A 206,280-nucleotide genomic window follows, 5' to 3' on the forward strand; every position below is an offset into this window, starting at 1 on the left:
AGGGAGAGATTATATATAATTATAGACAATCATGTTGCTGGGGATAAACAGGAATCAAAAGCACGGAGGCACTGAAGTCTGGCACGTCCCCAAGCACAGAACAGAAGCCAGCCAGCGAGAGGCAATGCGGCTGGAAAGCGCTTCCCTTTGGGCCTGTTTTCAGTTAGCTCAGGGGCTGGTTTTTTTCCTCTCTTTTTGGCTTGAGGCATTCCCCCATAAAGAGACGAGCCTGCCCAATGGGAAACAGAAGCCAAACTGAAGTCAGCAGAATCCTTGTCTGCGACATTAATAGATTACTCTGTGAGAAACGTCAGAAATGTTTGGAAAAGATACAGCCTGCTTAGGTCAGCAAAAACAACAACAACAGGAATTTCTGAACAAAAACGGCTTCAGAAACACTCCTGAAGTGGTGCCTGCATGTCCTGAGGGCACTCTCCTTGCAGGCAAAGCCACACAGGAGCAGGAGGCGAAGGGTGAACTGCAGCTAAGGGTCCTGCTCCCAATGCCCCTGGATCAGGGCTTCGTGACAAAAAGTTGTCCAAGCCCCTTGGCTGCCTCACCTGCTCCCGGCGTGTGTGGTGCTGAGCTGTCTGGGAGTGCTGTGTGTTTGACATAGCTCCCTCCTCGGTTTGCTGCAAACCAACGGCAAAAAGAGGAGCCACTGCCTGCGCCATGGGGCACCCCGTGCTCCCTCCCGCCTGTCTCTGCATCTGCAGGAGGAACAAGCAGGAACCCGAGCGTGATGGGGCCCTCCTGCCACCGCCTGCCCGCCCGTGCCGCGAGGGCACCCAGCTTGCTGTATCACGGCCCAGCACGCCAGCAACTGCTTTGCCTTTGCAGAGCCTGGGAGGGAGAAGGAAGAAGCCTCTGCGTGTGCTGGAGATGATTCTGGATGCAGTCAAGCGAGCAGGTTCTGATGCTACAAGTGTTGTGGCCGAGACTGGGGATGCTCATCTGCCTTGGCACAGCTCTCCCTGAGTGCCTAACAGTGCCCTGTGAAGGGGAGAGGAGGAGGAAATGATGAAGAAACAAAGCCAAGAAGCACAACTAAAACAACGGCATATGGCCCACGAGGTTTGTGTTGTTCTGTTTCTTTTTTTAAGAAGGACCTTGGGGGATTTGAAAAAGAAACAAGACAGAAGCCTCACTCATCCTTCTTCTCCTTCCCTTGAAGGCTCCACAGCTCACTGGAGAGTTAGAGGGAAGGCGACATGACGAACAAAGGATGGCAACCTCAGTCAGTGACAGAAGGAGGACTGCTTAGCAAGGCAGCGTAAAAAGCTCTCTCCCAGGCATTGTTTTAAATCCAAATAGCTTACAGCCTGCTGAATTCTTAAGCCATTTTCCTGATCTCTCAACTGTTCTTCATTGAGAACTCAGACATTTCAAAGCAAGAAAGCAGAGAGAAAATATAGATATAGATATAAGAAATAACCAAACCTGCGTTTAGAATCAGCTTAAGAGTACAAGAAGCAGGGCATGCACAAAGGCTCTTCTACTTTCTCTCCTTCAGTAAAGGTGCTCTGAATGTCCTTTTTTCTAAGGAAAGAAAATGGATTTTTTAAGGGAAATTACATTTCCTCTCTGAGAACAGTGTCACAGTTTGGTGAATGATATCACCTGGCTATCTGGGTATCGTATTTTCTGTATTTTCTGTGAATTCATCACTGTGGGCATTTTCCTCCAGGATTTCTTATACCAACAAATCCTTCACCAGTGGTGGATACGTGTTGGGGGACATATATGCATCTGCGTAAGTGCAAGATCTCTCTGTTGGCCATCTACAAACTGCCGTGGTGTTACAGGTGAGGTCAGTTGAAGCATAAAACAGGAGTCATGTTTATCTCAAAACTGCTAGAAATAGATCAGAGAGGGCAGAGGGAATGGAATTGGAAAAAGACAGCAATGGGTTAAAAAAGGCGTTTGGGGTCCAAGCCTTATCTGCTCTAAATTTACATTGACTGTGAGGTAATATCTAAGCAACCTACTCCCACACGAAGTTACAGCAGTTACTTCCAAACATCCCAGGCACGAGTGTACAGAACCGAGAATGAAAACAAGATAACAGAGCAATAACAAAAATAAGCTGACTGTGTCCTTTAAACACGTGCCTGTGTGCCATGCTGGACAGAAACAGTGTCAGAAGTTTAGTGATATGGTGAGAGAGTACAAGTGAGCCAAACTGACAGACCTGGACAGATAATAGCCGCTTTACTTTCTCTTTCATTTAGAAGTAACCAAGAAGGGAGAAGGATACAGAGTGCTTGTCCTGATGTTCTGTCAAAAATAAAATGAGGTTACTGGTCTACTGCAAGCACAGATGAACATCAATCACAAGTCCTTCATAAAGGCAGGCCCACAAAACAGTCCCTCAGTGTTATTAGAAAGCAAGAATTAAAAGTTTATCAAAGTGGAAAGAGCAGATCCTCAAGGGAGAATGGATTTCATAAGCAATCACCAAATCCTTCTCCAGGCACCTCAGTGTGACTTGCAAGGCGGACAGAAAATCAAAAGAGCTGCTACCTGAAGAACATACAGCGAGTGGTCCCAGCAGGAATCGTGGAGAACACCCTTGGTGGGATAAAGAGCCACTCCTTCCTTGCCTCTTCCAGTTCTCCTAAAGCAAAGAGGAAAAAAAAAGAGTACATTGTCTGCATCGCTGCTTATTTTTGCGTTGCAAAACTTATTTGTATGTGCTGGGGGAAAGGTTCCCTTTGGCTTGTCACAACATCTCCACGTCTGGGTACGTCAGCTGGCAGTCTCTGCTTTGGATGGGCTCAGGACAGGAGTATCAGACCGACACTTCGGTACCCCAGAGCTCAACAGCTCAGCAGCTGCTGAAGGTCAGCAGAGGCAAGACCCAACTGCATTTCAGTTCTAATAATCCCATTTTGGATACTGGAACTTGGCCACGGGGAATGAAAACACGACTGAAGCACGACTGCTTTATCCCCACCCTGCCTGGCGGCCAAAGCAATGCTTTGGGGCACTGGCCTGTGAGTCCCACTTCTGGCAGATCCAGCAACTCAAAGGAAGCAGAGCGATGGGATTTTTTTCCTTGTCTCCTTGCTGGTGGCTCTGGAAATCCTTGTAGGCCACTGAGAAAGCATGCTGCCCCCTTGGCTGGTGCTCACACCTCTGCTGTTGCTGTCATCCCCTGCACATCCACTTTTGAAATAATTACTTCCATGGCTTATGAAATAACTCATGTCACTGACGGAGACTGATGAGAGCAACCCTCCAGGCCCGAACTGCTGGGTGCAGGCACCTTTCAATATGCTGCCTGCAATAAATGTGGCAGGGGGAATGCAACGTTTTGTTCAATGAAAAAAAAATCCCATTTCAAGCTTCTGAAGGGCTATTATAAGATGTGGCACGATAAAACTCAGGACATGAGGCTCTTTAGATTTAATAATACATGCTATCGATTTTTTCCTGCAGAAAAACTTCAATGAACACCCTTTTTTGTTTAAATCTTTTGTTGCAAAATTGATTATTCATTGAAAACATAAATCCCAAAGATTTGACCAAGTGATTTCTTAAAAAGTTCAGATTTCTGCATCAAAGCAGACAGCAACAACCATTTTGCTGTAGTGATCATTAGCAGAAAAGCAACTCTGACAGTAAGTTTTTAATTAGCCCATATAAATGTGCATGCAAATGTACATAACTGCATTTCAAAGGAAAACAACTCACTCCCTAAAACAGAAATGCTTCTACAATAAAAGCTACAGAAAAACAGCAAATAGAAATATTCTGATCCTAACATACATGTTAATATGTCTGTTAAGCAGACGAATAGGGTCAATTTATCTCCCCCCTGCCTGACCAGGGCTCCCAAACTGTCCAGAAAAAAGCCACCCACAACACAGTTCAGGAGCTGTGATCCACAAGCTGTATCTGCTGCTGAAGTACCATGCCCTGAGATGACTGTTAAATTGCTTTCTGAAAGATAAAATATGCTGGTTAATCTGACTCCGACGGGTATATTTTTATAACCGATGCAACATGGAGGTATCATCATTTAAAGGATGCGTTTGTACATCACATTCTTTAAAATATCAGGTCAGGAAACCTCCCGAATGCTGCCTACACCGCACGTCTGATTGGCTTCTGTTCTCCAAATGGGAAGGGGGCAGGGAGGGGGGTGAAGCAGCCGCCAGAAGAAGAGGATTGAGATACACACAAGAGAGAAGGGAGGCAAAGAAGAAGATCAATTAACGATCCGATCCCGGTGAGAAAACAAGTACAAATGTGGTCCCTAAAGTTAACGCCGTTGGTTGCAGCGAGGAGCCGATTGATCGATGTTGGCGATGGCGTGGGGAGCGACGCGGAGCGCTGCGGTGGGAGCCCAGCACAGGCTTCCAGCGGGCAGGGCGCAAGTCCCCAGATTACAATAAAGCAGCTTGAAGGTGACAGATTTCATTGTTGAAGGTGATAAAATTCCACGTGGCGCGCTGCAAAACAAGGGCTGGAGCTCAGCCCGCAGAAGGGGAGGCAGCCCCAGACTATGTGGCGGGAGTTTCTCCTCCCCTTCTCTCCCTGGAAATCGGTCCAGAAGTGCCCGAGTGCCCAAGATGTGCGACACATTTCTGCCTGACCCACGGCTGCTGCTCGTGAACCAAGCGCCTGGTGGGGCTCCCTGCCTTGTGCCTCTATTCCCACCCGTGCGGTGGGAGTGCAAGGGTGATGCAAAGCAGCAGAAACGTCGGGCTGGCCTCACAGAGAGAGTCCTGCAGCAGGCAGGACCCTGCAGGCCGCGTGTCAACGTGAATGAGTTGGCCACGGCACCTTCTCCCGTTTGTGTTTCGTTGAATTCTCACTAAGAAGATCCCTGCTGAGGGACAGGCCAGCAGGGCCAATCATGAACACTGTGTCCCAATAGCTTCAGGTTTTGTTTTTCAGAATAAGCCCTGACTGCCGTTACACAGGCACACGCCCATGCAGCAGAAGTCCGACCTTCATGCCACACTTTCCTGCAAACGTTTTGAGGAAGGATTGAGAAAGGACAGGTGTTTGCTGTTCTGTTCTAACAGAGGTTGGATTTGGTCTGGATGCTGCCCCCAACACGGCTGGATGAGATGCAGGGAAGACTCGGCAGCAGCGATGTGAAAGGAACAGGAAAATCAAAGCCTGAGACTAAACTAGCAATTAGACCAGCCCCGGAATATATTCAAGTCAACCCAATCCATACAAGAATTTCAGTCACGGTGTGCTCGTGCCCACACTTCCTCCCTCCCTCCCTTCCTCTCCTGCAACCCAGGGCTGAGATCCAGCATTCCTGTCTGCTTAACCAGAATATGCAAGAAGTGCAGTGACAACACGTCTCCTAAGATGCTTTATCAGTTTTGCAAAGTCCCAGTTCATCCTCCTCTTGTGGATCTATTTACATATTGATGTATTTATTCGGCTCTCTCCACTAGGCATGCCCCATGAGATTAAACCATTTTATTTACAAAGACATTGGGGTTGCAGCTCCTAACAATTAAGTCAGCCAAGATATAACTTTGCATGTGCTTTCAGATTGATGTGTGAACAGACAAAAGAGGCCTCGTCAGCGATTCAGGAGCAGCTGGAGGGAGGACCGGTTAAACCCCATCTATATAAACCAGTCAATAGCTGCTGCAACTGGGAAAAATGAATTGGGGTGGTGGGAGGCGCAAATACGCCAACGGGAAAGATAATGAGCCAGTAGGAGTGATGGATAAAACCTGCAGAAGAAACTTTGCCAGCGTAGCTCACCTTAAAGAGCAGGTTCTTCAGAGCAGCTTGTGCTTCATGGGAACTCGCAGGCTCACAGGATTTGCCCCTGCTCCATCTCACCCACCAAAGCCACCTATTAAAAAGGAGAAAAGCTGTTTTCTCTCAGAGGGCTATGCAGGAAGGGAAAGGAGGATGGGAGGAAAAGGGAGAAATACCTTGCAAGATGGAAGTCAGCAAAAGGTCATTTAAGATAAACTGCAGCTGACTTCACGCTCCGGGCAAGGTGCTACGGCGCCTTCTGCAGAGAGCTTTTCCCTGGGCAGATCTCCAGAACACCCTCTGTCCTTCTGCTCCCCGCTGGCATCTGATTGGGCTCCAGTTGTCAACGCTCCTCTCCATACCCTCCCTGGGCACGGCGTTGTGCTAACAGGGTGCACACTTTGGGCCAGCTTTGCAGCGTTATCCTCCCAATTCCTGTGCAGTGCCACCGAGCATCAGCGAGCCCTGCAATTAAAACAGCATTAATCAAAGCACGCGCTGGATGCGGAGGTGAGCAACAGGCACCTGCAGGAGTAGGAATGTCCAGCACACGTTCCTCTTTGTCTCTCTGCCTTCCGCCAGATTTAGTATGTCCATCAGAGTATTCTAGGCTCCACCAGACACAAAAGCTGAAAAGTCACCTGCGTATTGAGACCAGTATAAATCTGGCACGCTGCTGCCTGCTCCTGACAGCAATCTCATCGGTGCCAGCATTCTTCTGAGCATCTCTGACATTTCGGAATTATATTTAGAGACCTGCATGTGAATTTAATTTTGAAGTTTGCTACAGAACACTGATATATAAATATTCTGCACACCCCGCCTGAGGGTCTATTGGTGCACAGCAAGGCTGTGCCAGTGCCTGTAATTAAACAGGAATGGGCATCCCAGGGAAGGAGCACTAAACGGTAGTCTTAACCATCTTAAAAGTCGGCACTTGTCTCCTTATTAATTCTCACCCTGATCTTTTGCATAGCACTATCGCCAGGCTAATTAATCACAGGTGCAAGCATAAGCATTAATTGCAACAATGAATCACTCTTTTTTTTTTGTCTGTGCCTGGCCGTTTCTAGCCTATAGGAATACTGCTACTCCCGTTACTTTTATAATTATTATAAATATAGAGCCAGCAACATGCACTACATTTGTAGGCATTAAAAAAGACATGGTATTTGGCCTCAAGCATTAACAATCTGGTGCATATTCGGGGGGTGATGAATGCATTTCACTGACAGTCTGAAAATGCATTTCCTGGATCATTTTAATTCAGGAATGGTCTGAGGACGTTAGGTAAAGCACAGGTTTTGGGAATCCAGCGTCTGCAGCTCTCCTGGTCAACACGCTGCAGCAGGTCTTGGCCGCTCACGGCTTGTTGGGACTGCCAAGGTCTCCAAATCCCGCTGCCCAGCCTGCCTCGACCTCCCTGGGAAATTACAGAAGATGGGAGTGCTCTCAAGAGCAGATGGCAGGAGGGAAATGCTCGGTAACCTCGGGGTCTCCAGACTCGGATTCAGCTTGAGCGAGATCGACCCAAAGCCCTGACGTGTGAATGAAAGGAAGGGATGTTGTGAACCTTCGAAGCCAGGCACGTGCCCAGAGACCCCCGGTACCGCTGGAGCTGTCAGCAGACACTCTGGTGCCTGACCTCCTTGTGCCCATGAAGAAACCAGGGGCTCCAGGGGCTCACAGGACAGACACAGGGCAGGCAGAGGGGAGCACAGGGGAGCTGAGGCCACCGTGGCCTTTGCTGCAGGGAATTTGGAGCCTTCCAGCCCGGTGCTGGGCGAGCTGATGTCTTCCCTGGCACGGGCACAGGACAACACAGGGATGGAAACACATCTCAGCGTACTGCATAAGGGGTAAAAAGCAGAAAAGCTGCTGACTATGCTGTGCTGAGAGATTAGATTTTAAATGTATTAAATGACTAACGTGCATTATGCTTCCTTCCCAGGCCAAACCACCTGCATACACAATGTGTGGCTATGATGTGGGGTTGACAGGTTCAGGCAAATGGTTCAGGACTAATTTTCAGTGTCAGACTGGCAGAAGGTGCTCCAGACAGAGGCTCTTGAGGCTGGGGGAGATGAAGCCAAAGCTGGGAAAACACTGCTTTTTAGGGAGAAAACAAAAGCTAAAATTTGAACAGCTATAAAAACACAGTTTGTCAACCAAACTACAGTAAATATTTCCTTTCTTTGCTAGCACAGAGGCTGGGGAGATAAAGAAATAGCTGAATGAGAACTCGAGGTGAGCACCCGTTATTTACAGCTGCCGATGAATAAGCAAACCCCCACACTGTGTTTTCCTACAGGACAGCAAATGCTCTGGCCTGCTTAAGAGTCTGGTTAGTTGTTATTTTTTCCCCTCCTGGGGTGCGCTTTACATGCGGCTCCAGTGAAACGCCGCACCACTATTAATTGCTCACACGCACATAAAGCACACAGCACTCTCCTTCCCCACCGCTGCGGTCCCAGCAGATCAAATGGGGGAGCTGGAAAAGTCACCTACCAAGGCAGAGGCTTGGAGAATAATGTAAAAAAGATCCGAAAGGATTTGTGTTGCTTATTTTTGTTGGTCTCTTTTTTTTTTTTTTTAAATATAATTTACTTCCCTCTGCCAGCTTAAAAGCATAGGCTTGTTTGAACTTCCTAGGGAAGTCGGGAGCACTGAAGAGAAATTGGCAGGCTCCAATCTGGCTGCTTTTCCTTATTATGAGAAAATACACTCTCGTCTCCTTGTCTAAGGGTATGAATTCTTCATCTCATATTGTGTTTGCACAGAAGCGTGAAATGTATCCTGAACATTGGTCGTCACCCACACTTCACAATGCGAGAACAACGAGGGCAGTGAGACATGGAATGAGAACGGGAATGCCACAAAAGTGGGGGAGCGGGTGGCTGCTTCTGTTCCAAGGCCCGGGCTCTCGCGCTGCATTCACCATATCCATGGCATTTAAAAGGAAACCAGAGGCACGTTTTTCCTCCGAGATGCTCAGGGGCCCTGTTTTGTGAGCTGTTGTCCCTGTGGGAAGCTCCCTCCTCCCTTTCCGTAAATGTTCCCCCTGCTGCCGCTGAATCACCAAATAATCTGGAGACCCGTGGGAAGGGAATTAAATGGTGGTTATCACGCTGCCATGTTCTGCTCACTTTATTTGTTTTAAATGACCATGAAAGCAAAGGGGGGAAAAAGAAAACACCCAAGTGGAAAGTTAATTGAGCTGCTGAAATGTCTTTAAAGGAGCATTGTGGGCTGGATTACGATGCCTCGGCTCCCACTGGTGGCATTTGCTCACATGAGTGGGCACCTGATCACGCAGTACGGCTGGGACCCCTTCTCTAAAGGATCCATCTCTCTTGGAGCCGAGGACAACCAAAGCTACCCAGCTGCAGGGACCTGACAGGGGGCTTGATAGGACGGCATGCTCCAAAACTGGCCAGGAAGGGAGCAGGCTGCAGGCACTCGATGTGGATGAAGGCCACAGGGGTTTGTATCCTGGTTTCTCAGCAAGGTTTCCTACTCCAAGGAGAGTAGCCAAGGAGCTGGCCCAGCTGGGCCCTGGCATTAGGAGGGAAAAACTATTCCCCTGTCTGTCCTGGCTACTTTCTCCCCCAAAAGCTCCACTTACAGTTAGGAGAAATTGGGAACCCACAGCAACGGGAGGGAACTTCCCATGGAGGTGGAAGAAGGAAAAAGACCAGAACATGGGGAGAAGACCCAAGCAGACAAGAGGGAGGAACTGTCAAGTTCCTCTGGAACTGTCAAGACAAGGGAGGAACTGTCTCAAGCGACTGGATGGAGCTTGAATCTGGGAGATAGGGAGTGAAGAAAAGCCAAGACGTGGAAAGGCCGGTACCACAATGCAGCAAAGCATAGCAAGCCACCCACACCTGAGGGAGAAGTCAGGGCGGGACCGTGTGGGAAAAGGGGGCTCAAGAGATCTGCTGTGGGAGCCCAGCGATCGGGCAGGGAACCTGCTGGACCTGCTGGAGCAGCTGCGCGTGGGCTCAGCTTCGAATAGAACACAACTTGCCTCTGGCTCGTTACACCTGAATTTTATTACGAGCCCAACATGCCGCAGTAAATAAAAATGTGTTCCTCTCCAGTCAATCTGCTGCTAGATCTTAAAATCCTCTAACCTGCAGGAAATTCTATCAGAAACCCTTCAGGAAGGATCCCTGCACTTTTATGCAGAGGTTCTGGGTCCTCTGCAAAGCCAAACAAAAGCGCATGGGAGGAGGGAAAGCTGAGCTCCTCTCTGCCCTGCCCCGTGCACCCCCGTTACACTGGCCAGGCACCGCTCGTGGCCCACTGCAACTTTCTGATCCCTTTGTCTCCTCTCCTCCCTGACAGAGGATGCAGTCCCTCCCTGGCAGCTCTACGGGACCCAGCAGGAGTTGTCAGGACAGCCCACCTCCCACGCAGCTCCTCCTGTCCCTGTCCTCCGTGCCCTAGATGCTTTCTCAGGAGCCTTGCAACCACGGCTATGATCAGATCACACTGCTGAGATTCGCAGCACCTCTTCAAGGGGGTGCCCAAGGCTGCTTCCCCAGTCACCCTCCTTTGCTACAGTTTCGGCTGCCTGCATGGCCTCTGATCTGTTTTGTTCCCCATTCATTAGTGCTTCTACAGGACTGACAGCTAACCTGCATGGAAAAGCAAGCTGGGGGAAGCTCAGGGATGGATATAAACTGTGGGAGTGGTATACTACAGCTCTCCAGGGACACTCACAGTAGGCTGCCTGTGGGCTGTTAGAACAGCAAAAGCTTAAATGTTCCCTGGATAAGGGAGCCAGCACAACTAGGAACACCTGGCTAGACATCAGCACTGAGATTCATTTTCCTTTTTTTTTTTTTCTTAAAGGAAGAAACAAACCCACAAGAAGTCTGTTCTCAGGACCACCAGAGGAAGGCAGCTTCCCCCCAGTGCTGGTACCTCCCATAAGCCTGCCAGGGAACCCAAGCCCAATGAGAGCATCACATCCAGAGCTCCCATGACCCTGGTGCTCTGAAACACAAGCAGGCAGCAGGAGTGAGGTGGAGGTACACAACCTACCTTGGCTTGGGAAGATAATTAAAAGGGCAGCCAGGGATGGGAGGGGGGATTAAGGACCTTCCCTTAGGTCCTGCTCCACTAGGTCAGCACTTTCTGGGAATTGCTGTGTTGCCAGATGTTGATTGGGCATCTGACAGGAGATGAATAAAGTCAATAAGGTTCTTATTTCTGGCTATAAAAAATAATAATGAAAAGCAGACCCAGGTGGGGGAGTAGGCTGCACAAAGCTTTCCCAGGTGGCACTGAGCTGAATGGAGAGGGAGCTTTCCCTTCACAATTTCTCCTGCCTGCATGCCACGAGCAATCAGTTGTAAATCAAGCAGTTGGATGGTACTGGTGTACAGTCAGAAGTATTCCTTGATTCCTGTCAAAGGGAGGACCTTTCATTCATTTTGCATGACCTTCTCCCACTGGCAGTGCCAGAGCTCCCCAGCCGCAGCCCTCCTTCAGAGTGCATTGTGCCAAGCCAGCCCCACTGGTTCAGGGCTCAAGACCCAGGGGTCTGTGAACCAGAGCAGCTCAAATGTCTCCATGAAGGCCACATCACCTTCTTTTAATGACAACTATTCTGCCTCTAGCTCTGCAAGTGAGAGCTCCTGTTACCATGTCAAAGGCTGCCCCACTTCCTGGTACCTCTCCCCAGAGGTACAAACGTGCCTGTGCTTTCAGGTCCTGTGTAGCTAAAGATCGAGTTCTGAATATCAATGATTTCCTTTGTGCTCTGCTGTACCAGCCTGGGGATATTTGGCTGGGGCACTCTGAGCAGTTCTGAGACTTTGAGATGTCATTTGTGTAAAGAGCTTTGCTACACAGCCGCTGTCAGAAGAGCTGCCTTTGTCCCCTCTTGCAGCAGTGACCCTTCTCTTAGGAAGCTCTGCAGAAGGTACAAACTCCTACCACGCCAACACCTCCCACAGTCAGGTGGTAGCTGCTTTGAATTTGGTTTAGGAGGTGAAAAGAGATAGATAGAAACAAATTGATTGGTTTGAAACCCTCATAACCTGGGATCTAAACAAGCTCCTGGGCTGCATCCCCCAGAGGTCCTGAAAACCTGAAGCACTCAGGCAAGGGTACCTTTATGCCATGTCAGTGCTTTCCCCATTAACAACGCTTACACAGCCTGAAACTCCCTTAGTTTCAGAGCCAGCCTTCAACAGGTCCTGTACTGCTGGGAACACTGGCACCTACCTCGCCTGGCTCTGGATAAGTTTGTAGATCCAGCTCACTCCACAGCAATCAGAGCAGCCCTGTTCCCCACCAAGATCCAGGTTGATAACTGGCACTGGCTCCACAATGGCCTCTCTACAGGAAAAGAAACATTCAAAATGTGTATGAGCACTGTTTGACAAGGAGGGCACCACCACAAGGAGAAGGTCCAGCATGGCTGTCACTCCTTCCTCCTCTCCAGGAGGGCAGGAAGCAAAGCTGCATTACTGGGGTGGGTTTCAACCCAGCAGCTAGCTCCCAGACCTCTCACAAAGCCACGAACCACTGTTCTTCAGAAACAATAATGCCTTCAGCTCTGAAACTGTTGCAGTCCACATGGGAAAACCTTCTGCTGGACCTCTGAAAGCCAAAGAAGAGTTAATTGCTGATCTAAAACCCGGCAAGTTGCCTAGATACCACGGGGCACGATCTGGTTACACTTGTGCAAACAATCTGGCACCAGGCAGTGACGCACACACCTTTGCATTTAACATTTCTGTTTTCCCAAGCCTTAACCTCACTTGTTGGCATAATGGACTGGGAATACACATTTAAGGTGGAAAGCATTTCTGGAAACTGGCTATTCTTCAAAGGCTTATTTACTGGATGTTCCAATAACCACAATTCAATAAATGTACAGCAATATTATGCTGGGCAAAAATATTTGGGATAAAAGAAGAGTGAAACTCCTATTACCGTTTTTTATTCGATATTTTTATCAGCGATCTAAATGACGCTATAAAAATCCTTGTTGTGGCAAAGTTTGCAGATGCCAACAAGACCGGCGGTAGGGAAACAACAAGCAAGACTGGACTATCAATACACAGCAATCTGAAGTAACTGGGAGTTGGCCACACTCCAGTGAAACATGATGTAAAAAGTCAAATGCAAGGTAAGGCATCTGAAACCAGAAATGCAGGTTACACTTACAGGATGCTGCCTCGGAAAGCAGTTGCCTTGAAAAGGACTTAGAGGACATCCCAGAGCTCTGCTTTAGCCCCAGCTGCAGTGCAAGCTGCTATAAGGGACATCTCCGATCCCTCCGTGTTCAGAAAGGGCAATCACAGACCCCAGCAGGGGGTGATCCTTCTCATTCGTGGCACCAGTGACAATCTGCTGGAAAGCTGTGCCCAGTCTGTGCTCTTCCCTTCAAGGAGAAAGAGAAAACACAGAAGCAATTCAGGCAAAGCAACACAAAAAGACCCAGCAGCTGGGTCCTGCATGCTTCCAAAGGAGCCCAGGCCTGCTGGCTTACCAAAGATGTGGCTAAGAAGGGATCTCATTTCTGCTCCTGGCACCAATATAGGGGAAGGCAATTGTGGGAGAGGGCTTTGGGATACCATGGTGCTTCTTCTAAGACAACAGCAAAAGCTGGAAATTAGAAATTTAACCTTGAAACAAGACACAAACAGCAGCAGAGGCCATTCAGTACTGGAAGCATTTGCCAGGGAACTAGGTGAAATTATGGGATTAGCTGTGTTTCAGAAGCCACTCTTTGATTCACCTTCTGGGAGAAATTACACTGGCTGTAAGACAAAACAAGACTGTTGTAAGCCCAGCTGGTCCCAGAGCCGAGTTCTTGCTCAAGCTGTTCAGAGCAGGCATTTCTCTGTGACTACTTGGAGGAAGCATTGTGGAAAGACTCAGGCAGCCTGAAAGACTTTTCCTAGCTGCCTCGAACTCTGCACTGTGCTCTGGGGGATACTTCCACTGCTTAAGCTTTACATACTGTAAGTTATATGACTGTCTCTTCCCAAATTAAGCAAACACAGATTCCCTCCTGCAGAGCTGCAAATCTCAGTATCAGTTTCTCCAGTCCTCACCAAATCCTCACCAGTCTGGCTCTGGAGAAAATGCATAAAGAACCCCCGTCCGCTCCTTGTTACAGCTGGGGAGCTCTACAGATATCAGCGAGGTTTCAGGGTGTAACAGAGCAGAAACCAGCTCAGCATGCTCATCTTCTCAAGCTAAGTCTGTCCTTCTGTTTCAATAGATTAGCTCTTCGCCTGCATTTCCCCTTGCACAGTGATGCCAGCCTGGCCACAGCAACAGTGAGCAGCGAACAGCGGGGGGCCCCGCTTCATCCAGCACCAGCTCCCAGATCTCTAACAGTGGCGGCTTTTGTTCTCCTGGTTCCTGTCTGATCTCTCCAGCCCCGTCTTACAGCACTCTGCATTCCTCCTTCAGGGCCCCATCCTGAAGTAACTTTCGTGAAACAGTGTATTACTTTTCTATTTCAAATCCAGACCTGGCATCTGAACAAAAATAAAAAGTGATCAATCATCACACTGATGCAGAAGGGTCTTTATTCCTCTCTCTCTTCGTTTTGTAAGCTGAACTATCAAAAGTGAAAGTCCATCTTCTGTTTGAATATGCAGGCAACATGTAGAGCTGAGCATGGTGATGCAAGGAGTGTGTTTTCCAGTTTGAAACAAATGAATGCATTGTAGAGAATAAACTGATAATGCTAATCTTACCTGCACATCTTCCTGCCAAACTGAGACTGGAAACTCTTGTCACAGCTACTGGGTGAACTACGCTTTGGACCAGCCTCACCTGACACAGTGCCCCACACATCTCTCGGCTCCTAAATCCAAAGTCACCCATGGGAATCAGGCAACTTTTCCAGTTGTAGACTGGATCTTGGGTGGAGTACCAGAAGCAAATGCCCTCAGCAGATCCGAAGTCTGTCCAGACAGTGCCGTCCCTTCCCTCTGGTGAAGCAGCAATGCTAATCACAAAACAAGCAACTTCCTGATTGCAAAGTATTGCTTCCCTAGAACAAAAGCATTTCAGAGTGAACATGGTATAAAAACAACAAAACAGGCTGTGCATGTTCAGATTATCTTTCCTTAGGCACTTCCAGGAACAGGAGGCTGGTTTGACTGGCTTCCCGAAGACTCTTCTACAGCTGTATTGGCATTTGTCTTATTTTGGACTAGGGCAGCCCCTTTGAGGTGACCTTACTGCACTTTGGTCCACACTGCAGAATTGGATTCCTTTCAGCCACAACTAAATGGCAAAGTGTGCTCCAGAAACTCACCTAGCGTGTCCCAGTGCTACTGGGTATTCCAAGCCACTGGGCCAGATTAGAACTATCCCAAACAAATCACCCAGGATGCACATAGTGGACCAGCACCAAATGTTTCACTCCCCAAAGCTGCTCTTACTGCACCTTGCTGCTTGCTAATGCAAGCACAACCACTATTAAACCTCTCCCTGCATTTGCTCATCTCCCTGCAAGACTTCATGACGCTTTGCAGTACATGGCCCCTTTGTAAGAATTAGCTCAATTTTTCCCCCACGCTACATGGTTTAGCTAGGCAAGGTTTCCTCTGGCAGGAGACAGAAGGCAATACACCTGGAGCTAGCAGCTCACCCTGTTTGCTTGCAAGTGTAGCAAGTTCACAGGTCTTCTCCATCGAAGTCTGGCTTGGCACAGCAAACCCTAGGGCTTCTTAAACTCACTCACAGTAATTTCTAGAGTAAAGAAAAGCCAGGGCTGAGGTTCAGGTCGAAAAACGTGTTCTCATGCTGGAGGCATTGAAGGAAACAGAAGGGCAGGTGAATTTCCATAAAGAAATTACCAGTGTCATTAAGGATTAATAATTATTTTTGCATCTGATAAGTGATTGTAGCGTTAATCTCTTGCAACAGTTTTTTTCTTAGCTGTTGTGTGTACAACCAATTTCTTTGCAGGATCACCTCTGGTACGTTACCTGACATGCTCAGATGACAGGTTGTATAAGGCATACTCATTCACTAGTTATTTTCCAATTACCATGTAGCTGTGGTATGATGAGTAATCTTGTACAGAGAGAGGGAATCTTAATTTGACTGCCCTAAAAACAGGTTACTGTGATTTCTAATGAGTGTCAAACAATAGCAAATCCTAACCAACCAAAATAAAAGGTAACTGGCTAGTGTCATGTCTAATTTCACTAAACAATGGTATCATTAAATTCTCCTGCTACAGTTGATTTTGAACTGTCGGCGAGAATGAGTTATGCCTGCTACACAGGGATTTCATATTTCTCCTTCGGTTCTATCTTTGATTTATTCAACAGATTTATTTTATGGTTTACATTTTAATATTTTTGCCCTTCTGTTAATGATAACAGATGTCTGGAGATTTGTGACTCATCTTCTTAGTGGCGGAGAAATCAGGAACATGGCACCTGGGTGTACTGTCAGTGTAACTGGTCACCTTTTAACAACTACGCCAACTCAGAAATGCAGGTGGTGGCTACCCCCAAAAGATTGCTCCTACTGCAGGAATCTCAATCCAAAACCATCACTCTTCTGAATGCTGCCTCAGAAGCTGATTTAAATCAGAGACCAAAATAGAGGAAAAACCACTCTCCTGTATTTTCACTCTTACCTTCCTCAGAACCTCATGCAACAAATCAGCTGCTGGTTATCGTACGTCTTCCAAAGACTGAACTTTTTTTCCACAGAGTGGCAGAAAGATGAGTGCGAGTAGCACCATCAGCAGAGCAGCAGAGGCATCGCATTACCCTCAAAAACTGGTCGGAAAGCTGCTGGAAATCCCTGAGCGTTGTCTGCTGGACAGCTCAGCTGTCTCACGCTCGGTGGGAGCGATGCGGCAGGCTGAAGCGGAGGAAGAGCCTTTCTTGCCCAGACTGGCACAGTGCTGCCGAGATGTCGTGTAATGAAGAGCACCTAAAAGCAGAGACCCAGATGAGCATGGCGGTCAGTGGCTCGGATGAGGGCTGTGACAGGAATAAAAGTGATAAGAGCTAACCATACACATAGACACAGCTACACTTCCACATCGCTGTGTACTGTAACAGGCTAGGGACTAGAAGTGTAGCATCTCTTTCTGGTTAACTCTTCAGCATGTGAACGTGCCTGCATGAGAACAGCAATGTTTTGTTCCTATCCAGTTCCCCCTCCTTTATCTGCAGGTAATCAGGAACAGCTGCATGCTTACGTTAGTCCTTGCTCACACAAATATAAATTCTCTGATATAATTGCTACATCAGCTACAAACAGAATACATATTTTATATTCTATAATAAAGCATGGCCAAACACAATATATATTTTATATACAACAATAATACATTCCATCAAATGTATTATTTGTTACAGAACTTTCTATCAAATGCTGCTGTGCAAATGTTTACACCAAGAGTGCATAAAGGACTCAAAAAATCCAGAAATGAAGGAAAAATCTCTCTCACTCCTCCTGCCGGTCATTCCTCACCCCCATACCTCCAGCAGACCTTGTGATACAAACTGCCCATCTCCACTGACAAGACTGCAGTCCAGGTCACACCTCCAGTTCTCTGTCAAAGGTACTGTAATTGTCATGGAAAGATCTTGTACCAGTCAAAATCGTATTGCAATTTTGAGCCCACTTACATAATTTAGCAAGATAACACTGCCAAAAAGCAATTTCTCTGCAAAGAAAGACCGTTGAGGCTTGCCTAATCCCTTGAGCTTTGTGTCATCTGAAATTTAATGATCCTACTCGTTGTGGTGTTGCATTCATCTTTAATAAAAATATTAAAACACCTCAGCAGAAGATCTTGCAGGACTCAATGCCTCTGCCACCTCCCCACTGACACCCACCTTTCACTCCAAGCCGCGGCTCTGTCTTCCTGCCAGTATTTTATCCTTTTCAATAATGGATTATTTTAACCTACATTTAGGGGGTTTGTACCATAATCCATCATGCAAAATTTTGTTAAAACCTTCTGGAAAACCAGATAGATTTATGCTATCTAGACTGATAGTTATTTCATTAGCATAAGCGATCAAATTAGTCTGACATGATTTACCTGCAATATATCCATGCTGACTCACTCCCATTACAGTACATTTATTCTTTCTAAAAAAACAGCTGCAAACTAGCTGTAAATGAAGGCTACCAAAAGGCTTTCCTAAGAACAATGTTCTTCTTGAATCTTTGCCTCCTGTTATTATTTCTGTTGTGGTGGAGTGTACACATTTTTGCATCATTTTGGGAATGGGCCAGATTCAGAGCGCCAGAGGGTACAGTTACAATTGGACGTACAAAAGAATTCTCTCTCCAGAGAGGGCTGCTATAGTCAAGGACACTTGACTTCTTTCACAGAGAGCCTCAGCAGAAAGAATTAAGCCTGGTATGAGACACTCAAAACAGGATTTCATCTGATCTGATTTTCTACAGACTCTGATGAAGCAGGAGCACCAGTAAGGTCTACCTCAGTAGCTCCCAACGACTGCATCACCTTCTACATCAAACAAAACTATTAAAAAAAAAAAAAAGCTTTTCCATAAACCATCCTCACTGCAGGAAGAATTTCCTGACATGTAACCTACATCTTTTCCCACCACAATTCAAATCCATCATTTCTTATCCTATCCCTGCCTAACAGGAGAGTCAGGTCCAATGAATCTGTTTTTGTAGACCAAGCAGAAAGACCTGTTGCTCTTTCCCCAGGGCAACAGAGAATTTTCTCTCAAACTGAAACCTCCACTTCCCTTGCTCCACTGTCTGGCTGGGACCTGTAGCTGGACACTGCAATCATGTTGAGAGATCTCTGTCTGCCGAAACAGGGCTTTCAGGGGAATTGCTTGGGTTTTTGATAGGAAAAATTTCCTTGCAGGAACAGAGCTGAAGTCCAGAGAAATAAACTCCACCGACACATTCAGCCACAACACGCTTTCTCTTCTTTTTCTGCCCCAGCCCATGGCTTCAGCTGCCTGCCTCCCCCCCAAGGCACCTCCTTCTCCTGAGCTGAAGGGAAGCTCGGGAGGCTTTTTCAGTTCTTCTGGGTACACAAAATTGGTTGTTACACTTTCTTTACCCATCACGACAGCTTGTAGATAATAATGTTCCTCCACATCTGAATGCAGTCATCAAACCACAACAAGCAAAGCCAGCAAGGATTTCTACTGTTGCAGTGCACAGGCGCTGCACAGGGGCCAGGGGTGTAATCCCAGCTGTGCTAGTGGCCCCTTGTGCCTCCTTCAAGCATGTCACCTTCCTATGGGAGCCAGCCTCCTCTCCACCTCGAGTCTGCTCTGTATGTTTAAATCCTGAACTCTTCCGAGAAGAGACCACCTCAGGTATTTTCCAGGGCCCTCTGTCCAAAGATATCTAAATCTGCTTCCCTAGTAAAGGTACAAACCACTCTGCATTAAAAGAGTTTTCTTTCAGTTTGCTGTTGGCTGAATACTCAGTAGAGATTCAACACACAGGATTTAAAGACTGCAGACAAGATGACTTGGGAACTTACTGCGTCCTGCCTCCGAGCTAGTTTTTGTCTAAGGAAGCGCTCCTGTACAGAAGGGTGCTTACAAAGGTCCACTCCACAGGCAGGCTATCAGGAAATCTGTCTGTTACCAACTGAATCATTAAATTATACTTTTAATTTCAACTGTTCTTCAACACAGTGAAGCTACATGCAACATCCTGCTGAGGGCAAAGTGAGTCAAGTGGTTACTAAATGGTCACAGCTAAAAGGTAGAACAAAGGTCCAGGCATTAAAGCGAGCACAGAAAACCAACCCTTTTCCACCATACAGCAACCCCCTGTAAGGCTTCCCCCACTGTTTGGCATGGTAAAATAATATAGCCAGAGATGATATTTTTTTCCCCCTACATACACTCTCATTTAGTTTCTAGGGGAAAAAAACTTTTTAAACTCTTAGGGATTTGCTTATTGTGTTTTAAATGAAATAAAGTTAACCGTGACAGTCACCAGGGTGCTTGAAGCCCGCTACGTTGGATCAGTTAATCGAGTGGATAAGATGTGTCCTTGGGGAAGAACAGGTGCCAGCCAGGCTTTATCCCTAACTAGCCAGCAGCCTCGATTCGGCAAAATTCTCAAGTGTGTGACTAAAGCTGAAGCACATACTTAAGCATCATTGACTTCAAACGGTTTTAAGCACATATTTAAAATTAAGCAGAAGCTTTGATAACTTGGGACCTTAGTCAAAGCTAAGGACCTCCAGGAAATCAGATCCTGTGCATGTTCAGGGTCTGGCTCCAAGCAGAGGATACACATACCACTCCATGTAAACCCCCTAATTAGCACATAATCTGTAGACTACCAGGAAATATTGGCCTCTTCTCTATCAGCACTGTCAAAGTCATGACAATGCTGCAGAAACCGTTCCCCTTTAATTACATGTGATCATTGAAGCTAACCACGTACTGTATAATTAGTAAGAAAAATGAACTATTTAAGCAACTTGCATTTAACAAATAGTAGTGGCATTCTGATTGCAATTCAGTATTCATTTACCATAAAAAAGATCTTATGCAGGAAATGGGATTTTTCTGATTTTAAAATCTTGCAAACTTGAGTTTCTCCAGGGTTTTCAAACAAGAAGCCCTATGTTCTGAGCAGGTTGGAGGGCCAGCAGCCACAAGGTAGCTTACCAGGCAGTGTGACCTCTGAGCAGGTTCCTAGCTGGATTAAGCCCAGCTATGTATTACTGTGAATGGAGGAAAACAAAAACAAAACAGAAAAAAAGGGGCAAATGATAGGTTTTCTCTCATTTGACAGAGATCTTGCTTTTCCCTCTTTTTTCCCTTGCACATTTTCATGGTTTTGTAGACAGGTAATTACATGTCTGATGTAAAGACCAACCCTCATCATTCCTGCTTCAGAGCTGACAGGGTTTAGTTGCAATTTTATCACAGTAATCACAGTCAGTAGGACTGTATCTGGGATGCAGCTGGGGTGGAGGAGGGAAGAACAACTCACTTGACCACCTAGTCAAGGTTTCTAAATGGGTGATGTGGAATCAGTCACAGAGTTACTGCTCTTACCTTTGGCTTCATCTTCTAAGCATGGGAGAAAGAGACCTGAAGCAATGCAGAGCAGAGCTAAGTTCTCACAACACAGAACAGGGTTGCAAGATCATCCACGCTCACTTTCAGGAGGAGATTAGAACACCTGAGCAGAACTGCACCCAAGCCAGTGAATGTGCTCTCTCAGGAAGGCTAATTAAGTGGGGTGAACATAGACCGTCCTAAGCTTGAGCCAACTCAGCATCTCAGCCCCGCAGTTCCCGGCACTTCCATTCTGGCATTAGCAATGGCAGAGCCAGCTCAGTCTGCCTGGCCTCCCCGCCCAGACATGCCCTTCGTTTCCCACAGAGCCCCAGAGCTACATTAGCTTGGACTCCAAAACTTAAACCAGCTAACTGCTGGTAGCGGCATGGGCTAGTGAGCACATGTCATTTGTGGAGGACAGGAGCAAGAAATGTCTCTCTGAACTTATGGCACCACAGCCCACATGGGGTTTATCTTGCAGCTTCTTCCAAAGGATCTGGGAGTGGACTCTGCTGGGGAGAAGCGGAGAGGACACCGCTGTAGAAGCATTACATTGACATTTCCATCAGAATGTTGGCACAGAGGCTTTGCTTCGTTGTCATTAGCTGGTCTGAGGAGGTCGGAGTCAGAGCTACACTGCCAAAAACTGCCAAGACTAGGTGTAAATGAACAAATGAGACAGTGAGAGAAATAAGAAGGAATGAAGTGAACAAACATTTGGTTTAACAGCAGCTTCCACTCACCTGGCACTGAATTTTGTCAAAACATCTTTAGCTTATCACCAGCACTGCTCAGCAACAGTGTCATGCCATCCATGGGCCTGTAGGACAAATAAACCTTTTTGCAAGACGCGAAGAAAAAGGAAAGAGTGAAAACAGTTTTGCAGGTTTTCTAGTGGCAGAACAGCCAGGAGAGAAAATTGATATTCCCCATACAGAATCCAGTGTCAAAGGCTGGATAGGAAAGGGGTCCTGAAATTACCATCATGAGCCTACACCTGCTCAACGAGTGACAATCTTTGGATGAGAAGGTAAAATCAGGAGCATCATAACTAACTCGGGACGCCTGGTCACAACTATGCTCTGCTGGTGCTATTGAACTCCCTTAAGCTGCCCTTTAGCAGCATGTCCCTTTCTAAAACTGCCAGCGCCTTTGTTCTTCTCGAGAATAGCTGCCCACTTGTGCACACAGAGGCAGGGGAAGGTTGGACACTGTGTTGCATTGTACTGTCAGCCTAAATAGAAGCTGATGGGATAATAATTAATTGCAGTCTCCCTGTAATAAAAGACAAGACAAAGCAAGAGATATAAATAAAATCATCAAAGGAGCTCACAGAATAGGAGCTGTGTCTGCATTTTGTGGGCAATTTACAAGCCAAAGGAAGGTTGGGAACCCAAGGACTGAAAAGCCATAAAAATCTATGGAGCCCTCACAAAACTGTGACAGCGTCTCACTGATCTGTCTTGTTACCAGGCAGAGGTATAAATTCCCTCAGCACCTCTGTTGTTTAAGGAGCTGGAAAGGGAAGGGAAAAGAGGCCTGAGGTGGGAGTGACCCCAGGCTCACTCAGACCCGAGCAGCGGGGAGGTGCCCTCAGAGAGAATAGAGGGGACAGAAGGCACCTAGCTCCGCTCCGAGGGCAACAGGCTGCCAGCAAGTGCCGCCAGCCCGGAGGTACGGGCTGGAGAGCTCTGGGCTGCCGGGAGCACTTTAATGGAGACATTTTAAACTCCCTTTGTACTGGGAGAGCTCCTTTCCTTATGGCCTGCATGAAAGCAACCCCTGCACTGCCCTGCCACTTGCCAAAGCCCAGCTGCTTGTCCCTGCTCCCCGGCTGTTGTCGCGACTGTCACCTTCCAGCTCGGAGGGAAGGACGCGGCAGCAATGTCGATGTTGGGGGGAGCCGCTGCCCCCAGCGCTGCCCCAGCCTCACGGACAGCTACACCTGGAGACAGGGCCAGGGGACAAGGAGGGGAATCCTGCTCCTGCCCCCTCGCCATGAGACTGCAAGAAAAAAAAACAGGTGTTAAAGAGCATGGATATGAAGGGATCCTCTGTCCCAGACTGAACTCCCGTTTAATGCCCAGTTTTCACGAAAGTCACATAACCAGGAGCCTAAACACCCTCACAGCAGCACCAGTTACATGGCACATCCCAGAAGACCTGAAAGATTATTTGGTGCTTTCATAAGAAAGAAAATGATACAGCCCTCACAGACATACGGGCTAAACTGCTGCTGGTACAAGCCCCTTCTTCTATGAAAATTGGCCATTATACATTCAGCTCATCTCCATATTGCCATTAATCCCACCACAGAGATACAGACACTTCCCTTGTTCATTCCCTAAATTGAATGTAGAGTGTAGGGAAAGAGATGAGGCACCTCCTCTGCCTCTCTGGGAAAAGCTTTTTTTGGTAAATGGGTACACACCAGGGACAATCTGGAAGCATAGATCCTAAATCCCAGCCCAAATCTGGGCTTTGTTTTGTTGTTTTTCTCCCTCTCTTTTAAAAAGTCTCCTTTCAGAAATTCCTTCTCTGGTTAAATAAAGCCAAGGTAAAGAAAAGCAACTAATTAAAATGAACTGCCATTACACAATAACCCCTCCCTGCCAAAGGCAAACACAATCTTCTTCCCCCAAAGAACACATAAGCTCTCAGCTAAACAATAATTTCCTTAACCCAGGCAGCAAAGGCTTCCTTTCACCCGCTACCTAAACAATGAACAAAGCAACCAAGAGGAAAAAGTCAACTCCCTTTCCCCGTGCCTGCCTTGCCAGAACCCGACGTCTCTGCGCTAGCGATGCCTGTCGGGGAGGGCAGCGTCTCCTCGCCTCGTGCAGCTCGCGGGGCTCTGCCTTCCTCGGGGCGGTGTGCTCCTGGGGACGTACTTGGGGACCTGGTGCTACAGCCAGGGCAAAGGGATCTTTACGGATCACTCCCTGCCTTGTGTCTCCTTGCAGACTAGGAAGAAGAGGTGGCATGGTCCTAAGAGTCCCTCTGCACAGCAGAGCTCTTGGCAGCCTAGGAGCTCTGGTCTCATCCTGGGCTCTACAGCTTCTGCATTTGCTTCTGTGCAAGCAAAAACCCCACTGCTGGGGTGGTTGTCTTCAGTGGCTGAGCCTTGGTTCTAAAAAAGCAGGAATCTGGGCTGCCAGAGAGAGGGTCAGCTACGATTTACAGGTCTTCACATTATCAACTTTCTTTGTGGTCCAGCTGGAAAGAAAGGAGAGTGCAAGTGATCCATGCAGAGCACATGGGAAGTGAGGGGAGCTCTCCCTTCCCAGCAGCAGGGGTGATCCAAGGATCTGGAGGCACAATGCTCAGCTGTGCAGCGTCCCCAGCCAGCTCTACAAACCAAAAGCAGATGAGTATTTCAATCACCACAAAGGCCAGGGAAGGCTCCCGTCACTCTGCAGGTAACCTTCGCTCACTAAGCAGAGCACATCTTTGTCAGACAGCAAAGCCAGAGCATAGCTAATGCGCTGCGTGGGGGAGAGAAAGACAGACAGGGAGTTAATGTGTGTCCTTGACTCCAAGCAAGTTGAGAGCTGCAACAGAGAGTAGGAGAGATCTGGAAAACACCCAACTGCTTGTGGGGGCTGCCACCAGATTCTCCCTCCAGCTTGCAATCAGTCCTGTGGGTAGGGAGAAGGGATGCAGGCTCCAAGCCGCTGCCAAGGGAAGAGTGCACGGCGGGGCAAGCGAGCAGAAAACTCCCAGCTCAGCTGCAGCTGCGCCAGCTCGAGCTGAGCCTGCTGCTCACGCCTTGTCACCATCCCACTCCTGAGAGCCGCCTTGCTCAGACCCGCTGCAGTGATCTGCTTGTGAATGCTCCCCGAGCCAGTCCCGTCAGAAAGGGCTGTCGTTTTCCATGTTTTAAGTGTACACCGATGCTTTGCTTCTGCCTCCGTGCCCTGCTGTGAGGGATGGATGTTTTGGGGTGATCCACGAGACTCAGCGTGAACCTAAGTGAGGGAGAGCCCGGGCAAGCAACACTAGCAGTGCCTGGGCAAGAACCAGCTCCACTGACCCAGCTCCCAGGTCTTCACTGCCCAGCAGCCACCAAAATGACGTGTGCAGCCTGCTCTCTGTGCTAGGGGCATGGATCAGCCCCAGAGCTCTGACCCCAGCCCTTTGTTACGGCACTCAGCTACAAGAGAGCCTCCTCACCCAGCTGGCACGAGGTCCACAAGCCTTTGCTGTCCACTGCACTCTCCTGGTTGCAATTTTTAGGTCAATATACGACCTAAAACTCAAAACTCTTCCAGTGGTTTATGCAGGAGCCCCTGAGCTCACCCCCAAAACCCAGCTCCATCCCTTCATGGCTGCTACATGGCTGGGCGGACAGAAGTGCCCGCTGGGGCTGGGAGCGGCACGGGGCTGCCTTCCGCGACCTCAGGACATGCACGTTGAGGCCACCTCCTGCAAAAGGTCATGTCCCCGACCTCATCACGTTCAGAGCAAGAAGAGCATGCCAGCAGGGTCTTCACACAAGCCTCTTTTACTTTGTGCTGTGCAGAACAGAGGCACGAACAGCTACTTGCCTGCGCTGCAGGAAGGGACCTGAGAGCAGAGGGGCATTAGCTTTAGCTGAAATACAGGAACTTTAGAAAAAAGGGGGTCTAAAGATGGATCAGACGCTCATCTGATCACATCTTCAGCTACAAAATTTCCCCTTTCTCCTAGCAGTTTCTTTTACCTGCATCCAGGCAACGGGAACAAGGCTCACTGCTACAGTCATTATTGCACACACTGCTACGACCTGCTCAAGGTAATTCCTACTCTGGGGCAGGGGAGAGGGAAAGCGCCGGCGTTTGGAACAGCTCCTGCTCAATTGTCTGGAAGGTGATTGAACGCTGTAGCACTTAGATCCATACCAGCAGCCAGGCGGGAGCAGGTCAGAGGTGACAGAGAGGATCTTGCCATGTGAATATAGAGTTTAAAGAGAAATATTTCAGTCTGATCCCATTTAAAGCCCCACGCGCGATGTGAGCAGTAGGAACATGTCCACAGAGAAGCTGTCTGTGCCGTGATGCCACCCACAGCAGCATCCAAAAGGAAGTGCCTTGGTCCCAGGCTTAGAAACTGCCCCAACCTTTGCACCAGAGGGGAAGAAGGGTGCAGGCATCAACTCTACCCACCCCGAGCACAGATCCCACACTTCTGCTCCTTTGATCTCTGCTTGCTGGCATGCAGCCTCGGATGGCTGATCAGCCAGATGCAAGATATGGCCAGGACCTTGAACCTCTTGCGGTTATTGTATCTGAACCATCTTGCCTGTCACGCAGGTTAGGAAATAGAACCAATATTCTGCATGGGAGTGAGCACGCTCACACGCAGAACCAAAGGCAGTTTGAAGCCTTTTTATCAGTAAGCGATAACACCTGGACTTTGAGCGTATATTCAGATTATTTAGCAATTAGTAGTTAATATTCTCAGTGATAGGACGTGTGAACTGCAAGCAAGAGGGGTTTTTGGTCTCCTCTCTGAGTGCTCTTGGATCCTGGACTCCTTGGCAGGAGGAAGCAGCTGACTACAGCCATGGTGAGCAGCTGCTCGTGTCCGTGAGGAGCGCTGCCACCCCATCTCCAGATCCTTGCACTCCGAGACCTGCTGCCTCCTGACAGGCCTGCGAGGTTATTTGGAAGGAGGCAGCCGGGGGTGGCCTCGTGGATTTTAATCAAAACTACGGTCACATCAGGGATCCTGTTGGATATGGCACATGCACAGGTGGGGGCCCAGTGTGCTCCAAGGCATGGACAGGTTCCTGAGCCTTGTGAGAAGGTGAAGAATACACCACGGTGGCGTTAGGCTGCCTGGGACAGATGCACCACAGTGACAGGCTTGGCCCAGTCAAACACCTCCAGCACTCGGTGCCCAAAGACACTGGCCCGGCTGCCCAGCAGGTGTTCTTCAGGTCTGTGGGCATGGACCTGCAGACCCATCAGGGGAAGGAAGAGCAAGAGACAAAGCACGCGGGATGGCCACGACAATCTGATCAAGCTGTACTGCTAATGCTCCTAGGAAAGAAATGCTGGACTGTGTGGTTTATTTCTGCTTTGCTTTACTGCATGTGCCCTAGGAGAAAAACCAGACACCAGCAAATCTTTCTCACTGCCACAGGACTCTCGGAAGAGAAAATGCTCCATCCAGCAGAGCTCCTGCATGCTGAGCTCCTGCAGACACATGAGGACTGGATCAGGACTGAGCAGATGTATTACAACTTTCCCTCTAATGGTTTGTACAGCACCTGAGGGGCTGTAGGCCTTTCTGTTAATGCTCCACGTGACTTTCTGAGCTCTCTGCCCTTCACTCGTGGCCTCTTGTGATGCAGAGTTGAGCCCCCTGTTCCTACAGCAGCATGCAGAGGGCACAAACCTATTCTCTTGACCCCCCCTTTCAGGCCGATGAGATTTACCTGCTGCAGCCACAAAGCAGCTCGCAGACAGCAACAGCATCCTAACAGGCTGATCAAGGGCAGGAAGGTAGAAAGCTGCTAAGTCCTGAGGGGACTTGTCAGCTTAAACTTTATCTGCTTGAGGCCTGCAAGTCCTGAGGTAGTCCTTGCAGAGCGTTATGCTCACAGAACAGCTCCCACACTTCGACAGTAGTTCCTCCATTCCGTGCATGAGCTTTCCTCCTTCACAAGGTTTTGTTTCACAGACAGAAAGTCTCTGCCACGCTGAAGTCTCTGCCACGCTGCCAGGTGCACAGGTCTCCACTGCAGTGTGTCTGTGGTGCTGCAGAGGTGTTTTATGAACACCACATTACTTCCTGGCCCTGGGACCTGGTTAAGGAGAACATCCACATGCTCTGAACCCAGGGGAGCTCCCACCCCATGATCCTCCAGGGGTGGACAAACCTTATCACGGCAAGGCCAGGATGTTCCGTTCTGTAACCCCAGTGCATCGTGGTGCGATTACGCAGCCGCGTGGATCAGAGCTGCGCGGAAGGCACAGGATGGGCACCAAGGACTGTGCAAGCAGAGGAACTTGGTTCACTCAATAGAAGACTAAAGTTGCCCTGACTCAAGGGAACCTACTCCAGGGTTTGTCTAGGACAAACCTCTCAACATGGGGATGACAGCCAGGGGTTGGCATGATGGCTGCTCGCACACCGGGGGGTCACAGCTCCAGCTCAGCGGGACTGTTTGTTCTCTGCCTTGATCTTCATCCCTCGGCTGTATTGAAAGGACGTTTGCCCAAGACAAGCGTGTATGGCACACAATGTCAGCTTCAGAACAAGCTGCAAGGAAACAGATTGAGTTCTCTGTGCAAACCAACTGCGAATCCATTCCTTGGTGGCTTCTCTTGTGGGACACTTCAAAGGCACCAAGCATCCACAACACAGCTGCTGCCCTGGGGAAGGAGTTGCTGAATAGCCTCCGTGAATGAGAAGTAAAAAATTAAGCAGTTAGATTTGGCACGTGCATCACAATAAAGATCCCTGAATGCTCAGCTTCTCATTGAACCTAAGGCGGGCTGTTAATTCGTTATTCACTTCCCAGCCTGGAAGGAAAAGCATGTTATACCCGAGGGCCAGAACCGATGAACAGAGCCATAAATCAAGCAGTTACAAGACCAGCAATTAAGAAACAAGCCGACAGAAGGGAGAACTCTGTCAGTAATAAAGCAGACACACCACAGGATCTGCTGAGTGCTCAAAGCAACTGGGGACATGCAGTCCTTTCTACACTCCATCTCTAATTCTTCCAGCCATTTGCTGCCTTTTCCCTCTGTCTTCTATTTCCTTTTATTTCCTCCTGCTCCCCTTCCAGTTTTTCCTCTGTTCTCTTTCCCCTCTCTTCTGAAAAGCCAATCCTTCCTGAGAAAGCACGAACATACCTGCTGAGCCAATGGATTTACCAGCTGCTGCCCAGGAGCAGAGGCACATGCTGGCACCAACAGCCGCGTGCGCACAGCCCTGCGAGCGCCACTTGTGCTGGAGGGAGCAGAGTGCCCTGCGCCTGCCCAAGGACTGCAGCAGTACCTGAGCTCTGGGGCAGGGGAGGACATCCCTGCAGGTCCTGGGATTGTGTTGCTGAGGGAACACAGCTGTGTTGAGGCTGTGGGCAGAGCTGCTCATGTAAGGAATGACTGGGATGCCTCTACGAGCACAAGTCAGGTCTGGCTCCCTTGACTTTGACCACTGCCCCTCCAGCACTTCCTGCTCCATTTCTGGCTCCTTCTCCTTACTCACCACTGGAAATCCCGCCCTGGCTTCCCCTCCTGGTGTTACAGTGTTGTGTGCAGCCCTGGACACTGGCAAAGTCAGGCCTGTGCAGCTGTTTTCTGCACGCAGCTCAGGCACATGCATGTGAAACCTGAGTGCAGGACAGGGGTATTTAACCAGGCTCTCTTGCTCGCTCACATATCCCTTCCTGCCCAGCACACTATTGCATCTCTAGGACATCACAGCCAGCATTGATATATTTTGTCTACATCAGTCTTTGTCACGTGGTATGTATATAGAGAAGAGAAACATGGCAATTTTAGAGCCTTATTTTGTCAAGGCAGGAGGAAGACCAGATATTCCTCTCATCATCCCAAGACCAAGTGGATCCAGTTACACCAAGAATTAATATTGTGATATTCCAGTGCAGCCTCAAGGGCCTGGAGGAATCTCAGATCTGCGAAGTTTCTCTATGGAAACACTCACTGACATCACCTAGACACCGTCACGGCAGCAGACACCAGGGTAAAAGCACAAGACACCAGATCAGCATTATCGTGCCACGGCACATGCTCAGCCTCTGCTGGTCCAGCACATCCCAGCTCATGGTGCCGACACTTCCCAGGAGGTGAGCTCACAGCCCAGGGAGTTTCCAAAGTAACAAACCCACCTCAGCTGCCGAAGCCTTTTCCTTTTGAGGCTTATCCCCCGTAAAGACATCAGTTCTTGGTCAAGGCTGAGACTTGTGCTAGCCACAAGCACACCATCTGGAAGAACTGCGAGCTGCCCTCGTCCTGGCTGGCACGGGCAGAGATGACCCAGCAGAGGCCATCAGCCAGGCTGAGAGCAGCACATGCTGGGGAGCACAGGAGCAAGGAGGGTGCCCCGGGGATGCCAGGACAGGGCCACATGTCACCAGCGACCACAGCCACTTCCCAGACAGGCTGCTCTCCTCTGCGGGGTGAAGCCAGCCTGTCTTCAGCACATGAGAGGCGCAGCTGATAGGCACTTCAAGGAAACAAAGCGCTGCCTTTGAGAGCACGTTACTCCAGCACGCTCCCAGCTGTCTGTGGTTTTGATCTTGAATGGCGAGGCTAAAGAGTCACTAGTCCACAAGAGAGGGAAACATCTCCTCCAAGGCTGAGCACAGAGGGACTAATAATCCACCTCCCCCAGCGCCGGGGCAGGGAGGCTTTGATGAGCTCTTTGGCAAGTGCTGTAGTAAAAGGCTGCAATATAGAGTTAACTAATTAGGTCGCTGCACAGCAAAAGGAAAATAAAGTAGAAATCGTTTCTGTTCAAAGCAGATTCCAGCGAAGGAGAGAACAGCTGCATTACCGGAGACAGGCTGCAGCGAACTCCACAAGAAATCGGGGAGGGGAATGGGCTTCAAGGTCTTGAGGAAAGCAAATCCCAGACACGAGGCCACAGCAACAAAAAAGGCTCAGCAGCTGGGGAGTCCTTGGGAGATGATGGGAAATCCTCTTCAAAGGAAGGCTTTTCCCACCCAGATCTTGGCAAGCCACTGCGAGCAGTTATGTTTTGCTTATCCAAAGTCTCTTCCAGGCCGGCCAGCTGCAGATTTCACACTCGGAATGGCTGGAGAGTTTCTGAACTCATCCCAAATGTGCTTTGTCCTTTGATGACAGGATCCCAACAGACTGCGTGTGGGGTTGTAGAAGTGTGCCCTCAGGCATCCCAATCTGTTATCTGATGGTCCCCTGGATTCACAGAGCCATGGAAGGGGCACCAGCAGGTGCCCATCAGAAAGCATCCATGGAGCTATGCTCCTCTTTTCCACCTGTAAGCACTGAGCCCTATAAAGGAGATTTAGTTGGTCTCCTCCTACTCCTGCACCACCAGAAGACATTTCTTAGCTGCCCGTATCGTACAGGAAGGAATAACATGAGAGAACAGCAACTGCTGGTGCTTCCCCCGTGGGTTTGTTTTCCCAGAAATGGCACGGAGGCTTTCCATGGCATCAGGTAGGCTTTTGAGCAGCACTTGACGAAAATCCAGCCGCTTGGCTTTGCCCCAGATCGCTGGCACTCTGGGAAGGTCAGAGCACTGCAATAAGCCATATGCTCAGTCTTGGCTTCCCCTCACAGTGCCAAGGCATGTCTGCAAGGGATAAAGCCAGAGGGAACGTTAACTGATCACCACTGAAACGAAGCCTCTGCTTGGCTTCCACCCTAATTAACTATCAGGAGGCGATGCTGGAAGGCCCCCGCATTGCCAATAAAGAATGTGGGGTTGGTAATTAATTAGTAGCCTATTGGGATCCCAGCACCTCTCACCCACAGCCGAGCTCTCCAGATTGATACAAAGGGGATTTAATGGAAACACAGCAGTTTTCCCATTATGGCCTAAAGCAAAACAGAACTAGTTTTTGAAGGAACCTCATTTATAGTCCTCTCACATGACTGATGCTTAGCACCTAACCCTGCAGGCACGGGGATGTATTGGAAAGAAACCTGCCTGCAGAATACTGGAATAAGAGAGAAAGCCCCTTAGGTAATTTGGTGAGCTATCTCTGTTCACCATCCTCCATGCATAAGAAAACAGCAAGAGCAGAAGGGTAACAGAGGCAGGTCTTGCACATCAGTGTATAGCTTACAGCACTCCTGGAGACTCCTGGCAGCTCATCTCTGCCAAAAGAGCAAGAAAACCCCACTAAAACAGAACATGTCATGAAATGGGCATCAGGACATCCTGTCTGGAGGGGTCAGGAAGGGACAGTTTTGCTGGGCTGATAACTGTGAGGCCAAATACCATGACTCCTTCCCATGCTTGGAAGCTGGAGGTGAAAGGCCTAAGAGAGCTGGAAAGGAGACAGCCAGCAGAAGATCAGGTGGTTCTCATTGCTCGTGTAGGGAGCAGTGATGATGGGTGATGTCTAAGCATCAAGTTGTCAGACCCAGGGGGCAGAGGGAGGTCAAAAAGGGCATGAGGAAATCACATCAAGGCAGTCGAAGGTAAAGGATGCTCAGAAGACGAGATGAGGAGCAGCTGCCAGAGGTCAATGGATGATCCTGGAATAAGACTTCTCTAAGGTTACTGAGGGTTGCTCTGGCTGGAAAAGAGTACAGACAAAGAGGGCATCCTGCTGAGAACACGATATTCCTGGGTATCAGAGCCCAAGATAGCACAATATCGCACTGACGGCAGACGACAGGCTAGAACAGCCCCGCACACCCGCAGAAAGAAGCCAGAACTAGTGCTGACATGATAAAGAGGAAGCCATGTGCACTTGTGCTCTCCCTGTGAAGGGAAAATATGCCTCATACACACTAAAAAGGTGCTAGAAGCACATAAACAGTTGCCTCAGACCATAGTTTCATTCCCATATCCTAAACTTTTGCAAGTGTCACCTTCTGGTTTTCCTCCAGCTCCAGCCACTCTGGTCCTGCAGTCTTCAGCCCTCTGGTCCAGCTGTGTTCCTCTTGCCTGTCCCTCTCACCCACCGAAAGCTCTGCCTTCTCTGCAGTTACCTCAGCTCTCAAGCCCAAGCTTGCAGTTGCTCCATCTTCCTAACAAGCTCTCCGGCTCATTAACCTTTCATTTTGCTTCTCTTCCTCTGTTCAAGCTGGAGCCTTTCAAGCTCCCTCTCCTGACTTGAATTTTGTATCCCTTGGACTCTTGCTCAAAGCAGAGGTCTGCTGTGCTTGCTCTTATGTCTGTCAGCAAGTTACAGCATCTTCCTGACACCAGCAGCTGTGTGCTGGCTGCTCTCGCAAGTGGGCTCCATGCTGGGAGGTACTGTAACCTCTCCCTTCAGACTCCTGCAGTGTTCCCAAAAAATCTTGTCTTTTCCTGTCCAACGGACATCGTTTTCACTTCTCTTTGTAGGCCCTCGTTTTTCCACATACATAAAGCTGTTGGTACCATGAAAATGTCAACTTAACCATCAAGAAACAGATCAACTGGTATGAATCATTTGGAAAGAAAAAAAAAGATCAGAACAGAAAAATCTATGATTCATCCACACCTTGGATAGTGTGTGCACTCATGGTCCCTTCATCTCAAAGGGGATAGCAGAACTGAAACAGATTCTGAAAAAAGCACAACAGATGGTCAAAGACACAGAGCATAATTAAAAGCACAATTACCAAGGGCACAATGAAGTAGGCTCAGACTTGTTAGCGTGTAAGAGGAAAGGCTTGCGGGGAAAAAGTCAGGGTGTGAAGTCATTACTGGTCTGAAGGGGGACTGGCTCTTCACCTTCTCTTCCAAAACGAGAGCTCCAGGCCAGCGATGAAGCTAAGAGGAGGGAGGACCAGCCCCACGCACCCTACCTTCTCTAAGACTAGGGAAGCCACCCTCCCTCACTGCTTTTGAAGCTGGTATAAGGTCTTTGCTTTGGGTTGGACTGAGGACCAACCATATTTACCTCTGTAGTTCCCATTTCCCCAAGACTCTCAGCCAAAAATCCTCTCTTCCTTCACATCGGGAAAAAAAACCATTCCAATGTTCTCAGAAGTAAGTTGATTATATTACTGCTGAAGGCCTTTCCTTGCCTTCCCCCATCTGTCATTTTTCATTCATTATGAAGAAAGCAGCCCCCATCTTCTTCTATCAGCTCACAGCAACAGTCCACCCACCAGATTTTCAAGGAAGTGCTGTCATGCTTTTCCTTATTCATACTTCTGGAAGGGAGGAACACCCACAAAGCTGATTACTTGTCTTCTTCAAAATCTTTCACTGTGATTTGTGCAGGAAGTTTGACAGCCATTAGCACGGCGTAGCACCAAGATCACAGTCAGTATCACTTCACTGCTCCTCTGTTCAACTCCACAAGGAGGTTCCACAAGGAACAAGTCCTCTTTGGCCACAGTCAGGAAAGAATCTCCTCCTTTGTGCAGATGCTATGAGTAAAAGGGTGGCTTGGGATTAGAGGGAAGCAAGACCTAGAAAACCATGCATTGCTTGCCCTGCCCTCCCAACAGCCAATCAATTTGGATGAATACTGTCAAGTGAAACGACAAGATGTGTTCTGGCCTCCTTCCAACTCCTGGGCATTAAAGACACAGAATCACAGAATCACAGAATCGTCTAGGTTGGAAGAGACCTCCAAGATCATCTAGTCCAACCTCTGTCCTAACACTAACAAGACCTCCACTAAACCATATCACTAAAAGACACCATATCACTGAAAAAGACAGAGATTTTAGAAAAGATTTCACACTCAGCTCCAGGATAACATCCATGCAGCCATTTTTCACACTGGGGGTGGCTAAGCACTGGATAGGGGTCCTTGAAGATATAACAAAACCTCTCTGGAGGCCCAGATCACCTGGACCTAACTTTGAAGCTGCCTTTGAGCAGGGGCACGGACTGAAGACTCCCTCGGGCTCCTTTCACCCAACATTATCCCGTGATTGTAGGAGTATATGGCCCTGAAACAGCATGAAGAATCTCACTTGCCTCGTTAACAGCAGGACTCTCCTCCAGGCGCAGAGCACCCCACAGAGCTCAGCTCTCCTCCCCGGCTCACTGGCACGAGGTGCCCACACAACAGAAGAATGTGGCTCAGTCCCTGTGCTTGTTGCCCTTTAGATGCAGGAGAACGGCTCCTGTCTTGACAGCATTCCCAGAGTCTTGTAGGTAAGCCAGAAGTAGAGGGTGCCCCTGGAAAAGTAATCCGCAGGAAAACTAAAGTGCTGCTGTGAAATGTTGATTGGTTTGCATTTGAATTTTAGTAGAAGTGCACTTATATCAATATTTGACTCTTTAAAAAAGTTCCAGGTTCATAAGAGCCTTGCTAAAGAAGAGTTCTTGGCAGAGGGGGGGTGTCTGCAAGAGAAACACCAGTTCCCATTGACAGATACTCAGGATGAGAAATAGCCCTCCTGTACACACACAGACACCTCGGGATTGGCCTCCTGCAAGGACAGATTTTACATCGTCATCTGGAGATCATCATGGAAAAGAAGGGTTTTAGAAAGCCACTTTATAACCCTGAGCATCAGAATAAGTAAACGTGCAGCATCTCACATGCTTTGCTCAACAGATGAACTGTCACAGGCTTTTGATGGGATTCCAACTAATTCCACTACGGATACAAAATCTGGCTTTAACTCTTCCTGTGCTATCAGCCTTAAGGTTTTTACGTTCAAGCAGATTTTCAGTAAGACCTTCCACGAAACGGCCAAGTGCAGCAATTCTCTGTGCTCATTTCAGCCAAGACATTCTTTAGCCCTTTCTCAGTGCAGCACTAGGAGAGATTGGACCGAGCTGCAGGGATATGGGTGGGAGAATGCTGCTTTTTGTTGCTCTACTTTGGGAATGCAGCAAATGTTTTCAGGGGCGTTTTCTGTACTGAGATCACTTGAAGTTGCTTGGACAGTTCTGCTCGGCAGCCTCAGCCGGTGCAGCAGTGTGATGGAGAAGAGTTCTGCTAGCGGGAAACTCAGCCCTGAAGACCTTGCTTGGGGTTATGTGTTTCCGGAGTGGCATGAAACTAGGGAGGAGTAGACAGAGCCACAAGGGGAAACATCAGAGAGCTCCCTTGGAATAATCCCCTTCGTGAAGAAAGGCTTGAGCAGCTGTAGGCTCTTCCAGATTATACCTTCTGAACCCCCAGGGTCAGCCAGAAAGGGGCTGGGTTGTTATTTCCCCAGCAGCCTGACTCTGGAAACAACACCCACTAACACATGCACACAGAGGAGGGTTCAGCACTGGATATGCCCTCGTTTTCTACAGATGTAATAATAAATGGGAGTGCTTGCAGTCCAGAGAATCCCCTGCTGCCCTGTTCAGCAGCTGGCTAGTATCCTTTTCAATAGCCAGTGTATCCTCTAATAATACTCCCTGCATTCTGTGTTCTTGCAGGCAGCCAGCTAGAAGTGCTTATGTGCAGTTAGACTCTGTGTGATGATTACAGATGATAAACATAATTATTTTGGGTCCTGATTGCCTCTGCTTTCTTCATTCTGTTGCTGATGTGTAAAACAGCCCCAACGTTATCAGTTCTATGGACAAAAACACTGTGAAGAGACAGCCTTCCTCCTGAAGGAAGGGCCACGTGTTCAGGGAAATGAACAATGCAACGAACTGTTCAAGGCACTGAGTTGCAGCTGTGCCAGCCTCCTGCTTCCTGAAACACAAAGTCTTTAAGATGCACCTGAGCACTCTGCAAAACCAAGGTCAGAGAGTGATGGGAAGTGGGTTTCATTATTTGCCTGTAAAACCAACAGACAGGAAAACATCAGCGATGAACCAGTTAGGCTGACTTCTGCTCAAAGCAGTGGTGTCACACAGGTATCACAGAACGCAGCATTTTAGGAAGCTGAATAACATCGAGTCTCCTGAAGCAGCAAAATGTCCCATCAGACCTGTTACTACCATGTGTGAAGCTGTGGGGTGGGACAACACTTTCCTGCACCAGCCAGGAGCCAACTGCCTTCAGATTTGCAGCAGCAGGTGGAATCCAGAGCACCGATCTCCAACTTCTGTTTTGAACCAAAACTGGGACCTGACACACCAGCAGCGCGGTGCAGGGAGGCTCTGCTCTGCCCCATGAGCCCAGATCTGCTCAGCCAACCCTGGGAGATCTGCCACGTGTTGAGCAGCCACACTTGGACGTGGGTCCATGGAGCAGCAAACACGTGCTGTGACACCGAGCAGGACCTGCACAGGGGAAGCAACGGATGGCAGGCCCACTCCCTGGTCTTCTGTTGTCTTCTCTGTACTCTCATATGGTCCTGTTCATAGAGCTGGGGGGTGAACTCCCTTTTATACGATCTGTTCCACATGCTGAGGGACAGAACTGGCAAGGTCTGGGCATCCTGAAGAGCAACATAATCTTTCCTGTTAATCCAGGAGAAGGGCGGTATTGGGAGAAGGCTGAGAGGCAGAAGGAACAGCAATGCTGGCAGAGCTGATGCTCACACCTGGCAGCCCTGTTTCCCTCCAGCATGACCTGGCTCCTCCGAGGCAGCCAGTGCCTGGGACAGAGCACTCTGGAAAACAAGGAGTTCTTTAGGTTTTCTTTTTAGATAAATAAATCAATCCAGTGATCACGAGGCCCTGAAGCCAAAGTGGCCAAGGATAGGAGAAGCTAGAAAAGCTTCAGTGAGAACAGGTAACAAGAGACGTGTTTACCGCAGAAGAGAGACAAGGCTTCTAACACTAGCAGGCTGCTGCACCACAAACATTCCCTATGGCCTGGTATGGCTGCACAGAGATATTTACACATACAGGCAGGGAGACGCCAACCCCTGGCTGGTGAACAATCAACTTTTATCCTCTCCAGACCAGCAAAGCCAAGATTTCAGTAAACACGCAACCCCAAAAATGTGCCTGCGGATTGGGTAGAGCAGAGCCTGTGCTCTCCTTGCCAAATAACAAAGCCGTTCTCCTGTGGGTGGTTTCATGGTGAGGTTTCTGTGGGGAGGAAGTGTTTCTAGTGGTCAAGGCAGGGAACAGGGGTTCAGCAGACCTGGCTCCCATCCCTGGCTCTAGGCAAATCAGGGAAGCTTCGACTGCAGCAAATGTGCGCTCTCGCAGGAGTCACTGCTGCCCTCTGTTCACCTCTCCTTGCTCAGGTGCAAATTGCTCCTCTGAGGATCACAGAGACGCGGGCTTTTCCCTACCTGACAGTGCTTCCTGACCTTGCAGGGTTATTGCGGAGCTCGTGTGATTGATGCCTGAAAGACTGGCAGAGCTCTTTGGATGACAATCTGTCTGGAAGGTATTGGAAGACGTGCACATGCGAGTGCTGACACGTGAGAAGGAGACATGCATCTCACACACACTCTTTATTTCCCTCCACGCTCACAAGTCTCTACCCAGACTTGCTGCATCCGCTACTCATGCATTTAAATATTTACAAGATGGATCTGCAGAAAACCTGTGTTTCAGAGCAGAGTAGCCAATGCTCTGGCTGAACAGATGCCCTTACAAATACCCAACCCACCTCCCTGCTTGCCCAGACTCCACATTTCACTTACAAAATCAGCAAACGTGAAGCCAGACTGAAAGCCTACGGCAGATAAAACCCAGCTCTACTCAGTTCTGATGGGCTGGTGCCAGTGACCTCCCCTGGCCCCTGCATCGTTCCCTCTCTGTTTCATCCACAGATGTCATTAACCTGCTGGTTTTCCCCTCCTCCAGCTCATTAATGAAGACACTAAAGAAGACTGGACCTAACCCTGATCCCTGTGGCATGCCATTAGATAAACACCTCCTTGAAGAGTTCCCATCAACCTCTTATGTATGAAGGACTGTTGTCCTGAGGTGTGCATAGCTATTAGAGCTAATGACTTCACCTGTCACAGTTTATTTGCAGTGAACCCCACAGGGAGAACCCACCAACCGCATCAACAGTTTGTAAAGAAAAAAATAAAAGAAGGAACACCACATTGTGACCCAGGATGGCTCTGTGTTTAGTGGGCACACCAGGTTTGTCTGTTTACAATGTTTTACCTGATTGCTGTTTCTGATTTCTGTCCTAATTTTATCTGCATGTTGTTAATTTTTTTTTTCAATCTTCTCTTACCTTGTTGGCTGCATTTCAAAAATAGGTGGCATGAGTCAACTGCAGTGGACCAGTGTAAAATCTTGTAAGATACTTCCCTCAAGTGGAGGGAATAAAAATCACTCAACTGCATGTCACAAGCTCTGAGGTACCTCAGGTAGCAGAAGATAATGGGAGATGGACACCTAGATGAGGTAGAATCTGCCAACCTGCTTGAAAGTTGTTAGGAGCGTAGAGAAATTATCAGTGATACTGCAAAATAAACCTCCCTGCTCTACAAATGTCAGGGCACACAAGACGACATCCAGCCACCCTTTATAGCAGATACCAAAGGAGCATATGCTCTGACAACCTGTCAAGTTACTACATGGACAGCTAATGTATATCCATGAGCAGGTTTTTAAAAGTCCTGAATGCAAGCTGAGCTGAGCGTGCCGAGTGCTCCTACATGATGTTTCAGCAGACATGGAAGAGGCTGTGGGGTGAAATAACTGAGCCCTGTACAACAAGGGAGCCTTGTCTACCAGAGCCCGCAGAGGGGCTGCGAGGGACAGACGGGAATGGAGTGAACCAGATATAGATTGCAGTCTGTTGGTAGAGCTGGCGTGGGTGGTATCTACACTCACCCTAAGGCTGATGTCTGATCTCATGATCACTGTTTTCCTCAAAGCAGGCAATGAAACATGAACAAAGAATTCAGATCTCGCTGTAGTTTTACTGTTACGATGATAGCAGCTCAGCTCTGGTCTCTTCCGCGTACATTGAACAGGAGAACATTTCATCTCCTGCAAATGAAAAGAGATAAGAAGGGCTTAGCACAAGGCAGGATTTGTCTCTGTAACTGATCAGTCCAACAAAGGGAAACACAAACCGTTTATTACTGAAAATGAGTTGTGCCATTGAGGCAGATGCCTGCAATTATTTCTGTTAAATATTATGTTTCATTAACTGTAAAATATATAATTAATAAACTTGGCCCCTCATTTTTGTTAAGTTTCACTGCGAAGACCTTATTACTGGAATAAATCTTTCTAGCAGTGCATGTTGGCAGAACAGAGGAAGGTGCACGCCCCTGTGTGTGTGATAATTTCCTTATGCGAAACTGAATTATTAGGGAGGAATAATCACCTCTCTTCACAGCTACGACTGTAGATACACCCCACTCTGAGACTCATTGTTTAAGTTCATGCCTCTTAGAAGCAGGGAAGAAGACACTGCTTTGGCTGGCAAAGATGATTTGATCTGAAAGCCACCAAGCTTTTCTTTCACTGGCAAGTCTGCAGAAACAAAACACGAAACCTGATTTTTGACTCACTCCATTAAAACAGTCCATTAAAAAAGTCTTCTGACTATAAAGCTGTTCAGAAAGACCTCTGTGGTTAGGCTGCTACCCAGACTCTTTTATAAACCCTGTGTTCATCCACCTCACAATACTGTAGTAGAGCTGCAGGACTGTGATTTGGTTTCCACATACATCAGAACTGTTTAGGTTTGGGGATGTTTGGTGATGGCTGTTAAACCATACCAATTAGAAATGCTTCAAAAATGCTGCTGAAATTTGACTCCAAGCATAAAAATTCCCCTTAGATTTTGTCTCCACTTGTGATCTTTACCTCAAGCTAGTTGATTGCCAGTTCACCAAGGGTAATTAAAATATTTCCAAAGGCTGTTCTGGGCAATCTTTTTTGCCTTGCTGCAGGCTACAAATGTTCGTGGTTTGCCCTAGGCCAATGTTCATTCCTGCCTGAGTTGGCACAAGCGGCAACGCGTGCCAAACGAGGAGGAAAGCTGCCTCCATCACAATTCTCCCCTCCCAGGGCAGGTGGCAGAGAGAACAAGAGACCAGAGCTGGAAGGAAGGAGTGCACAAGCACTCACCGGGTACAACTTCTGAGCATCGAAGAGACAATAAAACTCTGGGAGGAGAAGAGGGCTGTATGTACTTTAACAAAACCCTATGATGTCACTGCTTCTGAGATGTCTGGATGCCCCTCAGCAGAGCCAGCAGTCTCCAGAGATGAGGGAGGGCAAGAGCACTGCAGGTCGTGTGTGCTGGGAAATGCACAGGCCCTGCCTTGCAGCAGGTCAGGCCTCAGGACGCTGCACGAGATAACCTCACCCTGCGGCTGCCCTGAATCTAAAGAAAGGGGCCCATTCTCCGCATCATTTCAACTAGCACTTAGGAATGTTCAAACAGCCAATCAATTTGATTACACAGAAATTTTAGAGTCAGCAAATTATCTAGTTAAATGATGCGTATAGAAATGTTAATTCAACAGCAACTGAAACCTTCTTAAATTTCTTACCATCTGAAGGCAATAACCCTATATGAAGAAGAAAAGTGAGGGGCTGAGCATTCTGTCCTTGCAGGAGAAATCATAACAATATTTTAGATATTGCCTATAACATAACCTCTTCGCAGTTACACAAATAGCACGGGTTGAGATTGGGTTTAGAAGTACAGCAATGGAAGCTCTGAAATTGCATTACACAACCATTTGCCATGGTTTTGCTCCAGGGGAGGGGCTCGTAGATCAGCTCATCTTCATCAGCGCGTCTCTGTGCATAACCGTTGTATATGAAAGTATAATTTTACTTTTGTATACAGAAGTATGACACTTGGCTGTATGACACGCGCACACCCCTATCCCTTAGCAGCTACAAACCCCTCTGTGCGCACACGCCGACTCTGCTGACTACCAGGCGTTATTTCGTTCCACAGGATCCCCGCTGGGTCAGACCAGGAACACTGGAGAACGAAGATGGAAAAGTTAAGCAGCTGAACTCTCTGGCTCTTGGGCCGCACAAGGGGGAGGGAAGAGGGAGGCAAAGCATCTGGCTTCCCTGCTTCTCTAACAGCCTGGCGGGAAGGCTGCTGTCAATTCCGCCTTCTGCCTTGTTGGAAGAAAGTAGAAGTGACAAGAGGCCCTCCAGGCAGGCAGCCAGGAACCAGAAATTCAATCGAGTTACCTCCCGAAACTGGACTTTTTTGGAGACCCTTTCCCTGAAATTGTTTTGCCTCAAAAAAAAAAAAATTTCATCACAGTTCAAGGCCAATTCATCACCCGCGGTCTCCTGGCTCTCCTTTCCTCCAAAAACGCGTGATTTGCACAAAAGGATTTCCATTTTCCAGGCTGCTATACAACCAGCCGCACCCACAATGAACACACACATGCATAAATATGCACACACACACGCATGCATAGACACAAACACTGTTATTTATAGACACAGGCATTGCCACAGACAGATAAATACACGGGTGCGTTTCTTTCCTATATAACATGCAGGGAGAGAGGCGATGCTGCAGCTGAATTCACTCTACATTCGGTGATTAGGAGACAGAGTGTGGGACATACGGTCTATCTCTAGGGCTTAGACCAACCGGTTATTGGCTGGTGCTGCTGTTCTCTAACAAGCCCCTGGATATATCACTGTGGCTGTAGAGAAATGCAGCTGAAAGAGCCTTTCACTGTCAGTAGCAATCTGTCACTTCATGTATCTTACCCTGCCTCTTCCAGCACAAAAGCTCCTGAGCTGCAAGTCGGTGCTAGGAGAAAGGTCACTTTGCAGGTAGGCTGGGGTATTTTTCTTTATTTCTGGGAATGCACGGCCAGCTTGAGGCACCGTCTGGATGCTGCAGCATGCATTTCAGCTTCACATACGCCTAGCTATAATTTAAGACAAGGGAGCATTTCCATTACAAATCCCATTTTTTTCCTGCGGATTTATTTCTTAGCTATTTGGCTTCACTTTGGGGTGAACCTTCATTGAATATATTCACAGGCAGGGAGAAAACTATTTTTCCTGTACAATGTTTAAGTCCAGCTCAGCCTCTTTGGGTTGTAAGATGGTGAAGGAAATTACGTACGCACACAAACACTCACAAGCACATACAAAAGCTTATACAAACATATGCCCGCAGAGAGATCTGTTACAAAAAAGACAAGCCAATGCAAATAAGCTCAATTTTAGAAGTGAATTAATTTGACTGACTTTATTATTCTAAATTATTAACAAGTTCTAGCAAACTTAGAATGCAATAACCACACATGGGCTTTCATCCGAGTTAAACAGAAACAGATAACTTCTCCTGATATACGTGGTATCAGCATAAATCTGCGAGAGTGAACTTGGAGGCAGAAACCCAGCACACAATGAGCCCCTCTCTTTGCAGCATTGTGTTCGCAGCTCCTGTACGGCTCTCCTCCCCTGAAATATTCCAGTGCAATGAATCACCCTCCGACAATGCCAGAACCCCCCTATTTTCACGAATGCCAGCTGAAACCTGACCTCCACAGCACTCTAATCTGTTTATGACTTGGTCTGGCTTAGCAAGCCTGTTTTGGGGGCTTTTTTTTTTTTTTAACTCTTTATCGATTCTACTTTGATGTAGTCCAATAAAGCACATTGACAGAAGCAATTTATGTTGCCTAGTGCCTCTAGTTCCAGGAAAGCCTCCATAGCATATATGAAGAGAGGTAAAGCAACGTACAGGTTACCCGGTGGTTATCCCAACCTTACCACCTCCGTTCAATCCACCTCAACAACTGAGATAAGGAACAGCTGGAGCTGGCACAGCAGGCACCAGTACCGGTAGGGTGTAACCCCTGCTGCCAGGGCTCAGGACCACTCGGGAGCTGCTCATGGAGCCCCTCGTCTCTCTCCCTTATTTCAGTGGCCTGTAGCTCCCTTGCTTGTAAGGTTAGGCACCTAAAGTGATGTAGAAAGCCAAGCTAAGAGGAATCTATGCCAGATGGGCCAGCCCTGCAGGTAAGCGCTGCCTTCCCACTGGCTCCGAGGTACTTGTGTGGTTGAAGATACCAAATGAAGAAGATGTAGGAGTTCCCTGAGGACCCCACACCTCTGCTGAGAAAAGACAGTGGCAGGGTGCTCGGGGTGGAGGTGGTAAGGTGTCCCCATGCTGTCTGCTGCCCAGAGCCAGCCTGCAGCCCACAGGAGCCTGCCCGTGCCGGAAAGAGAAGCTCAGCTCCCCTGGCACATGCCCAGAGGAGGATGCTACGCCCCAAGGATTCCTTGTGTCACCTGGCAGAGGCTCCATAGCCTGTCTGGGGTTCACCTCCCCATCAGTGAAACGGGGATGTTAGCTCTCCCCTGCCTCACTGCAGCACTGTCACGCTAACGATGTTAATGCACATTGTTCCAACGCCACTGAGAGCCAGATTAGGCAGCCAGGAATTGTACAGATTTATCCTATCAGTTGGAGATGCTGTGGCTATCCTCAAGATATGCTGGATTCCCTCTTCCTTTCTTGGTTTCACACTCAGATCTTCCCCGAGGCTGGGAAAACACTAAGAACATCATCCAGGAAAGATGCCGAGTGAAACCCGTAGTGTTTGGTGGCTCCTATGAGCAACGCAATAGTTTTTCTCTTTAAAGAGAACTTCTTGCTAAGAGGACACAGCAACAGGGCAGAGGAGGATAGCTGAGAGCTGCAGAGACCGGAAAAGTGAGCCCCATTTAGCCACAGAGCAGTTTAAAGTTCCTGATGCATTTTTCCGCTAAGTACAGCAAATCCCCCACATCGAGCAGCAGCCCAGGTGGCCACAAATGCTGCAACGCTAACTGCCTGTGCAGCGTGCGGGCATTAGGGAGGGCGTGCGGGTAGGCGTAGAGGGAGAGCAGCTGAAGGCGACACAGGGTCCTTCCAGGGAGGCAGTGCCACCTGTCAGGAGCTGGGCCTGCCGCGGGACGGCTCGGGAGGCATTTGAGAGCTGCAGGATTCCCATTCATCCCAAGCCTCCCGCGGGTCGGAAGTGCTGCTGGAGTTTCGCTCTGCGTCAGCCGCTGCTGCGCTCCACGAGCGACGTGGCAGAGATGGCCACCAGGCACCTCCTGTGCCTAAGGGAGGCTGGGTGGTGAAAACGCAGCTCGGTACCCAGTAAAGGGGAAGATGAAAGAAAACATGGGCTCTGAGCCTACCTGGATCTGCTGCCTCTGCTCAGGCGAGATACCACAGCTCAGCCTGCCTCCTTGCACGGCTCCTGCTGCAAGGAGCAGGCAAGCTTATTGCACATTCAGTCAGCATCAGAACACAGGCACCTAGCTCCAGGCTCTTCATTTATAAACAGAAGAGCTGAAATGCCTCCCATCCCATCACGGAGAACCTTGCTCGGTGCCAAGAGGAGGAGGATTTCCCCCCCTGCTCGTGCCACACGGGTCTGCAAGCCATATGGGTAGGTGGACACGCGCGGGGACAATGGCACCACAGCCAGGCTGCAGCCCGGGCATGCGGGCAGCGTGCTGGGTGCTCCAGGAACGGGAGCTGCTTCAACTTCTGGAGGGACTGCAACAGTCCTGGGTGATATGTGATGAACATGGGAGTCTGTGCAGTCTTGCACCAGCGAAGGCTCCACCTGTGGCCCCAGCATGTGCTTCACTCGGCACCGACCACGATTCCCACGTGGCAGTCACTGAGTGACCTGCTGGGCCTGGCTGGACCAGCACGCCAGGCTTCCCGGCGCTTCAGCCAGGACCTATGAAGCCATCACGTGCTCAGGCTGTCTCCAAACACAGCCAGCACGCCTCGGGATGCTGCCTGCTTTTCACCTGATTGTCATTTTCGGTCGCTGTTACTGAAAGGCATTTCGGAGCTTCGAGACCTGCTGGAGAGACGGAGGCCAAATTCCCAGCCCTTCTGCCTCCCCACTTCTCCCCTGCGTCCTCTTTTCTGGAAAGCCTTCCCGTGCTAAATATAGTTCCTAACAGGTGCATGACCAGAGGGGACTGTCAGGGCCGCAGCTGTCCCCACAGAGGCCTGGATCCAGCTCCATCTGTCTCACTGGAGTTATCCACGCCGCCTCGCTGCACTCTTCGGACACGGGATGGGGGAGCATCAGAGGTTCAGCCAGGGAGGAGATGTGTGTACACATGCACACGCACACAGAGGGAGGATAACTGTGCCGGGGAATGCCACAAACAAAGCCTCTGACATCAAACTAATGCGTCCTTTGAGGCTTTAAAGAGTCCTTGCCACACACACAGGCAGGATGCCAGCTAGCTCATCTCTCTGCCTTGCCATGCTAACAGCCTGATGCCAAGGTCAGGCTTAAAACAAAAGCTGACTGCTTTGTAATCCCCTGAGCCTCATTTGGGGATGCCACAGGACTGGTAAGAACCAGTGGCAGAAAACACTTGGCCGGAGCCAACTCCAGCACCAAGCTGCCCCTTCACTGGGGAAGGAAATAGAGAAACAGAGCTGTGCTCACCAACTAAAGGTGCTCCCTACCCCTTAAAGTGTCCTGCCATCACGTCAGGCTGATGTGGAAATAATGAGGAAATAATCCTTTTGCAACACACCACTGCTCCTTGCCACTGCACGTTGCAGAAGAGCAGCTGATGTGTCCTGGGATGTGTTCTCTGCTACCAAGCTGCCGTGACTTAATAGGAGGTTGATGAAAACCATATGCAGAGAAGAGGACAGTACCTTGACACCACCACCACCGCCGAAAGAACAAGGAACGGCTTCCTGAACTCACACGGTGCCACCGCAGAACACGCTCCGTGCTGTGCTTGGGCCACAGGGTCTGAACTCAGGGAGCCCAAAGCCCATGGAGCTGCTAAGTCGCAGAGCCCGAAGCTGCAGGGCGCTCGGGGAAGGGGTGGGATGAGACAGACGTGTGTAAATCTTTGGCAGAGGGAAAATCCATTTCCCCTCTTTTATTTCTTTGTTAAGAAGAAACCACACGGCTGCTAGCAAGCCTCTGCCCTGTCAGAGCCTCCCAAAGGAAGAGCGACGAGTCCCTGGAGCTTTGTGGGGGGAGAGGACAGCACTTGCCTGCAGCTGTAGGGACAAGCTCCGAGTCCAGGCTGGTGTCCCAGGGCAGTGAGCCCAAACGACACTGCCATCTGCACTGCCCTGCAGCCCGTGCCCCTTTCCTCCTCAGGGCTTCCTCAGCAGGGCTGAGCACGCAGCTCAGCGATGTCTGGGGCCTCCCTGCTCCCATTCCACAGGGCATAACACCTTCAGACGCAGACACGAGCAGAACTTTCATCACTAGGAAGCACAGGATCAAGCCCAGACTCACTAACACCAGCACTGATTGCAGGGACTGCATCACCTCAACCTTTTTTTCTTAAATTGCCTTACACCTTTTTAGATCTCAGTTTCTGTCCTCTCCTCCAGGTTTCCAGGGCTACGTACAGTTACATTCCCTTACCTTTTTCTATCTTTTTTTTTTTTTTTTTATGACAACCCTTTTCAGAAAGAAGAGCTGACTGAAGCAATCAACTCCCTTGGGGCTCTGGGGCAATCAAGACTATTCCATCATATCGGTGCTGACAGGGCTGGGGCTGCCAGACTGAGTTATCACAGGTCCTGCCCTCCCCTGCTATCACTCCCTACTCACCAGGAGAGCACCGGTCCAGACCGAGCAGGGAAGGTCAACCCCAAGCTGCAGAAGTCTCCCATTATTAGGGAGACATCAAAGAGAAAGAAGAGGAAAACAAACATATCCCAGACATTTCCCCTTTCTAGACATCTCTGAAAATCATAACCAGCTCAGATGGCCCCAGGGAGGGAATGAGGTATGGGGAGCCACGAACCTTTCGTGACCAGCTCACCGTGTATCAAGGAGACTCCAGCCACATGCCAGGCGTCCCACAACACCCCTGTCACACAACCTGACATCTCCTTCTGTCCCAATTCAGCCCCTGCCCAGCAAAGGGCTGCACTCCTCTCCTACCACAATGAACTGTCAGGCCGATAAAATACATGGCCAACACTTGCAAGTTGTTTTTCTACAGCAACCCGGTGGCCCAAACCGAGCCAAGACAGAAACAACGCACAGCAAAGTTGTCTGCAGTTCAGCAGTACAGCCAGAATACTGGCAGCATTAGGTCTGGCCAGACATGGGATTGAAAATGGGTCTTCCCTTTCTGTCCTCTGTCTAGTAGGAAAAGACCTGAAAAACCCAAGTGGCAAGGTAAATTCTCTCTGTTTTTGCTCTTAATCCCAGCTTGAGACTGCCTCAATCTCCAGGGCCCTCCCCACCCAGCACCACGAGCTCAGCAGCAGACCTAAGCAGCCCTGGTCAACTTTGCACCCGTACCTTACAGTACATGTAACAGTCCAGCGGGGTCTGATAAACTCTGGGACTAGAGCTGGTGGATTAGTAATGAAAAAAAGACACTGTCCAGATGGATGCCAGCCCTGGAAGCCCCAGACTGCCAACAGCTTGCACTTTACTGTGAAGCTTTCAGAAACAGGGTGGTGTTTACAGGGTGGTGTTTTCCAGTCCCCAGCTCCTGGGGCCCTGCCTCAACAGCCAAAATTCCACTTTTGTTAGTGCAAAAATGGCACTCAGCTCTCACAGATGAAAATCTGAGAAAGCAGATAAAGGATGAAAGCCCTGCTCCCCAGACCTACAAGAAAATAAGGGTTAAAGCCAGATTTTTAACCTCCAAGGTTTTTTAAACCAATTTTGACAGCCAACTGTCTCAGGCAGTCCTGGCTATTCTTTGTAGCTGGTGACTCACTGCATACGGGGGGTTTGACCTCAGGGACTGGAACGGTTCTCTCTGATGAAGAGATTTCTGAAGGTGGAAGAGAGGAGGCACAGGACGCAAAAGCGGACATTTGAGAGGCATTTGCAAAGTGCAACTGATCTCTGAGCCACAGCTTCTTCTGAGTCCTGCCTGAACTTCTCTGCAAACCTACCCGGCCCTTGCACGGTGCTTTGAGGACAATTTGACCCGGAGTGTGAACAACAGGATTAAGCACTGGATCAGCAGAAAAATGACTGCAGCTACTTATTATTGCTTGCTATTGAAGAGTTATTGTTACTACAGAACACTTGTTTCCCTGAGCCACATTGTGTAAGTGTCGGTGCCTTTGCTAGATTTAATGGTCCAATTATCACGGGCTGTGTCACCTCCTCCCCGTTCTACATGACGAGACCTGCTCTCCTGCCTTCATTCCCCTCTCCTATTTTGCTAGCAGGCAAACACACCTCTGCCGCTCCTTCCTGGGTACCCTTCTTTTTAGCTTCTCCCATGCTCAGGCCTGGCAGGGACTGGGAGAAGGCAGGCAAGCGGAAGAGCAGTCTCTGGGCTGGACATCTCACCCTAAAGGTGGCTAGTTGGCGTAGTGAACTTACTTAGTGAAAACGTAACCAGAAGTTCTCATTTAGAGTTGGAAGTCACGTCAAGGTCTTCTCCCACACGTTGCAGTGAGCCTCGGTCCTGGTGGCCAGCTGCTGACAATACACCGAGCTTCTCAGCAGGCTTCGCCCAGCACTAGCAGCAGGAGGCTTGGCAGGAATGTGCAAGGAGAAAAGAAGTGACAGCGCACTGCCAGACAAGAAAGTGCTTCCATCCCCTGCAGTAGCTGTGAGGAGGTTACAGCCCACTAAAGATCAACCCATCCGCAATTAGCCCCACAATCCCTCTCTAAGAAATATCCTGCAAATATTCCAGAGGCAAAGAAATTTACCTTTGGTACACCCTACTTGTAGGGCAGTGCCTCAGCCAAAAATCAACGCAGACATGGGACTGGCCAGTAATTCTTCTCCCCATCATGGTCACTCTATGGCTGGGCCATGGGGAGCATCAGTACAAAATAAAGAGCAGGAGGGAGGGGAAATGAACATGCTGGGGTGGTGGCCAAGGGGCTAAGCTTCTGGATCCCGTCTGCAGCAGGCCACCGAGGACATACCATGAATGCCAGACCTGAGAACATCAGCTCCCCGCCAGGATAGCAAAAAAGCAGTATAACAAACAGCATTAGAGAGTTTCACAACAGGATCAGACATTTATGTGAATAAGAACAGCATCCGCAGCGACAGTAGCTCAAATGAAAATCATAACAGCTATTGATTCTCCTGCTTCAGGGTATAAGCTGCTTGCCAGCTGGGGTCAGGGGGAAATCTCCCCCCATAGGGTAGTATTGCACAATTATGGGCATTATGGGATTTTTATGCCTTCCTTTAAGGCATCCGGCCTTGGCTTCTGGTGGAGACAGGATACCGGGCTGGAAGGACCATCGGTCTGTTCAGCTCAAACAGTTTTTATGTCCTAATACAAAATTAATGGTTCTTTCGCTCAGATACCATGCAGTAAAGCTGCCTGCTCTGAGCGCCGCAGCTGGCAAGGCGAAAGCAGGACTGAGATGTGATCCTTGTGCATCCCTTCCAACTCGGATATTCTACGAATCCATGAAATTCACTCTTTCAACCCAACAAGGAAAGGCTCTGCTTGGCCGGGAGCAGGGATGGAACTGCAACAACCTGTGCACACCGGTCGATTTGCCTTGACCTGCCTGCACATCCTTGCCCACAAGCCCCAACTGACCCGTTTTGGCCTCCCTGCTGAGCAGAGTTACCGGCACGTTTCCTTTGCCTGGGGGAGCCCAGGGAGCTGCATGGCCAGGCTAGCGTGGAAAGCCGCCTGGACGTGACTTCCCTTCCCTGTGCACATCTCGGCTTGGTTTTACCTGCGCTGATGCTCCTGCCTTACCCCCAAGCTCCCTGCCAGCGGGTGCCCAGCATTGGCAGGTGAATCTGTGCCCTCAAGTCCTGCACAGGGCCCAGCCTTCTGGGCTGTTCTCTCTTCAAGAGCCTCTCACGCCAACAAAGGGCCGTCTGCCAGGTCAGGCAGGCTGTGGAAGCAGGAACAACCGTCTTAAGAACTGTATCTGAGGATCCACATGGAGGTCCCTTCTGCTTGTATGGAACTGCACCTCATCCATCATCCAGACAGCCAGGCAGGGCCACTCATCTTCATTTGACAACACCTTTTATCTACAAATACCTAGATTAAGTCTCACAACCAGTCTGTGAACTGGTCAGGATCTTTTTACCAAGCCAGGGGCACGCTTTCCTGGCTCAGATCCGGCGTGGGGCTGGATCGCGAAGAACTGCTTGCTCCCAGCCTGACTTCTGCAGCAGGACTTTTCCGAAAAGCCAACCATGCCCCCAGCTTGGTGAGCAGATTATTTTGGTGTCTAAGTGGAAGCCAAGTTCTGCAATTGCAGCGCGTGCGGTTGACTTGTGGCTTGCCCTGAGGGAGCCAACGGCACTGCTGGGAACCCTGACCCAGGAGCCCTGACTCAGGCTTTCTGCGAAACCACAGGGTCTGCTGTTTCCATGCCCATTGTGGAGCTCCAGTTAATGGCAAGGTTTGAACCTCTTGTGCAGAGGCACAAGGGGATCTTGCTGCACCAGCACTGCACCCACAGCAAGGAGAGCTTTCAGTAGCAGCCCAGAAGCCTCTTCCCTTCGGCTCTGCGTCCAGCTGCTACACTGCAGCTCCCCACGCCACGAGTGCCCCAGCAGCCTGCCCACACAGACTGGCTGCCCAGCTGCTGAACTCGCTGCTTGGGTCAAACAAATGGCTTTGGTGGCTGCACATGGCCCATGCCCGACACTGGACACCTCTACTCACTTGTCAGATTATTCTGGGGTCAGTCCACGTGCACAAGTACATCTGCAGGAGAACTGGGACTGACAGGCATCCTCCCCACATACGCTGTGTTGCCTTAAAGGATGGCAGCAACACCCCATATTGCCCATAACCATGCAATACTACCCTCTGGGGGGAGATTTCACCCTGACCCCAGCTGGCAAGCTGCTTATTTCACTGGGAAAAAGACTCAAAAATTAGGACCTGACTGAGGCAGCCACGGGCAGGCTGAACTCAAGGTTATTCCTCCTGGATGGGATTTCAAAATCCTATCTTCTGTGCCTCACAGCCCCTGCAGCCCCTGCTCTGCTCCCCTCAAATGCAGCGCCATGCTAAACTTCACCCCCCTGCGCCCCCGGCTCTGTCTGTCTAGGGCAATGATGTCCTTACTCATATAGGGATGTTGACCAAATCATAAAGAAGATGTAATGATATTGTCTCGGCTGACACGCTGATCGATGCTTTTCATGCAAAATTATGCTTTCTATGACTAATAAATATTGATCTTTTTTGTTCCTGTGTAGCACTGCAATAAACAGTGACTTAAAAATCCACTAGGACCAAGCATCCTCCTTGCTTTGCAGCCTCCAGCTCTCTCACACGCCCAGCTCCCCTGCAGTCCCCACCAGCACCTTTTGCATTTTTGGGTGTTCTTACATTTGCCTGGGCCCACCTGATCTGAGAGCACCACACCTGATCCCACAGAGGTCAGAGTACTGCAAAGCCCCATCTCCCTTTATTTATCTGTCCTTTAAACAGTGCTTATGCTACAGTGGTTCATAGGAAGAAGTAGAAATTAAATGAAATTGGAATGAGTGCTGAGGAGGGTGGGAGGGTCATGTCCTGGGCACATCTAGGATAACAAACACGAGAAACTGGGCCAAGCGCAGAACGAATGGAAACATTTGCAATTACTTGGCAAGAGAATCGTGTAAGCACTAATAGGCATGGTCAGACAACTTGAAACTCCTTAAATCAACGCTTGGAGCTTAGTAAGCAAGCGCCTGGCTGCAAGCTTTGCTGGATACGAGGCATCCATTCAGCCCTGCTTCAAGCCCTGGGTCCACGTCGCGGCTGTCCCGCTCTATTTACTTCTCTGCTGGAGAGGGGTCAGGCAGTGTTTCACACCCACTTGGCTGCCTCACCTCACTCAGTGCCATACCAAAGCGCAAAGCAGCGGTGACTCAGGCCTGATCCCATAAGTGAAAGGCTCACAGATAAAGAGAGTGTCATCTCCAAAGGGTCTGGGGTGAAATAGCCTCAGGAGATGGAAAAAAAAAACAACACATCACAGTGCAAAGCAAAACTCTGTAGAGCTGTGCGAGGCAGAAGTAGCTCAGATTTCAACTCTGCCTCCAGGACTGCAGAGCCAGAGGGAGAGATCCTGGCTGAAGGCAACCCCATCCGTGTTCACAGCAGCACTCACAGAAGGTGAAGTGGTGAGAAGTCACAGGACTCACAAATGGTACCTGGGTGGTTCCCTGTCCAGGAGACAGCTCAGTTCAGCCTCGTTTTTCGCCAGTAAAAAGCCCCCTTCTGGAGTAACAGCAGGTCTCAGTGCATCACCAGGCAGTGACAGTGCATGACAGCAGGCTGGGAGTGAGCCATCACGGAAGCAGTCACGAGATTTGGGAAGAGAAAAGCCTGGTGTGTGTTCACTGTGACTGCTGCTCTGACGGGGACTGCAGAGGGTTTCCCTGAGCAGGGTACAGGGGTCTGTGAGGCAACCCAGCACCATCAAGAGACAACAGCATCTGAACAGCCAGCAGAAAAACAAAAACAACCTTTGAAACAAAACACAGAGCAAAAAATTCAAAATCAAAGCTCCAAAGCCAACACGTGATGGCTCACCTGACTGAGGAATGACTGCTGCCAGGTCTGAGGGGGTTATAACCTGCTGGGGGTGCAAGAGGAGGGGACGGGAGCTATTTAGGATGGTGCCTTCTTTCTCCAGCTGACTGCAGCCTTCGATGTGAAACCATGAATTGTTTCAGCCCCAGGATGCCAAACATCTGCTGCAGCATGTGGGGAGAGCGATGTGCTTCGGGGTGGGGACCACAGTGACCAGTGCCGTGCACCGAGGTGGACATCACCTATGTCAGCTCCCAGGAAAAGGCAGGAGACATCTTGCTGCTGTCCGGGGGTTATGCACCTTATTGCAGGGAGACACTTCTCTTCCTCTGGGATTCACAGCTCCAGACTCACTCCCCAGGGAGAGCTGGCAGCCCTTCCCTGCCACTCATCCTCTTATCACAGCTCTCCTCCCTGCAGATGCATTGGAAAGATGGCACGCAGGCAGCGGGAGCATTTGGTGCCACAGCCACGGGAAAACAGCCCTGAATTGTTGCACAACAGGCTGCAAACCAGACAGAAAGGGCCCTAACAAGGCTGGAGTCACGGCCTCTGCTGCTGACCCGGCGCATGCTTCAGGACGCTCTGCGAAGTGGAACCCGGAGACAGGACTGCAAACGGATTGATGATGACAGGCGGAGGCCTGGGCTCGCTCACTGCTGCCTGGCAGACACACCAGTGATTGGATTTCTTCAGGACACATTTTGGGGAGTAGATTGCTTTCCTTTGCCGAAGGGGACGGACCGGATTCCTACCCACCATGAGCAAAGGAGTTAAGCTGCAACAGTGAACCAGAAAGGAGGGAGGGCCAAAGGTCTCTGGTGCTCTGTGCAGTCTCAGGCATTCCCACAGGCACTGCACTCACGCCAGCTGCAGCAGATGCTCCTGCTCACCGCTCCTCCATCTACCATTGATCTGTCATTACCTCCCTGCTCCAGGGGAGCTGCTGCAATGAATCCTGTCCCTTGTCTTCCTGAGGACTGCTCGGCCAGGCAAGGGCCTGTGCTGCCTTTTGTGACCCGTGTCAGTGTCTGAAGGTGTTTGGGGTGACCCAAGCCTTGCCCCCCCCGATCCTTCCAGCACAAAACCTGCTTTCACCTGCAGTTTTAAGGGGCCGTATTTCCCCCTTCCCCATGCCGACAGCTGAGTGCTGAGAAGGCACTTAAGGCGACAAACCTGCAAATCAAGACATAGATTCTGGACTACAGAGCTTAAAATATGATCACATCTCACCCAGGCTGTGAATGGGCTCACTTGCAGAGCTCCCCCCGTCCTGAGACCCTCTGTTTCTCCAACCCCCTCCCGGGAAAATCAGAGAGGCCAAGGGCTGCTGGTCTAGCAGATTTGCAGGAGTGGGAGTTGAATCAATGAGGCTCTGAAAGCCAGCGGGAAAAGTCATTCTGCACCTTCCTGACACCAGGAATAAATGATTCAGCGGGAAAGAAAAAGAAATAATACAACAACCCTCAAATGAGGCTAGAATTACCCACCGGAGAGATATTTCATCTTGAGGAATTGGGTTTGCAGCAGCGTTCATCTCACTGAGCCACAGCCAGGCTTTAATACCCAGCAAAAGGTCAAACCTAAATGGGAATTGTTACAGCTTGCCGGGGCCCCTGCCCGCACACACGCGACGCGCTCCCCAGGCCCTCGTGCACCCGGCCCTGGAAACACTCCTGCAGGTTACAGCGCTCCGGGTGCTTGCAGGTCTTTGAGTGGCTCTGCAAACGTTCATCAGCCCTTCCCACCCCTGCCAAGTATCATCACGCCCAGTTTATTAGCAATCATCTTCCCTGCTTAATTTGATAGCACTTGCCATCTTGCAAGCACGCTCTCAGCCCTACCTTCACAACCTCTCGTCTTGCCAAAGTCACGGGGCCTGGAAACGAAACCCACAGGGCCCTACCTGCAAAGGCAGGACCTACTTGGCCTGACCCTGCAAACTTTGCCTGCCCTACGTGCGGTTCCAAAGCCGGGAACCTTCTGCCGCCGCAGCTCCGCGATTGTGGTGGCAGGCACCTGGATCCCCAAAGGTGTTGCCATCCTCTTTCACCTGCCTCCTCCCCGTATCCATTTGTAAAAAAGCCACTCCAAATGCCAGGAGCGGGGCTGCACATCCTTCCCCTTCACGCCACTTTCTAGGGGTGTTCTGGCACAGCCCTCAGCAGAAGCTGCACTGCAGTCAGTGCGGGGTCTGTGATACCGCTGAGCTCAGGCAGCAACACAAAAGTACCACAGACCCTGCTGCCCTCCCGTTCCCAGAAGGCGGCCATAAGATCGGCTGAGCCCATCCAGCACACGGGGAGGCAGAGCACGTGCCCAGAAGCCTGAAGACATTCATGCAGAGCTTTATTCTAAGGCCTGAGCCTTGCTGCTAAGGGTACTCTGCTGCTTTAAGGGGCCAAAAGCAGCGCAGCAGAGCTCTCCTCCCCCAGAAGGAATGGCAGGAGCACAAGGCACAGCAGGAGTTGGTCCCTACACCAAATCCAAAGCCTGAAACAGGCAGTGGGGCATGGCTGGACCACAGACATGCACCTTCCTCCCTGACGGGTTCCCAGACACAGTTCAGCCCAGGTCAAAGCACGAGAGCACAGCCTTAAAACCATCCTGCGCTCACCCCCCTTGGCAGAGGGTCTGCATACAAGAGGAACAGTCCTGCCTGCTTGGGTGTCTTGAGCAGGGTGAATTTGGGGTGAAGACTGGGGGCTTCCAGATGTTTCCACTCAAGACATCTATCTAACTAAGTGAGGCACCTGTTTATCGTAAAGGAAGGTGGGATTTCAAGGCACTTGAGGGCTGCAGGAGGTAGCTGTCAGTTCCTTGATCATTGGAAACATCAACGCTTTAAATCTATTTTCTGTGCAGAACTGCAGAGCCCTTCTGCCAGTGCCCTGATCCTGACCCAGTGCCCCAGCAGATGGCTCTGCCCCTTGCTCCTGACCTGTTGTTCCACTCACCCCCAGCACCACTAACGCTGCCGGCTCTGAGGAAGCCCAGCCCTCTCAGACTTCTTATTTAAGGAATTTGTTTTTATGAGGATCACGTTGCACATTTGGGTCAGCTTGGTAGTACTGAATCTTTCTGCCTCCTCCCAGCCCCAGTGCATACAAGTCCTGGGTGGTCCTTTGGGGCTGTGGGAGCGTTCTCATCATGCCCACCTGCCTCACGGCCCCCCTGGACATTTTTGTTCTTCCCACTTCTGCTTTGGTAATGCACACATTGCCTCAGTAATTTGTGCTCCTCTTCCACCCCTCGGACTCAGCCTGCCCTCTGGGAGCTCAGCATCCCTGTCCCATGCAATAGCAGAGTTCTCCAGGAACGAATTAGGCAGACAGGAGGTGGGAGGGAAGGAAGAGGTACCTGGAGAGCTTCTTGCCTCCTCTTCACCATCCTTCTGCATGACAAAGGTGAGGGATCAAAGGAAGAAGAAGAGGGAGTAAAGCAGATGAGCAAGCTGAGCACAGGGGGATTTCACCTAAAGCTGGGCTGACAATCTGTTTAAGCACTGGGGTTTATAGCAAGCCTGGTCCCAAGCTACAGGCACATCACGGATCCTGTAAGGGAAGAGGTGAGAACTGGCAACTCTCCTGACAGATCCGTCTCATTTCTGTCTCTTTTCACCCAACATGACCCGTAGCCCTCCTGCTTTCCTGTTCAGGAGCATACTAAACTCAGCCAATGCACCTCTGTCCTGCCCAGCCATCCCAGCTGCCCTCCCAGCCCTTCCCGATGAGCAGGCTGCCACCCAGGATGGGCAGCGTGCTGATGGGGACAGACACCCACTGGGGAATCACCTGAAACTACCACTCTTATTTTCACTTGTGACTTAAGCCAGATTTCATTATGTACAGAAGGATTAAATTTTGCTACAGCTAAGACAAGAAAATTTTTTGTTCAAATATTTACAGTTAAAGCTCACCGGAAAGTCAACAAGATTCTGCTGGACAACACTCAACTATCCACATCCCCCAAAGGAAAACAGGGCTTTAACATGGTATTTAAAAAATCCAGAGGCAACCAAAATTCAACCTTCACGATTGTTCCTGGGCCAAGCCGAGTCTGTACTATACATCCACGCCTCTGAGGGAAGCAGAAGCAGTCAGCTGGAAGAACTGCCTGCCCTTTTCTTCCTACTAATGGTGAACATGAGGACGTGGCCACAGTGGGTCAGCCAGTCCCTCGCACAGCCATGCTAACAGAGGAGAAAGTCTCTGAGCCACAACCAGCAGACATATACTTAGGAAGCCAATGCTGTGGAAAATGTGGTCTGATTGCTTCTCCTTAGGTTTGGCTTTGTTGAGCTGTTTGTGTCTTCTGGATGCAAGACCTCCCTGGCAACGAACTGGAGGTGCCATTTAGAGATCTCGTCCTTTCTATTCAGGATATTTAAATTCAAAACTCGAACTTGTGGTTGGCAGGGAGCGGGGCAAACAAACAGCAGAATGATCAGCTGTCAGCTCCTGACAGCCCGGTGCAGGGCAGCCAGGCTGGCCAACAGCTAACCCTGCTGTCAGTGGGGAATGGCTGAGGTAGCAGCTCAAGGGCCTGTCACAAGTTTAAACTGCTCAGGTTTAAGCACGACAACAGAAAATCAAAAAACAACAGACAGGAAGTGTATTGTAACATTCAGGCCATGTTCCCTCCTCTATGAGGTCTGTTGATTGTCCTCAGATGCCTCCTGAAAGTCAGCCTCTCATATGCTCTCCTGTTTGGTACCCACCTCTCACAGCCACGTTGCAGAAGCGATGTTTTACCAGCGGAAGGAAGGCTGGACTCACCCAACAGAAACTGGGGGCCTTGGAGGTTATCTCTCACTGACCCAACTGCCACTGACTGCTTCTAAATATGTTTTCTTCTTACCCCAGCCCTACACCCTTTTCTTGGCACGTCAATCTCTATCTGAAGCTTCCCTCATTCACCTCTGCAACTGTTTATGTTCAGTGTGTGCATCTTAGGTTTAATGGTTACCTGTGAGTAATACAGCTCAAGTTTGTCAAAGCCCCTGTGGCAGATGCAGAAGCTCAGGTAGAATTGCTCTCTCCCTTCTCTGCTTCTTTACAAAGGTCAAGGGGCGGCAGAGAGAAGCTGATCTACTGATGAGTACAAGCCGAATCCTTGTGCGGACAGCTGTGAAAGGAGAGCAGACATCTTCAGATGTTAATCCCACAAGATGAAGGCCAAGTTGATTTAACAGCTTTATTTCCCTGGGTAGAAAATCAGCTTCCCCAGGGAGTCAGCAAGTTTCTGAGACTCCTCAAATAGGCAGAGCTTTCCTGAAATGAAGATCCTATCTTGGAAGATTTCTCATCTCTCCCGGTGCCCTGGGCACTGCATAAGCAAGGTCTCTGTTCACATACACTCTGTTCTCTCATGCAACTGTGTCCTGCAAAAGGCTCAGCAGCAGCTGCATCCCATGCCAGCTTTCCTCTGCTGGATGCAGAAACACGTGCGTGCAACCCTGGTGTGATCCCCCAAATCCACCAGGCTCACAGAGACTGCAGGAGCATACACAATGCCTTCCCTTCGGTCACCACCACCTTCCCCCTCTGATGATGCAAGCTGCGGACCTCCAGCCAGCAGCTCAGCATTCCCCCCATGCCGCAAAACAAGGGAAGGCTGGGGCGGGAATGCAGACAATATCCTAAACAAATCTGCTGTTTACAAAGTCCCCTGTAAACTGTTTACATTGCTGGGGAGAAACCATGGAGGAACAGCAGCTGGAGCATGTTCTTCCCAGTGCTCCTGTGGGAGTGGAGCTGACGCATGTCTGGAATGGGTGCAAACATATGAGGGAAAGAAGAGGCAGCAAAATCCCTGCGCCACCCACTCCCCCAGCCTGCCAGGACCTCTGTGTGCACACACTGCCTCCCTGAGCTCACTGGGGGGAGCTGGCGTGGCCCTAGGGCACGAAGCAGGGTGGCTGTGTCAGCTGGAAGAGCCGCACGCCCCAGGAAGAGCCAGCCTCAGGCTGCAGAGCAGTGCGTGGGGTGCGAGGCTGGTCAGGGGCTGCTGGGCGAGCAGCCTCCAGCTGCTGAGGGAAGCAGACCTGAAGGAGCCGGTCCTGCACCTCCCCTGGAGCCCCTTGGCTCTCGGAGGCATGTGAAGTGTCTTGTGACTCTCATCCCATGGAAACTCACTGCGTGGCTCACAGGAGTCAGGGAAGCTGGCCTCCTGCTGTATTATATACATGTATAAAGAGTGGTTGAAAACGGGGCCTCAGAAATACCAACAAGAACATTTTCAAGCCCTGGCATAAAATAAAAGCCTCAGTGTGCCTCTAATCTGCCCTGCTTCCTGTCCATGGAGCCCTTTCGAAGTGTCTGTGAACAGTAATGCGTCAGCGCAGCGCAGCCTGCCTGCGATCCCAGGACAACCGTGGGGAAGCCACGCGACTGCCCAAGCCCGTCTGGGGGCTGAATCCAGGACAAGAAAGGCTTTGGTGGAAGAGACGGGAGGGTTAAAAGTCAACCAGCCTTTCCCAGTGCCCTCACAACGTGCCTCGCACTCACAGACCCTTGCACGGAAGAAAGTGTTTGTTACACTACTTGAACAGCTGAAAAGGACGTGAGAAAATATGGGCATCTCTCAAGGAAGGTGATAAGTGCTCCGAGGCCAGAAATAGCATGGGGGGGGGGGGGGGGGTACGTGTATGTGGGGATGGGCAGCTAGCTGGAACAGCAAGGACGTGAAAATGTATTCCGTACACATGATATGGCAACGCTGACCCAGTAGTTGGAAAGGAATGCAGGTACGATGATTAACAAGGCAAAAAGAGTGAGCACACTCACCCATTTGGTGCTGAAGGCCAGGCAGAGAGAGGCACGGAAATCTCTTTGCTCACATAAACAGGGGGTAAACGATGTCCATCCTCGTCTGCTCTCAACTGTGTCACCAGGAATCTGCTGTCAGAGCCAGTCCTGCCCTCATTCTGCACCCAGTCGGTCTTGCTGGGCCCAGGTGTGTCCCCCTCTGCGTGACGAATCCCCAACATCTCAGCTGGCAGGAATGTCGGAGGGATCCGGAGGGCTCCTTGAAGACCGAACAACAACAAAGAAACAGGGAAAAAACACTCTCGGGACAATCCATAACTACAGATATTGTCAGGTTCTTTTGCCAAAGCAAAAAAATTTATATCCAAAACCCTTTTTCATGATCAACCACAAGACTGCCCAACCCAACAGATCATTTTGGTTTTTTTTAGTTTTGGTTCCAGAAGATTTTGCAGTTAAAAAAATGTCATCCAGCAAAATGTCTGAACAAAACAGTGCTTCAGAAAAAAAAAAAAAAAAAACTTGAAAAAATCTGTTTTCAGGAAGTCAGAAATGACTGAAGATCTATTCCCACAAGTGCTGGGTGTTTTACCCAGCTGGAATGACCTGCATTTGACTAGAGTTTTGCAAATAGCTTTGCTTAGCCCACACATGGCGCAGTTCCAGTGACAAAGCACCTTCAGATTCAAGGCCTTCCAGAGAAGCATCAGCCTGTAGGGATACCCCAGTGCTCTCAGCCTTGAGAAACCCACTTTGGAGGCAGGCAGACACTGCTAATCCAAGCTAGAGTCTTTCTGTTTCCTTCCGTGTACACCGGTGCCTACCCAGGTCTCTCCCAGCGGTACCTTCTCACCTCAGCACCCATCATTTCACTACGAGATGAGAGGCAAAGCCATCGAGCTGCTAGTTTTGAGTGTTCAGGCTATGATTTAACATAAGCCTTCAGAAACTGTGAAGTGAAGCAACTCTCCCCAAAGCACTTACGCTCCTCCATTGCACCCACATGGGTTTGTTATGTGAGGGAGGCTCATAAAACCTGCTTGGGCCAGCCCGATGAAGACCTTGTTTCCTGAAATGATGCTGAACAGTTTGTCTTTGTGCTTGGAGTGAGGCTGTGTTAGCACCAGTTCTGCAGCTCTTACTGCTGACAACCATTGTCAAAAACGAATCTTTTCTTTGGTATGCAGCAGGGCTCTGATGGATGTAAAACAGCCCTGAGCATTCGTGTTTGCTTGCAATGGCTTTCTAAAAGGAACTCCAGATGCTAGCCCAAACACCTCACGCATTTTCCACTTCAATTTTAATTGTTGGTGCTGATGATCACTTCTTTTCATACGATCAGCTGCCAGGTTCTGCCCTAGAGTTAGTGGTCTTTCAGAGCACGGGAAGTGGGAAGACATTCCTTTACGTAAAATCCCTGGTGCAATCAACTTGCCCAAAAGATCCCTCAGGCAAAGGCGGAGAGAGAGTACAGCAAGTTCGTGTACCACCGCAAATTCACTTAGGCTGGTGTGACAAGCCCATCAGAAAGCATGCGAGTCCTGTTGATGGCAAAGGTCTCCCTGACATCGATTAAGCATCTCTTCTCTTCCTGTTCCCAGGGCTTTTATTGCTACGAATCATGAACACACTGCCAAGATGGCCATGAATTAAAACACAAACTTTCTCAGCACGAAAATCCAGTCCCATATGTTTGGCGATGCCCCAAAACCAGCTGCTGTAACGCTGTCGCAGAGAGCTACCTAGCCCAGCCCTATCCTTTTAGCCCCCTCTGGCACCTCTGGAGCTTGGGCATTCCCCTCTCGGCCTTTGCACAGAGAGGGGACTGGCACAGAGCAGCAAAGGGCTTCTAACCACAGCTCAGAGGCTCAGCTCACTGCCACTATTTGCTCTTTATTCGGGTGGGGATCAGAGCCCCCTGCGACGCGGGACAGGAGCCGGAGCCTGCCCTGCACGTCCCTCACCTGCTCACCCAGCACGCTGCAGACGTTCCTCCTGCTGGGCAGCCGCGCTCTCTGAGGGCCCTTCCTCGCATGGAAGCATTCGGGAATTCCTCTTGTAATTAATTCTCCGTCATCCCCGCACAGCGTTCCCGTGCAGAGGAGCTCAGAAAGCAGAGTGGCACAGAGCAGCAATTAAGGGGCAAAGACAAACTGCAGGGAAAGGCACTGCAGGTCACACCTGCGCTGCATCAGAGCTGCTCTGGGAGAAAGCCCTTACCAAGCTCCGGAGGGAACGGCAGCTCCTAACTCAAACCCGAGTAATAAGATGATCTTGTAGGGGGAAAGATTAATCATTATTGGCAGCCAAGAATGTGCAAGTCTAACAAAAGCCAAAGGTGTGGGTTTTTTTATTTTTTATTACAGTCCAATGGCGGCTGGGAAGGCAACGTTAGCTAAGAATTATTAAACCTATTGCAAGAATAAATTTTCTTTGAGCCAAACCATAAAATGGGAGTAAAATCCTCTTAAGCCAGTGACATTTCCTAATGGAACAGACATTATTATTTTTTTTGCAAACCAAAAAAAAATTTAATAAAATTGCTTTAGATTATTAAGTGAACAGATTAGGCTCCACAATGGAAAATATTTACTCAAGCAAAACCCGCTTAACTTAATACCTGCCTCAATTAATTTTTAAGTTTGGGATTATAATTGGACAGAATAATGACATTTTATGCTTGTATAAATAGGGACTCATGAGCCCTGTTTGCCCAGAATTCAGGCAGGAGAAGAAGGATCTAGGAAAACTTTACCTTGCTAACCCCCAGGTAACAGCAGGCTGCTGTACGTGCCAGTAATGAGATGGGCAGCTCTTGCAAGCCCGGAAGATATAGGCTGAAGCCTAAGTCCCTTCTCACAGCTGGTCATTAAATTTCCTGAAATGTCTGACCAGGAGGTCACTACTGATATTACAAAATAGAAAAAATACTACAGAAAATGGAAATTGTTTCCTTTGTGAACGTGGAGGCAGAACACCAAGTTAAAAGCACGATGAGCTTGTGCTTCATTCCTTCAGCACGCAGGGGGGATCTGCAGCCAGAACTCGCTTTGATCCACCTGCCAGACCTGGGATGAAGAGAGTGCAGCAGCTCCTTGCAAAGACCTGCGAGTTATTAAAGACCTCCACTGGACACTGCTTCCAAAGTCAAAGCACAGGTAATTGCTCCTTTTACACCCCAACATGACTGGCTGGAGGGCTCGGTCTGATGGAAAAGAAAAAAATAGACGACTTTGGCTACTGCTTTTAGAGCAAGCTCCCTCAGGGCTTTTGTGCTTTTCCCCCTCTGCCAGCGCGGGCCATGGGGAAGGCAGGTGGAAATCCAAGCTCCAGAACACCCGGGTCGGAAAATAAGCCTGAACAGTCACTTCTCTGCAGCAGGCAGACAGCTCTGTCCTGTGGTCAGAAGCTTTTTTTTCACAGCTTACCATCCTCTGCAGGTTAGGGTACACTGAACCTTCAGTCCTTGGCTGTTCTCCCTTCCCTCTCAGCAGAGCGTGTGCTTAGATGCTCAGAACTTTCAGGTCTCTCAGAAGTTGCCTGATCCAGATGCAGTGCCCTGCACAGTGGAGCAGAGCCCACCAAAAAAATGTCTCTCTCTACAGAAGTCACCCGCTGCCCAGGGGCTGAAACCCACCACCACTGCACTGTCTTCCTCCTTGCTCGTCTTTTTTCCAAAAGCCATCCTCGAGGTTGAACTAACGCATGTATGAAGCGCTGACATGCTCAGTAACTGCTATCCATAACTACTCATTAACCACACCACAAGCCCGATGCGTGGTTCTCCTATAGCTGGGATTCCTGGAGCAGTTCCACACCCCGCTGACTTTGCTGGGGAGCAGGGAGCGGCCCAGTGTTGGGGAAGAACGCCGGGAAGAACACGCCGGTTGGCTTGCAGCTGGCAGCCGACTCTGATATCCTGCTCCTGTTTCCCCTGGTGTCAGAAATACACACTGCATAATAAGCAGTAAGAGGAGAAACATTTGATTAAAAAGCTTCCTGCCTGGAAGCAATTCTAATCCTGGCTCAACTGGCTCAAACTCAGCCCCAAGAGCGCACACGTTATATATAAAGTCTTTGGGGGAGGAATATGAGAAAGCATAAGGGTTTTATTTGACATAGACCCTGCTGGCATATCAGAGCTCTGTTGTTTGTGTTTTCAAGACAGCAGCCTTGTTAACAAGTGCTGGTGAGCGCAGCAGCAACTTGCAGGCTTTCTGCTGAGTTACTGCTGGGGTAGGTCTGGCTGAACGTCGTGCGGAAGGGTCAGTGGGGACAAAAATGAGAGAGAAGAGGATCCGATATTGAAATCTTTCTTATATTAAAGTGAAAATATTGAAGGCTGGATGACAGTGACAGAGAAGCTGAGAAGTGTTTCAGACCCAAGTAGTGCTTAAGTACAGGTGAGAAACAGGGAATATGTGACAAGAACAGAGACAGAGTCTCTGAGCTACCTGGTAATCGTGAGCTGGGAGTTTGTCAGGAAACAATCTCACCAAGATGATGGGCAAACCATACAAGGTAACTGTAATTCTGAAGGCCTACGGAGTCAAATGGCGATCAAAGAGCCATGCAGGGCCCAGAGGAAACAGCACGGAAACCAGAATCCTTCTCCTAAAGGCAAACAGAGGCAAATTACAGCACAACAGACCTGTCCCAAATCACCCCCTAGGTCCCAAATGCAATTGATGAAGGACTGTGCACGTGATGTGTTGACTGACGAGCCCGGAAGACTGTCTGTGGGAAAGGAACTAGAAGGGTAATTTTATTGTCATGTACCACAGGGGGGTGTAAGTAAAATCACAGCATGAGAAAATGACAGTGTATCTGTCTTAGGTCATTTACATGCCCAGATAATCTGTGGGAGGAGAGCCAAAGTTGCTACATTTGACAGAGGCAACACAACTGCAATGCGCTTGGGAAATGGAAGCTTACACAGAAGATTTGCATGCACTAAAACTAATCTCACGTTCGCTGCTCCCAGAAACTAAAATGACCAGACTTAGTAATTTAGCCTCCCAAATAAGAGCTCTTTGCCCCCTCACTATGGGCTGTATCACAGGTGCAGCATTAAGTCACGATCTCATCTTGCTGAGCACACTGCAAGAATGCCGCAGAGGGGCAGTTCCACGCTCAGAAGTGTCCGTACATCCCAAGGACACACTTAAATGCAACAAAAATACCATGCACAGGCTAAAGAGCTAAACTGTCATGAAGGCAGATGCTGTGTAGCAGTAGCAGACATCAGGTATGTTGGGGCTGGTAGGCGATGGAGCACAGGAGAGTTTTTAGGAGGGATCTGGAGGATGGAGAAAAGGCTCTGTGAGTGTTTACAGGTTGCTACTCCCCTGCGGAGGGAGTGACACGGGAGGAACATGCAGCTGCATGTTGGAACTGGCACGGCTGGCAGACAGGCAGGGCTCTACCTCCACAGTGGAAAATTTTGATGAGATGGCTCGATGGAGCAGGGCTGGAAGAGGCCATCTGTGGAAGACACAAGCACTTCACAGTTTGGGTGAAGGAGATGAATAAGGGGCTGGTGAGACGTGCCCTGCAGGACCTTTTAACATGGCACTACCAGAGGCTCCCAGTGAAAACCCCGACGATAAGGGTCTGTGGTACTCCACACGGAACTGAGAGGCTTGGCAGCAGTCTGATTGCTCAGAGAAGTTGGGCACCCAGAAGGATTCCAGCCAGGCAGACAGGGAGGAGGAGCTGGATCTTGGAGATACCCTTCAGGAAGAACTGGCTAGTTCACTGGTCAGGGTATGGGTACTTAGAGAGGGGTCACGTTAAAGAGGAGCCAGGTGCTGGGAGGATGGTAAGAAAGATCAGAGACATAGGAAAGGTAGGAGGGAAGAGCAAGCAAGAGAAGATTAAAAGCTCCACTTTGACTGCGTTGAGCTGAAGCCAGTAGGTGGATATCCACGAAGCGCTGTCAGAAAGACAGACTGAATTAATTTGGACAGCACGGGACAGGCAGGGAGCAAGGCGATCACTCTGTGAGTCATCAGCAGGAGATTACATATGCAAAACTTGTAAATAAGGTCACCCAGAGAGGGAACACAGAGGAGGAAAAGAGGGAGGCTGGGTGAACGGTGAGTGATGGAGCAGGTGAAGCAGCCAGCAGTACCTGAAGACTGTTGAGCAGGACAGGCACAGCCTTACAGACATCACTGCGGGGTAACCCTGCCCTGTGGGCAGGGGGGAATAAACACAGCCCCACCAGCTAGGCTGTCCCCTGCGGGTAAATGTGCTATACTAAGAAACGTGGAAAGGGCTCGGGAAGCTGCTGGGTCCTGGTTCCCCAAGGGTGAATTTATGCCTCAGTTTCCCTGCCCTTGAGTGCAGACACAGACCAGCTCTTGCAGCTGCAGAGACCAAACGTGGCAGTGGTAAGAGTCCATATTCCTGTTTGAGCTCTTCAAGTCCCCCCAGACACAGCTACAAGCTCACTTCCAAATCCAAAGAGAGGGAGAAAAACATTGTTGGTGGCCATGGGGTGGAAAAGACAACCACACAGCTGTAGCTGGCAGGGAGTTGTGCCAGGAAACCGAGCATGTCCAGTATTCCTCAGCTGCTACCCAGATGCTGGAAGAGAGGGATAATGGTTGTGATGTGCAGGGGCAGGAGCAGCGGGATCCTGAAGTCACACTTGACCCCAGATCACAGCCAGCTGGCACGACACTGTATGTTGAAATTGCCCATTTACCTGAGACTGCTGGCTGGAAAGCAGAGACAGCATGCAGGGAACGTCCAGGTTAACTTGTCATTGGCAACAGCCTCCAATTTGTCATGAAGGGATTCACACAATTTACAGAGGGAGGTGGGGGTCTTTGCAGGTTTTAGGCAGCTGCCCTAAGAGCTCAATACTGCAAAGAGACTCTGAAAAAAGAGGATCCATTTCTAGCCACATAGAGACTCTTAGCATGAACAGCAAGCCCCAGGCAGAGGGAAGGGAATGGGGCACTGGGAACGTACCAGTGGGGCTGTATGAAGAGGACCTATTCGGGCACTTAAACCAGGTGGAAGCAACTTTGCTGCTGTCTAATCTGAGGACAACGAAGAGTCAGATGTCTTACAGCCTGGAAAGGCCTGACCAAATCAACGGGGAAGAGCAAGTGAGGCACTGAACCACTTACATAAACGGTCTGGACGTTATTCTGTTTCTGCCTGCATGTGCACAGCAAAGGCAAACTGCTTCTAAGGCGCACAAACCTGAGGGAAGGAAGATGTTGTGCAGCCTCAATTCATAAACGAACTATGCCAAAAAGTGATTGCCTCTCTCCCAACACTTGAAGCCAGTAAATGTTAAATCCTCAGAAAACGTCCCTCCCTGACTGACAGGTACTCTGTGGTGAGCTGGTTCCAGGGGGTGAGTAGCAGAGGTTGTCTGGAAGCCAGGCTCCAAGAAGTACAGAGGTACAGCCAGGACAACAAAGCCTGGTCTCTCCAAGCAGCCCCGGCAATTCTGAGATTTTTCTATGAAGCTTCATTTACAAAGAGAATCAGGGCTGCAAAACACAGCTTTGTCCAAATTCCCATTACAAGACTTCATCAGATCATTCCGGACTCTGAGGCCACTGTCTCTGCACAGCAATAGCCATTATCCTCAAGCTTTGTGTGTGTTTATGTTACCCTTCCATTTTCCCTTCAGATATGACAAGCAATTCTTAGAACACGGGTTATAAACTCTTCTGCTCTGGAGTTCTGTCACCTTCGATTGCACTCAGATGAGGCCAAGGATGTAGTTGCAAAGTAAATCAATAAACAACACTTAAAGGGGTCCTGCAGACACAGGCTGGGTGCAACGCCGCAGCCCTTCTCTGTCCCCAGCTAGATGTGAGGCACTGGAATAGCTCGTGTCCATAGGGCCTTCAACTAATTTGGGGTCTGACCCCCAAGAACGTAACCAGAACCTACCGGAGTAACGTGAGCATGGAACAGACGGCACTGGGGAAGACGACAGGCCTGCCTCTTTGCCCCATCCTTGCTTGGAGAAATCCAAAGCCCTTACTGAGCGCCTTGCCAACACGGGGACCGAGCAGAGCCGAGCAAGCGCATCAGGCAGGGGGAGCTGAATCAATTCAGGGCTCCACGAAGGCTGGATTCAGAAAGGGGCCACACGCCACTCACTGCAGGCACCTAGGGCCTCTCAGGCCTGCTGTCACACAGAGGGTAACACAGCCACATAGAGCACAGCTGGGGGGGATCTCCTCAGGAAGCCAAGCGGGATAGTCATAGTCAGCCCTGAGGGCGTTTCAGCTGCCTGGGGCTCCTTGTGCACCCACCCAGCAGTCCCAGGACCTGCTCCTGGTCAGCCTTCCATCAAGCTAACAGGGCTCTACCTCTGTAAGTGGCTCCTCCAACCGGCATTGTAACAGACCCCATCCGAGCAGCCCGGGCTGGTGGCTGAAGACGCCCCCAAGGAATAGGAAGAGCAGGTTGTTCATCACGTGCAGCTGTCCTACTCTGCAGGACCAACGCGGCACGCGGGGCGAGGGTAAACTCCTGGAGAAGCTCCCGACAGAAACCCTACTTGAATACACTTCCAAAAGCATTCACAGAGCAAATTAACTCCACTGGTTGAATTATTTGGATTTTGGCTTTTGATTTCAGAATCAAAAGCTGTGTAGACACTCTGGTGACCAAGAGGCAGCAATGCTGTCCCCACAGCCAGAAAGGAGGGCTGCTGCCCCTACTGCCCGCACGCTGGGAGAACACTCCTGTTGCTCGCCCACCTATCAGCTCCTGTTTTTCAGCCCAGCTGCATTCCCAGCTGACATCTCCATTACCTGTTTCAGTGTGCACGGTTACATCGGTGTGCTCCTTGCGCTGGGCATCTGCTTGCTGTTCCCAGCTCCATTGCCTTCCCTCCCTGTGAAATAAAGCAAATTATTCAGGGCAGAAGCGATCTCTTATTTTGGTTGTCTTTATGTTTTGGCGTCTGTTCAGCGCGTTTGTGCTCTGCTTCCAAATCCAGCATCGCCCATGCAGAGCCTGGCGAGGGGAACGTACAGCTGCAGAACACATACTCGTCCTCCGCCCCAGAGCACGGCAGGACCTCACTCTGAGCAAGGTTTTTTGGTGACTCAGGGAGAGCTCCTGCAAGCTCTGCTCTTCTTTTTAGTGTAGGCTGTCCTCACTCCTCAGCATCTCCGTGCGGGGGTCCCCGAACCCTGCACACAGAGCTATTTCTCATTGCATGTAACACTGGATGCCACGTGTGCATCACAGAGAAGCTTTGGGATATCAGCCTGGAAAGAAGGCTTCTGAGCTGAACTGAGAGACCCAACTGCCTAAGGCCATACACATGCCATTCCTGCGTGGCCAGATCTCCTCCTGAGTAGCACCAGACAACTGAGCTGTACTCAGCACTTGGATGCCTCACTCTGTCTCTGTGCTTCCAGTGCAACAGTCCGTGCCCTTCGTTCAGGCAAACCCCAAACTGAAAGTGGCCAAATTCCTCCCAGTTTCCGTTTAAAGCAGCACCTTGCTCCCATACATCCCCGCAGAGCAAGGGGAACCCATCGCACCCTGCCCAGGCTCACACTGAGCCCAGTGACATGGTCACAGCACTGCTTCCTATCAGAGCCCCTTCCCGCTGCCACAGGGACCTGCTCTGGGAGCCTGCAGTGCCGAGCACCTGTGGAGCAATTAATTAATACAAATAATCACTCATATTAACTGCAACTGGAATGCTACTCTTCGCATGCCAGCATTGAGGATGTGCTGGCTCAGGGCATAGCTGCAGTGTCTAGTCCCTGAGACCTTTGCGTGCTCTCTCTGGCTGTTAAGAGAATCAGGTGGTGTCGTTCCTAGAAGGTGAATAAATTATTATTGTAAATTACTCTGATGAAGTGGCTTTTATTAGAAAGCCAGACACAAAGGGAGCTTGCTGATTGGCTAGCAGTGATGTCATACCCGGCACAGCACTCAAATGCAGAGATACGAATTTTCTCTTCTATATTTTGTGTGCAATTTTCATTTTATACTGGCAATAAAGCGTCACCAGCAGAGCCTCTCACCCTGTGAGTGTGGCGGGGGGTCTGTACTTCTCAAGTGGCTGATGAAAGCAAAGTGGCCTTTGTTCCTCTGTCTTGCAATGAACCTGGGGCTAACAGTTTTTACCCACAAAGGCACTGTGGTTTATTGCTCTATTAAATCCCCATGCTCAAATTTCTTAGATGGGCAGCAGAGAATCTGGCATTTTTTGGCTTGCACGTACCTAAAACCATTCTGATCACAGAGATTTTGCTATTTACAAACTAAAGCTTACAGTGCAGATCAAGTAACATCCCGGCTCCCATTCTGATCTTCGGCAAAAGGCAAGAACAGGGTTTTGAAAATAACCAGGCAGCAAACTTCCAGCAAATTACTTTGAGGCTTCACATCTTGGCTTTTCCTCTCTGCAAAGCAATTGTGAAATTCTGGGTGAGCTTTCAGCGAGGCATACCCAGTGACCAGCCAGCTGCGTGCTACCATTTCTCTTCCCTAATTGAATGTCCTATCAAACCTAGGAAGTTTGCCTAGCAAATGTTCCAGCTTTAATCATTTCTGGATACAAACAGGCAAGCTGGTAGGGCTTGAATACTAGAGCTCGGTACGCATGAAAGCTCCACTCGCCTCTCTGAACTGGAATGAACTTTGAAATGCCAGCAGCTGGGCGAAGCGTGCCTCCCCAGGCTGCGGTCAGCTCTGCAGCTACACCGCTGCTGGGCTCCAGCCCCCGCTGAATACACAGACCCAGGGGGAGCAGAAGGCTTTGCACGTGTTACGTATTGCTGAGGTGTACATTTTGATAGGTGGACCAAGTCTAACATTTCCAGCACTGGGAACGAGCTTCTGCTTATTCTCCCTTGATGATGGTTCGAAAGTCCTTTGTCCTATGAGGGCACAAAACAAAACACATCATTTGGAAGACATGGAACGTCCTGAAAACCCCCAGAGATTTGCACTGATGAAACTGGGCGCTGAGGGCTGCTGGAGAGCTCAATAGTTGGATTTGGTGTCCCCATCCTGAGGTGGTGACTCTGCAACATCCTCAGTTCCACTTTCTTCCAGGTGGTGTGAGGTTGGAAATCATTGTCTCTTATCGCCTGGAGATTTGCTGAGCTGCCTGCCCCTTGCAGATACCAGCAGCTGCCCTCAGGCTCCTAAAAGTTGAGTCTGAGGCGTTTTAAGCCCCGAAGGTAAAGGTGCAAGGGATGTGCTTCTGGGAAAGAGAGGCTGTGAGAGCCTGACCATGAATCAGGAAAAAAGAAAGAGTATGAAGGCAGAAATCCTCGGAGAGGATGCTGTCTGGCTGGGACACATAGTAAGCATCAGCAAAAAGGGTACTGGCTCTCAGGTTTAAGACCTGGAACAGATTCAAATCACCCCTTTTAGATCCGACCTCCCTTCCTGTCTGAGGAAGACAGCAAAGAGGAGAGGGAGCCATGAAACTTGGATCCAGTCCCTGCTTTGCCGTTGCATGGCTTGGCCTGACATCCCTCTTCGCTTTTAACACTGTGCGCAGAGCAGAGAGTTATTAAACGCACCAGAAGATTCTCAAGTAAAACAATTTCATTGTTTTTAAGACATTTGTTATAGCATCTTTGGCATTCTGGCTTGGACCACCACAGACCAGAGCCAAGAAGTTCAGAACAGTCTGTGGATATTGAGTTACTGCTCAGAACCAGATCAAGTTCCAAAACCGCAACCGCTGGCCAAAAAAAAGAAGCCTCCACAGAGCAGAATACACCCACGCAGATGGCGCAGACATCAAATTGATCATGCTGGGCCTAACTCTGCTTCCCTTCCTCAAACAGAGCAATATCCTTGCTCACACCTTTGATTTCAGTAGCTTTATTTCCCCAGATGAAGCAGCCAGGCTCTGGAGGAGAATATGGTGCCACCTACTTACCACTTGCCTTACAATGAGAGGTCCTGCGTCGTTTAGCTTTGTAATGAAGTTGTTTTTGATGTACCAGCCAGCTCCTCCCTCTCACTTGAGGCTGGTATTAGAATCACGGCTGGATTATAATACACAGTAAGCTGTTCCGGGGTGATATGAATCAAAGCCCTGAAAGTGGGATTCCGTTTAATTAATCGCAGCTGACAGATGAAGGTATTGATCGTAGATTGAGAGGTTCAGCGTTGGCCTGGAGGATAATTATTGCACTGGGTTAGGGGGATGTTGTTGAATTTCGAGCGATGTGGGAGGGAGGAAATAAGCAAATAATTGCAGCTAATTAGAACTCGCGTGAGCACCCCAAATCTAGTTAGAATAATCAACCAACAACAGTTTGATCCAAATGAAAAAGGAAATAACTGCCCAGAGAGATCTAGATGGCTCCCATAAATTCTTCAGCCCCTTGTCTGGGACAAATGTTTTATGGAACCAAGGGCCTAAATAGGGGAAGCAGGAAGGGGAAACAGGCAAGTTTATTGATTGGGAACGCTTGGTTTTGCCCAAGATGTGAGTTAAATAGAAGGGGTTGCTGAAGCCGGAGGATGGCAAAGGGCACGGGATAAGGGGAGATGCTCTCGCCTTCGCCACACTTTCTCCTACCCGTTGGCGCCGTGCCGCCTCCTGCCAGCCCGCACAGGTGGGACTTCAAATCCACGAACGGGGCGCCGCGGGGCTGCTCCGGGGGGATCAGCCATGCGACTGCTGTCGCCACAGGGATAATGAAAGGTATCTAGGCTAGCAGAGAGGGCAGATGGAGGCAAAGCTGCAGCCAGCAATCTGTGTGCACACACCGACCAACCCACTGCTCCCTGTCCACGGGATCCCCATAATCTCCCAAGGCAGACCTGCTGTTACAAACGCTCTCATCACTAACGCAGCGGGGGCAGCTAAGCAGAGAGAGTGAATGATCTAGCAGGGGGTTAATAAAAGGACTGACGCAGAACAAAAAAGCCTGTCAGACGCCATAAGATGTGCTCTCCACCCCTTCCACCCCTAAGGAAATTAAAAATTGTAGCCTGTGGTGTACACTGTTTGCTCAGCGGGACTGGACGGGGCAATGGGATGTGGAAGGGTGGGATGGGAAGGGGAAGGCTGGGAGTCAAATCTTTGTCATGGCTGTTCTTTCTGAGGCTATATATCAAGCGTTGTTTTTTAAAGGACCAGGATACCTGGTCTCTCAAACCTGATGGGACCAAGCCACGTTTCTGTGTGCTGTTGCCAGCAGCTCATCCTGGAGAGTCAGCTGGATCCTGCCAAGCTGCTCTGCCTGAAACCAAAGTCCACGCTCGCATGTTTCCATGGAAATGGGAAGAGAACAAATGCCTCTGACATGACACCCCTTTTCTGATGTAGATTTGGACCATTTCTAGCATTCCTTCCTACCAAAACCCTTCAGGACTGAATATTTTGCAGGCAGGACCAAAGGGAAAAAAAACATAATCCTATGAAAGAAAATGCACCATGCTTTCTGGTGAGCAGCAACTGAACTCTAAAGCACTTTAATCTACTGAAAACACCCTTTGAGGCAAACAGAGCTCTCTTCTCACACGCACTAAGCACAGCTCAGTAATTCACAGGCTCCTTGTTTCGTACAAGTGGTTAGCGAGGAGCTCTTCCCTCCCCTCTTCAGGCTGTTTGGTGCAAAGTTTCCAGAACCATTCCCCCCTCCAAATGAACGAAATCCCCGGGCTCCCAGGCGAATCCCCCGCTGCCGATTCCTGCCCGTTATTGTCTGCTTTGCCCTGTGCATTGTCTCCAGCCTCCTCTCACAGCTCTGCTCGCAGGCAGGAGCTGCCGGGCTGCGCAGCACAGGCCCGCAGCGCCCTCTCCCGCGGGCCAGCCCGCTGCAGACCGTGCGGCGCCGCACAGCCGGACGAGGGTCGCTGCGGCACCCAAAGCACCGGGTGCGTACGACCCAGGAGCCCCGCTTGGTTTCGGGGTGCTGTCCCAGTCCCAGCTCCCCGCCTGGTAGGCGAGCGGCTGGGTGTCTCTCACCGGGCAGAGCTGACGTTTCACGAGGGCTGATGGGTGCAGCACCCAAAATAGCAGTAACTTCCAAGCACCTTGAGCCAAGGCCTGCGGCATTTTGGCAAGCAAAGGCAGAAATCCGTGCCTGCGCGCTGCTTTCTATCAACTGCTGGGCACTTCAGATAAAGGCAACCTCTACTCACAGAGGCTTGCCGGGGGTCTGAGCTTGGCACCAGGGGAGCGTGGAGCGCTCAGCACCCAAGGTCTGACTGCGTCTCGCAGCAGGAACGACTCCCCGCGCTGTTACTCCCCAGGCTGTTCTTGCCCTGCTCAAGCCCCTCGCACCAGGAGCCCCCAGCAGCTGGCTCCTGCCTGCCCCGGGACCTGCACCCCTCATCCAGGAGGACATGCACAGGAGCATCGCATGCTTTGGGAGAAGAAATAGGAGAGATCTTTTGCAGACCCAAAGGTAAAGCAATGACAAGTTTGGTTCCATAGGGAGTTTGCCTGGATGGTTTGGGATTATCATCATTTTAAAGGACAAGTGCTGGAAGCCAAGGGTATGAATGAAGGAGCTTCATGAATACAGATACGCTGCACGGATAGAATAAATAAAGCTCATCTACAGTCACCATTTCTCTTTCCAAGTGGGTGCAGACAAGGTGTGCCACCTCAGGAGATCCAGAAGAGAATCAGACTTTGTCAACAGAGGCTGGACATTAATCAGTGCCTGAGATGCCAGGCCTGCTAGAAGCAGCTGGCTGAGTGCTTCCCTGCTATCAGGAGTGATGTGCTGGGGAAGTCAGCCTTCCTCCACAAGGAGCAACGCTTCCAGGAAGCAACAGATTTCTGGCTGGCACAAAAACACTTGCAAAGCAGAAGCACTTCTCCCTGACCTCGCTGCAAGGGACTGCAAAAAGTCCTCAGCATCCCAGCCAGCAGGGTCACAGACCTGGCTACACCCACAGGGCGTTCAGCACCATACTGTGGTCGCTGGAATGAACAGTCAGCAAAACAAGTTAGAAAGGGGAAATAAAAAAAAAAAAAGGATTTCAGTTGACCAGAGTATTTCATATGTCCTAAGAGAAAATGAGATGCATGGGGCTGGGCGTGAGCGAGAAGCAGCAGCTCTGGCCACGCAGCGCTGTGCGGAGTCTCAGCCTTGCTCTCCCCACCAAAGGAACTCGCAGCACTTGCTCAGATGCATCTTCAGGTCCTACCCTGCTGGAAAAATGTTTTTTTTTCAAAATATTGCTTCCAGCCACACAGAAATACAGATCACACATCTTGTATAACGTTATGTACTCTTAGAGATCTGTCGTGTTGCAGCCCCAGCACAGCCAAACCATTCCGTGCCACACCAACCTTATTTTGCACACTACCTTAGCTCAGCTCACTTGGCACCAGCGCAATTTGCTCTGGGTTTGGGAAGATTGTTCCTGCTTTTCTTGCCATTGTGACACATCCTGCGCACGCCATGGGGGAGGCTAGATGTGGGCGAGTGCAAGCCGGTCTTGCGATGGCAGGTTGGCTTCTCTGGGGTTTTAATGGGGCTGAGAGCCTTTTCCAAAATCTACAGCAAGCTGGTGGGCCCACGTTCCTTCTGTGCGCTGCTGATCAAGCCCTGGGAGACTGCATATTTCACCGTCCTCCAAGTCTCATTTGTCTTACACTTGCAGTGAGTGTATGTGTTTGTGGCTTCAGTGAAATATATGACTCTGCTGCTAGGCTATACGAACAAGAATTTATCTGCTCAACAGATTCTGCTGGCTTCCAAGTGCATGATTTATCCTGGAAAAAAACAGCCTAACACTGACAGGATCTCCTGGTGGTACTTCCAGGTGGCCTGTTGTGCGCTGGTGATAGGTTTGGGTTTTTCTTTGTTCTTTTCCTCTTTGTGTTAGCCCTCCCACCACTGCCAGCTGTGCCAACAATGACAGCAATAAGCCTTGGGGCACACAGATACCAAAAAGTGAGTAAATTCCCCTTTTTGTGCTCTAGGCTGAGGAACAGGTCAACTCCGTATTGCCCAAAGAGACACAGGTAAGGTCCACACGTCCCTGACTGTCACTGAGCACTCACACGTACCCTGACAGCCAGCCCTGTGCCATGCCCAGCCGTGACAGGCCTGGAGACCTGCCCTGGATTTGCTGTATCAGCTGGGGTCATGCAGAGTCCCAGCTTTCCAGGTACTGAAGGTCACAGTTTATTTCTCAGGGGTGACATTGCAGATCAAAAACAAACGCACAGAACTGACAAAAGGAATCTTTAAAAAATATATATTTTCTCTTTCAGGTATCTCAAGAGATGAACAGATCTAGATTCACTGGGCTTGACCTTAGTGACCTAAGTCCTTTCGCTTGCGTTGTCCTTCTGAATCTTCCCCCTTCACAAAAACACCTCAGAGTCTTCTGCCACGCAGCTCCCAGCTCAGCACCTCCAGGGGCCTGCCCCGTGTTATTTGTAGACAGTAAAGGTAGTAAATTTGTAGACTTCTCTGGTGTCCCACCATCCTGACAGAGTAGCAAGTATTTGCAATTGAAGTTTTTTGAATTTGAATTGCTCTGTCTTACGCAGCTTTTTTTTTCCCCCAGATTCCTCCTAACTGCACCCAAAGTAGGCACACAGCTTGGCTCTGTCTGATGCTCAATTTTCTGCATTTTCTTTTGCTCAGAATAAGAGTCTCATTTTATTGGTGCCTCGCTGTATTTACGACCAGCAAAATTGCTCAGGGTCCCAACTGCGCACACTTTTGTCCTTTTCTTGTCATACAGATATAAGCTGCAGCATGCCGCTTCAGCGAAATAAGCTAAAGGCATTTGGGGGGCACTAGCAGCAGCATTTTACAAATCCTTGGGGATTTGATCTCCTTTTACTTAGAAGACCTTCTGTCCTTGAACTACAGTTTGAACTTTCCACATGAGATGACAATTGCTGAACATTCCCGTGCTATTTAGAGGCGTCTTTGCTCTGTTGACAGTGATGACATTAACAGGAAAGCTGTCGCTGTCCCGCCACTCCACTTACAGGCAGCAGATGACTGTCACCTCTCAGCTCGTATCATCGGGCTGTATGTGTAGGGATAAGGCTGCTGTGGACCAGGTGTGTCACAGTAATGTAAACCAAAATCGTTCTCTCGTTGGCAGATCTAAAGGTTTAAAACCATTTGGAAGATCTGGAAGGAATCTGGAGTTGACACATCCTAAGTGTCTGAGCTGGCTCATTACTGGGGGGTGGACAGCACAGACCTTTCCAAGGTCAAGGGGTTACCTCATTCTAGGCTGGTTCCCCCAGCTCGTTAGCAGAGTTTGCAATTATGATCCGCTGCAGCTCCTGCGCTGCAGATCTCTCTGCACCTGTCTGCAGAATGTGGCTGGTATTACAGCAACCACGCCATTTGCTAGGTTAACAGTTGGACTTGATGATCTCAGAGGTCTTTTCCACCCCAAATGATTCTGTGATGCCACCCGTTACCCACAAGCAGCACCACTGCTGCTCGCTGCCCCGCCAGATACGAGTTGCTATTTCAGTTCAAACATTCACGGGTGCTGCGAATGTGACAGTCTATGTTTAAACTGCACTCCAGAGCCAGCTGGGAAGTGGGTGGAAATGAATCTTTTGTCGAATAGTTAAACCCCATTTTCTCCAAATTAATTCACAAAGAACATATCCCTTCACGGATTTTGCAGTTAAAAACAAAGCCAATCTCTCCACCCCCTGCATTATCTGTCAGTTGGGCCACAAAGAACAAAAGAGCTCACTCAGTTGTTACTCATTTGATCACATCATGGAAGAAAAAAAAAGTCTTGGCTTTGAGCTTGGTTCTGAGCTGCCCCACATCAGTTTTTCTACCGTTACATCCAAACATTGTTCCTGCTTTCTGTTTGGAGCTGATCTACAGGGTTACAACCCAGCCTTCAGGGAGCAGCCAGAAGCCCCAGCACGGGCTCACTTGCCTGGCAGCCAAGGCGCACCCCGGTTCTATTTTCGGATTGAATTTACCTCAGTTTGTATTAAATGCCAGGTGTCTGTTTGATATCTCTGCTGCGGTGGCAACTCTCAGATCACATTTGGTTTCCTGTGCACAAAATCCAAGGAGTGACGGATGGCTGGACGGGTGCCCAGCTGAAAGCTCAAGAGCCTAACAGCAAGAAGCATCTCAGCACCTGTGACTTGACAGAGAAAATAACATGCACTGCCACTGAAAATCCAGCCGGCCTCCGGCTCCTGCTCCTCATCTGGCAGCAGCACCCGAGTCAGGCTCACCTACTTTGATAACCTGTGAGGTGCTTAGTGCATCGCTGTGCCCTTCCGCAGTTTAGCATCCCCAGCAGCTGCCCAGAGCTGTCTTTCTCACCTTCAGCTGCCAGCTAAGTGCTAAACCAGTAGCAGTCTCCACAGAATTATCAGCTCTCACCTAAGGGAGCTCTGTTTGGGAAGGGTTTTCTCACACACCTCCCTGTTTGGCATCTCAGGACCTCACTTGAAGTAAAGACCATGCTCAGCAACACCTCGCACTCCACAAGGAAAAGAGTCACAGCATGTCAGACCGCAGACGCCCATTATCTCCTCCCTGACAGTGGTGAATAGCGCTATGCCTGGGAAAGAGACAGGGAGCAGTCCTCCACAGGTCACCCTCCAGACACAGACAACTTCACAGCCCTCCAGGACATTCCTCCAGAGCATCTCTGCTCAAGGCTGAAGCATCCCCATTAATTTAACTTCTGCCCAGAAGCTGGTCCAGATCCACAATCATCTTTGTTGCTCTTCTCTGAAGAATTCTTAATACAAACTATTTCGACACTGATGGGCAACCAAAACTTTTCTTATAAACTAGTGTTTGGCTACACCAAACATTCAGCCCAAGAGGGATTAGCAGCAGACTTTGGAGCGAGGCACACTGACAAGTCTAATCACTTGCCTTCAGAGATGAATGACCTCCTTTAGGCAGCAAATGGAGTCACTTGCTGTTAAGGGTTTCTTTTGCATGCTCAATTTTTCAGCTGAAGTTAAAATGGGGAAGAATTAAGTGACACAATCTGCTTTGGCAACTGTAGTAGTGAAAGTTCACAGCAGCTATTTCTGAAATCCAAAAAACAGAGGTAGAAAAGGATTGGTTTGCTTTCTTCTACATTTTTGTAAAGACAAAGGAGGAAGAGTCCTCCCTGTGCATTCAGCATTAAAGTGCTTGCAATGCTTTCTCTTGTTTCTTTAGCTCATTTGCTTACTGGCTCTTCTCTTCCAGAGCAATATGACGTGAGCCATCGGTGCTGTATTTCTGCAGGAGAGATGTGCTTTGCTCTAAGGTGGTGAGAACAACCCTAACACCCAAATTAGCCTGAAGATACTGCACAAAAGCATTCATTCCTGCAGCGTTAATAAAGCTGAATCTCCAAGTTCATAAAATGAAGACGACAGCATAAATCGCATGCAAACTTTCAAAATGAAGTCCCCGGAACCTAAACTGGTTGGTCAGCCATACGAGCACAAAGCATTTCCCCTGGGAACTACTTGAGTTTCATCTCAATCTCCTTCAGCCAGCTACATCTCCTTGTCAGACACGTTGCCTAGCCTAGAGGTAACACTTCCTCACAAGAGTTACAGGTGCCTCAAAACTACAAAGGGAAAATGAATTTAGCGCTCAGAGTGCCTCAATAATAACTGCATGCTTATGTAAGTCAAAAGAGACATCAAATAGTATTTATAATAGCACCGATTTTGTTCTGGATTTCTGTGATAGAGTGAGCATTATTTCCAGAGCATAAGGCATTTTCTTTGAAAACTTGTTCAACCCCTTCCCCATATAGCAAGTCTCACCTCCCCTTTGCTTCCCTACCTCCTTTTTGTTTTATGAAACGTTTTCTCAGTGTTTCACTTTTCTCAGCCCCATCTCCTCTAGAGAAGGTTCTAGCCCTCCACTCATTGCCCATTTGCGGCAGAGGCTAGAGACCTCTTCTGCCAATTAAGAGGACTCTGGTTTCACAGCAGCAACAATTACTGTCATCGGTTCATTTTACACCAAACCCTCCGTGCCTTACACAGACATTCACACAACGGAAATACCAGGGACAACTTGGATAAAGCAAGCTCTATTGCTAAAACCTCTGTAGACAGATCTAGGGACGAAAGCTGTGCTAGGCACCACAGTTTATGAGTTGTATCGGTTAATATATGACACGGGGATGCATACGAGTCATTTAGAATATGAACTATGAAATACACAAATAGTTTTGGCAGTCTCGCTGGTAAAATTCTGAAACAACCGCCTCTCAGTAGACCTATACACAAATTTATTGCAAAACGTGATCTGCGGCTTCAGTTAGCACGTTAAAATGTGCTGAGCTTACAGCACTGGTGCATCACATCAGGCAGCAGGTCTCCTACCTGTGAGAAAGCAGAACCATGTGCCTGAGTGCTACAGCCCCGAGCTCCCGTGCTTTGAGCTGCAGCAGTTTTTGCTCACCCTACTGAATGGCACTAAGAGCCCTGAGGAGGGTGGAGCAAAGGCAAACCTGGGGCTTTTCTGATTAAGCAGGCTGCAGGATAAGGGCCCACACAGGGCCCTGCTGGGAGGTGGGTCATCGCCAAGGATGAGCAGCACACAGCTGATGTTACATCACCTTGCGCTCTCTCCACCCAACGTGATTCTTTCGGTTCTGCATGTGATTGGAACAGCAAAACAGCTTCTGAGCCAGAAGAGAGAACTGCTCCCCACAAAGACCCATGCCTAAGATCCAGGCTGTGGCTCCTTCGGACATGCATCAGACACATGCTGAATAAGACAAACAAAAAAGGCAATTTTCATATAGTATTTTTGCTGGTAAAACTGTGTGGCTCTCAGCCAGAGATCATGCCTCTTCCCTCCCTCACACTCACAGAAATCTGACCTAAGCATGTCCTACCCCTTGGCAAAGCAACCTCAGCAGGTCCTCGTGCACAGCTCTGCACACAGACAGACCTAAAAGACAGCAAATGCTTTGGCTTCTCTTGTCTAGTCTCTCCAGGCCTGCCTACATCCTTCTTCCACGGTCTTCTGCCACAGCTAGCGCCTAAATTAAAGCCTAAAGGGTTGCAAATATAAGGCTTCTCAGAGATCTGGTTTTTAGGCATTTTCTTGAATGGTAATAGAAATAAGTGTCGCGTTCACAACACGTTCTGCCGATGGGGTGGTACTAAGCCAATCTGTCAGAGGCGAGCACTGATGACGCTGTGACACTGGGCGAGCAGTGGCCTCCATCTGACCTCAGAGCTGCGATCCCAACAGACACCGAGCACTGCAAGGCACTCTCGCTATCAGGGACACTGGCACTGCTGTTAGCATGAAGTGACACGAGCAGAATTTGTAACCTACATAAAAGAATGCAAAGTATGCACCATAAGATACAATCCACACAACACTGAGTATGTAAATTGGATGGATCTAGGGGACTGAGGAGTATTTTGAGAGCTTCATTTGCAGTGTTCCTTTCCCAGGATAAGATTGGGCATCTGCCATTCATCTTCTGCCTTGCCAAAGACGTTGGAACAGAAGAAAGCATTTGAAGCACTGCTCTGTCCCTACACCCTGCTCATGCAAGATGTATATCCATCCTTTCTCCTGGGCCAGGATATGACCTCAGCATCCAACAGCTCTCACAGGGCTGTTTACAAGGCCAAACATGACAGATAAACAGGCGTTTAGCTGGGCTGTGGCTCTGCAGCTCTCAACACCTGGCAGCGCTGCTCACAGCTGCACCGTCTGCAGGAGGGGGCCAAGTTTGCCATCCCTGCCAGGGGGCTTATGCCAGACCCCAAAGCCCAAGCCAACACGCACGCTGCACGCGCAAGCAGAAACTTTGGGCACAGCTCAAGATTCTGCTCACAAGGGAACATGACGCAACCATCAGCCACGTCCCTCTGTCTTCTGGAAAGGAAACCTCTCCCACCTGGCTCCCCCTCTTTTTGTCGTCCTCCTCTCTTTTCCCCCAAGCACATTATCCCCCATGCTAACACCCTTGGGTTTTCTGACTTCTACCTTGCTTCCAGAAGACCTTCTGACAAAGGGTTTAATTCCTCCATTTCTGACGATCTGAGCCATCTGTTCCAGAAACAGAGCAATTGTTCCTGAGCTCAGGCAGCCACTGCCATGAACTTTAGTGGCTCAGGGTGTTCACCAGCACACACAGAGGTTCACTCTTGCTTCAGCTCCCAGGTGTGCAGCAAACCAGGCTCATCACCACAGGGTGCAAGCCATCAGCACTGCAAAATCCAGCAATTTGGTTCAAACTGAAAGCAGCACATAACTCTGGATCTGGATGCTCCCAGCTCCAGCCCTCATGCACCAGCCAAGATAGAAACTGTTACACCCCCAAAGAAAAAGAGATGCTCTGCACAGCAAGTCTCACTTCTGCAACAACAAGTCTCTAGCATGGTGGTTCCGATTCTGCAGAGCACCCAAACAGCCGGCATCTGGCAGCTTCATGCTAGCATTTCTTCCAGACCCTAGTGCTGGGTACAGACAATGCTGATACTAAGTAATTTAAACGGGGACTTGCATCTTTCCTGTGCGATTCCAGTTCTGAAGCACTGCGCTACTGATGAGTGTTTTGCAACTGCCAAGACATGAAAGCGTGTTCGTTATTAACACATCACTATATAATTAGGGGACTTAGCAGGGGACTGGGTATTCACATGTTCTTTTTCCTCTGGCGCTGACAGTGCTAGATGAAAGTCTCTAGGTATCCCGTTAGGTGACAAGTGAAAATGAGTTCTGTGGCCAAAACCAAGCAATTTGGCACAATTTAGAAGAGAGAGGGTATTTTCTGCTCAAAAAGGCCCCAGAATTGGAACAGCAGGAGGTGTTACAGATCAAGATTGAGATGCGGTGGCCAAGCTGAGTCTGTGTCTTATGGAGCAGGGAAGCAGTGGGTGCTGAAGTCCAGGACTGAGACATGTTGGCAGAGCTGAGATGGGGAATGTTGCCCAGTTTCTGAGCACAGCACTGATTCTGTATTTTAATTACTCTGCTCATCTGCAGGGCTCAGTACAAACTTTAATCTTCTGAATCTTCCAGGCCTTTATTAGGACCCATCCAAAAAGCCTGGGTGCCACTTGTTCCTACTCCTCCAGCAGCAACCAGTCACACCCACCAAATTCTGCTACTGGCTCTGGCTACATGTCACCAGGCAAGCATCAGAAATGTCTGCACTAACTTCACCAGTAGGGACTGATACACGGTTGCCACTCTATCAAGTTTCCAATTCAGATCAAAGGCCTGCAATCAAAGACAGGAGGATGCGGGATTTCAGGGAGAGGTTTGATAGTGGAGAACACAAAAGAGGGAGTCGGACACACAACACCTGAATAATTGACTTCACGAAGCCTGGGGAACTCAGAGAGAGGCTGTAATACCATGGGAGTGTTGGATACCACAGGAGGGAGCAGCCCTGAAAGCATCTGCAATGCAAATCCTGCCTTGGGTACTGCCTAATGTTTATTAGGTACAGCTGAAGATTTAATTCCAGGCATTAAAGATACGCATGACCGATCCCACCAACAATAAAGGAATTCATAGTTCAAGGAAAACTCCTCCCCTTCCCACACTGTGCACAGGCCTACAATTTAAGCTGGCCAAAGTAGGTCAAAAGAAGAGAGTCCATTTGAATATGCAAATTCAACTTAACAAGGAGTGAAGACAATTGCTTGTGAGTTCAAGCTAAGAAAAACAGGTCTTCATAGCTCCTTTGGGAACTCAAAGCTTTGGCTTTCACCCCTCCCTGCTATTTCTTCTGCTTGCCCATCTTCATCCCCTTTCCTCTCACTTCCTCCCTAATAAGCCTCTGGCAAACCCCCCAAATTCTCAAAACCGAGCCTGTGATCAGAAAAATAAACTCACTAACAGCATTAAAAGCTCACAAACCTTTGTGTGTGAGCTTGAGTGGCTACTGAGAGCATGTGCTCTGTGCATAACTCTCCATGGCGAATTTTTTAAAAGAAGCATTTTCTTGCTTGTTTGTCTGCCTCCTGCAGACAGAGTCCCCTTTCCCTCCCCCGCCCTTTTTTTTTTTTTGCTGAAGGGAAAAAGTTCAGTTTCCAATAACTGAAGACTGATTAAACCCACCTTCCCTGACACATCCCTTCCGAGTCACAGGCAGCTCATATACTGAAACATCATCAGGAAAAGGATTGGTTATACGAGGAACTTCATATAACCAGGAAGAAGCAGCAAAGGAAAATTGTCGTCATGAGTTTTGATTTAAACTGTTTAGAAACCCACCAAGTCTTACCTTCTCTTCCTATGTTTTATTAAAGGACCCCAGCAAAAGCTCTCAAAATCAGTGTCGCACCTTTGAAATAACACACAGCCCTGCACCAAAAGTAATTAAAAAGGTATTTAATTAATACTTTTTACCTAATCTGAGTCATCTCACATGAAACTATCAGCCTTGTGTCCCTCTCTGTTACCTCTAACTAAATTTTGTGGGACGCTTGGTGGCTCACAGGAAAGGAAATAAGGAGATACATTTCAGTTGTCAGCTGACACTTTCACTTCTAGTTTAGCTGTTACAGGCAAATCTAAATCTGCATTGGCTTAAAACAAATATAAACTGAAAAGCTGCAGATTAGCTCTGTAACTGAATAGGTTCTGTGACGGAACTGCCTTTTTTTAAAAGAAAGAAAAAAACACCTTATTTTCGTTGGCAGGAACCAAGGTCAAAGCAATCTTTCAATTACCTTTGCAGTCTCATTCAAGTCCACCGATAAAACCGTTCATGGAGAGTGAACACCAGCAGTTTAGGCAGACCAAATAGTAGTGGTTCCTCCTGAACAGGTTTGATTTTGTTGATGTGGAAACTGCACCTATTCCGGGAGTGAAAAAGACAACTTTAGTCTTCAGGGCAGCAACGCAGAACACGGCATTAGCATCAGATCAAAAACTAATCACCCCAAATTGGAATCGTGGCTAATTCCCTAAAGTACTACTGTATTAGATGGGTTATCTGCTTGCAGCCTAACCCTCTGATGACACAGTACTAATAATGGAGTCCCTGAGCTGTGACAATGTTATGGGTCGCAGCTGCCTTATGGGCATGTCTAATTATGATGTTCTGTGACAAGGCTATAAATACATGTGCTCCCACAGGTGAAGACCTGATTGTACTGAGCAACGAGAGGTTCCAGCAGGTATTTGCTCTGTTCTCCAACAACACAGCACTGCTTGCTTGAACCAGAGGGCTGCTTATGGTTGTGGGAGCCCTCCAGGCCTATACCCTAGGGACTCGAAGAGTATGGAAACAAGCGAGATTTCATAATCACATACAGATCAAATGTCAGCAGGAAAAGTGCCAAAGGGAAAAAGAGTAAATTTGTTCAAGTGAAAAAGCCAACTGACAAAACCCGAAGACCACCTGAGCAAATGCAAAGAGGGATTGCATATTAACAGACCAACACTGATGGGCTAAATACAGGTCTAAGTGCTGTAATCAGCCTTTTAAGGGGCGCTGAAGCAGGTAGCTATTTGAAGAGAAAGAACCATCTGAAGGATTTCTTGAACAATGGGGAAGGTGGCTAAGCCCCCACTTTGTTTGCAGGATATGGTTCTTAAAACTCACTACATTATTGTGCTGCTCTAGGCTCTTAAAAAGTGTCCGTGCACACCACCCACTGCCAGGTGAGGCCCATTTTTAGCCTTTCCCTCCCAAATTCCAGTCCTGCCCACCTCCGAACCCTCTGTCTTCACTTGCTCCTAGGAGTAACATCACAGGAGCAAAATCATCGAGGCAGTCAGTCCTTTTTGAGAAGGGCTAGTAAGAAAGGCAATCTGATGAGCAGCACAGTAACCACACAGGGCCAGAGCAATGAGCCACGAGACTCACATAGATGAGCCACTGTCCAAATACCCGTTCTTGTAATCTAGAAAAAAGTATCAGCAAGAAGCCTTCCTATCTCTTTCACTGTTTGTTTTGTCAGAGTCAAAGAAAATGACAATCATTCACAACACAGAACTGAGTAGGAAAATTATCAGCTGCCTCAGCCAACGCACTGTGGCACACAGTTGTCAAACTCCCGCAAATTTTGTCGTTAAGCCTTAGAGCTAAGGTTTCTCTGATTTCTAAAGCAGCCCAGAAAGTTTCCCTTTCATTAAGGATGGAAAGCCTCTCTCCTGACTTGTTACGACACCTGTGTGACAGGCTGAGGCAGACAACAAAGGATACCTTCCCACTGCTCCCTGCTAAACCCAGCACAGGCTGCCTCACAGGAACGTGGGCAGAGACCTGAAGTAATGTAACCTGGGGAAGGCATGAAAGAGGCTGAGAGCTGAAGCTGCACTGCTGAGATAAAGGTTGATGAACATGAAGAGCAGAAACAGCGCATGGGGCTACACAGGTGCTGGGAAGGCATAGAGGAAAAGGGGCGCAGACTACCCGCTCCCCACAGAATCACAGAATTGAAGGGATTGGAAGGGACCTCAAAAGACCATCGGGTCCAACCCCCCTGCCAAAGCAGGTTCCTTAGAGCAGGCTGCCCAGGTAGGTGTCCAGATGGGCCTTGAATATCTCCAGAGAAGGAGACTCCACAACCTCCCTACGCAACCTGTTCCAGTGCTCCATCACCCTCACTGTGAAGAAGTGAAGAAGTTCTTTCACATGTTGGTGCAGAACTTCCTGTGCTCTATCTTGTAGCCATTACTCCTTGTCCTATCCACACAAACCAGTGAAAAGAGGTTGGCCAAATCCCTCTGTCTCCCACACCTCAGGTATTCATACACATTGATGAGATCGACACACCACAGCGCTTGCTCCCCGCTGACCTGAGGGGCCGAGGCCAGGCTCCTCGGGGCCGGATGGAGGAGCCTCAGAGGCCAGAGGCAACCCTGAGGCGCGCTGAGGCGGCCCTGGGCTGCCCCGCCCGCCATTTCCCCTCACGAAGCGCCACCGCGCTGCGCTCCCCCTGCCTTATTCTCGTAGCTCAGCTACGCCCGCCGCACCGCCGCGCCCTGCCGGAGGTACGCAGAATGCGCAGCGTTAGGAGAGCCTGCGCACTCGATTTAGAGCCCGCCTCGATTCCCGAAGCGGCTTTACGGCAGTCGGCGCCGGGCGGAGGCGGGGCGCTACGGAGGCGGCGTAAGGAGGGGCGGCCGCCCGCCTTCCCCTCAGACGTGGCGGCGGGGGCGGCCGCGATGTGGCGGCGGGCGCTGTGCGTGGGGCTGCTGGCCCTGGCGCTGGGCTACCTGTGCCTGTTGGGCCCCCAGCTGCCCCCCTCGGCCCTGCAGCTCCTCCCCGCCTCGCTGCTGGGGGGACTGCGCCGGGCCCGCTCCCTCGAGAGTCGCATGGTGGCGGCCTGGCAGGCGGCCATCGTCCGCCCAGCGCGGGGCTGGGCGCGCGTCGCCGTCGGGTAGGTCACCTACGTGTCTGGGTGCGTTTATAGCTATATATATACACCTATATGCGTGGGTGTGAGGGGGGGTGGGCCTCAACTGCCACACGGAGCTGTCACCTAATGCTGCATTGTGTCAGCTATCGCATCGTGTCACCCCTCGTGTCACGTCGCCCAGCGCATCGCCAGAAACCAACAGCGAGAGCCCGAGCGGTGAGAGAGCAGCTTGTGGTGGCCTGGAGGCCCTGTAGGGTGGGTGACCCCGCTTTGGGACGGAGCAGGGACACCGTGGGCTGAGGTGTGAGGTGCTGGGGTCAGGCAGCTCCTGAGGTGGCAGCTGGTGAGTGCAGGTGTGAGCCCCTGGGGCTTGTCTGAGGGAGGTGACGGGCCGGAAAGCCTCAGGTAGGGGGGCTGAAGGGTGCTGCGTGGTTCGGGACAGGTTGGCAAGCCTGACTCGGGAGACCTTGTTCCCTGTTTGCTGGCCTGTAAAACAATTTTATACACAGAGGCTGAGTGAGTGGCTTGGAGCTACTGGGCCGTTCCCTGGAAGGTGGTGATTGGGGAGCATGGACTGGCAATAAATAGGTGCGAGAGGCAGGTTTATGGAGTGGGGCAGGGAGTGAAGCCGTCACGATAGGAGAAAATGAACTGGGTAAAGGCAGAGATGGCAACGTAAGCAAAGAAATGGGAGCGGGAGTGGTGAGGAGAAAGTGATAGACATCGAGAATACCTGTGTGTGCATGGGGAAATCCAACACCCTTTCTCTTTTTAAACTGCAAAGAGGGTAAGGGGAAAGTTCAGGAATATCACATTGATCTTAAAAGCTGGGTTTAAGTGTGACCATTAATCTTGCTGTTATATATAGCACTTGACTCACTTTCTTTTAAATAAAAGGATGTGACAGGATAACTTGACTTTGATGCAAGGTTTGGCCTCCAAGTGTTGGAAAAAGTTATTCAGCGTAATGGCTGCATAGCTAATGTAGGATTAGTTGGAGTCTTGCTCTTGCAGTATGGTCGATGCAAGCTTTTTCCCCTGAATATGCAACACTTCTAGTGTCCCCTTTAGTCTTCTCTTATGCCATGCCTTCATTGGAAAAAAGACAGTTATCTTCAATTTAGTCCTTTCTTCTTTGCTTTAAAGGGACTGAATATATATAAATAGATACACATAATAGATACACACCCCAAACACCCAGGGCCTCAATGTTCAACAGCAAAATAAGTTCATTAGTAGCATATCCCTGCTGTTAGGGCAGTTTATTAAAAGCAAGAAGTGCGTTAGCAGAGGAATTGCAGGGAGGGAGAACAAAGACAGCTGGAGGATGATTAGAAGGGTCTCACTTGAAAGAGCTGTGACTTGCTTTCTGTCCCCTTGCATCTTTAATGATCCATTAAAACATAAGATTGCTGCCCTTTTGCTGCAGTGAGTTTGTGGCTAAAATGCTGTTGAAGCTTATTGTTTCTTTCTTTTGTCTGCTGTGCAAGGGGATTTTTCTCCCTTAGTATATGATGCAGAGTGCAGAGGATTTCCGATCAAATAGGAGCTGTGTTACCTCGTGCACTGAAAACCCTTGAGGTTTTTAATGTCCTTTATTCAGTGTGATGCAGCCTTCACATGTTGCAGCCCAAGTCGTGCATGAAAGGTCACCAATGAGGAGGAAAGACTGTGCGTTTCGAGCTGACATTGGTATTTGGAGTGTTGTAGACAGATGCAGAGCAAGCTGAAGATCCTGGGAAAGCTTTATAGGTTGTTTGGATCACTGTCATGGAAGCATGGGGCAAAGGAGCAGCAAATGCCCTTAGAGCAGTTCCAGAAGATGCTATAGTAATTGCTCATGTGATCTCAGTAAATACTTTGTTTATATTAGTGTCTCTCTGAAACCAAGGAATAGGAATGAGGGCAAGCACTCATAAACTTCCCCTAAAATACACCAGTAGAGCATGTAAGATGTTTCCTACGGGCCTGGTTCCAGTGCAGAAACTTTCCTGTTCTCTGCTCTGAATTGGGCTCGCTGTGTTTAAATTGCTGTAATTTATAAAAAGCGGGGACTGGAAGGTTTGAGCGGCAGGTCTGATGTCACCTAAGGCTGGATCTGCCGAAATGGTTCTTGTAACTTCCCAAGTGGCGCTGGATTTTTCTCCTGCTTCGCTATTTGAGAGAAAGAGACATGCCACTTCTGGAAATTGGGGATGGTTCTTTTGAAATTGCAGTCTTCAAATGTTTTGACTGAAAAGTGGCTCTCTTGACTTCTTGTAAACAGAATCACTCCAGGTACAGGGTGTTTGTGTATGTGCTTTTGCTTTTTATTAGCAGTAGTTGAAACTCAAGAGGCTGATCTAGTGGGCTGAAATACTTTCAGTTTTGTTTTTAACAGTTCTGAATTGCCTGCAGGTTTTAAACCAGAACTAGAACAATAAAAGCTTCTTTATTTTAAGAATTAAAAGTTAAAAATGCTATTATTATTGTGCCTGCTCTTTTTAGAGCAAGCCTAAACAGCAAGCAAAGTGCAAAATGTAATGCAACATTTACAACCACCTTTAAACATGAACAACTTACACTTTGTTTTAATTTAGCAGAATGTTCAAAATCCACCTCTTCAGTGCTGTGATGGAGCAAAATAAAGAGAGAGCACTTCAGTAAAAATTTAGAAAATTCATATCCCTGTGGGGAATTTTTTTTTTTTTTAATTTGGTTGGTTGTTTTTCCTGAGGGCCGCCCAGATTTAACAGCAAACATCACTGGCTGGGAAGTGAAGTCATTGTATTGTGTCCCAGGCACCCTAACGTATGCTGGCTTTCCCCACGATGCATTTTCCTTCTCTCTTTCAGCGTCAACGCCTGCGTGGACGTGGTTCTGTCCGGCGTGAAGTTGCTGGAGGCGCTTGGTCTTGAACCTGGGGATGGAAAAAACCACGCTGTCCTGACCTCCCGGCAGGACCTGAAGGAAGCATTTGCACACTTCATGGAGAAAGGGGCGGCTGCCGAGCGCTTCTTCAGCGATGCGGAGTCTTTCCATCACATAGCACGGACAGCCTCGGAGTACCCAGGTGCCCAGGTATGTCCTCCGTGGGAAGACAGGTTTTGAGAAGTACAGTTCTTCCGTTCTGCATCGTTGGTGACTTTTGTTCTCTGTCTAGTGAGAGCTCTAATCGTTTAGGAAAAAACAGAGAACAGAACTCTGCACCTGCCCCAAACTGAAGGGTTTTGAATGGTCTGTCCCTTGCTTGCCTTTCCCAAACTGAAATACCAGCCCAAGATTACCTCTATAAGGATAGTACTGAAGACATTTTTATGTTTCATGGGAGCCAGATGGGATTGATGCTGTAAAAGAGGCTCTAACATCTTGTAGTGAGGCAGGAAGTAAGGAAAAAATCCCCAGATGAGAAGTTACGAACACGCTGATCAGCTCTAGGACCTTAATGCAGGGTTTAAATTCTCTCTAGAAGTAGGGATGATGGAAAGAACTCAGTGATTTTCCTGAAGCTTCGCTTTCCAAAAGCAAAGTTCTGTTGCTCTAATTTATGCTGGGTCTTCTGAATCTAGCTGGATATCTGCTTGACAGCTAATTTCTACAGACTATTTAATGCTGCCTTATATGCAGTTTGCCAGCTGCTTTTGAAAATCTGGCCTTTTATTGGTCAAGACTTTTGCATGTTGGCTTGTTTCTCGATGTTTGCTACATGGGCTTTCTGGAATCACTTGATTATCAGCTGTATCTTTCTACAGCTTGTTTTCTGTCACCTCTTGGCACCTGTGGTCCTCGTGACAGACCTATGTCCTTTAGATTCAGAGCTCACATAGGTGTTTTCTTACTAGAAAGTTTGACCTTTCTTACCTGAAGAAACTTTCACAGTTCTGCTCACTTTGTGTGGGCATAGATGGCAGGTTTAACCCTGAAATACTGTAGTTTTCAAATGACTGCTTGTCTGCCCGCTGATTAAAAAAAACAAGTTACCAATTGCCACAGAAAATCTGCACTGAAGTAGGAGGGACTGTTTGTTAAAAATTAGTTGATTTGCACAGATCTGTGAATTACCTGAAGGCAAATATTTAGACTTTAAGAAGAGAACACTTAAGTTGTTGGCATCTGACAGTGAATTGTAAAATGGTTTTGCCTTCAGCCCCACTAAGCTTTCCTAAATTCTCTAATGCTGGAACCTTTCTAGAAGCTAAAATCTGAAGCCTGTACTAAGGACTAAGCACGTGTAAAGCTATCAAAGCAAGGGAATGCCCATACCTGCCTCGATCTGTTTTACAGCTTTACGTAGGAGGAAACGCTGCTCTCATTGGTCAGAAGCTTGCAGCAAATCCAGACCTGAAGGTAGGTGTGCCAAAAGTTTTATGCTCTTCACTCGGCTTTAAGGAGTCTCAAATCTATTCTTTCTGTAATGGTTTACAGCTTATTGCTCCCTTGGAGTTACTGGCTTCTGTCTTAACCTTCTTTCTAATAAAACAAATACGGATCCCTGTGCTGTGCTGACTCTTAATTTTTGCTTATTTAATAAAAGTGGCTTCTTGTTTTCACACGGTCATGCGGAGGCCACATTGTTAGAAACAGATTAGTGTAAGGTCCTCCATGTTTCAGTGAGCTTGCAAGAGTGAAGAGGGTTTGGTTCTAAAGCTGTGATGTCTTAAGTATTTCTGTACCGCGCATAACAAATCCTGAAAGGAAGTATATTTTCCTGTAAGAGAACTATCTTGTTCATCAGCAACTACTGGGAAGAGATGAAATGTGGGACTAATGCATGCATAGAATGGCTTCACACAAAATGAGATGGCTACTTCAATGCACCGAAATGCTGGCAGGGGACATGGCAGGGGATCCTTGATTGTTTTAATTGTTTTCTAGATCCTCCTTTGTGGCCCAGTTGGTCCCAGGCTCCACAAACTACTTGATGACAATGTGGTTGTGCCACCTGAATCCATGCAGGAAAGAGATGAATTCCATCTCATCTTGGAGTATCAAGCAGGTACCGTGCCAAAGGCTGAATGTTGGATGGAACCCTGACCATCACTAAGAGATGCCTGGTTTTACAGTTATTTTTTTTTGGTTTTTTTTTTGAATTGGTTAAAAGGACTGTGTAAGTTATCAGTACTGGCAGCTGTCACTGGGCTAATCTGGTAATTCTGTGCACTGCAGGGAGCTGTGGTAGGGGAGCAAACATCTTAAACTCCTTTGAAACTTTATTCCTTTGTAATGCAGTTACTGTAAATACTGACTCATGCTGCTGTGCTGCCATCCCCTTGGTTCTGTATTCTTGTACGCTATGGCCTATAAAAACCATGTATACTTTTTGTTTTGTGGTATATATCCTAAGTAGACCCGGAGGTATAATTCTGCTGCCGATAGCTGTTAATTGGGTGCAGTCATGGTATGAAACCGTGCCTTCAGATTCCAGCAGGATATCCCAAAATAATCTGTAGATATGTGGTTTGATTGGCTTCTCTTCTGAGTTGGTTCGCTCCTCTTTGCTTCGCCCTAGGTGAAGAGTGGGGACAGGTGAAAGCACCCAATGCCAACCGCTTTATCTTCTCCCACGACCTATCAAACGGCGCCTTAAATATGCTGGAAGTGTTCGTGTCCAGCTTGGATGAATTTCAGCCAGATCTTGTGGTGCTCTCAGGACTTCACATGATGGAAGGCCAGAGCAAGGAGATGCGACACAGACGACTAATGGAGGTAAGATACTTAAATCTCCTTAATTTCCATTCCAACAAATGCTCCATAGCAAACTCCAAGCTTCCCAGGCTTGAACTTGTAATAAGGTGCATCTTATTTCTGTCTCCCACTGTACACACCCCTTCGTTCCTTCTGTTTCTTTTCAAATGCGTTTGAGGTGTTGTTTTTCACTTTTTCCTCTGCCCCTGCAGGCTGTGGCCTCCATCTCTGACATCCCTACTGACATTCCTATACACCTGGAGTTGGCCAGTATGACTGACCAGGATTTTATGAGCAACATTGTGCATCAGGTAACAAAAAGGACATGCTCTTTTCATCAGTTTCCTTTTCTTTAGTATCACAATGCGCAGACTGGTAGATGAATATAGAAATAAAAAAATAAAATGAGGCTTATCCATTTGAAGAAAAATTGAGAAGATGGATTTAATATCTGCTGATGCATTCTGAACAGTTTTTCTTTACTGAGCTTACCAGTCTCCTCTGGGCAGCAGAGAACTGCAATGACTCGTGGCCTAGCAGAGGCCAGATCTGTTTTCTTTAGCTCACAGAGGGTATTCCTTTTAGAAGGTTCTGACTGTGAGGTTTCATATAGGAGGTATCTTAAAAGGCTTTTGGTTGATCATCAATTCTGGGTTTTTGCAGTATTTCTTTCCTGCAAATCCCAACGTTTCAGTTGACACAGCTCTAATCCCAGCATTATGTTTCATGTGGATGTGATGTTCTGTTGCTCTTTAATGTCAAAGTGCACATCTAGAAAACGAATTTCAGAAATAGCCAGCAGGCTGTGATGCATTTTGGTAAAAACAATACTGTGAAGGAGAACCCAGAAGTCCGATCTGTCTCTGAAGGAAGAACTGTTGTTCCTGTTAGCAGGTCTTTCCCCTGGTGAACTCCATCGGGCTGAACGAGCAGGAGCTGCTCTTCCTCACACAGTCAGCCTCTGGTCCCCACGCCTCCCTTGCTTCCTGGAATGGCATCCCTGATGTGGGCGTAGTCAGCGACATCCTCTTCTGGGTCCTGAAGGAGCACGGGAAGACCGCGGACCGGGCCTCTGATCTCACACGCATCCACTTCCACACCCTGGCCTACCACATCCTTGCCACGGTGGACGGGTTCTGGGGCAACCAGGTTGCTGCCGTGGCTGCTGGAGCTAGAGCGGCAGGGGCTCAGGCCTGCGCGACTGAAACCATTGACACCAGCAAAGTCTTTCTGAAAGCTCCTCTGGAGTTTGTGACCTCCCAGATAGAGGCACCTTCCAAAATATCCTTAAATCCAGATGAGCCAGTAGTGCATTGGCACAGAGAAGGCATCTCATTCCATTTCACACCCGTTTTGGTGTGTAAGGATCCTGTCCGGACCGTGGGACTCGGGGATGCTATTTCAGCTGAAGGACTGCTATATTCAGAAGCGTATCCTCAGTAGGAGGCAAAGGCCCTCCTTTGTCTCCAGTACTGTATGGTGTCTGAGGAACCATGCTCTTCTCATTAGGATTTCAGGCAGCGGTGATATAGGAACAGAATCAGGGTGTGCTATGTTTTCTGGACATAAGTGAAAAAGAGCCAAAGAATAATTCCAGGTATAAACTGTCAGATACATTCCAGTCACTTTGCAGCAACTAAAACATTTCACGTTGAAGTGCAGAGGTTTTAGTATTTAATGTGAAAATTGGCTTTTCTTTGTCTTAAGCATGCGGGGAGGGGAACAAATGCCAAAATGCCTGTCTGGAGTAGGTTTGCTCTTTGGGTCTTGTCTGTTAGTGCTGGAAAGTGCTGCAGCCAGGAGAATTTCTTGTGTGTGGATCCCAGGCTGAGCACAGCAGTGCTCAGCCCTGCCTTGCTTCTGATAAAGTAAAAATAAAAGGCTCTTGCATTATCTCCTCTCAGCACATTGCTACATGGCAAGAGCCAACCTTCTGTTTGCTTGGTGCGATGATGAAATCTATTACTGACAAAATTACCTCTCAACCTCAGCGCCCCTCGTGCTGGAGGGAGCCGCAGCCCTGAAATGTGACGCACGCTGTACCTCCTCCCCACGTGCACAGAGGAAACCAGACTCAAGGCAGTGTAGGTGATTTTGGGTCTCTTGTCTCTGCGATTATTGGTATTCAACTGAGTCCTAGTTGCCTGTATTTAGTTTGGGGGCAACTAAAAGTGAAGATAGTCTGGGATTTTATTTGGGAACACAGATTTATTTTATTGCCAGGTAAACCACAAAACGTTCCCTGTGTCTGCTGAACTCTACATGCCAAGGGTTTCAGCCAGAGGGGCTCACAGCTTGCTTTCTTTGCTAACGGCAGGTGCTTATGTCTGGTATTTTCCAGCTGACAGAAAAGCTATTGAGTGCTGGAGACTTTTTTGTTTGTTCGTTTGAGAACTGATGTGCAATCTTTCGTCTCCCTGCTTTCCATTCAGAAGGGTTAATTTATTAGGGAAGGGTCCTCTGGAGGCTCAAAAGCTGCAACAGGTAAGACAGATGTGAGGAGCTTTTTATTGACTTTGACTAGGTCACTAGGCTGTTTTTGCTCTGGACAGCCTTTGAAATTAAAAATAGAGGAGTCAAATCGTCTACTATCATCGCCTTGCTAGTTTAGAAATCTTGTTAAATACTTTATGTATTTTTTACCTCTTGGTAGTGGCACACCATTGATTGCACAGCACCAGCGTTCTTTTGTCTCTTTTCCAGCATGGTTTTGTCTCTGATCGTTTCCAGGATCTTCAAGCCCATTCCCATAGCAATCATACACTTTTTTTTTTTTTTCAGTGTAACTGAATTAAATGCAATCAGCGTGTCTATGCAAGTCTGCACTGTACCAGAATTTGTAGGGTTCACTTTTGGTCAGTCTTTGCATCTCAGCAGCAGGGAGGAGAGAATATTACCAATTAGGCTGGCCTGATCTCTTTCAGTAGGGCTATCACATTGCCGTCAGTGATGTTCTCCTGTTGGAAAACGCCATTGTGAATGCTCTGTAAGGATAAAAATAGACAGCTGTTGTAACTTGTACTGACTCAACACAAAATACTGTCTGTCAACGTGTATTTAACTTCTCCTTTCCCTCTGAGAAAAGTCTTACGTGTTGCACCAGAGGAGAAATACAGGCAGCACTGTTCTTTCCTGTAGTTTATCCCATCCTGGTCTTCCACTGAGTCTCAGTATTTGTCTCAATGCAGGATTTTCTTAAGACTGAAAGGCTTTCTATTCTTTGTTGGTGTTTTGTTTTGTTTTAATTTATAAATTGTAGCATGGAACTTAGAGTTCTGGTTTAGTCTTCCTACAGAAAAAATAAATAAAAAATTTCTCCTTTCAGCCATCTAAAAGGTCTGAGGCCATTAGCGGGGTTATTTGCAACCTTTGATCAGAGCCTTCTGCTACAACACCGCTGGGACCACCAGTGGCCACGCATCCTGCCAGCTGGAGAAGTAATCCTTTGCTTACGATAGGTCCCACTTTCCTGACGTTGGGCCAAGCTGTGTGGATTCTCGGGTTGGAAATGAAACAAAACTAAATACACACAAGCTGTCATGAGCAATAGTCCTGCTGCTCTGTTTCCCTTCTCTCTTCCAAAAGCGTTTGCTGAGATACGAGGCCAGTTGGGCTGTGATTGTCTTTTGGCCATTGAAAATCAGGTAACTGCGCCATCAGAACTTGTCCCAAGGGTAAGGCATGCTTACACTAAAACGAATGTTACAGGCTTAAATTCAGCCTCTTTTTAAAAACTAATTTGAATAAATAACTGCTGTAAGTAAGTATGAAAAACGCAGTTATTGCTTAAGAATTCATCTGGGCCTAAAAAACCTAACCATGAAGCAATGACTCTGAACTTCTTCCTGTTGCTCTGTTCCTTCTCAGCAGGTAGCGTTTCTGCCTCGCCTTTGGCCTGCGGTTGGTGTGCTGCGAGCCTGGCGAGGCTGCAGCTCTGCCCGAGTATGTGCTTTGATCAGGCATCTCGCTGCCAGCTCGCCTGGTCACCAGATTCACTTACCAAGGGTAATTCGTAACAAGCATGACCCGTTAATCAGATAGGCCCTCGGTATCCCTGATTAAGTTTTGAAACAATCTATATGATAATAAAACTGAATCGAATGGCAGCCTGTCTGCACTTCACGTTTCACATGCTGTGAATTTGATCTGCTTAACTTCCCTCTGCCTCCCAAACTTAATTACAGCAAGGCTTGCAGACTCCTGAAGCCCTGCTTGTCCCACACCTCTGCACAGCAGCAACAGAGACTACAAAGGAAAGCTGCTTGAACAGATCTCGCTGAACAACAGAAATGGAACTAGACTGGTTTTTTAGTCTGTACAGAAAAAAATAAAATAGTGAAATACTGGGGGGTATTTCAACTGGGGGGTTGGAACTTGTCCCCCAGTTTTTACCCCTATTTTTACTATCCCCATTGCAGTACTGTTGCTTTTAGTTCTTGGGGCTTTGTTTTTTTTATTTTTTTTCCCATGAAAAACAGCTGGAGCACATCTGAAAGGCTGTGTCCAGTTTTCTTATGAGTACTTAATGCTTAGAAAGGGGTCCTGTGATCTGTGCATGCATGTGGTTGTTTTTTCTTGTAAAATCCTAAAGTCCTTGGTAGGCAAGAGATTATTCACAAATTTACCTACTTGATTACTAAAAATCTAGACTGCTGTTCACCATGAAAAAACAGAAAAGTTGCGATAATACCCAAGTGTCAAAACCAGTCTTGAGAGTGCCCCCTTACCCTCTCTTTCTGTTCTCATGCCCTCCTCATACCTTGAAATCCACAGTGATGGCTGACTCAAACCTCAGCTAGCCTCATACTCCCCAGCAGAAGGGTTTCCTTTGGAAATGCCCTGGAAATGTTTATTCGCACATAGTTTGCTGAAGATGCAATACATGAGCTCATCGCTGTGGCAGTAAGTCAGTGGCTCTCCACCTGATAGAACTTGTGCATGTTGGTATTTCCACCTCTGAGTGCCTGTAGCCAGTGCAGCCATTTGGTTTTGTTTTTTGTTTTTTTTTTCTTAACTTACCCTTGACTAAAACCAAGCAGTGGTTCCCATCTTCCTTCAAATGAAATGTGCTGACATGTTCCATGACGTTGCCTTGTGAAGGCCAGGTGGCAGGTTAGCTGAGGCGTGTGAAGCTCAGGAAGGTTCAACGTCCCCCAGCAGGGACGTTGCTTCTCCACTGTGCCCATGGTGCCATGTGGTTGCTGCCTGGCCAAGGAAGAACCTATCCCAAACCCCACTCTTTCCAGTTTAAATGCTCTTTGATGTTTCACAGCACTGCTAAGGAATTACTTGATTTTCTTTACTTTTGTGTTTCTTGGTTATCTCCTGTTGTACTAAGTAAGATCTGGTTACGTTTGCTCTTTTGTGTGAGTTCCTCTTACAGAAATGATGTTGAAGTTTTCTCCCTTAGCTTTTATGCCTTGTCTCTAGCAAAGTCCACATCAACTGCTCGAATATGGTTAGAGCTTCCTGTAGAGCACAGCTCCACTTCTCAGCTACTGGAATCCCAGGCTTGGATAGCAGCAGGGACAGATCCGCCTCCAGAAACTAATGGACAATGCCAGCAGTGTGTACATCTTTGCCATCAGGTATTTTCTGACCACATTTATTTTAAGACAGGCTAGCCTAAGGCAGTGGTGGTGGCTTTTTGTAGCCACCTACCAATAACAACAACATAAATAAAAGGAGATCTTAAGCTGTGAAGTCTGCTGGTGCTACTGGTGGCTGGCTTTTTTCTTACTCTGTAATCCTGGACTGAATCAGCAGGAAAGATGTGCCACAGCAGGGTGATCTTTGCAGCCACGCGCTGGGAAGTGAAAATAAAAACCAGGGGACAGCTTCTGTGAGAAGGGTCCAGGGACACATACAGCATTGCAGTTACCCCAAAAGCTCTTCAGACGTTGTGCTGTTGTGCTCCTTGCTGGAGCTTGCAGCTAGGTAGAAGCTGATGGTGTGGACTAGTGAGCAGCTATGTTGCCTGCACCGGTACCCAGCACTGGCTGCGGGCACACGTGCTCGAGCAATCTGTTCTGGAGCAGTCCCGGCAAGCATTCCTGTCACACCATGTGTGTTACTATTTCTGGTGTAAGGAAACTCATCGAGTTGATGAGTACATTTGAAAGAACAGTATAAAAACGGAGTAAATACCAAATTTACATTTTTATAGCATTAGTTGGGTTGTTATGTTCTGCATTGAAAGTGAACGTTTCAACCCATATTAACTGTGCTGTTCTCTAGTGCAATTCGTGTTTTGGTAAAAGCATACAGTTAGGTTTTAAACCTGTGATCACAGCAAAGTAGTAGTTTCATTTGGAGGGGAAATAAATAAATACGTCTATAGACTCATTGGTTAAAACCTGCTAGAACAGAAGGCACAACAACTATCATCTCACGTTCCACATTCAGGCAGCAATGAGGATATTAGAGAAATGGGAATGCTGAAGTTTGTCTTTGCTCTTTGTTTTTAAAATTTGGATGCTAAGAGGCAGAGCAAACCTATTTGCAACGCGTTCTCTTTACCCCCCGGTCTGCTCTCAGCCCTCAGGACTGTTTTCCTCAGTGTCACTGAGTCTGTTGAGCTCTTTAGCCAAACTTTGTTGTAGACCCAGGAGTGACTGCTCTCCTGTCTGGTCAGAGATGCCAGATGAAGCTCTGTTCCACAGCAGATGGAGCAGTTTCTTGCATAATAATCTCAGGTGGATCCTACGCCCTGACCAGACTGAATTCTCAGGGAGTTATTGGTCCAGACTCTTGTGGTAGGATGTCCTTTCAGCAAGGGGAACAAACACAGGTTGGAAATAGCATGCACAGCCATTCCCTCCTGTGCCAGAAGCTAGGAAAGGCATAGGTTCCAAACGGCTCACTGTCGCTTTGAAAACTGAACCTGGTATCAGCCTTTGCTGAGCTCATAGCAGCTGAAGAATACAAATACTGGCAGCTAAGGGTGAATAATCTCATTAAAATGCAAGTGGAGGAAACAACAACAACAAAATCCTGAAAAAACCTCACCTGTGAATGTCTCAGGAAAGCTGCTCCTTGTACAGTGCAGCCTGGTTAAAACTGGATTCAAATCTCACCTGCATCTTTCATAAAGAACCCCTGCAGAAAACACTGATTTTTTTTGTGTGCAGTTTAGTTTGAGAGAGTGGTACAGCTTTATTTGTAGCACAGCTGTTTTCTGTTACAGAAACCAGTCTTGACAAATGAAGTACTTGTAATATTATGTGCTTTCTTGTAGCGTATATAGGTGTGGAGCTTATTATTTTAACAAGGCTCATTTTTCTTCATTCAGCACTGAGGTTTGTCTGCCTCTGTAGAAAAGGCTTTGCCACTTCCCAACAGGGAAGTCTAAATTTTAGGTGTTTTTTGCAAGAACAGGACGTTAGAGTAGGACCCAAGCTCTTGCCATTATTGTCTGTCAGTGACCACAACCGGGCAAACAAGAGGGCATACAGGAACCCAGCGAGTACGTGGTAACAGTGCATCAGCCAGCATCCAGTTGTCTCGGGGACCTCAGAACCAGAGTTGTTTGGGTTTAATGCAAGTTGCTGGACAGATAGATAATTATTCCTGGCTGAAACAAGGTCTTGCTGCCCAGGCTTTTATTTTTTAACTGTCTTCTAGATTTGTTCCTGTCACGAAGTCAAGCTGCAGTCTACCTTGTAAGCAGTTTGATTTAACCTGGTTAATTATAACACTTTTTTTTCCTGAAAAGGGAAACAAAATGTCCTAAAGCAGGTGGTTTCTGCTTCCCTAGAAATTAAGCTCATTATTACTTTCCATCTTAAGTTTTCAATTACAGGGGGAAAAAACAGAAAATTAGAATTATAGCTGATGCCAGAAGCAGGTTTTAGAACATAAGGTGTGATTTCCAAAATCCCTAAATGACTTTGTACAGTCCTGCTGAAAACTCCCTTGCTTAATTTCGGTTGAAAGAACAGTCCAGCCTCATTCTCATCATTAGATAGCATAAAAAACTCTCCATAAAGATACTGCAAATTTACAGCATGCAAATGCTATCATCACAGTACCCAGGAGGAGGAGAGGAGATGGGAGGAGGAACTGCAGTTTTATTTATTATCCAACTGTAATTGCAGATTTAAAAACACTTCCTTAGATGTGAAGCTCCCTTCTGCTTCGCTGAAATCTGGAAAGAACAAGGTGCTACCGTTTCTTTTCACAGAAGGAGAGTTAATCATCTGCGTAGGCTTTTTACCAGGTGTATTTTAACTACCTTGACAGCACCTCCGAATGCAGCACCCCCTCAGTAGTGACACATAACAATTACCCTAAAAAGCAGCCCAGCAGCCCAAAAGCTAACAGGTCGCACCAGTGGGACTGGGTGAGAAAAGAGCCTGCTCAGATTCTTGCTCGGCAGTTCTGGTTCCCACAGCACCTGTGGGCCAAGGGCTGTTGCACATAGCCAGTTGGTTTCATAATGCTGCAGTCCTGAAGTTAACTTACCCTTCGTACAACTGGCAGAAGGCAGGGGAAAGCAACTAGTGACATGAAAACAAGGGGATCAAGCACCTGGAGGGAAAACCTTCCGCTATCAGCAGTGCTGGTGATTGCTTGCCTGTAAGCGCTCTGTTCAGGTCACTGCAACTTCCACAGCTTGCGAGCCTTCATGGTAAGACCAAATGATTACAACAAGCAATTGCCACAGGAAAAAAATGTCATGAACTAAAGTTCTGGGGGTGAGATAAAGAGTTCCCACACCCTGCCTACCTTTGCTCTGCAATCTTAACCCCTTCCTCACAGCTACAGTTATGCTGCAGTAACTTCCAGTGTAAAAAGTTTAATGTGAATAAAATCACTGCACTGTACCTGGTTTATGCTGCTTCTTGTCTGGTTTGTTTAAATTTGCCAGCACTCCACAACAGAACCTGTGATTTCTTCAGCTCCTAGCATGATGAAAACCTCACCACAGTGCTACCCCAGGGCTGCACCAATTCAAAACCAGCCCATAGAGGAGAGGTGGAAAAAGCCATGTTTGAGATAAGCCGGCGGTTTTGGCAATCAAAAGAGAGAAGGTGAAGGGTTCCTACTCTTTTAGTGGCCCCTGGGGAGCAGGATAGCACTTCAGTTCCCAGCTGCACTCTAAAGGATGCATTAACGTCACTCTGGATAATAGCAGCTAACCAGAAAGCACCACTGAAGGCTGTTAAAGCATCCACAGCCTTCCTCAGGCTGCTGCTACAAGTTGCTACAGAGAAGTTTCCATTACTAACCTTGCCCTATTGGACTTGTTGATTACGGAGCGACAGAATGCAGTGGTGTGCAGAACAAAAAGCAGGAATGTATTTTAAAAAGCTGAGCAGCCCAACCAGCAAATAGGCTGAGCCTGAAGCTTCAGCTGCTTTTGGCAAGTGCTAGACATTCTGCTTAGAGAACTCGGATCAGAAGTCCCACAGCAACGTTAGCTCTGTGCACTTCTCTGCACACTGAGGGGAGAGAGAGGAAAAAAACAGACGTACTTAACCCAGTTACTGGTTCTGTATGTAAAGTATGATGGTCCTGCCTTAATTCCACAAACCAGTTGCTTTGAGGACCTGTATCAAGCTCTGGATAAATCCCAGGGGCAAAAAACTGACAGGAGCAGAGAAAGGAAGGCTAAGGTTTTTCTGTTCAAGGATAAAAACATTTTCAAAGCATCTCAAGTATCACATGGGCATTAAAATTCCTTGCTCCGCTCACCAAAAGGCTGCTTTGCCTTCTGGAACCTAGCAGAAATGATTTCTCCTGAATGCTCCTGTAAGGAGGGCATAACTGAGTTATTCAGAGCACAGCTGCTGTCATACTAAAACAATTTAAATTTAGTGTTGAAGCTGACCATGGCAAGCCTTTTCTGAAAGGATCTTTCTTTCCTGCAAACCAATCTTTTCCCCCATGCTGGGCAACACTAATTCTAAAGGACGAACTCCAATCACATGAGCACAGAGCTTCACTGAGGCTCATTCACCCTGTTTCTCGGCAAACAATTAGGAATTTGGTTCTGGCAGACTTTTGTGCTGCTGCAGCTAGCCTGCTTCCAGAATAGCTGGCCCCTGAGCACCTACCTTGCTCTCACCCAGCTCTGCAGTTTTCTTTGGTGGTTGTTAGCTACCACACATGCTTTAAAATAGATTTTCTCCTGTTGGATTCAAGAAATACACAGAGTGATCTTGGCATCAGAGTGTGACCACAGTCCTAAAGGAGGTGGCTCAGCTGGCTGGCCGACTCACGTGCTGCCACCAGGCTGCAACGTTAACAGAACGATTGCCTCAAGACCAAACAGCTCAGTTGCCACGCAGCTGTCACCACTACAGAAAGGGTGTGCTCGTGTACTCCATGGCCACGACATGGCCCTGCCAAGGAATGAGACCTCCCAGCTCAGCTCCCTGCCTGAGCAACCTCCTTGGCCCAGCCTTGAGAAAGCATTTAGGAAGTCTTGCCTTCGAGAAACTGGAGTGACGAGCACATCCCTGCCAGGATCCAGGCTGTGCCAGACCCACCCCGGGCTCACAGCTCTGTAATCACCCTGGTGTTTTTCCTTCACCCCTTCTCCGAGTGCACTACCACTGACCTTACTACAGCTTGTGCAGGGCTTCCTCAGCTTACAAGTTCAGCCACCAGAAGGGGTTGATCCTCTTTGGGTTCTCGTTTTCCAGGATGCTAAGTCACTACTGCTGGCTTTTCTAAACTTACTGGATGCCTCAGCGCTCTTCTGGAGGACTTAGAGATGAACACTGAAGACATCCAACCCCATCGGGTCTCCATCCTCCGGTCTCTTGCAGTAAGGTGCGACCACGCTAACAGTAGCTACATGGGAACCACTTCTGACCGCTGCAACTACTCCTTGGGACAAGGCAGAGAGCATGTGCTAAAGACATTAACCAAAAACAACTGCATTTAGACTAACTGACGGTGGGGTGAAGCCACTGTGGGTCAGGGGAGAGGGCAGGTCCCCTTCCCCACAGGTCAGCAGGCAGCGCTGGAGATGTCCCCACACCTGCCCATGCCAACCAGAGTCCGTTCTAGTCCGCTGCCTGCCGGCTCTTGCGCTTCTCTTTCCGTTGTTCCTCGGCCTCTGTTGGTGCTGCGGTCTCCTCAGGGCCCGGTTCTGAGCCCAGTTCTGGTTCCAGGGGCAGCGAGGGAGGCTTTGCAAGTGGAGCTGATGCGCCAGCACCTGGGGAGAGAAGACAGTTACAGAACAACCGTGTGTTTTGTCTGTTCTTTTGCCCCTCCAAACAGGATGGAGATGCAAAACAATCACAGCTATTTTTTGTTCTCAGATTTCTTCTGTCTAGCATTAACTTTATCAGTAGCACTCAATTCTTTTGTGAGCTATCCAGCCAGAGACCTTATAGTACTTGGGGTTCTGCTGAAAGGCAGCTGAGGCACACTGTCTCATTCGGCCAGGCTGCTGTGAGAAGTCAGTAGGAACTTAGGAATTAAGTCATGCTTTGGAAGGGAAAATTGTCCCAATAAGGCTGGTTTATACTCAAACTGGAACCAAAACCACAGTGTAGTTTTCAGTTACAGTTTTAGCAATCTCAGGAAGAGTTTCCAGGCAGTTAATGTATCTCCTTACAGAATAAAATCAAAACAGGGTAATGCCACACTGCAGTTGCATCTATACATACTTAGGCCAACAGCTAATGTTATGAACCAGCTCCTCTGACGTGGGAGATAAAGTCCTTCAGGTAAGCCCCAAACTCCTGTATGTTTTTGTTTTTCAGCCTCCAAATCTTCCACACATGGAAAGTTTATTCCATGTGTGAGGAATGGAATGGGTCCTCAGGGGTGCCAAGGAAAGAGGCCTGGGTTACACAACCTCCTTCCTGTTCCAATCCACAGGAAACAGAACTTAACAGTGACAGAAAATCACCACAATCAGTAGTATCCTGAGTGCATTCCTCCTTGGGAGCCAAGGGGCAAGAGCAGGTCAGGCCATAGGCAATGGAGATGCCCCCACCAAGCCCCCAGCAAGAAGCAGCGCATGCAGCTATCAGCCTAGGTCTTCTAAGGCTGAATATGTCTGAATGGAGCTCTGTAAGTGAGTAAATACCTTCCTAAACACACATTGTAACTCCCTACCCAAAGGGACAGAGGCTTCTCTTCTCCCCTCCCACAGTTCCACTTTGCAGTGGTGCAAAGGAGGGGTACCTGGTGGAAGCTGCATGCTTCTTCCATACCCAGCAGCTGAGGACATGGCTTGACCCAGGGCCTGGTTAGAGCCCAAGGGCTGCTGAGTACTGGATGATTTCCCTGATGGAGCAGCTCGCTGCTTGGATTTAGACTCTTTAGCAGGCTTAGTCCAGAGCAGGCTCTCCCCAACCTGCAGGGCAGCTCCCATCTTCTGGGCAACCTCCACCATCTTCTCGAGAAACAAAAAGAGGAGACCCTTGTAAACAGGAATACTTTACACAACAATAAAGTCAACAAAGAAATAGAGCTGTGCAGAGCTGGCAACTGCCTTGGTGCTCGAGGGAAACATCTCCGCTAATTCATTCCCTTAATTAAGAGGGAATCTTGTCTTGCTGTGTATTGATTGAAGAACTGGGCTTCAAAGAGCAGAAAAGAAGTAAGCAGCTCTCAGCAGGCGACTGCTCTGCTCGGAAAATCTCATAAGCAGAATTTCTTCCTAATAATTGGACTCAAAAGTCAAATTTCCTCCTTGTTTGTTGCAAGTCTTAATGTGGCTATCTAGTTCCTGCTGACAACTCTTATGCACCTACCTCAGGGTCAAAGTCAAGAGTGCTGCTCTCCTTCACTGCATTGACCTTCTTCTCCATCTCCTGGTACTGGCAGAGGGCTCCCTTCTTGTCCCCCTGGTTATACAGCAGGACAGCATAGTTCAGGTTGACGAGGGGATTGCACCTGCAGCAAACACACGGGATGCATCGCACTTACCCGGACTCAGATCACACTGAGACGTGCCCAAGCAGCAAAGCTTGACAAGCAGACAAGCCACAGGGTGCTCTGGCCCTGAAGTCACATCTGCTCACATTGCTTCTCCAGTGTCCAGTCTCAGTTGCTTTCAGGTGAGGGCTACAAAGATCTCCCCGAGCAGTGACCTCTGCTCTCAGGTAGGTGAGCTGGCTTTGTCAGCGTCTGCAAGATTGGTTCAAAGGAGGCAAGAGCTCTCCCTAAAATGTACGCTACATTTGGGGCCAGCCTCAGAACTACTTGGGCTGCCTGTGGGAGGGTGGAGGAACGTAATGCAGCCATGCTGTGCTAGAGTTTGGTTTGATACCCAGCTGCAAAGACCTGCAGAACAGTTTTGCACTTTTCAGACTTACAAAGGCAGCGGCAGAAGCCCGGCTGAGAGCAGAAGCCAGTGCTGCACTGTATTTACCTGTGCTACCACTTACACCTTTGGGAACAAGACAGAGTCCGGCCTGCTTAGCCAAACACTCAGAGCCCGGGGTCAGCAAAGCATTCCACAGTGATAGTGACAGCATGACAACTCTTGTGACTGCTTCACCCCCTTCACCATCTTCTCTGCACCAGCCAACTCCTTGCACTTGGGAACCATCTCAGGACTGGTTTTAATAAGTCCTAGACAAAGTGCCTGAGCAGAGAGCAGGCACCTCCGTGTGAGAGCTGGTGCCTGGGGCAGGTGAAGTGATGGGGGCTTTGTCACACGGTGAAAGCTGATCTCTGGTCTGACTTATCTCAGACTCTCATAGCGCTCCACATTTGTAGGAGAGCAGCTTGTCATGGGACAGGACAGTGGCACTGGCGCATACTGATCGTACTTTACGAACTGACATGCTGCAGAACATGCTGTTTATGCTTCACGTTCCCTGCCTCTTCTCTCTCATTCACCCAATAAAACCATACACAGTGTGTGTACGGTTACAGAGGAACAGCAGACAGTGCCTGCTAACGAGGGATTCAAAAGGAAGCCCAGCACTGCAGGTAACACCGCAATCCTGTACAGTTCTGCCTCCCCTCCTGATGGAGAACAGCATACGAACACAATTTTATATGGAATAGAATTGTTCCATGTGCTCTCATTTTCTACAGAACCCATTTTCTTCACCAGGATACATTAACCCAGAGCAGCAGCTTTTCCTCCAGCTTAGCCAGGAGTGTGAGCAAACTCAGCTGGAAGGGAAGAGAGAGCTGCTTCCCTGGGTTCTGGGATTCAGTGAACCCCTTGGAGACCTCTTCCTTCTCTAGCTGCTTCACAAGCCAAGGTTTACACTCAGCAAAATGCTCTGACCGTTCTTCAGCAGTCTGAATCCCACACTCAACTTGCTGAAGCAAAGCACATAGGTGTTATCTGACAAAGAAATGAACAGCAAAAGGGGCACCGCAGGAGCTCAGGCAGACACTCGGCTCATCTTGGCTGCAGGCTGAGACCTGGAAAAGCAGAGGCTGCATTTGGCCAGACCACGACGTGTACTTGTATCCCTGCACACGGGTCTGCCAGGGATGCTTTGGAGTTTGCTCAATAAATGTGAGCGAGGGACTGGTGCCCTCTCCTGGAGCGTGGCAGGGATAGCTGGAGCCATCCAAGGATTCCAGCACCCACACCCAGGGGGCCAAGACAGAGAGCTTCCTTTGTGAAAAGTGCAGAAGGAAAGGCTTCTGCTATCGTTGTTCATTAAATAGAAAGCGTGGTCTGCAGGCCATGACTATCCATCCTCAGTAAGTTATATGACAGCGCTGCAAGGAAGAAGACTATTAGAAGAAATCCGATAGCATTCATCACCATTGGATTTCCTTTATCTGAGAAACTGGAACACTGATCCTGCAATAAAAATAATAATAAAAAAACCACCCTCCTCATCGTCTTTGCCAAAGCAAAGGATGTAATGCATGAGCAAATAAATATAAAAAACTGATTTCTTGGGGGAAAAAAAGCCAATAAAAACGGGAGGGGGGAGGAACAAAACAAAACAAAGCAAAACAAAAAAAACAGACCCACACAACAAAACACCAAAACCAGAAATTGGACAGCTACTTTTAAAATTAATTGAACCCTATCATGCTAGTTGTCCTTCAAGAGCTGAGAAGCAATATAACGGTTAGAAAAATCAATAGCTAAATAACCAAAGAAAAAAAAACGCAGCTATGAGCTAAAACCAGTACTAAAATGAAGAAACATCTTTTTTGAAGATTTTGGCAGAACGCTTTCCCTTCCAGACCCCAGCATGGTACCCAGACCAAATGTCACAGCGTGGCTATAAAAGTATTTATGGCAATGGAAACAGACACAGCTACCTTCATCCCAGCCAAACAGCTCATAATGTGCCAGCAAAGAAAGCCTGAGGGGACACGGATTCAGCCACAAAATAACTGTAGAGAATACAAGGTATGTCAGCTGAACGAGGCACAAAGATCAGAGCCTGACAGAGCCTGGATATTCCTCCCAACAGTCAGTGGCAGTTTGTATTCATTTTTGCTTTGATGAGGTTTTATTTTCCTGGTAAAACTATAAAGCTGTAGCATGCTACTGGTGCCAGATATTTAGGCAAAGTTGTGGAGCTCGATTTCTATTCCCTCTCTGTGATCAAAGCACACAAACTCATGACTAAGCAGTCTGAATGAGCTTAAGATCTCGTACTCCTTTGCTAGACATGGAGTTCTGATTAGGAAAGCCAGGCAAAGGAGCCGACTGGATCTTGGTTGGAGATTTTGGTAGAACAGCTGATGCGTAATTGCAAAACACACAGCAAGACGTGCAAATCTTTGACTATGGCTTGCACAGGTTCAGTTCCTGTGAGGAGGCTGCCCAGATGTCCTGACATTTGAGGCAGAGGTAGAAATATTTAAATCTTGCTTTATAACTTTGTTGATGCATAATTACGAACCTCAGTGCCAGATGTGTGCTGGTGGCGCTGGGCTAACTGATTCAAGAGCTCTGTCATGCATGCAAGCCAGGCAATTCGCAGCAAAGTGCCGAGAGCATTTACAGCACCTCTTTGCAAAAAGAACTGCACTAAGGTATCAAACACTATTCTTTTAAACTTGCTGCCTTTTTTAATGGGCTTGGGAACTTCTACAATTCCCAGAATTAAGCCTGGCCTGTGTGCCTAGGTTAGAGGGGCCAGGGACCAGTATTTTCTCCTGCCACCTTGTGGTGGCCACTGTGGAAAAGAGCCTGCCTTAAGACTCACTGTGCAGGCTGCTCTAAGTATGCAAATATTCGCAGTAAACTGGGGAGAAGAATCACCATCAAACCACCTACTAGTTAAAATGTGAAAAGTGACAAATGAAAGGTAAAGAAAAGCAGACCTAGGCAGCCAGAACTATTCCTAAATTTGAGACAAATCTGTTTTTCCTGCCTGAAATGACGCAAATGACTATCTTTACCACTGAAAGGCTCACTTTAACATTTCTGAAAGTAAGTGCTCTGATTTTAAGAGCTAGATTGCAAACACCGACATTGCTAACAAAATGGAGGAGAAAGGGCTGCACCACTGTCCTTTATATGCTTTATATTAGCTTCTTGCCCACATTTTCCCAGCTAAAATCTTCCCTCTGACCAGTTCCGAACAGGCTTTAACCCAAGCCTCTCAATGCTCTCGCCAGTGCTTGAACTTCGGGTTATAAAATATTCTGGGATGGCTGGTTTCCTTCTATTGAATCTGCTCCATTGTGTGTAAATAAAGGAGGATTGGAATCCAAAGTCATCATCACTGACTCACTAAATAAACAGCAAAATAAAAATCAGCTCTGGTTTGGTCTCAAACAAAATTTCTTTCATTTTTCAGAGCTGACCTGAATGGAAAAAAAGGTTTTAAAACTGATTTGCATTGCTTCAGGAATAAAAATATTTCCCTAATGAAAACCGTCTTGGGTCAGAGTAGTCAGAGCGACAAAGCATATGAAGGAAACCAGGTGCAGGGAGGAAAAGCAGCGTGATCAAAGAACTAAAAGATGTGACTAAGACTTACTTGTCCAATGCCACAGCTTGCTCATAGGAACGTTTTGCATTCTCAATGTCTTCGAGGTTTGTCAGAGCAACTGTACCAAAGGAAAAGGTACACACAGAAGATGATACTTCACAAGGACTTTACTTTTAGGATAATTCTGTCATTAAATCATGAAATAAATAGGTGCTAGCAGAGTTGTCTGGATTACTGGCCCCTGTGCAGGTGAGGATTAACTCTTCTAATGTCCCTTCTTATAACTATTCATCTCACCAAATCACAAAAATGTCCAGTGCTGGACATGCACACCCTCTAGCCAACTCAAACCCAAACTCTTAAAGGTAAAAAGTGTTTGGTTTTGTTTTGTTTTTCTCCAATGTGTAACCTGGATCTAACTGCAATTTAACCTTCCTGTTCACCACCGAGAGAGAACAGACTATTCAGGCTTTACACCCACCAGTGACCTGCTGGGGAACTTGGTATAGCCTTCATCCGATGTTTTTTGCCTTCAGCCCAAACTTTCCCTCTCCAAAACGCTGCATCTCCTAAGCTGGATATATACCAGAGCTGCATAACAGCGTGTCGCTTACCTGCGAGGAGCATGTACAGCTCTCCCATCTTGGGCTGGAAGTTGATGGCAGCACTGAGGAAGTGAAAAGCCGACGCATACTGCTGCATCGTCAGGTGGACTAAGCCCAAGTTGTACAGGATCTTCCAGTCAAAGGGAGCCAGGTAGTTTGCCCGCTTCAAGCAGCTGATAGCCTTCAAAAAGGAATAAGCGTGCTGTAACACAGCCCACCCAAGCAGACCTCCTGTCTCTGCCACAACAGGACTCATGTTCTTATATAAAATTGAAAACATGAAAAAACATGAAAAAAAGTAAGGAAACGAGATACTTACTGCAACATATTTCTTCTTGCCGAAGAAGCACATCCCAATATTGTTCCACAGCGGGGGGCTTTCAGGCACAGTGCTGGCCACCACCCTGTATTTGGAGAGGGCAACATCAAAGTCTCCATGGGTCTGCATCAGGCTGCCAGCCGCCAAGGTGGCCTTTGAGAAAAGAGGAGAGCAACCAGCTGAGGAACTGCGTTTCCCCAAACATGATGAGAGGACAAAGTTGTTAAGCTAAAGCCATCTCAAAAGCAACCATTTAACTTTTTCAGTTCTTTTGTTCTAGGGGCTGCCAAAACCAGCAGTGAGGAGGAGCAAATGGAGACTCTAAAACCTCTCAGCATATAGTGAAGACAGGGTAAACAGGGACTCAAGTCCACTTTTTCCTGCCCTCTCAATCACAGCAGTCTCTGAAATCCTGTAATGTGAAAAGTGCTTAGGGTATGTTTTGGGGTGACAGCATATATTCTGCAGCCTGGGTTTCTGAGAAGATCTGTGCACTACTAGTTTGTTTTTACCAACAAGTACTGATAGAAACAGTCCTGGTGTAAGTTACCTGGAAGAGTAAAAAACACAAGCGAGACAAAGCAGCCTAGTTCACACCAACTAGTTGATACTGCAAATTAATGGAAATATGCATTGGGGGAAAAAAGGCAAGTGGCTGCAACACATATATATTTAAACCACACTAAGCTAGTTAAGTCATTTATGATACTTCACAGTGACAAGTAAAATTTGTAAGTGTAAAGGTGTTTTCACAATAACATTTGGCTTGCATTCATGTATCAGTTGTCAACCATGCATTTCAATATTCTACTTTGCTAACATCGTACTGAAGGAGGCAGCGAGAAATGAAGTAACATGTCTAAAAAGGGAAGCAGTTCCACAATCAGGAATGAAACCTAGATGCCAAGCTCAGCTTTCTGGACCAGAGCCAAGGAAAAGTCACACTTGTATGTAACAGCTGGAAACACAGAGGATTATTAGCAGATGGGAGAATAATGTAATGGGACATCACTTGTACCTATGCTCCATACATAGGAATCACAGTGACCCAGGCACAAGTCTTGGGATTTTTAAAGCAATGTCTGGAAGACATTCATTGCAAAGCAAATTCAGTTTGTTAAACTAGGTGCAACTTCAGATTAAAAACCAAGGGATCCATTTAACACCACATACTCTGCCCAGTTCCCTTTCTCTGCTTCCACACACATCCAATTCCCTCTCCGGGGAAAGGTCCCAGAAATGTATTTTGGAAAAAGTTTTCTGGAGCACAATCCTTTTTAGCCTCTCAACAATACAGACAGCAAAGCTTTGATACTGGAATGAGTTTCAAGAGGTCAGCTGGTTCATTTCCACTCTTCCTGATACCTTGTAGTTGCCTTGGTCGTAAGTAAGTGCCTTTCCAAGGTGTTCAAAAGCCTTCTGGTAATCCCCAAGCTGGGAAAAGAAGTAAATAAGTATCAGAAAATCAGGAATAAGAAAGGAAAACATAGGCTTTATGAACACCTAGATTTCTGTTCAGCTAAAAAAAGGGACTCAGAAAAGTGACTTTTGCAGGGCTTCCAATTATTTACTTACACACACATTCTTGTTTGATAATTTACAAAACAAATCCTAAAAATGGATTTTGCTGAGCAGGATACACTGTTCCATCCCAATTTCCCTATCTCCAGAGCAAGGCAATGTTTATGAAGATCTACATCTTATTCTCAAGCATCTAAATAGATAGGGAAATGCTTAAGGAGCTTTCTGAATTAGCACTCAGTGCAAGTTTTCTAGCCCATCAATCCTGCCAGGATTGATACTGCCAGCTCTTCTTTGCCCGTTTGCTCTTTGGGTAGCTTACTTTTGGAATAATCCGATGGTCCTGCCCATACATTTCACAAATAAGTGATAAGCATGCCTTTGTTATTTAAATCAATGATTTTCTTCTATGGTGCATTAATGCTAATAATTTCACGGCTGCTTTTGTTGTAGATTAACTTGCTGGACTCCAGCTCCCGAAGTAAGGTAATGACTAGTCATGTTTTACTGTACTTGGAGGATTTATAACAGAATTAGGGCAGTTACCAGACAGAATTCCTGCTCTGGCTCAGATCCAGGATCAACTTGCTGTTAGCAGCAAAAGTAAAAAAGAAATGAGAGAAAAGCAAGCTCTGTCGTGATAAATACGGTCCTTACAGAAACACGTGCTAGTCATATGAAGATGGATAGGATTTAACTCTAAAAAAAGTCTTGGTCGTTTTGTAAATAAGTAAGTTCATGTAATAGACATGGGAAGTTTTCAGTACCTGCAAATAAATTAACCCCAGTTTTGTAAGGAGGTCTGTATTTTCTGGAGAGAACCTGTAACACAAAAGCCAGAGAGCTGCATTGTGTATTGGCACTTCTACAACAAGGTAAATACAGAACATGGCATCGCTATGCTACAGTACCCTAGCGTCACACTAGGAAATTAACTGTTATTATTAATAATACCCAAATATTAGAACAGTTACCATCATGGGGACTTCCTTTGAACAATACTACATCTATGATTTCAAAATGCCTTATAGCTATTAATAAGAAGTGAAGGTAGCTGTTTGAAATGGGTCTGGAAGCACGATAAGAGGATGTGGTTTTATTAAGCTTCACAGTGAGCCTGCACAGTGACCTGGAAATAGAAAATGGGGTTCTCCTTCATCTCCCATACATGATCCTGTAAATCCCTCCCCAGCTTCTGGGGCCACGTGTGACAGACAATCCTCAGTGTTTCTGTTGGATCCCACACATTCATCATCAGACTTGCCATTCACTACGCTACAAAAAGATTACGAGCTGTGGACTGCTCACCATGGCCTTGTGGTACACTGCAATCCACAGGCACTGCTCTGGTAGTTAACACACCTCAGACAATATACACCACTGTTCAGCACAGCAATGCTTCAAATTCAAAAAGGATGCCCTTAGTGTTTTCAGTTACTGTATGCAACTCCCAAACCCTCATGGCTAATTTGGGGTTCAGGCAGCAATGTTGTGAACACTTTTAAAAGCATCCCCATTCCCAGGAGGTTTTGAAGAGATATATAGCATGAAAAGAATAACAACAACAAAGTAGAAAGGGACACTGTATGTTTGTGACCTCGCTTAACAGAAGTGAATTTTCAAGTCCCTGCTATCAGGTCTTAAGAAATCTAATATGTACAATCACACGGGCACATTTAAATCTCAACTGGAACGAAACCTGTGTGCCTGGTGGAAGATAAACAGAGAGCAGTGACAGACTAACCTGCAGTTGGAAGATAAACAGAAAGCAGTGACAGGCTAACCTGCAGCTGGTAACAGCAGATTAAATGCAGTGGGCAGATGAGAACAAAAAGAAAAAAGCAGGAGCGAGGAAGAAGGGAGGGAAGGGGAGCACCGAGATAACCAGAATAAACCTGGTAAAATGCCTAGCAAGGATTATTTACGTAATAAACATTCTAGATTAGTCCAAATGTCTACCCGACCCAATATACTGCCAGAGAGCAGCCAAAAGCAGATGTGTAAGAAGGAAAAATAGCTAGTACAAAATGTAGATCCTCCAGTGGTTTCTGACATGCTCCTGCCTTCCTTTAGTCTTTTGCCTACATTTTTAAAAGCACTTGTAAATCAGACGCTCAGGAATGTCCTAAAAAAGACAGATTGGTACTCAGAAACGGTGACAGGGTAGGAGAAACTCACCGTGCACCAGCCCATCTCCAGTCTGCCTACTCACACTCCTTCAAACGCAAATCACTCCATGTGAAACCCAGCAACTGAGTTTTGACAGACAGTCGGGGTTAGAGAGACAGCCGGGGTTAGATCTTTTTGGTAGAAAAACCTTTGAGATTTATGAAGTCCATTTGGGATATGTTTGCTCCGAGGCATTTCTGTCCATTTGTTTTCCACTGTTTCTTGGCAGACCTTCAAACAGCTACCTTCTTCCCTGACATGTTGTCAGCAGAAGGAGGACTACAGCTGAGAGCAAAGACTGCTGAAGAGCTTGCAAAGTGCTTGCTTTGCACAGAGACACTGAAATTACCATTAGCTTTTTAACTGTGTCCTCAATTCAGATCTGGGACACCCATCAAATTTATCCTGGCATAAGATGGGATATTGACAGAGAAAAAAAAAAAAAAGATATTCTTACTCTATGGCTTTCTTATAGACTTCAATGGCTTTATCAGTCTCCCCCTCCAAGAGGTGAATTTTTCCCAGCATCTTGTAAGTCAGATCATGTCTGTTGAGCTCCAGGGCATTGTTTAGCTGGTCTCGTGCCTAAACACACAACCAGAGAGAATAAAAAATAGTCAGTGATTATTCCTTGGTGAAGCAATAGCCCAAGAGCAATCCACAGCAGCTAGGGAAAGGGAACAGAGGCTAGCACCCCCTGAGCTCGGAGAGCCCTGCTAGCAAAGCCCAGCCCAGCTAATTGTTGAAACAAGTTCTGCATCGGGGGCCATGAGCTTTCTGGGACAGAAAAAAGCAAAGCAGCATGCTCCAAGCCAAGACAAGAGGCAACAACCTCACGAGGACGAGAGGAGCACAGGCCTGTTCCTGTGCTTGAATTTGTTTGCTTTAAGGGAAGCCTCAGACCTGTGAGGTTAACAGGTACGTTACAGTTTATTCCTCGCTAAAATGCTTACTCCAGCAGCAAGCAGGGATTGCCAAGTAAACCAGGGGAATGAATCAGCTCTTGTCAGGCACACACCGCTCCCCTCCAACAGGAGATGCTTTGTAGCATGTCCTCCTCTTACCTCCTCAGGCCTAGCCAGCAGGACTGCAAAGAACATTTGCTCTTTCTGGACACATTAGAAAGAGAAATGCTGACGCGTTAAAGGAATTCTGCAATATGGGGTACTTGTTACCAACAACTACTGAAACGATAGCCATCCCCATGGGCTTTGTTGTGTTTTAGATGTCCTCCAGGAAGTATTCAGCACACACTGCTGCCCAGGGTGACCAGTACATCTCACTTATGGGAAAGCTGGCAGGTTAGCAGGTCCCAGTATGGAAACTGCTAGTGCAGATAACAAATCCCATGTATGAACCTACACTCCACAGTGTCCTGCTTTACAGCAATGCCTTCAACAGGGAACGCAGCAGGGTTTTGCCTGCAAGGACCACAGCATTCCACCAGAAAGAGCATCAGGGAACAATTGGGCCAAACTGGGAACAAAGGCTTTCTAAATGCTGTGTTTTCCCTCACAAAGTAACCCCACAGGATCGGGGGCAGCTCAGTGCTCACCACAAGCACTATGAGGAGGGTTAAGTGAAGAGTTGGGAAAGGCATGCTCAGACCAGGGACCAAAAGTCCATTTCAAGTTCCTTATTGCCTCAAAGGCAGCAACAGTGCTGTCCACACTGCAGCTATGCTTCTTTGCAACTTCTGCTCCAGGCTTGGTGCAAAAGGAGCTTCAGACACAGCAGCAAACCCTGTCCATGGAGGGAAGGGAAAGAGGTTCCCGCTACACCTCCAGCACACAAACTTCATGACTTTTCTCACTGAATCCTGCCAGAGACAAGGGGAAGCTGATTTTCCTTCAGACCAAAGAGACTATGCACAAGATGCAGCAGTTTGAGCTTTATGCTGGGGAAACAGTTTGGGTCTTAACCATCACACTTCTCTTGCTGCAAGAAGATGGAATTGGCATGCTCAGTGGATTGCTGCTCCTCACAAAACCTGCAATGTTTACCACACTGGTTTTAAAAGGCTCTGAAACGGATGCAGCTCTTGATGGAGCACAGCTGGTTTTCTGTCTAGTTTGAGGCGGCTCTTTGAGGTTCCTCAAACATTCCTTTTAAGAACAGAAATGCTCTCTGAAAAATCCTAGTTCAGAAAAAGCCTCTTGGCCAGCAACAAGGCTAAGCTCAGCTTCACTCTTGTCCAAGTTCACAAACTTTCAGCTGACTCAAAATAATTCAACATGCAAATGAGAACAGACACAGCTCACAAACTTTTGCTCCCAGAAATGAACACCGAAGCAAAAAGCTTCCTTGATACCCAGCACTGCAAAAGGTCCACCTCAAACCCCCAGAGTGTGAAATTTCCAGGACCCCGCTTCCCATCTGTCAGGTAGGTAAGATGAGCATTTGCATTACCTTGTTGAAATGTTTCAGGTACATGTAGCACACCCCCAGGTTGTGGCTGATCTCCTGTATGAAATAAAGCAAAATAAAACCCAATCAGCAGGAGGTTTGAGATGCGATACGTAATCTACCAGTGCCAACAGTCATCGCTGACCTGGACAGGGAGACTCCCGGCCCGTACCCTTCTTGCTTTAGTTCAAATAAACCTATAAATTCCAGTTGCTCCAGGAACCTACAGAGCTAAAGTGTGACAGGATGGGAAAGACTACAGTCCAGAGGGACTAAAGCACAGAAATGACAATGGTCTCTTTGGAGAACATGAAGCAAAGAGTGCTTTCTTAATGTGACTTGGTTCCCAGTGAGATCTCTGAAGCTAACACCCATTGCCCTCATGGGTGGCTCTCCGTCTACCTGTACAATCACAAAGACACACACAACACTGCATCCATCTGGACAAAATTTAAAGATGCGTCTAACTTTCCAAAATAGAAGTCAAACACCAGAAGGGCTGATATCCAGGATCTCTGGCAGCTGAAACACGTTTGCAACACAGTAGGAAGATCACTTTGGCATCCTAAACACTCTAGTGCCACTGTAGGGAACAATCATGCCTCTAATTCATCGCCAACAGTGTAACAGCCAAGCTACTTGTCATCTTCCTCACCCTGGCACATCCCGCAGAGCTGAAAAGCAAGGTCCACAAGCTCCTCGTTTCTATTCTGGTAAGCATTTTACTGCTTCATCAGTTTAGACAGCCTTGACCTTTCAGAGGAAACTCTCTTATTTACCCTCACAATGATACTTTCCTCAATGTGTCTCTCCAACTGTGGAGAACAGTAATGAATCAAAGAGCTACTCCTGGTTACTGCGGCTTGCAGAATGAGGCAGCACAAGCGAAGAGCACAGGCTGCTGCCAGTGCTGAGCCAGGTATGGGAAATAACTGATCAAAATGCCCACTGAAGTCTGCCTGTTGTGGCTGTAAATAGGGTTATAGTCATGCCAAGCACATACTGCTTGGTTAGCTAAGGGAAGATCCACAGCATAAAAGGTTTCCGAGTTGTTTGGCACTGATGAGTTGACGAGAATAATGTCAAATGTATCCTTGTATCAAGCCTCAATTTTAGACACACTGAGCACCAAAAGTACAGCTAAAGTCAGCAAGTGCATCATGTCTTAGCAAAAAAGATCACATGTGGTGAGCCTGTCTTAGAAACAGCACTTCTGAAGGCAAAACTGCCACCTGCAGAAGGCTGTCCACAGTTAACTGCAAGCCGTGTCCTCTCTCTTCTCACCTCTCTTGTCACACATCTCCCTTTGCAGTGTTCTTCCTTCGTTCTTTCCCTCTTAAGAGGAAAGAGCTAATTTATTATTGCTCCTGTAGTTATCAGCCTGTATTTTGTCTAAGTAGATAATGCTTGGTAGATAAAAAGTAACCCTTTCAGCTAATTTGAGGGTGATCTTTTTCAATGGTGTTTTGCATTATGAAAGGATTCCCAATTACTCAAGCAAGTTTTAGTGATACTGACGGTTTAATGATGACCGAAGGAGGCACTTCTCATACTGTCCTTAATGTCATCTAGCTCTTTGTACTATATATGGCTGTGTTAATACTGGTACTTTGCAAAGCTCAAACACGTTGCTAGATTCTCTGCTGCTCGTGCCCCAAGACAAGGTGTGGGTCTCTGCAGGCTGAGATCATGCCTTGCTCCTGCGATCCAAACCAGCGGCTGCAGAGCCTCATCAGCATCATCATGCTGCCTCTCAGCCCTGCAGCTCGCACTGCAGGCAGCATGAGCTCCCCTCTGCCTGGAACACGTTTGAACTGTCTCCATAAAACTGCAGAAACATCTGCATAGCACAGTAATCTCTAAATCAACACAACACTCACCCAGTCCTTTTCATCGAGTTTAGCTGCTTCGTTGTACACTTCAATGGCTGCCTTGTGTTTCCCCAAAAGAAACCTGTGAAAGCATTTCAATTTTTATTTTTTCTTGCTTTGAAACCCTGCTGTGCAACCACTATCGCCTTTGCCAGTGAGAAATGATGCTATTTGCTAGTTCTCCAGAGACCTGCCTGAGAAGCCCTGAGAAGTTTCCAATCATGTCAGCACTGCTCCCTTTCAGGACCAAGGTCATTAATTCTGCACTCCCGTACATTATTGGAGATACAAGGAATGAATCCACAGGCTCTGTCATCTGCCTTTGTCTCAAAGGAAAAGCACAGGTGATCAAAAGCAGACTGGACACTCAGAGACAGAAAGGGGTCTGCAGGGCAAGTTTACACTGCTCAAGGCTGCATCTTTAGCTCTGGACCTGGAAATTGGTGTGCTACTTCTCTCACTTAAAGCACAAACACAAATTAGAAAAAAAAATACAGAAAAAATAATTAAAAAAAAAACACAACAATAGCAGCCAAGCAGATAACAGAGAATGTGCTTTAAAGGGTAGCCCACGCTTCTGGAAAGCATCTCAAGTGTTGATAAGGAGGAAGCATGCTTGCAATTAAGCAGCCAGGGATTCCACTTGATGCCTGGGAGAAAAACAAAACCTGGAAGGTCCTGGGTAGCACATCAAAGTGAAACAATAAAAACACCACTCACAGCGATCGTGCCACCTGCTTGAGGTTGTCAGCACTTCGAGGGTTCAGAATGGAACATGTCTGAAAGAGTTCAAGAGATTCTTGAATTTTCCCCTCCAAGCGAAATATCAAAGCTGCAAGACAACATATACCAGGCAAATTAGTCCATTACCTGCAGGAAAAATGTACCTCTGACAGCAGGGAACTAACAGGGAGTACAGATACATTATAGCAGTACTTGTTTGGTCTTTCCCCTCCTGCAGCAACCTCATGCAGAAGCTGTGTGTGAGGACAGAATGAAAATACACGCAAAGGACTCGTGCTCGTTTGGAAAAAAAATCTGTTGTTAATGGTACAGGCATCTTGAAACCCTGGCCAACTGTTCGTTATGATGCAGTCTGGATTTCTCCCCTCCTCCTACAGGCTGCAATAAGCCCTTGGCCAAGAAATCTCATCTGTCCCCCGGCCCAGTCGTCTGCCAAGGTGACACACAGCCCTTTGAATTTCAACGCCAAGGTTTGGAGGACGTTTGTGAGAGGGCAGAGGGTGGGACAGGCAGAGGAAGACCATTCTTAGAGCCAGCAGTAAGACAACAGCCACCTGAGGCACGTAGCTCTGACAGACAACACACATCCACAATACGTTTCACAGCACACGATCAAACACAACCCAATCGAACACCAGCACATCAAAGGCCAAGAGCCAGGAGTCCAAAGAGGAACTGATGACAAACTCATCAGTGAAGAGAAAACAGAAAATCTTGTCTCTGTTCATGTGATAATCCCAAATTTCAACACTAGAAGGTAGGTAGAATGAAAGCCAACAAATATACTTACATATGAATTTTACTCCTGTTTCCTTCTTTTGTCCCCACTTGTTCACTGTATCTTGTATCAAAAGTAACTGGCTTTAGCAATATTAAGATTTTCAGAGGCCTCATGTGACATACCTTGAACGTAGACAGCATATTCACACCTTCCATGAGACTCCTGGAGCTGCTCTTTGATGACAGCCTGAAACGAGGAAGTGCAAAGACCACAGGGTAAATGTAATTCCCGTCTCGGAGAAGCCCATTTACTGGGTCACCATCACCCCCTTTCTAAACTGCAGCACAACAGTTTTCAAACGAATATAAACCCTTCAAATTTTTTAATAAAGGCAACCTCTACGAAATAAAAATGATTTCTGACCAACCAAATGCCTCCTGCGACCTTGATTTGGAATCTTTTTGCACGTGCTACATATAGCTGTGCTGTATCTGGGTGCACAGCAGAGTGCCCCGAAATACCTTGAATTCAAACATCACGCGACATGTTGGGAGACACGGTGCTTCCTTTCGTGACAGTAACGGTGGTATCACACAGGACACGACAAATACAACATTCACGTAACCAAATTTTGTGCTTGGAAAAGTCAGTATTAAGCCAGAATTCGCAGCTAGTTTTTGCAATATGCTGTATTAAAATACTACAAAAATGGTCAACTTTCAACATTTTAACAAAACTAGTGAAAGAGATTTGGTTTCAGCTACATAAACCACAACTGCACATATAAGACAGGCACTGGATTGCATTTGGGACAACTACAAGAGTGCATGTAAGAGTGCAAATTCATCATTGTTTGTGAAGAGCATGGTGCCAGGAATACCATTGCCGTTCAGTGCCTCTCTGTTCATTCCCATTACCAAAGATAATTAGATATTACCTGGGGAAAACGCCACAAGAAATCTATGAAAGCATCCTCTGCTGATAAGGGTATCTACTCTAGGCCCTTTGTGAAGAAATAAATTGAATTGGAGCAACTGCAGCTGAGTCAGTGAAAGTCAAATGAACAAATGATGAGTACATGGGAAAAGGAAGGAAGAAAACTAAGGAAAATGTAAATTCTTGTTGGATGCACTCCTGCAGCTGACAGCTTGGGGTGCAGGTGCAGCTTGGCTAAATTCCACAGTCACACATGACCTGAAATTATAAAAGTAGCCAAAATGAGTGACTCTGGGCAGGATGCAAACTCTGACTACGAAGCAAATGCCCTGTTTCTGCTCTCTTTGAGGTTCCTCCTTTGCTCTGACGTCGAAGACAAAGAGGGGAAAGAAAGGAAGATTTCTGGGCTAACAATAACCTGGCGCTCATTTGGCACTTCTGTCAAGCGTGTGATCAGTACCACTAACCCCTGCCTCCGAGACGAATAAAAATGAAAGGACCTGAAAACAAGGAGGAAAATTGAACCTCAAACATAGCACATGGAAAGCAGGGTGAAGGCAAGGAGAGTTATTATTGAGAAACCTCACTCACAGAAAGAAAATTAAACAAAGGAAGGAAAAAAAAGAACGAGCGCAGACTGCTCTTTCCCTTGGACATAACGCCCCCTGATCTCCTGACCAGAGACCCTCCACGAGCCTACATTTTAGTCTTTACCAAGTACTTTATCATCGGACATTCAGCTCAGACACAAACAAGCATCTTCTGAACACAGACATGCTACATTGCCCCATCTACATAAAACCAGTCTCAGAGCAAGAGCAGGCAATAGAGAGCTATCTTTTATAGAGATCTGATTAATTCTTTAAGCCCTAAAAATCCCATAGTGAAAGGCCTTGAGCTGAGAAATATGATCTGTAATCCCAGCGTTTCCTCCCAAGTTTATTTAACTTGCTGACAGAATTTAGACATATTGGCAGGAGACCAACCAGCACGAGTGATTTTAATTAATTAAAAGCATCTGGTAATTTTAATAATCCTTCCCTCACACATAACAGAAGATTTCTGTTGTGAAAAACGGTTAGGGGGAAGAGCTAGAGTTGCTGCTGCAAGCAGAACACACAGTTTATGAGCTGCCTATCTGAAGAGCAAGAGCTGAGTGATGACGACTGCTTAGCAGGGCCCGTCCCTGTGCTCCCCCCTCGTCACCCCCCAGATCCACTCTGCCTGCACTGCAATAGCAGGGCTGCTGCTGCCTCTGGCTCCAGGGGATGTTTGCCCTGCGCCTTGCTGGGTAGTGGAATCAAGCAGCCGGAGTTATCAATCTCGCGCTGTAATAAGCAGCAACATTGGTCAGAAGCTTGGCAACGCTGGAATAGATGCAGGAGCAGCACTGTAAGGGTTAAAACCAATTTAATGCTTGGATTTCAGGGAGTCAATGTTAGGAAACATTTTTTCCTTGGGCTTTTACACCGCTGACAAATAGGGGAGCTTTTACAGTTGCGCTAGAGAGGAGGCATCTCAAGGCACTGAGCAGCAGGGAGGGTACAACAAGATCAGGCCAAAATTAATAGCATCACAGGTCATTTGTTTATTAGCTGAGTCTTAAAAGAAAATTGATGGATTTAACAAATGCCAAAATTATACTGAAATCAGTGAGTTTAAAGCCATTTCAGTCATCAGGGATAACGATGCCACCTTTCATTTTTGACGGCATTGGCCCTGAATAGCATGTCTGGGGCTGCCTATGCTCACTGCGTGTAAAGGCAGGCACCTGGGGCATCCTGTGTAGACCTGTAACCCCATCGGGCACCAGCAGAGAGAGCCAGAGGCTACCGGAGGGCAGTTCAGCCCACCTAGAATCTGCATTGCCTTCTGGACACGGCTATGGTTCAGAGACTGCAGAAGGATCCTGGCATGCTGATGTTCTTATCTTCTTTGGGACAAATCCAGGCCTCTGAGCACACATTCATCACATCTGGGAGGAAGGATGGAAGATTATTTAACCAGCTACTGTCCGGTGCCAAACTCTCCCAATGTTACCACAAAAACACGGTTTTGTGAGCCAGGAGGAAGGAGCTGACAGCTACAGCAAAACTGGTCTGCCACAGGAAATGATATTAGCTGTCTTCTCTACATTTTTCCCCATATTTTACTTCCTTCAGTGACCGAAGACAACTTGGAGAAGTCAGTGCTCCCTTCAGACCATCCACACGGCTACTTTCTGCTTTCCTGAGCTGTACATCTCTGCACTCCACGAGTCTACATCCCATCAGGGAACCGGCAAACGTACAAAACAGGAAACCAACGAAATGCAGTCAGATCAACAGAAAAGGGAAGCAATTTTCTATTTAGATTACTAGTCCAGCCTCTGCTTAGATCTATTTAAACCAAGATCTGAGAGGAAATCACTCTGCTCATGATAGAGCCCTCCAGCTCCATTAATTAAGAGCTAAATGAATTTCCTCTGGCCTACCACTTTCTTAAGCACCCCCAGGAGTTCTCCAACAGAGAGAGACAAGTCCTGGCCGATCCTGATGTTTCAGGAGGAAAAAAATATTTTCAGATCTTCTTTGCACATTACAAAAACAGAAAGGCAACTCTTACACCCCTCCTCCTGCCACTGGCCCCGTCATCTTCAGTATGTCAGGAAAACACGCTCGTTAATAAACTTGTCATTTTCTTAGTCCACTTACTGTTAAATCTCAAATCAAACAACCACTTCCGTGATACCCCCCAAACTCAGGAGAAATAAAAGGGTGCAGCGTATCACATGCAAAATGAAAGAATTTCATTCAAGGATAGCCAAGATGTAGTTTTAGACTTGGTAGAAATGTATTACTTGATTGAAGTGCTTTTCATAGCAGCTCTGTAGGACCCTTGAGAGACCTGCACTACGGAACTGCATTATAATCAGTGTGGAAGACCGTGGGTATCACCTGGAACAAGAGAAGCTTGCAATCCTTTCGTTTTCACCACTTCCAAACATATGGTGAGTTTATGGAGCACTCTAGAGAACTGCACGTAGGAATCCTGATTGTAGGTGAGGATTTAATAAAATTAAAGCTGTTTTGATCCTTGTCTTAGTTCTACTTTCTTTTGGTCCCCTGATTCCAAGAGAAGTCAGGAAGGAGGGTAGCTAGGGCTCAGCCTTACCTCAAAGTCAGGATATTATGTTGGTGATGTACTGGTTTATGGGGAAAGGAGGGGTCCTAACGACTCTGTGGCACAGCAGGTGATCTGGCAAACCTGGAAGGCCATAGCTCTGCACCTCCCCTGTCCACGGCCCAGCTAGGCCAGGCATGAAAACTATCATTTGACAATAGCAGTAAAGTACTTCCTCATGCAAAGTCTTGGCAGCAGCTCTTACCTTACACTCGTCGTAGTCTCTGCGAACATAGAGCAGATAGATGTACCAGTTTCTCCTCTCTAGGACGGGTAACTCTGGCACTGCATGTAAAATACAAAATGAGATTGATCAGCAGGGAACCTGGGCAAAGCACGAGAGGGATTCTGAACTGCCTGGTCTGCAAGCACAACACAACTAATATGAGAACAGCAATTGCACCCGTCGGTGCAATTAAACTTCTGACTTGAAACCTGGAGCCTGGACATACGACCCATGTCCAGTCTCATTTTATTTCTCAAACTGATGTGTAAAATGCTTTGTTTGAGACAGAGACACTAAATGAGGTCTCTTAGCAGAAAACAGAAAGGTACCACCTCAAAAGGCTTGAGGCATCTGCTCCTTCTGGCACAGCTACAGGAGCAAGCAGCACCAAGCAGCAACACGTTGGCTACACACACATTTTAATTTAGCACTAACGCTGGTCTGATGGGATTGGTTTTTCCAAATACGCAAGAAGCAGCTTGGGGAAATGAGTTAGATTCACATTTTGGAAGTAGGGCAGAAGAATCAAACTTCTTTAAAATAAATTTCTGGGAGTGAATGAGAAGGAAATAGGCACCACACACAAAAGGAGACTTTGGAGATGTTGCCATTCTCAAGGTGTGAATAATTTAGAGAGGTCGGGCTTGGTTCTTTGAAACTGTGAAGGGAGTATGAAACATCACAGGTCTGAGCTACTATGAAGCTCCTGGCAGAAAAACCTATTTGATGCAGTGGAAGGGAAAGGCTTGTGCTCCGGTGTTTCACTTCTATGGAGCTTGCAGCAGTAATTATGGCAAATCACGAAATGGATGTTGCTTAGTGATATTCGTGTTGGGTTTAAAAGTTTAACACACTGCTGTGCATTTCATTAAGGCTCGAAATGTATTGCTTGGTACTCGTTTCTGCAGCTCAGATGCTGGTAGCTGAGAGGTAACCATAGCAACTGGCAAAAAGCTGTATGTTTGCAAGTCAATATTGTGACAGAAGCGTGGAAGGCAAAGATTGTCGCAGGGGCCGAGGCCGCAGGGATGGCCCACGGTCCCCACCGGCAGCCTGCGGCACGGGGCAGGGTCAGATGGAAAGCTGATGTGACCAACTTAGGGCAACGCAGGGATCAGGGATCCAAAAGCTCGCATCAAATGCTGCTCCCTCTCAGACCTTTGTAAGAACGGCATTTGCACACGCACACTCCCAGATCAGTTTAATCGATTTCCAATAGCTTTATGTTTTCCATTTGTTCTTCCTCGTGGTTTCCCAGCAAGTAAGGATTTAAAAGTGGCTACAAAATGATTTTTTAAAAAGCACTATTTCATAAAGAGCCTAGAGGGCTGCTCTTCTGGACTGCATCGGGTGGTTACCTAATTCATTGGCAGGCTTGTAATGACTTCCTTGTGTAAGTTATTGCAGATGCCAGGCTCTGACAGAACTTTCTTTTCCTAGAAATACAGCACTTAGGGGTACTGGAAGTGAATTGCAGAAAGCAGCCAGACTTGTGTGCTGCCCCTGCGTGGCATCTCCTCTTGCCACTACCCAACACAAAATACTGAACCAGATGGAACATAGGTCTGACCTCCTATGTACTTCAGGTACTCCTTACCTTCTTTTGTAATCGTGGATTTAAAGGTAGGCATTGCAAACTCTATTTAACCATCAACATTCCAATTCCAGTCAGAACTAAAGTATACTTTGCCAATTTGTGCCAGTAATACAGCCTAAAATTACAAAATCCTGTATCATTACAAACAATGGAAACTGTTTTAAATAGGAAACAATCAGAAGGGCCTCCAGACAAATCCCACCTGGTCTCCAGCCTGATGCCAGGAGTACTGCAAGCCTTACCGAGAGGTCGAAAAGAAATAGAGAGCACCATTAAACCTTAAAACATACAGAAAATCGAGCTGGCTGGGGTGTGTTCCAGCTGAGGTGGGAAAAAACAAATGACGTCAGACCCTACATGAATGTTTTGGGATAAGGATGGCACATCGGCGAGCGGATGGTAGATGGGTTATTGAATTCCTAAGGAAAGGGCTTTTTCACAGTTGTGGGACCAGAAGGACATTACAGTGCTGCCTACACGACCGCAATGCCTGCTGAGAGCAGTGCTGGGAAGGAAGAAAGAGGCAACATTCACCCAAGCCAGCAACACAAACGCTAAATGTCACTGCACTGAGCTGGGTATCGAGCTACAATTGATCCTGCGCATGCACTTCCTAGCGTTGAAAAAAGCATCAGAGACTGAAGAGAACAATGCCACCTGGAAATGAACACAGATTTTATAATGGATTTGAGCGTGAGCTTGATCAATTTACCATAATCTATCTCAAACATCTGCAGCATAGACAGGCACGAGCCACGGCAGTGTTTTCTTTCCTTGTAATCTCCTCTGCCATTGTCCTGCTGCTGAGAAACAAGCAGGAATGGAAAGAAAATGACAAAATGGACACTAACATCTCACAAACACCACCTGCCTTATGGGTCTGAGACTGCAAAACCCAGAAGAGTTACCTAAAAGAGCTGGGCTGGAAATAAAACTGAGAGGAAACAAAAAGGCCATGAGACACACAAGCGAATGGCATTCACATCTGCAGAGATAAAACGGTTTTGCTTCCCCCCGGCAATGCGCTGAGCTATCTCCTCAGATAACCATGTGGAACTGGGAAAACACATGGAGTTTTTGCTCTCCTAAAACACATTTGGAAATAGCAACAAACCTGACTGAGATGACATCAGCATCCTTTTTCCTTTTTCCCTAAGACAAATAAATTGAAAAAAGAGAAATAAATTCTGATGTCTTTCGAAAAAGATGTCTGGATTAATTCGTAGATATAAGTGATCTGAACACAAAAGAAACACAAAGATTCATAGAAGAATGTTGATAGACTCCCTGAGTCTACTCCAGAAAGAAAACATCAATGGTTTGACCCTTTCTATGAAGAACTCCAAGACAAACATTATGTACCAAACCTGGTGTGGAAGCCGCAGAGGACAGAGAAGAGAGGAAAGACAAAGAAACTGCGAGGAAATTGATAAATCATTAGACAAGAACTTGTCTAATCCACCCGAAAAGGGCTATGGGAAGCAAAGGACTGTTAACTAGGCTGTATGTTACCCACAGAGTACCTACGAACACAAAAATGGGTGAGGCGTGCCGTGCCGCACAGCACTTGCTGCATCGGCCTCGACAGCAGCACGTGGCTGGATCTGGCCACGGGGCTGCTGCGAGGGGCACAAAGAAAGGAAAGAAGCGCCGGCACCACGCTGCAGACTCCTCAAGGGCAGGGATGATGGGGAACAGTGGAGATTTCATGTGGCACAGAGCGGTTTGCAATCTCACTCTAATTAGAGGTCGCAACCAGTCGCCCAGGAGGTTTCTGCACAGGGAAAAGCTACCGAATTTGGCCTCGCCGGGAGGAGCTGAGCACATTCATCACGTCCCTCAGGCTGCCTGCAATCCAATTTTCCACCTTTTTCAATACACGGACCTTCAGACGTCCCTCGTATGTAACTGCTGCAGAGCACAGGAAAACACGCTTTTCTTTGCCACCTTTCACACAGCCCTCACCTACAATCCAGTCCCTGCGGGGATGCAGGGACCACAGGTTAGAAAAGCAGTGCTTCTGACCATTCTAGCAGTGAAAACAGACGTATTTTCTGTAAATCATGCTGATCAAGGGCCAGTGAAAGAAAACACAATTATCCCCAAACTGTATTTACAGTGAAAAGTGTTTATAGCTTGTGTAATTATCTTTTCGCCTCTCTTTTCTGAGAGTACAAAAGTCTAGTCTCATTAAGTACCTGTGACAGGGTGCCAGGCACCAAATATATGATTAAATACCTCAGTCAAGAGACAGGCCGGTTGCTCTGCAGTGTTTTGATTGAATTCAAAAGGGAATCCATCTGATCCCCCTCTTTCTCTGTGGCCAGTGATTGATGGCACAACTTGCTCCCAGCAACGTGATTTTTCTTTCTGACAATGCGCCTTTACAGAAGTCACTGGAGTGGAAAACCCAACAGAATCGGAGGAAGATCATCAGGTTTGTGTCTGTGCTGCACTATCATCACTCTTCACTCCATTCATCCTGTTATAGATTTTCTCAAAGGACTGGAAAAAATAAAATCAGAATTGTCCCCTTTTGTGGAAACCTCCCTAGGAAATTACTTTGTGCTTGTGTCTTCATATTGGGTAATTACAGCCTAGATACCAACTATCAAACAGCGGTTTTCAGATTTAATAAAAGCCTATTGAAATTGCTGTAGTGTAAAAAGGGTGTGGGGGGGAAGCACAAACAACCAAATTTCAGGGGGAAGCGATTGCTAAAGCACTAGCTGTCCTCTCGAAGAAGGTACCCAGAGACTACTTGTGCTGCAGGCACAGCCAGACAAAGCCGACTTCACCGTAACCGCACAGGCGCAGCCACCAGCCAGCCCGTCACCAGTCCTAGTTACATCCCACTTAAAAACTGGATGCTGTAAAACAAAACCCTGCAGTCTTGAGAAAGCACACCAGCACACAGGTATTTTCAAGATTAATGAACAAGGATGGAATGACTCAAGTCTCTCACTACCGTGGTGTTTTGCTATTAGCAGAGCTGCACCAAAGAAAATATTTGGGACAGTGCATCTTGCTCAAAAAGAAAAAGAGGGGAGCTTTGCTGCAGCAAAGACACAAGGCCATTATCTTGTGCCATTGGAGAGGGCACGGCTCTCTCGAAGACACAAAAGCCGGATTGATCTTTTTGATTTGGGATTCATTTCCCAGTTGCAAGTACTTCTGGTCATCAGCTTAGCATCAAACTCACGGCGGCATAACAACATTTCACCTGCGGCTGGAGGAGGCTCTTCAAACCTGAGATGCAACGCGTGGTTAAGTCTTTCAATGCCAACATCCACCGCATCCTGTGATTCCCAACTCAGTCTCCTCAAGACATTTGCTGGCATTATTGCCAGGGATGTGATCGTTCCCACCTGCAGAGTTTGGGGAAGGTTTGCTGCTGGGCATGGCTGCAGTTACGGCCCGAAATGAAGCTCGGTGTTTCCACAACCGTGTTTAATTAGACACCGATAGGAAGGGAAAGGCGAGGATGAAACCAGCTGTGCAGTTCTCCTTCTTGCCTGGAGCTTCACAAGCTCCCAACGTGGGGAAATAAGGTAAAGCTGATGAAATAGAGGTAATGAGCATCTTCTGAATAAAAATAATACTAAAATAATAAGGAACAAACTCAAATGGCTGCTATAGAACAATGTACCAGGGAACCTTGTTTTCCAAAATAAGGTACAAATTATGGATAGAAAGCATTTTAAGCTCTCAAGCTTTTTAAATTTAAAAACAATAGACTGCTTTGACAGCAGTGAAGCATCCTACAAATCCCTAGCTAGGCTGGTGCACAGACACAAGAACAAGAAATCCTCTTCCTTACTCAGACACCCAAAGGCTTTTGTTGAAATTGTGGCAATATAAACACATTATAGCTTGGGAAGAAAACTAGTACAGGAACATCATCCTGCCTACGCCCAGATCCAGCTCTGGAGTTTGAAAAGAGTATAAATGGAGACAAAATGTATTCAAAATTCGGTACTGATAAAAAATAGCTCAAAAAATCACCACCCAGGGGAGGTTGTTTATGCTACACTGCACTCATTGCATGTGTATATATGCATACATACATGTGTGAGAATACAGGTGTTCGTGTACACAAAAATACCTGTAAAATGCAGAAACGTTTATAAGTGTAAAATACCTGTAAACAACAGAAAAAAGAGAGGATTTTGCAACCGTCTCCTCGCATGGCTGCAGCCATTCCCTCTGTTTAATTCCCTTCTCTGTTTTCCTTTTTGCAAATTGCTGCTGGAACACCTTTAAATCAAACGATAAACCCGTATGGTTCCTCCTTATTTACAGTCAGCTGGGGTTAGTAAAACTCATCATGTACTATCCTGATGCTGGAAAGAAAGCCATAATTCATAACTGTGATCTTACTATCACTTATTAATAGCTTCACGAGACACAGAGAGAACTGGAAGAAGGCTGAAAAACAAGAGCAGGTTTAAACAAAAAGGCAACATTTCTGACTCTACACCTCCCCCTGCAGGAAAATTAGCCAAAGTTATATAAAGAGATGAAAATTGTATCTCAAAGTTGATTTACACACTAGGAAAAAAAGGTGGGGGCAATTTTTGTTGCTAGTTTACATTGCATAAATCTTGAAGAGCAGCCAGCTCAGACTTCAAAGTCAGTGGTTTTCCTGAGTTAAGACATTTAAGGTCTGAGTTCCTCCAAATGAAATGTTTTTATTTGCAAAACAAATACCTGCACAAATTATTCAATATAAATGCCTCCACAGCATGAGCTGCTCAAGTTTAACCTTCAAAAGGTGAAGTGAGAAGGATACAGAAGTAAAGGAACCAATGCTTGCGACCACCCCAGACCTCCCAGCGGCACAATCAGTTTGCTTACTGGGAAACCTCCACTACCAGCACGAGGCTGGCGAGATACTGCTCTGCAATCCTGACTCCTTTCGACAAGAGGTGGGGAATTATATTTCCCTAAGCACGAATACATCACCCTGAGCACTGCGACACGAAGCATTTGATTCAGACCTAAAAGAGCGAGCAGCCTTGGGTTGAAGCTTAGTAACGCACACATACCTTCAAAAGCAAACTAAAAAAGTAGACTCTCGTTTATTGGCCTCAAAAAAGACACCAACCATCTGTTTCCTCTGCACAAGCCAATTTTGAGCATTGATGCTGTCTGCTGAGCAGCAGCACGCATGCTGAACAGAAGAAAAACAAGTCTGAAACAACTTTTGCCATGTTTGCTTTTAAACACAAGCTAATCTAGAAAAAAAACAGGCTGATTCGACAACAGCTCTCAACTCTACGCTGGAGATATTCAAGGATTCAAGCCCCTGGCAGAGCCCCCCCGCTGTTATCTTCCCCATTTCAATGCTTTCACCCTGCTTGATGCCCTGAGCTCGATACCCTGGTAGGCAATGGGGAGAGGGAGCTCCCTTTGGGTGTTTGTTTGCCAGAGTATGCCACCCCAGAATAAAACTGCACAGGAGGTCTGAGGGATGGAAGATATTTTCCCCCACAAAAGAAGTAATGCTGGCTGCAGACGTTCCCAAAATAACCCTCCTAACCAGCTTCTCATTAATTCCAGTACCAGGAGCGCGGTAGCGATCAGTGCTTTCAGGATTTCCAAACTAATCCTTCTTTTGGCTTAAATACTTATGCTTAGGCTTTTTCTGTCTACGGTGTGAGGTGTTTTGCATAGAAACTGAAACCAAAATTGTTATAAGGCCTTTGTAAGAAAAAGCTTTCCCATTTAAAAGCAAAACAAAATTAAGGCAGGAATAGCACGGCAATTCAGTCCCGACAGCCTCTGAAACTTCCCACTCAACCAAGAGTAATAGCTAAAACCTACCCTCGTTTCATCCCTTGCAAAAGAAGGATATTTTAGAGTTGGTCTTGCAAATGGTCCAGCGCTTCCTGCTACCAGACCCTGTTTCTGAATGCCGCAGTTTTTCCTGACGTGCTGCCTCAGGATGAAGTTTTCCACACCAGACATCTGTCCCAGAACGAAGATTTGCTCTTCCCTACTGCATGGGTGTCATGTCTTCGGTTACATGAGCACATCTACAGCACTGGTATTTTCACCAGGTGCCCTGCCTCATCCTAATTAGGATGAACAAAAAAATAAATCAAGGTTGGGTGTTGAATGAAATTACTGCAAAATATGAACGATACAGTGACTAAATTGCAGGACTTCTGTTACACAGCTTAAACCTTATGGGGCAAAGGGGACAGAACCCGGAAGAAACTAAGAGTCTCTTTGTTAAGACACTGAGATGCTGCATATGAGACATGAAACCTCACTCTGATGCTGGATAAATCACCTACCAGAGCTTCCCCAAGGCAGCCACCACGTGCCCATCCCTCATTTTTGGCTGCCCATGAGACCTGGTACCTCCCAGCACTGACTCCAGCAAGCACGATGCACAGCAGCGATGCTTGTCTACCACAGTGTTAGCGTACACACAGTTTGTAACTCTGACAAAGCAAGCCCTCGAGCATCAGGGAACCCCGCATCAGTACCTACTTTTGACTATGACCTTGCAGCACCAGGGAATTTGTCTGTGCTGGGATAAACAAGACATCTGGCTATACCCTAAATAAGGGAGATATTTTTGACTTAACACTCCCACTGAGCTGTTCCCTTTTTGGTGAGTGCCCTCATCCCTGTGCAATGGGTGATGTTGGAGAGCTGGGCAAAAGCCAGTGTGTAATTTTGTCACGAAAGACTCAGGGGCTTGGATTAATGTTGCACAGGCAAGGTTAATTGTGACATTCTTGAGTGGGATGCACCTCCCTTAACTTAGGCATCAGAAAATCAAGACAGCTGAGTTATTTGCCTTGGGCTGTCTTTGCAGTAGAGCAGAGGAATACGCATCCTCGGGGAGAGATTCATCTCACCCTGAGATAGGTGGCTGGGAGAGATCAGAAGGGTGGCATTGGATGGGGCTTTCCACTTACTAAACACGAGCACAGGTGATCTGCTCTGATCTGGAGCTGGATATCAGAGCCATCTAAGTTAAGAAAGATTAATCCCGCCCTTCCTAAATTTGTTTGTTGCTATTTTAGTATATATTTTATTAATTTCACAGCAGCAGATGCCACTTCATTTGTAAGCAGTACACCAGACAAACTAAACTGAATACTTTAAAATACAAAAGAAACTGCCAGCACCGAGAACTTTTAAAGGAAGATCAAAAAAATAAATTCACCAACTTAAATGTCATCCTAGAGTAGTATGTTGCAATCGTACAGCTAGATCCCCTAAAGCGGGGCTCCTGCACCCCATGTATATAGGGTTAGACATTTCTTAGTTATCAAATCAGCAAAAGGCACTCACATTATACTTGCTTGCTACAAGAGTTAGCACTTTTCTGGCACTTTTCATTGTCTAATTAAGTTTGCAATAGGTTTAAGAAGCAGATATGAATTTTTATTTTTACAGGGGGGAAATGAAATTAGGCTGACAGCTGCCAAAAGATGTAAAACCAGAACTGAAACCATAAAACGTCTGATTTAAAAGTCTGCACTAAAATTTTACGGTGACACCAGCCTTGACATAACAACACACCTACCACACTCGATCTAAAACGAGTCCCCGTGTTATCACAGATATTAATGTACACACACAAGAGGGCAGAGCTGTACTAGCACATTCAAACTTAAATGTTTCCAGTTCTTTATGGTGCGGGGTTGTTGCTTTGAGGCGAAGAGGATGAAGCGTATTACACAATTTAATTAACCCAAAATGGTAACTCACCTTTTTTAACAGCACTCTACAGAACTAAAAACATCTGCATCAGATCCTGCACAAAACACGTGTGGCAGTGCTACCCACGTATCAGAGATGAAAATACTATCTTTTCATAGAAAACAATCACCAACCAATCTGTATTATTTAGAAATCATTTTCTTTCAGCAAGTTTTTAGGTTCAAATGGGCTACAAAACCTGGCATGCACATGGCCAAATGGAACCAAACTTGTATGTCCAGAAACCAGGAACCACATTTGTGTCATTGAGTAGCATTTCTACTAACATATTTTCTTTTTGACACACTTAAAAGTACTAATTAATTTAACTCAAGGGCGTCGTTTTTTATCTGGATTTCTCAGGCAGCTTCACTCTTACAAGTTCAAAGGCAGCTTTGAAGCTGGCTCAAAGAATGGATTTATATTGATTTATCAGGAATTCAGAAATGACCGGATCTGCAGCGCATAGAACCAACTCACCAGGGCACTATAAAGTTCCTGCTCCTCAGAGCGCTCGAGCCATTAAAATACTTGCAGGAGCAGGAGGGATGCCCATCGGTTCATCTGCATGAGCCGCCTAGAGAGAAAGCGAGATGCATTTGGAGGACACAGCATAAAAGACGCCTATCTTTTTCTGTATAAGCTGGAAGTTATTTATAACGCAACAGTCACATTTTGAGATCGTCACCAGCACTTCCTAACTACAGTCAGTACCAGATAAAGTGAGTTTACTGCCCATCAAATTGGCACCAGCAACTGTTTTTTTATTAGAGCCCAATGACGACATCCTTGTCTTCAAGAATGAGGACCTACGTGAAAAGGACAGCACGATCAGTATTTGAGCTAAATATTGACAGGGACAAGAATAGCTAGACAAGAATAATACCCAGCACTTGAGAATGTTTCAAAATTCAATTAAGCAAAAGAAACTACTCCGGTAAGATGCAAAATACTGGGGCTTTGTCATCTATCCAAAACCCAGGTTTCTGTGTGGTAAAAGAGTTTTGAGAAGCTTTGAGCCACAAAGAAGAACACCCTCCTTACCGCAGAGTTTAAGAACAGGACAAAGCCACTGCTTTAAAACATCTGCTCACATTATATGCTTCCCCACTTCTGTTATCTAGTTTGGCTCTAATAGCCAAGTCTACACCAAACTTCGCTATTACGTACAAAGCGACACTGAGCACTTGTGTGTTTACCACTGCTAAACCTGTCTCATTGACTGTTTGGGTCAGTGCCTTACTTTGTCCCTGGAAAGGAGAGTGCTATAAAACCCGAGGGAACTTTGTTTCCTCCCCTTTGGTGGCCCACATTGGCCTTACAAGCCATTTTGGCTAGTTCAGCTGTAATTATACCAGACAGAAGTGGAAACCACATTAAAAAAAAAGAAATCAGATGAAGACTCACAAGCCTTGAAGCAGCCAGAAAACAGCCAGACACCTGGCTGATGTTACAGAAGTGCTCTGATGTGAAGCGATGAGTGTGTTAAATGACCCTGCGGGCAGAGCTGAACAGGGAACACAAAATTTCTCCCTTCTGGTAGCTCATACATCTTGCCTGCACCCTTCAGTACTATCTTTAGCAGCACTCAAACAGGTCAAGTAGTACTCTGCAGTATATTACTTTTATATAATATTTTTCACTTAATGTCTCCAAATGTTTTGTTAACTGAAAACCTGCAGCATCCAAACGCTGTCACTGAATGTTAGACCAATCTTCTCTTTGATAAATGTTAAAAAACAAAGTTGAAGCACTTTGCCAAAGGTCACAGCTAATCCAAAGCAGAATTCCTTTGCTATAAACATTAGAAAAATCATACCTACAATGGATCCAAAAAATATCCTAATGCCCCGGACTGGGGAGGACACTTAATCCTTGCTAATTCTTTTGCAATTCTCAAGTGGGAGATTTTCTCTTTGAATATTATCAACCTGCCCTGTCCTTGGGTACATGTAGCGGGGTTGGTAACAATTCAGAATCGCCTTCTTCACAGTCTTAAGGGCTTCTGGCCCACATTTTTCCAGCAACTCAAGTGTACTCCACTTTACTTTGCTAGTGTATTTAATATGTTAGGTTTTTTTTAGGATTCTATCCTGTTATTAAAAATCCATCACTGTATCTCAGCAAAAGCTGGGGTCTAATATTTGTGTAGAAATCCAAATGCAAATCCATTAACCTCTGAACTGTTACTAGACTAACACGAGAGCCCACAACTTGCTTTCTAAATAATATTTTTCATGACAAAGGGAAATAAATTCAAGTTCCATAAAAGCTCTATTCCCAGCTTGTATTGTTGACTTTCTCTGCTGCGGCACTATCAGTTACCATAAAATGACTTGACTGGCCTGCGTGGCAAAAAGAGTGGAGAGCTGGGAGACAGTCGAGTTCAAAAACCAGTACAGCATTTTGGGAAATATCTGATTAATTTAAAATGCAGCAGGGAGATTAAAACCCCATCTCAGCAGGCAGATATTAACTCTACATTGCTTCAAGGAACAGAGCTTCCTTTATTCCACCACCAATTGCTTGGGAAGAAAATATCAACACAGGGAGAGTTATGGATCTTGATGTAGCAACAAAGGGAATTGATTTTCAGTGCAGCTCTCCCCACAGGGGGTAAAGGACAAAATAATGAACGGTTTTAGCTACTAACGTGTCAGTTACTGAATAATGGTTGTCAGCAAGTGCAGCTACAAGATACTCGGAGGGGCTTGCCTTCCGTCACCCCCTTTAATTTAGATTGCTAGGTTCAGAGGTTTTGACCCCGATTGCTGCAGTGCCTTTCCCCAGCACCGCCACAGCCTGCTGCAGACCCTCTACACGCTTGTTGGATGCTCACTGCTCTCCCTTCGGGCTGACCTGTCTGCAGGATGGGCTCTCTTCACTCCAAACCCCTCGGGCTTTCACAGCCACGTGACTGACTCATCGGCCCCGACAGCTGCTAATTCAAGAGCAATTTCTGCCTCTTATCTCACAGTTATCCTTGTTTAACAGCCAGGGTGAAAAACACTGGTTCGAAGTTTCCATTTTAAGTCGTCTCCCAGGACAGGATCAGTCGAGCATCCCTGTGAGGAGAACCAGGCAGCAGCGAGGGGAAGTCACTGGACTCTCCAGCCGTGCGGTTCGACACCACTCGACGTGTTCTCTTCTGCACAATTCAGACTGAAAACGCAGCGTTCCTTCCGGCTGAGCAACAAATTCATGTTTGTAGCTTCTCATTCAAATTACTTTTTGCAAATCTGAGATGACATTTTCTGAACCATCCATTTAATGTCTTACATCTACCCAGGACAAACATGGGCAAGCTGAACCCAGCCACTGCGATGACTTAAGTTAGGATTCAGCGATGACTTGGTCATAGTCTACTACATCTGCGTGCAACGACATTATTTAGTTATTATAATACATGCTCTGTTCAGGCACAAATTTTATCCACACCAAACCACCTGTAGGAGAAGGGCCTAAGCTACTGTATCACACAGTCTCGTATCTCCTCAACCTGCTTGCACTAATTCTAAGACTTTTCTCACCTCCCACCTGAAAATACAATGCAGATAACAAGGGCAGATTGCTGCAATAGAAAGTTACCGTTTGGTGCTTAAAAATGTCAGTTTAAGATAACTTTAGCAGTGCTCTTCTATACAAACACACCTGATGCAGATTTGCCTGGCTCCTTAAGGTTTACCACAACTCTCCTCAGCCAAACTACATAGGGACAGAGACTTCATCAAGAAATTCTAGAAAAAATCCTGTTTAAAAAGATCTGTCACAGGTAAGAGATGCTACTCTTCCCTGCCAAAGTCCCCAGAAGAATACACAACATCCTTTCATTTTTTCCACTCCTCTCTTACATATCCCCAGCATCATATTCACACAGGACAGTTATATCACTCCCTATAACAAATCTTGCAGCTGCCCTCATTCCTAGAGATTAACAGGCAGCTTAAATCAGCTTTTACCCACTGTATTGAAGGCAACAGAGTCAAATATTAAATGGCAAAGGCTTCCAAAGTATTTAAGAACTACCTGTGGTGAGCCAGGTCCTGGAGGTGCCCCAATTTACCTTGAGACACAGACATAATTACACAAGTCACAGGCTAGAATTTGTGTCTTCATGATAGCTCATTTTGACTCAAGAGTCGTACAAGCGAGACCCAGGGGCACCAACAGTTGGATTTCATTTACAATTTTCCCCTCTGGCAGGCAGCTGTGCAAACACCCATGCCAAATCAAGGAGGCAGAAGGAATATTGGGTGGTGACGGATGCAGACCAATTCTTCCGTTCAGCCTGAAAACCCAAAGGAGCGTTGGTGGCCCTTTTTAAAGAAGTGCCCGGCTTGCTTTTGAGGCTGTCAATGCAAACTGCTGAGTGGGAAAGAAAACTCCTCCTCGGCAGCCGCAAGCAAGCAGCGCTTGATCAAACGGCAGGCAGGATCCGCAAAAACGGTCCCATTAAGAAAGTCACAACTGCCTCCGTTCGCTCTCCCAAACAATCAATATTAAATTGCGCACACTTAAAAGCAGGAAGGCTCTTGACTGACAGTTTAACAAGCAAGCTGACAGAGGCATGGCAGCTTCTACCCAGTACACCTCTGCAGCTTGTTCGTAAGGTTGATGGCCCCATCTTTCTTGCTCAGCTATTCCGTTCACTCATGAATTATGCAGAGTTGATTTAATAGACCTCAGCCCTCCAGGAAAGAGCAGCGGAGTGATCGTCCATCTCTCGGCAAACACCATCAGCCTGATCCCTTTGCAGCTGTCTTAGAGAGCTGAAGGGGATGCTGTCCTGAAAAAACAGGCAGAAGACGCAGCCTCCCAGGGTCAGGGCAAATATCGTAGATGTGGCTTGCATGAGAAGGCAGAACAAGGTGGGGTTACTGCGGATAAGGGGATCAGTCACAATCTTTATAGAACTGGATGGAGAGCAACCAACCAGTGCCTCCATGGAAGCCATACTAATTGTTGTGAAGTGACAGCCATCCCTGCCCCAAAAGAGTTGCTGGTGGAGATAAAAGTTCTAAATTTATTTTTACTTGCATACGGGCCCGCAGCAGTAGCAATCTCTTTTTAGCTCCAGGCAACGTACCAGAGGCTCACACTCATGCAAGCCAACAACAGTAGGTGTATACAGGGCTAGGTGAGGTTGGCCTGGCCTCCCCCCAAAAAAAAGGCAAAGAGGCTTTTCCAGCTTCCCAGGGCCAGTTATAGCACTGTGCCTACATGCAAGACAAAGAACTTCACCTTTAGGCAGAAAACACAATGCCCAGTTGCCAAACAAGCTCCTTTTTAATGCCAGCATTATCACCGGGGCACTCTCCATCACGAGGGATACAGAAACATGGAAGATTTCCTCCCAAAGCATGCTCTGACAGGAACACCACACATTCAGGGTAGAAAAAGGCCAAACTGCAGTGTTCCCTACCTGAGCATCCCTGAACTAAACAGCAAGGAAAAAGGTGGACTGCTTCTGACTTGCACTGTCAGCATGTTGGGGTTCTGGCAACACCGCAGAGTTCACTCCTCATCATAACCTGAGCTGATGGGGCCCTGGGGGTGCTTGAGTAAGGGAAATGCAGAGAACCCAAACCTCACAGGTACAAGGTCTCTACAATGAACAGATCCATACGGGGAACGTGGGCACAGCTGAGAACTGCAGAGAAGGAAACACTCACAGAGGGCACTGGGGCAAGTCACACCGCAAGAGTGAGGGAAGAGGGGGAAGGAGCGGCTGTACCACCAAGCTGCGCTGCAGGCTTTATGAGACCCTTTACAAAATATCAGGATTTAGTCAAATATTTCGAATCAATAACTCAAAATGCTACTGATCCAGTTCAGATTCAACCAAGATTTCAGAACAACTCAGAGACTTAACGCCCATTTTTGGTATATAACAAAGAAAAAACATATAAACCTATAGTTAAAACCAGTTACAACCTGACTGGTTTGATCCCAGTTGCACATGCTTTTACTTCAAAACTTGGAAAATGTGATGTGAAAAAATCAACGAGACATGATGTTAGTTTCCCATTTTTAAAGCAAAACATTATTTTGAAGAATGCAAGTATACACACAACCAAAAAGGAGAAAAACAGTCATATTATTTAAGAAGGTAGATGAATATCAACTCATTAGCAAGCCAAGAAGTATGTAACCACTAAAATAAAGTCTGTTAGATTATAAGATGCAGCCTGTAGGTACAATCAGTTAGCCAGCAAAAGCACTGAGCTAGTGCTGACATAGACCCTACAAAAAAAGTACTTGTACTCAGCAGCTTGCAGTCTAGAAAGCCTTGTCTTTTCCCAGCGGACATTTCTTTCTTACTAGACAGCTGCACACACTATGAAGAAATCTTAAAATCAATCTGCCAAGAAACACAATCGTATCTTAAAACAAACCTTTCTTAGGATGGGTTTTTGGAGGTTGTCTAGCCACTGGCAATGTAGAAACCTGAAAAGACAGAAAAGAGAAGTATTAAATACACCAGGCAAGGTTTCTTGAAGGCACATTCCACAAAATAATCAGAAAGGACAACCGGCAAACCCCAAAAGAGTGCACAAACATAGCATCACTGCTGCTAGACAAACTCTGCCCTGCCAAGCACTAATCTTCCATATCCATAGCTCGTTTGAGATTTCCACTCACCATGTAGATTAAATAAACCTGTTTGCTTTACAGATCATTCAGTTTTTGTAGGTTCACTGCTATTGATTAGGATTCCAGAAAGCAATCCATGTTGTACATGTTCACATTAAAAAAAAATCAAGCATTTAAGATGCTACTTAGAGATCACAGGACAAAATGTTAAAAGTGTGTTATAAACGTTTATAAAATTAATCAGAACAAAGTGGTTTCTGAGAAGTGAAGGAAAATCATAGACAGCGTCTGTACTGACCTACATAAGAGGCACAAGGCTGTGCAGGCTCAGACCACACCTGAGAGGAGCTCACTCCAGAGAAAGGTAAGTTTCACAGTGCTTCTTAAAGCGTTTTGGGGTCATCTTTAAAGGATTTATTTAGGGCCAAGGTGACCTAATTAAACACTCAACATTCTGCCTTTTCTTGGTCGAGAAAATGACAACGTGGAAGTCACCCAGAGAAAGAGGAGAGAGAGTCAAGTGCCTTCTTCCCAGCAGGTGCGTTCTCCGCACACTTGCAGGCTGCTAACCAATCCTTGATGTTGAGAAGAAGTTGAATTACTCTTCATGAAGATGCAGTCTTTTAGGGAAAAGAAGTGCATGCTCCAGAACACAGGGGCAAAACCAAAGGCACACCTAGGGCAGACTCCTGCCCTAATCGCTCTGGGAGTGCAGCGACGCCATGCCACGCAGGGCAGCAAACCTCACCCCACAGACACTGCCCACAGCTCGCGGCCAAGCAGGCAGCTTGTGGAAAACAAACCCATTGGGGATTTTTTCCTACTTTGCATCAAAATTGAGCACTCGCAGAAGTTACACAGGATCACCCAGGGGAAATATTTTCATTTTTGCCTTCCACGTCTCACAGGGAACAGTCCTCAGACAGTCCTCGTTCCTCTTCTTATAGGATTTTATAGACTTGTCCCACCTTAACAATTTATTTTTTTTTTTACGGTGGAGTTTCAGCCTAACTACTCGTTCCTTTCAGTGCTTTGGGCACATTTTTAGGTCTAGTTTTCTGGCTCCTACCAGCTTTGTTTCTTAATTTTTAATGTTTAGTCACTTTTCTGGTTGTTAATGAGAAGTGCAGTGTCGATCCTTTTGCAAAACTACCTAACTCCAAGATCTTCTTTCCAAGCAGCAGTAATGAGTGCAGAGAACTTCTTTTTTGATATATTTTCAGTGGTTTTTTTACCTAAACATCACCCCCAACTGTCGCTCAGTGGCTTCTCCAATTCTTCGCCTCCCACCACCCCAAACACTCCTCGTTTGGCCAGCCCCTGCGCGGCTGGGTTGGCACCGGCCGGCTCCACATATCACCTCGTTCTCTCCTTCCTCCTGCCCTTTTAATACCTCTTCACCCTCCTGGGAGCGAGAAATAAGCCAATCCCCCAGACGTTTCCCACACGGAACGCCTAAAAACCCTTAAAATCGCCTCAAGAAGCGCCCCGAGGCGTCCTTCCAGCCCCCACCCCCTTAAGTTCAGCGGGTTTTTAAGCCCGGGCCGCTCCCCCCGCCCGCCCCTCGGCCCCGCGCCCTCCCGGCGGCCCCTCACCGGCCGGCCCTGCGGCTCCGCCATGGCGGCGGCGGGCAGACGGCGCCGTTGCCGGGGTTACCGCGCGGCCCAGTTCCGGCGCCGGGCCCGCCATGGCGGCGGCGCCGCGCGGCGGCCGACGGGAAGGCGGCGGGGATGGAGCCGGCCCGCGCCCGGGGTCTGAGGGGAGTCCGCGGCTCCTGAGGGGAGCCCGGCTCGTGCCCGGAGCTTCACGCCCATAAGCGCCAGAGCCCCCACAGAAGAGGGTCCCTGTTTGTTACAGACGCGTCACCCTGCCCGCCCCCCGCTTTAAAAAGGATTTAGAAGACGTGACTGGTTCGTAATCGTGATTACGATCAAACAACACCAAAGGTTTCCCCTGAGGAGCACAAGCCCTGTGGCTTGGGTACACGTTTTGGGAAATGTTGAATAAAAACCAAGGGTAAAGGCCCAGCCTCACTGAAACCACACTGCTCCACGAGCAGGCATTTTACAGAGGCATTTTAATACGTATTTTGAATAGTTGAAGCCGAAGTAGCCACTGCCAGGGTAGTAGGCACGGACAGATCTGCATCATCCCACCCCTCACCCGCCAGCCCTCGAACCGCAGCAGGAAACCTGTGACATGTATGTATTGCCATCCACAGGGAATAAATAAAATAGTGAGTGGGGTGCCAGCTGAGAACTGCATTTCACATCACCGCCCTGCCTGGGAGCTGCCCCTTTGCCATTTTTCCCCCTCGAGGCTGGCAGAGTGGGAAGAAGCTCCGAGGACACCAGCCTGGCGAAAAATACCACAGGAGGAATTCCTATACAGGAGTAAATTTAATAAAACCACCACCAATTGTTTACTTTAACATAGCTCTTGTTACAGAAATCATAAAAGTGGACTCAGTAGCTAACTCATTAGTTCTTTCCCCTTTTAATTGAAAAATACCCCCACTGATTTCAATTTCTACTGCACTAGATGGAGTGTTAAATATTTGCCAGGACATTATGCCCAGTAATCGAGCCCAAAACAAACACAAAGACAATTCCATCATCTTTCCTTTTCAATGTTACGACTCGTTATAATGTAAGTGAAACTTAACAGCAAGGAACGCTCCATTTGACAGATGAAAGGGGGAGGGAGAGGAGATCCACAGCCAAAATCTTGGAAGAATCTTTTGAGAAGTGGTGCAAAATACCCCTCCTTTTCCTGCCTCAGAACTAAGGAAAATAAAAAAACTCTAACCACACACATACACACACTTCCTCCAGGTTCAGAGCGCGTGTCCTGCGTGCGTGGATGGGAACAGCTGAGTCTGATTTGGGCAGGTCAAGCAGTACCAATGTGGGGAGAGAAAAAAAATAAAGAAAAAAAAGGCAAAGCATCCTGAACCACAATGTACATTCGTCACTAATGCGGTGCACACCGGGTTACCGAGTGGCAGGAGCTGAGCGTGAGGGGACGGGTCCGTCGCCAGCAATAGGTACACACAAAACCACAGAGGCCACGGATGTAAAGGAACTGCAGGAAGAGGAGAAACCCAACTTCTCTGGTAAAAGCCTTCAAAAAAAGTCACTACACCAGCACACGCTTCCCCCACCCCATCGCAGGGAAAACAGAACAAAACAAAAAAAATAATCAAACTGAAAGAAAATGCACAGCAAATAGACATAATCTTGAAGATTTTTAAAGAATAAATATTTTTTTTGTAATTAAACATTATGCAAACACGTGCCACGCTTGCTCTTTGTCCATGCATATGCGCTATATACAACTTTGAAAAATACTGTGTTGTCCTCTTTTTGTTTTAAAAGTCATATACAAATTTTTTTTTTCCTTGCTGTGTACCCCCCTCCTCCCCTCCCCAAGAATCACCTTTACAAGGAGCCAAATCGACATTCATCCGTGTACTTGGGTGGCAGAGAGGAGGAGGGGGGCGGGAGAGACATCCCCCCTTACCAAAGTACATCAAAATGGCTGGTTTGGACATGAAAAGCAGTGTCAAGAAATTGGTTTAAATTTCATCTGTACTACACACAGGAAAAGAAAGATAGAAAAGAAAAAGGAGTCGGCTTGGAGAATGAAGCTACGTTACAAGTTAAAGTTGGAGGGTTTTTTTTTTAGTGCGTCTGTCACACTCTTATTGGCCGCCTAGAATACTGTTGTACAATGGTTTATCTACCTTTTTTATTACAATATAATTTACTTAAATTTTCTGTTAACAAAACAGAATCCCGGTACTACAGACCAGCGGTGTAACAGGCGTAGTGCCTTGTGTGTGTTTTTATTTTTATCGCATGAGCACTCTAGATGGTAAAGGTTTCAGAGTTCGTTTTATGCGGGGCCAGTCTCAGTCCTCAATGTACTCCCACAGGTCCTTCTCGTAGCCTTCATGCACGTGCTGCAACAAAACCCTTCGTCGACTCTCGCAGTATCTGCAGCAAAGGGGGACAGCACAGAAAAGACAGGTTAGGAGGCACTGCTTGTCCCAAGCATTGAGTAATGCAAACCTACATTAAGCCTTGCTTCCAAAGGGGAGATCTCCTGAGAAGGGCTTTGTATTTGTAGCCAGTTAGTTAACAGCACTAATTAAGACTTCAGCTATGCCAGTCACTCACTTCAGGTCCCTGGCTGGAAAACCATGCAAATGTATAGTTTCCTGTGCAAAAGTATCCCCAAAGCCCCTATAGCTGAGAAATCTGCGTTGATAACTGAAAAATGAAGAAGGGGTGGCTGCAATTTGCAGAAGCCAGAGCACAGGTTAGTGGTGACATCTGGAACAGGAGGGAGCTCTCCTCAAAGGTGCACTGATGCCTGCTCACTGAGCTGTATATAGACAATTCCAGGAGCTAGCTGGGCAAAACCCCGGAATACCGACCCTGTTTTATTCCCCTCCAAAATCCCTGTACAGATGGAAGTGGTAGAGCATTGAGAGGTGGCTACAAAAAGGGCACTGGCCTGGATGGAGGGCAGAGGTCTCACCCCACAGCTACTGCACCTCAGAGGGGCGCTATGCCCTGCAACATCTTCCCACCTACACACTTAAAACTGACAAAGCTGCAAATAAAGCTGATCCCAGAGTTAGGTACAGTCCTACCAGGATCAATGATAGTGAGGAAAAGGGATATCATAGGAACATATCAAAAGATGCCATGTTCATTTCAGGTGCGTTAGCCAACTAAAAAGATAAAAGCAGAGAAATGTTTAAAGTATTCAGGTTCCAAAAGCAAATTATAAATAAGCAGCAGGCAATTCTGGATTAATCCCCTTCCAGTGGAGCATGTCCCTCTGCTCACTAAAAGGAGCTGCACAGCAGAGGCATAGGAGGAGCCCCCCAGCACAGTGCAGGAGACCCTAACAGAAAGCTATCCAAGCATAGCACATGCCAACACGCAGGCAGGAGTGCAAGAAATACATCATAGCGGCCTCGACTCAGACATGTTTAATGCCCTAATACTGTTAGCATTCAGTATCAGATCAGATCAACAGATTTATCTGAATAAAACTGTTCTGGCTCTTCTCCTTGCCATCAGCTGTTGCAACACAAGTCTTCGTACACAAAGTCCCACTGATTTTTACAAAGCATGCAATAATGAACATGCACAGTTACTGCTTTCCCAACTTCAGTTATTTTGTTGTTGATGAGAGGGTCAATTCTGTTTTCTAGAAATACCTTTGCAAGCTAGGAAATCAGCTTCCCAGTTCTTTAAACCCCATCTGACCACCTTGATAACATCCTTGGTCTCAATCTTGCATCACTGTAACCAGTACACAAAGAGCACTGCGCAGGACATGATTAAGACATGACTGAACTAGTTAATTAGGGACCTGCACAGGCTTGACAGATGCATACTGTTTTCCCAGAAACTTGAAGGCAGACTTAGGATATATGTTGTCAGGCAATTCAAGCTATACAATTTTTAATTTCTTCTGGATAGCTGTAACCATCCCTAGAAGAGCATCCAGTTTCACAGAACCAAAGCAAACAGCTGCTTGAGTTGAGATACCAACTTAGCAGCCATTTTAAAGGCTAACTTAAAGAACTTAACCGAAGAGAGAAGGTCTGAAAGCCTTGTCCAGTCCCAGCCCTGCTGCCAGACCCTTTGGCAGAATTGGCCACAGGCCCACTGCGAGTTAATGGCTGCTTCTTCCACTCCCCAGCATCCCTTAATCACTAAAGCTTACCCTACTTGGGCATTTTTTTTTTTTTGCCCCCAACCTAGACATCACAAGTTTAGCGACTCTGGGAAAATGCCTCAAAAAAATGCAAGCCATAATCCTGTGACTCATCCACATTTACAGCTTTGTACTTTTCCACTGTGCAGAAGCGATTCCCCAGGGACCGTAAAAAGCACTGGCGTTTCTGTCACCTGGGCCCCACTTCTGCTCTCTTTCAGGGTTGAGCAGGTTACTCTCTCCTTCAGTACAGCTTTTGTGCACCCACTTTTTGCTCAGGGGACACACTGTGCAAGCAAGACAATGAAAAGAGCTGTCTGCTTTCTTATGGCAATGCAACCTAGGCCAAAGTCGTTGGTTGGGAACAACAAAGTCACTCCTTGTTCTTCTTTGGCAGGTCCTGGCCACTCCCCAGTGCTCCTTCTGTGCAGTGCATGAAGAGCCTTTGCTTTTGGTCACAAGATTTTTCTGTTCTGGGCTTGAACCTTCTAGCTACTGCTCAGCAGAGCAGATGCAAGGAAGAGCTAGGAGCCACCTCCCCCAAGGGCTGGTCCCAGCAGGGACATAAAAACACACTGCCAGCATCTGCGCGAGGGCTTCACCACCAGCAATTTCAGGCTCTGGCACAGGACACTGCTGTTCTGAGATGCCCAGGGACAGGCTGATGATCACAATGTATGGCAGAGGGCCAACAGCAAACAGCTTCCCAGGGACATGACTCTGGAGAAAACAGTAACTTGGCAAATACACATGCTGCTACCTACCACAGGGGATGGCATTACAGGTGCTAGAGCAGCTTTGAGATACGAGGATTATTCAGAAACAAACCTGTACTTATCCTGTACTTTCTGCTTTATGTCTTGCAGCGAATCTTGGGAGATATCTCGCTCAAGGTACCCAGAAAGCACCTCTGTAGCATTCTCTAAGTCTGCTTGGTTATTCTGCAAAGACAAAAAATATGTATTTTTAGGTGGAAGGAAAGATTTTTTCTGTCAATCCAACCAAAATAAAAAAAAAACAGGGCAAGATATAAGCCATGTAACACTCCAATAACCTGCTCTGAGCACCGTGACTGAAAAAGTAGAAATTTCATTTGATCAGAAGAGAACCGTTACACCCACCAGCAAGCCCTATTCCTTCCTCAATCTGCAATATTCTGGCAAGCCTAAGGAATCTTTTCCTTACTACTACAGCACGGTACAAGCCAAATGGTCTCCCATTATGCCCCTAAGTCTATTTCCCCCCCCCCAGCACTGGCACAGCTCTACTGACTCCTGGTACACACAGCTTTGACTACTGTTCAGTAGTTCTGTGCACCCTAACCACACAGCCCAGAAACCTTATGCTTAAATTCTGTACATAGACCAGTGAAGGATTGCTGTAAACCTTAAATAGCTAATACAGCTTCACAGGTGAAACAGACTGTGTAGATTGTCAAGAGCAATTTTAATGGTAGTGCCCTTGGAAAAAAGTCAGCACCAGGGAAAGGCAAAACACCAGCGTTAAACTTTAATGCATTCTTTTGCCAGTTCAAGCCAGAACCTCAATCCCTTTTTTTGTTGTTTCCGACTGCAGCAACAAGTAGCAATATTTCATCCCCCAGCAGAGGATCTACAAAATGCCTAGTAGGGCCTCTACCTTATAGACAACAATATTCAGAAAGACTCACTTCTGTACAACTGGGGACAACAGCTTCTCCAAGCATGACATCCCTATGCCACTTATCTTTGTGATCTGAACTCCTGACAACCATGTTTTCTCCTACCTCAAAGATAATGGACTGATTATTCTTTTTGAGGTAGAAGGCAAAGACGTAAGTGTACATGAGTGTGGCACGACACTGGCAGAGGACGTCGACTGCTTTCTTCAGGAACTGCACCTCGATCCACGACATGTTGTGCTGCTGCATCTCCTCCATTTTCTGCTTCACCTGAGCATAGAGCTTGTGCTCAAAGCGCAGGCTCTGCATGTGGTTCATATAGCGGTTGCAGTAGAATAGGTACCTCTGCAGGGCTGCTCTGGATCGCTGTGTTAATTCCCATTAGGGAAAAAGAGAACAAATAGTTAAAACAAAGTAATGGCTGCAAGAGAAGTAAGCCCTTCACAAGGCTCTTCCTGACCCTGAGAATGAGCTTCCTTTCCAAAGGTGTTTCCTCTCCTCACACGTTGGCCAGATTCAGATGGCGCCACTTTGCGCAGCACTGTTAACCCTGACATTGTGCACAGAGGAGAGGCCAGACCCAATGCAGCTCCCTGTCATGCAGGGGACCTCCTAGCACAGCTGCAGCATCCTCACTCCCAACCTTGAAAGTAATTGGAATCACATTGCTGAAGCCTAAAGTTTTTTTTTTTTTTTTTTTTTTTTTTTTTTTTTTTTATTTCAGCCTCCCCTCTCAAGTTACAAGGACTTAAATGCTTCCAGTGTCACGACAAACAGCCAGAAGCAGATTTTCCTTTTTTGGCTAATAAGGAATTCTAATTAAACAATTATTGTGCTTGTGTTAAGAGGGCAACCTTAGGTTGCCTAGGCATGCCGATTACAGAGCAGGCGAAAGACGCGATGTGCTAAGTAGTACAAGAGAACCAAGATGACTCAATACACAGCCATTAATCTTATTTTCTTCTCACTGACAGATCAGCTGAAAACAAGGACAACATGGGCATGGTTAAACTTGCAGAGTGGATGTACAAAGGTAGCACACGCCAGCCAAAGTCATCCCTATCTGCAGGAGGAGGGGCTGCAGGAAATACTTTGGTTCTTGGCCGTAACGGTACTTTGACAGAGATGCAGGAAATGGATTTCTGCAAGCTGCAGCACACAGCATGCAATCCCTCCCCATTAAAAGAGGTTTTGGCTCTGCTAGCCATATTCACAAAGCAGTTCAAGGTAGCTGCAGCTTCACTCCCAATTTCTACTTCTGTCAGGCCTCCAAGTGTAGGTATTGGAACAACTGAAGTCTACTCTATTTACATTCAAAAGGTCTGCTGTGTTTAAACACCTCAGGATTAGCATTAAGAACTTTGCAGTGAAGAGCATTTTCCAAAGGGCATTAGGATTGCTGTCTCAGACCCACAGCATTATGACGACTTCATGCAAGAGCTGCTATAAAACAGGCAAGGCAGCATGACAGATAACAACTGAGTTAACATGTTCTCTTCGCTGCACTAAAGTGATTTTGAACCTTCTCCCCACCCAGCGCAAGGCAAGAATCCAAAGCTGCTGGTGAACATAACTGTCTTTTGGATTCGTGCCCAAATCCAGGAAATTCCTCACGGCTGGTTTACAGGTTTACAGAAAGCCTAAAAGCACGCCACAGAGCTGGTGATCTCCCTCACCACCAAAGGTTATGGACTCACCTCCTGTGCATCCCTTGCTGCCTTTGCATCATCCTCGTTGTAACGATTGCAGTTGTACCTGTAACAGGGACACCGATTCCACAGAGTTCAATTCAAAACTCGATGCAGTTTCTCTCGTGGCTGCCTCGCCTTCCCGCCAGGCACGCCTCTGAACTCACCAGGCAGATCCGTGGGGCTCCCAGGGGCCCAGACACACCCAGCAGAACTCGGCTTTGCAGTTCTGGTTCCGACAGACCATGTGGTTGCAGCCCCCATCCTTCTCGATGGTGACGTGGCATTTCGGGCACTCCTGTGGACAGGACACAGAGCACTGTCAGCGGGGAAAGCAAGGCAGGCTTAGTCACAGGCTTGTTAAGCACAGCACCCCTTGAAAATCTTAGGAAATTAGAAGGGTTCCCATGGCAGTAAGAGACTGCACATCAGGTGAAATACGCGGTTTACTTTTTCCCTTTGATCATCAAGGTCCTCTTCAAAGTTAAGTCTCCAAATAATTCCAAACTCAGAGCAGCTAGACAGACCAAAAAAAGCAACAAATATCACCTTTGTTGCTATCATACATTGCTAGTGGTACACGGGATGGGTAATTTCGTGACCTTCTCCAGAGTTACAGTGATAGCAGTGATGGTTCATAATTGCCCAGGGGAAGGCATCTGGCTTTCCTCACCATCAAGTGTTTGGTCCACTGCAGCAATCAAACCTCAAAAAAGCCTAACAGTGAGCTGGTATCACGCTGCTATCAATCCGAGACACCTGCAAGTTGTAAAATGTTGTCCAAAAAGTATCCGAAAACTAGCAGCAAGAATCCATTGTGCTTCAAAGAAGCCTCTGTCAGCTAAAAAGACAATGCTCCTCCTGGGGCATTTCCACACTTCCCGTCAGGCTCCTTTTTTCCCTCTTCATGTAACACCTCACTGAAGGCTTTTCTTACAGAAGTCCATGTGGGGCTCCCTTTTCAGGTGTAAGGCTTCTGTCGAGTATATCAAAGAGCAGCACTGTACAGGGAAATCTTCGGGGAAGTTATATATATTTTTTTTAATAACACCAGTATCACTCTTACATCAGCAGAATATGGCCACTTTCCGAAACAACATTCATCTCATGCAGAATATAAAAAAGATGATTTCTGTAGTGTCCTACTGAGTACACAAAGCTAAAGTAGCAAAACCACACTGAGCTGCATCTACAGGTGAAGGAAGCCAGTCCAGCTCGTCTCCTGCTTGTTCCTGCCCCTCTGGCACTTCTCTCATGCTGGCTCTACCAGAGTTGAGCTGAGGAGCTCTTCGGGTTAAAACCAAGCAACAAGTACAGTTGGAGAAAACAAAACATCTAGCCTGGATCAGCCCAGCTCATCACACAGCCACACCAGCATTTGTGAAGCTATACAGGACACAACCCAACACATTCACATACACACACTCCAGACGTCCCAAGTACTACCACGTAAGCTACATTTGCATGCAAGTTGGTCTGTTTGTGCTGTAAGAGAGCAGAATTTGCACAGTTAGGTACTCAGAGTATAGCTGAGAGGTCCCAAAGACCATCAGGGTCTCCACCTGTCAGAGGCAACCTTTCTCACTAGATGACCAGGTTACAAGGGGAAAAAAAGACAAGGGAGAAGATGCTAGCATGAAACTGAACTTGTTTATGGCCATCGCGATTGAAGTGCTCTGAGCTACTTGTGCTCAGCAATGAATGGTTTTCCAAGAGAAGATGGTGATAGCAGAGCTGCATGACTTCCCCCAGCCACGTGTCTCATCTGCTCAGGTGCCAACACTCGAGTGCCTCGGTGGAAGACGCAGCTATAGCCAAACAGCTGCAGCCGTCGCTCCTGCTTAGGACAGTCCCACAACTGGGGTGAGAGAGAAACAGCTCCCGAACAGCCTGCCTACGCACAGTGGGGCACATCCACACTGCTTGCGGGGCCGTCCTCACCCACAGCTACGCTCACTTTGGAGCGCTGAAATTCTGCTCTCAGGTCTTGAAGGATGCGACCAAGCTCCTCAGTGTCTCAACATGATGGTGCTTGGAGCTCCTAGGCAGCACTGTGATGCAAACCAGAACAAAAATACCCTAACTACAGCCCTTGCAGTACACGGAACGCCACCCTGGTCATGCTTTTACACTCTGTTAAGCAAAGCGCAAGGAAGAGGTTACACAGTGAGCTGTGCAAGTTTTGAGAAAGTGAAGAAGCTGAACATTATTAAAAATTAAGGAAAAGCTATGAGAAGGATGTATGAAAGAAACAGCGAATGCTAGCAGAAAGAAAAAAAAGCAGCAACTACTCAAGCCACTAATGCAATGAGTGGAGGAGATTTATAGATTAAGGAGGATATGGAAGGCAGTTCTTATTGAGAATTACGGCCATGCAACAACATAATAGCCAGCAAATCAAATTACTAAACCAGTAGATTATTCTGCACGTTATCTATCATGCCACGATGCAGAAGTGACCTCATTAACATTGTTCCACTCCGAACAATTCGGTGTTTGCTTACACGATGCACTTTGCAACAAAAGCCCAGGCAAACCTGGCCAAGGAGAACAATCCCCATTCTGTCCTAAAAGGCTGCGTGTACATAAAACCCCACAAACCTCAGCAGCTGCCCTGTGAACAGGAGGCTAGATAGAAACACCTTCCATATTTCCATGCAGGTGAAACCGATTAGTCCTTTCCGGGACTCCCAGAGGCAAGGGACACACATTAGCCTCCCTGACGTATTCACCACAATGCCTTCACCTATAACCAGCCCTAAAAGATGAATCCTCCAACACCACGGTGAGCACTTCAACAAAATCCACAGCTGAACTTAATTACACTTGGTGCAAAGTAGCACACTGTGGCACCACCTAGAATCGCTGAGCAAAGGAGGATATTTTAAACGCTTGCTCGTCTGAGAGGAAGGATGGCATTTTGACATCTCAGGGAAGGCTGTTCACAGTTCTGGCACGAAACCACGCTGGTGAGAAATGAAAGAGCAAAGTTCGCTGCTGGTGCCCAGGGAGGATCCAGGCGGCTGCCAGAATTTCCATGCATTAGAACAAATGTAGGACTTCCAGAAAGTACAGAGGGAGTACATGTTCAGGCATTAAAAGCAACCTGAAAAGGAAGAGAACTGGGTTTTTGCCATTTTATCTCACTTGGAGGAGAAAAATGCCCAATAGCTTTTGTGGAAGAAAAAAATCTGCCTCTTTTATATATCAGCCGTTCAAGTCCTGTCTAGCCCAGAAGATAATGAGATGGTGACATGACAGGAGCCAGAAGTGGTAAGGCAGGGGCGTTTTTAGTATCAGATGAACAACTTTCATTAACTCCAATTTAACTTCAACAAAAAACAGTGCCTTGGGTGAAGACCAGACTGTTAACATCTTTGTTCTTCTTCCCTTAGTGCTCAAAGATGCTCCAAAACCAACATCACTGAAACTCAGGTTTAAAAAGGTTTTGTTCCCCCCCCAACCCTTCCAAGATCCTTTCAGGCAGTCTTGAAACACCTTTGGAGTCCCAAAAAAGCACACAAATCCAAGTTTTCTGTTTTTGTTTCTTCATCCTTTGAAGGTCCACTTAATAGAAGTAACTGATTTATGTGGTTTCTTTATTGCCAAAGCCACGCGAACCAAACACCACCAGAAAGCTGCCTAGTTTATTCAAGAAAGGAACTGTTTAAGAACCAAGTTTATACAACTAACTGAGGAAAAGAAACACACAAAACCTTCAACTATTCAACGCTTTGTCTGCAAGAATACTGAGAACTAAAGCCTTGGTAAAGAACTTGCTTAGGCTTATTTTGAATTTACATTTACTTAAACTAAAAGCCATATACTTCAGCACACCATGCTGCAAGAGCTCTACCTTTTGAATAAGCAGAAAGAATTTAGTGTATAGGTCTCCGAAGTACAAATAAAAAAAATTATAGAGGCAGCCACAAAACTCACTCCTCAAATCTCCTCATTTTTCATTCAGACCACTCCAAATTTGTCAAAAATGCATCACACCACTGGTTTTTGAACAGAAACAAATTCCAATTCAGCTAGGTTTCACTTTTCTACTCTCTCATATAACAATTGCCTCATTTTCCTTTCCTATCCTGTCTCCGAGGGCAAGCTGGAACAAATGTATCTCACATTCTCCTGTTGCAAAGGATTACCCAGACTTGAAGCGCACACGTTCCAGGAAGACTGGTATTTTTCTGTTACGCCTCCATCGCGGTGAGATGGGAAGTGTTCTTCCCTGAACCGAGACCACATGGGACAGGACTGCAGCTCAGCATCACGCTCGGAGGACTTGAGAAAACGTTTTTCAAAAGCTAGAAATGGCAATAGAGACAGCAGGAGCAACAGGAACACAGCAGCAATTAAATGACTTGAGTTTTCTTCCCCACCTTAAAATGGGGTTTTGCATCTGATGGGATCTGATCCGATTCCCTTCTTGGTTCTTCAAAATGAATAAATTTGATGCAGAATTTGGCCTCTGACTTGTACTCACTGAAGCGAGCAGCTGTGAAGAAGGTTCAAGACATCCCTCCCCAATCTCCCATCCATCTCCCATCCCTTCTGCTTTCCTTGTAGAAATAGTAAGGAGACAGACAGCAAGGGCAGACATACGCACACCCAAACTGTGCAACTCTTGCCCCAGTGTCTTGCTACGGCAGGAAGGGATTTTTCCCGAGCTGTACAAATACTTGGCTCCTCTGTGACCGCAGGCTGTAAAGCTCCAACCATGCGTCTTCCAACAGCCAGCCCCGCTCACACTTCATCGCAGGAGCACACAACTCCCATCTTCGCTGCCCTCGAGAAGGCAGAGATCATTATGAAGGGGGAGGGTTACGTTTCCTGTCAGCTTTCCCCCGAATTCAATCTAGCATCAGTTCGGAGAGAGGAGAATTGTGATATTGTCCTTTAGTTATTTCAATCGATACGGACACCACAGGGCTCCATGACAGTTGGCTTGCTCAGATGTCTGGTGTAATTACCCTGCCTTTTTTTTTCCCCCTCTCTCCTAGTGCTACTGCACAGTCTGGGCTCCAACATATTTTCTTGCTGCAGGAGCATCTCTTACAATATTAGAGGAAGTAGCTTAGACAGGGATGTGCAAGGACAACAGCCCTTCTGCTGCTGACACCAGGCACTAACAGATAAGCTGGGCTGATGCCCGCATGGCTTGGCCACACTTGTTTCCCCTCCTCACCCTCCTCTGGATGGGTGTTTCCCAGAAAAAAAAGAACTTCTTGCTCCTGCCATTTAAACTTAATTCTGATAGTCTGAGATATGCTTTAAATACCCCTAGCATGGCTCCTTGCTAACACAGTCTAGATCCCAGTTAAAAAAAGGATGACCATCTTTACAATACTCTTTGGGCAAGCAAGCTGCAGATACCTGTCCAAAAAATAGAAGCAGACAAGCAGCTTCCCATTTCCAGCAGCCAGTCTTAGTGGCACATTACTCATGTTTCATTTACAGAACACACACAAGTGTATATATATATATTTTTTTTTAAGATGAGCACAGAACCCAGTAAGCTTAACTTGAGATTGTAACAACACCACACAAGCACGAGGCTCTCCAGGAAGGCAGGCAAAACTGTTCTGCACCCAAAGCAGGCGAGCTCAGACCTTGGCCTTTTGCAGCACATGCCAAGGTAGAGACACCTAGGGACAAGGTAGGAGACAGAGAGCCCTAAGGCCGGGGACAGTGTCACCCCTGAGGGGCAGCAGCAGCTCCTCCTCTAGCTCCCAAGGGCTCCATCACAAGCAAGATAGGGCTGTCAAACAGGAAAACGGGGCTGTGCTATTGTGATATTCCAAGTATTTGGTTCCCAAGGCTAAAATAGCTGCTTTACATGTGCTCGCACTCAACCCTTTCCAAGTTGTTTGTTTCTTCTTCCTCAGGTTTAATTTAGGCAATATCTGAAGAGCAAGCAAACTGAATAAACTTGGTTTGGTTCTCGACCCACGATCCATCTCTGAACATGTTCACCCCAGAAACCGCCAAGTTCACTTTCCTGAGCAGTGCTCAGCCCCCAAGCGGGGACCACAGAAGCCTCAGCCCATGAAACAAAAAAGCACCAAGACTGCACAATTCCAGCACGACTTTAACCGTGCGTTTCAGCAATGGGTGTTTCTGCTCTCACCATAATGCGACATTCCAGTTCAATGAAAAACACACAGCCAGCCCCAGAAAGCAGCAGTGCTGCCGCAAACAATGCCATTAACCAGTTACACAACGGGGCTAAGAAAACAAAGCAGCCGTTTCCTCACACCCTCCCCACCTTCTCCACCCTGCCGGCAGAAGTGAGACCTGGGTCTGCTCCTAGCCCCAGCCTCCCGATGACATCTGCTTCTCTTGTTTCCTCGCCACCACCCCACCGCTGTTTTTATTCCCAACAAATGCAGACCTGCTGGAGTTTCACACGAAGTTGGGCTCGCTGGAACGAAGACATTTACATAATAAAATCTTAACAGCTGTTCTGCCAGTCTCTATCTGGAATGCTGCCCAGCGGAAATGAACAACTCTTCAAGAGACCAGCCCAGGGGATTTAAAGGCAGATGTAAATTATCACAGCCGTATCAAGCCACGGGTGGTGTTAACATGTTTCACACACTTGGAGCGAGGCACTGACTTGCTCAAGGAACCCATCAGTGCCAGACAGGAGCCCAAAGACTTAAAACTTGAGCTTGCTTTGGGTCTCCAGTCGACTTTTACATGTTAGGCAGAGTTTGTTACATGAACAAACTCTGCCTAACCTGAAGAATGTCCCCTGATCCGAGGCAGTAACACCTATTTGAACTTCAAACAAGTGTATTTCAGTGAGCTGAGGATTTTAATGCCTGCTTTAATGACAACAGCAGAAAAAAAGAATCCTAGTACTGACAAATTAGGTTGCTATTCTTCTCTTCATCTGATAGCGTACATAAAGCACAAGGAAAACACCCTCACCTTTGTGTTTGCTGCAATCCAATTAGAAGTTTCACTGTCATCATCACACTTCTTAATCCACTTCTTTAACCACTGTTAGAAAAATGCAGAAAGAGTTACATTAAAACAGAGGAACTGTAAAGGGTCCCAAGACAGCTGCTTACATTAAGGTGACAGCAAAGAACACAGAGCTCAATGCCACCACACTGAAGTACAACTTCACAAAGCTTCCTAGAGCGGATACAAATCCTTTGACTTGCTTACTAGATACATACCAGAAGAGAAGAAGATAGGATCAGAAGTCTAAGCAATTACTACTATTCCAAAATCCTACCTTTTGGAAATTATCTTTTAGTAAATTGGGATGGGAAAACAGCACAGGTGATGCTAGAAAGCAGTGCAAACAGCAACTAATTTAGTTGCAGACACTTCCTGCAGCACCAACCTGATGCAGTGAGCAGGACCACTGCACTAACACTTCAGCAACGAGTTTACAGTTCCTAAAGTTCAACCAGCTAAAACTTCAAGTGGGACTCGATATTATAGATATTTTAAAAATGATCTGCCAAAACCGCAGTCAGACCCTCTGTGCTGGCTATCTTTACACCAAGCCATGTCATATTTTTCCCTTGCCATCCACCTTAATCTTTTTTTTCCCTTCTTAACCTTGGAGGGAACATGGCTTTACCAAGTGAATGCAAGTTACAAAAACAAAGGACTGCTTACATCTGCTAGATAACAAACTGACCACTACTGTTCCAGAAAGACCAGCCAAACCATGCTACACCTCTGGTGAGGCTTCCTTTTGCCCTCCCCAGTGAAGTTTTTATGCATTTGTCACTAAGAACACAGACCACCCTGTCCTCGAGGCATGAAACATCTGTGTGAGCTCTGCGCAGGGCCACAGGAATCCTAGGTTTAACTGCAGCTTCTGGCAGCCCCGTGAAAAGTAACAGCCCAGTTCCAGAGTTCACTGCATGGCAGCAGGTCCCTGAACCAGGACCAAATTCCTTCAGTACTACAAACTGCAACCCTGCAGAAGCATGAACGGAAATGCTGAGTGTAGGAATGCTCTTTGTAAAGTGAGGCATTCACTTCTGAAGCCACCCACTTCTCCTCCAGGGTCTCTGTTGTACAGCCGCCTCCTCTGGGTGTTCCCCCACGTGGCTGAGGAATTGTTCTATCAAAAAGAAACTTTCAGGCATCCTAAAGAAATCCAGAAGGACTTCTTTAATTCTTCTCATGAAGTGATCTAAGCAGGTGAACTAATATGCTTCTTGATGTGAACAGCTGCAAAGCTTGCGCTTCATTTCTGCGTGTCTTACACATAACTTGACTTTAATTGTTTCAAAGTCACGCATTTGGAAAATTGCTCTGAGACGCTCACCTTGCATTTAACAGGATCATGCCAGTTTTCACCGCAGTTAAAGCTGAAAGGGAAAGAAAGGGAAAATAAGCTAATTAGGTAGCCAGCTATACTTTTATTTAACTTGGTTAACACCATGGGTATCTTCTGGGTCATTCTGTTGAAAGACCATGGACAATCTCAAGGAAAAACACACGTCAAACACCTCAAATCCCACAGCCTCACTGGAATATATATCACATTCGTGAATCTCGGTGCTAATGTTAGATGCTTAGATGCAACAGGGATTTATTTTCCATCAAGCACCTCGGACAGCTTTGCAAAATAAATCAGATATCTTAAAAAAAACTAACAAAAGGACCTCACCTGAACAAGATACTTGACTTAACTAATTATTATAAAAATATATGCTGCAGGCAAACTTGCTATTGAAAGTTAATGGACAAATGCAATTTAGTACAGTATACACCTAAAAATCACTGGGATTCTCTGCTTGCAACCAAGAACCTCACCTAACTCAAAATCACTCAGCTGAAGGCCATCTCTCAGTGAAAGCCAGATGTGGGGCCTGGTCAAAAGAGCCTTGAGACACCAACTGCAACAACTACACACCAGCTGGGCCTAATCCTGGCTTGCCATTTGAAGCCCACCCCATGCCCACCTCCTCCCCATGCTTTTCTCACCACATTTAAACCCCATCTCAATATAAAGACTTCTAGATTACACACTAAAACACTTTGAACACAAAAAGCAACATTAACTTCTTTTACTTGTTTGTTCTTACCAAAACTGACGTCCACATTTGCAGCGAACAGGTTTAGCATCAGGATATTGGACTTTAACAACATGGTGGCAGTCTGGGGCAGGACACCATTTTAACAGTCGATTACACTACAAAACAAAGCCAAAAAAACATGATAGAAAAAGGATGCTGCACAAGAAACTCACCCATTTGCCCTTCGGCCCTTTTTCATCCTTTCAACTCTGAGCTTCAATTGCACTTCCTCCTGCCTTACTGTAAGTCTCCTCAGCCAAGGCATTTGCTCTCTTACTAGCGAAAGGAAGCAGGAATACAACCATCAACATTTCACTGCCAAATGGAGTCCTTTACGAAAGAGGAGGAGGAGCACCACCTCTCCTGCTGACCTCAGAGTTCACTCAAAGAACACATTTGAGTAATTTGAAGTTATGGAGCTTTCCACCAACATAGCGTATTTAAACTTGTCTGCAACTACTCACTTCTGTTCCACTGCTCCCACAGCCTTTTTGAAAGTTAAAAAGCTCACAACTCTGCACAGTACCTAGCTCTTACTACCGCTGCATCACTTCAAACAAGGAGTGGAAGCTTAATCGAAGTAACAACTTGCATACCAGGCTCTGTAACAAACGTGAACACATGCGAGTAGAAAAAGGGGACAGAGGAAAGTCTTCCAAAACACCTTTCTCTAAGATAATTCTGATTTTGGAGGTGTAAAACTATTAGAATTTTGCTAAAAGCAATTTTACAGCTTGACTTCAAATGGCAAACATTAAAGGCACTTTCTTGTTTATAATGCTGTTTCCTGGTTTTCAGTCTGAAGCATCTCAGATAACATTCAAGAACCATAAACATGAAGTGCTCCTCAGAACTTATACATTGAACAACTGTTGCAATTGCAATTTACAACAGCTGGCTATACCTCTAGGTAACCTCACCATGGCTTTTGTCCTATAGATCTTTACTCTTTTCCTACAACTGTATCTGTAGCTAACTGGGCTAAAAAACAGCCCCCGCAAAGCCTGTAATTTGTAGTTACATTTGATTAGAGACTAGGCAGAAGAAATCCTATTCTACAGCTATAAACTAGCCTCACTTCTCTGGTTTAGTACACATGCAAGACAAAAGACACCCTGGAAGCCATTACAAATTTCAAAGGAAAACTCACCTCTACAAAACTATTGGTTATTAAATGCTGGTACTTTAATTTAACCTTGGAATCTGTGATCAGACGCCTGCAGAAATAGAAAAAAAATATTGTAATAAACTCAACTTTTTTCCCCCCCCACATAGCCAGTACACACAGACATAAATGATTTTGATTCTTCCTTCTATGCTTGCAAGCGCTTTTTTTGCGCTTACCTTTTCTCTATTATATTATGAAATCTACAGATACTGTATTCAACTTGTAATACTAATTTCAGAATCAGACAAAGCTCATGAAGTTTAAGGGAACTAACCTCTCAGTGTGAGGATGTTTGCTTTAAAAAAGTCACTTTCTTGGAGAGTCCAATAACCAGAGCAGTTTCATTAACTCGTTCAGATTAAATGTGCATTTTGTGTCAAACTCCTTTAAAAAGCTTCAGAACAGCTGTGTTAACTTTGGTAGACCTTATGTTAGCTGGGTGTCAACAGAATGCAACAATTTCAGTTTGAAAGTCAATGTGGTTTTAATCTACTATATTCATCACAAAAAAGGCAACGCTGATTTAAATCCGACAGCACAGTGATAGTGTCCACAGCAAAGACTTCACTTCTGAATTAAGTCAGCTCAGAGCAGAAGACAACCAGACAGGAATCCTTTAAAAGCATGGTGACCGCTTTTCTCCTTGACACAACGATCCAGCTGGCATTTGCAGACTGTCCACACTAGATGCGTTATAAATAATTTAATTATGTACTGCTGAAGACCGTCATATACGTCTTTTGGTTATTAAAGAAACATCTTCTGCATTTATAAAGCTTCACAACAAAGCTGGACTAGTACGCACGTTGTGGTATTTCTGTTTTAAATCAAACTGTAGTACAGCCTGATACAGCCATACCACATATAAATATTCTAATTAACACACTACCCATTTCAGGGTGCAGCCAGAATCAAGCATGCTCCTGCATGTTATCACGCAGTGCACGTGACTATGCGATGTTGCATAAATCCTAGCCCTTAGCAGTCTGGGGAGCTCCTCACCAAATGACATGCTGGTTATTACATAAACACAGCACGTGACAGCCAAATTCCCAGTGCTAAAATAAAACAAATCGACTGACAAAGCAGCTCATCAGGCCCTTGTCCGTGACGAGCCTGCAATTTCAGAGTGAAACTAACCAAAAAAGGAAAATAAAAATAAATTTGTAAAATGAATTATAAATCTCACTTTACTCTATGCCTAACCTTCTAGATACATGGAAGTAGAGTAAATTCCTTAAGTGGCATTTAATGTATATACGAGATGAAACCCATCCCAGTGCCCAGCCTTTGGGGCTCATTCTTCTATGAGCCAAGCTATGGAAGAAATAGCCTCACTGAAGCTGCCAGGCTGAAAAAGCAAACTGCTAAAAAGCAAACTGCTTGCAAACAAAAAAGTTATCCCTGGCTCTCTTCCGGCAACAAGGTTCAGAAAAGAGTACTACACACTGGCATGTCTTCAGAACAATTTCAGATCCATCCGAAGACAGCAGCTATCCTCTATAAGGCCATCAGTTTGACACTTTTGTTCCATTTTCACAATGCAAACTCCTCAAGGACACAAAATCAGTGAATTTGCAAGCCCTGCATCAGGTGAGAATTCAAACACCTTCCCACAGGAATTACTCCAAGACCCTACTGCATTCTGAAGTGACACAGCAGCTATGTTTTTTGCAATTATGCAAAGGAAGATTAAAATCGAGAAGGTGCTCCATATGACTTCCCATAAGAAAACCCAAAATTCACCCATTTCCCCTGCGTGGGTTGATTCTTAAAGGTTAGTACCGGCCTGCTGCCATCCACCTGCAGCCGCCGCCAGGTAAGCCTGCCTCACTTCTTAATGAAATCAAGAACTTTGCACGTAGGATAAAGCAATTACCAGCAGCATTAGCGAGAGTGAACAAGGGATGGGAACAGACTACCTTCAGCCAACCTGAAGGTCTCAAAAGAGCCAAAGGGTCTTTGCAGCCTTCCTGCTTAAGGTCAGCAGGAAGAGCAGCAGCAGGAGAGCTAGCAATCTACTAGCTGAAGACTCACAAATCAAGGAAATTCATCTGAATTGCTCAGTTTGGACTTGTACGGAGAGAATGCAACTTGGAGATGTACTGCCTTGTTGAGGGAAAGTACCGAGAAGGGAGTAAGTGAATAGCTTGGCCTATCTACTCTGATTTGATGGATAAGGAAACTTTAATGTCTCTCCGCACTGCACATTACTCTTAGGCTTCTATAGCTTGGAAACCTAGAGCTGGAGACTTCGTAAAAAGAACGAGACTTAAAAAGAGAAAAACTAAGCACATGGGAGGGGGTGCAGATTCCAGATGGTATTACATCTTCGTTCCTGCCATTTTGTAAAATAGCTGCAGATCACCATTGTTGCTTTTCAGGCAAAGTACTAGCATTCACAGAAAATGCACCTTCCCTCCCCCCAGAAATTGCAGGTGTCCCCCATAAGAGGAGAGAAAGGAGGGTTTTCACCTCTGTGTTTAACATTTCACTTAAACAAGGAGAACTTGCTTGTTTTACTGCTCAAAGTCCCAGCTATCCTTGCCGGTTCTAGGTGGGGCACAGCACATGCTTCCATCTTCCTCTTCCTCCCCCTTCTAATGCTGCCACCACAGCCTCCACTGACCTGAAGACCCCCAGCTAGCCTATATGAAGGGACCCCCAAGCACATCTCATTCACTGAGAGCTACGATCAGGAACACCCTCGAGCAATTTCCTGCTGAGAGCGTGTGACACCACAAGTCGAGCTCAGACTCCAGTAAACAAAAATCTCCATCAAGTCACTCAAGAGATGCCAACTTCGGTTCGGTTTCCACCCACTGAACTCCACAAACCACCCCTCAACGGAGCACGAGGATATTTCAGCTACTTCCACTTCTCTTCAGCCTACACTTTATGACTAACAGAGCCACTGGCGCAGAGGGATATGGGAAATCACTCATCTGAAAGCAACTGATAGAAAAAACAACAAATTAATATCAATGAGTGAGTCAGACTTCAGGAAGGAAGGAATAAGGTAAGAGAACGAGCTTCTATTTAGATGCTTTTTAGCATGAAGAATCAAAATGAACTTAATCAAGGTTCAGCATTATGAAGGATATTACTCACGCAGTAACATCACACAGCATAAAAGGGGAGGAAGCTTGTGGAATTCACTGCTTCGCCTTGTGCAAGCAGCCATCCTTCAGCAAGACAACTTAATAAGCTAAGTGACACAGGTTGACATACCAGTTTAATCAGATCTTGTGTTTGAGGGTCAACTGCTCTCTATCAGAGGGCATAAAACATCCCCTACCTCAGACTGTAGACAGGACTGACTTCCTCTGACTCACAGAGTAACTACAGCTATAGGACCTGGTGAACCAGTGGGTTGACCTAGGTAGGAAGTCAAATTCCTACATAAATCAAAGGAAACAAAATGCACAAAGCTGTTAAACAGGGTTTGGAAAGACTGCCTGATGTTTATTATGCTGTCTCGATGACCCAACTGGTCAAGGAGTCTTTCCTCCAAGTACTGGGGCACAGGTTTTTCAGACCTAAACACGAAGTTACGAAACATACCAGAATCAAAATAGACACTTCAGCGCCAACCTCCCTAGTGCCTTAAGCTTCTACCCAGCTTTTTATAAGCCAGTACATATTTGAATAGCACATGAATAACAAAATGGAAAAAAGAGAAGAAAGCCAAGAGGTAGCAACTCATCATACTTACATAACTGTATTGTCATCAACTAAGATATCACAGCCATGAGCAGGGCATGAAATGGTCTGAAAAAACAAAAAGGTCATAAAAGGAACAGTGTTTATCTTTTTTTTTTTTTTTGCATCACAAAGAATTCCAAGGCAACAGACTTCACTCCAACCCACAGCAAAAATAGTAGATGAACTTTATCATCACATCCCAATGTGCCACCCTGCACAGCACGATTTCTCCCATCCAGAGCAAAGATTTACAAACTAAGCTTCCCTTCAGCTTCACTCATGGCAAAGACTACAGCCCCCAAAGTTTTTAGAGGTTTGTAGTTTTAATTGTTGCTCTTTTGTTTTTTTCAAACTTTAGTGAGGGATTCTTCCTTCCCCCTCCTCTCCAGTACACAGAATGTTGAGAAGTCATGAGGTGTACGAGTCGACGTATTACCTGTCCCATGCCTTCCTCCATTATTTTGGTAGTTAAATATTCACTCCAGCACTGCATACAGAACTTGTGTCCACACTCTAGGCCAGTAAAGTACTGCAATGACAAAGAACACAGACATCGGGGCATTTTATCATGTATTCCAGCCTTCTCGATGCTGTGCAGATTATTGCATCCCTCATTTCCTGTACCAAACCTGAGCCTCTAGTATTTATTTTCCACCACCACCATCACGGAGCATCGCTAACAGCTCTAGACACGCTTTCAAAGCCAGACCTCAATCCCCAGCCCTAGCAGCAAGGAAAGGTGTGGCTGATGTTTCTATCCTGCCTGCCCGTTCACACCGATCCTCATCTTAGGAGCATGAAACGGCTCTCCCCTTGTTTTACTCTGGGAATTTAATAAAATAAACGTAACACCACCAAACAGGTCAGTTATATGATGAGTCGTGCCTCCTGTTTGTCCACTTGGCTTGCTGCAGCACATGGGTGCTGCCCCTAATTCCCAGAACAAACCTACTTGCTATGCGCAGGCACTAATTTACCTCCCTCCTATACAGGAAACAAGAAGTGATCAGCGAGCATTAAACAACAGAAATAAAAACGCGCCCACTTATGGTTTTAATGCGCACACAAAGTTTGCCAACTTGCTTGGTAAGCTTCCCTCTGAAACCCAGATGCTCATCTGATGAGGACACTAAAGATCCTAATTGGCAGGTGTAAATTACTAAATAAAATTCTCTGATAAGCAGCTGCAGACAGAAACAAGGACAGCTTCACCTGTGAATGCATCATCTACACGGAGTGTGTCAAGATACCAACTGGGACTGAGCGGTTACACAAGGGGTGGAGAAGCACACGGTGCTCAGCAAGCACTGAAACTAAGTCACTTTTCTAAGGTCATCTTAAAAGTTATTTTACACTGAGAGCCAGGGGCAGGGACAAGCTGTATTTGAAACTGTGCCCTCATAGTGCTATGCAGGTGACGGCCGAGCTTTTCAAACTCACTTGCAGATAAAACAAGAGCTCCACCCCAAGATGCCATCATCTTGGATGCACCTCCGTAAATGAAGGAAAGCTGTTTGCAGAACAGCCCAAACCAGCAGCAGGATGCTGTTCATCACGAAAAGGAGAAGTCCATTTTGAAAAAGCATTCTCCCTAAACAGCTTCCTTGTCCATGCAAAACTCAAGATGACAGTCATCACTCACATCACCCATTTTGCCCATCCAACACCAGCTTACGCTCGTCTTCCACTGCTACCACGCTGGGACTGCACAGCACTCCTCAGCACCTTCTTCCCACGGCCTTGCTTTTCTCTGATTCACGCTTGGCTGGCGCCCCTACCATCAGCAGAGGCGCAGGTTTGGACCTGAGGCTTGGAAATGGGCTGCAGGACTCTGCATGCCAGCCCCACGGCCCTGCCAGAGAGCACGTACCAGCAGCAGGAGGATAGTGACAGCTGGCCTGAGCGGTCAGCAAGGAGCTGAGAGCACCTGGCCATGTTTTGGGTGGAAATAGAGACAGGCACCCGGCCCCTCTGCAGATCGGAGTTGTGTGTTGTGTCAGGGAGACTGGCCACAGGTAGCTACGTGGCCAAGGTAACTAACTCCTCAAGGCTGGAAAAGAAATTTGCTGCCAGTTTTTGAACGGGCTAACAAGGCATCTGATGCTCTCCACAGATGCTGCAGCGACCAAATGACGTCCCCTAGAGGTGCAGGGTTACAGCTGAAAAGTCTCATGGTTTCTGCGACTTTTTGAGCTATTAACAGCACATAACCAGCCTAAAGTCATCAGTTTTGCCTCAAATTAAGGCTTCTCCACATGGACAGAAAGCAGGGACAAAGGGATCACCCCTTAGCAAACCTAAATGCTCCTGCAGCAAGCACGCAAGGGAAGTGCGGCAAAAACACAGGCAGTGAAAAGATGTGCTACGCGCCCGCATAAAAGGCGGCCACCACACCTCCTCCCAAGCTGCAAAGAACTCAGAGCACCTTTTTACTCATTTCTTTACTTTGAGGGAGTTCCCAATTATTTTTGGCCAAGTTGACAGCAGATGTCAAAGGAGCAAGCAAAAAAGACCAACAGGAAAGGAGTGAAAGGGGTAACAGTGCGTTCTGCACAGCACATTATCTCAGGACAGCTCTGCTGTCACCCCACCTATACTCATCACCTACATTTCTTGGGATGCCAGGCACGAGCACGCTGTCATAGCAGCACCAAGCCCACCAAAAGGAGGGACCAGCTGCTGCAGGATGCGCTTACCGTGACAGCTTCGCTCGGGCTTTCTTTAGGTCCGTAAGGATGGCAGCACAGCCTTACGTTAGCTGTGTGTGCTCAGAACGGTTTCACAACAGCATGATGTCTCCCAAACACCCCCAGCCTGGCAGCTTTCCTCTCAAATTGGATCTGAAGGATGAGATGCAAGAGAGGAGGTGGCCAAAGCCACCACCCTCTCAATTCCCAGCTTCACCAAGAAGGATTTTGTCTGCACTAACTACTGGGACTTGACATCGGCTCACAGAGACTCAGGTATTGAATATAACTTATCCTAGAATTTATAATTGACATTGACTAAAACCACTTCCAAACAGACTTCAAAGCAGATGGTTTACGGTCACCTTAGACACAGAGACACCACAGCCCCTTACAGAAGCAGCCGTGAGCATCAATTTCCCTGTACTTCCACCTCCTAGATACAGCAAAGAGACAGAGAGGTTCCCCTCGGTTGTCTCTCGTTAATCAACACTAACAATTCAGAGAAACCCCTGCTCCCTTGCAACACCTCACTGCTCCAGTTAGGGAAGTGCTCTTCTAATAACTGGGCCACTGCTATTTTTACAATCTACTCGAACTACAAAAGCAAGAATCAGCGTGCTTTGTGCAGTTCTTTCCAGCAGCAAGAAAGACGCTTCCCAGGCAGCGTAAGTGTGTCAGGTGTGAGTGCTGGGCACACTGCTCCCATCCAGCACAGCAATTACACTGAAAGGAAGGTAAATAATACGTATTAAATGACACAAAACCTGTACTTGAAATCTCCAAAAGGACCTTTTCGGGAGTTGGACGTTAAGACAACTGAAGAGCTCTCCCCCTGTTTTGCCCCTCAGTCCTTCTCCTGTTTTCATCAAAAATGCTGCAGATCGTAAGCCATTTCCTCACCATCTAACATGGAGAAGTCTGTAGTGATTACACAGCAGGGTTGCAGCATAAGGTAGAGGGATAGACAGATTTCTCAAATATGTCTTTCTTTTTAAAAGCACTTCTTTATACAAAGCAAGCAACGATTCTGCTTTGCAGATACTCTCTAAAAAGGAAGTTGTAAGCATGTACAAGGCTTAAAAGGAGATGCATAAAGGCTTGTGGTTACTGGCCCAAGAGCAACAGTGATCTTAACACTGAACATCTCAGCTGCCTCAAACTGGGCTTTGCTTCACTCTGCCTGCTCCAGAGCAAGGAAAAGGCTGGCAAGCGAGGTCATGGAAGCAAGAGCCCTTCATTCATGGCTACTCATAAAACCCAAAGCTCATAATGGTTTCCATTATTGCTGAAAAGCAAGCTCATAAACACACCCAGAGCAAGAGTGGAAGTCTTATATACGGGCTGCTTTTCTCTTAAAGGTCAGGCAGATGTCACGGTGTTTTGGAGGCTCAGAACAGCTCCACCAGGAACAGTAAGTTCCAATAAAAGAATTCCTCACCTATGTCAGCACCCTGCCTTTTGGCAAAGCCATTGTTGGACTCCCATGACTGAGCTTTTCCACTAATCTCCTTTTCTTCCCGGATCGCCCATCACTGTGTTCTGCCCCAGGAAGGTCAACAGCAAGCTGCTTGCCTGAGCAAAACAGGGTAAAAACCTGGACCTCTCATCAGCACTTACGCCAAACTTAGTGTTTGTGAATAGCTACCAAAAAGCAGCACTATCACCCATCTTAACACAAACCAGAAGTCTGAATGAGAGCCCCAACAAGCCCTTCTACCCTAATCTTCTTCCAGTAACTAGGTATCGTGGGAGCACAATAAATAATACCCATTATTTCCTCTGAAGAGCACGACTTTTATTCCTAGTCCCACCTAGTTTTATTCTGAACTTTCTAGCTTGACTGTATTGCATCATGATTTACTATTACAAGCTGTTTCCTGCCCTGCCATTCTATTTAAGTAAATCGCTCTGCCTGTCATGCTTTCTACTTTTTTTCGCCTGCCATTTATTTGCACGTCTCAATTGGTATCTGACCTTTGAATCCACCACTTGCTTTTTTTCTGAGTAACTTTACTACACTGCTGCGCAGAACCCAGCATCCTCAAAGGTTTTTGCAGAAAGGATAGTCCTTTCGCTTGAAATACGATGCCACTTCAGGAAAACTAATATTGTTTGAGGTTTGCTTAAAAAAAAGTTTGTCAAACCACAGAGTAAAAATTAAAGAGAATACAAAAAGCATTACAGAGTTCTTTGGTCCCTGCTGTGTTACTCAGATCAACTGCAGCACACAAGACACTTTATTGTATTAAGAAACCATCTTGAACAGTTCTCTATGTCTATACTACAGATAAGAAGATTCCATCAAAAAATGAAACCTCAGTTTCTTTTCAAAGGCTTTTCTAAAGCGCTGTTGGAGAAGTCCTTACAGAAGTGCTCAAAATGTTGAGTTTCAGACAGCAAAACTGGGGGAGTTACCCATCAGAAACTGCTTTGGATGCCACATACTCACCGAGTTTGGGTAGTTCAGATAGCAGATCTGACAAGGCATATCCTGGGCTGATGACCTTGTGTTCATCTGGCGCGTTCGAGACTTTTTACTGGGATTAATTACATGACACTCTGCAAAGAGCTTCTCCAAGTTGCCATCGAAGTACCTGCATGACACACAGAAGAAAATGAAAATGTAACTCCCTTCCCTTTAAGCCACTTTTCAATTTCCATTTAGCAGTTAAACGTACAAGGTTGATTTTAATACTTCAAAGAAAAAACCACCACACACATCAACTTCTTTTAACAAGCTCTTCACCAACATCACAACACTTCCCTGGCCACAGAGGTGTCTATTAGACAAATCCAGAATTGTCAGAGGTTTGGGCTTGAATTGCATATTCCTGAAAATTCAGGTACCTTCAATTCCTCAAGTAATTCATAATTCTCAAATAGATTGCTTTGCATTAAAGCTCCAAGACAGACAACTGGCACGAGAACATCTGACTTCACAGTCCAGGCCTCACGGCACCTTCCTAAGGCACAGGTTTCTCAGGTTCAGTTCTCTTTTCAGCTCCAACCTTCCATTTCTTGCTAACATTCTAATCACAAAATCATTAAGGAGGCAGCAGAAAACAGCAATCGGTCATCACACAGGAATTCACAGGTCCCTAGCTCCTCTACTTTGTGTCTTCCTCAGTGTGCTCATTTATGTGAAGTGTCTCAGAGAGGTCCTAACTCTGGTTTCAGCACTTCTCTCTCCGGGAAGCAACGCATCAGCAGGATCAGACGCCTGGTTCAGCCGATCGAGCACTTACACGTGTTCACTGATGTCCAATCAAGGCAACTGCAGGAGTGCATTTCACATGCTCCAAGCATCTCCAGAGTTTGGGAGCAACGGCTGCTGGGCAGGCATCTATGAGATCAGGCCCTTCACCCATCTCCAGGTAGAGCAGGCTGCAGCTGCACACTGAACGCCTTGCCTACATCCGTGCCTGCAAAGAGAACGCACGGCCCTCCTCTCCGGCTAAAACCCTAGCCACTGAAGTATCGGCTGCCTCCAGCCAATTCATAGATATGTTAACCAGATCCTAAGAAAATACAATTCCAGGTTTGCAGTGGTTCCAAAGGTCAGGGAAGGGAGGACATCAAATTGGTTGGAGGGGGGGGAGATGAAAGACTACTTGCTATTTCCTACTCCTCCCTTAAGGAAAAAAAGCACTGCTTTGGTTTAGTGTCTTACAGAAAGCTCTTCAGCTTGGTGCAGGGCCAGACTGGAAAGAGCCACAAGCAGGCAAGTCGGCCTCTTCCCAATACCAAGACACCACACCACGCCTTCCTGCAGCCTGCAGCAGTTGCACAGAACTAATCAAATCTGACAATTAACCAGCTAACCTTGCCTGCATGAACACCCCCCTTTCAATGTCAGTAAACAAGTCGTTCCCCTCCCTTCCTCCATCATCAAGTTAAATCCAAATAAAGTGGCACCTACCTAAGGGAAAAAAACAACAAAAACCAAGAGAACACACATTTGATCATAGCAGTCACATTTAAGAGCAGCAAATTTAGTCCCAGCAACCGTCCCTATAGCAAAGGGCACAGGCAAGACTGAAGTTAAAGGTTCTTTACAAGGCATATTTTAAACTCCTCACAGACCAGGCAAAAAGAAGTCTGCTGTCCACCAACAGATGGAAGACAACCAAGTCTTTCTGCCAGGGTGAGAATTTACCAGGTGGCTCTCAAAGATCTGGGACTAGGCACACATACATCATCTAACCAAACGGCCTCTTGCTAGAGGGGTCTTATCCTGTAGTATTCCCAGAAAGTCCCAGATCTGCAGCAGCTCTCGTACAGCTCTATCTACCAACAAGATCTGATTTAAAGGGTTAATTCTTTCTTAGAGGGAAAACCTATTTCTGAAGAGTTAAGAAAAGGTCTCCTGTCTCCCATCAGTGAATGCTCAGCTACTGCCACTCCAATCCTATGATTCCAATCCCATTGCAAACAAACACGGTATTTTGGCATTCCAGCCAAACCACCTGATTGCAATGGCTCTAAAATCATGAAAGCAACAGGGCAACGTGCCACGCAAAAATGGTTCACGGCTGTTTTATAGGCGTCTTGATGCAGTTCACATACTTTACACCTGAATTTTCAAGGCGCTGAATTTTGAACGTATTGTATTGGCGTAGTCCGGAATTGCAGCATGCACGAGGGCTTTGCTGCTGCTCTTCAATGTTAGCTCAGGGATTTGGTTTACCCAAGGTATTTTGCTAAAGTTTTCTAGATAAAAGTAACCCTGAAGGCAAGCAAGTGAATTCAGTGCAGTCCCATTATACACCGTATTTATAATGGATAATTACTAACCCTACAAAAAGTTTCCATCATTGAAACTGTTTTTACCTACAGGGTGATCAGCATAGGACATCCTCTGTCCAAAAAGAGGAGACGGAGAGTGGGGTGGGATGTTTGCAAAGAAAAGAGTTTTGAAGACAAATCTTACAACGCAACCACAAGACTGGCACTGGTGGTCAGCTCAACGCTTATGGAAATAGTGGCGATGTTTGTAACAGTGAGCTGTTTTTTTAAGTGCATAACCACATCAGGAATGCTCTAGCACTTTCATCTTTTTAGCTACATTCTTATAAGGTCTCTGAAAAAGCTACTTTGAGCTACCACACCTACTGCCCAATACCAACAAACACAGACAGAAGTTGCCAGCAGCTGCTTTTTCACCTGGAGTTGCCTGTCTCCTCTAAATACCAGCAGGACCCAACTCACAACAGCCATCTCCTTCCCAGGTTTTCCCTATTTTCCCCATTGAGGGAATGAGAGATTAACCTTACTGATGTCAAGGTAAACAGGGTACTGGGTACTCCTCCTCCACGCTGGGCCCACAGGCTGTTTGCATTTAATGCATTTGCTTTCTTTGCTGTGCCAGGATGCTCTGAGCAAGTGATTTCCACAACTATTTGCACGTACGCATCTCGGACTTAAAATGCTGCTGCAAGGGAACATGAACTCTATGAAATGCCTACGAATACCTGAAAACATACAACTGAAATAGGAACTCCAAAGTAAAGTCCAACCATGTCTCTCCAGCAGCTCCACCACTTCTTATGTCAAGGCACTTGCTGCCCATCCACAAGACTGTTCCAGCCCCTTCCATGGTTAGGGATGACTCCTAATTTCAGCCACTGCATCTTTTTTCCCACTTGTTCCAACGTCAGCACAAACCACACGCCCATAGTTCCCCCTTTGCCCTTTCTATGTTCTTCCTCTGAGGGACTGGGGGACGGATTCTGCAGCACCCCTCCTGGCACCACAGCTCAGCTCCTTGCACAACACCTCCCCACTTCCCCAACCACCCCAGCAGACCCACGCAACCACTGCTTTCCACCTCCATTCATCCTTCTCGAATCCAAGGAGGCCAAAGCAAATGCAGTCCTGGCAAGTTATCACTGCCCTCTCATACAAATTCACCTGGATTTCTCCTGCAGGTGTCCACCTAGTGCCTCCTGAGTGATGCCCACCTTTCTGCAGAGCTCCTTCATGCTAGCAGCTCCATTTTAACCTACTTGAAATCCCAGATTCTTTTCCAGCTCTGTGCTGACGAGACCCATCATGACACTTTGTACTACTTCCATCGCTAGGATCCTCCGGCTGTCTGTTTTTCCCCCATATGACGTCTGGATCTTCCTCTGAGCCAAATGCCTCCTAACAGATTTGTGCCAAGTCACTCATTAACACTTTAACAAACATTCATCCCCAAATTAATTGATAAGGGACTTATTAACACGTCCCATCTGGTGTACTACCCTGCCTTCTGAGCAAAGGGGCTCCACGCACACCCTCCTAATCCCTGTACCCATAACGCATACCCCACATTTGATATCATACAGCTGCATGCCATCATCTCTGCTGGGAAACCTGGGAGAAAAAACCTTTACTTCCATCTCCACTCCTTCGGGGCTCCAGAGTTATCCCACCCCCTTCACCCTCCGCTCCTCTCCCCACTCACCTGCAGGGCCCTGAGGTTTGCTTCCACTGCAGGTGCAGTAATCTCCTCTTTCACCTTAGCCACGTGGCAACAGTCATTTTTCAAAGGAAACTCAAAGATTCATTTTGTTCTTACTGATAGCACAGGTTCTGCACCATATCCTCACTGTAGAGTGTTCCTCTACCCTAATTTCTCATTCTCTTGGCTGTGGATGCTTTACCAAGTAACTGAGCCTGGGTTCTGACTATTCCCACACCATCCCTAGACCTCTCACTACCAAAGGGTTGCTTCTTGGTAGCTTGGTCCTCCTTTCCATCCTAGGTAGGAGCACAGCATCTTTAACACCCCTCTGTGTTAAATCCCTTACATTCCCCTCCTTCTCTCTTCACAAATTCAGTAATTCCAGCACTTAGGCCATTCCCGAAGTGTTGTGGTCTGTTCAGCAGTAGACTTTGTTCAATACAGCTGACTGTAAAACTAATAGAGCCAGTTATTGATGTTCATTCTTTTCATTACAGACCAAGATGTTTTCTCTGCCACTTTAAACTCATCAGCCACACAACAGAAATTCTTTTAAAGTTCTTCTAGAAGTTCTTCTTAGCTTACCAAAACCAAGTCCATAACAGCATCAGGTCTTGTTGGCAGAGGGATCAGGCTGTCGACTCCTTTATTTACTCAAAACAGCATCCATCTCTGCAGACACCGCTGCTGGTGACTGCCCAATAACAATTTTCTAGACATAATCAAATTCCATCCCAGGGAGTATTCAATACAAAAACCCTTTCCACTCAAAAAAAGCTCCTAGTACACACTTTGGGATATTTACTTTATTGAAAGGGTATTTGCGAATGTCAGAAAATCAGCACACTCACAGTAAAAGATACCTTCACACCAAAAAGCTGGCCATAAGCAATAATTTCTTCACCTGTTCAGCCCTGCTGAATAGTCTAAAGCACTTACACGCCCAAGAGAAAGGAGGGAGGCATGAAGGCACCTACAGCCAGGAGGGGGATCCCAAAAGCAAGGGGAAGAGGCAGCCTGGGCTAGCAGCCAAGCCACCAAGGCTGTTTGAGCATCTGTCCTCTGCTCAGAGGAACGCAGACATGCAGCCACCAAGAAGCACCTATGAGGGGCCTCAAATCTCTCTCTGTATCCCAAATCAGGCCCTTGGTTATATGCTGAATTGCTTTTCTTCAAGACAATAACATCCTTCTCTGAGACACGTGCAACACTTCAGAAGCTGGAGTATTTCCTCCACTACCCACTTCTATCCTTCAAGCCAACCCACCCCAAAACACCAATTTGGCTTTCAGAGCCAGTCAAATAATTAGTACTTCAGGAGCGGATAGGGCAGCTTTTGAACTGTGGATATTACCTCACTTGAGGTAGAATAAACACCTGTAACATATCTGCCCTCTTAGTAACTCCAGGCAATTACTCCATGACAAAGCTGTCACAGACCATAACAACCTGCGTATTAAAAACGTGCATAACAATACAACAAAGCAGAGAGGTTTGTGTGTATTAAAACATGAGAATTTTCATCTCACGAGCTCAGACCTGGTAGCACTCGGCACTTATCAGAAAAAAGCCACTTGGTTTATCTGCTTTCCTGCAGGCGAAGTCCGATCGGGCTGGCCGGCGGGTCATGCTGATTCACGATGAGCTAAGGTACGAGAGGCACTGCCTAGGTCTGTAAACACACGCCATTAAGCAACCGAGTTCGAGCTCAGACTTGGTGTGACAGCTATTACCACAAACTGCACCCAAACATTACATCTTAGCCAGCATTAAACCCATCCACACTGCAGGAGCTTCTGAATTGGAGGAGTTTGAATCAAACTTTTTGCCCGATTACAGCACGCCTCTCCACTCACCGTGGATGCTTCCCGGTCAGTCGTGTTTTTCTGCTTGGTGACAGTAGCACAATGCTGCCCTAAGATTTGCTGGAAACACACAAAGCCAAGCCAGACTCAAAAACCATCTTTATTTTGGAAGACTAACCAAGTCTAGATTTGGGCTTAATCAGCTCGTCTTTGTCTAAATAGGAAAAACTTCCAAAGCATCTATTTTAGCAAAATCCTCCACTTCGACAGAAAGACACAATCTGCAGCTAGCTCGTGACCACTCGCCTCCCACCCTCACCTTCATCTAATACTGCAGCAACCACAGAGTCTTCCTCAACCCTCTGCAATGAGCCATCCCCCAGCATCCCGCTCCTGTTTCACGCAGCTGGGTGCCAGCGGAGGGCTGCAGACGGCTTTGTTTGGTGAAGAGATGACAGAAAGCAGCAATAGCTCCTCGAGGGAAAACGTTTTAATGTTTTTCTAGTACAGCAGGGTACCTGCACCGAAACTGCAGCTCGTGTGCAATAGCTCTGCATAAGCAAGGGCCACGTATTACATTACTCACAGGGGTGATCCTATGGAATTAAGATAAGTATTTTAATGAATACGTACCCAGAGTAAATATTTACCTGTGGACTTTGTAAATATTTACACTTACTTAAAATGTTTTGGCTGCAAACTGTAAAAGCCTTTAACAATAATACCTTGCAAAGAAGTGGCTGACACCCCCCTTCAAAAAAACCCACAGGCCAACTGTTTTTTAAATGGATGGCAGCCTTAACAAGCTTTCGGTGAGAATGGGGAAAAAAAGAAGTCTTCTGAATAAATGAATGATGTTTCAGTACACTTAGGCAGAGATATCTCAAAGTGAGAAGGAGATAGCCTAGGAGAGTGAACTTTAGCCTGAAGAACCAGCACAAGAAGCTTAAACAAAAAAATGAAGGGGGAGAAGTTATACAGAAGGAACTAAGGCAGAATGCTTAACAGTTATAGTCAGTCAGACAGCCTTGAAATGACCATGCGTGGAAGTTCCTGCCTCCACCCACGGTACAGAGCTCCGGGCTGCTAACTGGTAGGGGTCCAGCTCACAGGACTACCAACTCCTGCTGCATACTGTTCCACAGAGCGCAAAGCACCCTGCTTTCTCCTGCCCTGATCATCAGGAAATGGTAATTGAGAAGAAGCTGAATGACGAAAGAACCCTACAGATGCACAGACTTCTGCCCTCACCCCTCGACCCAATCATGTCTCCTAACTCTTGGTGTAAAGACCAGCAGAGACTGCAACCACCCTAAGTCACCGTGCTGCCTTTACTGCTCCTTCTGGTCCAGCCTAATTGCTCCAAGGGCTTCTGAAGGAAACTGATTTCTCCAGGTCCTTCGTACTCTTCAACAGCAGCACTGGCATAGAAATTTTTTTTAAAGGTGCATTACCACTGCAGGTAGATTTGACCTCCACTGTAAGACAAACTAGAAAGCACCTTTACCAGCAACACCTTCCAAGAGCTAAGAGCCAAAGAAGAGAAGCAGCCATAAAACACTTTGCTCAGAGGGAGAGACAAGACTCCAGCCGTTATTTACGCGCACACCCTCCAAAGGAAAAAATTAGCACTGCAAAACAAAGACCAGGAAGGCAGATGCAGTTTACCAGCACCCCTCATCAGTCAGGATGAGTTTGGTCTCAGCAAGACTGAAGAATAATCAAGTCAGGAACATGCATGCTAGGATAAGATGTAAAAGCAACTAAATCCAAACCCAAAACAGTTGCGAGATAACAGGAATTTGTTCCTGCTTGCTTTAGTCCAGAGTCCGCAAAAATCCAGCAGCTCTACGCACTGAAGCTGAAAGGCACCCACCGCTCCAAGTGGCAACTAGCTTCCAAACCTTCTCAAATCTTGAAGGCATTATTAATATTAAACCAAGGAGTCACTCAGCCAGTAAGAGCTGCTGGAGGAGGAAACATCCAGAGCTTACACAAGAGCTTCTCCTACCACACACACTGCATTCGTCCGTTCTCACACTAATCCAGTAATAAACATTTCTTGCGGGTACGATGTGAAGTGTGGCTGCTTACCTCTCCATAAGCTTTTCTTTATCCCAGTTGAAATGGCTAAGCAGTATTCGAGTGATAGTCGCTGGATTCTGGAGGAAAAAAGAAAAAGAATAATTGAGTAAAACAGTTTACCAAGCTGATATTGTATCGTGAGGATCCCAAGCAGAGTTCTGAAAAAGCAGATAGGGAAAACAGCGTGCCTGATAACGGACTGCCTGCACAAATTCTGTCAGCCCATACTGGAAAACAGTTTGTCTTGACAGATAGAAAAAATTAACAAAAACCACAACACATCTCTAAAGCAAAACATCTACACGGGAGTACAGCTGAAGACTTCAGGAACTGGTTAGCTACTGCTGCCACAACAGATGCCCAAGCCCCAACATCTCAATGTCTCATGTGCTCATGCAGCGTGAGCCCAGGATGCCCTTCAGATGCAGGAAGGGCTCACTGTGGCATCTACCCTGCCATTTTTTCCTGCACAGTATTTGCAGAACAAGAATATTCCATATTTGTCCCAACCTCAAACCCCCAAACATTGGGCTGAAAACTCGCCCAGAAAGTAACCAGCCATAAGGTGACGATGTCCATGAAGCCTCCAGGCGATCCCAAAGCACCCCGAGGTTCAGAAGCACTATGTAATTATCCAACACAAACAAATACAGCCTGGAAAGGTCAAAAACACCACTACAAATAAAAGCCAATTTTCACTTTACTCAAGTTTTTCTTCTAGCTACGCCTGTATCTTCAGCCAAGGCTTTGGACACACGAGATGAAACCCCGTGTAGCTTCTGTTACACCCCAACACTGTGCCCTAGCTCCCTAAATCCGAGCTGTCTCGGCTCAGGCCAAGGACCATTTACATGCAACTGCAAGCGCCCTAAGAGTGAGTGCCCGTCCTCTGCCATTCGACACCAAAATGGAAGCTTGCCTGAGGGCAGATTTTCAATGGACACTCTGAAGCTGTTGAAAAGTAGAACATGAAATAGCAATGTGCTTTTCTGAGCCCGCAGGCTATAGCTACAAGTTGAAGCTGCCAGAAGCCAACACTGCTGCCCAAAGCAACAGTCCCACCCCTTCCTCACCCTCTGCTTTATTGCCTGCCTACACAGACAGCTGCATCAGCACAAGGGAGCAGGCAGGAATAAGGAGCCTGGGACAAGCGGGACAGCATCTTCCAGCAGTGACAGCATCAAAAATGTTCCCTGAAATAAAGCCCCAAAGTCAAAATTTGAGCACAAAGAACTAGTCTTGCAGTTTATGCTGTACAAAGTGATGATCCTCTCCCTCTTCAGCCTGTTCTTATTAACGCCAACATGGCTTGTTTAAGGCTAAATTAAGAAATTTTTCCAGCTTAAAAAGCCCAAGCAAAACCACTTTAAAAAGGTTAGATGATCCAGTGGAGCCCCACAAGCAGCTGTGATGGTCAGTCTGCAGCTGAAAACCCAGAAGCCAGCACTGCCAAACACTCCCTACTGTGAATACGGCCCCAGTCCCCCTCTGAACAGGTCTCACATGCGATGTGGATGTAACCTTTGAGCCGTAACCCATGCAGGAGATGCGCTAAGCCAGCACGGAGCCCCCTTTAAAAAGGAAAAAAAGTGTTTCACAGCAGCCCTGCCACCAATCAGCTCAAGTCTCCTGCACCAAATAGCCAGTACAACATTTATTTTTAAATAAATCTCTATTTCTATAGAACAAATCTTGCCCCAAACCAGGGAACCCACTAAACATACCAGCCTCATACCATGTACAGCTCTCTCCATCTAATACCTTGGGCCCACCACCCATGCCTGCGCTCCAGATCTACAAGTAAGTTTCGGGCAGCAAAGCGCGCGGCTCCCTCAGACACAAGGATCCTTCGGTCCAGCGATCTGCCAAAAGGATGCACAACAAAGCGACGTTTTCTTAACTTCTCAAGCAACAACACAGAGCTTTAAATTAACCCCAAGACTTCTGCTACAGCAACCCCCTTGGCTGCTGCATTAAGGCCTCAGGGATCACCCATCAATTGCTTTGCAGGCTAGGTGACGGATGCAGTAGCCTGAGTTTTCTCATTCAGAGGAGGCAGACAGACAAGTTCTCCCCGCTCTGGAGGGTAAGTTATGCTGTGCTAACACGGAACTCGACTGCTCTGCGGTGATTAGCGAGTGCTGCAAGGCAAATCCAGCAAACGCCGCTCACCGAAGGACGCGCGGCTGCGAAGAACAGGAGCATCTCGTTTGGGGCCTGTCCATTTTCCCAACCAAGTGCCACTGCAGGACAAGTTTCTCCTGATCAGCTGCCCCAGTGTCACACACACAAAAAAGCTGTTTTTCCACTGTGACAGCGCACAATCCAGTGTGTTATTATAGGATTACACTTCAGAGAGGAGCGCTGTTGGCGGGGTGGATTGTAATGCAAACACGCAGCTCTTGGTGGGCTTCAGCTACAGCAGGATTTGTTCAGTGGTATTTTTTAAAAAAAGGAAACACCAGCAGCACAACAAGCTCCCACCACCCATAGCTGCTTGCCCCATCCAAGATGGGGTATTTACAACTTGACCGGTTGGTCAGCGACACTGAGGATTAACACAGCCCTGCCCTTGCCCCCAGGCTGCGTGCGCAGCAACCCGTGGCACGGAGGGAGGCAGCCTGAGAGGCTTGGTTTACACAATGCCAACCACCCTTAAACACAAATGCACAAACCTCCAGCATTAAGGGCTGTTCTAATTTAAGGCTGGGCACACCTGCAAGGAGCCGGGTGACAGCTGCTCAGCGTTAACTGCTGGCACATGCACACTCCTCCCAGTTACTGGGGAGCAGCTTTGGTTGGGGTAAATCATCCGCACCTACCCCAAGGAGTTAGCTGCTGCAGAGCAGCTATGTCCTGTCACCTGCTCAGTTGCGTATGGGTTAAAATGGCACCAAAATCACCCAAAACCCTGCTTTGACACCAGTTCTGCTGCAGCCCTGCATCAGCATGGCCACTGCTAAGAGACCTCAGGCATGCTCCAGGCACCTGGGGGAATTAACTCCCAAATGATGCTGGGTTACTCAGTGCCAGTATGTTTTCTGTCCTGAAACTGGACAGGCTTCTCATTTTTCACCCAGGATTGCTGTGTGTGAGTGTCACCCCACAAAGATCACTTACGGACAGGCTACGAGGCTCTGCCAGGATTACCGCTCGGGCTCGGAGCTGCGGCCGAAGAAGCGGGCTTTTACAAAGGGTGCTTTCTGTTTACCGAGAAAAAGAAGTAAAGCAGCCAGAAACAGATGGTAAACTAGGAAAAAGCTAACACATTCAAACGTTCAATTTCCATTCAGATGTGGTTTGATGAAAGCTGAAACAGCAGATCTAATTTATAGCGGTTGCCTATTAAATTTTACATGTCGAGCCGAGGAAGATTGCCTAGAGCTCGGGGCAGCGAGCCTGTTGATATCCAGATATAAATGAAACCCGAGGAAAGCAGCCATTTTGTTGAAATTCTCAGGGCACTCTCAAAGACTCGCTGTCACAACTAGCTAGCTAACAAAACACTCAGAATAAAGCTCTGCCCACAGAGAAATGCAGGCAGTCCTGCAGCAGGGATTTTTTTTTAGGTTAACAAAGCAGCCAAGTCCCAATCTGCTTCAAACAGATTCCACTCGACTACTGCTTCTCAGCGGAGATATTTACGTTTACTGTTCTCAGCTACGTTGTCATCTTTGGACACACTGATGCAAGCAGGAGACACAGGGATGGGAAACCCTACAAAGGTTCAGAAATCAGATCTGGACTTCTCCAAAGAAGCATCACAAACTGAAATAAAACTCCCTGATTTAGCAGAACGTGAGGAACTGGAAGCTTGGTCACGAATACCTGAGTTAAATTCTTTTTGCCACCAAAAGAAAAGAACAAACTGGAAGGAGGAACATGGATGCCTGTAAATGCTATAAATGAATTATGAATCGAAGATTATTAGGACATTAGCTTAAATCAGAATTTCCAAGCAGCATAATTTGCTGAATGACAGTTTGCAGCACTTGATCCATTCATGTTTTCATCCGTCAAGACGAGCTGCACAGTTAATTCTTGCAGTTATTACAGACAAAAGCATACTTCAGACTTCAGCTTCTCAGCACATGCTGAGAGTAAGCTGCTGTTCCAATTTGAGCATCCACTGCAGATAAAAACCATTTAACAACAACTCGTCTTAAACTGCGTTCTCCAGAAAAATTCTCTCACCTCCCTGAGACCTGGTATTGATAAATTCTTCATTTTGTTCCCTCCCATTTCACGGCTTTGCTTGCGTTTTGTTTTTTAATCATGGCAGCTTTGGCATTTCAACAGTTTTCATCCTAACTGCAGCATCTATTTCCCATTAGCAGTGGCTTTCTCAGACTCTGTGCATCGATATGAATTTGATACTGCTTCCAGGGCAGTCTTCTATGAACCTGCTTTGGCACACAGAGCAGACGCTCCAGAAACACTGGCTTCACCCAAGCCCCGCACACCTATGAATGGTTTGAGCCTCAGCAGCATCCACAGCTATTTTCCACGGGCACATAAACGCCACAAGACCGTATTTTAAACTCCCTGGCTGAAGGAAACCAACTGGCTTCAGGGCAGATGGTTGAGGGCAAAGACTTGTGCTTGAAGGTGACACATGACACCCGCAGGTGAAAAAGCAGAGGGCTGCCAAAAAGAGTTCAAAACTACACCTATTTGGAACAATCAAGTTTGTTTGGAGCATTTGCTCAAAAAAAAAAAAAAAAACCAACCAACGTGTTCCAGTAAGGAGGCAGCATGTCACGCCACCGCTGTAAATATTTAATCAGCCAAAACCACAGCGTTTGCCAACAGAGGAGCACCAAGTGGAAACTCCAGCTGCCCTCCAAGCACGTGCAGGATCGAACGGCACCAAAGCTTCCTGCTGCCACATCGCTGCGCACACCATGGAAAGAAGCAGAAACAAACCAAAATAACCAACGTGACACGTCTTATGTTAGCAGCTGGAGTGAGAGCCACCTCCCCATGAAAAAGTTTGACGGATTTCTTGATAAATTAAGGAGATTTCTGGCTTGCCTTAGCTGTAGCTCTCATGATGGCCAGGATCAGCATTGGATGCGCCACACGCTTCTCCCCACTGCCCTGCGGGTGACCATAGGCTGGCGTGCCCCAACCCGAGTCACATCTGATGGGCACAAGCGGGCAATAGTCGGTTGCATTAATGCCACCACCGAGCAGGAGCAGCACAACCCAATAAGCCTTCATTTCAAACCTGACCTGGTTTACACCGAGCCCGCTTTCTCAAGGACAAGAGCTCACTCTCCATCTCCAGGCCGGGGGCAGCCAAGAAAGCACACCGGGCACCAAACCGCTGCTTCCTCGGTCCGGCAATAACAGAGCAAATGCCGGCAGCGAGTCCTGCAATAACCAGGTCACCAACTGTTGCTAACACCACGGCTCTTCATCTGTGCATCTCCCAGTCCCGTGCAGGTAACCGTAGACATAAACAGAGTTGGAAGCATTTTAGATAAGCTTTTAGCCAGAATCACGTTACAGTAACGCTGTTATCAGGTCTGCATTGTTTTACACGTGTGCCAAGCGACCTTTGTTTGTGAAGATCCATTCACATCTATTCTTGCAGGAGACAATTACAGGAAATCTTACAAACACGAACCCCTTTTCTAGCAGCTTAATAAAATCCTCAGGAACAGATGAGGGGAGATGAGACATAAGTGTTGAGCACCTCCAAGACCTGATCTCCTGAAGGGCTTACCTTCAAACTTACTAGTTTTTAACAACACCAACCAAGAGCTCCGAGAAGACCCTAGAAGACTTTAGTGTAACCCAGTATTGCCTGGCTCGATTACATACAGACCGTGAGTGCTGCTGTGAGATGATGAGGACAGCAGCTAAAGCTATCAGCCCACCACTGCCCATCCACAATCTCCACCTCTGCCATCCCCTGAGGCCAGGAGGATTACTCGGAGGTGCCTTTCTGCCTTGTGCCATCTCATGGTTTGTAGGGCCAGGTCAACAAACACACGTGAACCAGAGAGCTCAGCTTCCAAAGCCTGTTAGAAATAAGAAAAGAAATCGGCACTATTTATCTCTATGCACCCACTGAGGACATGGGCTTTGCATCCTGCAACCGCACTGAAGCGATCCTCTCAAATTATCCAGCTCCAAATCACTCAAATTTCCATTTTTCCTGCATTTCCAGGCAACTCAGCTCGAAGACAGGCTACCTCCCTGCAACACCGCCCAGCACTGCTGTCCTCTGGCTGGTACCTACTGCAACTTCCCCCAACACATACAGCAGCTTCAGCTTGCATCCTGATCATCTCCTCAGCTTCCCACATCTTACTTGATCTCAATCAATCGCCCTTCACACATCATCTCTGATTTTGAAAATTAAGTCTTCCAGAATTATTGAATTAGTAACATTACACATTGGCACCAAATGACAGCTTGATATGAAGATTTCAGCTTGTAGTAACCTATTTATCTGCACTTTACTGATTGGTTCTAGCTGATGAACATACACTCTTTTAGCAGAGGAAGATAATAAAAAGCAACTTTGGAGAAAACTTTATTACTCCACTTAATTGGTTCAAGAGACAAAACCGAAGCAGTCAGCTGCTTCACATTTTCTCCAAGCCTTTTGGAAAGTTTTCAGGTTAATGATTAAGAGCCACAACAAAGATCCATTGTCTAACAAAGCTTTTAAATCAAAAAAATCCTCAAGCAACAACTCCGGGATGAATTAGCAAATTCGGAAATGCAAGAACTGCATTCACACTGCAATACTTCCAAATAAAAGAAGAGCAGATGGGTTTGCCATGCTTCGGTGTTCTGGGCAGTTCTGGCTCTCTGATGGCTGCAGAAGCTCCACCACCAACTGACACAGATTTAAAACCACATGTGGGATACGACCAGGGAAGCTGTTTTTAAGTGCTTCACCTGCATTTGCTTCTATACCAGGTTTGATAATAGGATATGGGAAGATGTCAGCCCCTATTTCACACATTTTGTATGAAGAACATTTTGGCTTCTACTACCTTTCACTAGAGCTTTTGGGTGTAAAGGTGACCCTTCCCCAAAGGCAGCATCACACCCAGTATTTTGCTCCTTCTGGGGTCTCCCATCACAAGAACTCTCAACATGTGAGCAAACACTCAGCAGATCTGTGCAAGCAACAAGCCATGTCTACAGCTTCCGGAGTTGCCGCCAAGCGACTGTAGCTGACATAATGAGAGAGAACCGGAGTGAGAGCACACGGGTGCCGAGTGTGTTTCAGAATGGGTTTGTTCAACCCATTGCCTCCCACTCACAAATTTGCAAAGACTTGCCTTAAAAGAGTAGGAGAAGGTGATGGCATCATTTCCATATAATTCGTTCAGTTTACTATTTTGGTGGCTCCTTAAAGTCTCCCATTGCCGAGGAAGAAAACAGCACACGGCGCAGCAGCTGAGCTGTAGAAAGGGTGATTTTAAGCACCCCATACATGACCCAAAAATAGTTCTGGCAATCCTGAATGCAAACGACCCGCAGGTTCATCCAGGCAGAGGTCAGGTCTTCAGTGATCACCACTTTCCCCCTCAGGCCAAACCTTCAGCCAACATCTCGTGCCTCACAGCACTGCTGCTGTTAGGATGAGAAATCAATGAAACAAACAGATGGTTATTCGGAAAAAGCACTCAGAGCCCTCTGGTTCCCAAATCACCAACAAGGTGCAGTCCCTTTCCCTGCTCATCCATCATGTATCACTACAAGCACTGTCCCCAAGGTGTATTTCGGCCCCATTCCCTCCTGCTGTTACACAGAACTGCTCTTCCAGACCTCCAGGCTCCAATTTTTCCTCTTCTGTCCCCTATGAACCTGCACTATAAAGCTTCTCACCCCACTCCACTTCGTTTTGACCCACCAGTTGCTGCACCGTTCATGTAAATGTACTGCAAATGGATCCAATTGTGCCAAATACGGAGGAAGAGTGTTGGTTTTCTCTAGACCACAAGCACCTCAATAGCAGAAAGCAGCAGCAATCGATACGTTTAGTCCCACAGCCTAGAAGAGATGCAAGGTTATGGGTTCAATTCTTGTCTCAAACCAGTAAGACAATTCACTAGTGCGGAGCTTGAAGGGAAGTGAACAATATTGATTCAAGAGGAATACAAAAGCTTATTTTGCCACAGAAAGAAATGACCCTGAATGACAGCAGCGGAATTTAGTGAGGGGGCAATGGGTACCGCAACCCCTCAGCTCTGCAACAAGACTGCAAAAAGCAGCATTTTTAGAAGAAACACTCTGAGAATGGAAAAAGCCCTCCTGAACCCTTTCCAGTGCCTGTGCAACAACAGTACCTTTGACTGGAAGAACAAACAGGACAGTGACCAGGCAGAGCAGTAAAACGGGCTCTTCAGAACCTGCTTTGGAGCAGCTGCATCCCACTGCTACCAGAAGCGGCTCTGAAAGTATTTATTTTGGCAGCAACACAAGCTCGTGCAACTGCTGACCTCTCTGTGATGGGAGCACGACTGCCTGCACAGCTACAAGTGAAGCAGACGAAGGAACTGACCCGGGGGAAGGGGTTTCCTGGTTTATTTTAACCCAGACCAGTTCCGGGACCAAGATCACAGCGAGGCCAGACAGCTGAGTTCGCACAACTTGGACAGGAGGGTCTTGTTCCCAAGACGTTTTTCTGTTTGGGAGATCGGTCTGCCCAGAGCCATGTGCCAGACATGTCTAAGCGGGGTTCTCCTGCCAGATCTTCTGGTCCTGAAGGCTTGAAAGCTTATCAAGGTACAATTTGATGCACATTACTGCAGAGGTCCCGCTCTTCTCCTGCATCATCCCATGAGCAACCTAAGCATCCATCCCAGAAAGCATCATCCCGAAAGCTCATTTCTCAGCCAGAAGGTGAAAGCAACGGCTTGCCATCCTCTCTCCAGAAGCCACCTTACTGCGAGACAGACCTTGATGGAGGTGCCTGCTGAGAGGACCTAACCCTACTTTCATTACAGAGTCCACTTTAAAAAAAAATAAACAAACTTTTATTAGTCAAGGTTGGAAAGACTACAGAAGTGGCACAGGTCAGGCGAGTGACTTCATCAAGTGGATAAAGGGGAAGCAACCCAAAGCAGCACATTGGGGTTTGGGGGGGAAATGCTGTCTTCTCTGGGTGCCCACCTCAACTTCGGAACAAATTGCTGCTGGGAAAGCCCAGATCTGCCCATGGCACCCACAGAGCCTGGCCTGTGTGCAGGGAGAAGGTGGTAAAGGAATAAAGCTGAAGAGGGAACATTGCTGTACAAATGCTTTTTCCTTTAAATCATTTTACAGAAGTGTGAGGTATCGCAAAAAAAGCTGTCCCTGCTTCTTTTTCCTCCCTCAAACGTGTATCAGAACATTAATTTTGCTCTTTCACCACAGTCAGCATTGTGCCTTGCCAGATTCTGGTCCAGAGCCAGTTTCACCCACAGGACTTTACCCATTTCATAGGCTCAATACATCCCGGTAGGAACCTGGCACTCTTCCTCCCCATCAGGTAGCAAAGCCGCTGCTCTGCCAGCTTTGCAAGGTCCAGCAGCTCATCGAACGTAAGGAGCAGGCTGCCTCGACCCTGGTCAGCAATAGCTGGGCCTTCTCCGTGGGTTTTGCATGCCCTTGGGTAACACAACTTCACTTTTGCTGCTTAAGCACCTGGTTAAACCACTCCAGCACTCAACAGGCAGTTCTGCTGCCTCAGAAGGATGCTGCTAGCAGATCTGTGAAGAACTCAGAAACTGGACTTCACCCCAGAAAGAAATCAGTACAGCACCAGTCGTACAACCACACACAATGGTTATGAAACCCTTTTTTTATGTCAGTTTTACAAAACAAGAACATTCCACGTGTTCTTCTCAAAGAAACCAACCCATCACTTCATTCCCAAAGATCTGCTACTCTGCGTTGAAAACCTACACGCTAGAACAGAACTGAATCTGACTGAAAAATGTCTATCCCAAGATGTACCTGCACCAAAGTCCTTCCTGGAGGAGTATCCTACAGTATTTTTGTGATGTCAAAAGACTGGATTTTTTGGGGAGAAAAAAAAAATCCATTGAAGAAGTAACAATACCATGGCATACTTAAAGTGTGTAGTAGAAGTCAGGCAGAGGGGATGAGGACATTTTTCTGACACCCATCGCAGCGACACGCACACCGGGAAGGGCAAATTCCTGACAACTTGTGCTTGTTTTCCCGTAGACAATTTCTATAGCAGGTCTGCCTGTAGGCTCAAACGTGTGCCAAGAAAACAATAACAACTAATTGATTTTCTGGATTAAGCGTTGCAAACTTTCTGGAAAAAGTCTCTGGTATCTCCAACTGCCCTCTTCCTAGTCTCAACAGTTCTTCAAGATGATAATTATTAAAGAACGAGTGAGCTGCCTTCAGACAGTCTGCAAGCAGAGGATCAGAACCCAGGAATATTCAGCCCAAATACATCTCAAACTGTTGGGGAATCTGTCTCCCACCTGCTTTTACCAGGAAACAATGGGGAACACCTACACCATCACGTCATGCTCACACACAAAGACAGATGAGAGGTTTATCACAGAAGAAAGATAACCCAACCAAATGGCAGCCTGCCTTGAGCCAACTGCCTTCGTGTTGACTCCTCAAAAATCAATCGTTTCCATAGATACCCTGGTTTACCCTGAGCACACCTTCACCCCAAATGATGCTGCTGGCACAAACATGTGGTCCTCCTGTCCCGGCAGTTGGTGCAGCGCTTGGTTACACGGCGCTTTGCTCTTCTGAGAGGAAATTTGAACAAAAGGACGGGCTAACTCCTATAGCAAAAGGCAGAGCTCCTGGGCTCAGAGGTGCTTGCAGGGGGAAATGCTCACTGCTCCAACATCTCAAAGTACCACACCTGTGCAGCCCGTGCCCTGAATCCAGGCTTCCACTTCAGAACATTGCAATTAACATTTTCCAACAGAGAAGGCACACAGGGAGTAGAAAACGGTACGGCAAAGTAACTTCTTCAATGAGCAGCATTCAAGTAGCACTCAAAAATCAATCAGTTAAAAATCTACCACGAAAGCTAAACAAATCCCACCCCAATACAAAACCACCTCTCACTCAGTGGCCAGGTTAACTCGAATAAGTTTTGAGACAGGGTCACAGGTGGTATGCAGCCGCTAAGCCTGTCAGAGACAACGTGACTGATGACACACACAGACTCAGCAGAAGAATGTTTAGCCAGCGGCACTTCACAAGCTAATTTTTATGGAGAAATCCTTAACGTCCTCCCATCTTATCTTTCTTCCCCAGGTCCGGGTTTGGTGAGCATCCAAAAGCTCCGTATCTCTCTCCTCCAGCCCTTATTGCTTCCAATGGTGTCCCTTGCTCAATGCAGCACATACGTTTACTCGGTGCTGCACGCGTGGGCAGAGAGAAGCCTTCGCCGCACACCAGAACAGCAACACGCACCGTAATTCTCGAGCAGAAACACTGCTTGGGCTGACTTCAGTTCCTCGTGTTGCTGCTGCTGCCACCTTCTCATTTCCAGCCCTCACCATGCGTTACCTCTGCTGCAGCCTGCAGAAAGACGGACAGTCTCGCCGAACTGCGACGCGAAACAGGAAGAACGTAACCCTCTGAAATATCTGCTGGCCAAATGTGGTTTTGCACACACGCGATGTCACCTTGACGAGCAAGTCTCCCCTAGCAGGGCCTACAACTCTCAAGTCGCACAAAAACACAAGTTTAGTGATCTTAGTGCTTTTCAACCTGATAGGCCCAGGAAGTCACTGCCGGTGCATCTTGGGGACGTAATCTTTGGCAACGTTCTCACCTTGGCAAAAGCCCCAGAGCAGATGTGGTTACAGCATATATCACTTCCCCCCACAGAAAAGAAGCTCTACCTGCAAAAGCACTATTTTCTGGCAGAAGCTGCATCTGCACCAGGAAAACCTGCCAGCATCCTTTCCCCAACAAGCCTCTTCTAGCTCAGACCACTTCTTACTGATGACTTTGCAGTTTACTTACCACACTATGCTCATTTAGTTGTACTTGGTTTTATAGCCAGCAAAACAGAGCCCCAGCAACGTCCCATTTTATGAGCCAAAACTTCCACTGGAGAGGTGATTTTGCCTGTTTACACCTCAAAACCTTCCTCCACAGAAGCCACCAGTGAAGAAAGGATATTCTGGAGGCACAGAGTTTGGCAATTCCTCTGTTTGTGCTCATTCACACCCTTGAACAAGGCACAGTCACACCTGTAACTGCAGCCTCCAACTGCTGCACATCTCCAACACCCTCCCTCCAGATAATTCCCATACCAGCCACCCCAAAAAGCAACGTGGGTCTCTGCACGACGATCTCCTCCGAGAAGCATCCTCTGTTAGCACCACGATTGCAAGCCTGCTGAAGGGTCCCTAAGGAACACGGCAAAACCTGGCAGCAACAGCGCCAGCCCTGCACGCTCCCATAAGCTACCTACAAAGCACCCACGAGAACTCCTCCAAGCCACGCTGCTGTTAAAAAACAGCACTTATTGCGTCTCAAAACTGTCCTTATCATTCACGTGCAGAACACACATCATCCCAGCCAAAAATGTCAACACCAGAGACAGAAGGCTCGATCCCAAACAGTGACCCCCAAAGAGGATTAACAGAAAGGCAGATGAGATTCAGAAATTAAGGCAGCAGGCCAAGAAGCATGTTTTTTTTTTTTTTTTTAAAACCAATTTCCCAAAATTTATACCAGTTTCTATATAGTTTTCAAACCCATTTGCAATACACAGCACTGATTTCCCAACTGGAAGTAAATTATCTCATTGCTTAAATGCAATATTTTAAGACCTTATCAAGTTATACTTAATCTTAACTGTCATAGCTAACTACACTCGCCTTTATGATCAGCTATCTCTGTCCAACACAAAAATATCTTCAGGTGTTCATTTCACCTCTTAGCAATACAAATAAGGAAGCTTCAAACGCATCACTTTATCAAATAAGATAAAGCTGAGCATGAGAAGGGTTGTCAGAGCACATGCTAACGCATACATAAAATATGTATGAAATTGAAGAATAAACCCAAGTTGCTCAGAGAGCCTTTCAAGTCATCACAGAAGTATTGCTAATTACCCAAACAAGGATGTCAGACATGTTTGTTCATCAGATCTTCATAGTAATTAGAAATTGTTACTTAATCTTCTGTGTGCACACACCAGGTGGGATTCTACCCTGAAGACTTCCACTTCACACGAAAACAAATTTCACATTAATAGTGCCTATTGGGTTCGTTTATCGAGGAATGCAGAATGAGAACCTGAATTTTTCATTTTAAAGCAAGGACTCATTGCCTGGGCTTACCAGAACTTGTCAGAGCTCCCAGAAGAGAAATGAAATGCTGACTACATGCTGGAGTGCTCTTCCATCTTTTTATTAAGAAGTTGGTGTTCATTCTAGCTTTGAAATGCATTGATCAGTGAAGTGCTGTCACTCCCTGTTCTGGAGCCTGAACTTGCGACGCCTCGGGAGATTTCTCCCTAGGCCCCTCAAGACACGGATCTGGCACGCACGCTCCCTTCTTGGTCCTCAACTCTTTGTGTTTTCAGACCACTCCCTTCCACCTCCCTAGTTTGCAGATCCCAGAGCCTGAATTAGATGTAAATTTTTTAAGAGTTAACTTCTTATGTTATTCTTCCCACAGAGGGAAGTGTAGTGCAAGGGAGACCGTTTGCTCACAAGAATTCTCCTATTTTCCCCCAATCCCTCTCCACATTTGTTTGCCAGACAAAGGAATGCTGCTTGCATTTGTGCTTTGTTACACAAGAACACATGCAATCCAAAGTTATCAGCTGCAGAGGGGATCTGCACTTACCACAGCCATGCCGAGCTCTTCCAGACGTTCCGTACACACCCATCAGTACATCCGTGCCCAAAAGAGGCCACAGAAGCTGAGTCTCCAGGTGGAGATACACACACTGAAAATCTTGGCGCTAACGCCCAAGGCAGTCAGTTGTTTCACCAGCTGACTACTTTCAGGTACAACCGTACAAACTCTTCTAGTTCTGCATTTTTAGCGTGCGTTCTGCACTTCAAGATGACCTGAGCTGTGCCCAAGCAGAACCCCTCAGCAAGGGCTCCTACTCTGCCCTGCTCACCTGCTGGAAAACAGTTAAGGGCTTGCATCCTTTACCTGGCAAAGCAACAAGCAAAACATTATTCTATCAAGCACAGGGAATTTTTCTCAAAATGTTATGAAGGCAATAAGCGAACGATCAAGCTTTGAATTCCTAGTGTTGGAAACTACCTCCCTCCAGCTCCCAAATTCTTCAAATTACAAAGCAATCAAAGCTGGGTCTTTTGTAAATTAACATGCACCCTCTCTCCACAAGAAGAGGCACATTCATGATGTCCCAGAACGTGGAGGGAACCTCAAGCCCTCAAAAAATTGAGCAAGTCATACAAAAAAATAAACTCTTCTCCTTTATATTTTAGCCTTTTTGTTTCAGCCACAATCACTTTCACCGAACACCTGGTTTTGAAGCAAGACAGCCAAGACAGGCTCCTCGCACCACCTGTCTCAGTGTTTTCCCACGTCTGGGAATCAGAAGCGCCACATCATGCTCTAGGATGTAAAAGTTTTAAATGAGGAAGGTAGAAACCCAAGAATGTTTTAAAAAAGGCTGAAAGGAAGGAACTGAACATGCTAGCATGAGCAGCGGGCACCATCAGCAGTTCAGGAAAAGGCCACGAAGCAGAGCTTTAGCTAGGCATGCAGGCTACCACACCAGTTCTCCTAGCTCATGGCCAGAAACCGCCTGCTCACAGGGCTCTCCTTTGTTCCCACCAGCTCTCAAGAGCTGCCTAAAAGAGCTGGCAAGACCAGGGGTGCTGCCAAAAGGGACCCTGATGCCACCACACTCGCACAAGGCAAGCCAGCGTGCTCAGAGGCAGGCGCCTAAGCTACAAGAAGCATTTTTTTTTCCCCTGAAAACAAAGTCTCTAAATGGCTTACTAGCTTCCTCCTTGTTCCAAATGACTTAGATACTGCTGAAAATATCTGCCTAAGACTTGGAATTTGAAATTATTCCGGGCATTTGCAGATCTCAGCCTCTGCAAACAGAGGAAAGACTTGGTGCAGCTAGCTGTGTGAACCACTGTACTCGCACAGCACTATTACTACCCTGAATACCAAAACCCATTACTCAGCGTTACTATGCCATGTAAACAAGGGACCTCTTTTGAAAGAGTGTCTGTAGTCATAAGGACATTTCAAATTCTAAAAGGCTCTGATTTGTGAAGCACAAACACTGCTGAACTAAGTTACAGATGAAACTCAGCTTCTCAGGAAGCCTTGAATAGCAGTTCTCAATGCATTCATTTAAGCCAGTATTTCCATCACAGCTCGAGATCAAAAGCTAAAAAGCAAGCCGAGGAATCAAATATGAGCCAGGCAAAGGCAAGATGTTCAACTTTCCCAACCAAAAAATACCTGAGATGGTGCAGACTGAAGCATCAGCGGATTTTCCATCATCAGATTACAAACCACAGTTTTTGTTCCAGCTCAGAGTTGGTCACTTCACCTTCACGCTGGAGCCTCCTGCGGTACCCTACATGAGCTCCTTTATCAAACACGCAGGCATCTGTATTCTGGGCTGCACTCAAATGCACCATTTGGCATCACCAAGTAGCTACGAACCTGCCGTGTGCGTTTTACAATAAATGAGGCTGCAATTTTCTTGCAATTGCAGAAGCCAGAGTGACTTCATGACACTGAGTAGCATTAAACACGTATAGATGGAAAAAAGCCTCCCAACCTTCATGGATGCCAAATAACATAGGGTACACAGCCACAAGCAAGAGAAAACATCACTTACAGTATTTTTAGATCCCTCTAACTCCAGAGGACTAAAAACACAATCCAGAACAGATAAGGTGCAGAGTGAATGACACGGACAGGACTTTCATTATAAGAAGAGCACAGTTCAGAGTTCAGCGAGAGCCATTGCAGCTGACCCAAAATTCCTTGTTTACTCTGCCTCACGCGTGGAGTAAGGGGGAAGAGAGCTTGTTTTCAAAAGAGAAAAAATTCAACAGGTGGCAGGAGGGCTTGGGGAGGTGTTGTACAGGGAGCTACTTCTAATTTATGAGCTTACAGCCTCACTTCAAACAAAAGTTGAAGTCTTCCAGGTCTCAGTTTTCATCATAAGAAGCACACACTGTCAAACTGCAGTTCTGTGCACCGTGCTCTTAAATCTAATACTGCTTGCCAAACAGCACTAAGCAAGTATGCAAAGTATTTCTGAATAGGCACAGGACTGCCCTACACTTCCATGCCATGCCACAGGAACACGGAAAACATCAGAAGTCCGGCTTTATTTCCTATTATGAAGTTTAAATTCCTGCAAGTCTGAAACTAAGGAGTAAGAGCCCGGGATAAGCAGATAGATAGGAAACCACAGCTTGCATATGACTGAACAACGTGCTTCTAACACAGCTATTGTTTCATATCAAGGAGCATGAGTGCTGCAGTCTCAATTACGACTTCTCCGTGGCACAACAGTTACCGATTTAGAGCAGAACCACCACTTCTGCTTTGCGTGGCATGTATGGTTCTGCTAACTAAAATTAAACCCATAGGGAATACCAATGGCTGCACATATCTTTTGTTCCTCCCCCCCCAATAAACAAATGTTTAAAAGTAACTAAAAACAGAACAAAGTGTTTTCAGTTTCATTCTGCAAACATCCCCAGGACACAGCAGTCCCCATCTGCACCCACAGGCCCCCTGAGAGACAGCTGCTTTGTTGTGATTTCGGCAAAGTGATGTTGGGGCAACAGAGCCCGGCATCAGTTTTTACTCATGGCCAGCCATAAGATTTATGTTTGGCCTAAAAGAAACAAATCTAAAGCACAAAGCCAGTGGGTCATTTAAGCATGAGGTTTAGCTTACTCTGGAGACTTAACAGATAGAACAGACCTGGTAACTCTGAAATTTGTAATAGCTTTTTTTTTTTTTAAGCTTTATTATAATTCAGAATTACATGTCTTAGCAGCCAGGGAACAGATAGGATGTCATTTCCAAAAGCCTTACAGCGATGGCTTGTAGCAGATTTCAGGAGTGCTTTGTCACCACGAAGTTTATTCCGTTCCTTGGAAACATTAAGCACATTCCTCCGATAATGAAACACCTTATAAACGCTATGTGACAGAACCATGGAGTTTAACAAAGCATTTCCTTCCAGCATCATAACATTCAGGGCCCCAACTGAATTTTATTATCAAATAGCTAACCACACAGTAAGAGAAGTCAGAGCCTTGCAAACTCACCTCGTATAGGCACTGCAAGCAGCATCAGCCTCAAGTGCTTCCTCCCACAGACTCCTACCTAATGCTTGTCAAGCAGCTTCAAGCACTCGGGGTTTTCAAGATGTCATCTCTAACACGAAATCCAGTTTTAAGCACAGCCCTGGATGACAGCAGTGGTGCCTGTTGCTCGCTGGAAAGTCATTCCTATTTTGGACAAAGTATTTTGAACGCATTGCCAAGACCACTGAATTACACCACTGCTTGGGAGATTTCCTAAGTTACAACTGGAAATCAGCACTTTTTGTCCGAGCAAGAGAAGCCGCTGTGTAGTAACACCGCTCTTCCCAAGCCACACTGGACTGACACTTGCTGTAACAGAGCCTGACCAACTGCAGAGCAGTGTTCTGGGGGTATCTGCACTGCCCCAGTCACAAAAAGGCTGCCCCTCACCCAATTCAACAAGCACGGCGTTGTAACTTCACAGCAGCCTGGGGTTTTGGCTTATTGTAACATCAAAGCTTTAGCCAGTAAGGATACTCACTTCGCAAGAAGTTATCCAGCCTGGTCCTCTAAACGAGGACCAGTATTCAGTATAAATGTTCTGATGTTGCACATTACCTGTTCTACCCTGCAGAACCTCATTTCACAGCCTGCAGTAAAGAGAAAAGGTATTTTTGAGCTAGACTAAGTTGCGTGAGATGCGGTGCTTCTGTCTCTTTCCAAAGCCAGGGGGTTTCATGTGCTCACAAGGCACGACACCCGGCTGCGTCCAGGGTGCTGCTCTGGGTGGAAAAAAAAAGCAAGGGCTCAGCTCCCTTTTCTGTGCTTTGTTTTAAATGTCATCAACCATCTCCGAGCTTCATCCTGAGAGTTTTCCAGTGCTTAACCTTGCTAAAGTCCAAAAAGGACAAATGTTGTCAGGTGACGTCACAGTGATGTCAAACACTCCAGAAAAAGCTGACCAAGAGTGGAAAATGAACCCAGCTTAGAAATACCAAAGTTGCACAAAGTTGCAACAAGGCAAAAACACTGAGCCAAGCAAGACTAGAGAGACACCGACCATCACGTGCTCTATTCAGAGTAGAAATAAACATGCTATTCTAAACATTTCCAAGTTTATTTTCAGAAAATCTACAGCAAAGACAGAAATAGCAGTCTGATATTAAAAAAAAAAAGACGTAATGATGGTAGAAACTTATTTGGACAATCCCTCATCCCAAAGTATGGAGAGGAAGAATACGGGGACGACATCGAACTGTGGGAAAATGCCTTTCAAAGGACACAACCTTTTGTTTACCAGAACCTTTATGTCTAGGTTTTTGCAGTTGCTCGGTCAGTTATTCTGCCAGCAGCTGGCAAAAACCACCCCAGAAGTCTGCCCATTTACTTTGACACCTAAAACCAAAATAACTTGTGGAATGATTCTCTACTCTGTGTAATTATAACAATATAATGGAAGCGATACTCGGATCTGAGGTGGGGTTTGAACGTCTCAGCCAATCAACAGCGCAAGGTTAGAGGTTTGTTCATGCCCCTATTTTTGCATTTGGAGGAGAAGGGGAATTCTTGTCATGTGGCACAGAGAGTCAAATCAGATTATCAGCATAAATGCTAAATACTGTGCAAAAATCATCATTAAGCACCTGAAATCCCCCTTATGCTCAGACAAGAGAGAGTGAATGCAAAACATGCTGAGTATCTGAGTCACTCTGAAACCTCCTGAGTTCACTGCAAGTTTAGCGGTCTTAGATGGCCAAGTAATAGAAAAAGGTAACAGCTCAGCACTGAGCAGCCATCTTCACATGCACATTACCTGCTGCCAGCACAAATCACACGCTTCGTAGCCAGGAAGTTTATCACACGCTAGCCACTACTTCAGCAAAGCCTTCGTCAGGTCAAATCCCTTTCCTGAGAACTTTGGGCTGTTCTTATACAGCTCGCATTTGGGAAGTGATTAAATGGATGGGAAAATAGATTTAATTCAACTCCTTCCACTGGTGGTTATATCAGCTAATAACTGTTCCGCAGGCCCTGTGTTTTGTTAGGGACAAAGGCCCAAATCCCTGCACATGGAAGCTGTATCTGCAGCTCAGGTACCCCCCTTGCAGGTGCTTCATGGCTCACTGATACCTTTTCTTCTCATTGCACCTGCAAAACAATCAACTGAAAAATAAAACCCTATTCATGACTTCTGACCAGAAATTGGTACCTCCACTGATGAGAGGGCACAGGCCCTACAGCTGAAGCTTTCGGACATCAGGTACCTCCGCGTGGTAACAAATAAGCTCCTGAGGACTGCAACAGGCAACCGCAACCATTATCATTCAATATCAAGAACCTAATTTAGATACGCAGGAACCAAAGCCATCCAGTTCTAGACTGGAACAAGTGAATCACAGGATTGCAACCAAGGATCCGCAGCAGGATCCTGAGCCAACGTGAGTCCAGAAAAGGTTTACTGAACCAGAAAAGCAGCAGCAGCAATCCTGGTTGGGCGCCAAAAGCAAGAAATATACAGAACGGAGCCCTGGAAGCTTTCAACGCAAGCAATAGAAGTGAGGATGAGCAAATGCTGAGGCACTGACTGAATTAAGTTCACTTACCTCCGAACAGACTAGAAATCCAGTAGCAGTAAGGTGCCATTTCAAAGCAATTTGGAGTAGCTTAACGTTTTTCTACCCTCTTCTGATGTCTCCCAGCACTTGAGCTGATGTTATGTCCTAGGCTGACTCATGATATTCCAAACCAACTGGCCTTCTGCACCCTGCTAAACCAGGAATAACCACCACAAACCTAACACCAAAACCTAAAACAGCAGCCACGGAGCTCCTGCAGACCGGCTGTGCTCTGCAGAGCCCCACAGAGCCAGCTCAGGGGAGGGTCAGGCCTCCCACCCCGGGTGCAAGAACAGGACAAGGGTCTCCACCTCCCTCAACTTCTGGCTACTAGCTCTGCTATGCTGAGGCCCAGTGCTCAAGTTATACAGCTCAAGGGCTGTGTAAAAAGGAAGAAAAAACATGGACTAGAAAAGAGGACCTCATTTAAGTCAGCTTCTAAAAAACATGAAGGTGAATTCATCAGGCCAGGGACACACAGGAGCGGGATGCTCAATATTCCTCATCAGCAGAAACATTTCCACCACTTTGCTTACTCAAAGCTGGGACAAATGGCTGAGTCTGTCCAATACCACCAGTACGGGTGATGATTCTCACAGTCTTAGTCATTAAACACACACACACCATTTTAATCACTACTTCGAAGAGTTAAAAACTTTATCAAGTGTTTGCATGTCTACTTCCCACTTGCACATCTTCATTTCCCTCCATTAGGATCAATAACTGGGAGCAAGGAAATATCCATACGTAACCGAGAGATCTTCTTTAGCCAAGCGCTCTCATAATCAGCTAATCGAGCCAGACTCCTTTATAAGCCTTACATGCGCGGTACTGTTATTAAAGTTATAAACTTTAATATGACTGAAGAACTGCCATTTACTCATTTCCTAGGTGAACACTCGGGCAGTAGTTTGCATCGAGCTCCCCATAAACTGCAGTGGCTTTACAGCGCATACAGCCCCATTTTAAAGCTGCTCGTGGAGTCACTGTAGAGCACAGGACAGCTGGGCAAAAACATTCAGTGAGGCATCTCGTATTTAACGCTGGAAGTACACGCAACTAGGAAGCAACTGATTTGGGGGAATGGTGTCCTTTGTTATGTAGTATCAATAAATTTAGTCTCCTCACACCACTTCAGAAATTTAATACTTTCACACTGCTGTTCACACTGTTGGGTAAAGAGAAGCGTTTGCTGTTTGCTCGCTGTAACTCTGAATAACACCAAGCAAACCAAAACAAAAGAAAACCCACGCATGCTGGTCACCTGCAAGGAAAAGCGGACGGCACCAGAAACTTAGGGCAAGCTGGAGCAAAACCCAGCTGTAAATATTTAGAAAAGGATGCTAGATAGCCTCAGCGGCTTGAATTTCTTCCAACAGCACAAGAGCCAGGAGATTAGATACGCTCATCGGAAGTCAGTGGATGTTCTTTGGAGCCCTGCTTCGTTTTTAAAACGCCACAATTGGGGGGGGGGGGGCACCAAAGCCAGCCCGTTCCACAGCGGCTAACCGCTGCCCTGCCTCCGGTAACCGGGCGGCTGGGGGGGGGGGGGTCGGGGAGAGGAGGCAAAACGATGATGTTAATAACGAAAGGAAAGAAATCCCGGCTGGGAGACGCACAACGGGCAGCGACCTGAGGGAAGCGGGGGGGTCGGGGTGAGGGAGGCCGAGGAGAGGAGGCCGAGGACCCCCCGAAGCCGGGGGAGCCCCCGGGGAGCCGCGGGGCGCCCCCTCCCCGCGGCCGCGGCGCACCTGGATGACTTCGTTGACCTCGCGGATGCACTCCACCATGTGCTGCAGGATCTGCTCGGCCGTCAGCACCTCATAGCGGTAGTCCTCCTCCTGCTCCGGGCCGCCGCCGCCGCCGGGGCCCGGCCCGCCGCCCAGGCCGCCGCCGCCGCCGCCGCCGGGCCCCAGCCCGCCCGTCTCGCCGCCCAACAGCCCGTCGCGCTCGCCGCCGACGCGGAGGCCGGGTTCCACCAGCTCCACCTCGCCCAGGTCCAGGTTGTCGTCGGGCTCGTCCTCCTCGTCGTCCTCCTCGTCCTCCTCCGCGCCGCTGTCCTCGCTGCACTCCTCGTCCTCGTCGAACTCGTAGTTGTAGCCCTCGTCCGAGTCCATGGCGAGGCGGCCAAGCGGCGGCTCCCCGCCCGCCCGCTGCCGCTGCCGCTCCCGGCGCCGCCGCGCCTCGGCCGCCTCAGCGCCAACAAAGGGACGCGGCCGCCCCGCTCCGTCACCGCGCGCCGCGCACGCACGGCACGGCACGGCGCCGCACGGCACGGCACGTCACGCCGCCGCGCCTCAGGCGCCGCGCCTGCGCGGCCGCCGCCATCTCCCTTCGCCCCGCCGGGAGCCATCTTGAGTGCGCGCCGCTCCCCGCCCGCTTCCTTCCCGCCCCGCGCGCCGCCGCCATCTTGAGTGCGGCGCGGCCGCCATGCTGAGCGTGGCGCCTCGCTCAGCCGTGGAGTTAGGGGGGGTGCTGCACCGCCGGGGTTGTCGGTGTGGTTGGTCGTTGTGGGGGCTGTGTGGTGTGAGGGGTGTGATGGGGGGATGTGAGGGGAGCGTGGAGGAAAGAAGCGTAAGGGAAATATGAAAGAATTTGAAGGGGAAATGGGAGAGAAATCCCAGAGAAATGTGAAGGAAAGAACTGTGAGGGAAGTAGGAAAGAAATAGAAAATGGGAGAGAAATCCCAGAGAAATGTGAAGAAAAGAAGTGTGAGGGAAATAGGAGAGAAATGTGAAGGACAATGTGAGGGAAGTCCCAGGGAAATGTGAAGGAAAGAAACATGAGGGAAATAGGAGAGAAATGTAAAGAGAAAATGTGAGAGAAATCCTAGAGAAATGTGAAGAAAATTTGAAGGAAAGAAGTGTGAGGGAAATATAAGTGAAATGTGAAAGAAAAATGTGTGAGGGGAAATAGGAGAGAAATGTACAGGGAAAATGTGAGAGAAATCCCAGAGAAATGTGAAGAAAATGTGAAGGAAAGTAACATGAGGAAAATGACAGGGAAATATAAGGGAAATGTGAAGGAAAAATGTGTGAGGGGAAATAGGAGAGATGTAGAGGGAAAATGTGAGAGAAATCACAGAGAAATGTGAAGGAAAGAAGCGTGAGGGAAATATGAGACAAATGTGAAGGGAAAATGTGAGGGAAATCCCAGAGAAATGTGAAGGAAAGAAACATGAGGGAAATGTGAAGGAAAGAAGTGTGAGGGAAATATGAGAAAAATGTAAAGGGAAAATATGAGAACAATCCCAGAGAAATGTGAGGGAAATATGAGAGAGAGGTAAAGGGAAAATGTGAGGGAAATGACAGGGTAATATGAGGGAAACGTGAAGGACAGACGTGTGAGGGAAATGACAGGGAAATATAAGGGAAATGCAAAGAAAAGAAGTGTGAGGGAAATATGAGAGAAATTTGAAGGGAAAATGTGGGAGAAATCCCAGAGATATATGAAGGAAAGAAGCGTGAGGGAAATGACAGGATAAGATGAGGAAATGTGAAGAAAAAAAAAAACATGAGGAAAATGACAGGGAAATGTGAAGGAAAGATGTGTGAGGGAAATAGGACAGAAATTTAAAGGGAAAATGGGAAGGAAATCCCAGGGAAATATGAGGGAAGTGTGAAGGAAAGAAGTGTGAGGGAAATAACAGGGAAATAGGAAGGAAACGTGAGGGGAATGTGTGGGAAATTACAGGAAAATGTAAAGAAAGGTGAGGGAAAATAGGTTCAGTGAGGTGCTGGTACCAGTATGGGTATGTGGGCTTGGCCCTGACCCCTCTGTTTGATGCCTCACAGGTTTCGGTTGATGCAGAGGTTGCCCAAATGCAGGGCAGCCCCTTACCAGTCAGGGTTTATCAGATCCCTCCATCTCTGTGTTTCAGAGGCCTGTTTCCAGTGTCCCAGGAAGAACGTGGGCAACGGTGATTACAAGCAGTGGATCTCTACACTCAGCCCATGTTTTCCAAGGAGAGCAGGTCCACACACATCTCCCAAGGAAAACTGACTTAATGTGGGCCATGCAGGTCATTCAGCCTTTGGGAAAGATCGTGCAGCAGCAGGCATGCAGACACTGCTCAAGTGTGGAACAGCAACATCTGCCCATGGACAAAGGGAGAGGTAATCCAGCCTCTGTGCCACTTGTTTTTCCCTGGTTCCCAACCACGAAGCCTTGTGTGACCCCAGCTATGCCAGGTGGCATCTCTGCTCCAGCTTTGCTTTCTGGTCAGCGGAGATAAAAATACTCAGTTTTTCACAGTTGTGCTGGGCATGATTCCCTTTCTTCAGTGGGCTGCATAACCCAAAAAAAGGCTCCTTGCAGGGCAGGTACTATAAAAAGAGGCAGCCTTGTCTAGAGCTGTTTATTATTTAATCTGGCATTTTGCAGAGGGGCAGAGTATTCAGTAGTGGCTTTGTAACGTGCTCACAAACAGACCTTTCCCTTCTGCAAACAGCTGGGGCTGAGCCTGCCATTCGGGAATGCTCTGGGCAGGTCAGGGACGTAGGGCCAGCGCTGCTCTCAGGTGCCCCTGCCCCTGCTGGGGCCTCTCTTGGACGCTGTCACGGAGGGCAGGGACAGACACAGAGCTGGACGCCAGGCTGTGGGTCTGGGGTGCGGCGGGCGTTGAGCGCCCTTTGCCCCCCACGTCACACAGCGCCCTGACCGCTCAGCTTGCACCCCACCTGCCAGCTTTCTCCACCGCCACCTGCCTTTGCAGTGGCATGGCTAGGGCAGCTCTGTTTCCAATATCAGACGTGCTCAGCCTGGTACAGCTGAGGGACGGAGGAGGCGAGCTGGGCTTATTGTTCGCAGCCGTTTGGGGAGCGTGAGGGACTCTGGTTGGCTTGGTAACAGACTGTAGCCTGGCCCAGAGGAGAGCCAGCTGATACCATATCCTCCATTGCTATTCACTGCGGATGTCAGGAGACTGCACAGCCCCAGGAGGACTCCAGGGCTACCTTCTCCACCGCCAGGCACTAATCCTCTGCTTCCTCGTGCCCTGGGGGATCATTTCTACCTTGGTGAAGCAGGTCATTCTGATGTGGTAACGTTATTCACCCACTTTACCTGGATGAAAATGACCCTGTGCCCGGAGGGCGGGGGAGACTCAGCCTCGCAGTATGCAGTGTAGGAGTGATGAGTTTCATCAGCTCTTTGGGACAGGAGTCACCGCAGCGCTTTGTGTTTGTGCAGCACCTGGCACAGCGGGATCCTGCTTCCTGCTTGTGCTTCCGCTGTCCTAATGCAGCACAAACAACAAATACCTTATGAAACAGGCAGTGGCACTTGCAGAAAATTAGAAGCTGCCGCCCAAAAGCTGCAGGGGTGTTTATTTGCTGATGGAGCAGGTAAAGTGTAATGATGGCCACAGTGTCAGGGGCTGAAGTTCAGGGTGAGGCAGGTAGGTGCCCTTGGGGATCCAAGCAGATGAGGTGTCTGATTTCCTGGGCAGATGCTCTGGAAGCCTTGCTGGGTACCAGTCTGCATCTTCAGATCTACAAGTAGCTCCAAAAATCAGCTCCAGGTGTTTTGTAGCACCACAGCTGCTCCCAGTGAGTTCTCTCCAGTTGCAACTGCCCATTGTCCACCCCAAACAGCTGCTGTGCAAACACCCCTCTTACACCAGTGCCCTGTTCTCTCCCCAGCACCCATGGGTGCCCAGAGGAAGGAGAGGGCTTGGTGGTGCAACGTGACAGATGCCAGCTCTGACTGCGCTGTACCAGGAGGCAGGAGGGGCAGCACCTGCATTCGGGGGACCTGCTGAAGCCCCAGGTCTCCATCCACGGGCAGCCTGCTGTCCCCGTGTCCTGCTCTGCCCCAGCATTGTGCCTGTGGCTGGGTCAGGAGTGCATCCCAGTGGCACAGGTGGGTGCGGGCTGCGCTGGGAGACATCGGGGCTGGGCACGCACATTACCTCATGCCAACCTACCTAGTAAATAAAGCCAGCTCCCTAATTACCCTACTTATTTAGAATGGCGAAGGCCTGGGCATTAATCATCCTGCCCTACATAAATATAAATAGCACCGGCTTTGTTTAGCTCTGGACTTACCAGCTGGACACTTGCCAGGCTGGTGCCATCTCACATGTCAAGCGCTGGTGGCTCGGTTGGTTGTCACAGGTCCTCGCCTGGTGCCACAAAGCCCACGCTCTGACCTCTATGTGGCTCCAGGACCCTCTGTGCCAGGCGGTGGCTGGCTGCACAACTCCGTGTCATGTCCTGGCGCAAAAGGGGTCACAGAGTGGTGCGGTGTCCCCAGGGCGTGTGTGGCACCTCCGGGGGCTCTGTGTCCTGCCCAGCTGGTGACATGGGTCACCAACAAGCACGCGGGCTTATGGCAGCGTGTCTGCTGTAGCACCCACTGGGCCTGAGGAGCCGAGAAAGGTGTTGACCGGACGGCAGGGTTTTATCAGGGCAGCATCCTAGAGGCCGTGCTTGACCTTCCTCTCCGGGACGGGGTCATCCATGTAGGGGCAGCGGGCCCTCCACCAGTTGAAGCCCGGTAGCCACCCCAGCACCCCCGCCCCGTGCCGCCAGCGCCTCCCCGCTGCCCTCTCCTGGCCCCTGCCGAAGCTGCAGAGCTCCGGAACCTCCTCCAAGCACGGTGCCCGTGTGCCCCTCCGGCTTCCTGCAGCTGTCCAGGGGCCGGGTACCGGGTATAGTCAATGTCGCTTAATTTAAGGATGTCCTAAGCCCTGGGCAGCGATGCACAGTGCCAGGAGCACCGCTTCGCTGTCCCCCAGGGACCTGGCAGTGCCACCTCCCACCTGAACATCTCACAGGGTAAATACTGCAGCCCATTCGGTAGTGCATAGTCCTTTAGAAACACATTTAAACTTTCTCAGGTATGTATATATAGAGGAAGGCAGGTTGAGTTCGGGCTCACAGTGTATCAACAAATCTCCAGGCATCAGTGAACCTTCACCTTCTCTTCGCAATAAACGTCAGTCACAGCAGCTCCGTTACACCCGCAGTGAACATGCCCTCAATTCTCTTCCTCCCACCCAGTGCATGGGCAATTTCAGACAATTGCTGCCTTCCAAACCCGACTGTCTCCCTTTTTATGTCTAATTCCAGAACTAAATGTTTATAAACAGTGATGGGATCTTCCCTGTGCACCAAAGAACGCCATCCCATAGACGTGGAGACGTGGTTCTCCTCCTACGGTCCCAGGCTTATCTTTTTCCCCATGAGACACGGATCAGCACTTCACTGCTGGCTCCCCAGAGCTGTGTGTGTCAGTCTGTGCTAATGACAAGACTGGTCTGTTTTAACGAGCACGGTTAAAACACTGATCTGTAGTTATTAAAAAGATGTCTCGGTATGAAGTTATAGCCATGCCCTTTGCAAAAGCTACAAAGCTTCTGACCCAGTGGTTCACCCAGTCACGTGCAGAGCCCTGGGTGCTCACTGTCTCCTTGAAAGGTTGGTGAAAGGTACTCCAGAGAAGCATGGCTGCTGCCTTCAATTCCTTGCGAGGGGATCTGCGCTGCTGCGGAGGATTTTAGGATTCCAGCTACCTAAGAAAGTTGAAAACTGCTATTCTACCCAATCTGAAAAATGATTTAGATCTCCAAAGGCACCTGGTGCTTTTTCATTTTATTCTTGCAAGAGCTTAATTATGCAAGTGATTCTAGTAACTGCTAACACTGAAGCTGACAAGAATAAAATATTGCATTGCAATCACCTTGCTCCATGAAGTTAAGCACATGCTTAAGGGATTTACGGGAGCAGGGCTTCTCTGCACGCTCATTTCATTTCCAGATGGAGGAGTTCTTCACCGCACATCCACGGGTGCCTGATTGATTCCAGTTCAGCTGATTGCTCAGGCCCACAGATGTGATTGAGAGCAGCCAGGGACGGCAGCCACAAATACTCACCCTGCACAATAACTCACAGCAGCCTCCCTTCTCTCTGATAGCACTGCATGGAGCCTGACATTTCAACAATCTGCCATCTAGCCCCACGGCCTTGACACAAGCACCCCCACGAGCCCCTCTTTGCTGTACCAAAATGCTACAAAAGTGCTGGTGCCCCCCAGAACTGCACCGAGGCTCTGTTCTGAGAAGGAGACCTGGGGATTCGATGTATGCCAGCAATCTCACCCATTTCATTACTGCACCCCTGCCTCATTCCTGCTCCGCTGCTCCTTGGCCCAGGTGGGGCTGGGCAAATATCTCTGGAAAAAAAACCTTCTCCTCCATCCCCTGAGACCTGTGGAATTCCTGCAGTTGGTGGAGGGAAACCCAAGAGAGTTCTCTGTGCCCAGCTTCTGCTGTTCTCCCCGGGGGCTGATTTTGGCTGCCTACACACCCATTAGTTACCTGAACCCCAAGTGTGTGCTGAGATGCCCCTCAGATCACCGTGGTCCAGAAGCTGTGCAAGCTGGAGAAATTCCAGCAGAAGAAGGCTTTGCAAATAATGGCAGTAGTGCAAATACCACCTGGCTGAGCTCTGCAGCACTTACTGAGTCAGGAACCCAAATTCTTCTGACTGATTAACACATCTTGCCTCAAGCTTTTTGCTTTGGACTCTGCTTTTAAGTTCATATTTGTTGAAATATTGCTCTTTGCAAATATGCCCAGAGCCGAGCCCCACTCCTGCCTGCTAACACTGAATATCCCAGGCCTTGCTCCCCTTGCTTGTGCTCTCTCATCTGAAAAGGTGCCTTCTGCTAAACTCCATCTGTGCCGAGAAATTCATTTACCACGTGCATCTGCTAAACCATGCAATGGCAGCACGTAGCATGACAAGCAGTGGTCAAGGTGGAAATGGAGAGATGTAAGAACAAGGCATCCTGTGTTTTGAAAAGTGCCGGGATACATGCTTATGGCTCTGAAAGCAGACTGCCATGCACCAGCCTGTTTCAGCCCCCAAAAGTGTGGATGTTCCCCATGGGTTAAGCTGTTGTGAGGGATCGACTGATGAAACTTCAATGGACGTGGATTTAGGGCCACCTCTCATTTAGGATCTTCCTGGTGCACATGCTAAAGCTCCAACAGTCCTCTCTTGTCATCCCACCTCCAGTGGAGCGTATGCTCTGTCCACACGGAGTGGCCACAAGCTGGAACAACAGATGCATCGGCACCAACTCATGCAGACAGCTCGCTCCCTGCCAGCACCTGTGTGACACCGCGCTGTCCTCCCTGGAATTAGGAGGTAGGCAACAGAAGGGTCCACGCCTGTAAAGCCCCTATACACACACCCCATTACTGCCCCCAGAGCACCACCACAAGTAAGGTCACTTCATCACTGCAACCCTTGTGGCTCCAATTCAAATACCATAATTATTTTACCAGGATTAAATAAGAGGTAAACAAGCAAATGGAGAGAGTAAGTTGGCCCAGAAAGCTTCTGAGACATCAAAATTCAAGTCAGACATCTGCAGGCAGTTGCAGGCATTTCCAGAAGATGGTCTGTGTTTTCCAGAGCCCTCTTCCAGCCACAGCAGCGGCAGGTCTATTGACCTGGGAGCCGGCTTCATTCAGGAACGAGTGTACTTAAATAGCGTTTGGCTCAAAGAGCAAAATAAACAGGAAATTCCTGGGAGTGCCCTGTGTAGGTTTCCATGATCACACATACCAAACTGATCCCAGAAAGCGAGCCCAGCTTGATTTAATAGCAGGCAGGACAGATCAGGCTCCAGCCCTGCGAAACACTAAGGCACGTGCTGACATCCAGCAGGACTTGAGCAGGTGCTGGGGTGGACTGGGGCCATGGGACGATCCGCTTCCTCTGCTCCCCTTTCACTGGCTCACATGCTTCCCACCGGCGGAGGAATCTGTATGCAAACCATCCTCCCGATTAAATGCAGATGCAGCCAATGTTACAGGGAATTAGGCAGCGTAATAGATGGTTTTATCCTTAAAAAAAAAATGCTGTGGAACACAGAACTGCACTGACAGCCCAAAGGCCACCCTCAGGCACCAAAAGTGGGCAAACCAGAAAGATCCAAGTGTGACACTGGCCAGACTTTATCACAATTTATGCTAGAATAACAAATTTGTATTTCTACCTCATGCAGAAAACAGGTAATCCAGCACAGCCCTGGTGCAGAGCACAGTTTTCTGCAGAGTCCCTCAGCAACTTGGCTTTCTGCCTGGAACAGGACAGCTCTTGCAGTCAAACAAGAGGTGTTTGCAGGTACCTCTGCAACAGGCATCAGCCGGCTGGCGCACTGCGATGTTCTCAGCCCAGTGCACCGACATCTGTGGGCACTTGTATCCTAGTGTCTCTGAACCGATATGACCATGCTGCGGGGCTGGAGATCTTGGCAAGGGCGAGCAGAGGTGTGGGGAAGCACAGGTAAGCTCTGAACCCCGTGTCTCAGTTTATCCTGTGCTTGTTCTTTGCTGACCTTGCCAGAAGTAGCCAAACTTGCCAGATGGATGTATCGCCCTCCAGAAATGCTCTGAGACCAGGAGCTGGCTACTGAGGAGCTACTGAAGAGCATCAGCAGATTCTGGCTACTGCTACTCCATGCCCAAAGCAG

General features: G+C 47.3%; 3 protein-coding genes and 5 long non-coding RNA genes across 20 annotated transcripts in view; 2 read left to right on the forward strand and 6 right to left on the reverse strand.

Moving 5' to 3' along the window:
- LOC121076139 overlaps nt 1-19,664 on the reverse strand; it is a 41,783-nt gene extending 22,119 nt beyond the window's left edge. For both annotated transcript variants that reach the window (XR_005823346.1, XR_005823345.1), the window contains exons 1-7: nt 11,983-19,664; nt 5,743-6,207; nt 2,524-2,617; nt 2,192-2,277; nt 1,621-1,851; nt 1,441-1,539; nt 561-993 (exon numbers count right to left, since the gene is read on the reverse strand). This is a non-coding gene — a long non-coding RNA (uncharacterized LOC121076139). The remainder of the gene's footprint in view (nt 1-560; nt 994-1,440; nt 1,540-1,620; nt 1,852-2,191; nt 2,278-2,523; nt 2,618-5,742; nt 6,208-11,982) is intronic.
- A 332-nt stretch (nt 19,665-19,996) lies between these two features.
- Nucleotides 19,997-28,175, reverse strand: LOC121076143. 3 transcript variants are annotated; one of them, XR_005823352.1, is made up of 3 exons: nt 27,661-28,175; nt 21,539-22,799; nt 19,997-21,304 (listed from the first exon to the last, which is right to left on the reverse strand). It is a non-coding gene; the product is annotated as an uncharacterized LOC121076143 (long non-coding RNA). The 3 variants fall into 3 exon arrangements; XR_005823351.1 differs by having other exon boundaries at nt 27,217-28,175; XR_005823350.1 differs by having other exon boundaries at nt 19,997-21,441; nt 27,217-28,175.
- A 10,905-nt stretch (nt 28,176-39,080) lies between these two features.
- Nucleotides 39,081-59,750, reverse strand: LOC121076144. Of its 2 annotated transcripts, XR_005823353.1 has the most exons (4): nt 59,507-59,750; nt 57,687-57,845; nt 39,577-39,725; nt 39,081-39,233 (listed from the first exon to the last, which is right to left on the reverse strand). It is a non-coding gene; the product is annotated as an uncharacterized LOC121076144 (long non-coding RNA). The 2 variants fall into 2 exon arrangements; XR_005823354.1 differs by lacking the exon at nt 39,577-39,725.
- A 16,088-nt stretch (nt 59,751-75,838) lies between these two features.
- LOC121076140 lies at nt 75,839-86,428 on the reverse strand. The gene is made up of 3 exons (XR_005823347.1): nt 86,200-86,428; nt 83,675-83,754; nt 75,839-82,662 (listed from the first exon to the last, which is right to left on the reverse strand). It is a non-coding gene; the product is annotated as an uncharacterized LOC121076140 (long non-coding RNA).
- Nucleotides 86,429-86,439: 11 nt separating this feature from the next.
- ADPGK (ADP dependent glucokinase) lies at nt 86,440-94,319 on the forward strand. 2 transcript variants are annotated; one of them, XM_040570224.1, is made up of 7 exons: nt 86,440-86,783; nt 89,597-89,822; nt 91,026-91,088; nt 91,617-91,737; nt 92,251-92,447; nt 92,639-92,737; nt 93,318-94,319. In XM_040570224.1, the coding sequence occupies exons 1-7, from the start codon at nt 86,569-86,571 to the stop codon at nt 93,867-93,869; spliced, it is 1,473 nt and encodes a 490-aa protein (XP_040426158.1). In that variant the 5' UTR covers nt 86,440-86,568; the 3' UTR covers nt 93,870-94,319. The 2 variants fall into 2 exon arrangements, with proteins under 2 accessions (XP_040426158.1, XP_040426159.1); XM_040570225.1 differs by having other exon boundaries at nt 86,457-86,783; nt 93,321-94,319.
- Nucleotides 94,320-95,057: 738 nt separating this feature from the next.
- BBS4 (Bardet-Biedl syndrome 4) lies at nt 95,058-141,575 on the reverse strand. Of its 6 annotated transcripts, none has more exons than XM_040570226.1 (16): nt 141,462-141,575; nt 139,668-139,719; nt 123,930-124,009; nt 119,809-119,872; nt 118,882-118,993; nt 118,171-118,243; nt 116,294-116,347; nt 114,342-114,469; nt 112,483-112,537; nt 111,560-111,628; nt 110,195-110,347; nt 109,885-110,056; nt 109,319-109,388; nt 105,146-105,287; nt 104,574-104,784; nt 95,058-103,593 (listed from the first exon to the last, which is right to left on the reverse strand). In XM_040570226.1, exons 1-16 carry the CDS (start codon nt 141,483-141,485, stop codon nt 103,442-103,444), a joined length of 1,611 nt encoding a protein of 536 aa, XP_040426160.1. In that variant the 5' UTR covers nt 141,486-141,575; the 3' UTR covers nt 95,058-103,441. The 6 variants fall into 6 exon arrangements, with proteins under 6 accessions (XP_040426160.1, XP_040426161.1, XP_040426163.1 ...); XM_040570227.1 differs by having other exon boundaries at nt 118,882-118,940; nt 141,462-141,547; XM_040570229.1 differs by lacking the exon at nt 141,462-141,575 and adding an exon at nt 133,753-133,849 and having other exon boundaries at nt 118,882-118,940.
- LOC121076142 lies at nt 124,891-127,251 on the forward strand. 2 transcript variants are annotated; one of them, XR_005823349.1, is made up of 3 exons: nt 124,891-125,112; nt 125,391-125,536; nt 125,716-127,251. It is a non-coding gene; the product is annotated as an uncharacterized LOC121076142 (long non-coding RNA). The 2 variants fall into 2 exon arrangements; XR_005823348.1 differs by having other exon boundaries at nt 124,920-125,112; nt 125,990-127,251.
- Nucleotides 141,576-142,252: 677 nt separating the features above from the next.
- Nucleotides 142,253-198,001, reverse strand: ARIH1 (ariadne RBR E3 ubiquitin protein ligase 1). Of its 2 annotated transcripts, none has more exons than XM_040569388.1 (14): nt 197,544-198,001; nt 175,923-175,990; nt 168,025-168,169; nt 163,322-163,414; nt 162,896-162,951; nt 159,163-159,229; nt 158,022-158,128; nt 157,259-157,301; nt 155,893-155,964; nt 149,121-149,251; nt 148,963-149,020; nt 147,371-147,643; nt 146,434-146,546; nt 142,253-143,864 (listed from the first exon to the last, which is right to left on the reverse strand). In XM_040569388.1, the coding sequence occupies exons 1-14, from the start codon at nt 197,907-197,909 to the stop codon at nt 143,780-143,782; spliced, it is 1,677 nt and encodes a 558-aa protein (XP_040425322.1). In that variant the 5' UTR covers nt 197,910-198,001; the 3' UTR covers nt 142,253-143,779. The 2 variants fall into 2 exon arrangements, with proteins under 2 accessions (XP_040425322.1, XP_040425323.1); XM_040569389.1 differs by having other exon boundaries at nt 147,371-147,631; nt 197,544-197,992.
- Nucleotides 198,002-206,280: the final 8,279 nt, after the last annotated feature.

This window comes from Cygnus olor, chromosome 11 (assembly GCF_009769625.2).
Source record: "Cygnus olor isolate bCygOlo1 chromosome 11, bCygOlo1.pri.v2, whole genome shotgun sequence".
Taxonomy (NCBI): Eukaryota; Metazoa; Chordata; class Aves; order Anseriformes; family Anatidae; genus Cygnus; species Cygnus olor.

Excerpts from the sequence above, each read along its gene's own strand:
- ADPGK (XM_040570224.1), top strand. The coding sequence starts at position 86,569 with ATGTGGCGGCGGGCGCTGTGCGTGGGGCTGCTGGCCCTGGCGCTGGGC. Across the intron at positions 86,784-89,596 it reads TGGGCGCGCGTCGCCGTCGG|CGTCAACGCCTGCGTGGACG; the intron begins GTAGGTCACCTA and ends TCTCTCTTTCAG. Across the intron at positions 91,089-91,616 it reads CAGCAAATCCAGACCTGAAG|ATCCTCCTTTGTGGCCCAGT; the intron begins GTAGGTGTGCCA and ends ATTGTTTTCTAG.
- BBS4 (XM_040570226.1), bottom strand. The coding sequence starts at position 141,485 with ATGGCGGAGCCGCAGGGCCGGCCG. Across the intron at positions 118,994-119,808 it reads ATATGCTGTCTACGTTCAAG|CTTTGATATTTCGCTTGGAG; the intron begins GTATGTCACATG and ends GTTGTCTTGCAG. Across the intron at positions 109,389-109,884 it reads GCTGTACATGCTCCTCGCAG|TTGCTCTGACAAACCTCGAA; the intron begins GTAAGCGACACG and ends CCTTTGGTACAG.
- ARIH1 (XM_040569388.1), bottom strand. The coding sequence starts at position 197,909 with ATGGACTCGGACGAGGGCTACAACTACGAGTTCGACGAGGACGAGGAG. Across the intron at positions 168,170-175,922 it reads AAAGAAAAGCTTATGGAGAG|GTACTTCGATGGCAACTTGG; the intron begins GTAAGCAGCCAC and ends TGTGTCATGCAG. Across the intron at positions 143,865-146,433 it reads AAAGTACAGGATAAGTACAG|ATACTGCGAGAGTCGACGAA; the intron begins GTTTGTTTCTGA and ends CCTTTGCTGCAG.